The sequence below is a fragment of the Poecilia mexicana genome, unplaced genomic scaffold (genome assembly GCF_051168715.1).
Source record: "Poecilia mexicana isolate PSO_F unplaced genomic scaffold, ASM5116871v1 scaffold_8, whole genome shotgun sequence".
NCBI lineage: Eukaryota > Metazoa > Chordata > Actinopteri > Cyprinodontiformes > Poeciliidae > Poecilia > Poecilia mexicana.
Window position 1 is genome coordinate 26,829,314 of NW_028263377.1, and position 281,369 is coordinate 27,110,682.

At 40.4% G+C, this 281,369-nt stretch overlaps 20 protein-coding genes, 3 long non-coding RNA genes and 1 other non-coding gene across 28 annotated transcripts in view; 11 read left to right on the top strand and 13 right to left on the bottom strand.

Annotated features, from left to right (window-relative positions):
- LOC106915498 (uncharacterized) overlaps window positions 1-12,498 on the bottom strand; it is a 22,957-nt gene extending 10,459 nt beyond the window's left edge. Inside the window, exons 1-26 of one of the 2 annotated variants that reach the window (XM_088007794.1) lie at window positions 12,207-12,498; window positions 11,339-11,509; window positions 9,536-9,692; window positions 8,985-9,012; window positions 8,300-8,399; window positions 7,762-7,788; window positions 7,476-7,502; window positions 7,290-7,382; window positions 6,677-6,740; window positions 6,488-6,586; window positions 6,227-6,370; window positions 5,493-5,588; window positions 5,300-5,418; window positions 4,540-4,692; window positions 4,280-4,453; window positions 3,939-4,112; window positions 3,274-3,388; window positions 2,995-3,188; window positions 2,796-2,917; window positions 2,288-2,357; window positions 1,955-2,115; window positions 1,771-1,879; window positions 1,564-1,695; window positions 669-875; window positions 123-260; window positions 1-46 (exon numbers count right to left, since the gene is read on the bottom strand). The exon at window positions 1-46 is cut by the window's left edge and continues 78 nt beyond it. In XM_088007794.1, coding sequence (XP_087863920.1) covers window positions 1-46; window positions 123-260; window positions 669-875; window positions 1,564-1,695; window positions 1,771-1,879; window positions 1,955-2,115; window positions 2,288-2,357; window positions 2,796-2,917; window positions 2,995-3,188; window positions 3,274-3,388; window positions 3,939-4,112; window positions 4,280-4,453; window positions 4,540-4,692; window positions 5,300-5,418; window positions 5,493-5,588; window positions 6,227-6,370; window positions 6,488-6,586; window positions 6,677-6,740; window positions 7,290-7,382; window positions 7,476-7,502; window positions 7,762-7,788; window positions 8,300-8,399; window positions 8,985-9,012; window positions 9,536-9,692; window positions 11,339-11,509; window positions 12,207-12,371 — 3,085 coding nt within the window. In that variant the 5' untranslated portion in view covers window positions 12,372-12,498. Of the gene's footprint in view, window positions 47-122; window positions 261-668; window positions 876-1,563; window positions 1,696-1,770; window positions 1,880-1,954; window positions 2,116-2,287; window positions 2,358-2,795; window positions 2,918-2,994; window positions 3,189-3,273; window positions 3,389-3,938; window positions 4,113-4,279; window positions 4,454-4,539; window positions 4,693-5,299; window positions 5,419-5,492; window positions 5,589-6,226; window positions 6,371-6,487; window positions 6,587-6,676; window positions 6,741-7,289; window positions 7,383-7,475; window positions 7,503-7,761; window positions 7,789-8,260; window positions 8,400-8,984; window positions 9,013-9,535; window positions 9,693-11,338; window positions 11,510-12,206 lie in introns of both variants that reach the window. The other variant, XM_088007795.1, reaches the window with a different exon arrangement.
- A 4,223-nt stretch (window positions 12,499-16,721) lies between these two features.
- On the top strand, window positions 16,722-17,159 carry hoatz (HOATZ cilia and flagella associated protein). The gene has a single exon (XM_014982765.2). The coding sequence runs from the start codon at window positions 16,722-16,724 to the stop codon at window positions 17,157-17,159; it is 438 nt and encodes a 145-aa protein (XP_014838251.1).
- Window positions 17,160-19,669: 2,510 nt separating this feature from the next.
- Window positions 19,670-19,742, bottom strand: trnav-uac (transfer RNA valine (anticodon UAC)). Its single transcript has one exon. It is a non-coding gene; the product is annotated as a tRNA-Val (tRNA).
- Window positions 19,743-29,704: 9,962 nt separating this feature from the next.
- Window positions 29,705-45,035, bottom strand: gsg1l (gsg1-like). Its single transcript, XM_014976006.2, has 5 exons — window positions 44,562-45,035; window positions 38,492-38,539; window positions 35,773-35,925; window positions 34,036-34,147; window positions 29,705-30,171 (listed from the first exon to the last, which is right to left on the bottom strand). Exons 1-5 carry the CDS (start codon window positions 44,848-44,850, stop codon window positions 29,841-29,843), a joined length of 933 nt encoding a protein of 310 aa, XP_014831492.1. The 5' UTR covers window positions 44,851-45,035; the 3' UTR covers window positions 29,705-29,840.
- On the top strand, window positions 31,519-33,829 carry LOC106909597 (tripartite motif-containing protein 16-like). The gene has a single exon (XM_014976005.2). It carries the CDS (start codon window positions 31,527-31,529, stop codon window positions 33,234-33,236), a length of 1,710 nt encoding a protein of 569 aa, XP_014831491.2. The 5' UTR covers window positions 31,519-31,526; the 3' UTR covers window positions 33,237-33,829.
- A 35,109-nt stretch (window positions 45,036-80,144) lies between the features above and the next one.
- On the bottom strand, window positions 80,145-84,574 carry LOC148158163 (uncharacterized). Its single transcript, XR_015763946.1, has 3 exons — window positions 83,139-84,574; window positions 82,817-82,907; window positions 80,145-82,487 (listed from the first exon to the last, which is right to left on the bottom strand). It is a non-coding gene; the product is annotated as an uncharacterized LOC148158163 (long non-coding RNA).
- A 109-nt stretch (window positions 84,575-84,683) lies between these two features.
- Window positions 84,684-91,620, bottom strand: LOC148158164 (uncharacterized). The gene is made up of 4 exons (XM_088007796.1): window positions 91,514-91,620; window positions 89,506-89,637; window positions 88,811-88,940; window positions 84,684-86,672 (listed from the first exon to the last, which is right to left on the bottom strand). The coding sequence occupies exons 2-4, from the start codon at window positions 89,621-89,623 to the stop codon at window positions 86,396-86,398; spliced, it is 525 nt and encodes a 174-aa protein (XP_087863922.1). The 5' UTR covers window positions 89,624-89,637; window positions 91,514-91,620; the 3' UTR covers window positions 84,684-86,395.
- A 2,149-nt stretch (window positions 91,621-93,769) lies between these two features.
- Window positions 93,770-107,166, top strand: ift70 (intraflagellar transport 70). Its single transcript, XM_015014123.2, has 19 exons — window positions 93,770-93,931; window positions 94,243-94,308; window positions 95,234-95,443; window positions 96,347-96,403; window positions 96,552-96,687; window positions 97,446-97,550; window positions 97,623-97,751; window positions 98,011-98,060; window positions 99,076-99,228; window positions 100,548-100,613; window positions 100,688-100,741; window positions 100,849-100,914; window positions 101,699-101,775; window positions 102,350-102,557; window positions 103,722-103,793; window positions 104,124-104,227; window positions 104,370-104,448; window positions 105,446-105,575; window positions 106,862-107,166. Exons 1-19 carry the CDS (start codon window positions 93,884-93,886, stop codon window positions 106,996-106,998), a joined length of 1,947 nt encoding a protein of 648 aa, XP_014869609.1. The 5' UTR covers window positions 93,770-93,883; the 3' UTR covers window positions 106,999-107,166.
- cunh16orf89 (chromosome unknown C16orf89 homolog) lies at window positions 107,167-113,746 on the bottom strand. Its single transcript, XM_015014124.2, has 8 exons — window positions 113,543-113,746; window positions 112,490-112,642; window positions 110,393-110,543; window positions 110,170-110,287; window positions 109,839-110,001; window positions 109,515-109,619; window positions 108,751-108,840; window positions 107,167-107,732 (listed from the first exon to the last, which is right to left on the bottom strand). The coding sequence occupies exons 1-8, from the start codon at window positions 113,721-113,723 to the stop codon at window positions 107,629-107,631; spliced, it is 1,065 nt and encodes a 354-aa protein (XP_014869610.2). The 5' UTR covers window positions 113,724-113,746; the 3' UTR covers window positions 107,167-107,628.
- Window positions 113,747-114,797: 1,051 nt separating this feature from the next.
- On the top strand, window positions 114,798-121,881 carry alg1 (ALG1 chitobiosyldiphosphodolichol beta-mannosyltransferase). The gene is made up of 13 exons (XM_015014127.2): window positions 114,798-115,113; window positions 116,225-116,302; window positions 116,372-116,475; window positions 116,581-116,729; window positions 117,461-117,550; window positions 118,526-118,639; window positions 118,923-119,038; window positions 119,111-119,149; window positions 119,229-119,288; window positions 119,412-119,522; window positions 119,810-119,924; window positions 120,469-120,544; window positions 121,635-121,881. Exons 1-13 carry the CDS (start codon window positions 114,822-114,824, stop codon window positions 121,767-121,769), a joined length of 1,479 nt encoding a protein of 492 aa, XP_014869613.1. The 5' UTR covers window positions 114,798-114,821; the 3' UTR covers window positions 121,770-121,881.
- Window positions 121,659-125,841, bottom strand: eef2kmt (eukaryotic elongation factor 2 lysine methyltransferase). The gene is made up of 9 exons (XM_015014130.2): window positions 125,457-125,841; window positions 124,995-125,057; window positions 124,833-124,913; window positions 124,634-124,735; window positions 124,097-124,230; window positions 123,159-123,403; window positions 122,796-122,936; window positions 121,877-121,973; window positions 121,659-121,795 (listed from the first exon to the last, which is right to left on the bottom strand). The coding sequence occupies exons 1-9, from the start codon at window positions 125,592-125,594 to the stop codon at window positions 121,780-121,782; spliced, it is 1,017 nt and encodes a 338-aa protein (XP_014869616.2). The 5' UTR covers window positions 125,595-125,841; the 3' UTR covers window positions 121,659-121,779.
- Window positions 125,842-127,042: 1,201 nt separating this feature from the next.
- On the top strand, window positions 127,043-140,423 carry pigq (phosphatidylinositol glycan anchor biosynthesis, class Q). Its single transcript, XM_015014131.2, has 14 exons — window positions 127,043-127,142; window positions 128,199-128,364; window positions 129,091-129,277; window positions 130,030-130,223; window positions 130,554-130,750; window positions 131,518-131,646; window positions 131,732-131,852; window positions 132,607-132,733; window positions 132,811-132,964; window positions 137,109-137,220; window positions 137,814-137,894; window positions 138,236-138,350; window positions 138,419-138,480; window positions 138,569-140,423. Exons 2-14 carry the CDS (start codon window positions 128,212-128,214, stop codon window positions 138,719-138,721), a joined length of 1,785 nt encoding a protein of 594 aa, XP_014869617.2. The 5' UTR covers window positions 127,043-127,142; window positions 128,199-128,211; the 3' UTR covers window positions 138,722-140,423.
- Window positions 140,424-142,909: 2,486 nt separating this feature from the next.
- rab40c (RAB40c, member RAS oncogene family) lies at window positions 142,910-156,830 on the top strand. Its single transcript, XM_015014126.2, has 6 exons — window positions 142,910-143,955; window positions 150,517-150,577; window positions 151,333-151,393; window positions 151,473-151,550; window positions 153,590-153,812; window positions 154,136-156,830. The coding sequence occupies exons 1-6, from the start codon at window positions 143,814-143,816 to the stop codon at window positions 154,408-154,410; spliced, it is 840 nt and encodes a 279-aa protein (XP_014869612.1). The 5' UTR covers window positions 142,910-143,813; the 3' UTR covers window positions 154,411-156,830.
- Window positions 156,831-157,628: 798 nt separating this feature from the next.
- On the top strand, window positions 157,629-161,683 carry LOC106934320 (uncharacterized). Its single transcript, XM_015014132.2, has 2 exons — window positions 157,629-157,975; window positions 159,171-161,683. Exons 1-2 carry the CDS (start codon window positions 157,780-157,782, stop codon window positions 161,090-161,092), a joined length of 2,118 nt encoding a protein of 705 aa, XP_014869618.2. The 5' UTR covers window positions 157,629-157,779; the 3' UTR covers window positions 161,093-161,683.
- Window positions 161,684-162,974: 1,291 nt separating this feature from the next.
- Window positions 162,975-167,887, bottom strand: LOC106934309 (uncharacterized). Its single transcript, XM_088007904.1, has 5 exons — window positions 167,740-167,887; window positions 166,317-166,812; window positions 165,539-165,668; window positions 165,137-165,389; window positions 162,975-163,438 (listed from the first exon to the last, which is right to left on the bottom strand). The coding sequence occupies exons 2-5, from the start codon at window positions 166,794-166,796 to the stop codon at window positions 163,156-163,158; spliced, it is 1,146 nt and encodes a 381-aa protein (XP_087864030.1). The 5' UTR covers window positions 166,797-166,812; window positions 167,740-167,887; the 3' UTR covers window positions 162,975-163,155.
- Window positions 167,888-170,047: 2,160 nt separating this feature from the next.
- Window positions 170,048-202,655, top strand: LOC106934314 (xylosyltransferase 1-like). The gene is made up of 11 exons (XM_015014125.2): window positions 170,048-170,760; window positions 183,212-183,707; window positions 185,365-185,528; window positions 185,805-186,007; window positions 189,641-189,721; window positions 190,267-190,483; window positions 190,940-191,116; window positions 192,654-192,922; window positions 195,402-195,597; window positions 197,129-197,465; window positions 199,254-202,655. Exons 1-11 carry the CDS (start codon window positions 170,467-170,469, stop codon window positions 199,574-199,576), a joined length of 2,757 nt encoding a protein of 918 aa, XP_014869611.2. The 5' UTR covers window positions 170,048-170,466; the 3' UTR covers window positions 199,577-202,655.
- Window positions 202,656-202,701: 46 nt separating this feature from the next.
- LOC106934310 (uncharacterized) lies at window positions 202,702-208,722 on the bottom strand. The gene is made up of 3 exons (XR_015763949.1): window positions 207,905-208,722; window positions 204,427-204,498; window positions 202,702-203,941 (listed from the first exon to the last, which is right to left on the bottom strand). It is a non-coding gene; the product is annotated as an uncharacterized LOC106934310 (long non-coding RNA).
- Window positions 208,723-210,832: 2,110 nt separating this feature from the next.
- On the top strand, window positions 210,833-227,130 carry LOC106923670 (transmembrane protease serine 9-like). Its single transcript, XM_088007797.1, has 18 exons — window positions 210,833-210,968; window positions 212,797-212,817; window positions 212,938-213,106; window positions 216,236-216,504; window positions 216,589-216,734; window positions 216,817-217,126; window positions 217,309-217,471; window positions 217,798-218,066; window positions 218,255-218,409; window positions 218,499-218,757; window positions 219,203-219,362; window positions 219,927-220,195; window positions 220,384-220,538; window positions 220,628-220,898; window positions 224,834-225,005; window positions 225,145-225,398; window positions 225,483-225,577; window positions 226,233-227,130. Exons 1-18 carry the CDS (start codon window positions 210,914-210,916, stop codon window positions 226,554-226,556), a joined length of 3,516 nt encoding a protein of 1,171 aa, XP_087863923.1. The 5' UTR covers window positions 210,833-210,913; the 3' UTR covers window positions 226,557-227,130.
- A 258-nt stretch (window positions 227,131-227,388) lies between these two features.
- On the bottom strand, window positions 227,389-228,269 carry LOC148158165 (uncharacterized). Its single transcript, XR_015763948.1, has 2 exons — window positions 228,146-228,269; window positions 227,389-227,964 (listed from the first exon to the last, which is right to left on the bottom strand). It is a non-coding gene; the product is annotated as an uncharacterized LOC148158165 (long non-coding RNA).
- A 2,611-nt stretch (window positions 228,270-230,880) lies between these two features.
- Window positions 230,881-237,948, bottom strand: arl6ip1 (ARL6 interacting reticulophagy regulator 1). The gene is made up of 6 exons (XM_014996885.2): window positions 237,786-237,948; window positions 235,871-236,004; window positions 235,098-235,217; window positions 233,709-233,826; window positions 232,887-232,971; window positions 230,881-231,680 (listed from the first exon to the last, which is right to left on the bottom strand). The coding sequence occupies exons 1-6, from the start codon at window positions 237,819-237,821 to the stop codon at window positions 231,562-231,564; spliced, it is 612 nt and encodes a 203-aa protein (XP_014852371.2). The 5' UTR covers window positions 237,822-237,948; the 3' UTR covers window positions 230,881-231,561.
- A 1,173-nt stretch (window positions 237,949-239,121) lies between these two features.
- srrm2 (serine/arginine repetitive matrix 2) lies at window positions 239,122-250,467 on the top strand. 3 transcript variants are annotated; one of them, XM_014996882.2, is made up of 14 exons: window positions 239,122-239,334; window positions 241,227-241,478; window positions 241,654-241,749; window positions 242,131-242,316; window positions 242,723-242,806; window positions 242,890-242,958; window positions 243,045-243,071; window positions 243,154-243,267; window positions 244,112-244,250; window positions 245,181-247,597; window positions 248,714-249,316; window positions 249,395-249,469; window positions 249,870-249,977; window positions 250,097-250,467. In XM_014996882.2, the coding sequence occupies exons 2-14, from the start codon at window positions 241,231-241,233 to the stop codon at window positions 250,149-250,151; spliced, it is 4,221 nt and encodes a 1,406-aa protein (XP_014852368.2). In that variant the 5' UTR covers window positions 239,122-239,334; window positions 241,227-241,230; the 3' UTR covers window positions 250,152-250,467. The 3 variants fall into 3 exon arrangements, with proteins under 3 accessions (XP_014852368.2, XP_014852370.2, XP_014852369.2); XM_014996884.2 differs by having other exon boundaries at window positions 244,115-244,250; XM_014996883.2 differs by having other exon boundaries at window positions 242,893-242,958.
- Window positions 250,468-253,018: 2,551 nt separating this feature from the next.
- LOC106923665 (ras-related protein Rab-35) lies at window positions 253,019-261,977 on the top strand. Its single transcript, XM_014996881.2, has 7 exons — window positions 253,019-253,176; window positions 256,001-256,503; window positions 257,980-258,030; window positions 258,832-258,955; window positions 259,031-259,155; window positions 259,775-259,899; window positions 260,975-261,977. The coding sequence occupies exons 2-7, from the start codon at window positions 256,449-256,451 to the stop codon at window positions 261,122-261,124; spliced, it is 630 nt and encodes a 209-aa protein (XP_014852367.1). The 5' UTR covers window positions 253,019-253,176; window positions 256,001-256,448; the 3' UTR covers window positions 261,125-261,977.
- Window positions 261,978-263,363: 1,386 nt separating this feature from the next.
- Window positions 263,364-274,371, bottom strand: anapc2 (anaphase promoting complex subunit 2). Of its 2 annotated transcripts, none has more exons than XM_088007798.1 (14): window positions 274,002-274,371; window positions 272,844-273,027; window positions 271,865-272,183; window positions 271,654-271,786; window positions 271,043-271,250; window positions 270,465-270,584; window positions 270,255-270,372; window positions 269,237-269,415; window positions 269,022-269,163; window positions 266,707-266,782; window positions 266,431-266,634; window positions 265,168-265,300; window positions 264,502-264,743; window positions 263,364-263,921 (listed from the first exon to the last, which is right to left on the bottom strand). In XM_088007798.1, exons 1-14 carry the CDS (start codon window positions 274,098-274,100, stop codon window positions 263,712-263,714), a joined length of 2,367 nt encoding a protein of 788 aa, XP_087863924.1. In that variant the 5' UTR covers window positions 274,101-274,371; the 3' UTR covers window positions 263,364-263,711. The 2 variants fall into 2 exon arrangements, with proteins under 2 accessions (XP_087863924.1, XP_014852364.1); XM_014996878.2 differs by having other exon boundaries at window positions 272,844-273,090; window positions 274,002-274,370.
- Window positions 274,372-276,413: 2,042 nt separating this feature from the next.
- Window positions 276,414-281,369, bottom strand: part of foxk2b (forkhead box K2b) — a 12,333-nt gene continuing 7,377 nt past the window's right edge. The window contains exons 2-9 of the mRNA XM_014996879.2: window positions 280,933-281,127; window positions 279,638-279,791; window positions 278,958-279,104; window positions 278,690-278,883; window positions 277,692-277,894; window positions 277,381-277,614; window positions 276,791-276,991; window positions 276,414-276,721 (exon numbers count right to left, since the gene is read on the bottom strand). Coding sequence (XP_014852365.1) covers window positions 276,528-276,721; window positions 276,791-276,991; window positions 277,381-277,614; window positions 277,692-277,894; window positions 278,690-278,883; window positions 278,958-279,104; window positions 279,638-279,791; window positions 280,933-281,127 — 1,522 coding nt within the window. The 3' untranslated portion in view covers window positions 276,414-276,527. The remainder of the gene's footprint in view (window positions 276,722-276,790; window positions 276,992-277,380; window positions 277,615-277,691; window positions 277,895-278,689; window positions 278,884-278,957; window positions 279,105-279,637; window positions 279,792-280,932; window positions 281,128-281,369) is intronic.

Below are 281,369 nucleotides of genomic sequence, written 5' to 3' on the forward strand. Positions count from 1 at the left end.
GGTTGGAGCTCATGTCAGCCAAGCGCTCCTCCAGTAGCTTTCGCTCCTGAAAACAACGACAGGAAGTCAGAAGGAAAACGACCTGAAACTGCAGATTTTTAAAAAATGTGTCCTTCTGTTACCTTCTGCAGCTTGTTGTTCTGATCCTCCATCAGCATGATGTCCTCCTCCATCTTCTTCACCTTCCCCTCCACCGCCGTTTTCTCCAGCTGGAGCTTCTGCTGAGCGTCTTCCTGCTCTGCGATGTGCGCCTCCATCAGCTGACGGCACAAAACTACACCCGTTAGTCTAAGAACACCAGATCGATCATGAAGGCCAGTTTTAACCTCAAAAGACCATCAGCGTCTTTTTTAAAGTAGACAAAAACTGATTTGAATGAAACGAACAGAAATAAATTGATTTGAATTGATCTGAACTGAGACAAAGTGCTTAGGAGGATTCAGTTTAATAGAACTGAACCAATTTAAACCAAACTAAGTTAAACTGAGATAAACTGAACAGAAAGAACTGAACTGAGCTGAACTGAGTTGAATCTATTTCACAGGATTCTTGCATTAAAACATTTGTTTCCTTTGTTAATATTGTTCAATAACTGTCAGGAGTCGCCATAGCAACCATCTTGAAACCTGTTTTCATTATTTTACTGAGCTGAATAAAGTTAGGAGAACCTGCAGCTGCTGCTCCATGTCCTTCTTCTCCTGCTGCAGGGCGACGCTGCGCTCCTCCTCCTCCTCCAGCCGCGCCTCCATCTCGTGCAGCACCTCCTCCAGCTCCTGCTTCTTGGCCTCCAGACGCACGCGCATCTCCTCCGCCTCGGCGTACAGCTCCGTCTCGGCCTGCAGCTTCAGCTCCAGCTGCACTCGCTCCTCAGCCAGCTGCAACCACAAGCCTCCAACTTTAACCACGTCACTGCTTCCAGGGCTGCAACTAACCATTATTTTAGTAATCGATTATTTTGACGATTAACTGATTAACCCTTGTGTTTACAAATGGGGTCCAATCGACCCCACACCCGTATCACTTGTATCATTTGCCTTAGTCCTCACACGCACAAGGGTTAATCAGAGAAAAATTACCATGTTCTCCAGAGTTTCATTTAATCAAAAATAACTTACAAGTAACTTTTCTGCAAGACATAAAACTTTTTTAAGTCAATGATTCAAAGGATGTGAAGCTAAAAACATATTGTCTGCTAATCTGTTAATTGTTTTTTATTAATAACTGGATGCAAAAGGTGTTTAATAGGAGGGTTTTCTGTCAAATTTGAACCAGGTGAAGCTAAAATTAGCTCTGGAGTTCTGGGTAGACAGATTTACAGACAACAAAGCTTTTTCATCTTAATTGCAAAATGTTTATATTTTTGTACAGTTTTGGTTTAATTACTGCTCTGAGTGTGTTGTTTATTCAGGAAATGGTCATTTCTAGAGTCTGTATACTCCAATTAATGATTAATTGATTACTATATTACACGATGATTATGTTAATAACCAATTAATCACAATTAATTGTTTCATTCCTAATTGCTTCTCCAGATAAAATGTGTAAATGCTGCGTCTGACTCACCTGAGTGTGTTTCTGGGAGATTTCCTTCAGCTCAGCTTCGGTCTTAGCCGCCACCTCGCGCACCGCCTTTAGCTCCTCCTCCTTTTGGCCCATTTCCTCTTCCTGTCTGGTCACCTGCAGCAGCGGCTTCACCTGGGTCACACATTGATCTGGTTAAGGTTAAAGGTCAGGATGCATGTAGGATCAAGCCTAGCGTCCAGGTCGGACCTTGGTGAACAGCCGCCACCACTGCCAGTTCTTCAGTTTGAGGTAGCAAGCGCAGTTCCTCTGGATGACCTTCATGGCCGTCAGCTGCTGCTGACGTTTACTAAACGCTCTGAAAACAACAAACCATCACCCACTGGTTCATAGACGACTTCAGGCCCAGATTCCCTGAAATGGCTCCTCTTACTTTCGCCCCAGAAAGCCTCGTGCTTGTGCCTGGAAGGCGATGATGACGACGGTCAGCTTGAGGTCTCGCTCTTCCTCCAGCTGAGCCAGAACTCCCGTCCTGAAGAACATTTTACTCTGACCGATGCGGTACAGGTTCGGGTCCAGATCCAGGTGCTTCACCTGAGGAACGGAGGGCGATATGGATTAAAAATAAAACATCAGATTTTAATTTAACTTCAATCTTCAAAAATCAAAAACCTGATTAATCCATAAAACTGATTTATGCTCAGGAGCAGCTAAGATCTTGTTCTTTAAACTCGTTTCCATCACAGATTTCAAAATAAAAGCTCACCATCAGGCAGCAGGCCTGCTTTCCATCCATGAAGCCCTTAGGGATGGCGCTGGCAGCCAGAATCTCGTACCTGCACACAGGTGAGGACATTTAGTACCACAAACCGCCTGGCCAGGAACAACAGTTACCACCTGAATTTAGCTGTGCAAGTAGGACTGAGGTTATTAAACCTCGGCTGACAACATGAGGAGCTTCTCCTTTCTTAAATGAGGAAAGGCAAAACCTGTAGCTATGGTTGTTTAATAAGGATCAGATCATCGGCATCAAGCAGAGAAAACATTTTAATTGTTTCAGCTGTTTTGTTTATTTTGCATTTTTAAAATGTTTTCCAGTTCCAGCATTAAATTTTTTTTAATCTTTTTAATGGATATACTTGCATTAATAAGCCATAATTGTATTGGTTGAAAATGTTCTTAAAATAACAATATTATCATTTATTGCAATAATTTCTGGAACAATGTATCGGATCACATTCCCTCTAAATGTTGTACCAGAAATGCTCCCTCACCTCTGTCTGAACTCCTGGAAAACGATGCGGTTTGGAAATCCCTGCCTGCAGATCCGAATGCCCTCCAGCACGCCGTTACACCTGAGCTGCTCCAGAACCAGGTGGGCGTCCATCTTCCCGGCCTGCAGAGCCGCAGCAGCAGCCAGTGAGATCACAGAAAGGCCGTTTGCAGCCAGCGGCAGAGGAAAGCGGCGCTCACCCTCTTCTCGTGGTTGGGGATGATGCAGCGGACGAAGTTGGGCTGCGTGTTGTGCAGCGTGGTCATCAGCTTCCCCAGAGACTCCTTGTACAGCTGACCCACCGTGCGAAACATCCCCTTCTTGGACTTGGTGGAGCTGGGAACAGAACTCTCCGACATCTTGGTGATGGTGTCCAGGCCCACCACTCGGTCCACTGCAGGGCGACGATGCAGAACGGTGTTACCGCGGCAACGGAGAGCGTCCAGAGGTGTGTGAATGTGTGCGATCGGAGGACTGACCGTCTTTCCAGAGGTCCTGGATGAAGCCGCTGGAGGAGTTGTTGAGCAGAGCCGTCACGTTGTCATTCAGGGGATCCATGTTCTTAGTCAGCCAGTTGGCTGCATTATAATCCACCTGCAGGGAGAAAGAGAACAGAAAACCTCCCAGAAAGTCGTTCTCAAAAGAGGTTCTGAGCTCCTATTTATTAATAGTTTTGGTCTGTAGGTAAAATTCCTTGTGATCTTTTAAAGTTGTCTTTATGAATAGTTGAACAAACTTTATGAGAGTTTTCCTTAAACTTCTGCTGCTTTCTCACCAATGTCAGCATGACAGAGCTAGGAAAAGGCTAGGAAGAGAAATGTTTTCATTTTGAAAATAAAGTTGTAATTATTCAAAAATAAAGAGATAATATTACCAGAATTAAATCACAGTAATGAGAATAAAAACATTTCTGAAATCAGAAAAATCTGGAAATTCCCAAATTTTTTAGTGTTAAAATGGTCAGAAACTTTGAGTTTATGTGATGCTAACTCCCACCTGCAGGTGGCAGTATTTCCACTCAGATTTTTGACCAGATTTTTTAAACGGTGACAGAAGAATCTGAAGGTCATCCGTCATTTTGACACTTTAAATTATAGAGTAACTAAATCAAAAGAACATTTCCATCTGAGGCTGTTTCACTTACCTTTCCAGCGTAGTGAAGCACCGAGAACATCAGCTTATCCTTGTGTTGTTTGGGTTTGGAGAACTTCACGTGACCCGTGTGGGTGTTCAGCAGTTTGTCCACGAACGACTGATCGGTGGCTTTCGGGAACCAGCACTCCTCATCCAGCAGCGCCAGGATGCCCGGGGGATTGTTCTGGAAAACCACAAAGAAGGTGGAAACCTGCAGAATACCACGGATCTGCAGGTATTCTGCAGGTTCTGCAGACCCCAGGGGACATTTGACCACACGGATGATTTTGACTGCAGAGGTCATTTTAACACAGGGGTCATTCTGACCGCCATGCTTGCAGGAGCGCTCACCGGCCTCTCGATGAGCTCGATGCAGGGCTGCAGGTCCAGGCCGAAGTCGATGAAGTTCCACTCGATGCCCTCTCTCTTGTACTCCTCCTGCTCCAGGATGAACATGGTGTGGTTGAAGAGCTGCTGCAGACGCTCGTTGGTGTAGTTGATGCAGAGTTGCTCGAATGAGTTGTCCTACAGAGGAAAGACTGCAGGTCAGAAAACAGACGGGAACTCAGTGAACCCAACTGACCAAAGGAAGTTCTTCAGGGAGGATTCACCTCAAAGATCTCAAAGCCAGCGATGTCCAGGATTCCCAGGAAGGAGGACGACTGTCTCTTGCTCTTGTCCAGCGTCTTGTTGACTCTGGCGAGGATCCAGCGGAACAAGCGGTCGTACATGGCCTTGGCCAGTGCCTCCACTGCAAAATCAGCCTGAACATGGTGCATAATTTTAAGAACTATTGTTCTCCCTTGAACAGTTTAGTGTAGATCCATGTTCTATACATGTTGATTACGTTTTTTTCAGAAAATCAATCTTAGAAAATGAGATTTTAATCAAGTCAGTTCTGCCTATTTTGAGCTGTCTTTCAGTGTCTTGTCACTTTAAATCCAAATAAGATGCTGCTGGCCACGCCCCCCCAACTCAACGTTTACACTCACATGTGAAAAAGGATGTGAACAGATGCGCAATTATACAACTGCACATCTTTGAAAAGCAGAAGTGGAGCCTCCTGCACAAGCAACAAGAATGCAGCAAGTGGTTTCTGGATGGTAAGTCAACAACAAAACACTTGCCTTTTCCAGCAGCCATTGTACAACACATACAGCGGTAAAACCAGCTGACCAAACATGCTGGAGCTCACCTTGGGTTGCTAGGTAACGCCACAGTGTGACTTAACAATCAGAAGGTTTTTGAAACAGCTCATTTTCCAGGCACAAAAAAACATGAACACATTGCCCAAACTCTACAGTTTTCAGAAGCAGTTGAGACCCGAATACAAGTATAAAAACTTGGTTCCTTTAAGCGATGGGTGAGTACCTGCTGCTTGGTCTGGGCCTTCTGCACCACCTCCCGCCCCACCTTGATTCTGGGCGTCAGGATGGCGCGGGTGAAGTCGGTCACGTTGATGCCCTGCAGGTGGCACACCTTCTGAGCCGCTGAAACGGGAGAAGGGGTCAGAGAAGCTGCGGCGCTTCCTCACGGAGCCGTGACGCAGTGTTACCATGGTTACCGGTGTTGTCGGGCATGGTGGCCTGCTCGCTGTTCCTCTCCTTCTCAAACTTGATGTTTCCCAGCTGGAGGACGGTGGAGACCACCTTCAGCATCCCTGCAAAACAAGATGGCCGACAATTTACAGCTTACAACAACATCCATCCATCCATCCATCCATCCATCCATCCATCCATCCATCCATCCATCCATCCATCCATCACTTCGTCCGTCCATCCATCCATCCATCCATCCATCACTTCGTCCATCCATCCATCCATCCATCCATCCATCCCTCCGTCCATCCATCCATCCATCACTTCGTCCATCCATCCATCCATCCATCCATCCATCCCTCCGTCCCTTCCTCACTCCCTTCATCCATCCATCCATCCATCCATCCATCCATCCCTCCGTCCATCCATCCATCCATCACTTCGTCCATCCATCCATCCATCCATCCATCCATCCCTCCGTCCCTTCCTCACTCCCTTCATCCATCCATCCATCCATCCATCCATCCATCCATCCATCCATCCATCCATCCATCCATCATCCATCGCTCCCTCCGTCTGTCCATCCATCCATCCATCCATCCATCACTTCGTCCATCCATCCATCCATCCATCCATCCATCCCTCCGTCCATCCATCCATCCATCACTTCGTCCATCCATCCATCCATCCATCCATCCATCCCTCCGTCCCTTCCTCACTCCCTTCATCCATCCATCCATCCATCCCCGTCTGTTAGTACCTAATCTCTCCTCCTCTGTGAAGCCCATGATCTCCATCGCTTCCAGAGTCTCGTCAAAAAGCTCGTCATCCTGCTGACCAGGAACCTCCACGTGACCAGCTACCAGGAAACGGTAGCTGCTGAAGCCCTCCAGCAGCAGCTCCTCTGCAACAACACAAACTCACACAGTTATCATCCAGACAAACACTGCAGCACTGACCTTAAGAGCAGCAGAAAGTTTCCTTCAAGTCCCAAAGGTTGCTATTTTCTCTAAACTCTCACCCCTCATCTTGTCTTTCGCTCCGGCCACCATGTAGTAGAAGATGTGGAAGGCTCTCTCTGTGTTGGCCTGACGAATGCAGCGCGACTTCTCCAGCAGGTCTGTTCAGATCGGCTGGAGTTGAGGAGGAAACCTTTACAGCGGCTGATGTAGGAAAAGGAAGGCGGAAAAACTTTGCTGGATAAGGATACAGGTGTCAATGTTTGCCCCAACCAGGAAGCCGGTCACGTCAAAGTTTAGTTTGATGAACTTCCCCTGTGGAAGGACAGCAGCCATGTGACACTTCACTCTGGTTCCTTGAATTTCTCTTACGTTGAAGCAAAAACAGAACCCACCTCTGGGAGTGCCAGGGTTCATTTATCAGGACAAGTGGAATTTAGTTTTCGTTTTTCACCTTCTTCAGATCTGACAATATTGGTGCCAAATGTTTGTGCTGCTTTGTGTTTCTATCATTTTAAAGCTCTTTCTACAGCTGGTGGACCACCAGGGGGCGCCAGTGGTGATGTTTACCTCAGAGTTTGACACATAGTGACTGAAAACAGAAACCAGTCTATAGAAATGTTTATGGTGCAGAAGAGGATTTTTGTTTCTGTCAAAGCAACTCATGTCTGTTTTTCTTTTATTATGCTCCTAAATTACAAATAGATCTAAAATGTTATTGATGCACAAAACACTAATAGTAAAGAACAATTAGGTTTTTTATTTCCATGTGGTTTTTAAAGCAGGTGGTCTGTGAGTGTTTGTTAAATGGGTAAACTAGAACGAATAAGAACTAAGATTGAATGAATGTTGAGCAAAACGTACGAATCTGGAGGAGTTGTCGTTCTTGATGGTCTTGGCGTTTCCAAAAGCCTCCAGGATGGGATTAGCCTGCAGCAGCTGCTTCTCTAGCTCCCCCTGCAGGCCAGAAACAGGTAGGACATTACTTAATGAACAACTGCTGTTCCTTAAACGAACAGCAGAAATGAATGAAACAGGATTTTTACTCACATAGGCCAGAGATCCTGACTGCTGCTGCTGGAAGAATCAGAAAAACAAGCCTTTAAAAATGAACGTCTATTTTTTAAGCTTATGAAGCAGCCGAGCAGAAAAGGCCGGGGATCAAGCAGCAATCAGTTTTTACTCAGAAAACCCCTGAGTGTAACTTTCAGTTATCATTATGGAAGATTTATGAGGTAATATGGACTCTAACTCGTTTGTTTTTGTCATTATTTCTCATTCAGAAGGAAACCAAAAGCCCCAGCAGGAGGAAGAAAACAGCATCAGTCTGTCTCACCTTGGCCACAGCTGCAGCAACTGATTCCTGTCACATACAGTAAAATATAAGCTTTATTACAGATTCATGCTTTCACAGCTAACAAAGGAGAAACTCTGAAGGTGGATTTCAGTCAGAAAACGTTGGGACATGAAACTCAACGTGGCAGAGTGAGAATTTAACAAAGAGCGATTAATAGATGACAGTTAACCTGGCATGCCTGGTTTTGGACCTGGATGCTACACATACTGGGAAAAACATGCCAGCTCCAAGCCAGGATCTATGGAGCTAAATTAGGGCCATAAAATTTTAAACTAAAAATATAATTTGAGAACTGAAGAAAAGCCTCCCGTTTTATTAAAACCACTTTAAAACAAACCAAAAATATGAAATTTAGAAATAATTTTAAAACTGGAGAAAAAATAAAACTGAAAATATAAAACTGAAAAAAAAAACACACAAAAATATTTTTTTGTTTTAAAAGACATTTTAAAACCAAGAAAAGTTGTAATTAAAATACATTTTCTGTCTGAGCGTTTCGTCTGTAATTTCTACTCACAGGGTTGACGTCTTTCTTGCCTTTATGAGACGAGGCGACGACAGCCAGGTACTGAATCACCTTCTTGGTGTTCTCCGTCTTCCCGGCTCCAGATTCGCCACTAATTGGAAAAATATTTCACTTTTTAAAAACGGCACAACTCCGATTATTTGTTCATCCTCATTTCGTTCTTTTCCAAGTTTGCACATGTTTGCTTTCTCTTTTCTTAACTGGGTCTGAACACATTTTGTTGGATGATAAATTCTGGCTGACGTTACTGCGATAAACGATAAACCATTATCAAGTAATATAATGATAACGACAAAAGAAAATATTGTCTAAGATCAATAAACTTTAAATTCTAATCAACATTTAACACTCGACCTGGAAGGCATTTTAAATATCCGAAATAAATAAACAAAACAACAGAAAAAATTAATAAAATGAATTATGAAATCTCCAGGAACAAAATTGTCCTTCAAAAAGGTCTTAGTTGAAGCAAAACACCAGACTGAAGGCTTTTATCATCCAGTTTTTGGTAGAAAGAGAGAAATGATTTATTGGTTACTAGCATTAAATCAATTATTAGCCCTATATATAATTCCATGACTCACAGGATTAAAAAACATTTAAATTAATGGGTGAACTCTTCCTTATATCATGCATTTCCTCTGAAAGTGACGGTTTGTGGCGTGTTTTGACTCACGTGCAAAGAATCGACTGATCCTCACGATCTGTGGAGAGACAAAGGAGGAATTAGTGAAGCTTAGCTAAAATCCTGAACTCTGAGACGGACCTCTTTTAGTTCTGATCTAAATTTAGCAGGTGGTTCTGTCGCTGCGATCTGGGCCGACTGCTCCATGTATGGCCGTTCTGGGGCTGAATGGAAAGTTGGGAGGTAGTTTGAGGTCGGCACGCACCGGGGCTTCAGTCTCCTGGCTCCTCTGGAAGCTCAGCTCGTCTGCTAGAAGATGTGGAATAACTCCAGTGTTCTTAACACTGAAGATCAGGATTTTAAATATTCACAGGTGTACGGAAGCCCCTACAGACAAAATTATCAAAAATCTTACCAAGCATTTCTGTGCAGTTTCTAGTGCTAATATCTTGGTACGTTTGAAATAAGAATGGGTCAAAATTCCAGCAAACGTCGGTAAGAATATTGTATATAAATATAAATACATTCAGGAAAATATTATGGAGCAGAAACTTTCCAATAATTGGGACAAAGGGGGATTTTTTTGTGGAGTCAGGGCTTACCCTGCAGCATGTTCCTGTAGGCGTTGTCCGTGATGGAGTAGATGTGCGGCGGCACCTCGTGGCGTTTCTTGCCCTTGTACATCTCGATGATCTTTTCTGAGTATATTGGCAGCATCTTGTAGGGATTCACCACCACACAGAACAGACCCGAGTACGTCTGGGGAGGAAACAAGCCACAGTTACTTTACAACAAGGATGAAGTCACTTTTTTACCTGCATTATGTTAAAATATTCTCCTGTTTGTCTAAATATGACCCTGAAAGTAGTTTAATCTAGTGGATGGATAAATACAGGATTATCACTCCTGTTCCTGTTCACCTTGCTATGTCTGACTGTATTTTTTACAGGATTTTTATAAAACTGAAAAGGAAAACAAAGCATTCGCTGCTGAATCTGCCAGAACATCCTCAGTCCAGAAAGAAAGCAGAGCAGCTAATCCTTGAGACTTAAATCTGGATTAAAACTGAACTTCACTGCTTTTTATGGCTATAACGTTTCTAGTGACTTTAACATTTATAGTTTTAATAAAGTTTTTGGTTCAGTTCTGGAAGTAAAAGATTAACCCAAAAACTGTGAATGTTAGCATGCTAACAGCTTTAGCATGAAAGAGGAAAATGCTGACCAGTGATTTTCCTAAAGCATTAACTGTGTTTTATTTGCTCTTCTTTGATTTAATTTCACTGTGTATATGCTTTCTACAATATAATAACTTCATCATATTGTAGAAAGCATAACGAGATTGTACAAGTCAGTTTTAGCGTGCTGAATAAGTTAGGTAGTAATAAAGTGAGCACTGATGTTACTTTAACATGCCATAACCTTTTCATTTATTCATTTGATAGGGAAGGACAAGTATAAACAATGAACATATTTTTATAGCCGTGACTAATTTGCGATGCTTGTCCCCAGAAGGGCTTTTAAGTAAACAATCGCTAACATCACCAAACAATTGCTAACACCACCAAACAATCGCTAACACCACCAAACAATCGCTAACACCACCAAACAATCGCTAACACCACCAAACAATCGCTAACACCACCAAACAATCGCTAACATCACCAAACAATCGCTAACATCACCAAACAATCGCTAACACCACCAAACAATCGCTAACATCACCAAACAATCGCTAACACCACCAAACAATCGCTAACACCACCAAACAATCGCTAACACCACCAAACAATCGCTAACATCACCAAACAATCGCTAACACCACCAAACAATCGCTAACACCACCAAACAATCGCTAACATCACCAAACAATCGCTAACATCACCTTTAGCATGCTAACAAAGTTGTAACAATGTCATTTTCAAGATGGAAATATTAACTAAAATACCAGCTGGAGAAAATTGAGATTCTAACCAAACCTAAAAATCCAATATGGCTGCCATTAATTTAATTCTGTTATTTATGCAGCATCTATTCACAACAAATGTCGACTCGAGGCACTAAGAGCGCGTTCAGCTGAGTCTGTTATTAAAATTAGGTTAAAAACTTTTCAGTCTAATGAAACCCAGCAGACTGCATCGAGTCGTTGACTGGAAGCTTTTGCTGCTGGATGCAGCAACAGGAAACAATCACTTGCGTTGATGTTGATTTTACAGCAATCACTTATGCCAAGCATGCATGTGGTGACAGTAGAGAGGAAAAACTCCCCTCATCATGCTATTAGTACAGATTTGAAAAAGCAAATGTGTAGATAAGTATTTTACAGTATCACCTGATACAGTGGGTAGGAACTATAAGTTGAATATGAAACACCAAAACAAGCGATAAGATGGCGGCGTTTCTCACGTAGATCAGGCTGGAGAAGTATCTCTCTCGCAGGTTGTGCAGGACGGACGCTTCGTTGAGGAACGTGAGCGCGGCCATGTCCTCCACCTTGCTGAACTTGGGGGGGTTCATCTTCTGGATGTCATCTTTGTTCACCGTCACCTTCTGTCCGTTGGAGAGCTCCACCAGAACCTGAAGGACACGGAGAAGAAAGTTCAGACCCAGAGACGAGACAAAACACACACAGTGAAACTTTGTCCTGGTTTCATCAGCAGGCGGCAGAGTTTAATCAAACAGTAGAATATTTTTTAAGTTTTATTAAGGAATTATTTTTTTTTAAATAATCCCCTATATTATAATGAGAAGCCACTTCCAAGCTAGTTTTGTCTTACTTAAAGTGAACTAAGACATTTTAACTGAAACGTGGTTTTGCAGTGCTGCATCTGCATCAAGATTTATCTGGTAAATTTTATACGTTAATCTAAACAATTGAGAAAGAATCAAGGACAGAAGATAATCTATCAATAATTCAGATGGGCTTAGAAAAGGAGGACTGATTTTATTATTTTACTCTATAATTAACCAACTGAATGTTTAGTAAATGTTGATCTAAAACATGGTTGGTTTTATTTAATGAAACACCTTAGTTATAAACCAAAAGAGGCTTTTCCACAGAATATCTCCCAAAACGTTTAAATTTATAATTGAGATAAATTCTGGTCAGACTATTAGAATAGCAAGGCAGCTTTATTGGTTTGTGTTTTCTGCATAATCATGATTCTTCAAAACCTGGTCAGAGTGAGCATGTAGACAAACTAAAAAGACAGGGGAGCAGGAGTGACCCCTGAGGAACGCCCAGGAGGTGAATAACCGTGTAAATAATCTGCACCTGCTCTCCCTTCTCCTCCTTGATGCTTGCGGGTTCGAAACCCTCCCTCTCTGATGGGATCCACACCATCTTCTTGGCCGCCCAGTCAGCCTGGGCCACGCCGCTGTTACGGAAGTCGTTTTCCAGGAAGAGGAACTTGCTGTCGTCCGTAGGGAGGTCGGCCATGTTGGCAGGGTCGGTGGGGGCGGCGGTGTTTACTGGAGACTCAGAGGTGGAGGAGCTGATGTTGGGGTTGGCGTCGGGTTCTAGAGCAGTGGTTGGGGTTGATGTTTCCTCTAACTGCTTGACCTTTGACCTGCTGATGTCACAGGAGTAAAACATCAACACAGTTAGTAAATTTAAGAACTTAAAGACAGTAAATAATATTTTGATTAGACCCTTCTCTGGTTGGTTTATGGTGCAGCTGGGTTTTTATCAAAGTTTGGGAACCTAGCTCTACTTTTGATACTTTTGTATCTTTTATCAAAAATATGTTTTTATTTTGACATATTTGTTAAAACTGTCACCATGCCATGACTCCATGTTATGAGACAGATGATCTGTGAAAAGATCCATCTCCTTCACCTCCTCCCTGAGCTGCTACTGCTGCCAGAAGAAATACATCGCTCCAGACCAAAAACAACCAATCAGAGCCAGGAAGAGGGTCTTAGTGCTGTCAATCAATCTCATATACTCGCTACTAAATGTGTAACGAGGACTCGCCTCCATGATGGCAAGAAAATAATTTGCCTGCCATCATCGGTGGCTATGCTAATTAGCTTTAGCATTCACAACTGCAGTATAACAGAGAGAAAGGGAGGGGGGTTGTTGACAGCGCTAAGACCCGCCTCCTGGCTCTGATTGGTTGATTCTAGTTGGCACTGGGAGAAGGCAGAGGAGCTACATTTTTCACAGTTTCATACCAAACTGTCGTGGTTTTTACATATTTGTCAACAAATATGTAAAAAATATATTTTTATAAAAGTTACATACTGCAGTTTTAAGCCCACATTTCTTTATTAATACATATATATTTTTATTGATCAGATACAATCTACACTCTAAAATGTGTTTTCATTAGCTGTAAGCAGAAAATCATTATAAGCTGCAAAAACACAATGTCGTACCAAGTATTTTTTCCAGTTTCTAGTGCAAATATTTTAGTAAACTTGAAAAAAGACAAAATTAACTTAAAAGTAACAAGATATAAGAGATTGTTTTAACTTTTATTAAAAATTGCTAGTTCCTCTGGTAGATTATTTCACTTATAACATGGGAAAAATGTTTTGTTATTAGTGCAATAATCTGCCAGTGGAAGTAGTAATTTTTTAAAATCAGTATTAAGATATTATTTACTTAAAACAAGCTTCTATATCTTGCTAAAAAATATTTGTAAGTTAGTTTGCCTTATTTCAAGTGTATTATTCTAGTTGCACTAGAAAATAGACAAATATTTCTCGGTAAAATTTTGTGTTTTTGCAGTGTAAAGCTTGAAAAATCAGAATTAATCCATATAATGTGTTTAATGAGCTTATAAAGTTAAATAACTTTTCAATAATATTCTAATTTACTGAATAAGAAGATACTGTGGATTAATCTGAGAACAAAAAATTCAACAATATTCTGATGAGTAAAATTATCAACCAGCTTTGTAGACTTTTATACCATAATAAATCTTTATAGGCCAGTCAGAATAACACATTTTATTAATAATATTGTTGTTTTACAACAAGTTTCACCTAATATAATGGTAATGGCATAATAATGCAGGAATTCTTTCTCAAAGATCAATAAACTTTAAATTCTAATAAACATTTAACACTGGAACTGGAAGACATTTTAAATATCCAAAATAAATAAACAAAACAACAAAAACAACAAATAAAATTAATTATAAAGTCTCTGTAAACAAAATTGCCTTCAAAAACAAGCAGACTGTTTTTGGTAGAAATATAAAAACAATAAGTCATGGAAATTTAAATTATTGAGCTAATTTATCATGCGATTAACTGACTTTTTGCTTATTGCGACAGGCCCAGTGCTTAACTAAGTAAATATCGTCTTATTAAATAGCATCTTATTTTATAAAAATAAGATGCAAACATCAAAAGTTCTGAAGCTTCTCTTGTAGCTTCAGATAAAACCTGATTAAACACAGAAAATCTCTAAGCATCAGCTCATCATTTCTGACTCCAACCTGCTGCAGATCCGCCTGGTTTCAGTGCCTCCCCACTTATTGCTGCTGCTGATAACAACCTGGGAACTTTTCCCTGCTTTGCATCGAGCTACTTACTCACTTATCCTGAGCTGCAGGTCACAGTGCTTCTCTGACCTCCCATTGAACAGCAGGTAATAAAACATGAAAAGCAGCACACAGATAGTCAAACAGCAGAGCTGCCATGCTGGAATGCCCATGTTTGGCTAACCTGCTGCTCCTGGTAGCCTAGTAGCCCCAACTGGGATGCAGAGAAGAAACTTATCTGGCATTTCACCTTATAAGGTGCAGCGGCTCCTGAGTCCAGCCAAGCTTGGCGTTTACACCAAAATGGTGACATGTCAGGATGCACTGATGTGTGGCAGCAGCTGCACAGCGAGCAACAATAAATGCAGCATCTTTAATGTGGATTTTATCTGCCATAAAGACTCTAAACAAGAAAAACTGACTCCTTTTTTATTCATTTTAAACTAAATGTAATTTAATAATAAACTTTCCGCTGCCGTTAATGCATTTTAATACTTGTCTTTGTCTTGCACAATCATAACTTTACCATTGCAATAAGTGAATCAGATCAGAGAGTTAGTTTCATGCTGTTTTTACTTACGGCTCTGTGCTTCAGTCCTCAGTGCAGGATGCTGCTGCCTGAACTCCAGGGAAATGAGAAGATCATGTCAGGTGAAAGAAGTGATGCTGTTAATGATGATGATGATGATGATGTCGCTCTTCCTCCTCCTCTCAGCAACACCTGGGTGGAGCGGCGCGCCGCCTTCTTTCCACAGCTGCTGGATCGCCATTGAGCAAAAGCTGCTCCTATCTGCCCACATTCAGCTTTTCCTGCTCCTGCCTCTGGACCAGAGATGAATTATCACTAACGCATCAACAGTAGCACCTGTGGAGCAACATAGCAACTATTTTAAGGCAAATAAACACTTTCAGAGTTTTATTCCCAAACTTTCAAGAATAAAACAGTTTCCAGCCTTGATTCTTTTTCCTCTGTAACTTTCCTAATTCTTTCTAAAATATTAAATATCACTTTCTGCATCAAATACTGACAGAGGGCAGGTAATTATCATTAACTAAAACTAACAAAATAACAAAGACAGAAACTGAGAAAACATTTTAGTAAACTGAAATAAATAAAAAACTGTGACTAACTGGAACTATATTGTGCATTTATAAAGCTAGCTAAGACATAATGAAATCATAGCTATAATATTCTTGTTATGAATCCATTTTATAGCCTTTCCAATTGATGTGAAATTTACTTTTTCCCCCCACAAGTAGTTTACTTCATCTGTCTGCAAATCAAGATGATCCACTGTCACTAGTCTGCAAAATGGTGACAGGAAATGTTGGGAGAAGATGCCGCAGTCAGCTGGTTGTTCAACAATAACTGAATACATTTTTGGAAAATTGTATCTTCTGTTGAGTTTTCATCACCCAAACAATGTAAATATAATCACTACACCTGCACCTAAAAATTAACCAAAGTATGAAAAAAACTAAAACTACAGCTATAACTAATAAAAAAACAAATAAAATCTAGCAAATATAGTTTAAAAAAACTAATTAAAACTAACTTAATTGCACAAACAAAAAGTCACAATGAAATAAAACTAAACTATAATGAAAAACCCAAATTGTAATCCTAGACTGGACCGATGCATCCCTGTTCAGGTAAAATAAGTTTAAAATCTGTAAAATGAAAACTTCTGGAACAACACTTATATTCTTATTACTTATGCTTCAAAAGTAGTCTGACATGAAGCCTCTAATCTAAAGTGATAATCTGATCTTTAAAGTTGAAATTATTTGGATTTATTTTCATAGGTGAGGTGGTTTTCAATAGTTTTTATAAGATAATACACCTGCTGCTTCAATTTTTATTTTTAAAATTTTTGTCAACCAGAACCTAATTTCCTTAGGATACAAAGTGATAAATATGGAATTTACCATCCAAATTTTAACTTTCAACTCTTAATTATAGGATACAAACTAAGAATTTATATAAAAAATATATAATTGTGAATTTTACACTGATGTAAGTTTCAAGATTAAAACTGGAATTCGGAGGAAAAAAATCTGAATTCTAAGATTGAAGTCCATTTTTAGTGTCTCTAATCATCTACAATAATATAGAGATATTTGTAATATTAATACAAATGATCCAATCATATCAAATTTATTGCATTATTCTTCATCGACTTTTATTTTGACAACCACCACTCTCCGTGTGTCGCGGCTCGTTTCCATGGTGACTAATGTAAACAACTGAGAAGTTTTGGACGTGTTTCGGAAACAAATCTTGGTGAAGTAAAATGGCACAAAAAAGTACGCAAGACGGACAGGTCGATGACCTTTTCATCGTATTTGAAGGCTCTTCCTCGGAGGATGGGTCTCACGCCCGGCAGCTCTGGAAATCCATAGCCCTTCTTCCGCCGCTGGAATCCCGGTTAGCATCGGCAGACATCCGCCAACGGCTGCCGGTGGCGCGTCCGCAGCGCCGCGGGACCTCCCATGTTGACGACCCGGTCCCACTCACCGTGTGCAGTGAACGGCAGAGAGAGGACGAGCGGCGGCGGTACCAGGCCATGGCCGACCAGAAGAAGGAGGTGATGGCGCTGCTGGGGAGGCAGAGGCAGCAGAGGATCCAGAGGGAGCGCCTGTCCGCGGCCGTTAAGCCGAAGAATAAGGTGGTGGAACCACCAGACCCAGAAACTGAGCTGGACAAGGAGCTGGTCAGACAGCTTCCGTAAACTAATTTATATATTTAAAAAATGGTGACTAAATAAATGAGCCACCCAACTGTAATGGGCTGGTTGGAGATGACATTTTAGTTTTAAATTTTTTGGTGGTGAAGAGTTTTGGAGACGGCGGGTTAGCGCTCCCTCTCGTGGTCACCGTTAAAAACCGTTACCAACATGCTAACAAAATGCTAGCATAGCTGTAACATTCCTAAAGATACAAGGTGGTATAATTATATGCCTCTAAATATATTTTATCAACAAAACTGATTTGTTTGAAATAATTTAATTTCATAAAGGAGAAAAAGGTCCAAACCAACCACTGTGAGAAAGGACTTACCCAATTAGCAATGACTGTCTGTTCATAAATTACTTAAGATTAGGGAATGATTTTAATTTCTTATAGCCTACTTCATGCTGTCAGACAGGTTCTGTTTCAGTGATGTGTTTCTATAGGTGAGCCCATAATCCGGCCTGGGTGTGGCAACACCAAAACAAAACTGATCTGAAACAATTAACAGTAACAAAATAGCAAAAACTAGAGAAATCTGCAAGGGGCAAATGTTTTTTTTATGGAGGTAGAGTTTTGCCACACAGCATAGCTAGCTGCAAATGAAAGTTAGAAAAGCAAGAATATGTCAACATTAAGTATGAACATTTACAAGATGTACAGAATCTCCATCTAAACTAGTAGTGACCCAGAAAGGACAAAGATAAACAGAAAATAGTATCTAAATCTCTGCTTATTGTTATCTTATTCACAAGCTAGCACTAGCACTGTAGCACAGCTATCTTCTATAAGAAGTCAGAAAAGTTAACACATTTTATCTTTTAGATTGGATTTTATGATGGAGAGCAAAATTCATGATTCTGTCAATTATATCCAGTTGACCAGCGCCTGACGAAACAAAACACCCCGAAGCCATCATACTGCACCACCGTGTTTGACTGTCAGTGTGACAGTTTGTTGCTTTTATACATAGGATCTGGTAAGTTTGGACACCTTTATCTCCTGAATGAAATCATCATTTTGTGTTAAAGGAAGGTTGGACAAAGAATATATCTGTTTGCTTCCTGCATCATAACTTCAGGTGAAATAAAACTGCAGTAAATATTCAAATTTTGCTTGCTTAGCAAGACAGTCTTAGCCATAATAGGATAAGATGAGGTCAGCAGAAAGATAACGTCAAATAATTTGCTTGAAGTGTTTCAAGCAGACACGAAACCCTGCTGTCTGTAAACGCTCTCAGTTTTTACCTGAATCACTAAATTCAGGTGTTCCAGTCACTTCGTGTATAAAATCCAACCCAAAATGCTTCTGCAATGTTTGCAAGTGAACTTCAGCATGTTACCTGTTCTGTAAGTACAGTCCCAAAGTTTCCTCTTTACTAAACACTCCAGTGAGTTTGGTTTGGAAGAAATGCAGAGTCCTTATCTTAACCCAATAAAACACCTTTACAACATAGACTGTGAGATATGTATTCTCATCCAACATCTGACCTCACAGATGCGCTTTTAGGAGAATGATCAAAAATTCCCATGAAGGCACTTCTACACCTTTTGGAAAACGGTGAAACAGTTGTGGTTGAAAAGATTAGAAATGATGATGCTAACCCCCATCTCAAGTTCTTATATGAGTGAAGGCATCCGAGTGAAAATAATACTTATTGATCTTAATTATAAAATGTGACCTGGTTATTCTGAATTAGGTTTCAGATGTAAGAAAGTCTTTAAACATTTTACAGCTGAGTAAATTCAGCATGAAGAAGTTGAGGAACTTTCTTCTGTTTTTGTTCTGGAAACTGGTGGAAAAATTCACACTGAATTAGTAAAAGTGAAACTGTTTTCTGAAAAGGTTATTGAGGCATTGATGTTTTTATTAACTATCTATTTTTACGTTCTACTTGTAAAAGAAAAATTAAAATATCCAACTGGAAATTAAATATGGATTCAAAGAAAAAGGGAAACCAAATTTTATTTTGTTTTCATTTTGTAGATGTGATAAACTGGAGACCTAATCAGAGTGTAACATCCTCTCCACCCCATTGACCAGGGGTGTCAAACTCGACTTCACCGAGGGCCACTTCAGCATAGTGGCCCCCCTCAACGGGCCACATTGACGGTACAGATCAGGAGGGCATCCCTGCTAAAACACCCCAGACAAAAGGTTGACTTCCCTCATTGAGTTCTGTAGAGGCCGGACGCTTTGGAGCGTCTGGTTAGGAAGCGCATTACAAACCTTTGGTTTACAATCAAAAAATTGTATTGAAGACGTCATTAGCAGAGACAAATGGTTCTACAGAGTCTTGGCTAAATGGCTATAAAATAAAATCAATACTTACAAATAGAAAATGGTTCAAAAATATAATCAACACTTCAAAATACAACATCTCTGGAAAATAAAATATTATGTATGTTGTTTTGAAAAACATTAGAATATAAGCACTTTTATCAAATCTTCAATGTAATCACGTAAGTTCTTCTTAAATCCATGGAAACTGATGAATAGAACATACTAAATCTGTTTCTGTCTGGTTTCGAACCAGAGACCTTTTGCGTGTAAAGCAAACGTGATAACCACTACACTACAGAAACTCATGCTGTTGCAGTGTTCCTGATAGATGATCCACAGTTTGTTAGAGACTAACTTCAACGATGGGCATGGAACAATGTCAAATACTTACAGATCCTCTCAGAGAGCACAGTAACTTGAACAAACTGTCAGACTTATACTTGTGCCTAATTTCACATTACAGCCTGGAATCAAAAAAGATGCCATTAGCAGAGACAAATGGTTCTACAGAGTCTTGGCTAAATGGCTATAAAATAAAATCAATACTTACAAATAAAAAATAGTTCAAAAATAAAATTAACACATTAAAATAAAAAATATCTCTGAAATACAATCAACACATGAAACGTTAAAATGGTTCAAAAATAATATCAACACTTCAAAATACAAAATCTCTGGAAAATAAAATATTATGTATGCTGTTTTGAAAAACATTAGAATATAAGCACTTTTATCAAATCTTCAATGTGGTAAGATCATGTAAGTTCCATGGAAACTCAAAAGTTTGTAAGGTAGGTGAGTTAGCTCAGCAGGTTAGAGCACCGTGCTGGTAATGCAGAGGTCATTGGTTCAAACCCCGTATGGGGCAATTCATGTCTAAGGTCTTTCAGACAATCAACACTTCAAAATAAATAAGGGCTCAAAAATAAAATCAACACATCAAAAATAAATAAGGGTTCAAAAATAAAATCAACACTTTAAAATAAAAAAATGGTTCAAAAATTAAATCAACACTTTAAAATAAAAAAGGTTCAAAAATCAAACCAACACTTTACAATTAAAAAAGTGTAAAATGTATTTTTGAACCTTTTTTAATTTTGAGATGTTGATTTTTGAACTACTGTTCTAAAATGAAATCAACAGTTCAAAATGTATAATGGTAACTGTTTCTGTCTGTTCAGTCCATAAACTAAGCCTGGGATCAAAAAATTTATTGAAGATGCCATACAGAGTCTTGGCTAAATGGCTAAAAAATAAAATACAAATAAAAAATGGCTATTAAGCGCATTACAAACCTTTGGTTGAAATGGCCGTTAAATTCAAGCCTCCATTCCAGACCAGAGAAAACTAAAGAGAATGCAACGTTGTGTTAATCCTTTTGAGGAGCCGGTAGTTTGTCTTGAAGAAATAAATGACGATGCAAAAGTTAATTAGACTGTAACATGCGCAGTCTGCTGCTCAACCACTGCGGACGAAGCCCCGCCGCTGCGAAGAATTAGAAACCGCTGGGAGTAACCCATCCAGTTCAGTTGATCTGTTTGGATCAGACAGATCCAACTGACTGACGAATTAGCGCAGATTTCTCTGCAGATGGGAACCGGGAGGAAGTGCGTTCAGACCCCAGCGGGTGAAATGATGCTAATTTAAGTAAATTCGCTTAATTTAATTTACTAAAAGTTATTGGGGCCTCAGTCAGTGGTTTTTGTCACTACGAGAAAAATTTACATTTATCTGCTTAATCTGTGATGGGATCTGGATTCACGGTGAATATTAACTAAGCCGCATAAAATGCGACTAAATAGGCGATGATCAATCGGAATGCGTTATGGGAATTCATGCTCAAAACCTATTTTAAGTCAATCATTGGCCTATAAAATGCTGTTGGGGCCACGTGTGGCCCGCGGGCCTTTTGCATTATGCCATTGAACTGCCAATTGGTAATTGAAGTAAAGTAGCTTTGATTGGCTTCAAGAGATGCATAACCTACAAAAACTGTTTCTGTCTGGCTTCAAACCAGAGACCTTTTGTGTGTAAAGCAAACGTGATAACCACTACACTACAGGAACTGAACTTCTCTGCTGTGTTTCAGTTTGAGGTTCCAAAGTTGATGATGTGAGATGCAACGCATGAAAATGTCAACTGAGGTTTGCACTCAGATGCCTGGATTCAGAGTACAGACAATGACACCACAGAACCCTTGTTGACCTTTAGTAAACAACTACGATAAATAGAACATACTAAAACTGTTTCTGTCTGGTTTCGAACCAGAGACCTTTTGTATGTGAAGCAAATGTGATAACCACTACACTACAGAAACTCATGCTCTTTGCAGTGTTCCTGGTAGATAAGCCACATTTTGTTAGTGACTAATGTCAATGATGGGCATGAAACAATGTCAAATACTTACAGATCCTCTCAGAGAGCACAGTATACTTGTGCCTAATTTCACATTACAGCCTGGAATCAAAAAAGATGCCATTAGCAGAGACAAATGGTTCTACAGAGTCTTGGCTAAATGGCTATAAAATAAAATCAATACTTACAAATAAAAAATGGTTCAAAAATAAAATTAACACATTAAAATAAAAAATATCTCTGAAATACAATCAACACATGAAACGTTAAAATGGTTCAAAAATAATATCAACACTTCAAAATACAAAATCTCTGGAAAATAAAATATTATGTATGCTGTTTTGAAAAACATTAGAATATAAGCACTTTTATCAAATCTTCAATGTGGTAAGATCATGTAAGTTCCATGGAAACTCAAACATTTGTAAGGTAGGTGAGTTAGCTCAGCAGGTTAGAGCACCGTGCTGGTAATGCAGAGGTCATCGGTTCAAACCCCGTATGGGGCAATTCATGTCTAAGGTCTTTCAGACAATCAACACTTCAAAATAAATAAGGGCTCAAAAATAAAATCAACACATCAAAATAAATAAGGGTTCAAAAATAAAATCATCACTTTAAAATAAAAAAATGGTTCAAAAATTAAATCAACACTTTAAAATAAAAAATGGTTCAAAAATCAAACCAACACTTTACAATTAAAAAAGTGTAAAATGTATTTTTGAACCATTTTTAATTTTGAGATGTTGATTGTTGAACTAATTTTAAAAAATAAAATCAACAGTTCAAAATGTATAATGGTAACTGTTTCTGTCTGTTCAGTCCATAAACTAAGCCTGGGATCAAAAAATGTATTGAAGATGCCGACAAATGGATCTACAGAGTCTTGGCTAAATGGCTAAAAAATAAAATCAATACTTACAAATAAAAAATGGCTATTAAGCGCATTACAAACCTTTGGTTGAAATGGCCGTTAAATTCAAGTCTCCATTCCAGACCAGAGAAAACTAAAGAGAATGCAACGTTGTGTTAATCCATTTGAGGAGCCGGCAGTTTATCTTGAGGAAATAAATGACGATGCAAAAGTTAATTAGACTAACATGCGCAGTCCGCTGCTCAACCACTGCGGACTGCGAAGACTGAGGAACCGCTGGGAGTAACTCATCCAGTGGATTTAACAAATGGAGCCTTCTGGGTGGAAGTTACCCAGGAGAGCGGCGCTCTGGAGGAGCTGCAGACGTAACATCTGTCCGTTTGGGAGAAGCGAAACCACGCAAAAATAAATAAAATAAATAAAAATCCTGGTAAAAGCGCACACCGGACCTCACAGGGTAAAACACTCACAGAGTTCAGTTGATCTGTTTGGATCAGGCAGATCCAACTGACTGACGAATTAGCGCAGATTTTTCTGCAGATGGGAACCAGGAGGAAGTGCGTTCAGACCCCAGCGGGTGAAATGATGCTAATTTAAGTAAATTCGCTTAATTTAATTTACTAAAAGTTATTGGGGCCTCAGTCAGTGGTTTTTGTCACTACGAGAAAAATTTACATTTATCTGCTTAATCTGTGATGGGATCTGGATTCACGGTGAATATGAATGAACTAAACCGCATAAAATGCGACTAAATAGCCGATGTTAATATGATTGTAATTTCACAGATAAAAATAATACATGACCGATTTTTTTTAATGTTGTCGGTCAAGATAACATCTAGCGCCACCTGCCGCCCTGACACCAACTCACACACATCTTCATTCACAGTCTTACTTGTAAATCGATTTTTCTTTTCTTGGACGTTTTGATGTTAGCTTGTCCATGTCTCAGTTTTATTCGCTGGGAAAATCAATAAGCAGTTTGAGGTGACTCTGCTGCTCTCTAGTGGCGAGAAGCCGTAATGTAGGCTGGTAACAATCGGAATGCATTGTGGGAGATGTAGTTTGTCAATTCATGCTCAAAACATAGTTTAAGTCTTGAGTTTGACACATGTGCCATGGATGAAAGGATGGATGGATGGATGGATGGATGCTTAATTGTTGGTTTTCCAGGTTGTAGTGTGATAAATTGACCGCCAGGTGTCAGTAAATCCTCTGTCTGTTCCTCTGTCGCCGCCGCTGAAACGTTTATTGGCTGTAAGTGAACTTCTTCCGGGAGATCAGCATCTGTCATTTAAAGTTTGTTTTCTGTTTGCTCCTGAACTCAGCGCATCCTTCAGCCGCGCTGCAGCCTGGTCCTTCCCCCTCCAGCAGTCTCTTCCCTCTGGGGGTTGGAGAGGATCAGTGTAATATCTGTCCACCAGCTGTTGCAGCTTCCTCCGCTCGCTGCGCCTTGTCAACGGAGCGCCGAGGGAGCTTTACCGCCAGCAGGTGACTGATGTCCGCCTGAAATGTCAGGCCTCACCGGCAGCCACATCCAGACTCACCTCAAGACCAGCTCCGCCATGCTGGAGGCGGGCTGCTCCAAATGAAACAATCCCGCAGGTGGTAAACATCAGGGAAGCAACTCGGTCATACAAGAGGATTAGAGCCATGAAAATTATGAGTTTTATGTGACTTTTTTCTTTCTGACTTTAACTTCAGAATTCTGATCTTTATTACAAAATTCTGACTTTTTTCTCCTCAGCATTTTGATTTTAAACTCAGAATTTTGCCTATATTTCTCACTATTACAACTTTTAACTGACGTAGGATAGGCAAGCATAAGCCTTGGCTTCAGTCTGCTAATTTTTGGTAAATTATGGCTTGCAAAATAATATTTTGTTCTGTTTTGTCTTTTGTAATGCTGTTAATTTACCAAAATACATAATCTAAATCTAAACTCAGAATTCTGACATAAAGCTCAGTGCAGAAATCTAAGTTTTTTTCTCAGAATTTTGACTTTCCATATTTTCTTTTTACTCACATGACCATAAAATATTTCCACTTCTCCATGTGAGCAGGTACAAAGGTCTGAGGCTTGACTTGATTTGCTGTATCTGCTTCACAAACTTGTTTTGTTTTCCAACCTGTTATTTGCCGTCAGAGTTGTATGGTTGACATAAACAGGAAAACATGGAGCAGTTGATTACATTTTTTATTACATTTACTTTAAATGTTTTAAAAGAATCAAACTCCTAAAACTTCCCAGTTTGGTTTTTAAATCCAAGGAAAATAAAGCCTTTTAAGATCATGACTGAGTTGGCATTTTATCTGTACTGATTTCATCAACTCTGAAGCAAAACTAATCACATCTTTCTTAGTAGGATTGATTGTTGCTTTTTTATTTTAATATTTTGTCGGTGCAGAAGCTACAGCTTGACAAACGATCAGCTTTCATAATTGAAAGCAACACAAACAGGTTAAATTTCTGCATCTCCAAGAAAATAAATGAATAAATCATAAGATTAATCTCTGCTAGGTTACTGGATGTAACCTTTCACATAAACTCTGCAGAAACCCGAGTCTCGGACATGAAGACATCTTTTCCTCCAAGGTTATTTCAGCAGGACATGAATTTGTTTTTAACGCTTGTTTCTTTTTCTCATCCTCTTAGAAAACCCTGATCTTCTACCAACCCGAGTTTGTCTCTGAAGCTTCAAAAATATCTCTTCTGCTCCTCTAGAGGGGGAACTCTTTTCCATCTTTAGATGTTGACTTTATTTAATGTATCTCCATTCATAATGTTTGTGCCCTTTTCCCCCTTTCATCAGTTTAATAATACAACAGTCAGACCATCAAAGAGTCGCATTCTGATGCAACCTGAAGCAACGGTCCAGTTAAAGCCAGAATCTCTCGTCTCTGCGGCGTCCAGAGCCAGCGCCGGGTTTCATCACTGCTTTTTGTTAACCTTGTTTATCTTTAAAGAAGTCGTTCTTCTGAAGATCCACACTGGGAGGGAGAAACCAGCGCGTTACACTGTAAAAAAGTAACAGTAAAATTTGGTTTGTTTAGCCCGTCAGAGAAAAAATAACTTTTCAGACATATTTTCATTTCTAAATATCAGAGTAAATATTTAATTCACAAGCTAAATGTTTAGTTTACAAACTACATATTTAGCTTTCAAATTAAATATTTAGTGAGTAAACGAGATATTTAGTTTGAAAAATGAGTAGCTAGTTTAGAAGTAAATATTAAGTCAGAAAATAAATATTTAATTTGAATCCAGAATTTAGTTTGAAAAGTAAATATTTAGTTGGGAAATATTTAGCTTGTGAATTAAATATTTAATTTGAAAGCTAGATATTTATTTTTCAAGCTAATTATTTATTTTGCTAACTAAATATTTTGTTCCAAACTAATTATTTAATCACCAAACTAAATGTTTGGCGTCCTAGCTAAATATTTGAGTTGAAAGCTAAATAAGTAGCTTAAACTAAATATTTAGCTTGTGGATTAAAATATCTAGTGTGGAACGCTGACATTTAAATGTTTGAATAAAATGGTGAAAATATAACTTTGAAAAATTAATGTCCACATTTTTTTTCTATGACTTGCTAAAAAACCCAAAATATAGCTGTTAATTTTTTACTGTGTAACTTTACAAACAGCAGTCTATTTTTATCTGGCTTTTCTGACATGTTTTATTTGCTCAGGTTATATTTATGGACGGCCTGCTGCATAATTCTGGGACAAACATGCATGAAAAAGCAAAAAGCGAACGAACGACAGACCAGAAGGACACAAATCACAGCCAGTCCAGAGCTTTCTGAAGGCTGGAGTTCCAGTGTGAGCTGATATATGGGGAGGCAGATCCCTGGTGTTTTATGCTTGGTAAGGAGCAACCTTGTAAAAAATCCCACCTTTAATGATCAGCATGCTCCCTGACTGCTGGGATAATAACTGCAGCTGAATTCAGTGTCTTTCTGTGGCTAAAACACAAAATGTTTCTGTATAGCGTAAAGTTATCGGCTGATTAACTATTATATGATTATAATTAGTGTGTTTTTGTTTGCTTAAGCAGCAGTAAACCCGTATACAAGAAATACTGCAGGAAGAACCAGGTTGAACCAACATTTGTGATGCCGTTTATGTTCTGTTGTGAATAAAATGTTTTGTGTGATTTGAAAGTCTTTTAATTTTAATTTTTTATAGATTTATGACCCTTTTCAGTCTCTGTTTTCTGAACAGGTCATTGTTGAAACTGAGAATTGGTTCAACTAACTGGTTAAATAAAATAAAATAATAAAATAATATGGATAAATAAATCAATTACTGCGTTTCTCATCTGTTCTTTAGATCGAGACATGATGTGAATGAGAATACTTCATGTTGTCAAACAGGTTAAATTTAAGTAACTTATTGATTCTGCAGATCAGTGTTACGTTTCTACATCGATGAAATCCTCAAATTAAATCTGATTTTTATTAGGGCCTGGACCTTAATGTGCCGATTTATATTGGTAAATAATATGGATTTAAAAGTAAGACAATTATTTATTTATTTTTTTGTTAGTTTTAATACAAACTTTTGGAGCCGGAACCTTTGTGGTGTGTTTCCGGTATACCCGTAAATCTGACGCACAAGCGGCATCCGCTTAGAACGGATGGAAGAAGTCGCCTCTTTTGGCCCGATTTAGATTAATTTCTGCTGATTTTATTGGACGCTGGAAAATACTATTATTGTGTTAAAGTTGTACTTTAAGCTATTTAGCATAAAATAGCAACTCAGTGCTAAACATGTAGCAGATAACTCTAATGTTCACAGTCCACATTTCTAAAGAAGCTCCATTTCCAATCAGTGCTTCCTGAAATTCTGGAAAGATGAACTTTGCTCCAATCTGATGGTTAAATTACCTAAATAACAGTTTAAAAATGATAAATATCTTTGTTGTTGGGCTCATATGTCTATTTATTTAACAATTTAGCAACAAAAAGGGGTTTTGAATCAAAAATTCTGCTTATTTTGTCAGTTTAACTCAATTAAAAATATTTAATTCTGTACTAATTTTTGTATTTAAGTTGAAATAATTGTGAGAAAAAAGTAGCTGTTAAAATGAATAGAAACAAACTGAGATGCCCAAACAGAGCGGAGTTCAGTCTGGTTCCCTTCAGGAGGCAAAAACAAGCCACCGACTGTTACTATCTGGAAATAAAGTGTTTGATTAAACTCGCCTCGTGATGGAAATGCAGAGACTTTCACTCCTGTTCCTCCTTCAGACCGCCTGTTGATTGTGTTTCTAACCTGCAGCATGTTTATGCTGCTAACAACTGCGCCGTCGTCAAAGGAGAAGGTCACACAGTCAGTCAGTTTGTTTGAAATCTGCAGTTCCACCTTGAGATGAAGCATTGCCATCATCAGGCCTCATTAGGCTCAGGAGGCGCAGACAGGACTCTAATGCTTTCTCCAAGGACTGTGAAAGAGCCGTCCTTCATTTGGCAACAAACAACAGGTTTGTGTCATCGCTGCACAAGAGCATCGTGTTTTACCAGAATACGTGCGTGGTCATTACGCCCAAAACGTGACGCGCTTTCCATAAGAATGGTTCAAATGCACAACAGCATCAGGCCTACTGTAGGTAGGAAAAAAGGAGTAAATTTCTGCTAAAAAATGTGACATGAATCAATTTGAAACGTAAAAAAAACTAGAAAGAAAACAGAAATTTTCTTTAAAAAAACAGAAATTTTCTTTAAAAAAACAGAAATTTTAAAAGCTTAAAATTTACTAGAAAAAACTGAATTTTTTAGATTAACCTCAGAATTTTTTGAGAAAAAATAAGAAAATTCCTGAGTTTGATAAGTTGAATATTTGCTAGAAAAAAAAACATAAATCTGAAAATAAGTTGTTTTTTTTTTAAATTTCAAAAAAAAATTTTTTTCCAAACTTCCAGTTTCAAAAATATTTTTTTATTCCATTTGTTTTCAGTTTCAAAACTGAAAAATTTTTTTCAATTAATTTTTTTTTCCTTTTTCTAATTTTTTTTCTCTTTAAAAAATATTTGAGCTAACTTTATGGACCCAATTTGCTGTATTAAAACTTACACAAATTTCAACTCGTCTTCAGACTCTTGAACTTTGATTTCTGAATGAAATTCAAGATTAATTTCCATCTGAGACGAGGACTTCAGACCTCAGAGCAGCCCTCGCTAAGCTCAGTGCTACGTTAATAGTCTGTTGCTTTAATACATATGTAACCACTAGACTAAAACCTAAAACAGTCGACGTCATACAAAAATCCCCAAACTCTTGAAAGGGTTTTTCTTCACAGTCCTTTCAGTCTGCAGTTAGAAACTTTACGGGAACTGAGTTGGACAAAGAGAGAGAAAACACAAAGCGTTAAAACGAACATTAAGATCCGGCACAAACCGGCAGTTTGCAGCCAGGCAGCACAGAGCTTTGCAACTTGTGTTTGGATTAACATTGACCCCAAACCCACCCGGTTACCACGGCGATTCTCAGCCAATTTAATCCCTGCTGTTTACAATCCACCAAAGCATTACACAACTCAAACAGTTTCCTCCGGTGGCATCCTTCTGTTTTCTCTATGGGATTACTTAATTTAAATCTAAATTCATCAGATAATCTCATCAGATTATTTTCTTGAAGTTGCTGCTTTTTATTACGGCAACCAGAGACTCAGCATTAAAATACATTCCAACTTCTTAATAAGGTTAATAAATCAAAGCTAATATATGTTATATTGTAAAGGTTTAACTGCATTGCCCAGAAAAGGTGGGAATCACCATGGCAACCATCTTTTCCTGAGATGTAGCCGTTTTAGTGACATTTAAAACTTTTCTGAGTTTTCTCTGCTGCTGCTGTTCTGCTTTTTGGCATTTCTTTATATCCATTAACTTCCTGCTACAGCAGATTCTGATCATCCAAATTTAAACCAACTCAGATGCTAACGTCTTAAAAATACTGAAAATCGTTGGACACCGGACAGACAACGCTGACTCTTCACACAGACGTGTGACGGACTTCAATCAGTCGCTCACATGTTAGACTGACATCATTTATTTTGACAAAAACAAACAGCATCTGTCACGTTTAATCCGTACGTTTCCATTTTATCTCTGGTCCAGTTCTGCTGTTGAGCGGAGTCTGCTGAGGAAAACGGTCCGGAGCCTCCAGGCCTCAGCACTGCTCCTCCCCCAGAGAGTCTGTGTTCTCCCCCAGGTCTATGGAGGCCGACGTTCCCCTCATATTCCCATGACCCGGCGCCGGGCCGGGCCCGATGAGACCGGCTCTGGGGTGGCCGGGGTAGACCTCCACGGAGCCGGAGACGGACTGCAGGGAGCGGTCCCGGAAGTAGTGGAAGGCCTCCTGGTCCAGGTAGCTCTGCTCCTCGCGCAGGCCCTGCTCGAACAGCTTGCGTTTGTGTCGGAACTCGATGACGGTCTTGGTGTAGGAGTTGAGGGTGGTGACGGAGGCGGCCATGCAGCAGGTGAAGGAGCCCCACGCCATGCTGGTTGGAGACGCAAAGAGAAAATCAGTCAGTTAGCTAACAAACAAACTGCGATTACCTTCCAACGTTCAATTTCCCAAGCAACCCTGCTGTCTGATCCTGCCTGACCTGTAGACTCGAGGATTTACTTAAGCAGAACCTGCCTGACGTCATGAAGTAGGCGAAAAGATCTCAAAAAGCAACACGTTGATCCCTGATCTAAGAAATTCAAGGAAGTCATTTACATCCGTCTGGAAATGGTTGCTGAGACATTTTTTTTTCTGAGACTCCAGTAGTCCCAGTAGACATTACATCTGGTGGGACGTAATACCAGAACACGGTGGTGGTAGTGTGATGGTCTGGGGCTGGAAAGACTGAATGTGATAAAATCTGAAAAATGGATACGAATCTTTTTATTATATTAATAATTAATGTAATACTTTTAAAGTGGTGCTGATGCAGCAGATGAACAACATCGGCTTCAGGACTTTTCGACCTGAAGGTTTCTGAGCAGAATGAGGGACTCTAATGAAAGGACTGATGCTTCCTGGCACTAAATATCAGCTTAATAAAACCTGACTGCATGTCGTCAGAAACGCACGGCATGCGAGGTCAAAGGTTTATGGGAGGAGAGTATCAAGCAGATGAGGTTGTTCTCCCCGTCCTTGTTTGACGGGTGATTTGTTTGAGCTGCTGCTTGGTTTTACCAAAGAGCAGAGAGCTGTGAAGGTCTGACTGGATGATTATCTGAGACAGCGGCCCTGTCACTCACCTGGGGGCTGAACGCCACCGCCTGCTAACCTGCACGCCTTCAGGTTTGGATGTTTTATCAGCCTTACAGACCACTCAGGTCTTCTGGATCCCCAGAATTCACTTTTTATGCCTCTCTAATCTGGAACAAACTTCTACAAAACAGCCGAAACACTGAGTTCCTTTAAATCACGGCTAAAAACCCCAAAAAGCTGCTTTTGATTAGTAGTAAGTAAGACATTGATCAACATAATCAATGTGTATTTGCTTGATGGCATTTGATAAACTGCCATGTTTATTGCTCGTTTCATAATTTATGATGTTTTTATGATGTAAAGAACTTTGAACTGCCTAGTTGCTGAAACCTGATACACAGATAAACTTGGCCTGACTTTATTTATGCCGTTCATTTGGTTAGTCATCTTCCAGGCTTTTCTTAACCCTGATATTCCTCCTTCTTCTTCCTGCTCAAACACACCTTGAAGCTGGGAGGAACCAACACCTGCTGAAGGTGAAAGCTGATTGGCTGCAGCCTCTCTGTATTGACACCTGATTTACAGATCAGAGCTCAACCCTGTTTCTGTCTCAGGAAGTGAAAATCACAGTCGCTGTGACTGAGAGCAGAAATGGAGCAGAATCAGCTGGACAGAGAAACTTTCTCCTGTTCGATCTGTTTGGATCTGCTGAAGGATCCGGTGACGATTCCCTGTGGACACAGCTACTGCATGAGCTGTATTACAGACCACTGGGATGCAGAGGATCAGAAGGGAATCCACAGCTGCCCTCAGTGCAGGGAGACGTTCACACCCAGGCCTGCACTAAAGAGGAGCACCATGCTAGCAGCTTTAGTGGAGCAGATGAAGAAGACTGGACTCCAAACTGCTCCTGCTGATCACCGCTATGCTGGACCTGAAGATGTGGCCTGTGAAATCTGCACTGGGAGGAAACTGAAAGCCTTCAAGTCCTGCCTGGTCTGTTTGGTTTCCTACTGTGAGAATCATCTCCAGCCTCACCTTGATGTCCCTGGACTGAAGAATCACAAGCTGGTGGAGCCGTCCAGGAACCTGCAGGAGAACATCTGCTCTCAGCATGATGAGGTGATGAAGATGTTCTGCCGCACCGATCAGAAGTGTATCTGTGCTTTTTGTTTACTGGATGAACATAAAGGTCATGACACAGTGTCAGCTGCAGCAGGAAGGACTGAGAGGCAGAGAGAGCTGGAGGAGAGACGAGGAAACATCCAGCAGAGAATCCAGGACAGAGAGGAAGATGTGAAGCTGCTTCAGCAGGAGGTGGAGGCCATCAATGTCTCTGCTGATAAAACAGTGGAGGACAGTGAGGAGATCTTCACTGAGCTGATCCGTCTCCTCCAGAAAGGAAGCTTTTATGTGAAGCAGCAGATCAGATCCCAGCAGGAAACTGAAGTGAGTCGAGTCAAAGATGTTCAGGAGAAGCTGGAGCAGGAGATCAGTGAGCTGAAGAGGAAAGACGCTGAGCTGGAGCAGCTCTCACACACAGAGGATCACAACCAGTTTCTCCTCAACTACCCCTCACTGCCACCCAGGGAGCCTAAAGGCTCATCCAGCTTAGAGGTCCTTCCACCGCACTTTGAGGACATTACAGCCACACACTCATCCAGCATCAACATCCGTCCTCTGAGACACTTTGAGGACGTGACAGCAGCTGTGTCAGAGCTCAGAGAGAAACTACAGGACGTCCTGAGAGACTCATGGAGAACCATCTCACTGATGGTCAGAAAGGTGGATGTTTTACTGTCAGAACCAGAACCAGAACCCAGAGCTGGATTCTTAAAATATTCTTGTGAAATCACACTGGATCCAAACACAGCATACAGATACCTGGTGCTATCAGAGGGGAACAGGAAGGTGACACTTATAAAGCAACCTCAGTCTTCTTCCAGTCACCCAGACAGATTCACTAAATATTCTCAGGTTCTGAGCAGAGAGAGTCTGACTGGACGTTGTTACTGGGAGGTGGAGTGGAGAGGCATGATTTCTGTGGCCATCGCATACAAGAACATCAGCACAGCAGGGCAGGGGAAGAAATGTGGATTTGGAGGTAATGACATATCGTGGGCTTTAGATTGTTCCAGTTCTAAATTTGGTCACAACAACATCTGGACTGACGTCTCAGGTCCAGTTTCCTCCAGAGTCGGAGTGTACCTGGACCACAGAGCAGGTCTTCTGTCCTTCTACAGCATTTCTGAAACCATGACTCTGATCCACAGAGTCCAGACCACATTCACTGAGCCGCTGCATGCTGGAGTTACAGTTGGTTGGTTTGGAGCCTCGGCAGAGTTCTGCAAACCCAACTAGCCTTCCTCTGTTGTCTCTGACTGTTGGTCAGGGTTGTTACTCTGATGTCTCTGCTGTTCTGTACTTTGTTTTTCTGGGTTAAATGTTGTTCTCATCACTGCTGATGTGTTGATGGAAATAAAATGGAAATTTGAATAGCAGTGCTAATGTTAAATCATAATTGTAAAGAATGATAAGCAAATATTAATGCATGTCACACTGAATTATAAAATAAATCATTTCTAATCTTTTGTTTTATTAATTAGTTTCTTTTTAATTTTATCATTTTTTTCTAATTTTTTCATATTTTGTATTTAACACATTTTTTTAATTCACTGTCACTTTTTGTTGCTTAATTTGTTCTCACTTTTTCATAATAATAGAAAATACAGTAAAAATAAATACTGAACATAAAAAAATTGAAAAAAATGACAATGACATAAAAAGGAAGATAAGAAGTTCTTGTTTTGGGGATGCAATATTTGGCACATTATGTTCATCAAGGAATTTATTATTTCTATATTTTGTGCCACGTTTGGCAAGGCCGGCTCTTCACATTTTTTTGTTCTATGGTAACAAAGATGTACAATAAAGGAGCTACCAGTCTTTGAAAAACGCCCACATGAATAACTGCATAAATATCACAAATGATCAAAATATTACCTAAATTCCATTCCCAAAATAGTTAGTAAATTAATTCAAAATTAATACAAAAATCTACATTAAGAATTGTTTTTTATGTGTAAGCCTTTTTTTGTAATTCATAACATTAATTTTTTCTCCATTTGCTGAGCATTAGTTTTAAGTGGAAGCGACTGACCAGAAGGACCAGCCGTAGTCCCAGCTGTGGGGCCTCCAGTCTTCAGGGCCCAGACTGACTGTGATCTGGAACACCTGAGTGTACATCATGTGGGCCACCATCCCCAGAAGGCCTGCAGAGGAAAACGTCATGTAAGAGTTCACATCTGGATTCACATCCAGCGGAAATATCTGACATTTATGAAACATGTAGCTTCTAAGGAGACCAAAATAAAGAAGCTCAATTCTTTTAAATTATATTCTAATATTTTATGCTTTTTGGATGAACTCTGCACTGTTTTAAAGCCAGAAAATACACAGTGTTTTTGCAGTGAGGGGTGAAGAATATTTATTTCTTAAAATATATGAAATAAGAGAATTTGTAACTGAAAAAAAATTATATCCAATGAAATTATAGCAGCAAAGCATCTGAAAAGTTTCCCCAAAAACATATTTATTGAGTTTGATTTAATTAAAGAATTTTGTTTACGATCCCTTCTTCATGTATTTTTTTTATATTAAAACATTTTATGGCATTAAATTTGCATATGGTGACAGTGAAAAGGTTCTAAGTTACATTTAATTTCTGACTCTGGATCATTAGTGGGATCACAGCAGCAGTAAATCTCTGCAGCCTCAGTAATAAATCAGAACGTTTCCAATTCTCAGAATTACGCTGAATAAATTGATTTAATGCTCTGATCAGCCTCAGTGTTTGGGTCCGGTTCTGATCAGCCTCAGGGTTTGGGTCCGGTTCTGATCAGCCTCAGGGTTTGGGTCCGGTTCTGATCAGCCTCAGTGTTTGGGCCCGGTTCTGATCAGCCTCAATATTTGGGTCGGCCCGGTTCTGATCCGCCTCGTTCCTCCATAGTTTTCTGCTGATCATCATTTTCCTGGATTCCTCCTTCAGGTTTTATGTCCCTCAGTTTCATGATCATCTGATGAGTCTAGAAAACAGCGAAACACTTTTCCGTCCTTCCGTCTTTCCGTCTTTCCGGTTTCTGTCCTCAGAGGACCAGCCATCAGAGGCGGCTTCTTGTGTAAGAGGTTTAACTTGAGTTTAAAAAGTCCTGGCAGGAAAACAGTGAAGCCTGGAACTGAACCCAAACCTCTGCCTCACTCCTCCAGCCATGAAGAAGAAACGCTGGAAATCCTAGAAATGCTTGAATTTTATGTTTTAATGAAAAGTTTTTTGCATCTGGACTACATGATGAAATGTTAAGAAACTTCCTCAGACACTAACGCTCCAATCACACTACTGGTTTAAAACCAGTTTATGTGGAAAACGAAGGTTTTGACTTTCTTATAGAAAATAATAAACAATTGAAAGCAGTAAAATAGCTGCATGAAAAAGGAGAATAGATGTGATGTGACTCAGATGCTTTAACTTTTCATTATTTTTTACCTGCTGAATGATAAAATAAATGTTCAACATTTTAATGTATTTCAGAGAGTAATCTGTTTTCTGTTGAAAGTAGATTTCTAAATAAATAAGTCGTAAAATAAAAAGGTTATTGCATATTTGCCTTATATTTTTACAGCTACAATCAAACTTGTTCATGTTTTCTCTATTCTGAGGAACAAAAACCGGATACCAGCCTTTCTGCTGTGGAGTCACACTTGGTGAAACATTTATTTACTGCTTCCGTCTCGACTTAAATCAGATACTAGAAGTGAATTTTAAAAGCATTTTCAGGATTTAGTGATAAGCTGAAGCAGGGGAGTGAAATCCCTCTGAGCGGATTTATCCTTTTCTTACCGGACAGTACGGTGAAGACGGCGGCGAAGGCATTGAGTTTGAGTCCGTCGATGACGTTGCTGGAGTGGAAAAGCTCCAGACACATGAGGCTGAAGCCGACCACCAGCAGCAGGATGTACAGCACCTCCGAAACCACCGACAGCCACAGCACACCTGGAAGACAGCAGCTGCTCACAGCTGATGTGGGAACGCTGCTGGAGACGTTTCCTGCTTTCAGCTTTACTAGTTTTAATGACATAAGTTATGAGGATTTTAATTTAAGTATTTTTGGACTTTGAGCTTGAAGAACCCAGAGGAAACCCCTCCAGTATTTAACACAATCAGCTTCTCCCACATGTCCACAACATTAATCAGCAAAACATTCAAACTTGTAATGTACCCTGCTACATTATTCGAAGGATTTCCCAATCAGGACTATTCAGAGGAAGTCAGTTTGTTGCATTTTGTATCCATTTCATCCGCTGCCTCCGTTTTTCCCTTCAGCAGAAACTTTTCACTCCTGACAGAGAACATGCAGGGTGTGACTCCTCTGGAGGCGGACGCAGTGTCGGGTTTCCCTCCTCTGTCGTATCAGCAGACAGTCAATAAAACATGTTGGAGGGACTCGGCTGATAACAGGAAGGCAGCAGCTCATCAGACCGAGTCGCAACACGAGCGGATATAATTACTGACTTTAATTACGGCGTGTGCACGTGCATGTTTGTGTCAGCGGCGCGTGACGTCTGTGGGTCCCGAGTGTGAAGCTTGTTTCTTTTTCAGGGCTCCTCTATAGATTTCCAAAACAAGAATGGACATTTAATTAAATTTAGACCCTCAGGGCGGCTCACAACGCAGGATCCCATTAATTAATTCACAGCTGAATTTTGATAAAACACTGAATAACTCACACAAACTGAGTTACTTTGGGGAAGCATTATGTTTAATGCAGACTCACTACGTTGTATATGATTATTTAATTTAAAAGGTATTCAAATTTAAAGATGTGTTAAATGTTTTCAGGATGTTTTCCCACCTGAATTAGTTGCATTTTCAACCGCTGTGTTTTTCTTTCACACTGCACTGAGTCAAACCAACCAAACCCTTCGAGGAACCTGTTCCCCTCCTCGCCTGTGGGGGCGCTGCACCAAGAACCACTGAAATCAATCACAAAAAGGATTTTAGTGATTGATTTCACTTTTGTCTGTAGTTAAAGAACAAGAGCGCATGGCTAACGCAAGGCTAAAATCTTCAGCCGCTAAAATCTGACGCCTCCATTTTTGTTTCCATTTCATGAAGAAGGAAGTTGCCCAGAGGTTTTTATGTCGTTTCTGTGAGGATGTAAAATTTTCTTAATTTTCTAATCAATTTAGTTCCTGTGTCTTGTCTTCCCTTTGACTGACCCCAGCTGTGTCCTGTTTCCCTGATTACTCCCACATGTGTCTGTTTCTTCGTCGGGTCCTTGTCATAGTCATTGCTTGTCGTTGTCACTCCAGTGCTAACAGTGTTGAACTCCTTGTCTCCTCGTTCACCTGTGCTGCCTGGTTTTCTGTGAGTTTGTCGATTAAATCATCATTTTTTCACACCACTAACTGGGTCCTCTGCATTCATCCTCACCTCAACTACGGCAAAACGTGACAGTTTCCTCCAGTGGTTCTTGTTGCAGCGCCTCCACAGGCCAGGAGGGGAACAGATTGCTCAAAGGGTTTGGTTGGTTTGACTCGGCGCAGAGAGAAAGGGAACCACAGCAGCTGGAGATGGAGCAGATGATGAAGTTTGGTCCCCAATCGAAACGAGTCTACCAGACTAGCAGGTGGGAAAACACCCTTAGTGTGTCGGGGGAATCGAACTCTGGTCCGTTTAAAGCGGACCAAACGTGTCAGGTGTGAATCCACCCCCAGGTTCGTAGTTAAATCAGAGTTTAGTTTTGGAAGCTCAATCGAACTCTTGTCCGCCTACAAACTCACCAAGCAGCATTTTGGCTTCAAAAGATGAAAGAAGAAGAAGAAGGTTGTCCGGCTAATCCCATCATCGCTGCTGCTCTGGTTTTAACAGATGAAACATCTGAGAACTTTTATTATTAACAAGCAGCTCAGTGTGAAGCTAAAGGCACCAAAAATATTCTGTTTCTTCTGAATGCTCAGATATTCCTTTCATCAGCTCCAGGATATAAACACCAGCAGGAATCTAGAGTCAGACAGAAAACCGATCAGGTGGGATTCAGAAGGGAACATCCTGATCATCTCACAGCTTCAGGCTCCAATAACTTCGATAAATCAACCAAAGATAATCGGCTTGATCATTGATCAGTTAGCACATCTCAGTTTCAGTTTCCTCTACCTGCTCATGGCTTGGTGAACGTGGGAGCCCCCTGGTGGTGAGGGTCCTAATCAGCTGTTTAATATGCAGGTGCCTTGGGCCGGCCCTGCTTTGCTCTATTTTAAGCAAATGCATCGTCAACATCTCCTTCAAAGGTTCTGCATCTGTTATAAACTTACTTTTGGGAGTTTTTAATCATTTCCTCTTTCAGAAGATGAAGATGCATCTTTAATAAATAAGTTTAAAAATCCCATTTCGGTCTCTGCAGGTTGACTCGTTTAGCTCCTCCTGATAAACACAGAGAGCCCAGAAAAGAGATGTTTTTGTTTTTCCCCCTTCTTTTCCTCGGATTTCCCTGGGCTCTGGGAACAGGTGGGCCGCAGCAGGGAGCGGCGGCGCAGCCTTAATGACCGTCATTACTCACCTCTCTCCGACGCCGGGGCCAGATCAATGAAGCTCCTGCACTTCTCACCTGAGAGGAGGCAGAGGGAGCGACGGAGGAGAGAAAAGGTGAAGAAAAAGGTGAAATGAGGCAAACAGAGCAGCAGACGAGCCAGAACAGAGGGAGGAAACGACAGGAGTTAGCAAATAGAGCTGCTACCAGTTATTAGAACATGTCAGGTTTATTAACACAGGCGGTCTAATTAGCGTCTTATTAAGCTGCAGAGTCTTTTCTATCAGAGAACAACTTTATACTCGCACCTTTAATGATGAACCAAGAAGGAATGTAGTGAAAATGGTGATTTTATTCAAAACCTTGATCATAAATACTTTAAAATTAGCTTCTGGCTTATGGCAGCCATACAGAAATACAGGTATAGATTTTCTGTCGCTGACGTATCAATTACGGCTGAAATGATTAATCGGATTAACCGATTATTGGAATAAGCGTCAGTTACTTTAGTAATAGATTAACTGGAATATACAGACTTAAAAAAAACATTTGCTGAAAAAACAACAACCCATAATCCAAGTAATAATTAATTCAAAACTGCAAAATGATCAATTATCAATATTTTGCATCTAAAATTAAAAACTTAACTTAAGGAATACTGTCATTAATTACTGTCAAAATGTTTGTATTTTTGCATTTTTAATCTTGTAAAAAGGCTTTAATCTCAGTAACTCAATAGAATAATTGATTAATAAAATTTTATTGTATTTAATCAATATAAAAAAATTGTACATTAATATATGTGTGATGGCTCCATGCTGGTCCCAAGAAAAGTTTAATATTTTCAAATATTTGAGCATTATTTATATTAAAACACTGCAATTCGTATGATGTTTATATAAGGTACAATGTAAAACACATTTATTACAAAAACAACCTAAATTTTTGGACCCCAGAACTTGGCGCCCTGGGCCACTGCCCCTTTATGCCCCGTCAGAGTTTATCCACAGTGTCAGGAATAACCAGCCTCCATTTTATTCACATGATGTCATCAAACTGGAAGTTGTCCATATTTGGAAAACAATCAAAGCTGAGTCTATAATAATTAGATGTAAGCGATAGAAGACAGCTTCATTGCTTCCTCGTTTGCTTTCATAAGCCAAATTTTCATAAAAGCTAAACTTCCTTCTGAAATCACTTCTGTTGTAAATATTGTCATTATTTACATTTGTTGAAGTAATTAATTTTTCTGCTCTGTTCAGAGCTGCAGACTTAATAACATTTCTCTCAGGTTGTTTGGAGTTTTCTCTGCTTCGTGATTCTTTCTTGCTGGCACGCTCCGCCGGCTGCAGGGAGTTCATCAGCGCTCTGGGCGACCCGGCGGGTCACAGATCAGTGGCTGCAACACGAGCCATAACTCAGCCTCTGCAGTGTCACAGACAAGAGGCAGGCCCATCCATAACCGGCCTGATTACCGACGCACTCACAACACCGCCCAGCCCAGATGAAGACACTCGGGAAAACTCAGACTGCCTCCACAGGAATAACTCAGCCAACAATAACGCTCGTTTACAACCTTAGTAACTTTAAACTGTATATTTGTATTCTATGGAGCTCAATTAGGGCCATCTGGTTTGCTTTTTAGAGTCTGAAAAAAGAATTTAAACAAAAAGTTTTAAAACTGAAAAAAGATTTGAAACTGAAATATAATTTTAAACTGAAAAAAATGTTTGAAAAAAAAGTTTGGAAACTGAAACATAATTGCAAAACTGAAAAAAATATTCAAAGCTACGTTTAAGATTCAAGGTTTTATTTTTCACTTTCAAAATTATTTTTGAAAATAATTTGCTTAAATCTATTTTTTTCTTTCAGTTTCAGAATTTTTGTGTGTTTTGAGCAAAGCTTATGGCCACAATTTAGCTCCATAAAAATACCAACTTACAGAAAATGACAAGTTATTATTAACCGCCTGAAACATTTTATTTTAGGGATAAATTCAATTTAAATGTCAGAGTAAATTATAATAGTGGAAAACATTTCAGATGAAGGTAATAAAGCAGAGAATGTTGCTTTGCATCTTAAAGCTACAGATCAGTTTCCTCTTAGTTTTGCAGCGATTTGCACTGGAAACCAGACAAAAATACTTGGTAAGATTTTGTCTTTGCAGAGTAAAGGTGAATTTTTCAGTGTGGAAATCTTAAATACTGTAAAAACTAACAGGGTTGAAGTCCAAACCAGGTGTCCTGCATAGAGCTGCTACTGTAATCCAAATGTAGTGGAAACCACTTCAGAAACGTATCTAAGATCTCTCCAGTAATTTCTTCTGGGGTTAAAAGAGCTCAAGTGGTGAAAAAAGATAAAATCTGATGAACGTAACGTCTGCACTGCGCTAAAGGTGAGCAGCTCAGGGTCTGATTAAGACATGAATTTAAAATGTAATTAAAAAGTGAGCAGCTCTTCTGTGACCCGACAGGACCGACAGCACAATCAGTATTCCTGCGTACTCCTTCTCACAGCGCCGCTCTGAAATGTTAATTACTCAAAAAAAGAGAGGAATATTTCCACTTATCACATTTCCAGTTCATCAGGAAGTAATGAAACTGATTCATTTCAGGCTTCAGGTGCTTCCGAACATCCTTTCTCTCAGATTCTCTTCAAAGTCCCATCATTCGTGTTTGGATGTGGCTTTGGTGGCGCCGCCTGCAGCTGCCAGCCTGTTTAATCAGCGGCTCGATGTCGTCTGGAGGTTAATTACAGCTCTGATGAGAACCAATGGTTGGGAGAAACAACAGGTAATGTACCTGAGTGTCAGTCTGAATTATTTAGTTAAAACAGGGAGCAGGATGCCTCAGTATGCAGATATAATCAGGCTAATTATACAGCAGGCTGCCAGAACTACTGGGAGTTTAACTGTTTATCACAAACTTTGGCAATTATACATACATTACGACGGACGGACGGTAAAAGAGACGCTGCCGGCTCGAGGTTAAAGGTCGGTTATTACATTTGATTTCAGTTGGATGTTGGCTCTGCCGACCCGTTGGACCAGAACCAGCTGAACTCCCCGTGTAATGACTACCTTCACTTAACCTTTAACCCCCGACGCTCATAAATAAAAACTGGAGAATCTTAAATGAGGGTTTCGTCTCATTTCTGATCTCCAGTTAAAACATGAATAAAATCAGCTAATAAAAAAAAGACTTTCCACAGAAACAACTTGACCCGACTGCTGCTCTCACAAATCATAATCTACAAAATGTGACTTTTTTAACCAAAATATACAAAAACCTTAATATGAAAATAAAAACTAAATAAAAACAATTAAATAAAAATATCTGACATGACATTATTTCAGGCCAGTATTTGGCTGGGAGTCTGTGTGGATCTGCAGATTTCCTCTCCAGCTCTGGGGATCAGATGCCAACAGATCTGGGCTTTGTCTAGGCCACTCCAGAACCTCTACCTCGTTGTCTCTAAACTGTCGCTGTAGCTTTAACTGGATGCCTTCTGTCTGAAAAGTAAATGTTTTCTCCAAAGCCGAAGTTCCCTTTTAAACTTTCCATCACCACAGCATGATGCTGCCACCACCATGCCTCACCGGTGATCTTCTGGTCGTCGTGTCGAAGGAGCAGAAGCCTCCATTTTGGTCTCTTTAATCGTCCCATTTTGTTGGACCTCTTTGTCTTGTTATGATCTTGCGATGATGTTGTCAGATCTTGTTGCTGAATAACTTTGAAACTGATCCAAAGACGCGGCGGCCATTTTTACTGCCATAAACAAACAGTAATGTGTGACATCATGAGGGTCACCTGAGGGTCATCTGATTGCAGTTGCATTTAACTGGTAATATGAGCAAAAAAACCCCAATGATTTCAGCAAAAATAATAAAAATTGGGCATCAAGATCTGCTGTGAGAACGTTGACTGAACTCAGAAAAAATGGAGAAGAAAACAAGAACTGGGTTTGTTGTCCATGAAGAACAAAAGGGGAAAGGAGGAAAAATACTTATAATTAAAAGAGAAAGAAAGAAAGAAGAAAAGGATCAAAAAGAAAAAGTGAAGTAAAGTTGGCGCAGGGTTTTTATCGTCAAACTTTGTGTTCATTTCATGGTTTTGTTCAACAAATATGGAAGCATTTCACTGCCAAAGCTCAGAAATCATTCAGGAGCGGAGTCTCGTTAAAACATGAAGCCAAACTTGGTAAAATGAGACGAGTTTTATATCACGGTATAAACAGGAAAGTTTCTCCTTACAACAACATATAAATCTGATCTCATGAAAACGAAGTTTGTTGTTAATATTTAAGTGTCACATTAAAACGAGACGAGTTTTACATCTCATTATAAAGAAAGTTTCTCTTTATGACAACATCTAAGTTCATGAAAACAAGGTTTCTTGTTAAAATTAGTTTCTCAGAGCAACAAGTTTTGAATGCAAAGATTCAAGTCAAAACTTAATATGAGAAACTTTAACATGAGGAGAAACTCGTTAACACCAGACGAGTTTTTATCTCAATTTAACGAGAAAGTTTCTCATTATAACATCTAAAACAAATATTATGAAGACAAAAGGTTTCCCGTTAAAATGAGAGTTTCTTGTTAAAACAAAAGTTTATTTCTCGTTATAATGAGAAACTTTCCGGCAGTAATGAGGAAGGTTTGATGCAAAACGTGTCAATATGAGAAAGTTTCTTGTTATAACAAGTTTAGCATCTTGTTGCAAGAGGAAACTTTCTCATTTAATGAGTTCTGCACAAAGTTTCACATTAAAACATGATTTACATCTTGCTTTAACAAGAAACGTCTTATGAGTTTGCATAGCAGGAAAGTTTCCCATTATAACAAGATGCAAAACAAATTAAATTTCCTGTAGTCATGCCTTTCTATGAGCTTTACTGACATTATATGTAGGTTTTATATTGTAATCTCTACAAGAGCATTAACAGTTATAGTTCAACTACAGCTTTTATTTTTGCAGTTTCTCTCACTCCAGCAGAAAGGTTGGAGTATCTGATTATTTTATAATAATATTCCTGTTTTGGATCCGATTAGAAGGAGATTATTCCAGGTTCTGAGGTTTTCCAGCTGCAGCTCCTCCAGAGTCACCATGGATCTCTTGCTGTCCAGGTTGTCCGGTTAGCTGGACGTCCATGTCCCGATGCGTCTGCAGGTCCATCCTGTCTCCATGTCCACATGATGGATTTATCACAGACTTTGGATGTTACTGTAGAACCAAACCAACTTCCTCCCTGGCCTGCTGCTGGGTTTCTTGGTCTTTGTGATTCTATTTGTTCTCTTCTGTCCAGGCAGGTGGTTCCACTGGACCTTAATTAGGATTTTCTCATTAAAATGCATCATTTTCCTTCAAAATGTGGGAAACAGATCCCCGTTGAATAGATAATATTGTAGATTATACTGTTAAAAGTGTATTAATTTTTAATTTTTAAATTAATTTTAATGTATTCACCAATTAGTGTACAAAACAACAAACATTACAGACTAACAAACAGAGACATTGATCTGCAAAATAAATAACCAATTAGATAAGAGAATGAACAACAACAACAAATGAATAAATAAATAAAATAAACAAACATCCACAGACCTTAACAAAATGATGTCACAGCAAAACATTGAATTGTTCAGCATGTCAGTTACGATTATTTTCCTTTTCTCTAATATTTCTTATGATTAATCACACAGCAGTGGAAAGAGAGGGAGGAAAAAATATGCCGCAACAAAGCAAAAAAAAAAAAAAAGTAAATAAATTGAAGATAACTAAAGAAGACGTTTTGTGATCTTAGTAACTTAAACAAAATCAAAACTTTTCCATTCAAGTCGATATTTTACCCAAACCTGCTCCTCTCTTCATCAAAACCAGACAAACCTGAGAGACTTTCCCAGTCCGCCTGTTTTATTAATAATAACGGAATTCATGCAGGAAATCCAGTTTAAAATGAAAAATACCAACTTCGTTGTTTATCATCCGCCAAAAACCATAGAAGAAGAAAATACGCGCTGTTTTTGTGCGCGTAAAGACACCAAAACTTTCCGTAAAAACTGGTCATGAGAGGCTGGAGTCTCGGGGTTCCCCGTACCCACCTGCTCCGTGGATGTTCTCCTCGCAGGAGTACCAGATGCCGGTGTGGAAGCGGCGGAACAGGAAGCGGTCGTCCCCGGTCTCCCAGCTGTAGTGCACCTTGTTCTGGTCCGTCTCGTTCACGCCGTAGTCGATGCAGTTGTGGCGCCGCTGCTTGCTGCAGTTGGGCTTGGGGACGCGCTGGGTGCCCTCGCACCAGTAGGTGGTGATGAAGGCGGTGGTGGAGAACAGCAGAGCCGCCAGGTTCAAACACACCGACAGCAGCGCGCGACATTTCCGCGTCGTCTTCATGGTTTCCCGCCAGAACCATGCGGGACGGTCAGAGAGGCGGCATGGCGCGGCGGCTTTACGCGCGGCTCCTTCCTGCGGGTCGGTCCTCAGCAAAATGACAGCCGTCCTCTGTCCATCTGCTCCGCTGCTGAGTCAGAGGAGGAGAAGCGAGGCTGCCAGCGGAACACCCCTCTTTCTGTCCCTCTGACGGCGGCTTGTGCGTCATCACCTGGACCGAACCGAGCTCACACCGCCAGCATCTCACCGATTAACATCTGTTTCACAAAATACACTAAGGATGCAAAACAGAGGAACAGCAAACTCAGAGGTGGGAAGAGAACCCAAAAATTATACTCAAGTCAGAGCAGAACTAAGTAAAAGTAAAAAGTGTCGGTCCGAGACATTATTCAAAGATAAGAGTCAAAAAGTATTTGGTAAAAAGTCATCAGAGTAGATGATCAAATGATCAAATTATACTTAAAAATTACATCATCAAACAGACTAAATGTAAAGTTAAGTGGAAATTTTGGTATTTTAAAGACCAAAATGACAGTAATTCATATAAGTAACAGAAAAGAATTAGGCAAAAGAAAATTTTCCATATCAGTTTCTTTTAATATAAAACTTATGAAACTTTGAAAAAACTACAGGTGTGTGTCTCTGTGTGTATTTTTTAGTGCACTTTTAACACTAAAATTGTTATTTTCTTTAGGTGAAAGGCATGAAAACAGTTTGTCACTGTTAGGAAGCTGTTTATCTCTTGAAACAGATTTCCAGAACGTTAGTGGAGCTAAACACATCAGCATGGAGCCAGGCGTACCTTCTATAGGAAAGGAAAACAAAGAGACGATGACACCAACAGCTCCATCCAAGAAAACAGTGAGCCAGAGAAAAACCTTCTGCAGAGAAAACCTTTAAAAATAGAAACATTTAAAACACACGTCACCAACAGCAGCAAAGGCTCCACTCAGAAAGCCAGAGGGACTTTCTACATGAATGAAGCACAAAGAGAACAGTTACCTGTTCCAATACACGAGAAAATATATTTATATCATAAAATATAATATTTAAAAATAAAAAATGGGAGCACACAGTAACGCATTTCCATTAATCATAGAATACTGCAAATTGAAATTACAAAAATAAATGTTCTTAAAGGAAATAAGCTAATTGAGAAAAGCTGGGAAGAGGTGGTTTTACATCGTGACTCACATGATCACCAGCCGGATGTTGCTACTGGCAGAAATAACGAAGAAGACGACAGGAAGTGACAAGAGGATGATGTTTGTTTTTTTCACTCCAGAGCTCTCACTGCATCGCAGTTTATAAAAGGTTTAATTCGTAACTCATCAGTAAAATGGCCGACTACAATTTCCCCAAAGCGCCACATACTAACCACTCTTTGGTAGGCGGGGCTTGTCACTCTAAAGCCTGAATAAGACCCCAACGTCTCCTCTGATTGGCTGATAAATGATAAGCGCCATAGCTAAGTTATGAATATATTTCAATCTGGAAAGACTCAGACGGAGAACAAGGAACAATTAAAAGATTTAATGACAGCAATGAATAACAGTTCTTTGGCGCTCGGGCCCCGGCAGCTGATTTGAGCTGAGATTTGATGTGAACTCGATGAACATCCCGATAACTGATTAGGGATGCTCTCCCCCGGGGCCCGACACTGGTGGTGGTGGTCAGGAAGGGTTTCATCCTGGAGAACCGAAGGATGAGGGTGGAGATGGGGAGGTGGTGGGTTGAACGCAGCTGGGAAGCGTCTGACGGTTTAGGTGTGGATCCTTTTATGCAGAGCCTGATTGCTGATTGAACGTGCAGGGTGAGGTCCAGGCTGAGGACGGGGATGAGCATGACGTCAATGGGTGAACGGAGGGGGCGGAGTCTTCCAGCTTGAACTTCTGCTAAAGCTCCATTTCATGTAAGCTTTTACATCCGTCACTGCCATGATTTTTATTGGCTCATCGCGTTCCCAGCTTATTCATGTGTGATTTTAATTTAATTTCTTATTTAATAGAAATACCATAATTGCGAAATTGTCTTTTTTTTTTGCATTAGCAGAATATAGACCTTTGGCAGCTAATTAGCAATAGCGCCAAAGGAAATGCAGGTAAACACGTCGGCACTGAGGCAGAAAACAAGCAACACAGAGAAAGTAACACCAAATCGGTACCAGGAGAGTCTACTGTAAGGAAAAATTAGAGTTACTGGCAGAAATGTCTTTGTCACCAGACCCGTTCAGGAAATAGACCCAGCCAGAACTCGGCTATGGCGGTGATAAAAGTTTCTGCCGCAGAGACTTAAAGCTTTAGATTTTACTTTTTAAGATTTCATCCACTTTAACATTCTCTATCAACCTCATGCTACAGGGAGTTTTCCCCAAATATCAAGGCTCGCCTTCAAATCAATAAATCAAATTAAAAAAGAGATGAAAGAGACGAGCAGCTTGTCTCGTTTCATCCCGTATTCTGAGCTCTGCAGGTATAACAGCTGCTCTTTCTTTATGCAACTCTGGAACATTTTGCAGAAACGGTGGATGTGTAGAAAGGGACTTCTCGCTGATGAGCCGGCAGGGATCTGGCATGAAAACCCCGGATGACAAGGCCGAGCCGCCCAACTCACCGATCCATCAGCGTCATTTTACAGCTCCCACCTCCAGATCGATGCGCCGCTGTCACTGTGTGCTGTACATGTGATGTATGGCGGTGCCTTCAATCAGACTGACAAAGCTTCACAGGAGTCAATAAAGTGAACAGAAAACTGTTGATGAATGCAAGGTTACGCTGTGAGATGTATCTGCCTTCAGAGGCGGAGAGCCTGAAGTATTAATGCTCCGTTTCTGTTGTTTTCTTATTGTAACAGCACCAAGAAATCAAGCAGATAAGAGCGGCTCCAGGCTGTGGTTTGACTTTGGGAAGAAAAAGAACCCAATAAATACTTAACTGTCCAAATAAAAAGATCCTCCAACTCCATCCTGAGAGCTGAAATATAAAAATAAGACAAGATGTGAGCAGGGAAACAGGATGAACAAAATGCTTTAATAGAAACCTGCCTGCCAAATAAAACTGTAAGGAGGGTGAATTAAAAATTCTCATAACAAATTATTTAATTTCCAACAGTTAAAATGGTAGCTAACAAGTTTGATAAGCTAGCTTCTCCACCAATCAGCTGTAGCTGAGGCGCATCAGCGACATTCACACAGCAGGTTTGATCAGTTTTTGCAGAAATAGAATAATTTCTGTTTGTGGTCAATCATGGTACTAATTAAATGTGACTGCAATCATCTTCTTTGGGGACAGTTTCCGATCTCAAAGCGAACCACAGGCTCAGAAGAAGAACGTAGATGACGTCGTACAGCAGCGTTCTGCTTACGGCAGAAATAATGGCTGCTGAAAACAGCCAGATGTCCAACAGTGGAACTGTTGATTTGCATAACTACACTAACATCTCTGCTACTGCTGAAGCTTCAGTGGATTTTTAACACTAAAACTGAAAGCCGTCAAAGTATTTGGTTACTGTTAGGAAGCTGCTTAACTTATTAACAGATTTCCAGAAAGTTAACAGACACGTCAGCATGGAGCCAGGCGTACTTTCTATAAGAAAAACAGAAGAATCGTCTGGTTTCTTCTGGTGCAGAATGATGATGGCAGAGACCTGAAGGTCGTATAAAATGCAACATGACCGTTCAGACTGCAGATGCTTTTAGTCCCATATGAAAGTGGAACAGAAAGAGTTGATTTGGGATTTATTACACGTTTGAAAAGAGTCTCAAACATGTTGCCAAGCAACAAATATTAGTTTGGACTGAAATAGAGAACAAGAATCTGAACGGTAACTTTAATTAGAAAACACATCAAAATATTTGTCTCCAGGTTTTTTGTGCTGCAGAGTTTCCTTAATCCACCAGAATAAAGCTGCAACTCATAAAGAGCTGCAGTCTCCCTCTGCTGCCCCCACAAACACATCCACACATATTTGGGAGTGTTGTTGGGCAGACGCCATGTTGGAGATTTCCCACCGGATGGATCAGGCCATCTGCGTTTTTTCTCCTTCGCCCCGTCTTTGTTTGCAGCCTGAATTAAATAGCTGCACCAGCAGGTAGATCACGACGTCCGAGTTAACACGGCTCACTGCAGCAGCAGGTAACGCAATACGACCCCAGGCTGAACATCATCAACACACCCCTGCAAAGCGCTCACACACAGCTCCGAACCCATCTCAGCGTGTGAAGTGAAGATAATAAACAACAAGAACTCCAGGCTGGAGCATTTTACAAGTTTGGGGAGTTTTTTGGGAACACACTGTTGAAGAGTGTGAAGGAAAACTCTTCTAAGATGCTATTTATTTACACAGGAATTAAATAAAACTTATTTTTCTGACATTAATGTATTCATCACATTTCACTCACATTTCAATAATGAAATTTAGATATTTTTGTGCTTTGCTCTTATTTTAATCAGTCAAATCATCTTCTTCCATAGGAAATTTATAAAAATGCACTAATATACAAACAAGATGACTGTCAGCTATTTTTAACCCTTTTTCTTTCATTTTAACTAACTAAATATCCAATAGAATAGTAAAAGGGTAGTATTGTTTATTTTCCAGACGCGTTGTGCCGTTCTAAGTCATAATGAAGTAACTATGTTACCTTCAGTGATCATAGAAATGTTGTATCTATCAGATATTACTTAAAATAAATTTGATTTTGGGATTTAATGCCTTGAAATTGGGCCTCTGTCTCTTTAAAAACTCCTGTCCTTCCTGAAACTCGGTCTCCAGGAAGTCATCACAACATGGCTCCTCTATTAACGTTTTACCAGCGTTGCTCTGAGAAGCGGCTCCGTTAATGAGCTCAGCAATTAGGTGTTTGCTAACTGCTGGTGGCTAGGCTGAACATTTTGACTTATCCACTTGTAGCTTTGGCATCCTTGAAGATGAGGCAAAAAAACCATGGGATTTGAAAACTGGTTAGCCTGCTGTCTGTGACCTTCTGCAGCAAAAACTGTAACAATAATAAAAAAAAACTGAACAGATTGAAAAATATGAACCAAACAGAACATAAAGATATCTGCACAGCACCAGGAGACTTTTCTGCTCCCACTGAGACTCCAATTACACAAGAAAAGGGCTAAAAAATGGACTTCCATGATACGTTGTCTGTAGTTTCCAAGACAAATGAATCCCTTCTTTTAAGAATAATCACATTGCGCCAATGCTAAGGAAGTCTTTTTGAAACTTCTTTGGAAAATGTTCACATTATGTCCTCATGAACGAGTCATGTTGTGGTTCATTCCTGCGTTTAGGAGCCTTTTTATTCCTGGATGGAATAAAAACTAGCAAAATAATATTTAAAAAGTGAATCTAGAGAAAAACTCTGGCTGTTAGGAAGGAAAATATATCAAAATGAGGCTTGACTGATGACTTTTACAAAACATTTTGTGTAATTATTTGCACTTTCTCTCATTTCTTTGCATGACAGCAGCGTTTCCCATGTTTGATGACTCCAACCCATCGGATGAAGTCAACAGCAAAGTCGAATCCCTCCAGCTGTTCCTGATCCTATTAACTTAAACAGTCATTAAAATGAAGAAATGCAGCCTGAAAACGCTCACACGCGCTCACTGCGTCCCCAGAGGACATTACGTAACAAAATAAACCCTAACCTTATTCTAAACAAACCTAATCCTCATTCATTTCATTAGCAATGCTAATACCCGACTGGCTTCAGAACAAGTCTGAAGAGTGACGACAGCGTCTGTTTCTGACAATCACTGCCTCTACAAGTGAAAACATTTGTAACTTTACGTAACTGTAACTTTACAGCGTCTTAGTTTTTAAGATTCTTTGTAAATAAAAAGCTCTTCTCTTTATTTCTGCCTCAAAGCAACATGAGACTCTAAAATCATCAATTTATTTTATCAGACAGGAAAATTTGCTGCAGGAGGCATCAAAATCTGAGAACAGGGGTGTTCAAAGTGCGGCGCGGGGGCCACTTGGGGCCTTTGGATTGATTTTGTGCGGTCCCAACTGCAGTTTCATGAATGATGTAAATGTGAGAGAGACTTTTTATCTCGGGATGAAATTGTTACCAACATAATTTTACTGCAATGGAAAATGTTCATTACAACAGAAAGTATTCATGTTTTTATTACCAAACTTTTATAATTAATAGAACCAGAGACTTTTACTGAACCAAATCAGATTTAATTAATTTATTAAGCTTGCATAAATATATCAAGAATATTGAAAGAAAGTGACCAAATCCTGATTTATAACTGTGAATTAATTTGTTTGATAGAAAATGAAACTGAAAACTAGATTCCTTTCTTTTGAAAGAGTAGATGTAAAAAAAATAATAATCTTTTTTCACTTTTGGACCTATGATGAATAAAATCCATTTCATACAAAACAAAATCTGATTGCTTTATTTGCTTAATTTTAAGTTATTTGTGTTTTTTTATTTTCTTGGCTCAGATGTGTTAATGTGATGATTAAATTATGTTTCTGGAGTAAATTTCCTCCATAACCTCGAAAATTTACGAGAAAAAAAACTCAGAAAATTTCTAGTAAAACTCTGACATTTCTGAGTTTCAAAAGTCGGAAATGTTGATAGTAGTCTCAGAAATTTTTGGTGCTTTAAATTTTCCTTGTTTTTCTTTTTTAAACTTCAGGGATTCATCTAAAGCAGGGGTGTCAAACTCAATTTCACCGAGGGCCACTTCAGCATATTGGCCACCCTCAAAGGGCCACATTGACGGTACAAATCAGGAGTGGCCAGGTGCAGTCCTTCAGACTGCAACTTTTAGATGCATCCCTGCTAAAACACACCCCAGGCAAAAGGTTGACTTCCCTCATTAGCAGCAACTCAGTTCTGTAGAGCCTTATAATGAGTAAATGATCCAGGTGTGTTAGAGAAGGAACGCATCTAAAGTTGCAGATGGTAGCTCTGGAAAACTAGACTTGGGCACCCCTAGCATAAAATGTATGAAAATACAATGTTAAAAATAAATTGAACACCTCATATTGTTAAATAACTCTTTGGAGCTTCTGGTTAGGAAGCGCATTCGAAACCTTTGTTTGAAATGGCGCGTTAAATTCAAGTCTCCATTACAGATCAGAGAAAACTAAAGAGAATGCAACGTTGTGTTAATCCATATGATGAGCTGGCGGTTTATCTTGAGGAAATAAATGACGATGCAAAAGTTAATTAGATTGTAACATGCGCAGTCTGCTGCTGAACCACTGCGGAGGCAGTTACGTTATGCCACTGCGAAGAATTAAAAACCGCTGGGAGAAACTCATCCAGCGGATTTAACAAATGGAGCCTTCTGGGTTCACGTTATCCAGGAGAGCGGCGCTCTGGAGGAGCTGCAGACGTGACATCTGTCCGTTTCGGAGAAGCGAAAAAAAAAAAATCCTTAAAGCGCACACCGGACCGCGCAGGGTAAAACACTCAGAGTTCAGTTGATCTGTTTGGATCAGACAGATCCAACTGACTGATGAATTAACGCAGATTTTTCTGCAGATTTGAACCAGGAGGAAGTTGTTCAGACCCCAGCGGGTGAAGTGATGCTAATTTAAGTCGCTTAATTTAATTTATTAAAAGTTATTGGGGCCTCAGTCAGTGGTTTTTTTTGTCACTACGGAGAAAAATGTAGATGCATTTATCTGCTTAATTTGTGATGGGATCAGGATTCACGGTGAATATTCACTAAACCGCATAAAATGCGGCTAAATAGCCGATGTTAATATGATTATAATTTCACGGATAAAAATAGTACAGGGCCAATTTTTTATTTTTTTTATGTTGTCGGTCAAGATAATGGATAACAAAAAAAGTCTAGCGCGACCTGCCGCCCTGACACCAATTCACACACATCTTCATTCACAGTCTTACTTGTAGATCGATTTTTCTTTTCTTGGACGTTTTGATGTTAGCTTGTCGATGTCTCAGTTTTATTCGCTGGGAAAATCAATAAGCAGCTTGAGGTGACTCTGCTGCTCTCTAGTGGCGAGAAGCCGTAATGTTGGCTGGTAACAATCGGAATGCATTATGGGAGATGTAGTTTGTCGTCAATTCGTGCTCAAAACCTATTTTAAGTCAATCATGGACCTATAAAACGCTGGGGGGCCACATAAAATGACATGGCGGGCCACATGTGGCCCGCGGGCCTTGAGTTTGACACATGTGATCTAAAGAGTTTTTTGCTGATTTTTTTTCTATATACACTGATCCTATAGACCCTTTTCACATGACGTCACACAACCTCCGTTTTGGCTCGAAGCTGTGTATCCTTAGTTCTGGTGTACATAGTAAGTAACGATAAAGTTGTCTATTTCATATATATATATATATGTAAAATGGACACATATATATCTATGTATATCTATATAGAGACATATATATAGAAAGAGAGATTTAGATATTTATATATATATATATGTATATATCTGACAGCATATGTTGATCAGACAGAACACCGGAGCATGGAGTTTACACAGTCTCTAAAACATTTGCCTAAAATAAGATTTGAAGATAGATCACGATTTGCAAACCAATTTTCTCTGACAATAAAATCTAAATTAGACAAAGGCTAGAAATTCTTCACCGAACAAAACCTGTTTGACTATGAAGGTAGGTATTTTTGTTTTGCGTAACCGTTAGCTTAGCATTAGTGAATTTTGTTAGCTAGCTAACTACGTGACATAACTGTTCCTTAACCAGAACTTTTTACTGTTTTTGAACTATAACGTTTTAGGCTCTAATCTTGATCAGATTCTTAAATTATAGACTGGAGTTGCCACTCATCCCATAAAATAGGGGTTTGTTTGTTATAAGCAGAGATGTCCGGTGCCGCCGCTGCTTTGTAATTGTTAGCAGAATCACTTTTCGGGCACAGCGTTCAACGTGACACCATGAGACTCACTCGGTTTGGCTTTCGTGTTGTTCCCCCTTTGTTTGAAGGACACACCCTTTATTGTACACGAGTGTCTTCAATTAGACAAGTCACGTGATGTGACACAATAATTCAATAATGATAAAAACAACAACAAATGAGAGCACAAAACATTCATAATGTCAACACCCCCACTTGCTCACATTTGGGTAACTTCCTCTGACTCTTAATATTTCAACCAAAATACATTCATGATACACCAAACATAAACATTCCATACTTCCCTAACTTAATCTCTGTTGCTGGTTTAGTTAGTACATCTGCAACCATTTCATTGGTTGGACAGTACTCTAGAAAAACTTTTCCTTCATTTACGACTGATCTGACAAAATGATATTTAATATCAATATGTTTACATCTTTGTCTATATACAGGATTTTTGGCTAAGGATATGGTACCCTGATTGTCTTCATAAATCTTAGCTAAATAATCCAGACCATCCATGTTGAACAACAGTTGTTTCAAGTATAAGCATTCCTGTACAGTAGCAGCTAATGCCATGTACTCTGCTTCACATGTAGATAGAGCTACTGTAGGCTGTCTTTTGGTCTTCCATGAGACTAACGGACCATCTTTATTTAGACTCATACAGTAACCTGTTGTACTTCTTCGATCTGATACATCACCTGCCCAATCAGCATCACTGTATGCATATATAAGGTTATCACAGGCACCCTTTTTAAAACATAGTTCCTTATCTTGTGTACCTTTTAGATACCTGAAAACATGCTTTACAGTATTCCACTGCTCTGCGGTTGGGTTTGCAAAGTACTGTGCCAGTTTACTTACTACATAGCTTAAATCTGGTCTTGTACATGTTGACAAATAGATTAAGCTTCCTACTGCCTCCCTGTATTTTCTGACATCACTCATTACTTCAGCATTATCAGCGTAGTTGAGTTTCTGCTCACAAGGAATAGTTCGTGGCTTACAGTTCTGCATGTCAAACTTTTCCAATATTTTCCTCACATACTTCGACTGTGACATTTTAATACTGTCAGCATCTTTCTCAAAGTCAATGCCAAGAAAATGTGTCAACTTTCCTAAGTCCTTCATCCTAAATCTGGATGCAAGTTTCTCTTTTACATCTCTAAGGATATTCATATCACTGGCAGCAATAATCAAATCATCGACCCATATAATGATGAACACAGTTTCAGTATCGGTGATCTTTGTGTAAACACAATGATCAGCAGGGTTTTGAACAAACTTGATTTCACATAGGTAGTCATGCAACATTTTGTTCCAGTTTCTGCCCGACTGTTTAAGTCCATAAAGAGATTTTTGCAGTTTATACACCAGTCTTTCATTTTCTTGAGATTCCTTCTTGTAGCCCTCTGGTTGTTCAATATAAAGTTCACATTCGATTGGAGCATGTAAATATGCTGTCTTTACATCCATCTGGTGAACAAACATGTTCTCCTGTGCCACCTTTTGCATCAACACTCTGATGCTCGTCATGCTAGCAGTTGGTGAAAAGGTTTCATCATAGTTCATACCTTTCTTTTGACTGAATCCTTTAGCAACATATCTAGCCTTATATTTGTCTGATCCATCACTATTCTTTTTGATTGTATACACCCATTTACCCCCCACTACACCTTTACCCTCAGGTAAATTGGTCAGGGAAAAAGTAACATTGTCCCTTAATGACTGCATTTCCTCATCCATTGCTGTAACCCACTCTTTTGCATTCACAGATGTTACAGCTTCTTTGTAGGTTTGAGGTACTCCACTTATCAGTCTGTAACAATAATCAATGTTGGCTATCTGCTCTTCATCATCAATGCTACATACATAGTCATCCAAATAACCTGGTTTCCTTTTTTCTCTGACAGGGTATCGCCTCTCAGGTTCTTCATGTTTTGTTGTGTGACTGGTACTCGCCATTGGTTCCTCTGTGCTCAGTTTATGGTCAGAAACATTTACTGGATCAGCTTCTGAAGTTTTGGTTGCTCTCGGACTAATTCTAATCATATCATCATCGTCCAAAGTTACATCCGTCTCATTTTTCTCTCTGGATACAAATTCCACAAGCCTGTGTTTCTGGATTTTCCTGCTGTTTGGATAGTAGACCATATAGGCTGGACTGTTCTTGTCATACCCTATAAAAATGCCTTTTTCACACCTTGAATCCAGCTTCCCTTTCTCTTGTTTGTAAGTGTAACAAACGCATCCAAACTTGTGCATCCTAGAAATGTTAGGCTGTCTGCCTGTCAACATGAAGTAAGGCGTTTGCTGTGTGCGATTATTATAACATCTGTTTCGCACTACAGCAGCTGTCTGAACTGCATATGGCCATAACATTCTTGGTAACTCACCATCGATTAACATACATCTAGCCATGTCAAATAAAGTTCTCCAGTTTCGTTCTGCCGTACCATTTTGATGTGGAGAATATGGTGCTGAGGTCTCGTGTCTGATACCATTTCTGCTCAGTAATGCCTGATACTCTTTTCCTGTGAATTCAGTACCATTGTCTGACCTCATACATTTAATCTTTCCATGTGGAGCCATGTCGGCAATAAACTTTTCAGTAGCTTGTACTGTGTCACTCTTGTTTTTCAAAAAGTATACAAAGACTGCACTGGAATAATCATCTGTGAAGGATAATGCATATCTGTGACCAACTTTGGATATTGGGTCTATAGGTCCTGCTAAATCTGTGTGGACCATTGCTAGTGGTCCTTTAGCTCTTGCATCTGGCTCCCTGTTCCTAGTTTGAACAAATTTTCCTTTTGTGCAGACTTCGCAATATGGCATTGGTTCACCTCTCCCTTTAATTTCCATGCCATGAACAACATTTTCTAGCTTCAGTACATCTCTGTAATTGCAATGTCCAAGAATCTCATGCCAACTTTGTAAGTCATAACATTTTTTACACTGATCACCACATTCACTGTCCATCATTTGTAAGTAATACAATTTGTTACATACGTGAATGGGGAACTTGGTATCGTCTCTGAGAAGAACGTTCTTTCCTTCTTTGAAGATCACCGTTGCTCCGCTGGATGTTGCAGCTTTCACTGAGAAGATGTCTTGCGGATATGAAGGGATGTATAATGCGTTCCTCAGCACCGTTTTAAGACGTCGACCTCTCCTGTCAATCAAAAACACTTCCGCGTCTCCTCGTTGCTTAGCAACCCCAAAACACCTGGATCCATCAGCCAATTCCACGCAGTGCGTCTCGGCCTGGAAACTTTCATCAAGCTTCCGAAACTTCTTGATGTCGGTGATTATGTGCGACGTCGCACCAGCGTCCACCATCAGACCTCTCCTCTTGATGTCGTCCACTCGCATGTCAGCGTCGCTCACCCGGAAAGCAAACTCTTTGTCGCCGCCCGTCTCTTCGGCTACTTTCCGTGCGTTGTCCCGTTGTTTTCTCCGTCTGCAGGTTGCGTTGCTGTGATTGTTATTCTTACAGTAACTGCACCACTGCTTCCGCTGGCAGGTTCTGCTTATGTGGCCTTTCGTCCCACATTTAAAGCACACGATCTCAGAACTTCCTGCTCCAAGATCATTTGCACTTCTTGGTGCCCACTTCGTACCAGAATGTGTTTTAGCTTTCATCACATTGTCCTCAGATACTGTGGCACGCATATTTTCAATGTCCTCAAAACTTCTGAGTTTAGTCTTAAACTCTGCAAAAGTCAACGTAGCACCATCTTCGCTTTGAGTGATATAAATAGCAAATGGCCTAAATGTCTCTGGAAGTCCTTTCAGGACCATGGCGATCAGAAGTCCGTCGCTCAGCTCCTCACCTGCACTTCTTAAAGCGGTGATCGCTGTCTCAGCTCTGATGATGTACTCGGTAACCGACTCACAGGGTGATTTCTGCAGTGACGTCAGCTCAGTATACAGGTTAATCACTCTGGGCTTTCCTTTACCGGCGTAATGGGCCCGCAGGATTCCAAGCGCCGCACGTCCATCGTCTGCCGCGTCATGCATGATAAGTGATAGACTCTTGTCATCCAAAAACTGAATGAGCTCTGCATAAGCCTCAGCGTTTTTCTTCGCGTCTTCCTCTTCATCGTCATCATCGGAGGGGCTTGTCAAAATTGTCTGTTTCAGCCCTTGCAATCGAAGATGTCCTAAAAACTTTGTTTCCCATAGTTCGTAATTTTTCTCGTCTCCATCAAAGAGAAGTCTTGACCAGCGGCTGTGTGCCATGTCTTTTTCTCTTCTGTTCATTTCCCTTGTTTACTTACACAACAGATGTTCACCGTCTGTTGGGACATTCACTCGTTTCTTCATTGATCCTGGGCCCATAACCTGTTAGCAGAATCACTTTTCGGGCACAGCGTTCAACGTGACACCATGAGACTCACTCGGTTTGGCTTTCGTGTTGTTCCCCCTTTGTTTGAAGGACACACCCTTTATTGTACACGAGTGTCTTCAATTAGACAAGTCACGTGATGTGACACAATAATTCAATAATGATAAAAACAACAACAAATGAGAGCACAAAACATTCATAATGTCAACAGTAATGCCTTCCTCTAATCGGACCACTTTTTCCGGTAACGAATAATCTAACGAGCTCGTATTTCAAATCCAGTAATCAGATTAAAGTTATTTTTATGTCCTTTATTTTCCATTAATACAGAAAATGAACCTCTAAACGTTACATCACTGACAGGCGGCGGTGTATATGTTTCCTAACTGTGGCTAAAGCTGCTGCTAGCTGGTTTACTCATGATCGGAGGCTGGTTGGAGAATGGTAAATTGACAATGACTAATAACGGTTATCTAACACGTAAACACTGTTTTATAAAATACAGAAAGTGAACCTCTAAACGTTACAGCGCTGACAGAGAGTATATTTTTTCCTAAATGTGGCTAAAGCTGCTGCTAGGTGGTTTACTCTCCGATCGGAGGCTGTTTATTTTATACACAGTTAGAGAATGGTGATTTTACAATTATTAATAACAGCTATCTAACACTTAAATGCTGTTATTATTAAACTTGCCTTTTATTATATCCTTAAGATTATGAGAATGCGGGAATTTTTCAGCTTGGTTCCCAAGGCAAAAATCACACCGGAAGTAAAGATACCCAGGTTTGAGTTATGGCGGGCATTGTCTGACGTCACTGTGAAAAGGGTCTATTAAGTCATCATAAAAGACAAAAGAGAAAACTTACAACTGCAGAAATCTGATGCCGCTCCATTTCAGTGTCTTTTTCTGAGGTTTTCGTGTCGTTTCCATCAGTGGTTCTTGGTGCAGCGCCCCCACAGGCCAGGAGGGGAACAGGTTTTGCAAAGGGTTTGGCAGGTTTGACTCAGTGAACCACAGCAGAAGGAAATGCAACAAATGTTGCCGTTTTGGTCCCAAATTGAATCATATCGGTTATGAAAACTGCTTGAAGCTCATTAGTTGTTACTTTGCTGGCTAATGAAAATTTGATCGGTGTTTTTAGAAACTTATCTAGAAAAGATCAGTTTCCAAACATTCTGGAAATAACTAAAGGAAATAATCTGTAGCCAGCCTCACATTCCCACATAAATGCTGCCAGTGTTATCTTGAAAAGGGGGAAGCTATTTGTGCTCCAGCAACAGAACAGATTTAACAACCTCTTGGATCATAACAGCAGACAGCTCTTTAATAATTCATTAGTCATTAACTTCACTCTCAGAACAGTTGCAGATTCTGCTTAGCTTTGGGTTTAACTGAGTTTATCACATTGTTGGGCTCAAACACTCAGTATAGAGAGCTGCAGCTTCTCTGATTCACCTGGGAAGGTCAGATTGATGCCTAAATTTATTGCCTACTGTGGCATATTTATACTGCATCTAAATCTAAAAACACATTTTGTTCGACCATTGCTGACTTTTTTGTAATACTGAATAAAATCCAGCTAGCTGCTCCTTGTTTCTTAACATTTTCCAGCAGCATAGTGTTTGCATTAGTTTATTTCCGTAAATGTTGTCCATATTTTCTGGCGGTAACCGTCAGTAACCTGCAGGTTATTCAGCCCGCTGCTGAAATGTTTCCCCTCCTGCTAATCAAACATTCGGTCTGTATCTGCGTCCAGCAGCCGCTCATATCAGCACCCAAACCTAAATCACTTCCACTCAGAAGGTCACCTCCACGTTTTTCACCCATTTTATAGGCTCCGTTTTTTTTTTACAAAATACAGAATAACTCATTATTCTGCAAATAAAGTTTTTAAGATGTGAAATGAAGCTGGAATAAATATATAAACTCATTCATTCATTCATTCTTTCATCCATCTCTTGTTTCCTTCCTTCCTTTAAATGAACATAAATGACTAATAATTCTTGTAACTTGTGTCTGGAAGTTGATCAGTGATCGTATGTATTGACTCCATACGTCTCCCTCTCTCCCTCTCTCTCTCTTCCTCCCCCTCTCCCTCTCTCTCTTTCTCTCTCCCTCTCTGTCCCCCCCTCTCTCTCTTCCTCTCTCTCTCTCTTCCTCTCTCCCTCTCTGTCCCTCTCTCCCTCTCTCCCTCCCTCTCTCTCTCTCTCTCTGTCGTCATGGCGGCTCTTCTGCTCTCTGACTGTAAATCACCTCCGTCATGATTTAATTTCACACCTGCTCAGACGAGCTGCTTCTCAGGTGAAATGGGACTCCGGTGTCAGAACCTGACACTCCGTCTCGTCTCTGCCCGCTTGGACCTGATTCATGCGTTCAGCCTGAAGGTCATCTGAAGGTCTGACCCCTTCTCTCAGCTGAAACTGGAACAGAGTTGGTGGGCCGCGTGTGAAACGTAAACCAGCTGCAGGATCTCCTGATGTTTCAGGCTTTCATCAGGTGTTAAAGCTGCAGGATGTTGTTTACAGGTGAGAAGTGGAACAAAACGCATCTTTCTAAACAGTATTGTTTTATAGAATACATCTGAAATATTTGAATGTAGCATGGGAAGTTAAAATACCTCAACGCAACGCTACTTGACGCTAAAGCAAAGCAGCCAATCCAAAAGCGTCATTTATTTTCCTTGGCGCTGATTGGCTGAACCCCAAAGAGTAAAAATATGGAAAATTGTAGATGTTAGCTTCTGCAGTATCAATAAAAGTGTATTAATGTTTGGTGTTCAGAGAGGATCTAAAGCATGAATGGATTTTATTTGTAGGTAGACGTTAACTCCCGCTAATACCAAAGGTCCAATGTGTAAACTATAGAAATAAGTGAAAATGTTATGCAGTTTTAGCATCGCCAAATTCCTCTTATCATCTTTAATTGGCAGGTTAATCAGCCTTTAAGTTGATTCAAAATAAATCTCTTTCTTATATGTAGTAGAAAATTCTTCAAGGAAGACCTGGAGATTTATTTATTTATTTATTTATAAATTTAATTGCTTTTTTTTATTAAAAAATAAATGTATTTATTTATTTTCAACAGGAAGTTTCATCCTGAAAACTTTTATGTAGAAACATAAAACATGTTTGAAATTCACAACTGGTCCATCAAAATTTCTCTTTTGACTAAAACCCAAATTTTTTCAATCCACTAGATTGTAATCTATTGTCACAGTGAGGCACAAATCAATTAGGCATGTTTCTGGTTTATCCCATCAATTTGCCTCGCTAAACTTTCATGGATCAGCGCGCCTGATGAAGGGAGGGAGGGTGAAGTTTGGACAGAAAGGCTGAAGTTGTAAATCTGCATCCTCGCCACTGTGCGGGCGGAGAGTCGGCCTTTACGGCGGAGGACGGCTGACTGATGGCCGCCGCCTGGCAGAGCGGGAGGGAAGGAAGGGGACGGATGTATGCTCCGTCTTTTCTCACTTTCAGCTGACCGAACCGAAATCCTCAATCTAAAGCCAACTCTTTTACTTCCTGAACAGAAACTAAACGCGACTTCTGTTGTTTCTGAACAGGCGTCGAAGGAAACCTGCAAATGATTTAAACCAGATGCAGATCTTCTACTTGTGTTATAGGGTGGCCACCAGTCCCTAAAATACAGAATCTCCCCGTATTTGGCTGTTAAATGTTGCGATTTGTTCCATATTTCTATACATGTTTGACAGTTTGGTTAACCTGACCTCATATGAAGCTATAAGAATGAAGGAAAACATGCCAACCAATGTCATTTTAACCAAAATATGAAAAAAGTACTAAAATTTTAACTAAAGCAAAACAATATTAAACTAATGATTACTAATAAAAACTACCAATTACTCTATAACACTCACTGAATTAGACAAAGAGCCACCACCAAATAAAACTCAAGATATATACCTTACATAAACACATAGAAAATGCTTTTGGCTCTAATGGAACCCCATATTTTGCTCTTCTTGAGGTCATTTTTGTCTGATTAAAACCGATCTTACTGATTTGCAACATTTAGGCCCTGTGTTTTGTGGATTTCCACGGCTGTCTGTCAGTTAAACTGAGTCTTCTTAGTGGAGGAGTCGTCGGCTCTTTAATCCTTTGAGCCTGAATTGAAATTCAGCGGGGCCCCTCCGCCTCGGGGCCGGATCTGATTCAGAACCCGGAGCCTCCGCAGTGACTCCTGGTCATCCCTCTCTTCTGAGCGCCCATCTCTCATGTGCCAGGATTAGTCTGGCGTCGACTTGGACCTTGTTATTTAAAACCTCGTCCTCACTTTCTAACAACATCCAGCTACCTGATCCACGGAAGAAGGAAAAGTCCAATTTCTGAGTTATTTTACTTTGTAATGAAGGTGTCAGGAGGGATGTGAAAGGGAGGAAACCTACCATAAATTTGCACCTGTAGGAAGCGTCTGCATGTCCGTGCCGGTCCGGCTGCTTTGTGACTTTATGTTTTATTCAGCTTCTTTTCTTTCTGCTTCCAGCTTTCTGACTATGAATCTTTGGCAGCTAAAGGAAGACAGAAAGTTTTTCCATCCTGATGTTTAAAAACGCTTTTTGTCATACTCAAAGAAATAAGTCATTGACTTATAATCTTTTTCTTTTCAACAGGTCTCACATAATTTTGTTAAGTGAAAGCAAAACATATATATTAATCTGCCTTTATGAATTTATGTTTAACATAAATTAATAAATGAACTGGCTACTTCAAGTCACTTCAGACAAGAGTTAAATCAACTAACTATAACTTGTTAGTTTAACAAAGCAAACTCTCTTTCATTGAACTTATTTTACATTTTTTCACTCAGCGTAAACAAATTACATTACTTGATTTCCACCAACTGATAAGTTTTTTAATACAACAATGTTTTTTCTAGTTAACTAAATTCAAGTTTGTCAACAGGTTTCACACAAGTGAATTGAGTAGGTTTAATGTAATTTATCTTCTTTATCTATCAGATCTTAAATATAATATTCTTTTGACCAAGTTAACAAGAACATCAACTGACAAAAACTTTCAAATGTCTCAACATTAGTAAGTTACTGAACTTATGAATCAACTAAAAAAGTCTAATAAAAATTCATCCTGATTAAATAAATCTGATTTTGTTGTCTCACTAAAATGTAATTAACTACAAAGCACCCCCAAATTAAATCTGGTATCTTATTAAATATTATGATCCTGGGTGTTTTGGTTTTGCTTTTTTATTATTATTTGCTGTGTTTTAAGTTTTCAGTTCATTTCTCTGAGATAATTATCTTTAGAAAGCAGTTGGCTGGTATTATATTATTCACCTTTCGTTCTCCTTCACACCTGGTCCAAATCCCCCTGATTAGCTCAGCTGCATCCAATGAAGCGACCCGCACGCGCAGAAGACGAACCATGACGTCACACAGCAACGCTGTGTTTACGGAAGTAACAATGGACGCGCGGTTTACGAATCTATTTTTAGTTATTCAGAGCTGACAGCCTTGTCAGAAGATTATAACAAAATGAAGTAAACAAACAAACAAAAATTATTATTATTATTAAGTTAAAGAAGGGAACAGTAACGGCCTTTAGCGTAGTGTTGACTGCAGCTTCCGGCGAGAAATCTGTGGATGTGGAGTCGCACCAGGAAAGGTAAGATTATGTTGTGGTTTCCATTTAAATGTGTGCAAATCTTTGTCTATTTTCTGCAAAACTCGAACAAACACAATTTCGTTTTTACGTCGTGTTTTCATTAAATAAGAAATTAAATATGAATGAAATATGCGTGAATAAGCTTGTTCACGCAGTAAGTCATTAAAAACCATGGATGAAACAGTTATGAGATTACATGCAGCCATTTCAACTCAGCCATCAGAGGAGACGACAGGACTTGGAGCAAAAGCCACTTATGCTTTGGGGAGGCTACTTTTGGGAAAATTGGTGCAGAATTATGACGCATGTCTTGCGTCGATTACGTAAAAGTTGGATAAAATGTTACAGCACCTTTCAGATATTTTGCAATCAATTGTACACAGAATTCCATATTTAATGTGGCACAAATCAGATTTATTTTCTGGTGAAAAGATCGGATTTGGGATGTTCAGACCTCCGGTCAGATATGGGTCACATTCAGGCCAAAAAAGTGAAAAATCCAGTTTAAACCAGTCAGAAAAAATATTTTCTGAATTAAAGCATAACTTAATTTAAATTAGCTTCTGTTCAATAATCTTGAAGTTAAACCAATAAAAATCTAGATCCAAATAAAATCCATTAAACATTGCAGCAGTCCAGCTAAATAACATTTTACATAGAATTTAAATCTGCTCTGATAATGTCCTGCTAATCCATTTAAAGTTTTGTTGAATCATCTAGTCAAACACAAGGAGAATCAAATGGCGTTTAATTAGACTAAAACCAAAGCAAACATGATTTTTATGAACTTGTAATTGAAACGAAGCGTTTCTTTGGCTGGTCCTGATTTCTGGTAAACCTTTACTTCCTTATCTGAAAATCTGAGTCTGGCAGACAGCTGATTGGTCAGTTTCAATTATAACTTCCTGTCCTTATCGGCCCTCAGAGAGCAGGACAGATTCATTAGTAAATCTTTTTGTGTCTGTTTGTGCTCAGAGAGACGCGTCTCAGAGCCAGGTTTGCAGCGGAGAGATTAAACGACGCCTCGGAGGTTGGAGGAGAAGAATGTGTGTTTGCATGAAGGATCGATGGCTAATCCCAAACTTAATCTGGTGTCTGTGCTTTACATCGTATCTGTCCTCACTCTCTGCTGCCAGCTGAGGGGAACAAGATCGTTTGTGTCTGACAAAAAGCCGCAGTGATTCAGGGGCTGATGCTCCTGCTGGAGCCGAGGAAGACCAAGAGGAAGGCTTATCTCAGACTGGAAAACATCTACAGAAACAAAAACAGACGCAGCTGCTGGGAGGGATAATGATTTAAAAAGTTTCACTCAAACTGTTGGAAAGGCTGGATGCTCTTCAGCTTAACTGCACTGACAGAGAAAGGCAGCTGTTGATGTTGAATTATGATTTTCTTTTGTTGAAATCAGATTTTTTTAATCCTTCAGGATCAGAATTAGACCAGGAAATTATTTGAACTAGATGCAGATCTTCAACTTCTATTTTGTAGAAACTAAAACATCAGAACACACAGCTAGAGCTACCGGTGGGACAAGATTAAGATTTTTAATTGGAGGGTCTGTAATTAATTGAAAACTACATCGACAAAATGGGCAACATTCTGAATTCAAAAACCCTCAAAGCTGCAGTACGTAACTTTTATGAAGAAAATGTTTTTTATATATTTGCTAAAACTGTCAACAAACTCAGTTTGTTATAAGTCATATAATCTCCTCCACTTTCTCCCTGAGTTACATTTCTGCACCACTCCATAACAACCAATCACATCCAGGAGGCGGTTCTTAACGCTGTTTATCATCCTCATGTACTCACTCCTTTGTGGCTATGCTAAGAAGCCTGAGCATTCACAACATGCTATGCTAGCTGCAGCATCGCAGAGAGCAAAGGGGGAGACTGATTGACAGCGCTAAGACCCGCCTCCTAAAATGATATTTTAGGTTTCACTGATATGTTTACTCCTTTTAGCGAGACTCGAACACAACAGTAGTCTTTTTCCAATCAGATCAAATTTTGAAGCAGATATTAATCCCCCTGCGACAGACTGGCGACCTGTCCAGGGTGTACCCCGCCTCTCGCCCGGAACGTGAGCTGGAGATAGGCACCAGCACCCCTCCCGACCCCACTGAGGGACAAGGGTGAAGGAAAATGGATGGATGGATGGATGGATGGATATTAATCCCCAGTGAAACTGTCATTGCTGCTGTTAGCGGATGCTGCTTGTGCGTCAAATTTACAGGTGCACAAGAAACGCGCAACAAAGGTTCCACCTCCGGATTTTTGTAAGTAAAATACAAAATTAATTGTGTTAACATTTTTAGTGTGCATTACTATCCATTTCATTAAATTAACTCGTTAAAGTTCCACTCAGGGTTTTGTTGGAGGACTTGAAATCTTCACTTCAGACTCTAACATGCAGTTGTGTCACTCAAACTTCTCCCGACAGAATTATCTCAGAAAATCATTCAGTCTGTCCCTCCTGAGATCAAATCCTGAGCCAACGCTCCACTGCTCAGATTCATCCTCCCTCTCCTCCATCAGCGAGGAGGAATAACTCACCGGCAGCCCGCAGTAATATCAGCCTCCCTATTGATTACCGGGGTCGGCCTGGGAGAGATCGACTCCTGCAGAGATTGGAGGGACGCTCAGAGAGCTGCAGGAGAAAATGAACCGGAGAAATTATCCAGAAAGTCACATGCGACTTTGTTCCTGGAGCGCTCTTTTATTATTAAACGGAAAAATACAGATTGAATCAAGTTTATGGCAGCGAGAGGGACGGCGGCTGAAAAGCAGATAACAAAATGCACATCCTGACTCCTTCCTCCGACTGGAGCACAACAGTGGGGATGTTTTTGGGTTTTATGGGTTTTCTCCACATCTTTCTTCTGTTTAACATGAAGGGGAAATGTTAAACTTCATGCTGGTTTTGGGAACCATCAACCCTTATGTTGCACAGAGTCTTAATTTCAGTATTTTAAATAACAGATGAAGAAAAATATTTTTTGAACTCATCTCAGCTGCTATTTCTGAACCTTTTCTGCAGAATGTTTATATTTAAAATTCTGTGTGATTTTAAATATTTTTAACTTTTTAATTTTATTTTGTTTCTAAATATAATGAAAATCGAAACAAGCTCCAAGACGGCTTCGCATGCAGCACATTAATATTCTGTCATATTAGTTACTTTCTCTTAGAGAAACAAAAACAAAAAATGTTTTCTGGTTTTGTCCAACCATAGAAAACAAATTTACCTGATAGTTTGTCATAAGAAGCGACAGCTGTTTCTGTCTCCGTCCTTCAGGCGGGGAGCGTCCGTTCTCCAGCTTCACCTTGGTTACATACGACCTCGCAACACATCACCGCAAAATTAATTAAATTAGAAAATAGATGTTCATTGGAACAGTGACCTCCACGTTGTATTTGCACTCATAAACTTACACACAGGACAAAACACACACTGTCGTTGTTTCTCACCACCTAAATCAACTGATGATGAATTTGAACCTTTAGAAACTGAAACATTTTGTTTCTCTGATCCAACATTCAGGTTTTTGATGAATGAAGTTGGTTTTCCAAAGTTTTTCAGTTTTATCTGTGGTCGATAAATAATGACAGTGTGGATTCGTTTTGTTTTTGTCACTTCAGATTAGATTGGAATAATTTCTGAAGTTCATAACCAAATTTTTCTTGTTAAAACTCAGAAATTATATATTTTTCCAGAACTTATGAAGAGGAAATTTGGCCCAAGAATTTAACTTGATGGATGGTTGGATGTGACATCTGATCTCAGAATAATTTCCCATCATGCCATTTTGCACAGAAACAGTGAATTTCTCGCTTGCTAATGTTTTTTTCTGACTCTCTTCCTGTAATGAAGGTCGTGTAGGTTAATGACGGCCACATTAGCCTCAGTAGACCCCGGTTATTTTCTGACTTTTGCCTGAAATAACTCGATAAAAAACAGCTCAACCAGGCTGAACTGGACAAAAGGAAAACTTAATGGAGGAATATTGATGTTTTCTCTTTGTTTTTTTCTGCCTCAGTGTAAAAACTCCTCAGTGAATTTAACCAACATCAAAATGAAAAGCAAATTATTTCACTCTGCCGCTTCCAAACAGTCAGACAGTCTGAGCAGTGAGCTTCAGCGATGGACCGGACTGTGAAGTGATTTATTTTAGGACAGTCACATCTGAGGTAAATAAAATCGATACAGAATCAAAATCAGCTTTTACTGAAGCACAACGACATTCGTTTCAGTGCAGCTCAGCCAAAGTAAAGACGAACAGACGTCTACCTCCGTCCTGGTAGACGGAGCCTGTCCACATGTAAAATACTTGGTTCAGTTTAATTCAAAAAGAAAAAACTTGTGAATTCAGAGTGCAGAGATACTTTAAAGGCATTTTTTTTTGCTATTAATAGTTTTCAGATTTGTGATGTGGCGTTCAGGAACAATCCGATTCTTTTGAACAGTTCTTTAGCCTGAATGACAGGAAGCGAGTCTCAGTCTGCAGTAGCTATTATTATTCTATTAAAGTAAAAATATATTTATTTAATCCCTGAGTAAGGATTAAATAAATATATTTAATCCTTACCATTATTTAGTATAATGGATGGACCATCTGTCCATCCATTATACTAAACAAACATCTGTTTTAAAATAAATGCACCCCTGTCTGTGTTCTTCTCCTCTAATCCCTATTACCTATTCACCTTTTTCAACAACACTTTTTCCTTCCACTCAACTTTCCAATGTTTTTATTGGTCTCTAATAAGATTAACATTTTCTAAGGTGATAAATTTTAGATTTTAATCAGCTTTACATCACAATCATCAAAACTAAGAGAAATAAATCAATCTGTGTCATAATATACAAGCTTTTAATTTAAATGAGTGAAATAAATGAACTATTTAAAGATATTAAACTACATCCAGATGCATCCATTTGGCTGTAAATCAGTGTGTTTATTAGCTCTGTGCTGTTTCAGTGGAGTCATGGCTGCAGTCCTGAGCTCCTCCTGTCTTCTCTGGCTGCTGAAGGTGATATTCTGGTGAAATTCAGCGGCTTTTCTCTGCTGCGTGTCGCCGGTAATGAAACACCTCCCACTGCCTGCGGAGGATGAGCGCTCACACTTCCACTCCAACCTCGTGGGGCCGGTAATAAATAGGAGCCGATTCCTGGCTGAGAGGAGTCCCGGCCGCGCAGCGAAGCATCTGGTGGAGCTGAGAAACAGGTGGCGGAGCGCGACCCGGACCACCTGCCCGCTTTAACTTCCCTTTTATGGAGGAAACAGGCGACTTTCTGTTTGGGAATGTTCTCATCAGAGCCGTCACCCTGTGGAGGTTTTTATTAAAACACCTGTCCGGCTCTATCTGAGCATGCACAAGCATCACCTTTCATCAAAGTGTTTCATTTTAATAGTACACATAATTAATCCTTTAAGTCAATCAACCAGGTTTATTTGTATCAGCAACAATAAAAACCCCAAAAAGTCTGAAAAACTCCAAATTTTACCAAGTATTTTTAGTCCAGTTCAGACATCTTGGCAAACTTGAAATAAGACAAACTATCTTAAAAGTAACTTTTCAGCAAAATATAGAGGCTTGTTTTAATTAAATTATTCTTTGAAAGACAATGAAAAAGCTGCAGATTTAACTCATAATCAGACACTTTTCTCAGATTATAGATGATCTGTCAGTATAACGAGCACTTATTCTGTCAACAAGGAATTATTAAAACAACATTGATTGTTTTTTTCCTATATTTTACCATTTGTGTTTATTTCTTGTGTTCAGTTGTAATTCTCATTGTTTGGGTTTTGGATTTGTTTTATTAGATTACTAGTTTTGTTTGAAGTTCAGATTTTTTCCTGCACCAACTGTTAAATATTTCCTAATGTTCCTGATTTTCTTTGACTAGACCCTTTGGTGCCATTTTCTCCTGCATCTCGGTGTATTTAAACTCCCGGCTCTTCGTTTCTCTTTTTCTGCTCTGCCAGATCTCTGGCTGCCCGTTGGCTCCTCTAGTTTCTTCTGATTTGGATTGCAAGCTAATTATTTTTCCTTCATTAAAAAAAACACATTTTCCTCCAGCTTTCTGCTTTTGGTCTTTATTTAAAACATCACGACACATTTAGTGATTTCCTGACTGCAGGGGCTTTTAAACTCAGCTTTCTGAAAATGTAGGTTTACCAGTTAATTTGAGAAATAAATGAAGGTTAAATTCATTTCTATCTTTTGCTTAGATCCAAATTTACGATGGCGTATTAGGGCCATGACTGTACATAAAAACAAGGAGCAAATTTCTGCCAAGCAACTCAGAAATTTTGAGATTAATCTCCCCAGACTGGAATGCAGCTTAATTCTCTTGCCAATCTGAATAAATTTGTCTTCAGCTGCATTTTAATTTATATTTGGTTTTATGTCACATCTGTGTTCTTACTTTGTGAAGCACTTTGTGTTTTTCAAACTGCAAAAGGTGCAATATAAACACATTTTACCTTTTCAAGGAAAAAATCAGGAAATTTCTGAGCTTAAAAAAAGACAAAAATACACAGAAATTGAAATTATTTTCAGAAAATTTTCTAGGGAAAACAAAATTTCAGAGCTTAAAAAGTCGAAAGTTTGCTATTAAAAGAAACGGAAATGTTGAGATTAATCTAAGAAATGTTATAGAAACAATGAAATTTCAGAGGAAATTTCTGACTATTGAAACTCAAAAATTTCCAAGTGTTTTGTAGAAAATTTCTGAGATAATTTCTGAATATTCTGGCAGAAATGTCCTCCATTTTGGCCCTAAGTCGTACAAATTGTCTCTGTTTGAGGATCTTAAATATTTAAATTTGACAAAAACAAAACCAAATCATATAAAACAAAGTTTTAACATCTATTAAAAGAGTGCAGTCCTTTATTTTGCTTTGTTGTGTAACTTTGTTCCATGTCTGCCCCCCTCATGGCCTTCAGGTCCAAATCACACAGAACCCGACGGTTCTGCTGCCAACCTCCGCCGTCTGCTTCGGCTTCGTGACTGGCGTACGAACTAACAACCTGTGTGTGGAAACGCATAGGTCCAGTAAAAGTGTGTGTGCAGCCTACAGTACGGTTAGCATGGATTACAGGTGTGTGTGTGTGTGGGTGTGTGTGTGTGTGTGTGTGTCTGTTTGTGCGTTTACATCTGTTGCGTTTGGCACCAGATGACAGAAGCGGCTCCTGTCGGTCACACCAGCAGGAAAGCGTCCAAAGATTCACAAAGAAACGCAGATTTTACTAAAGACATGCAAACGCTGGGAAGAAGCAGCAATAACTGGATATTTTTATCCTGTTCATGACATATTTTACAGTTTAATAGAAATTATCTAACAGGACTAAAAATATTCTAACAGGCAGTGGCGCCCTTAAGAGGGGGAACAGCGGGGGCCATGGCCCCCCAGAAAATCACATCCAGTTCATACAAAAGCATAAAGAGTCATGTTCTTCATTCAAAGTGAAGTAAAACCAAATAAATAAATGCATATAATACATTGACTTATCAGTTATGCTGGAATATAACTGATAAGTCAATTTGTTTCAGGGACTTTATCTCTAAGAAGCACATTATATAGATTCACTGCACATAGAGATGTTTGAAAGATTTTATTTTTAACTGATGATTTTCCATTTATGAAAACATGACATTTATAGTTATTACATCAAAACATAAAAAACACATTTTTGAAACAGAAATGCAATTGCCATATACTTTTAATCTGACAATGATTAATCAATTTTTAATTTTTCCATACAAGTAAAAAATACACAATACTGCCAAAGAACAAGGTGAAACTAGAACAGAAATGGAATATAATTAATCAAATATATTTATAGAAGGTGGTGTAACCCAAGCTGTGCTGTGAAGCATTTTCCAACCTAATATACAGTTTTCATTTATACAAACTGCTGTTTGCAGCCATGACACAGACAGCTTTTCTATTTTTTCCTCCACTGTCGTGTGATGCAAAGGGTGTTTTTGTTCTTTATATCATGGATAAACTTCATGTAGCTCTGATTTTATTACAGAAGCAGGAGCGACGTTATTTATTTTCCTGAAAGTGTCGCAGCAGAGGAATGTGCGCCGCATCGACGGTCCACCTTAAATCATAGAAAGTGAAGCCCTGGCAGGCCAATTACTGCCTGTCCTTGTGAGTTTACTCGTCTACACAAAGTGAATCACGTTGCCACGTCGGCGCCAGCACCCTGAATAATTTCACTCCCTCTCTTCAGTTTTGTTAAAAATCTAAATGTTCATCAGGAATTTCTTTAAATGTTGTTAAGCTTCCAGTCTATCACCTTTAAAACCACACATTTAGTTTATCGCAAGAATTTATTTAAATCATGATTTTATTCTTGTGTTTTGTTCCAGAGGGATTTCTTCTCTGACAGTTTGAGCTTCACCAGTGGTGAACACTGCTAGCTAAAAAATTAGCTGTACGCTAATCATAAACAGTAGTTCTGCTGGCGCTAAAGTGCTACACCAGAATTGCATGAATATGAACGTCTATCTACTGGAAGAGTTGATGACCAAAACTTCATCACAGATGCTGAATTTTACTCAACTGAAATTTTACAAAACAGCCAAAAAAAATTACAACTTTAGAAATTTAGGGGAAGCTAAGTGCGCTAAATGTATTCAAAGTTAGAAAAAATGCTAAAGAGCTGAACAAAAAATTAGCTCCACTATCAGCAGTCCAGCTAACAGTGGAGCTAATGAAGTGCTTTGCGAGCTGATAAAGTGCCTGTCAGCGAGCCATAGATAAAACGTGTTTAAGTTCTGTCATTGGGTTTCCTAAAAGGTCCACAGTTAATTACGAACCAGGAAACACTTTCACCTTTATGTGCCTCCAGGTGTTTGGAGTCAGAGTAAATGTAGCTGCCAGTCCGGCTAGCTGCAGCCTCCTGCACATTGTTGTCCCTTTTGTGTCCGATATGTCATCGTTTTGAGCAGCAGCCCTGGACCCGCTGCCACCGGGGCGACGGTAAATGTCAGCATCGCTGTCCAGGGCTGAGCGCCCTGAAGGAAAACAGAGGACATGCTGATGAACAGAACCTCCAGAGGTTCTGCTAATGGATCTAAAATACTGAAAGCACAACCCATCTACTGGAGGACACTCAGGAGAAACAGGTGCTTCATTGTAAAGATGACCTGTTATGCTTCCTTGAACAGGTAAGGATGAACTGAACCCTCCTGCGAGCAAGTGGTTTCTGGATGGTAAATCAAAATCAAAACACTTGTCTTTTCCAGCAGCCATTATGCAACAGTAAAATAAGCTGACAGAACATGCTGGAGCTCAGCTTTGGTTGCTAGGTGACGGGGCAGAACTCTGCTGGGGTTGCTAGGTAACAACAAAGTGCCTGTTGAAGTTTTGGACTCGACACATTTTCCAGACACCAAAAATCATAAACTTATTGTCAACAAAGCGGCTGGGTGTTTGTTTGTTGTTTTTTTTTAAGTGCTTGGTCTGTTTTTAGAATCAGTTGAGACCCAAATGGAAACACAAAAATGTGCCAAGTGTAAATTTATCACAATAGGGTCCCTTTAATGGTGGTCAAAGTGAGGCCCCAGGGCCATTTGTGGCCCCTGGAATGATTTTTGAGAATCCCCCGACCAAAATTCATGAATAAATGTAATGACTTCCTACAAAACTAGGACTTTAAGTTAAAATTTACTTACAAGAACATTTGATGCAACACAAGGCGATCCTATTTTCCGAGCTTTCTGGTTTCCTTCTGTTGTCATGGCAACTAGGACCATCCTGGTGCAACCAAATCTACTTTTATTTGCTGTAAAAACTTGGCTGAATGCAGGAAATCTTCTCAAACGAAGTCTGACCGAGATATTGTTTTTATTGCTGAGAATAGATTGTTGTTGTTTTTTCCAGTTTTCTTCAATAATAAGTAAACTATATTTCTATTATTTAATAAGGAAACAATTTGAAGTTTCTTATTTATGATCCCGTGTCTATAAAATAAGTATGTCTTTATCTGTTTGGGTAATAAATAGTTTACAGATGTTATCAGTTCATCTGCAGACACATTAGATATAAGTCTGAGTAGGAGACTGTATGCTAAGGAAATGAATGCTTATTCTGTTTACCAGGTGATCTGAAATGTTTAGTATAACAACCGTAGATAAAATGGTGAACAGATCTGACTCACTATTTGGCAGGAAGCTGGTACATTTTCACTTTTTCACCCTTAATTAACACATAATAAACAGTTATTATTGATTTATACAGTGTTTAGAGATGAGTTAATAACATGTCTTTGAACATGTTGTACCATTTGTTTAATGAAAAAAGTTAATGCTTAGTTTACTGTTGAGTAGGGAATAAAAACACAACATTTTGCTGATTTTAGTTTTTAAAAAAAATATTTTTTTTGTACTTGTGAGCTAATCAGTGAGTCTGACTAGTAGGGATTTCTGTGGCTTCTTTCCAGAGTGGGACTGATTTAACTGAGACACTCTCCGTAACATTCATCACAGCGCTTTATGAGCTTGTTTTTGTTTCGCTCCTCTGACTGCGAGCAAACTTGTTTAAAAGTTTAACAGAGAAATCTGCCTCCAGCAGCAACACCATCTGCCGTCTGCACCTGGCGTCCAAGTCGTCCGCCGAGTCTGCAATCAAATTAACAACACACTCCAAGACTGCAGCTGTTTTCAAACAACATCCCTCTGTTTCTGTCTGCCGACCCCAGCAGACGCACAATCTGAGCTGGCCAAGGCGCAGCAAGCATCTGGGACTCGGATCGGACCGATTATTCTGCCCGACTCATCTTCTGTGAAAGAGACGGGAAGAAAGAGAAACACCTAGAGAGATCAGTTTCTAGAAAAAACATTGAAATGTTTGTGCTTGAAAAGTTGTAGATGTGCAAGAAAATCTCAGAATTTTGTGATAAATTTCACTTGTAAATTTCTGAGTTCAAAGTCAAATATTTGCAAAGAAAAAATATTTTGAGATTAATCTCAGACATTTCCTGAAGTAAATGTGGAAATTTTCTGAGCTCATGAAGTCGAAAGTCTTTGACTTTTGACTTCATGAGCTCAGAAAATTTCCAAAAGTCTTTGACTTTTGACTTCATGAGCTCAGAAAATTTCCAAAAGTCTTTGACTTTTGGAAATTTTCTGAGTTTGAAAACTTTTGTTTCTTTGTTTGTTTGTTTTTTTGTTTGTTTGTTTGTTTTTTTTACTTTGAGCTCAGATTTTTCCAAGTTTTCAAGAAAATATGTGAAATTAATTGAAAAATTTCTGAGATTTTTTTCTTGCACATCTACGACTTTTTGAGCTCAGAAATTTCAATGTTTTTTCTGGAGGGTTTTTGCTGCTAGTCTAAAAATTTATTGTCTTTTTTGATGAAAAGTTCTTTTATGTCCAAAGTGGCCCAGGAGCCACTTGTGGCCTTTGGATTGATTTTGTGCCAACTACAGTTCAAATATGATACAAATTAGATCTACAGACGCAGATGGAAAGTTTTAATTTGTAAGCAGAGTAAAATAATTCAACATTATTTTCCTATAAAGTCTTTGTCTTTTTTTAACCGAACTTTAACAAAAGGTGAAACATTTTCATCGACTTTGCTGCATCTGAATCAGTTTTTATTCTTTCTTGACTTGGTTAAATGTAACTAGCACTTTTATGGGATGTTTACATTTGTAGAAAAATTACAGGGATGAAAAAAGTCCAGTTCCAAATTAATATTATTGACATTTTTAATCTAATTCAGTCGATATACACAACAATTATTCTATGAAAAGAACTAAAAAAAAACTGCTAAAATTGCTTTTGTTATCAAATCTTTAAAAACACTGAAGAAAGAGAACAGGTGATCCAACTTAAAAAAAAAAGTTAATTTCTTACAAATAATTAAATTACATTTATCCAGATATTTAGTAAAGTTGTCATGTTAAACATAAACAAATCAAATTTAGTTAAATTACATGAAAGTAATTAAAAAGCTGCATTTGGTTCAGTCTCTGTTTTTTTCCCCTTAGTTGTGAGTAAAACCTGAAGTAATCCTGTAAACATTTTATTTTTTTACATGATGTCATATAATTATCACTCATAAATCTGGTTTATGCTCCGGGTTTTAATCAGGACTGGGAACGTTACATTTTCTCCAAACGCTGAGTCGGTGGTAAAACCGCATCTGACATGTGAGCAGAAATCCAGAGTTAAATGTAATTAAACTGCGACGCCTCATGTCTGTTGAACATGCAGTATTTCTGTCTGCTGCATGGAGCCATTAGCATGCAGCACAGCGCCGCTCCAGTCTGATTGCTGGTTGGTTTGCTCCGACTCTAGCTGCAGCCTGGATTGTATAAGGTTGCTCAGACATTTATGTTCTCCTGCGCAGATATTTACTGTGCAAATTCTTGCTAGCAAAGCTTAAAGTTCTGCTTCTGACATGTATTTTATTTTATTTTTTTTGTTTATGCTTTAAAGGCGACTCTGGTTCATTTTATGCACCAATGCTTATCATGGGAAAACATGTTTGGATCATAAACTGTTTTTAAATAGTGAATGAATATATTTTAACGCTGGTATCAAAGTTATGGCCCAAATAACTTTAAATTAAAAACATTAAAACTGTTTTTTTCCCTCCGCTCTGCAGACCCACTGAGACATCCAGCATGAAGCTCAGAATATTATCTCAGCATAAATACAATAACTTAACATAATTTACAACTCTAGAATAATTTTTGTGTTCCAACTTTGAATTGAATTCACCTTGGATAGAGAACTGGAAATGAGTCGTCATTGGGTAATAGATGGCCAAATCTATAGATAATCAATTATCTTCCATCTGATTCGTCAGACATGAATCCTGTAGGAAACTGAAGACAAAATGTTTCCACAGCGAAGATAAAATCAACTCCTGGTTTCCAGTTTCACTGCTGAACCTGGCTGTCATCATGTTCTGTTGTTTTCCTAATAAAAACCCAGATTCATGTCGGGCACCACAGGTTCTGCTAAATATTCATCCATCAGACTATAAAGTAATTAAATGTTGAGCAGAAACCTGCCAGACTGCTTCACGGATGTTTTTTATTAATAATTCATAAAATGGTGGGACAGATTTATCCCAGAGGAAAGTTCCTGAACAAAACAGATTTTAGTTAATAAGTGATTAATGTGAGACCTGAGCTGCTTGGTTAAAGAGTGAAACACTGCAATAACTGCAGACTTTATTAAACCTGGAAAACACACCAGGATTTCCATTCATTCAATAAGCATGGCCGTATCTAGAGGGGGGCCGGAGGAGGGGAGGCCCCTCTCCTTTAAGGCTTGACTCTTTATGGATCGTTTCTTTTAAGTTGAATCATTTTCAATAAACAGGAATTGAATTCAGTTGTAAAACTAAATTATATTTCACCAACACAAAATTAAACATTTATTTTAATTTCAAAAGAAATCTTGAAAACAACTGTTTTGTTCCTCACTAAAGTTACATTTTTCTATTTGATTTAGATGATTATGAGTTCTTTAAATTATTAATAAGCTTCATCAAATAAACAAAAACAGGTTTGCTATCACTAAAACGTAAATATTTGCCTGTTTAACTTTCTGGTACTTTAGAAAATCTTTATGAAACTTAGTTTTCAAATCTTTCTGGAAATTTGCCAGGAACTTTCCAGAACTTCCCAGGTGTTTCCTGGAATGTTAGTGGAACTTACCAGGTACTTTCATCAATCTTTTCTGAAACTTTTGAGGTACTTTCCTGAACCATAAGAGGTACTTTAAACTGCATTATGGAATTTACCCACAGCCTTCCTGAAAACCTTCTAGTACTGGTACTTTCTGAAATGCTTACTGAGCTTACCAGGTAGTTTCCTAATTGTTTTGGGAATTTACCAGGAAATTTTTAGAACATACCAGGTGCTTTCATGAAACGACCCAGGTACCTCTGAGAAATTACCAGATACTTTCTTAAAACTTTCATGAAATTTGCTAGGTACTTTTCAGAACTTACCAGGAGGTTTTCTGAAACTTCCAAAAATCTTAGCAGGTACATCAGGCTCATGACATTTATGGAAAACTTGCCTGGCTCTGATACTTTCTAAACAGTTCATGGGACTTAACGGGGAGTTTCCAAATGTTTTTGTGAATTTACCTAGCACTTCCCAGAATTTCCCAAATTTTGAATCCCAGGTGTTTCCTAGAACTTTAGTGGATTTTACCGAGTGCATTCTCAAACTTTCAAATAACTTGAGATACTTTCCAGAACTTACCCAGGTACTTTCCTGATATTTTTTATGTAACTTATCAAGTACTTAGCGTGCTATCATGGATTTTAACCACAACTTCCCTGGGAATCTTCTGGTACTTTCTAAACTGTTCATGAAACATACCAGGCAGTTTTCAAACATTTCTGGGAATTTACCAAGAACTTTCCAGAATTTTCCAGGCGTTTCCTGGAGCCTACGTGGAAATGACCTTGTATTTAATTTCCTTTTGTAAATGAATATTTAAGAAAGTTTCAGAGTGAATCTGAATTTGCTGACTGCTTGCAGGGAAATAATTGGTAAAACCTTTTCAACCCAAATATAAAACCTGAAGGAGGAACTCGGTTGTTACCGTTTTCTGCAGATTTCTCATTTAAGCTGCTGCAGCATCGTGAACTGGCTGGATTCTGTCACTTTGTCTCTCACAGAAGGATTACAGGACAATTTTCTGACAAAGAAGAAATCCTCAAGAGATGCAATAAAAAAGCCAGAGACAAGATTTCGCCTAATTTAATGGAGAAATGCTCTCTGAGGAAAAACAGTGTCGGATTAAATCCTGCTGTGAGAAAAGCTGACAAGTCAAGCTCAGATTTAATATTCCTGCTTCCTCCCACCGTTAAAGAGCCGTTTTACCTCTGAGGTCATTTAAACTGCATCGACTTCCAGTCTGCTCTGTGGAAAAAAAAAAACACCACAGGGGAACGAGGCAATCTTTCCTCAGCAGACAGAAAGCTCTGAATTTACCAACAAATCTTCCAAAAGTATTCACACCTCTAACTGATCACAACGAGACTCAAAGCAACGTAACTGAGAAATGACAGAAAAACAACGGGCAGAAATCATAATGGATTAGATTCAGTGTTTTAAAATCAGGAGTCGAAGATTCCCAATTAGATTTAGGTCTGGACTTTGGCTGGGACATTCTGGGATTGTGCAGCATCAAACCTGATCCCAGAAGAGACCAGAACTGGAAACATGGACTAGGCCACGTGTGTTAGTCATAAATATGAAATTAATATGTTTATTTGGCAAGTAAATATTGAGCTTCAAAGTAAGCATTTACTCAGCTAACTAAATATGTGGCTTACTAACTTTTGGTTAGCAAGCTAAATATTTAGTGTCAAACTAAATATTTGGCCTGAAGCTAAATATTTCGTCAGTGCGCCAAATATTTTGTTTTCAACTATACATTGTTAGTAACCGATTTAGCATCAAACTAAATATTAAGATCAGAGCTAAATTTAGCTGGTATGCAAATTTATTAGCCAATAAGCGGAAGTGGACTACCAAAGTAAAAGCTGTGTTTTCCGAACCTCAAGTCGCTTCTATTCGCTTCTTTATTTTCTTTTCTTTTACATTTGATCTTTAACAATGGATTAAATGCTTTAGCAACAATGCAGTTACTAATTGAACTAGCTATTTTTCTTAGTTTTAAATAAAAGCGTATAGGTTGCTAATTAAATTTTATTGTTGGAACTTGGGCTGCACAGTGCTGCAGTTGGTAGAGCTGTTGCCTTGCAGCGAGAAGGTTCTGGGTTCGATTACCAGCCCCGGTCTTGTGTTCTCCCTCTGCATGGTGGGTTTTCTCCGGGTACTCCGGTTTCCTCCCGCAGTCCAAAAACATGACTATCAGGTTAATTGGCCTCTCCAAATTGCCCCTAGGTGTGTGTGTGCATGGTTGTGTGTCTCTGTGTTGCCCTGCGACAGACTGGCGACCTGTCCACCCCTCTCGCCCGGAACGCCAGCTGGAGAGGCACCAGCAACCCTCCCGACCCCACCAAGGGACAAGGGTGCAAAGAAAATGGATGGATGTTTGAAAATGACATTTAAGAATGAACGGAGTGAAGAATGGTGAAATAGGACTTTAAAAATAAACCTCCATTGGAATAGTTTTACTAAATGACCCAAATTATTGCTGCTAATTTTTGTATTTTGTATTTTGCAAAGTTTGAGCTGAAATATTTAATATTTAACGATGAAGCTGCTCGTCTTCCTCTCTGTGGATTTGGGTCACGGCTCTGAGACCCGGTCCCGTTTTTGTAAAATATGACAAGCAGAAGCCAGACAGAATGTGTTTTATTTTGTCGCTGCTGACTCCGTCCTTCCTGCAGCAGATGAACGTCTCACATGAACCGGTTCGCGACTCGTCGTTCGTCTCACACTGAAAGAAAAAAGCTGTTCAGTTTACTTAATTTTATTGTGTACATCCGTCCCACACAATGCAAATAAGTAGAACAGACATATTTTCCCTCTTTCCCTCAAATACTTAAAGCTTGTTAAATCAACATATTTTATTTACATTAGATTACTTGAAAATATTAAGTTGAAACTACAAACATTTTATCTCTTACCATAATGTAAATATATTATGTATTATCAATAACTTTTTTTATGTCTTAGCAACACTATTATAATGAATAACACCAGCTTATTTTTCATTGCCAGTATTACTCAATGAAATTGTGTTGGGCGAACACAATTCTATCATGTTAATGGAACACATGTTACAGCTTTAAATCCTACTTAATTTTTTCAAGTTATCTATATACCTTTCTAATGTAAAAAATTAAATAAAAAAGAAAGATCTTTGACAAGAAAGACAAAGAGTGCAAGTGCTGCTGAAAAATTGAACTTTATTTAAATGAATATTTCTAAATCACACCATTTTGTATTTAACATTTTTTACATTTAAGACACAGAACATTTTTAAATTGAGTCTTACCTGAAATACAATTTTTATGAACAAACATGTTATTTAAGATATGAAATGATATCAAGTTTTGATATATTAATATTTAAGATATAAAATGGATAAGAAAATATAATAGTTAAGCTTTATAAAACATATTAAACATGGTATAGAATAGTATTTCAGATTTTAACAATGTTTTTGAACATGTAACATGACATTAAAGCTGCAGTATGCAAGTAAGCAAATTGTTGTTTTTTTTTACATGTTTGTCAACATTATAACAATGTCATGTCAGTGGAAGACAGCGCTGGATTTCTTCCACAGATTGTCTTGCTTTCCCTTGTAAAAGACGAGTGAAACTTTATACAACTGTTTTTAAAGAACTTAATTTTTATAAGTTACACACTGCAGGTTTAAAAGTTAATCTGGAACATATTTGTACAAGAGATATACAACATTATGTAGAAAAGTAAGTCGGATTTCAATAACACTATTTGACAGGGTGCCCATATGGCTGACATGAGATAATATGTAAAATAATTTTTTAAATAAGTTACATTTGGCAGCATACATGCTCAAAAAAGTTGAACATGTATGACGCTGATAATTTTCTAAATCATTTTATCTTTTATAGATATGTTAAAGGTCAACCTTTAAGCTGCTGTATGTTCCACTGAGAAAAAAGTTTTTTTTTGTTTAAACTATCACTATATTATTACATTACAAACAATAAAACATCAGACAGAAAATTGGTGAAAAAAACTGAGCCTCGTCTTATACAGACACAACGTACTGATAGTCCTAACTAATATGTAAAAAGAAAGTTATAAAAGTTACGTACTGCAGCATTAATTTCATATTAATACATGTTCAAACACAGTTTGTAGAAATCTGGCTAACACTTTATTTGACGGGGGTGCACAAGACTGACATGACACTGTCATGAACATAAAAGAGTCTTTATAAATGTCTATGAATGTTGTTATGAAGTGTCATTTGGTAAACAATGACACTTTTAATGCAAAGTTGCTCCAAAAGTTGCATTAAAAGTGCCAAATTTGCATTAAAGTGTCATTATTTACCAAATGACACTTCATAGCAGTCATAGACATTAGTAAAGACTCCTTCCTGTTCATGACAGATGCTGTGCCAGGTTTATGATAGGTTTCTATCAACTTTATGGAACATGTACATGCTGCCAAATGTAACTTTTGTGACAATTCTTTTGTACATATTTGTTAAAATTATGTCAAGTCTGTATAACACAGCTTATTTTTATATCATCAGTCTCATGTTTTACTGTTTACTATGCAATATCATAGTGACAGTTTAAACAAATATGTGAAAAACCTATTGCTTATAAATATCACATACTGCAACTTAATAGTTGACCTTGAACATATTTCTGCAGTTAGTTATTAAAAAATAATAAATTTGTGTCCTGCAATGAGGAATACAACAACAGAAAACACGAAAAGTGAACATTAGTTCACTTTTCGTGAACTAATGGACTAAAATGTCCATTTACTCACTCATAGAGGCAGTTTTTAAGGAATAATGTCTTGTTGGACAGTTAACCTCCATCCAGTTCCATTGTTATCTTCTGTAACACCTCAAAAGTGTAGCGAAGGCCAGCAGGGTAGGCGAGGTTCAGCCCATATATCAGTCCAACAAGTATTACAACAGCTGTTGGCACACTATTCAAATTGGACACCACCCTGATGCCTTCATGGACGATCCTGATGTCTTCATGTGATGAAGTCTTTCAGATGAAAAACGCCGGTGGTGGTGGTTCCAATAGCCTCTTCAATGGTAGCTTCATCCACACCCTATGTGAAGTGATGACAAGTTAATCTCTCTTTCTCTAGACCTAGATGCATCTATATATATAGATAGATAGACATTTCTCTATAAGAGCTATCTCTAAAAAATTGGACAGATCAATTTAAATTTCGATGAATATAGATATATCTCAAGTATATCTAAACGTAGAGATAGATATAGATGAATGTATCTATCCATGTAGAAAGAGATATACATATCTAGAGAAATCTAAATCTAGATAGAAATAATTATGTATGTACAGATCTAAATCTTTCTTTATATTTAGAGATATTTATCTATCTCTAGTTGCGTAAATACACATATACATACATACCACATACTCCTGGATGAGCTTGGCTGGATCTTCTCCCATATACATGCAGACTTCCTTAATGACACTCCCATGCAGCATCAACATCTTCACACTGAAGGAAATTAATGGAATTAGAATCTTTTTTCAAGCCTTATGCTTGAAGTTTAACAATTTACTTTACACAACTATTTTTAAAGTGAAGACATACAGTAGAGGTTGAAGTGAAAACAAGCAGGTGTAAAAGTTCAAGGTGAGAACATTTAACACAAGGAAAATGTAATTTTCTGCATTAAAAAAGTTTATCCAAAAAGATTGATAGTTGTGTTGTGGCTACATCACTTACCTCCTCCATTTGTGCAACAACTTGTCCTAGCATTTGTCCAAGCTGTCCTCCTCTTCTTTTGAACATCTTCATCAGGTTGTCAAAATGGAGATCCAGCTGAGACAAGAACTTTGACTGAAGTGGTATGGTGGTAATTCTCTTAAACTCAAGAGTTTATCTGAAAAAAAGAGCACAAAGTAATGAGCTTCAAATGTTCAACACTTGTAAGAGCCCAACAATCACTGCTGCAGAAGTGAACAGTCAGGTAAATGTGCCTAGACATCTTAGATTAACATTACATTAAAAAAAAACACAAAAAAAACTTGTATAACATTGTTTAAACAAACATACGTCACCATCAACACTTCTTAGTAGATATTTACAGAGGGCACTTTACACAAAACTTGAGCATCTGGAAGACATTTGGATTCAAATAAGATTCTGAATTTATACTCCATACTGTGCTCCAGCCCAGCGCGCTGGAGCATTGAGCCCTGCCCTCCACATAGCGCCGCTGCCGCGGTAGAACCATTACATCAGCAAAACGAAACATGGAGATGGAGAGAAGTATTAACGTAGCGCAGTGCACCACGGATAAGGAAAAATAAGGCAGAAAACAGTCGAAGTACTCAAAATCCCTCTTATTCGTATTTTTGTCGCTCAGTAAGCGACGCTAAATGCAGACCCGTTACCATAACGACAGACAATGGTTCTGTTAGTGTGCTTGGGAGAAAGTAACGAGGCAGTTTTGATAGCTCGATAAGCTAGTGAAAAGCCACTAGCTTGCAAAGTGTTCGTGTTGCTTTTTTCCTCATTGCTACTGAGTCAGTTACTTACAAATTTGATCAGTAACAACTGTTTTTTGTGAACTACTTTGATAAACGATGATGTACTGATCTGTACTAGAGCTAAGCCCCGGTGCTAATAACGGTAGCTAGCAAAGTGAAAACCAAAGAACATGCAGACGGTTTACAAATGACTTCTCATACAGAATGATATTTTTTGTGGAAACATTCCCAACTACAAAAAATAATATTTAGATCACTTACCTAATCGGTCCACCTCCAAAGACTTGTCTTGTGGTCTTGTGGCTGAATAGTCAGAAGAAACTGCGCGGCAATCGCGATATCTTTAAAATTATCTTGTTTGACTTCTTATTGGTTAAGATTCAAAAGCCCGCTCTTATTATTGTCCAATCATATTTAATCCTTGTCTTTGTTATATTGCATCATTTCCGGTAATGATGAAACATGATTACAATGGTTTTAGTAATCTAATTTAATCACGTTAAATCAACATATGAAAAATGTGTAGTTTCATTATTGTTGGTTATTAAGTAAATTGTTCTTTATTCAATTGTGTAAATACAAGAAAGATGACTGAATTGTGTAGTATTAACTTATTTTGTTTGTGCAAATTCAAAAACCCCTCAATTCTCATTTTTTCAGTGCAGGATCAAAGTTTCTCCTCTGGGTTTTTCTCTGCATCACGTTCAAACACTCGGACGTGATTAGCAGCGCTGCGGTTCTCCGCATTCCTGATCAAAGAAGCGGCTGAACTCACGGATGAATGCAACAAACAAGTTTATTTGGTTACAAACAGAGACGAGGCGCAGACCTCCAGAACATTTCAGGAGGCTGGAAATCTGACAGAGCTTCATGTAAATACTCCTGTTACAGATTCAGAGATGAACTTTCTTTCTCTGTGCAGTTTATTATGCAGAGCATCACTTTTTATGATTCTTCCCTCATCTTGCTGCTTTTGATTCAGTCTCAGGTTATACCAAGCAAAGAAAGCTTTTACTTTGTATATATTATACACAACTGCAGCCCAGCATGTGATAATTTCACCTTATAAAGTATTTTTTTAATTCAGGTTGTTTTGAACAAGTACTTGTGTTTTTGTGTCCTCTGGCTGCATTAATTAGTAAACTGTAAAAAGGGAAACATGTGCATGTTGTTTAGTAAGAATACAGGGATAAAAGCCATGTTGACAGCTTTTAAAGCTCGTGGCCAATTAGGTTTCTCATCTGTTCTGGTTTAATTTCTGCTTTTGTTAATAATAAATGAGACAGAACAGGCTTCTGGAAAAACAAGATAAAATTGTGCTTTGTAATCACTCCCAAGGCATCGCATGCTGTCTGAAAGCCTGGAGAAGTTTCAACTTTCAGGGCCCAAACAAAGGCGCTAGCTAACAGAGCTAACAAACCAAACAGCTGAGATACGTAAAATGTTTTGGTTTCTGAAACAGATTCATACGTTTATTTGACTAATAATCTCAAAGAAAAGCTAAACTATATTTTATTCTTTCCTAAGTAGCTTTTGTAGTAAAATGACATAAATTGATGCCGTTAAGACGAGATCTCTAAGGTAAAATTTCAATTTAAATCCAGCAGGAAGGTTTTACACTGCAAAACCTCAAAATCTTATCAAGTGAGTTTGGTCGAGTTTCTTGAGATTGGATAAAATTAACTTACAAGTAACTTTTCAGCAAGATGCAGAAGTTTGTTTTGATTAAATGATTCATTAATGCTGATGAAAAATGCCGGTTCCACTGTTAGATAAATTCACTTATAACAAGTTATTTTTCCTATCCTATAGTAAAATAATCTGCCAGTGAAACTTGACTTTTCCCCTAAATTTTAAGAAATAATTGACTCAAAACAAGCTCCTATATCTGCTGAAAAGTTACTTGGGAGTTAATTTTGTCTTGTTTCAGGTGTTCTAAGATATTTGCATGAGAAACTAAATAAAAATACTTGGTAATATTTTGTGTTTTTGCAGTGTAGCCATTAAATGATGCTTCACTTCCTGTTTTGACAGTTGATGGTCAAACCGTCCAGAAACTTCCACAATAACAAACAATTAAAGGCTTTCTTCCTTAAAAATGCGTGAAAAGTGAGTGAGATGATTTTTTTTAAAAACACAGTCAGCATTCTAACAAAATGACACTTTGGAAAAATTGGGTGTATAACAGCAGAGTTCAGTAGTAACTATATATATTTACTCAAATTGAAAAATTTACTTTTGGGAGTATTTTCACTACGTTGTACTTTTTACTGTTTCTTGAGTAGAAACATGTGAAGTGGTGTTACTTGCGTACAGTTTTTGGGTTCTCTGTCCAGGTCTGCCTGGCGGCCATTTTGATAGATTTTCTCCAGTTTTCAAAGTGTGAAGATGACAAAGTTTTTCTGCAGGAGCTGCTCAGAGTTTGATGCCTTGGGAGTGAGGATGGGTGGTTGACCTGCTGAAGCTGGAAGGAAGGAGAAGTCAGAGCGTTTAAGTTGAGGTGGAGGTTGATGTGGTGGTTTTCTTCCTTATCACCCTCCGTCCACCCTGCCGCTGGACTGGACCCGGAGCCGGAACCGGAACCACACCCGGAGCTGGAGCCGGACCTGGAGCCGGACCCGCTCCGGGGTTACCGGCTCGACTGGCCTTCACTTCGTCGATGAAGCTTTCTATGGCGGTGAACTTCTCCGTCAGGTCGCCGAGGCGCTCCTTCAGGGCGTTGAACTCCTTGTACAGGTCGTCTAAGGCTTCGGACAGCGGGTTGATCCTGAGGCAGGAAAGACACTTTTACTCCAGTCAGGTTTATTTATGCAGCGCACATCAGCAGCGAGGCAGTCCAAAGTGATTTACCTCAGAAAAACATAGAAAACTAGCAATAAACATTATATTTTCTCAAATGCCAGCATCAAAACCGTCAAGCAGCTGCACAAAAAGGATTTTAGAAAACGAGGTTTTGGAGTGATTTTACTTGAACAGAATCATTTAATAGCCGCATTTCCACTGACTCAGAGGAGCTGAAAACAGAGGTACACCACACTTTTCAGATTTTTATGAGTAAAAACTGTTGGTAATCTTGAACGTTTCTTCCCACTTCAAAATGTTTTTTTTTATATATATAAAATCATAATAAAACACGTTTGAGGTTTTTAGGTGTATTAAAGGACTTCTTGCTTTAAAATTATAAAATCAAACTCAATTACAATTACAGTGAGCACGTAGTTTGTGCTCATTGTAATTTTTTGTTTTTGTAGATTTTTCCCTTTGTCACGATTTATTATGGAGTTTTGTGTAATTTAGGGAATATTCACCGTTATTTAAACTCGTTGCTGAAGATGTTTATTTCGTTTTGTGCAGCATGCTTTAGGAACAGACGGCTCACAGATTACTGGTTCGTTCTGCGGATGTGTGCGGTTTGATCATTTATTTTCCCAATGTCTTGGACCGCACATGTTAGGCTGCCTAGTCACGGTAAATCGCAGTTACGTGCGAGTGTTTATGGACTCTGTGAATGTTTTCCTGTGTCTCTCTCTCATGCTGTAGCAACAATCAAACCACCAAATGAAATGTTCTTACAAGTACATTTTGGTTTAGACCAGCTTTCAAAATTGTTGGTGTGGAGGAAGAAAATAAAGAAACTCTCATAACGTTGAAATGAGTTCTCCGGTGTTTAAAAGTTTTATTTTTGGACCAAACTGACGTCTCCGAAGCAGCAGGACTCCCCGTGGAAAACTCCTGCTTGCTTCTGTTTTGACGTTTAAGTCACAGTTTGGTTTGCTGCTCTTTATGACGACATCGGCTGCAGGAAAAAATTTAAAACTTCACTTTCAACCACAAGAGAAACCAAATTCCTGTGGCGTCTCTCAGCGACTTTGCTGGTTTATTTGAGTGTGCGCTTTCAAAATACAGACAAAAAGAAAAACTCAACATAAGGCCAACATTTTCTCACTTAAATTTGAAATATGTTTCTCCAGTTTAAACCTAAGAGTTTAATTTAAGGACCACTGGACTCCGTCTCTGTTCAGCTCATCATTTGGGTTTTTGTCCTGATAAAAACAAAGGAGAACTACAAACGACAACAATGATTACAAACTGAACAAAAATAATGAAAGAGAAAGAAGACGTTAATGTCATGATTTGTTCCTCGTCTAATAATTACCTTAATTGTGTTTCTTCCAGTAATCTCCCTCCCAAGCATAAATACTCCTCATTTGAGTCAGACATTGTCAGATCTTCTGGTTTTCTCTGTTATTTTTTACTTTATTGAACTTTTTATTCATCCTTGTTGGTTTTATTTAAGTTTTTATGTCCAAAGTCTACATATAAGGGCAGAAATCTGGGTAAATCCTCGATATCAGGCCAATATTTTCATAGATAAGATCAAAATATGTTTCCCAGTTTAATCCTAAGTGCTTCAGTAGAAAGATGTTTTACTTCTTCAGTTGTGAACAAGGGTGGAAGTATTTCTGTGGCGCAGTTAGTAGCACTGTTGCCTTGCAGCAAGAAGGTTCTGGGTTCGATTCCCAGCCCTGGTCTTTCTGCATGTTCTCCCTGTGCATTGTGGGTTTTCTCCATACTCCAGCTTCCTCCCACAGTCCAAAAACATGACTGTCAGGTTAATTGGTCTCTCTAAATTCTCCATAGGTGTGCATGGTTGTGTGTCTCTGTGTTGCCCTGCAACAGACTGGTGACCTGTCCAGGTGACCCCGCCTTTCGTCTGGAGCGTTTGCTGGAGAGGCACCTCCTGACCCACTAAGGGACAAGAGTGTTAGAAAATGGATGGATGGCAGTCGGACCACAGGGAGGAAACAGAGCAGCTCAAATAAATATGTAAAAACCATTTTTATTTATTTTTATTGTCAAGGTTGCATAGTGCAGGTTTAGCGCTACCTGTGCCCGGCCTCCTACCTGCTGTAGTCGGGCAGCAGAGACTGATGGTCGTTCTGCAGGAGACCCTTCATCTGGGTCAGGATGTCGAACCGCCAGTCATCCAGAACCTGGGTCAGGTTGGCCACGCCGCGCATGCTGACCCGCTCCGCTGAGACAGGACATACAAACAAATGTAAACTTACACTAAGAAAATTATTTAAAACTGTACCAGCTCTTTTTTTAATCAAATTAATTTTGTTTTGAAAATAATTTGTAAAAGTGTTTTTTTCTGTTTAAAATGTGTTATTTTGTATTTATGCAATTTATTTGTATTGTTTCAAATTTAGTCTTTAAAATACCAGAATTTGCACCTAACCTTATATTTTAATTTTTAATTATTTTTTATATTTTAAAAATATTATTCAGATGTTATGAGTTTTCTTTTTATCAAATACTTTTTACTTATATATCAAAGATAATGTAAAATAAATGTACACAGCAAAAACACAAAATTTTACAAAGTATTTTTGTCTTGTTTCCAGAGCAGATACAAAAAAATATATTATTAAGCTCCTATTTCCTGCTAAAAGTTACTTTTAAATTACTTTTGTCTTATTTCAAGTGTAATGAGATATTTTCAGTAAACTAGACAAAAATACTTGGTAAGATTTTGTGTTTATTGGAACATCAAGGTTTGTTTTGGTGGAATCAGACAGGAATCTGAAGCCGCTCACCTCCGTCTCTGTAGTTCCATTCATTGTTGGTTTTGGTCGTTGGGCGTCGCCTCTGGGCCGCCACCAGAACCGTCATGGCGGCCAGAACCAGCAGCAGCGCGCTCAGTTTGAAGGTCATTATGAGGTCAACGCCTGGAGAGAGAGACGAGATTCCATCCTGTTTCTGACGGCGTCACCACCGGCTGGTAAAACTCACCTGAAGCGACTCTGAGCTTAACATCCACACTTTTTAAACAGCGCTGAGGTCAAAGGTTAATTCAGAAGCATTAGCCTGCTGTTTCCAGTCTAAAACCAGTTTGTACTGGGTTGATTGTTGTCCCACAGCATGATGCTGTCACTGCCATGGCTAACAACTGGTGCTGTGCTTTTAGCTTTTACAGAATTGCAGGTGGATGTTTGTGACAGATGACTATAAAACATTTCTCCAGAAGACATTTGGTTTATTTAAAGGTGTTAAGCTTTGACACATTTCACTTCTGGATGAACCTGATTGTTCTGGTTCCAGGAAGAAACATTTTAATGGAGGCAGAGCAGCAGTTTAATCTGACTAAATCCAAACCTTTGATGTTTCTACATGCTTCATCATCATCATCATCATCATCATCATCATCATCATCATCATCATCATCAGCTGCATGCATCAGTTTGTTTTCTGCTTTGTTTTCTTGAATAAATTTTAAAAGCTGAGTTTTGTACCAAACTGCTTCAACCAGGTGTCTGCAGGGATTTTCTCTGCTTGAAAGAGTCTGTGTGGCTACAAATCCAAAGAAAAGAAATTTAATTCCTTGTTCTATACACTTCAGAGGCTTTCAGAGGTTAGAAAGAGGCAAAAGCCCCAGGGCTGGAAAACTCTCAGCCTCTGGAGTCGGAGAGCTGATGCACAAACCTGAACTGATTGGAAATTTCAGAAAGGAGCTGCAGAGGCATGTTGGGGGGAAAACTGTACCTTCATGTCAGGATTTATTCAAGATGTGCCAACAATAATACACAGAAGCAGCAGCAGACTAAATAAAGCTCATGTGTTGGAGAAGAGAAGCTACAAATGACTGAAGTTACACACATTTCTGAGCATTATAACATGAAAATATTCCTTGGATCTCTAAAGGTAGAATGAGTATAAGACAGATATATATAGGAAATATCCCAAAAAAATGTTAAAAAAAAATCTTCTAAAAGGAAATTCCTTGTTTTTTGTCTGAAAGTGTATTGTTCCCCATGTTGTAGCAGGACAAACACGGTGGGTCAGGTTGCCATGCAGTGTCAGCAACAGATTTGTCTTTAGAAACGGGAAAATAAATTTTTCTACTGTTGTGCAGCTGAATTTATTAATGTAATATCACTACAGGTTTAAATATGTCTCAGATCAGCCAGGCATTGTCAGATCTTCTGCTGTGTGTAAAGATCCAGTCTTTTGTTCCTCTGTGCTGCTAATGTTATAAAATCCCTGTTCACTATGATCACACCACCAGGCCAAAGGTCAAGAAGAAAAATGACCAAAAAACACAGTATGAATGCTTCTTCTATTGACAGATTATTTCACTTAGAACATTTTCCCCATGTTACTAATGAAACTTGTGCTAAGTCAGTTTTGTCTTATTTCAAGTGTACTAAGATATTTGAATTTGAAACTAGAGCAAAAATACTTGGTAAGTTTTTGTGTTTTCTTCGCATGTGGTCTGTCACTTTAAATCCCAATAAAATACATCAAAAGTTTTTGGTTGGAACAAGAACAAGTGTGGAACAAATTCAGTTCATTAACAAATCCTCAGATATTCAGATTATCTGTAAATAAGCAGCATAAGGAACAAAGAAGAATTATGCAAATTATTTGAGGTTAAATTTCTTGCAAAATCTTCGTCTCAACCAAACAATTCTTTAATATACAATAAAGAATAACTACCCTGGTTCACTTTAAGGTCAAAATAAAGCAATAAATGGTAGATCAGTTCCCCTTTAATGGTTTTTCTGAGTCAAACGTCTGTAAAATATTAAAATTATTGATCAGTACCTTTTGTTCTGCAGCTCCTCTACACTGAGGCTTCCCGTTCGCTCTAACTGAACTCAGTGATCAGCAAGCAGAAAGAGCTGGAAAAAGACAGGCAGAAAAAATACACACATCCCTGCAGCTTGCAGACATGCATGCATATGCAATACACACACACACACACACACACACACACACACACACACACACACACACACCCCCCCCCACACACACACACACACACACACACACACACACACACACACACACACACACACACACACAGAGAGAGAGAGAGAAATGTAAACTCTCACTTTCAAGCACATTCACACGGCATGTACCCGTTCCCCCATCATTATGGAGGCCCGGTGGTCAGCAGTGTGGTTTGGGTCGGAGGCAAACCTCCAGCACCTTGGTTTGTTTTTTATTTGTGTCTGTGTGTGTGTGTGCGCGCGTGCGTGCATGCGTGTGTGTGTGTTCTTTACTTTCAACCTCTGGATGAAGTCAAGTACATGATTAACTTATGAGATCATTTTTATGAAGCTCACCAGTCTGTTCTTGTGCTGTTGTTTGAGAAAAATATGATGAAGACAGAAAGATTGAAACAGGCAGAATCTCTTTGATTAAGCAGAGAGAAATGGAAATAAAAGGCCTCACCAGAGGCAGCTGGGTTAGGAAAACATTTTGCTTCATTTTGAACATGAATCAGCTGCTGCTGAAGCTGGAGGACCAGGCATTTCCTCCAACACTGCAAAACACAAAATCTTACCAAGTATTTTTTTTACCTAGTTTCTATTTCAAATATCTTAGTACACTTTAAATAAGACAGAACTAACTTTTAAGTAACTTTTCAGCAAGATATAGGAGCTTGTTTTAAGTCAGTTATTTTTTAATATTGATGAAAAAGTATTAGTTCCATTGGCAGATAATTTCATTTATAACTAGACATTTTCCCTATGTTATAAGTGCAACAATCTGCCGATGAATCCAGTAGTTTTTCATTAATATTAAGGAATTATTTATTCAAACAAGCTACTATATCTTACTGAAAAGTTATTTGTAAGCTAGTTTTGTCTTATTTCAAATGTAGTAAAATATTTGTACTGGTAGCTAGACCAATCTTGGTAAGATTTTGTGTTTTTGCAGTGAACACAAGCTGAGAAACTCAGAAAATTACAAAAACTGGCAACAACAGTCTGACGGCAGAAAACTGAGCAGGATATAAACAGAAATATTAAAGAAAGAAGGTATTGTATCTTTGTTATTCTTTGATAGAATGTTATATTTTATTATTTTAGTAAGAGAAAAAATTTATCTATTCTCTTTGGTATCTTAGACATCCAATAGTGACAGTTGCTGTTATAGAATAGAATAGAATAGAATAGAATAGAATAGAATAGAATAGAATAGAAGTACTTTATTCATCCCAACACGGAAATTACTGTGCAGTTGCAGCATACACATACACACAGATCGAATTACAATATGTTATAAGCGATTTATTTTCTTGTTTTGTAGTTTGTATCTGAATAAATCTTTCCCACACACACTTCCCATGTATATCTCTAACTCTGAATAAATCCCTTCAGTTTTTGAATTGATAAAATGTGAAAACATATTTTGCTAATACCTTGTTTGCTTAGAGTAATTAGCAATTAGCAACTTAATTTACATTAATATTCACTTCATCTCTGATTTGTATTTGCTTAAATAAAAAATAAATGTGCTCAAATTAATTGTCTTATTCACATTCCACGTTATGTAACTGACACTTAATAGAAATGAAAATTGTATGAATAAAAACAGGTTTATTGACAGTTGAGTTTGTCTGTAACTTGTTAAATATACAAGTGAAAAAAATGTGTAAATAATTATTTAAAACTTAAACTTCTGTATTAAAATATATTTTATTATTTCAGTAAATAATTATTTCACCTTTCCATTGCTACAACCCAACCCGAAAAAACTCTTACCCCGTCGCTATGGCCGTTGAAAAAGAACGTAGCATCTGATTGGTTAACCTGCACAACAACTTAACTGTAAACCAATCACTTCCTCTGTAGCAGTGTTGGTGCCGCCTAGTAAAATTTATGGATAAAATTTAGAAATTAAATAAATTCACAATATGCTGCAGCACTGGACTAAGAATGAGTAAAGTAACACGCAGTTTAATATATTTTAAAAACCAAACAAAACAAATCATTTTACTTTATTCGTTGCCGAAGACGCCTGCCAACTTTCCTCCTTCCGGTCTACGTCGTTGCTAGGTAACAGCTCCTATGCATTCCTTCTCGTCTCCGTTATAGGAGCTAGCATAAATGCTATCATAAACAGCTACAGTTTACGGAGAAAATCGATCAGTTTGTGTTTCTAAAAAGCTGCTTTCTGGGAGCCATGACAGCGATTAAAGATGGGGAGTACACGGCGACCATCTACACACTGGTGAGAAGCTCGATGTTTGGAGAGAAGTTAGTTTCTCAGGTCAACTGCTACATGAGCAGTGATAAAGCCAGGCCAAACTCCGTTTAGATTTGTACTAAATTTAATGTACGTCCATAACTGAAAAGGGAAACACATCTTAGTTACGCTTTTTTCGATCTTAACTATCATGTCTGTAATTCGGCATACAAATTTTAAATAAATATGTTCCACTGTATGTTCAAATACAACAAGATGTTTTGCTTTCATTAATTTAATAGTTTGTTAAAGTGTGTTGATAGATATTACATCTCTGCTTATTTTATCTGTTTTAGATTAAAGACGGACAATATGTAGAGGCAATTCACATTCTAAACGGCCAACTTCAGAAACACACCAAGGTAAGTGGCTGAGTAATCCAAAGAAGCTGCCAACATAATATCCAGGGATGCAAAAGCAAACTGAGCCACTATGCTGTCAATTTAAAGTCTATAACAAACAGAACTCTGACAACGTCAGATGCATGGGACTGTTGATTTATTCAGTTTGTTTATGTTATCATGTGATTGTCCCTATCAAATAAACCTAATAAAATTTTATAAATTGCATTTAAAATTAAAAACTCTTGTCTGTAAATCTGTTATATCCAGGACACCTTAAGTGGCAATTTTAGCTTCACATGGTTCAAATTCTGTAAAATAAATAAATAAATAAATAAATAAATAAAATCTACTATTAAGGACCTTTTGCTATCTAATTATTAATTAGTTAATCCAAAAATAACCAATAGATCATCCCTACATATCATTTGATCAAGCTTTTTCTAACATTCCACACTACAAAATAAGTAATAAAACTATGAATTATGTGGGCTGATGTCGGGTTATTATCTGTATTGGCCAATGCTCAAAACTGCAATATTGGTATCGTATCAGAAGTGAAAAAGTTTCACCCCTTGAGAGGTTGTTGGATCCGAAGGTGATGGCTAAATAAAGTAAAAGACGCCTCAAAATTAGTTTTAGTTTTCACTCAACAGCAGACCTGAAGGCCGATCAGACTGGAGTTTGGCAGGTTGTGCATTTAACGCATCTCTGGATCAGAACCGGGTCACACTCTAGGAATATTATTTAGAGGATAAAACACTTTGTTCCTAACATTTTTACTGTGATGTAAGAAATTCTGATTTGGATCAAATATAACCCAGCTGTTTGTTCCTGTCAGCCAGTCAGTGCCAATAACTAAAACTTAATCCAGGGTTTGAGGATTATTTAACCTACATTCTGTTGTTTTTATGTTGGAGTAACTCCGTGTGTTTGTGTGTCTCAGTCCAGAGCGGCGCTGTCCCTGCTGGGGTTCTGCTACTACCACATCCAGGACTTCAGCAGCGCCGCGGAGTGCTACGAGCAGCTCACCCAGCTGCACCCGGAGGTGGAGGAGTACAAGCTGTACTATGCCCAGTCGCTGTACAAAGCCGGGGCTTACTCTGAGGCCACCAAGGCCTCGTTTGTCCTGGACAACCCCAGCAGCCACACCAAGGTGCCGCATGTTTGATCCGATCCTCATGTTTAATCGAGGCAAAGCTCTGAGCTGCCGGCGCAGACTTTAGACCGAAACAGAATATGTTTAAGAACGGTAATAAAGGGAGAGATAAGAAGAGCATCCAGACTATTGTGTTCAAGTTTTCCTGCCAAAATATAGAAAGTGTCTTTATGTCTGTCTTTTTCAAAGAAGTTCCATGAATGATCAGAGGTTATAAAATAACAGATTAAAAACAATCAATATCTTTGTTATCAAGCTTATATGTCTATTTATTCAGTAATTTAACAACAAAATTGTACAAATACAAAATTTTCTTCAGTAATTTTGGTCTAATTTCTTAGTCAATTTGAAATAAAGCAAAACTATCTCACGAGTAACATTACAGCCAGAAACAGGAGCTTGTGTTTAGTCAACAATTCCTTAATATTGATGAAAAAGTACAGTGAAAAAGATGTATTTTTGTAATATTTATTCTGTTTCATGAGTAAAGTATGGAAAATTAAGACTGCCAAATTACAATAAATACATAAGTTATGAAATATTGATTTAAATGTGTCAATTTTTTAAAGCAGGAAATAAACACAGAAATAATTAAATATGTTGCAGTTTCATAAAAAATAGACATAAATATTTAATGATTTAATAAATTATTTCATGTTCCTGTGCTGAAGCACATCAGGAATTAATTTAAAGTGTCTAAACTTCACCCATCAAACTCAGTAGGCTGAATTATAAATCTGGAATAAGTTGCTGATTTGGTGTTTGAAGCAGCCAATCAGACGCCAAGCTCCCCATAAAAACAGCTCTAATAAATTGAAATATTTTTTAATTTGTACTTTATTTCATCTGTTTTTTCATTATATTTGTTTCCGTTGTTGATTCCTGCTGTTTCTCTCCCAGATGGTGAAGCTCCAGGCATGTATCAAATTTTGTGAGGAGGATTATTCTGCTGCCAAGGTGAAGCTCGTTCCCATTGCATTGTATTTTATGATTGTGTACAGCACTTTGGTCCTGTCGGTGTACAAAGTGCTTTATAAATAAAGTTGGTTTGGTACCAGCAGCCATATTGTTGAGTGACTCTCTCTCCGTCTCTTTGTGCTGACAGCTGCTGCTGGAGCAGCTGCCACAGGACGACCCAGACTACGTCTACAACATGGGCTGCTTGCTCTACCAGGAAGGCAAGTACGAGGAGGCCTGCAAGAAGTTCATGACAGCCATGCAGATGTTGGGATACGTCCCAGGTGATCAGCCAAACACACGCAGGAGGCAGGAAACCTGTTTATCTCTGTGGTTTTATTGTCACTCTTGTCATTCACAGGATCTGATTGGTCTCCAAAACACTTTGTTAGGTGAATACAGCAGGCGAATGCGACCCAAATCCGACTTTTTCAGCCACAAAAAAAATCCAATCTGTTCTTCCTAAAAATGTGGAACTAAATCAAATCTGATCGTTTTCAAAGCGTCTTCATTCGGAACGATCATGTTCTTTACCCTGATGCGTCATATTTCTGCATCAGAGGAATCCAGATGGTAAATCTGCACATAAACAATGGATGAAAATGACAGATATGAACTAATGAAAGCAGTCAGTGAACGCACCACATCCCCACCACTCTGAGCTCTGACTCCACATCCAATCAGATGGTGTTGCTCCACTGAAGGCTGATGCCATTAGCTGGGCTTTGTTTTTATAACTTTATTTGTTATGATTTTGTGACGTTACAGTCGGCTTCTGATGCTGAATTAACTTTAGATTGATCCATAGAGGGTGGCGGCCATTTTTACTGCTGTAAACAGAGCCCTGCTGAGTGATGTCAGCGTTCTTCTGCATATCTGGGTCACTTTGGGGCGTTAAACCGTTCACCCAGAAATCTGAGTGTATTCACATTTAATTAGTAGTTTGAACGACCACACAAAAAATGGACCTCTGTCCAAAGAAGTCCGTTCATAATGACCATAAATGTCCTGTTTTTCTTTGTTCATGTGTTTTTTGTGCCAGCGTTGTCCTACAACATCGCCCTGACCTACTACAGCATGAAGAACTATCCGCAGGCCGTCAAATACATCACAGAGGTCATAGACCGAGGAATGAGTGAACATCCAGGTGGAATTACTTTCTGCTTTTCTCTGTGAACCTCTTCAGCTCGTTGACTCGTTTGTGTTTTGTTTGTGGCAGAGCTGGACGTCGGGGTGAAAACGGAAGGCTTCGACGTTCACAGCGTGGGAAACACTCTGGTCCTGCATCAGTCGGCTCTGATCGAAGCCTTCAACCTCAAAGCAGCCATTGAATATCAGATGAAGAACGGTGAGAAGAACCTCTGGTTCATAAAGACCAGGAAGAACTGAACAGTTTTAAAGAGCTTTTAACGCAACGCAGAGAAAGACCTGAATGACCTGAGCAATTTTTAAACATTAAATGATTGATAATTTGATCAGTTACAAAATACTTGAGTCGACTTTTTACCAAATACTTTTTTACTCTGTCTTGATTAATTTCTTGAATGACTACTTGTCACTCTTACTTGAGTAAAGTTTTTGGGTTCTTTGCCTGTTGGTTCCTGCAGGGCAAGCAGCTCAGGAGGCGCTGACTGACATGCCGCCGAGATCAGAGGAGGTAACCTTCATCGCCCTTCATCGCCGTCTCCTCCTCAGGTCACCGGGTTCAGGTTTAATCTGAAGCTGCTTGGACTTGTTCCTCAGCAGCTCGGCATCAGAACATGGCAGGAATGATCATTTTATCTTCATACCGGGCTGTTATTGAGATAAATGTACTCTCCTTCACGTCACCAGATGCTAATGCTGAGAAATGACTAGCCAATGCCGCCCCCTGGTGGTAGCGTTGGATAGTGACAGGAAAAATGTCGATTCAAATTCAACTCAAAAATAATTTATTGATCCCAAAGGGAAATTAAATAAATTACATAATAATAATCACAGCAAAATGAGAGATATCTAATCTAAACTGTTACTCAGAATTTATTCTGCTAATCAACACATGATGAAATATATTAAAACAATAGATGTCAATGGTAAATTCTGCAAAGAACATTCAGAAACCATCATTTTATTCTGGAATTGTCTGAGATAACTTTATAATTTGTAATGTTGATAGCAAATCTTCACTAAGATATAAACATTTTATTTTAGTTTTCATGGAAAGAATACAAATTAAAAATGAAGGTAATTAATGAAATTATTATATTTAGAACATTTTATGTCCACAAATGTACATTTTCATCATTTTCAGCCTTTTTTTTTTACAGTTTTGGTTAATAAAATTTAACTGTATTTATCCAAGATTTCCAATAATGCAAATAAAAAAAGCTGCAAACACAAATGATTGTCATTAAAAGTTTTTAATTTATCATAATGCATCCATTGGAATATTTTATTTCACATTCTGTGTTCTTTGTTTTCTATTTGTAAACAAATATGTTTTCTCAATAGAAAACATTTCATAAAACAAAATATGATTTTGGTGTCTACATCTGGTGTAGAAGTAGTGCGCGTCTTCCCCTGTTTGTTGTCTGATTTCTGTGAATTAAAGTAACTAAATCTTTAAGCATAAAGAAAATGAAAGTGATTTGTGACACAAATCACTTTGTGACACAGCTCCTGTTGTTCTGCAGGAGCTGGACCCAGTGACGCTGCACAACCAGGCCCTGGTGAACATGGAGCAGAAGCCTTCAGAAGGATTTGAGAAGATGGCGTTTCTGCTGCAGCAGCCGTCCTTCCCCCGGGTCACGTTCGGAAACCTGCTGCTGCTCTACTGCAAACACGAGGTACAGAAACAACCAGGAACAAAACGTCGACCTTCCTACCGTCAGCTCTGTCAGCCTGAAAGAGGCACATGAATTTATTTCAGCTGCATTGAAAAAGTGAAACATGCTCGACCAATAATTCACTTAATTATCATTAAATTATTGGTCAGCATGTAGTTTTTACTCACTGACTCTGAGAGGAACTATGACTAAAGTAAATATGGAAGACAAATATTTGATATATTTTAAATATATCTGAGTGAATCTGTTCATATCTGAGTGAATCTGTTCATAGCTGAGTGAATCTGTTCATATCTGAGTGAATCTGTTCATAGCTGAGTGAATCTGTTCATATCTGAGTGAATCTGTTCATAGCTGAGTGAATCTGTTCATAGCTGAATGAATCTATTCATATCTGAGTGAATCTGTTCATATCTGAGTGAATCTGTTCATATCTGAGTGAATCTGTTCATAGCTGAGTGAATCTGTTCATAGCTGAATGAATCTATTCATATCTGAGTGAATCTGTTCATATCTGAGTGAATCTGTTCATATCTGAGTGAATCTGTTCATAGCTGAGTGAATCTGTTCATATCTAAGTGAATCTGTTCATATCTGAGTGAATCTGTTCATATCTGAGTGAATCTGTTCATATCTGAGTGAATCTATTCATATCTGAGTGAATCTGTTCATATCTGAGTGAATCTGTTCATATCTGAGTGAATCTGTTCATAGCTGAGTGAATCTGTTCATATCTAAGTGAATCTGTTCATATCTGAGTGAATCTGTTCATAGCTGAGTGAATCTGTTCATATCTAAGTGAATCTGTTCATATCTGAGTGAATCTGTTCATATCTAAGTGAATCTGTTCATAGCTGAGTGAATCTGTTCATGTCTGAGTGAATCTGTTCATATCTAAGTGAATCTGTTCATAGCTGAGTGAATCTGTTCATGTTGAGTGAATCTGTTCATATCTAAGTGAATCTGTTCATAGCTGAGTGAATCTGTTCATAGCTGAGTGAATCTGTTCATATCTGAGTGAATCTGTTCATATCTGAGTGAATCTGTTCATAGCTGAGTGAATCTGTTCATATCTGAGTGAATCTGTTCATATCTGAGTGAATCTGTTCATATCTGAGTGAATCTGTTCATATCTGAGTGAATCTGTTCATAGCTGAGTGAATCTGTTCATAGCTGAGTGAATCTGTTCATTGCTGAGTGAATCTGTTCACGTCCTGTGAGCGTCGGGTTTTCTCTGATTCTTTGTGTTCATGTTGTGAATTGCCAGCATGGAGGCGCTGTGGTTTCATTAATCAGCCTCTGCTGGATTTCCTTCGCAGTACTTCGACCTGGCGGCCGACGTCCTGGCAGAAAACGCTCACCTCACCTACAAGTTCCTCTCTCCGGTGAGTTTCCCCGTGTTTCTGCAGGAGCCGCGTGTTTTCCACCGATCGCTGACCGACTCTCTTTACACTCCCAGTACATGTACGAGTTCCTGGACGCGTTACTGACCTGCCAGACGGCACCAGAGGAGGTACGGCAAGACCATTTACTGCATTATTTCAGAGAATAAAAACCCTGAAACATCTTAACGTTACGGTTTGGTGTTCAGCTTCGTCTTTTCTTCTGATTCTCTTTCAGGCCTTTAGAAAGTTTGAAGAAATGAACAGCAAACTAACAGAGCAACTTCGCAAGCTGGCAAAGCAGGTTGACTTTTCCTCCAGGTCTTTACTAAATCCTACAACAGAATGTAAAAGCCAAGATAAGAAAACAATCATGAAATTATGAGAATAACCTCATAATAATGCAAGAAAAAAGTTGTTATAATAAAAGATTAAAGTCATAATACCAGCATAAAGTTGTCTGATGAAAATTAAGTTAAAATGATACCAGAATAAAGTCATAATATTACAATGAAACAGTCGTAATAATTCAAGATTAAAGTCATAACATAACATAAAGTTGCTAAAATTTGAGAAAAAAGTCGCAATGATACCAGAGTAGTTGTTATTTTATAAGAATAAAGTTGTATGATTACAGACTATAAGAAAGACTGAGGTAGCAGAGGAGAAGTCAGAAATACCGCCCCCTGCAGGTGGCATTTAGCATCACTGAAACCTGATTGTTTTGATCATTTTTGTGGAAGATTTTCAAAAAACCCCTCACAATTTTGCATTAGCATGGAAAAATGTGGGTTTCTGTTAATTTTGCGTTAATTTCCACAATTGAGGATTTAAAAAACTGACTAATTTTGAAGCAGCTTTGATTGTAGATGCAGCTGTAGATCTTTGATGGGTTTTCTGCACGTCTCCAGACTGAGACTCTTCTTTATTCTTTCTTACTGTCTGAAAGCCAGTCTGATTGGATGGAGAACTTCTGTGATCCAGTATTATCAATCAGACATTAAAAAGAGATTTCTTTAAGAAAGGGTAAAGAAGCAACGAAATAAAAAAAAAAAGTTTAATTCCGTCTGAATTTGGTCCTTGCTCAGGTTCAGGACACCAGGCACAACAGAGACGACGAGGTCCAGAGCAAAACGCTGCAGGACTACGACCTGCTGCAGGAGAAGTGAGCACACACACACACGCACGCACGCACGCACGCACGCACACACACACACACACACCACAATATACTACCAGATACACTGCAAAAACACAAAATATTACAAAGTAATTTTGGTCCAGTTTTAGTGCAAATATATCAAAACTGAAATTCAAGTAACTTTTCTGGAAGATATAGGAGCTTGTTTTAAGTGAGTAATTCCTTGATATTTCCATTAGCAGATTATTTCACTTAGTACGAAACATTTGTCCATGTTATAAGTGAAATAATCTGCCAATAGAACAACTAACTTTTTCATCAACATTAAAGAACTTTTAAATTAAATCAAGCTTGGATATCTTGCTGAAAAATTACTTATAAGTTAGTTTAGTCTTATTTCAAGTGTACTGAGATATTTGCACTAGAAACTGGACCAAAATTACCTGTAATATTTAGTTTTTGCAGTGTAATAACTATAATCACACATTTCTAAGTCTAACATCAACACAGCAGCTCATGTTTAACTGATGAAAATCAGTGAATCTGTTTGTTTTCTGCTGTTTTCAGTGAATGTGAATTATTTTGGTTGTACTCTCAGGTACGTCGTGGTTCTGATGGCGCAGGCGAAGATCTACTGGAACCGCGAGAACTTCCAGATGGTGGAGAAGATTTTCCGAAAGTCGGTGGAGTTCTGCAACGACGACGACACCTGGAAGCTGAACGTGGCTCACGTCCTCTTCATGCAGAACAAGTACAAGGAGGCCATCAGCTTCTACGAGCCCATCGTCAAGACGCTCTACGACTCCGTGAGTTACCATGGCAACGGCTGGTAGGAGGGGGGGCCGGTAGCGCTGGGGGGCGATGACGGCCTGCCTTCCTGTCCAGGTGGAGCACTGCAGCATTCAGGAGTGTCCCTGCATCCAAACCACTCCTCTGCAGTGTTTCCTCCTCTCAGCGTGACGTCTTTGCTTGCTGTGGGTTCTTCTGCTTCTGGGGTCCAGTTTCAGATGCGCTGCACCAGGAGACAACTAATTAGACACAAATTCAGATTTTTCATCTGATTTTAAGCCGTTTACCTTCCAGTCGTGTTCAGGCATGCAGGTCCAGAGGGTTTGGAAAGTTACACAATCAGAAATTGACAGCAATAATTTGGGTTGTTTATCCTCCAATAACAGGAAAAAATTAGACTTTTCAAAAGTCACCATGTTTAAATAACACGGTGAAATTTATAAATGTCCCATTTTAAACTAACTAGTTAGTTAGAAAACAAAATATTTAGCTTGGAGCCAGATAATTATTTCATCCACCAAAAGTTTAGTGGGTGAAATAAGTTCTTACTAAATATTTACTAAAGTAAATGACCATTTAATTTAGTTAATATTTAGCTCCAAACTAAATACTTGGTTAGCTAGCTAATTATTTGTCTAGTTAAATATTTAGCTAGCTAGATCAATTTTTTGATAGCTAACTAAATATTTAGCTCCAAAGTAAATATTTAGTTAGTTAACTGAGTCCTTTAACAGTTTTCCTGCATTTTGTTGGTTCCAAACAAGCTGCCGCTGATGAATTTTGTGTGTGTGTGTGTGTGTGTGTGTGTGTGTGTGTGTGTGTGTGTGTGTGTGTGTGTGTGTGTGTGTGTGTGCGCGTTTGTTTGTAATACCTTGTGGGGACGATTTTCCTGACATATACTACGTTGTGGGGACCAATCGCTCCTCGTGGGGACCGGAGCCTGGTCCCCACGAGGGGAAACCCTGTTTTTGGGTCAGGGGTCAGATTTAGGGCTAAGGTATGAATTGAGTTTTGGTTGGATAGGGTTAGGGTTAGGTATGTGATGGTTAGGGTTAGGAAAAGGGTAAAGGTCAGGTTTAGGCTGTAGAAATGAAATGGAAGTCAATGGAAAGTCCCCACAAAGATAGCAAAACAAACATGTGTGTGTGTGTGTGTGTGCGTGTGCGTGTGCACTGCTGTAGATCCTGGACGTGAGCGCCGTGGTTCTGGCCAACCTGTGTGTCTCCTACATCATGACCAGCCAGAACGAAGAGGTGACAGTCTTCTCCTTCATATTTATATTTTTTTCAGGTTAAAGGTCACCAGGATTAAAGATGGACAGGAAGGAGAGATATTCTCTGTGAAGAGGACAGCGCTCTGCCAGCAGCAGGCTATGCTCTGTCTGCTTGTTTCTGCAGATAAAAATAAGTTTATACAAAGAGCCAATCACAGTGAATTGCTGACAGCTGAACGTCAATAATAATTAATGATCATTAATCAATGGTGCAGTAAAATGACCAGCGTGGCGAGAAGCCATGACACTAAAGTTTTTCTTGCTAATGCATTGATCGGCTCAGTTTTTCCATTTTATCGTTGTTTTCCAGGCTGAAGAGCTGATGAGGAAGATTGAGAAAGAGGAGGAGCAGATTTCCTACAATAATCCAGACAAAAAGGTTTTCCACCTCTGCATCGTCAACTTGGTCATCGGGTCAGTGTGGCGGGACTTTATGACATAGCAGGAATAATGTTATGAGTTATTAGGGATAATTTAAAAGATTAGTGAACACCCAGCGTAAGACTGCTGGTCATTCCTGCTGAATTTTAAACTCGTTTTCCGAACCATTTTTCAGGACGTTGTACTGCGCCAAAGGGAACTACGACTTCGGCATCTCTCGAGTCATAAAGAGCCTGGAGCCGTACAACAAGAAGGTTCATTTTATTCTGTCGTTTCCTGATGAACTCAGCCAACAGGGGGCGGTAGCGCCAAGATTACCAACATTAAACCTACATCAAAGAAGAACATCCAGAGCACGGCTAAGGCAGTGCTGGGCTCTCCCAACATTTACACAGTTGGCTAGTTTCTCCTCGTCATCAACGTTTGCAGCTCAGTTTTGAAGTTCAAAGGAAACAAAATCAGGACAAATAAAATTAATGTGGTGAAACTCAAAAATGTGCTTCACTGGTGCTTCCACAGAAAAGTGGGACTCATCATGTGCAAAGTGGACAGAAACGCAAACTTTATGCGCTGTTTCCAACGGTAACAGAAATTTTCTTCCAACCAGGCTACATAAACATGCGACAGAAACCTCAAATCAAAAATTACTATTTGCTTAAAATTTGCTTTTTCTTCACTTTTTTCAGGTATTTTTCTTTGTTGATGACAATCATGTTTTCTGAAGGGAATATTGAAATTAGATGCAAATAATTCACTGAACAATTAAAGTAGCAAATAAATGGGCAGAATTTTTGCCTTAAATATTTATTATTATATTTTTCTTCAGCTTTGGTTATGAATATTCAGATTCAGAAGCCAAGAAATTATTAAAAATCTGTCAACTTCTAAAATATTTTCAAATGTAACTGTGTGTTTAGAGGTTGATCCGATTCCTCGCTGCCTCTAAATACAATACAAACTTCTGGAGGTTTGGTTGTTTTCCAGCTTAAGTGAGCGGCTCTGCAGGACTCAGCGGTTCTGGTTGGGATCTTTGATCCGGTCCAGACTCTGTTTGCAGCTGAGTCCGCTAAGCTGCAGCTGAAAACACAACGATCAACTCAGGAATGTGAAGTCAAGCTGGAAAACTGGCTTCACTTCAGACAGAGGCTTGTTTTTAAAGAGTTTAATTACAAAATGTTTGTAACAATGAGTTAATTTCTGGTTGTGTGTGTGTGTGTGTGTGTGTGCGTGTGCGTGTGTGTGTGTGTTTAGCTCGGGACGGACACATGGTTCTACGCCAAGCGTTGTTTCCTCTCGCTGCTGGAGAACATGTCCAAACACATGGTCATGCTGCGGGACGCCGTGGTTAAGGAGTGCATTCAGTTCCTGGAGCACTGCGAGGGTGAGCCGCGGTTACACAACAACAGATACACACCTAGAACTACACACTGAGAGATACACACTGAGAGATACACACTGAGAGATACACACTGTGATGTTCTCAGACTGAGTTTTTTAGGATCAGAGTTTACTTTTTTGTTTGGTTTGCATTCATGCCTCCCTAAATGAACCAGATTTCTGGACAAACGGACTGGAGTTGGTTTAAAGCAAACTAAACAGGACTGGTGTGAATGAAAGGTCAAAGGTCATGTTAAAAATGGCCTCCATGGGAGAGTTTCAAGACCAGAACCACAGCTGACCAAAGGAACATGAAACTCGTCTGAACTTTACCAAAAACATCTTGATAATCCCCAAGACAGATGAGACAAAAGTGAACTTTTTTTTTTTTTTTAAACGTTTCAGAAACAGATTATAATATCTCCAGTAGCGCACGGTGTTGGCACTGTGATGGTCTGCAGCTACCTTGCTTCCATAGAACCATTTTGGTTCATAAACAATAAGAAAAAGTTGGTTTGGATTGATTCTTTCATAAATTAGATCATCATTTTAGAATCTCAGGAAGCAGGAAGTACCGATTCGTAACTGTTTCCTCCCTGTTTCCTCCACATTTCCTCCCTGTTTCCTCCCTGTTTCCTCCCCGTTTCCTTCCCGTTTCCTCCCTGTTTCTTCCCCGTTTCCTCCCCATTTCTTCCCCGTTTCCTCCACATTTACTCCCCGTTTCCTCCCCGTTTCCTCTCCTTTTCCTCCCTGTTTCCTCCCTGTTTCCTCCCCGTTTCCTCCCTGTTTCCTCCCCGTTTCCTCCCTGTTTCCTCCCCGTTTCCTCCCTGTTTCCTCCACGTTTCCTCCCCGTTTCTTCCCCGTTTCCTCCACATTTACTCCCCGTTTCCTCCCCGTTTCCTCCCTGTTTCCTCCCCGTTTCTTCCCCGTTTCCTCCACATTTACTCCCCGTTTCCTCCCCGTTTCCTCCCTGTTTCCTCCACGTTTCCTCCCCGTTTCCTCCCCGTTTCTTCCCCGTTTCCTCCACATTTACTCCCCGTTTCCTCCCTGTTTCCTCTCCGTTTCCTCCCTGTTTCCTCTCCGTTTCCTCCCTGTTTCCTCTCTGTTTCCTCCCCGTTTCCTCCCCATTTCCTCCCCGTTTCCTCCGTTTCCTCTCCGTTTCCTCCCTGTTTCCTCCCTGTTTCCTTCCCGTTTCCTCTCCGTTTCCTCACCATTTCCTCCCTGTTTCCTCCTTGTTTCCTCCCTGTTTCCTCCCCGTTTCCTCACCGTTTTCTCCCTGTTTCCCTGCAGTTTACGGAAAGGGGGTGCCGGCCATCATCGAGCAGCCACTGGAGGAGAGCCACGTCCACATCGGGAAAAACACGGTGACGTACGAGGCGCGGCAGCTCAAGGCGCTGTTCTACGAGGTCACCGGCTGGAACAAATGAAACTCCAGCTCTCCTCGCTGCAAACAGCGACAACCTCTACTCTGTCAGCTTCAGTTTCCTGAACTACTTTCTAGCTTTATACTCAGACAAATAAATGTAAAACTATAATTTATCAAGGATGAACAGATATTTATGATAATAAAATAAATAAAATAAGCTTTTCAAATACAGATGCCTGGAGGTTTTTAATTGATATTAGTTTCACGTTGGAGAAAATTCCTGCAGATCTTTTCTGCTTAGCGCCATAAAACACAACATTTAACAACATTTTCTGTCTGTAAAAACAGAAAATGTTTTCTGGAGTCAGAAAACTTCTGTTTAGCAATAATTCAAAGCAACATGAATAAAATGGGTCAAACTTGGCATCAGGGACGAGTTCATGCAGAAATTTAGTAACAATCAGGATTATTTGTCATAAGAACTTAAATCTGTCACAGATGCGAATAGTTTTCATACTTACAGTAAAGAAGTGTGTGTGCGTGTGTGTGGGGGTGTGTGTGTGTGTGTGTGTGTGCTTTTACATTAGCTGAACTTAATCCAGTTTTACAAAGTGGATAAAAACACAAACTTACAGCATTTTTTAAAACATCAACAAATGTGTTGACACAGCAGGTGTTGTGGACAGTCTGTTCAGGACAGCGGCCTCTTCGTTATGTCCTGCTCTGTCAGGTGAAAGTTCAGGTATCCTCCCAGAGCGCCCACCGCCACCGCTGTCATGTGACTGGAGCAGCCGTCTGGAAACATGAACCAGATCACAACACCAGGATAATTCATCAACACATCCGGCTTTTATTTATCGGAGCTCAGTTAGTGAAGGGACACTAATGACCTATGTACTTTTTGAATCACATTTTAACTAATTTAATCGACAAAACAGGCAATATTTTCAATTCAAAAACTTTTTCTGCTGCTAAATTATTGAATAAATAGACATATGAGGTCAAACATGAAAATATTTGTTGTTTTTAATCTTCTTTGGTCAGAGGTTCCCAAACTTTTCCATGCTAAACCCCAAACAGCATTAGCTTCTGGGCAGGGACTCTCTTTGCAAACCTACTACTAAATATGTAAGTAAACATCTACAACTTCTTTAATGTTTTTCTTACTTTTATTCTCTACTCAATAATTAATACTTTCATAATCGTTTAGCACAAATGCTGCCTCATATCTTCTGATTTTAGTTGATTATGCTATGCTAGCTTCACGAGCAAAGCAGCCTGAGGAAATTGACTGGCAGCCAATCAGAATGCAAATAACATTTTAATAAATTATTTTAACTTGTGTTTTATATTGGTGATTGATTAAAAAATAGATTTCCAGAGTTTCAGGAAGCCCTGATCATTCATGGAGCTTCTGTAGAAATGTGAACTGTGGACACTGGCATTAGCGTCAGCTGCTACATGGTTAGCATGTAGCAGCTGAGATGTTATTTTCTCTTCGCTGATATGCTAACTCCTAGCACAACCTGAACACAACTTTTCCAGCGACCAATCAGATCGTTTGGAAGCACAAATTAACCCCCAGTGAACCAAAAGAAGCGGCTCGTCGTCCATCGCCTAAACAACATGTTAGCATGAAGAAAAAAAATGTTTTCTCTTATTTCCATGACAACAATCTCTTAAATAAATGATTGAAGTTAAAACATAAGTTGTAAAATAACTGGAGTGAAGAATATTTGGGTGTAAATGCTGATAATCTGCTATTTGATTCTGCTCTGCACTTGATTTTTATCAGAGAATCAAACAAACTGACCTGGAAGTATCTTCTCCCTCCGTTTTACTCTCCGGTGAGGCTGCAGCTGCTCCAGCAGCTCATCTCCAATAATCTGCGAGATGAAGCTTTCTGGGGAAACAAACATGGAAACCACTCTCAGAGACTTCTTAACATGCTGACAGATGATGATGGGTAGAATTAAACCATTAAACTAAGTGCAAATAGTAATGAAAGCAGCTTTTTTATACAGAAAGGCGGTTCTGAACCGAATCTGAGAATCTATTATAAAAGCAAAACAAGATATCACATTTGTTTTAAGTGATATTTTTAAACTTGGTTACAAAGTAACTGTTATTGTAATCAAATGCTATGCAGATTATACTTAATGAGTTTCTGTTTAAGCTGCACAAACGAAACCAGACAATGCAGATGATATATATATTTATCTCCTTAAATAGATATGAGAACAAGATTTATTTTATTTGACATTTACACTGGAACTGGAAGACATTTTAAATATCCCAAATAAATAAACAAAACAACAGAAACAACAAAAAATATAATGAATTATGAAGTCTCTGCAAACAAAACTGTCCTTCAAAAAAAGGCTTGTTGAGACCAAAGCACCAAACTGAAGACTTTTACGATCCAGGTTTTGGTAGAAAGAGAGAAACGATAAATCATCAAATGGAAATGATTGAGCTGGTTTTAGTTTATCATGTTTATCATGTTTAATTGATTTGTTGTTATTGTGAAAATGTAACCAGCTGTTCTTATGCCAGGACGTAGCAGCAGATACTCACTGTCCCTCCCAAAACAGCCGACTTCGTCGTCTTGCAGCCTGAGGATGTGCTGCAGCCAGTCGGTTTTGTGGAAGTCGGAAAAACCAGCTAATCCACAAATCAGGACTGTCAACGAGAACAGAAGAGGAGCGAAGCTTTAATTTGTTATTTCTTTAAAGTATTTTGTGCAACAAACTTCAAATTAGATGACTAAGCACTATAATATTAAACAAATGCACCAGACTGTGGATGTGTGGAGGCAGCGTAGGGTTGATGAAGTAGCCAGTTTAAAAGAGGAAATAGAAAATATAATCATAATTGGACAAAATGTTTCTTGATACTCACTGTTTTCAATGAAGATGTCGACCGTTTGTTCGGTTAAACCGTTAGCGACGATGTCCTGGTTAGCCTTCATCATGTTGGAGCAGAAAATGTCTTGGTAGTTTTGTTCAGTCATGTTTTGTCGGGACGCTCGGGTGTCACCTTTCAACAAGTTGTTGCAACCTTTCTGTGATGAAAATACAAACCAGTTACAACAATGAAGACGGTTTGAGATGGAAGTGGAGTCCCTCAGGGCTCCGGTGTTGGTCTTCTGGTATTCACTGTGTACACACTTCTATTAGAGACCAATCAGACTTAAATGTATAGTTTTGTGAAAGACTGTAGATGGTTTTACCATTCGGCCAATCATAAAGTAGAGGAGCTGGTGGGACAGGGAGTAATGTGGGCAGCCGAACCGGGTCATGGTGTCCCGGCAGGGCTTGGTGACGATGCAGGGCGTCCCGTTCATCTTCCTGCTCAACCACAAACACACAAACAGACTGACTCCAAACTACATATTAACATGTATCTCCCAGATTACAAAACCTTCAAACGCATCTAAAGCATTTTGGTCGTACCAGGTCCCCAGCAGCAGCGTCAGGCACTTATCGCTCAGCTGCTCGTCGTAACACTCAGAGGTCAAAGTTGAGGGATAAACCAGGCTGGGATCCGTGGAGCGCCACTCCTGAGGAATCATCCAAAACGTCCAAGTCAGCAGCGGCTCAAACTCTGCAGACAAACGATGTGAGCTTCTGTGAGCGACAGCCAACTCTTTTCAGAATAATGTCTTAGATTGGTTTTACTTGGTGGCAAAACGTTTTTATTAGCTTGTTTTCAAATATCAACCTGGTTAAAGAGTATGTATTATTTTTCTACTGCTTCTGAAAAACAGATCAAACACTTAAAAAACACTCAGCCAGTTTTTGGGAATAAATTAATAATTTTTGGTGTCTGGAAAATGAGCCGTTTCAAAAACCTTCAGAATGAAACGTCATAAATCAGCAGGTGCTGCCTATTACCTAGCAACCCCAGCAAAAGCTCAGGCTGTTACCTAGCAACCCCAGCAAAAGCTCAGGCTGTTACCTAGCAACCCTAGCAAAAGCTCAGCCTGTTACCTAGCAACCCTAGCAAAAGCTCAGCCTGTTACCTAGCAACCCCAGCAGAATTCCACCCATCACCCAGCAACCCAAGCGTTTGAGATAGTAGGACAGAGAAGTGTTTTTACACATGTAGTGGGGAAATTTTAAGGTTTCTATGATAATTAGCTGAATCTATGCACAGCAGTATTATGATTCTTGTGTGACCCATGAGCTCATGAAGAAGACTTCTGAAGGAGTTCAGTTTCTCTGGCCTTAGCATTACCATGCAGTCATTGCATGGGCGTAGGTTTGGGTAGGGACGGTAGGGACATGTCCCGACCAATATTCACGGGATATGAAAAAGTCCCGACCAATTTTTGCCATATTGGCTCAAAGAACGTGGATCTACGATCTTTGATTAGCAGCAACAGGCGGTGCGCGGAACGGAAGCTTCTTAGTTTGACATTTATTATGAGCCTCCGAGACCGAGTCGGAACGGTGCTGTCCGGGGGGGTGGGGGGAGGGGGAGTCAGTTGCTGTGGGGGGTGGGGGAGAGGGGGAGTCAGTTGATTCGTCGGACGTTCTTTGATTAGCTGCAAAAGGCGGCGGCTAGCTGGGCACACGCGTCTCCTTCTGAGTCTCCGAGACCATGTCGCCACCAAAAAAGAAAAGGACAGACATTAGAAGTTATTTCGCTACGTCGGCTGTAAGTACAGTGAGTGGACCCATAAGTTAGATATCTATCACGCAACGCATTTGTTGTAAAGTCCGGTGTTTAGTAAGGTCAGCACTGAATGTGAGGTAGAATAGGTCTGTTAATTATGTAATATTTTTTCTTTTTTATTTTATTATTGATTTCTTCTTATCTGCAATTGTGTTTGCTGTATCCAGAGGATATTTCTTTTGATCTTACTTGTAACGTTTGCTGAATTTTGTAAAGGAAAAAGTAAAGTGTTCTTGAACTGATCTGCTGAGTATGACTGTATCTGGTTGTATACACAAGATGTATGATATGGTTATGGTTGGGGGGAGGGGGTTATTAAGCCAATGTGGTTTCCACCCCCTTCTCAAAAATGTTCGGTGCTCTTGGGCATTTCACTGTGCTGCCCGGGGGGTGGGGAGGGGGGTGTCAAGGTCCCCACCAAAACTTAGACCGAACCTACGCCCTTGAGTCATTGGGTTGTTTCTTTATCTCTCATGGCTCAAAGTGAAAGAAGACATGTGCTGCTGTCTGTTCTGTAACCAAGTAGATCATGAAACTATGTGAATGAATGAAATTCTCCCAATAAACCTGTAAGCTGTGTTCGGCTCCAGGCTCTAAGCAGAGACTTCAAATTAATACTGATTAAGAATATATTCTTTCTCTGGTTCTTGAAACAGTTTTCCCTCACTCTTTGTTAAAGGAAAATTTCCACAACACACATTTAACTTATTGGATGAAATGTTCTCTAATAGAAATGGGCTTGTGTCGCATCATATTCACACCCCAGGGAAACAGGAAGTGATTGATTACTGATTAAACATTCTTACTCTGATTAACTGAAAAGAGAAAGAATTATAAGAAAGTTAAATTTATTTTATGATTGTCTTCCTGACCTCTGTAATATTTGGGGTCGTTGAGCCTCAGAGCGGCGACAGCCTTGTCCAGGCTTTGATCGAGGCGGCTGAGCAGAGCGACGGCGGTGGTCCTCTGAGCCCAGCTGACCGGGTCTGTGTGCGGCCAGGTCCGGACCGCTTCCTTCAGCTCGGCTGGAACAAACAGAATAAATCCACAGGAATTAATCCCAGCTTTCACAGGGAGATGTTGTTAGACGGAAAACTCTGGGATGGTCAGAGAGCTTTTATGACCATTTAATAATATAATATTAATTTGATTTACTCAGGTGATCTTGGTATGATATTGAAAAACCTCAAATATTTCAGTCTGACAAATAAAAAAATAAATAAGATTGAAAAACAGAAGAAATCTGCAAGGGACCAATTATTACTTAGATATGAAAAATATGTCACATTACAGAGTCATTCCACTAGGTGGAGATATTTATTTTTATTTATTAATTAATTAATTTCGTAATTTGATCCATGAGGTGCTTTTGGCCTGTCCAGCTCACCCTATATAGTTACTTTGTAAATAAATGTATTTTCTTATGGCTTAAAACCTTCAAGGTGAAAGTAATATGGCTACAACTGGGGATATTAAATTAATTACTTACTGAATTATTCAAATAATTATTCAAATAATAGAATAACATGTTGTAATTGTTTTTTCATTTGTTGTGTTTACTGCTTTACAAGAAAAATCCGAAAAAGATAATTGAAATATTTAATTAGAATTCTGATTTTAGGTGGTTCTTGTGCAGATTTAAGGATTTTGTATCTGCAGGGATTAAAATAAACCTAAAGATTTTAAACAAATGCTGACAAAATCAAATCTTGTGAAAATACACAAAAGACAAAAACAATGATCGTTTTTGTAATTTTTTTGTTAAAAGATGAGGGGAATTTCTGCTTCATGAAATAAGAGTTTAATAGTCTAAAGGTTAAAACATGCATAACTGTATTTTTATGCATATTTTCTCCCTGAAGCTGCAGGTTTATCAAGTAAACAGCAGCTGCGCCTGTTTTCCAGCTGCGCTCCTGCAGACCTACCCTGCAGCATGACGAAGCCCACCGCCCCGTCCAGGTTGATGTGCTCATGCTGCCGCTCCAGGAAGGACACCCCGCGGGAGAGGCTGCCCAGCAAGTCATCGATCACCTCGGCCCGACTGGCGCACAGCACTGCGCCGAACAGAACCAGCGCCGCGGGCGGTCGGAGCGCCGCAGTCCGCATGTTCCTCTGCAGCCTGCAGGCTCCGGGACAGACGGTGAGACAATAACCAGGAGGACAGATGGTCTGGTGTCCTATAACAGGGGGTGGGTCAGCGGTGACGTCAGCCGGGCCTTCACATATGGTCAAAATATTAATATTCAACTTCCCCAACTTATAATTAAAGATAAACTTTATTTTTTTCTGCTGCTGCTTTACACTTAAAAGACACACAAAAGAGACAGATTTAATACCAAAAAGACAATGAAGATATTACCAGAAATGTCAACATTGAATTTAGGAAATAATTAAACTATTAATTTACATGTGGATGCGGTGTCCCAGTTTCCTCCGGGATTAGGGGGAGGGGGCTGAGGCGGACAATAACCACCGGAAACACGTGACCTCTTCTGCCTGAAGGTTTTGTAGGCGTTGTAGTTTTTTGATTGATTCATCAATTTGATTTGAGATGAGCAACTCATCTGATATCAAAAATTATCCGAGTATATACAAACTTTCAAATAGAAATATTGTATTTATTTATAACTTATGTGACAAAAAACAGTTCAATCTTGTCTTACATTAAAGCACTGAAGTTAATCAGAGTCTAATAAAGTCCATTCAACTATGCTCAGGTCAGTTGGCCTTGAACAAAGCATTTTACTTTGTTTTGATAATCATATGCAACGTGAATGACTTATGAGCTGATGAACATAATTTCAGATAAATATGTTTGTGACCTTTTTTTTATAAATACCAGAAGTTAAATAATTAGGTCATCTTTAACGCACCAAAATCAGCTTCTGATATAAGTAAACAACAAAAGTAGTAAGTTACAGCCACCACTACTCTGTCAAAAATAAAGGTTACATATTTAGTCATTCAGAAAAACTAACCTTTAGTTGCCAATGATATTAAAAAATGAAGTTCAATGTTTTACTAATATAACGGTATAAAAAATACTAAAAAAGATAACAATGTTTTTAAAACATCCTGTTATCCAGGAAACAAATAAAGCAATATACTTGTTTTAAGGCTTTTATTTTGGTATTTCTGATTGGCGCGGTCTCTTTAAATCTCAAGCCCCGCCCCCTTCACACACTTCCTGACTCTCAAACAAACATGGTGCCGTGCGGTTCCACCGTGGCGCTACTTTCCGTGTTTTCTGTCGTTTTTGCGGTCTTTGGTTCGTATTTTGTGGCGGACTCCGGCGTAACCGGTCCGGGTGTCTGCCTGGCTGTGGGAGCCGGGATCCTGTCGATGTGTTGGCGGAGGCTGCGGCAGCGGGACGCCGGTTCGGACCGGCGGGTCTGCGTCCTGGTGCTGGGGGACATCGGACGCAGTCCTCGGATGCAGTATCACGCTCTGTCCCTCAGCAAACACGGGTACCAGGTCACTTTTGTCGGGTTTTTAGGTGAGAATACAAACTGTCACCTGTTGGAATTACAAACATCTTATCTGCTGAATGAGACAGATAAAGATAGAGAAAGTTTACAGTGAGTTAATATTTGGAAAACTTAAATGACCGAGATGTTTTGAAAAGTGTAAAATCTGCAAAGATGCCATAAACTGTCGGAAAACAATTCATAGTATATACATCCGTTTTTGTTACATTAAATAACTAACTGTATTTATTCAACTTGCTTATAAATAAAAAATCTGGAAAGTTTGGTGATTCTTCTAAACAAACAAAATCCAGTAATTCCTTCAGATATCAACTAACTAGTAAATAGAGTTCACGATATTAAATAATACGATGGCCTTTGAGGTTTATTGTTGGTATTAATATATATATATATATATATATATATATATATATATATATATATATATATATATATATGGTTGTGTTTTGTTTTGGATATTTAAAATATCTTCCTGTACAAAACTATTATTGGTTTTTGAGTGGGTGAATTTGCAGCATTATTCATTTATTACTTGAAAATGGTCTCAAAAAATATTGTCATTCATCACAATAATTTCTGCAACAATTTATGCTACTATATGTTATTTTACTACTATATATCATGTTCTTTCCACTATGAAATTATAGGATGTACCGATATGACAGTTTGGGCTAACATTGATATCATTATCTATAGTATTGCTGCTGCAACCGAAACGATATTTATACACATATATCTCATTTGGACGCCGCTAACAATGCTAATATCAACACATTTTTTTCAGTATCAGTGTTTATAACGATACATTGGATCCATTTCTGATAATCGAAACAGCGAGGGGTTTGAGTATTCGTCATCTTTCAGCTCAGCTTTTGCTTATTGGTAAATCTCAGTTCTTGTATGAAATTTGAAACAGAATCTTTTGTCAATTTGCAGAATATTTCCCTTACAGCAGCTGTTGAACTTTTACCACAGTTTGTTTTGTAGTATTTGTGAAGCAGAAGTAACCTTTAATCCCTTTAATGGTGAATTTTCTCTTTGCTCATAATGCAAAACATCTGAGAAGAAGTTAATAAAACTATTAAAACCAGTTTAAGAATAAAACTGGATGTTTTTCAGACTCAAAGCCCCATCAGGACGTGCTGAAGGAGGAGAAGATCCGGATAGTCGGCATCTCAGAGGTTAAAGGTCTTCGAGGTAAACAGAGCTGTGTTTGTTTTCCTGCAGCAAAAGTTCAGAAATAAAAACTGGCTGCTGCTTTTCCAGCTGGACCAAAACTCCTGACGTACGTGACGAAGACGGTGGTCCAGTCGGTGCAGCTGCTTCACGTTCTGCTGTCCCTGGAGCTGCAGGCTCACATCCTGATGCAGGTCAGCTCGTCCTCATCACCATCAGAGGAGGAGGAAGAAAAGGAGGAGGAGGATTGGCTCTAAATGTGCTGTAGATTTACAAACATAACGTTTTATTTTTCCCAGAATCCTCCTGGCCTGCCTGGGATTGCGGTGGCGTGGCTCGTGTGCGTTCTGCGCGGCAGCACCTTCATCATCGACTGGCACAACTATGGCTACACCATCATGGCTCTGAGCCTCGGAGCGTCGCATCCTCTGGTCCGACTCGCCAAGCGGTCAGCGCCTCAGCTTCAGCTGAAACTCTGCTTATCTGCAAACAGGGCTGGACAATCAATCAATAACAATCAATCGTCATAGACATGGGATCAATATCAGTGAATTATGCATCTGACGGAATATTCAGTATATAGAATATTCACTGAACTCCATCCAGAATCGCACAGCATTCTGGGAGATGTAGGCAGAGGAAAGACAAAGTCACGCCCCCTGGTGGCAGATTATTTCACTTAAAATAATTTTCCATGTTATAAATGAAATATTCTGCTACTTTTTATTAATATTAAGGAATTGTTTACTTAAATTAATCTCGTATATCTTTCTGAAGAGTTATTTGTAAGTTAGTTTTATCTTATTTTAAATGTATTTAGATATATGCATTAAAAACTGGACAAAAACACCTGTTGTATTTTTGCAGTGAGACTTAAACCATGCGTATTTCCACCTAATACGCATGGTGCATAATAAACTGACAGCATGCAGAGTGATAATGCATGGAGCATGAAGTGTTTTTACCTACCAGAGGTTACATCCAGGCTCTCGGGTAGAGAATGCAGTCTGGATTTTATTGCAGCCCCAGTGCAGAAAAGAAGAACAAAACAAAATAAAGACTGAAAACAACTCAGAATCGGTTATATCTGCAGCCTGAAATGCTGAAACGTAGATGAGAAAACATTGGAATAGTGTTAGTCCAGTCTCTTCTGTTTAAAGTTTTGTTTGTATTCTTCAGGTATGAACACCTGTTCGGCCCTCTGGCCTCCCACAGCCTGTGTGTGACGAACGCCATGAAGGACGACTTGCAGACAAACTGGGGCGTCGAGTAAGACTGTTTGATTCAGATCCTGGTGTCACATCTTCATCTTCCTCTGATCCGTTTCATATCTGCACCTTTAAAACTGAAATGCTATTCATTTATTTCAAACAGGTTTTAAAAACTAAGAAAACAAATGATCAGTAGGAGAACAGGAAAACGTGAGCTTACATAACCAAGAAAAAATAATTAGCTTACAAACACTTTACTGTTAAAAACTGAAATGTTACAGAAAGAAGCCATTTAATCTCTCGTCTAAATAAACATTTTAATGATTTACCAGATGTTTAACTGAAATACAGAGTTAAATATGAAATGTTGTAGTTTATAAGTTGTTCCTATTAAATAACCGGGGGCTGGCCGATCAATCAGCTGTATTGATTAATCAAATTTTTTTGAATTTCTAATTTTCTGAAAGTCTGTTCTGTTTTTTTTCCACCAAGGCAGCCATCTTGTTTGACAAACATTTGTAGCGTCTATTTATTTGGACTTTGAATTCAGGTAACTCTATGACGAAACGTAAGGGTCAGGCTGCGTTTCTAAATTTTAAAACAATTATTTTACAAGAATAAAATCATAATGCTACAAGAAAACGGTCAGTAACTCCAGAAGATGAAAAGTATAATAGTAAAGTCTTCTTACAAAAATAAATGTGTGATATTTGGAGGATAAAGTAATAATTGTATAAGAACTCAATACGAATTAAACAATCTTTTACTCATTAAAACAACTTTTTTTTCCTCAGTCTTACGAGATTTTTCTGGTGAAATTGAGTTTTTATTCTGCTAATATTATGACTATATTCTTGTGCATAAACAGAAATTCCTGCAGATTTTCACTAATATTCTGTCATTTATTTTTTTAGGAAAAAAAAGTGAGAAAACGAATAATTAAAATCGGCTGTTATGATAAATCTGAGTTTTAGTTTTTAAGCCGTTTGGCCGCGTGTGTTAAAACAGACAGATGAAGTGTTGTGGTTTCCAGGGCAACCACTCTGTACGACCGGCCGGCCTCCATCTTCAGAGAGACTCCTCTGGATCTGCAGCACCAACTCTTCCTCAAGATGGCCGACACTCAGCCGCAGTTCAGAGCCTCAGGGTGAGCGCTGGAGATCATCATCATCATCATCATCATTATCATCACTATTTTTATTATGGGGTGGAGAAAATGACAGGAGAAGAGTTCATTCATCAGTTCATTCATTATTCATCCATCCATTTGTCTCAACATTCAGTTTTGTTCCTGGAAACTGAGCATCAAACAGTTAATCATCCATCCATTCGTTCATCCGTTCATTCGTTCCTGCTCTGCCTCAGGTGTTTGTCTGTTTATCCCATTAAATATTTAGTGTTTTAAAAATCTGATCCTGATCCGTTTTCAGGTCCGACTCTGAGGAGACGGAGGCGACTGCGTTCACCGTCCGTAACCCGGGCGACGGCGGCGTGACCCTGAGGTCGGACCGGCCGGCTCTGCTGATCAGCAGCACCAGCTGGACGGGTGAATGACCTCCCAATGACCTTCCATGTTTAGCCTGAAGCCTTCCTGAATGGTGACGTTTTCTCTCTGCAGAGGACGAAGATTTCTCCATCCTGCTGGATTCTCTGCAAGGTACAGGTTTGGTTTCTGAAACGAGCCGACCCGAAACGGGTTTATTCTGATGTACCTGAACCAGGTCGGTTTGTTTCAGAGTACGAAGGCTTCATCAGAGGAGGAGCGCCGCTGCCGTCGCTAGTCTGCGTCATCACAGGTGAAACCGTTTTGGATCCAGATGCAAGAAAAATGCAGAAACTTCAAACTAATTCAGCTACATTTCATTAAATGTAAGTTAGTTTGAAACTCTGGTGACGGATCTGACGGTGCATTTGTGCAGGAAAAGGTCCTCAGAAGGAACACTACAAGAAGCTGATCGCCTCGCTGCATTTGGAGCGCGTGAAGATCTGCACGCCGTGGCTGGAGGCCGAGGATTACCCGCTGCTGCTGGGTAGGAAAAACTCTGGAGTCAAAAACTGGTCCATCACATAAATAAATGTCCCATTCAATATTTTTATTTACCAAGTTTTATTTATTTGAGGATCTGTTCCATAGAGAAAGCCCCGCCTCTCGTTTGACTATCCTAAGATAACGACCCAAGTCATTTTTCACCAAAAGTGATTTTTCTTTGCCCAAGACATCTTTTTTTTATTATCAAAAATTACTTTTGGTAAAAAGTGCCGTCCCTCATCATGTACTTTCGTCCCTCGTCGTCGTTCTTGTCTTTTCATCCTCCAGGTTCAGCAGATCTGGGCGTCTGCCTCCACAAGTCGTCCAGCGGTCTGGACCTGCCCATGAAGGTGGTGGACATGTTCGGCTGCTGTCTTCCTGTCTGCGCCATCCACTTCCACTGGTGAGAAGCTTTTAATCGGACCGGACAGAACCCACAGCTTCTTTTTCCTTTCTAAGTCCTTCTTTCCTGTCCCACTTTCCTTCGAGTTTTTCCTCCTTTCTAACTTTGAATCCATTTTTCACTTTGTTCCCTCCTTCCTTCCTTGTCCTCATTCCTACCATCTCTCCTTACATGTGTCCTTAATTTCTACCCTTCTTGTTTTCTTCCTTTCTCATCTTTTCTCCCCTAATTGTCTTTTTCCCTCTTTTCTGTTCTACCATGTCTTTCTTTTCTAAGTCCAGCCTGACGTTTCTTCCTTGTCCTTCCATCTTTCATAGATATCCTTTTTTATCCTTTCGGTCCCATTTTTCCTTTTCTTATGTCTTCCCTAATTCCTTGTATTCTTTTTTCATTTTTCCTCCTCTGCTTTTTCTCTTGTCCTTTTCTTTCTCATTAATTTGCTTTTCCTTCCTTCCAAACCTCATTTCCTATTTTCTTCCTTCCTTCATGTTTGCACACACAGATACTAGTTTAGATTTTTGAAAAGCGTCCATGTTTCCTGCAGCCTGCAGGAGCTGGTGGAGCACGAAGTGAACGGTTTGATCTTCAGGGACTCTGCAGAACTCGCCCAGCAGCTCAAGGTGAGACGATCCGCTGAAGCTCGACCTGCAGGACCAAACGCAGCTGCGTTCACAACTTTACTGATGCAAACCCAAAACATGCAGCTCTATCAATGTTTCTGCAACATTAATGAAGCAGACGATTGATTGGAATCCAGTTTCAGCATCCAGAGAAGATTTTCAGTCATTAGTCGTCCGTTTGAGCGAAGTCGGCTCCTTCTTTACGTCTAAAAGAATTGGTGTCAAAGGTTTGGGCAGTAAACATCGTTTGTGCCGCTATCATTTAAAAATATGAACTTTTCAAAGGTCAGAGGTCATCAATATCTTCAAAGCAAAAGCAGCACAAGCAAAATGTTATGCTGCACAAGTGTAGCTGATTACAGAGGTGGGTAGTAACTAGTTACATTTACTCAATTACATTTGAGTACTTTTGGGGAAAAATGTACTTTTAGTAGTACTTTAACACGCTGTACTTTTTACTCTCGAGTCCAATTTCTGGATTTTCTTCCCACTGAATGAAAAAACAAACATGTTTTAACCAAAAACTCACCAGACTCAGACACACACCTGCAGCTTTTACTTAAGTTTTTCATTGAAGGAAACTGAATAAGAAAAAAATATTTTTGCCTAATTTTGTTAATTTTTGCTAATTATATGAATTCTTCTGATTTTTGTCCTTAAAATACAGAAATTTTTTATTTTGGTCCATCTATTGATGTAATTTTTAAATTATAATTTGATCAGGACCTGAGTAGACGTTTTTACCAAATACTTTTACTCTGAAGTGATTTCTTGGATGGTTACTTTTTACTTTTACTTGAGTAAAATATGTTGAAGTAATATTTAGTCTCATTTTAGTAAATGTTTGGTTTCTCTGCCCACCTCTGGTTTATTGACACCAAATTTATCTGATTTTGTAAATTTGGGTTTGGGTTTACCTCTGACCTGTGGAAACTTTTTTTATTAATATATTTAAAGTGATAGCAGCACAAAACCTTTTTGCAGCACAAACGTTTGACTGTGTTAGATTTGAAGACGTTTTGGGGGAAACTCCACTCGGGTCCCAGGAAGTGACTCAGTCTGTTTTCTTCTTCTCCTTGCTGGTTTCCAGTCTCTCCTCTCAGAGTTTCCCAGTTCAGACGGCAGACTGGGAGCTTTCCGGAGGAACCTCCGCGCCAGCAGGGGGCAGCGCTGGGACGATAACTGGGACCAGAATGTTCTGCCTCTGCTGGCGGCTCCCAGATGAAGAGGAGCTTTCAGCCTTCCTGGACTCTGACAGAAACAGGAAAAACTGCTTTAATCCTGATTTATGTGATTTGTAAATAAAACGTTGATCCTGCAGCGTCAGCTCACCTGAACACTTTGATGAGTTCTATTGGAGCCAGCCGGTCGTAGGGAAACACGGCGCTGACGGGTCCGGTCAGAACCTGGTGGCCCAGACCTGCAGCCTCTGCAGGGAGGAACCGCAGGATGTAACTAGTTACATTTAGAGTAACTTTTTAGAAAATAAAACTTTTAGGAGTAATTTTACTGCACCTTATTTTTTAAAGTTCTTATATTGTCATTGGAAGTACTTTAGTTTTAACAAACTGTATAGACTTTATAGACTAGAAGTGCTAGTTTTATAAGTTTTATGTTGATAAATATGGAAACAGAAAAGTGCTGATTCTGATTTAATTCATTATTTTGTAATTATTTGTATTAATACCAGAATTTATGCCTAATTTTTAGTAAAAATTAGGCATAAAAATTAGGGCCTTGCTAAAAATGTTTTTAAAATGACGTTACAAGAATAAAGTTGTAATAATGAGAAGTCATGTTACCAGAATAAGAGTCATTATGAGAATAAAGTCCAAATAATACAAGAATTAAGTCGGATTATGATAACAAAGTCTGTAATCTCGTCTGACTCTATTCTCGTGATGACTTTATGCTCATATTATTATGCTTTATTTTTATATCATTACTCGAATTACGACTTTTCTCATATTTTTTATTCTGGTTCTGATACTTTGTTGTAATCTGAAGACATTGTAAAATATTGAATCTGATTTTTCGATCAAGTCCTCTGTAGTTTAGTTGCCTTTTTACCGAATACTTTACTTATTGAGTAACTTCTTGGACGTCTACTTTTTACTTTAACTTGAGTAGAAATATGTTAAGTAGCGCTACTCTTCTTACTCGAGTACAGTTTTTGGGTCCTCTACCCAGTTCTGTGGAACCGGACCGGGACTGGAACTCGGTTCCGGCTCTGAAGCGTCTTGATCCTCACCGAGCCGCAGCTTGAAGCCGCCGTACGTCTCCGGGTTTCTGATGGTGGAGCAGATCAGGATCTCCGCTGCCGCTGAACATTTCAGGATCTTCAGCAGCAGATCCGCCAGACTTCCTGCGACTTCCGGATCGTACACCACGTCTGCAGGAGATGGGAGGAGAGTCACCGAGGGGCGTGGCCACACAAAGGACCACACCTGATTGGACCACATTTGTTTCCTTTCTTTTTGATATCATTAGCTTACTTATCTGGGACCGGACTTTCACTTAAGTTTTTTTTTTTTTAGCTTACTGTTGTAACCAAGAGCAACAGAAGACTTGTTAAGCACTTAAATATAATAACAGCCCTCGAGCCGGACCGAACCTGCAGCGATCACCGTGTCGGGTCGGATCCGGCGGATCTGCTCCTCCGGCGCCGTGGTCCAGTCCAGCTGGTCCACCGTGACAGATGGACTCTTCCCGCAGCCGAGGCCGTTCAGACGGACGTTTTCTCTGAGTTTCTCCAGAACCGCGGCGTGACAGTCGCTGAAGACGAACCGGACCGGACTGCAGGAGCGGCACACGGTGATTCCGGTCAATCCGACGCCGCTTCCCAGCTCCAGAACCGACCTGTAGAGAGAGCCTGTTAGAACCCAGAGTTCTAAAGGGAACCGTTTCTAAAGTTACACAGTAAAAACAATAACAGTATATTTTGGTTTGTTTAGCCAGTCAGAGAAAAAACTGGGAGTTAATTTTCAGCATGTTGTTCACTCAGTTATAAAAGTCACAGTCCCACAGTAAGAAACACAAAAGCTAAATATTTAGCTTGGAAAATAAGTACTTAATTTGGAACTATATGTATAAACAGTTTGCAAATTAAATATTAAGTTTGCAAAGTTTAGTTCAGCTTCTCAACTAAATATTTAGTTTGACAAGTACATGTTTAGTTAAGAAAATAAAGATTTACTTTGGAACTAAACATTTAAAATAACTATTTGATTTGGAATTAGTTATATGCTTAATTTCAATCTAAATATAAAGTTTGCAAACTTAATATTTTCTAAGCTAATTATTGAGCTTATGAAGTAAATATTTAGCTTAAGCTAAAAAATCTTTAGTGCAATGGTTAGTTTAGAACTAAAAATGTAAACTGTCTATTTAATTTAGTTATATATTTAAATATTTCATTTTGTAGCTTAGTATTTAGTTTGAAACACTGACATTTATAAATGCATAAGCATCAAGTATTCATTATTGCTGTTAATTTTTTGCTGTGCAGCTTTACACGGCTCTGCTGCAGCTCAGGTTCAGGTGAGGTCACACCTGCCGGTGAACACCTGTGGGTTCTCCAGAGCCCACTCTGCCAGGTAGAGAGCAGCTTCCCAGGTCACCAGGCCCGTCGTTCCCTCAGAGATCACAGCCACGTTTTCCAGAAGGCTGATGGCGTCTCCGCTGGGCTGCGGCACAAAAACCACGTCCAAACTCTGAACACGACTAAATACATTTAGTTATAGTTTAAATGACTAAATTTAAATTCATTTAAATTATATGTATTTGTAAGTATCAGCATATAAGCATGATTAACTGCAAGCTCAGGTATTAATTAAATTAAAAAGTCCAAATGTTATAATTTAATTACACAACTTGTACACTTCCTCAAATGATTATGAATTATTACATAAATTATTAAACAAATATTCAATTAATTTAATTCAAATTCAATTTAAATTATGACTAAAAAAAATTATTTGTATATTTATTAAATTGTGCTGCTTATTGCAGTGGATGGACTGAAGCTGTTAGTTTGTTTCTGCTCAATAAATCCTGGTTCTCCGCTCCAGTGACGGAGGCGATCAGTACCAGGAAGTAGCTCTTGTGGCAGTGCGGCGTCTCCTCCACCCCCACCACCTCCGCCAGGGCGTCGTACAGCTCATCCAGAGGGTCGCAGCCTGCAGCCTCCTGCTGCACAGACACACAAAAGCCTATTAGTAGGAATCACTGGAAATCAGAAATTACTGGGAAAGAAAATAATTTCTGTTGTGAACTTAATGAAACTGACCCGTTTGATGAGCTCAGAGAGGAAAATCCTCCTGAATCGGACCGATGGTGGAAACTTTCCACACAGAGGATGAAGACATGTCTGTAAAAAACAAAAACACTGGATTATTTTAGATTTAATTCAGATTAAGCAGAAAGTAAAGTTCTGTGAGGATCATCCCACCTGCTTCAGCAGCTCTGAGATGAACTCTGATGACTTGTTGCTCTGCAGCTCGTTGTCTAGAAACTGTTAAAATCAAAGACAGAAAGATTCATCCTTTAAAAAACAAAACGGGTGCATGACTTTGGTTTGCAAAGATGCATAACTTTTGGAGCCATTGCCTAAAACTAAATCAGAAATGATCCAAAACACAGAAGCTAGAATGCAACAGGAGAGACACAAACTGTTGTAATGGCCTAGTCAAACTCCAGACCTCTATCTGATTGAAATGCTATGGAGGGATATAAAGAAAGTTGTGCAATATAAATCCACTGCTGAGTGTTTTCGCAGCCGGAGCTTTCAGAAACTGAAACATTTTATGTGTGATTATTGCCCAGAAGCTGATATCAGTGGGTGTTTTAAATTAAAGCCTCGCAGCAGAATCAGGCAGATTTTCAACGGAGTTTAGCGGCGCCTCAAACTCACCGTCCAGGGAAACGAAGCCAAGCGGTTCATGGAGAAAAACGAGGCCCGAAAATCCCGTAAAATATCCTCAGGTTTCCTCTCTTTCTGCTCTGAAAGCGCCATCTTCCACGTGTGTTTGTTTACTTCCTGCTTACCCATAGTTCAATGCGAGGTTTACTACTGCTCCTGGGTAATGTAGTTTGAATATAAATATAATAGTTTTAATATTTTTTACATCAAAATGATTTACTAATTATGTTTATAATAGGTAAAAGTTGTTATTAAAATGTTTTAGTTGTTTTTAAAATTAAATGTTGACATTTAAATCAAACACATTTAAAATAAAATAGTGAAATTACAATCCTGCATGAAACGGAGCTTTTAGATCTTCTTTATCAGCTGAAAGTTTCCTTCCCGCTCTTTTTTTTGCGGTGTCACTGCGGGAGCAGATAAAACTCTTTACAGTTTGGATGTTAACAGCAGCAGCCTGACATGGTGAGTAAAAAACAGATCAAACTTTCTATTTATTCTTTCATAAGCTTAAAAAAAAGTTTACATTTAATATAAAATGAAATATTAGATAATAATTCTGTAATGTCAAATGCAACTGCTTTAAAATGTATTACACAAACAGACAAGGCTGTTGACACTATGTGCGTCAACATATAGTAACAAATCAGCTGGAATTTATTCATTGCAATAATAAAACTATTATTTTGTATAACATTGCAGTTTACAGTCTGTCCATAGTTTTAAAGTTGTTACAAAGACACACAATATATTATTTTTCAAAGGAAATTATAGAACTAGCCTGATGTAAACCAAATAATACAATTACTAATCATTAAAAAAATCAGTAAAATTATTAAAATAATTTATTATGTAGTTAATAGTACCTACAATATATCAATTATATTAAGCAAATAGTAAAATAATCAGATGTAAATGAAGGAATAAAAAATACATGTCAAGAAATGGACCACAATTTTGTTAAAAAAAATATTAAATAGGTTAACCAATAAAATTAAATGACAGCAAAAGTAACTTTAATTAAAAAATACTAAAATGGTAAAAAAAATTAATATTAAAAGAACAAAATAAGTAGCAATATTGAAAAGTAAAAAAAATAATAAAATAAATGCAATCAATAAATAATTAAAAACTGAGTCTAGTCGATATCTATGTCTTTGATAAAAAATGATTAATAAAATTCAACCAAGAACTCAGGAATAAAATACATAATGACAAAAGAATAAATATTGCCCTGTAAGTATTTCACTCAGTTCTAACAAATATACATAATACCAACTTTAAGTATTAGTTTCGTAGGTTTTGTATTGAAAAAAATGACTTGGAGAAGACACGCTATAATTTTGCCTGAATTTATCATGCTGTAATTATGTAATTTATTTATAGAAAAGTTTTATTCATTATACTTTAAAATATCAGATTTTGCAGACAGATTATGATTTTGTCTGTTGCCGTAAGTCATTTTAAACATATATTAAAATGTATTTTTCAGTCAACAAAATTCTCTCCATGTATTTTTATGGTTTTTCACCAAACTTTGTAGAACGGAACAGAACAAACACGCCTGTTTCTGTTCGGACACTTTAAGTGACGGACTATAAACAAATAAAATGGCGACGTTGTTGAAGTAGAAGAACCGGAGTCGGAAGGAGACACCGTTTAATTGTGTTAAGGAAGGTAAAATTAAAGTCTATCACACTCGCATCTCGTTTTCAATCATGCTCCCCATCAGCTCAACAGTTTGTTTGTTTAATGGAGCTTCTGCGTTTTAATTTAGCGTATATTTAAGCGTTTTAAGTCGATGAGCTGTCAGTAGGAGTTTGACAGGAAGAGCCTAATATGCCAACATTACTTATTCATTTTAATCACTTCTGCTAATAAATATTTCTCGGATGACAGCTTCGTATTTTGTTATCAGCTAGCTCTACAGTTGACCTACTTCCTCCTCTTGGATTGTGAAATCGAGATCACTGCCGCAGAAATCAATGAGGTTCCAGCCCAGGGCTCCCCGTGTTGCCATGACAACCACAATGGGGCGAGTGAAGGGCGAAAGGAGGCCAGCGTTCTCACCAAACTCCACTCAAATACTGTCCGATTTGGAGGCTTTCCTCGGATTGCGCTTATCTGTCAATAGACACAGTTTACCTTAAATGAATGAATATTTCAGGCTTTGATTCGGCGATTCGTCATTACATTCATCTGAACCTCCTTTCCATTTGGTTTCAATTCATCAACAATGTCTCCTAAAAGGATTTAGATGTCTGCAGTTGTTTTGACGTTTTTATGGCTGCCTAGCACATACTACATTTCCTACTGTTTGTTTTTGCTATTAATTTTGCTACTAATGAAGATTACTAATTGATTTGGATTAGATTTAACCTTTTAAACCCAGTGGAAGAAGGATGAATTGTCCTGTTTTCAGTTTAGTTTTTTTTTTTTTTTTTTTTTTACAAAAATAAAGACAAAAACCTGTTCATCTCATTAAATCGAAATGTAATCAATTTATTACAGTTATTTACTTCAAGAAGTGAAACATACATCTTTATTGCAAACAGACTTATAAATATTAGGTATTTATTTCTAAAACTATTCACTTAAAAATCATTAATAATATATGAAATGTATCCTCCACCTATTTCTCCTCCTCCTCCTTCATTCCAGTGTAAAGTTTGATCCAACATTTTTAACTTGTTAACATTGAACTAATTGAATATTTCTTCTGTTTATCATCAGAGCTGTGGACGTCATGGTGCTGAAGATCTTCTTCCCACAGTGCTGCAACCGGGCGGAGAGCGGGCTGCTGGTGGGCCGCTGGATCTCCGGCCATGACTCGGCCGTGGTGCTGGCAGTCATCCACTACCCGTTCATCCCGGCGCAGGTCAAGCAGTACATCCAGCAGGTCGGTGCGACACTAAATACTGTCCTGTGGTGAATGAAAAAAATAGACGTTACAGACATAAATTCATTACACTTTCATGTGCTGATTTTCCAAACCTCTTTGTGCTGTCTGGGTGTGTTTACGATCAGTTGAGACTTTAATGTTGGAAATATGATTGATAACGAACTAAATCTGCATGCAGTATGTAACTTTTATAAAAAAATATATGTTTTTAACATATTAGCTAAAACTGTGACAGTTTGCTATGAGACAGATAATCTGTGAAAAGATCGAATCTCCTCCACCTTCTCCCTCAGCTACACTGCAAAAACACAAAATGTATTTTTGGTTTAGTTTCTAGTGCAAATTGAAACAAGTCAAAATAACTTAAAAGTAACGTTTCTGGAAGATATAGAGGCTTGTTTGTTCATTAATAATTAATAATAATAAAAAGTACTTATTCCATTGGCAGATAAAGTGAAAAAGGGAGAAATGTCCTGTTATAAGTGATATAATCTGAGTGATTGACAGCGCTAAGACCCGCCTCCTTGTTCTGAGTGGTTGTTTCTAATCACTGGAAGAAAGCGGATCGGTTTCATATTAAACTGTCTCAGCATGGTGACAGTTTAAACAAATACGTAAAAAATATATATTTTTAATTTACATTCTGCAGCTTTAGGACTTGTTTGGGTGAATCAGGGTCCGGTTAAATTATTTGGACTTCTTCCCTCTATGCTGTCGTCCCAGATGCAGGCTCAGAGTGGCGTTGATCTGTCGGTTCTCGGCTCCTGGAGTCTCCCTAAAGACGGGCAGGAGGGCATGGAGAGCTTCCTCAGGGACCTGAGCACCATCTTCCCCCAGGAGCGCTGGCTCCAGATCAGAAGGCAGTTCGGAAAGACTGGCTTCAGCTGCGAGGTGCTCAGCCGGGACCAGAGTGAGCGCCCCCTGCTGGAGTTCAGGACAAGAGCAGCAGTCAGAGACAGTTTACAAACAGCCTTCATTTACTAAAATTAATGTTGTTTCCTTCCTCAAAGATTCCTGAAAACTGGATTTTTGAGTCTGGAAAAATCTGGATAATCTTTGGATCCATCCATTTTCCCTTAGTGGGGTCGGGAGGGGTGCTGGTGTCTATCTCCAGCTAACATTCCGGGCGAGAGGCGGGGTCACCCTGGACAGGTCGCCAGCCTGTCGCAGGGCAACACAGAGACACACAACCATGCACTGACACCTAGGGAGAATTTGGAGGGACCAATTAACCTGACAGTCATGTTTTTGGATTGGAGGAAGCCGGAGTACCTGGAGAAAACTCACAGGGAGAACATGCAAACTCTGTGCAGAAAGACCAGGGGGCCGGGAATTGAACCCAGAACCTTCTTGCTGCAAGGCAACAGCTCTACCAGCTGTGCCACTGTGCAGTCCTTATCTCTAGATAATCTGGAAATCTATATTTCAAACATTTTAACAACAAAGATAAAAAATGTAATAATAATAATAAAACAGAATAAAACCTTCATAATGAGTTGGAGAAGCAGCAGAAATAATGCTCATCAATCAGAACTGTTAGCTTGATTTTTATTTGATCATTTAATAAATATTTTATTTTATTATTTCAGTCAAACTAAAATCATCTCATATTCATAAATTTCTTTCTTGGCGATAAAAACTGGAAAATTTTCTCTCCTCCAGTTTGCAGGAAGGATTCAGGAGAAAAAGCAGAGAAGAAGAAGAGCGAAGAGGACGACGGCGACGCAGAGCATGAGGATGAGGAGAAGGTGATCTTCGTCCACTACGAGCAGAGGAAGGTGATGCTGTCGCAGCTTCATCCTGTGGAGGCCCAGGAGTCTGGGAACGGATCAGAACCTCACTCTGAGCTCAGACAGGTACCAGAGGACCAGAGACGATCCGGGTTCTGAAGGGTTCTGTTCTTTCTGAAAAGTGTGGCGTGTTTTTGTGGCCTTTAGCCTCTTCCAGCTGTGATCATCTGGAGCAGAGGTCTGCAGCCACTGTGTATAAAGTGGATCTAGGTCTGGACTTTGACTAGGCCATTCTAACACATGACTCAGTTCTGATCTCAATCATCCCATAATATTTCTGGCTGCTTGTTTAGAGTCATTATCCAGCTTGTTTGGTTGATGGTTTATTTGGACGCCCAGTAGCCGTTGCTATAACAACGGCTGTTCTTCGTTTCTCTTCCTCCTCTTCCTCCTCAGGTGTTTGGGACGGTGGCGCGCAGCCAGCCGCTCTTCGTCCTGGACCGGTACGATGACGGGCCGCTGCGGTCGACCCACTGGCAGTCTGAGGGCCGGGAGGCCAGCATCGTGGTGGAGCTGCTGAAGCAGGCCTCGGTTCCGCTGGGCCTCCTGCTGGGCCGGATGCTCTCCGTCTGGACCTGGATCTGCAGCGCCCGGTGAGGAGAACTGGGCCGGAGCGCAAACTTTAAATATCAGGGAGAACCGCTGAGAAATACACTCTGAACTGGGAAGAGCTGTGTCTTTCTTCAAAGTTTTATTAGTTACAGTTAAAATAAATAAACACAACAGTAAATAAAAATGATTATTAGTTTTGAAGAAAACCTGCAAATCGTCTCAGACGGGAAAAACAGACTAAACTGATTTCTGGCTTCACTGTACAAAAAGGTTCTGAAAAATAAAAATGGGTCAAATTTTCCTCCTGGTTTCTCCCTGATGGCCTTTAAATGAGAAGCTGGGAAAGAAGTCAGAGACCCCTCCCCCACCTGTTCTTGCACACTGCCAGTCAGCTGGCTGAAACCTGGCTGCCACACTTTTCCACAGAATGTGTGTCTTTGTTGCTACAGATGCTTAATAATATAATAAAATATGAATAATTTTATTCATGTAGTTGTTTTTTTTTCTCCAGTTGTTAGTAAAAGATAAAATTTGTGAATAATCTCATTGAATATTAGAAACATATTTTCTCTTGTTATGATTTGCAGATTAAATTAGATTTTTTATAAAACCATAAGTTTTTACTTGCATGTTGTTAATCAGGTTTTATTCTCGTCCAAATCGAGTCGTTTTATGGAGAAAATCCCCTGAAAACGTTTTAATGTCTGAACCGATTTCAGCCTGAATGAGTCATAGTTCCAGCCTGAACCCAGTCCGGTTCCGGTTCTGGTCCTGCTGCCTCCCTCTGACCTCCTGCCGTTTCTCCCAGGATCCTCAGCGTCTTCCCGCTGCGCTTCCTGTCCTCCAAGCTGTCCACCTGCGTCCAGCTGAGCTACAGAACCGAGCGGCTGCAGACGCTGGGCGCCCCACAGGCCGACGCCCACATGGACTTCATGAGGTGGGAGGAGGTTCTGTCCCAGAGGGACGCCGGGCCGGGTCAGACCGGGTCCGTCCCTCTCACCTGTCCCCCTGTCTGTCTGCAGGAAGGCCAACGTCCTGGTGTCCGTCCTGCTGGACGTCTCGCTGGGCGTCCTGCTCATGTCGTGGCTCTACAGAGACCAACACATCGCCATGCTGGCCAGCAACCTGGTGCCAGCCGCCGACGTGAGTCACAGCAGATATGGGATTATATAGAGATTATATAGAGATTATATAGAGATTACATAGAGATATACTGTAGATATAGAATGGTGGGTCTGGGTTGGATGTCTGAACATCCAACCAACCAAAGAGTCAGTGAGTTTAGACCAGGAGTTCCCAAACTTTTCCAAACAGCGTTGACCTCTGACCTCCTTAGCAATCCCACAGACAATGCTACAAAGCACGTAAATAAACATCAAATTTTAGAATGTTTTTTATTCATGATTCAGTAATTATTTATTCAGTAATTATTTATTGCCTCCTACTGTCTGATTTTAGACGCCCATCAGTTCTGTGGCAGAAAAATGTATTAGCAGATAACATGTAATTATTTTATTACCAGATAATGCAACTTTTCAACACGATCCACTGTTTTGATTGTAAGAAAATGTGTAATGTTTCATATTAATCACATTAAATTTCATCGCATTGACTCTGTTCTTACAGCTTTTTGCAGCAGTGTTGGTTCCTTTGGGCTTTTTCTTGCTTGAGCAGCAAAATAACTTCATGAATTTGCCTGGTAGCCAATCAGAAATAACATTTAAATACATTTTTAAAAATAATTGAAAAACAAAAATTATGATGAGACATTTAAGATTTTTTTTTTATGGTATTCAGTTGTTTTTTTTTTTTTTGCATTCAAGTCATTAACTGTAAATGCTCCTTCCTGTGACTCATAGCCGGTAATTTCCCAGCATGCCCTGCTCTGTCTCCACAGAGCGTGGCGCAGCAGCTGGAGGAGCTGCTGCAGTGGCTGATGGGAGCTCCGGCCGGCCTGAAGATGAACCGGGCCCTGGACCAGGTTCTGGGCCGGTTCTTCCTCTACCACATCCACCTGTGGATCAGTGAGTCTCTGACCAGAACCGACCAGAACCAGCAGCGTTCACCAACATGAGGCTCATCTCTGCATGTCGCCCTGCAGGCTACATCCACCTGATGGCGCCGTTCATCCAGGGAATCCTCTGGTACGGAGGCCTGTCCGCCTGCCTCGGCCTGACCTTTGCCCTCTCACTGCTGTCTGACATGGTGGCGCTGTTCACCTTTCACATCTACTGCTTCTACGTCTACGGAGCCAGGTAACGATGGACGGACGGACGGACGGACGGACGTTCGTTCGTTCAGATTAAACAAATGAAAGGCCAGCGATGTGTTGGAATTAAAGCTTTTCTACAATGGATTATCAGGGCTATGCTAAGTAAATATTTGTTTTTAAATTAATAGAATAAAGTTATAGTAATTTGACAATAAAGTTGTAATATTAGGAGAATAAAGTAGTGATTTTATAAGAACTCCTGCAGGAAAAACCAGTCAGACCACTGGGTTAAAATGAGGAATGTTGAGCATCCAGTTACAAATAAGGAAATATTTAATCTTTTATCACATCAGCATCAAGTTATTATCACTTTGAAATGATCATCCAAACAACTGAGTCGCAGAAAGAATCACTGAATTGCCGAACTGATGATGTCTGATATTCATAACTATCAAAGCTTTTTACTCATTGAAACGACTTTTTTTCTCATAATTTTAACCCTTTTCTTCTGGTAATATTGCATCTTTACTTTCATAATAAAACTAAACAAATTCTCAGCCTAATACTCTGTTGTGCATTTTAGTGTCGTCCCAACATCTGATTTTTAAAGATTTTAATCCAGTTTCTATTTGTAATGAAAATTGTAATATATTTAAAAGCCTGCAGGGGGCAGTGTTTGTCAGACATTTTAATTACAGATGTCTGTAAAGAGACTAATGCTGTTTACTTTGAGTAAAACTCAAATATTTTCATCAGATTTTGGTTCAGAAGATTCTAAACTTGTCTAAATAAAATAACTGAGTTATTTTAGAGATGTTTGACTTTATCCTCAGAGGAGAACTGTAGTTGTTGATGTTTCTGTAATTACAGGTTCTGATCTGCACAGCTGCATGTTTTCTTCACATTTTTGGGTTGGATTTCATTTTTTTTTATCGAGACACGGCCCAGCTGTGGCCAACTATGGGGACTATGTGCCTCCTGTGTAAAATCCCTACAAGCACCAGGAGCAAATAGAGAAGTGGTGATGCAAGTGAAAACTCACACTTGCCGTTGAAACCAGATATTTCCATACTCTGAATAAAAAGACACAGTGTCTTTCACCGTCTGAAGTTAAATCAAACTAAACTTTTCTGGTTGTAGCTTATTTAGAATTATCCAAAGTATTTCTCTTTACTAAATAACAGAAAACTTGGCAAGAAAATTTTTAAATTCAAGAAAAACTTTTCTTGAATTTAAAAGCTTACGTACATTTAGTCAGTATCTGTATTTTAAACCTTTTGGGGTTTTTAAGCATCTATGCTAAAAAGAGCCAAGAATCTTAAATCCACAATATAAACCTTGCAGAAATGAAGAATATTCATATAGAGAGCTTTAAAGCGAAATGATCTCTATTTTAAACCTTCTGTTGGTAAATTGAGGATCCAGTCACCAGTCTGCTGTGTTTCCAGATTACTGGCTCTAAAACTAAAGATTGTATTGAAAATCGGAAAGTGACCCAGAATGCAGTTCTTTTGGTAGAGACTGATGTTTGTCTGGTGTCCAGAATGAAAAGCAGCTCAGGCTGAAAACGTTGGACGTCTCCATCTGACTGATGGTGGATGTTTGCTCTGACTGGAGGAGTTATTCGGTTCCTCTGCTGCTGTCAGGATGCAGCAGGAAGTGCAGAGACGGATTGAGGTTTCATGCTTCAGTCTGACGGAGCTAAGTGGAAACTTGAAGCTTTGATTTACGGCAAATCGACGGTCCAGCTCTCTAATGGTTATCAGTTATTGATCAGGATCCAAAGAGCAGTCTGGATAATTAGTTGGACCGAAGAAAGCTTCCTAAGATATGAGACCAGAATGGACGGACGGTTGGATGTCGGTTGGTTGGTTGGATGTTGGTTGGTTGGTTGGTTGGTTGGTTGGTTGGTTGGTTGGTTGGTTGGTTGGTTGGTTGGTTGGTTGGATGTTGGTAGGTTGGTTGGTTGGTTGGTTGGTTGGTTGGTTGGTTGGTTGGTTGGTTGGTTGGTTGGTTGGATGTTGGTTGGTTGGTTGGATGTTGGTTGGATGTTGGTTGATTGGTTGGATGTTGGTTGGTTGGTTGGTTGGTTGGTTGGTTGGTTGGTTGGATGTTGGTTGATTGGTTGGTTGGTTGGTTGGTTGGTTGGATGTTGGTTGATTGGTTGGTTGGTTGGTTGGTTGGTTGGTTGGTTGGTTGGTTGGTTGGATGTTGGTTGGTTGGTTGGTTGGTTGGGTGGTTGGTTGGATGTTGGTTGGTTGGTTGGTTGGTTGGTTGGTTGGTTGGTTGGTTGGATGTTGGTTGGTTGGTTGGATGTTGGTTGGTTGGTTGGTTGGATGGATGTTGGTTGGATGTTGGTTGGTTGGTTGGATGGATGTTGGTTGGATGTTGGTTGGTTGGTTGGTTGGATGTCGGTTGGTTGGTTGGTTGGTTGGTTGGATGTCGGTTGGTTCGTTGGTTGGTTGGTTGGTTGGTTGGTTGGTTGGTTGGTTCGTTGGTTGGTTGGTTGGTTGGTTGGTTGGTTGGTTGGATGTTGGTTGATTGGTTGGATGTTGGGTGGTTGGTTGGTTGGTTGGTTGGTTGGTTGGTTGGTTGGTTGGTTGGTTGGTTGGTTGGTTGGTTGGTTGGTTGGTTGGTTGGATGTTGGTTGGTTGGTTGGTTGGTTGGATGTTGGTTGGTTGGTTGATTGGTTGGATGTTGGTTGGTTGGTTGGTTGGTTGGATGTCGGTTGGTTGGTTGGTTGGATGGATGTTGGTTGGATGTTGGTTGGTTGGTTGGATGGATTTTGGTTGGATGTTGGTTGGTTGGTTGGATGTCGGTTGGTTGGTTGGTTGGTTGGTTGGTTGGTTGGTTGGTTGGTTGGATGTCAGTTGGTTGGTTGGTTGGTTGGTTGGTTGGTTGGTTGGTTGGATGTCGGTTGGTTGGTTGGTTGGATGGATGTTGGTTGGATGTTGGTTGGTTGGTTGGATGTTGGTTGGTTGGTTGGTTGGTTGGTTGGTTGGTTGGTTGGTTGGTTGGTTGGTTGGATGTCGGTTGGTTGGTTGGTTGGTTGGTTGGTTGTCGGTTGGTTGGTTGGTTGGTTGGTTGATTGGTTGGATGTTGTTTCTCTGATTCTGATGCGTTTTGATCAAATCGTTTCCCAAAAACAAAAATAAAGTCCTAAACATGTCGCAGATTTTCTGAAACACAGGAAGTGATGGAAGTTAATCACTTCCTGTTTGTTGATGTTTACTTCCTGGTTTCCCTCTCAGCTGCTCGCCCGTCTGCAGCTCCAGTTCGGTTCTGGAGAATCGGCGCCTGATCCTGATGAAAGCAGAGGAAGGAACCTCTGAATTAAACATCTGCTCTAAAGATAGCGCTCCTCGCCTGCGTCACGCTGAAATGTTTCCCCCTTCCTGCTGCATGCTTATGCTGCTCCATCTCCCACAGCGCTTGTAGTTTCACTTTGAGAAGCTTTGTCAGAGTTTCTCAGCATCCCTGCAGTGATCTCAGCAGGAGGAGGACGGAGCCGCCTGCCTCTGACTTCAGGCAACTTCATGGAAAATTAGTTCATAATGATTATTTTATGATGGTTGGGAGCAGATTATCTGTCTCCAGGAACTCCGATGAACCAAATTTGGAAATTTACATTAAAAGCTTCAAAGAAGAGACTTTATCTCCTCAGGCTTTTTGTGCTGAGCTGTTCTTTATGCATCATTTGAAGGTTCATCCACAGAAAATTAGCCTTTGTTCTGCTTCTTGCAGATAAGGTTTAGAAATGTTTGTTATTCTTTGATTCTGAGCCAGAAATAAGGAGGACAGAGATTTCTTTTAGTGATAAAATAAGGAAAGTCCAACTCGTTCTGTCGTATTGGACCTTCCTGAACTACTTCCTGTCTCTGATCCTGGTTGAGTTTCTGTTGGTCAGGATGGATCAAGACTTCTCTGCTCTGAATAAAGGGGGGATTACATATAACCTCAAAAAACAGCTGTAAACCGAATAATGAGAACCATTGTTGAAGGCAGAAAGAGTAGAAGCTACTTAAAGACACAGAGGCTCAATTTCAAGGTGTCAAGATTGTTTTATGTTATATTTTATATATATAAATGCCCAAAACTGATGATCTTCATGAGTGGATGGAAACGTTAGACGGTCATTTTCTGGGTGCCAGTTTGGAGTGACTGACGGCTCTGTGCGTCTCCGTCAGGCTCTACTGCCTGAAGATCTACGGCCTGTCGTCTCTCTGGAGGCTCTTCAGGGGGAAGAAGTGGAACGTCCTGCGGCAGAGAGTCGACTCGTGCTCTTATGACCTGGACCAGGTGAGTCTCCCCTCAACTTTCCTGATGTACTGCATCTACCTGAATTATCTCCATCGCAAAATTCATCACATAATGTAAGAAAACCCGCTCAGAAGGGTGACTGAAAGAGATTTTTATCACAAATTTAAAGAAGGTAAGATTCTTTAAAGGCATCCTGGATAAATACGATAAAAACAAAACGCTAGCCTAGCCCCAGCTGGAGAAATGGCTCATGGATTTTAGCTAAAGACAAAAGAGAAATACTCTAAACACTAAAATATGACACCACTCCTTTTTTGTTTAAATTTGAAGAAGGAAGTTCCGCTCAGCACCTTATTTTGAGGTTTTCAAGTCGTTTCCTTCAGCAGTTCTTGATGCAGCGCCCCCACAGGTGAAGAGGGGAACAGATTACTCAAATGATTTGGTTTTTGCAATTTTGTTGTGAAAACAGCTGAAACTATCAGTCCAGTCGTGATGGAAAGCAGTTAAGGGAAGTCAACGGTCAGATTTATAAAGTATTCTTTATTAATGGTGGTGTTAATCAGCAGTTTGCCTGAATTTCTGCGGTTTTTCAGTCATTTTCTGTCCTGAGATCTGTTGTGTTTTTGCTGCAGCTCTTCATCGGAACGCTGCTGTTCACCATCCTGCTGTTCCTGCTTCCTACCACCGCGCTGTACTACCTGGTCTTCACTCTGGTAAGAGAAGCTGAGCCCGGGATTCGGAAACGTTTTCACCTCAGTGACTCTTTTAATAACTTAACCAACACTTTTTAATGAATCATGTTTCATGTAATCATAGATAAATTGAAGCCCAGCTCTGTTTCTCCTTTCCTGGAGATCTTTTTTGGGTCTGCTGCTGTTTTGTTTATCCCCAGTGGTCCAATCAGGAGAACAGCTTTGTGAACTTCTCCCATACCTTCCTGTTTATCTTTACACTGACTGTATTTGCAGGTTTCTCTGAGAACAAGCAGAAACGTTTGTTAAAGCTGTGGTGTTGGTTTGTTTTTCACACCTCTGTGTGCCTGTGTGTGGAGCAGCTGCGCCTGGTGGTGGTGCTGTTCCAGGGCGTCCTGCATCTCAGCGTCGACTTCATCAACTCCTTCCCTCTGTTCGCCATGGCGCTGCGGATCTGTCGGCCCTACAGACTGGCTGGTAAATCTCATTACTTCTGCAAAGCAGAAACCTTGGCGTGTGTAAATTTATTTTTATTCCATTTTCAGAGGGTGTGAAGTTCAGGGTGCTGTGTGAGGAGCCGGGCACCGCCCTCCACCTGCTGATGGAGGTGAGATTTCCCAGTTTGACGCTCCGTTTTGGACGTTAGCTGGTGCTGGAGGTGGAGGTTGTTCCCTGACGCTGCCGTTCCTCTGCAGATCAACCCTCTGAAGTGCAGCAGCGTCGTCCAGACCTACCGCACGCCGACCTACAGCTGCTACCCCAGAGACTCCTGGGCGGCGCTCGTCAAGAAGCTGTTCATCGGGGAGCTGATTTATCCCTGGAGACACAAAACCACCAAGTCTGACTGACGGCAGAAACTGTGAAGTATTCTGAGCAACTTGAATGATTGATTATGAACACTCATTCCATCTTTTTTAGTACATATTTTTTATTTTTGTCAACACTTATGAAAGAAGTGAAACACTCCTAACGTAGTTTCAATGCTGCTGCTTCACTGAACAATAACAATTTCATGTAATTTCACCCTAATGGGAGTAAAAATTTATAAAATTGTGACAAATTAAAGGATTTTGTTCTAACAAAATGTTACAGATTTAGATTGTTAAAAGATTGAAGATGATTTCTGATTGAAAATGAATCAAGATTTTCTCATTTTTAGTTATTTGACAGGGTTAGGCACCATATATTTAGATATTTTTTTATGTTTCTTTATTTAAAAGTTTGATTTTCACTGGAAAAGTCAACTTTGAAAGAGAACCAACATTTCTGTTTAGTTGTTCGTCTCAGCCAATCAGAGACAGAATGCCGGGTCATGTGATACAACGCGCCATGCAGGATTCCTACTCAGCTTTTTCCAGGGCTGGAAATGTGATGAAAATCTGAAATTGTTGTTGTTAGAAAATTATTTCTGTTACCTTAATTATTGACAATTTTGTGTGGCTCTTGTTTACTAAAATATCGATCAAGTCCAGCCTTTAATTTGAGTACATTTGCGCTAAAAAGATCAAGTCATTCATTAAAAACATTTTCAGTTGTACTGAAAATAAGCCCAGTCATCAGAGGCACTTCACTAACAATGATACTAAGATAAATCTTTCAAAAAATGTAAAAGGAAAACAGCAGAACTTTTATTTATTTTTTAAAATTTTGTTTTATTGTTTATTTTATAGAGACAAAGAGAAAACAACAGCAATCTAATGCTTGCATCACAGTGTATTTATCCAAATCTAATCGCAACACTCGTCGTGTAACAGCGCCCCCGGTGGTCGGATGTATAAATGTGTTACAGGTTTGGTGAAGTTGGCTAAATGTCCACCATACTTTTTCCTTTTTTGTTCTTTAGTTTTGTTTGTTTTTTAACCTGTTTTATGACATGTGAAAATGTATTCTTGAAAATAAATCAAAACTGACCCAAACATCAGCTCAGAGGTGTTCAGATGGAAGATGTGGAGGAATCATGTAGTGGGAAAAGCAGCACCGAAGTCTGTTTTGTTTTGTTCTGCTGTTGGAAAACAAACTGTGGTTCTGCTTTGCTCCAAAGATTGATGGTTTTGTCTTTATTTTAAAAAATCATCTTGGATTTAACTTGTTTTGTGCCTGCAGCAAAACCAGTTGGTGCCAAACTGGTAGATGTTTCCCTAAAACGACTCATAGTTTCAGAAATTACGTGAAAAGATTTCCCTCTGTTCACCGCTCCAAAGTGTAGCCAGTAGGTGGCGCTGTGAGCAGCTTTTCACTGTGTATGTTCACTGGATGTTTTTTTTAAATACACTTTTCCAGCTGATCCACCAGAGTTCATCTGGTGGATCAGAAAACATTTGAAACAGATGCAGAGAAAATTCTGTGGAAGGATGTTTGCTGTTTGTTCTTTGAATATTTGTTTTTTTTTTCCGTATTCATCAACGAGTAGCACCAGAAGTTTCTCAGCCCTTCAGGTGGAAGTTTGAGTTTCAGATGCTTTCCCTGATAATGTTGATGTTGGTCCTCTTTGATGTTGTGTATAATTGATCAGTAGCTTCATCATAATCAATAAACTTATTTTGAATAAAATGTTTATTTTTCTCCTTCCTTTTTTCCATTACTAATTATATTTTATTCTGGTAAACTACAGATACAAAACAAGATGGATCATCAGGAATCAAAAGGCATAATTTAATGTTTCTGTCGTTTTCAGTGATTCAGATTTTAATTTGAATGATGTGGCTCACCACCCAGGGTGGCATTTCTTTACAGGGTGACGTAGAGATAAAAGTCTTCACCTCCTTGGATGTTTTACAAATCATTCATGATTAACTAAGCTTAGCTTTTTTTGACAAAAAAACCCCTCAAATATCCAAGTAAAAACTTATTTCTATAAATTACAATAATTGGATCTGTAAGATAAAATAAGTGACTGTATAAATATTCACCCCATTCCAGTCAGTATTTAGTATTTGCATCTCTGACTGCCATCCCAGCAGGGAGTTTGTGTGGATCTGGACGCTGCAGTTTTCTTCCTGCTAAACTGTTCCATCTTTGGACATCATCTGTAAACAGGTCTGGGCTTTGATTAGGCCACTCAAGAACCTCCATCTTGTTGTCTGTGAATCTTTAGCTGAATGCTTTGGGTTGTCATTTTCTCTGTTTTCTTATTTCCTCAAGATATTTTTGATTCTAGCACCAATTGACTGGACCGCTGTTGAATCAGGTCAGTCACTTTTTATGCAGTCACTTATTTTGTGTCTGATTTTTTTTTAATAGATGCAAAACAAATCACCTCGTCCAGGGTGGCATTTATGCATAAATGTTTTTAAATGAATCTCAATAGCTTTTAGGTTTTCTATAAACAAGAACTTCCAGAAATGTTAAAGCACCTTAAAAATGTCTGTAATCCTCATGGCAACGCAGGTAAATAAATAAAAATCCAACTATATTTCCTGTCATCCTTCTGCTCAGCAAACACATTTGTTTTGATTCATTATTTGCTGACTTAGAAAAATCACATGGGTTTGCTGAGAAAATATTAAAGCTGTTTACTGCTCTAACTGCAGCTTAATTCCTAGATTTCCATCTAGCAGTCTTGTTAAAGCTGCTGCTGTCAGCGCAGGTTTGCATGCTTCATTCATTATGTGTGTAGGTGTTCTGGCTGAGCTGAGTGTAGGGAGATGAGTCATGGTGATATAAATACTGATTTCACACAGATGGCAGCCAATGCTAACGTTAATGCTCCATGTTGACCATTTTGACACAAAAAATTAAGTTTTGGTAGTGGAAATATGTTTATTCTGTTTGCAGTAGCTGATTTATCAGGCTGTATGGTGTAAAAGAGAAAACTTGTCTATCGCCAGCCTGACCATTTGTGTCCAGGATGTGTGGGGTCTGCAGAGGCGTTAGCTAACCCATCATAGTGATTTACAGTGGCTCTCAAAAGTCTACACACCTCATTTCAAATCCCAGGTTTTTGTGAAGTTAAACATGAAACCATGATTAATAATTTTTGAATTATTTTCCACAAATAATATAACATGCATCATATTCAATTCAAGGGGAAAAATATTTATTTGAACTTTTGGAGATCAAATATGTCATCAGTTATGTAAAACTAAATTAATCCAGTCAGTTTATTTCCCCAGAACATTTCTTTAAATATCCCAAATAAAGTTTTCTGTGCATTTTTTCCACAGCATTGTCTAAATAATAAATATAATATTCAAGGGTGATTCGGCAAAAGCTCTTCCAATCATTTCTTACTTATTTCTTATTTCTTTATCAGAATATACTCGATCTCTAGTACAAAAAAAATTGGCTGATCCAAATGGTGGACGTTTCCTCATGTTCAAAGGGAACCATTCCTCTCTACTATCACCCTGTGCTTGATGGCAAATAGAAAAGGCAAGCTTCAGTTCAATTTTCTGGTTTTCATATTTAGAAAATATTTGACTAACTGGGTTTTTATTGGATTCGAATATGATCCTGACTGTTGTGTATAAAATTAATTGATTGGTTGTAACTGGATTTGTATGGAACTGATTGAGAACTAGTTGTTCTTAGGTAATATAGTCTCTGATTATGCAGTTTATCGCATCAGGCAACAACATAAAAAGAACTGGAATGGAATTATGACCTCCTTTAATCTCAATTTATCCTATTTTATGTGCTGGTGCTGATAAACATGATTAAATTGAGGTGATTATTTAAACTGAAACAGTTAATAAAAGATGTCTAAGAAGTTAGAGTAAATTGTGTAAATAGGTTCTGACTGTCCCTTTACAACCCATAGTAGGCTTTAATTTAATCATGTTAATCGACATGATGAAATGTCTCTGTCTTTGTTCTAACAGCACTCTGGGAAGAATGGAACATCTTTTTGTGTCCACATACCCCCTCCACCATCTGCGCATTGTTGACAACAATCTGTGATAGACATATTTCTTGTCCAATAGACGCGCCTGTTTACTACCCCCGCGAAACCCAGCGTCCAATCACATGAGAGATAGGCGGGGAAGAGGGCGTGGCTAGTGCTGCGTAGGGAGAGCGGCGGAGCAGCGAGTGGCAGTGTTGTTGTGGCGCTTCGTGGAGGAGGAACATCTGTGATTATGACAGACAACCATGAAGAGGAATGGAAACATCGCGGGCTGAGATTTCCGAGTGCACCCACACGGATTTGGACTGGACGCAACAACCTTTCGGCTGCGTGATTTCCAGCCATTTCTCGGGTCATTCCCCTGGATTTGAAGTTACGGACTGTTTTGTTCCCGGAGTAAATGAAGAGAAGGGGGGCCTGAAATTATACAGACGTTGGGGGGAAGTTGGGCTAGCTGGGGGGAAAAAACGTTACTGGTCGTTGAAATAGCGCTACTTTATATATTTTAGCTTTACTCTAAAGTCTAATTTCAACTCATTTAGGGTTATATCTCGAAGCTGTCTTTTATGTAAATTTTATTTTGATTGAAAGCAGCTGTGGGAGAGCTAGGCTAGCCCGCTAGCTCCCATGCAGAGCTAGCTTCTCGTTGCTACGAAAGCGTCTCCTGAATGAAAAAGAGAAACGACGCATTTCTAGTTTGAGAGCGTTTTAAAACAAATTCACAACAAAGCAATGAGAAGTTTAATATAAATACTGACATGTTTTTGCTGCTGTTTTAGAGTTTCCAACCGGATTCAGATGGAGTTATCAGTTTCTTCAATCGATATTTAAAGGCAGGCTCAGCTTCAGTTTGATTACATAATGTCTTATTTACATGGGATTTTTTTCTCCCAATGTGCACTATCTTTAATCAAGCTTCACAGTATCTAACATATTTATGACACCCACTTTATTTAGAAATTTTAGCTGGAAATAGTGAAAAACAAAGCCTCTGCAACTGGACCCACATCCAGGTAGTTCATGGCAAAACAGACTTTGTTTTGGATCAAGCCAGAGGGAAATAACATATTTTGAGCCTCCTGAGGTCAGAGGTGAAGATGGGCAGCCAGGGCAGCCCAGTGAAGAGCTACGACTACCTGCTGAAGTTCCTTCTGGTGGGAGACAGCGACGTGGGCAAAGGGGAGATCCTGGACAGCCTGCAGGACGGATCTGCAGAGTCTCCGTATGCTTACAGCAGCGGTGAGTCACTGCTGGCAGAAAAACCTGCTTTTCTGATGGCTCACGCTTTGGCAAGAAAAGTCCTGAACATTCGCACTGTGTGTGGATGTCACAGTGGGGCAGAGTAAACAATGCTTCTCATTCACATCCCCAATGTAGCACATGATGCTCTGTGTCTAAACCTGAAAACTAATTGTCATAACTGGGTGTAATTTCCACCTTATCTGATTGAAGGAAAGGTGGAAGGTGGAAACTATACTCAGTGTTTAGAGCAAAATGATTTAATGAATTATCACCAAAAGTTGCTTGGACTGCAGTTTTTAAATATAGCTTAATAAAATACTGAATAATTTTTTTCTAGTCTGAGGATCAACACAAACTGGGGTCTTTGTTTACATTGAACCCCAGAAAGGAAAATGTCCAAACTGTTTGATTAGGTCTGCTGTAACAAGCAATAAATCAATTAATCGCAAGATAAATTAAAACAAACTCATTTCCATTGATTGTTTTTCTCTTTTTACCAAAAACTGGATGACAAAAGTATTCAGTCTGGTGAGTTGGCCTCAACTAGCCTGTTTTTTTGAAGGACAGACAGACTTCATTTTCTATTTTTATTTTGCCTGTCATTCATACTATTGATTAAAATGCAATCAGATTTCTGTCGGAATAACTTGTCTTCAAAGTGACTTATTTGGCAGCAAAGATGGCTGCCTCTGCGTTTTGTTCATGTCAGTAAAGATGGCCGCCACAGCGCTCTTTATTACAGTAAAGATGCCTGCCGCCTCTATAGATGGATTTCAAGTTATTCAGAGCCGACAGCGTCGTCACCAGATCAGAACCAGACGAAGGAAGCTGATGCAAAGAAAAGCTCAGTTAATAGAAACTGAAAGGTTTGACTGTGGAAGCGAACCAGTTTAAATGATCTGTCCCAGTTCGACCTGCATTCAAGGTGCAACATCCAGCTGGAAGGTGATTGGTGGCTAAAGAAGCCGAGTGGTACAAACTGGAAAATATGATTAAAAATAAACTGGGATATTTGGAAATTTGCTATTTGAGAAGTAGGTCATTAAAAAAATGAAACGTGTTGGAAATGGCTGGATGAATCAGCCACTGACGGATGATTTCCATCGGGAAACCTGGACTGTGTGAAACACTTTGGCAGCTCGGAGGGAAGGAACGCATTAAAGAATGCAGTGAACAGCTGGAGCACAGCTGGACAAACCCTCAGACTAATTAATCCTAATTCCTCCTCATTACGTGGCTGATGTCAGAGTCAGGTGCTGAAACAGAAACGGTTGATCTGCTGCAGATGAGTCGGATTCTCTCCTCCTCTCTGCAAAAACAGCAACAGTTCATGAAAAATACATCAGCCTGCAGGGTGGCCGCTTTTTCTGCAGCGCCCCCAGGAACTCCAGTAACCTACAATCTGTTTATTTTCCTAATCGCATCATTATAAATAATGATTTAGCTTTGATTGGTAAATGCTGAACAGTGATTGAGCTGGAATGTTGTTTCTGTGACTAATGGAGGAAAAATCCAGAGTTTCCAGTTGTTTTTAGATGAAATCGCTCCGTCTGACTGTTTGCGTTTGATATTGACTTCTGGACGTTTCTGGATAATTTCCTCGTTTCTCCACATAAATAAAAGTCGGATCGGCGTCTGAACCCGGTAGGAGGCAGCGGGGCAGATCAAACGGCTTCATTAAATATGGAGGCTGAGCAGATCGCAGCTGAACGCGCTCAGAGACGGCGGTGCTATTGATTTCCATCAGCAGACGGGCTGTGTGTGTGAGTGTGTGTGTTTCCTTCTGTGCACCCTGAATATTTCAGGAGAACAGATTCTGATTGGTTGAGGCCGCCCGCAGGCTTTGATTGGTCCTGATTTTTGGGGTGCCAGTTGAAGCATAACTCCCTACACTGCAAAAACACAAAATATTACTAAGTATTTCTATCTAGTTTCTGGTTCAAATGTCTTAATACACTTGAAATAAATCAAAACTAACTTGGAAGTGATTTTTTAGCAAGAATCAAGAGCTTGTTTCAAGCCAATAATTCCTTCATTTAGATAAAAACAGATAATTTCTCATATAAGTGAAATAATCTACCAGTGGAACTAGTTGTTTTTATCAACCTTTTATATTAGCTAACACTGCCTCAACCCATTCCAGGAATAAAACGACAAAATCTAAAGATTTTCTCAGAAAATGACCAGTATGCTGTCATGTCCCACTAAGTTTTTCAGAATTTAGTTGAATATTAGAAAGTTATGATCTCTCCCAGTGAGCAAAGTATAAATCCTGTTTAAAAATTTAGAGTAATTTCAGTTTTAAGCGATGCATTTCAGTTTATCTGCTCCATAGATAATTTGACTAAGCTTCTATTTTTTCCTGACGCGTAATCAAATCAGTTTGGCTTTCTGCTCCATCGTTCAGTAGTTTAATGGAGAAGTTTATTGGTGGCATTTATCGCTGGATCCAGATAAAACAGGAGCTTTAGTGGGTTTAACTGAGAGCTGGAGCTAAATAAAAAGCAGGATGTTCTTTAATCCTCTTTAAAGATGCAGCCAGACTCTTATTGCAACACATTTCTTTTCTTCACTTTCTTTTTGCTTCTTACTCATGAGAATTTGCTCTAGTCCTCATTCTCATGTTTTTCCTATATAAGAAAACTGACTTATGCTTCCCAGAATGTGAGGAACCTCAAAGTATTCACCTGCATCACTCATTTAATTTATTACTCCTCACAGCAGAGCCAGAAAACCACAGAGTTAATTTGTGCACAGACTCAAGTTCCTGTTCTGCAGAAATGGCAAAACAATTATGCAGAAATGAGTATTTTCATTATGGAAACTCTTTTAAAACATTATTTGGTTTGTAGAATCAAAATATAATCTGCTTTAATATTTACTTAAATATGTCTACTTTTTCAAACCAGTTTAGTGAAATCTAAAGTTTTTATGCTGTAATTTGGAAGAAAGTTAAAGGTAGAAAGGAAAAAAACACTTGATTTCATGTTGGGGATCTCTGCTATCAGTATTTAACAAAATAATAGAAACAAACGTAGGGACAGAAAAGTGGGCAGTTGTCTGTAGCTTAGAGACTTTACAAACCGGCACCCTACTGCGGGATTTAAAAGTGCTCTGAGCTCTAATCTGAACCAGTGGTATTCTTAAAGAGTTTGTAATTTCTGCTCTGGTTCTGAGTAGCAATGCTAACTCAAAGTCTTTACCGTTTCATCTGCAGCTTCTCACAGCAACATGTTGTTTAGCCTTAAAGAGTCATAGCTAATGCTACACCTGCTGGTGGTTGGTCTGATATTTTTCCCATCATTTGTTTCAGACGCATGGAAGCAATAGTTGCAGCTAAAGCTAAATGTCATGGGAAAATGTGAAGGAGAAGTGTTTAGTGCAAACAGCTACTGATTTAATCCAATATGCTGACATCAGCAGATGTTTTGTGCTGATATTTGACGCATCAAAAGTGAGAAAAAATGCTATAAAAGTATTTTCTTGGCTGAGCCTGATCTCTGGCTGTCGACTCCCTGCTTGGTCTGTGACTTGTCACTAAAATACACACAGTAACTGCATTGAATCATATTTTACATTGAATCATATTTTCATTGAAGAAACTCCGGATAAAAATGGGAAAAATAAGAATCCTGACAATACGGGCAGTTTTATGGGTTTTCAAACCTTATTAATTAGAATTTATCATGACAATGATAAATCAAAATCTTACTGTGATGAGAAATTTATCACAGTTTCCATCCAACTGACATGCAAATTTTAGGTGAACTTTGAAATGTTGGGGAACAAAATGAGAATCGGATGTTTCCACCTGCTGGTTTGAAGTGAATTGAGCTTCGTTTTGTCAGATGTTGACGCTTCGCGTGGCTGTAATAAAATAATATGTTTGTGGTCCATCATTTGACAGATGCAATCAAAAATAAAAATATTTTGACCACCATTTTTTAAAATTAAAGTGATGACATTCAATTGCATTTCATTTGGTGTAATTAATATTCAGCAAGATGAACAGAGAATTCGTCAAACAGATGAATAAATGTGAATTTTACTGAAATTATGAGCATGAATTGTTCACCTGTTTGCACTAATTAAATATGATGATCTGGATCCATGTTCTACTGGACACTGGGATTACAAGCAGCACTTTAGCCAAAGGTTTGAAATTCGGGAACATTCCTCAAAGCCATCAAAAGTCTGAACTCTGAACAAAGCCTCCTGTCCTCATGTGTCAGAAGACACTCAGATGGGACTATTAGTGTTAATATTATTAACTGATTTAGTTTCCTCTGCAGTGTGTGAAAAGCTGGAAACGGCTGTGTGTGAATCGAAATCTGTCAAAATGGCCTTCAGATTTTCTCTTCACCATTTAAAATAAATGGTCAAAGATAGAAAATGTTCTGTTAATGTCATGAACTCTAAAATCTAATAAATGCACCTCAAAGTTAAATCTGCTCCAGTCTGAGCGCCGTCTGAGTTTTATTTTATTTTCCTTTTGAATGGAAGCGGCTTCAATCGAAGACGCCACAGGAGAATATCGATTATCTGGGATTTCTAAGTGAGGTCCGGCATTAAGAGGAAAGGCGGCTCTTGGACCGCCGCCCTGCACTCACTCCAATTCAATTAGGCTGCAAGCGCAGCACTTATGGTCAGCTGCAGCTTTAAGTTGCCTGGAAATTGTGAGATGTTGCTAATGCTGTTAGCCAGCAGCGGTGACCCGTCAGAACCTGAAGCAGTCGTTTTGAAAACCCGACTGATGAGGAGCTCCTCGCTGTAAAGCCTCATGAATTAGCAGGTTGATGTGAGGATTCAACAGTTTTTACCTTAAATAACAATTGAAGCAGTAATATTAAAACTTTAATGATCCGTAAAGAAGAACTTTGTTTTTCATGGCTGCAGACATTTTCTCTGGCCTTCATAATAAATCATGTTCCCTTCTAACTTCCTCTTCCTGCTGCTTCATTTAGACACAGATAACTCAGTCCGCTCACTTTGCGAGGGAAATTAAACTACGCACTCATAAGAATAAATCCTCTGTTCTATTTACTAAGCATAAATTTGGCTGCATTTTAATTATTTATCTGAACTTCTTAGAAACTTAGAGCTGCACTGATCAAAGGTTTTGTTGTAAAAACTGATCTGAGCGGATGGGACTGCTTTAATAAATATATAGTAAAATAAATATTTTCTTTAAAAAGAGCATTTCTCTGCATCACTGGAAATTAAAACCCAACGCAGGACTTAAAATTCACTGTTTAACAAGACAAATAGCATTTCACTACCTTCTTTTGTTTGTTTACATATTGTAAATATAATGTAATATTTACAGTTACAGTAATATTTACAATCAAGTTGATTACAGAGTCTGTAATTTATTGTGTTTCAATATAAAACTACATCGTCAAAATAAGCAGCATTTTTAATTTAAAAATCATTTTTCCTGATTTTTACTAATAGACATATGAGCTCAACAACAGAAATTTTAGTTTTTAATTTATTCAGGTTATTCAACCATCTGATTTTCTCCTTTGGAAATGTGGACGCTGATATTAGCATTAGCTGCTACGTGTTTAGCATTCAGATGCTATTTTAGGCTTGAATAGCTTCACTGATAGGCTAGCTTACTTTAGCACAGCTTGAACACAACAACAGCCTTTTCCACTGAGATGGTTTTGAAACCGACTTTAACCCCCATCAGGCCGAGAGAAGCAGCTTCCATCGCTGCTGTTAGCGCGTGTAGCTAGTGCATCAGATTTACAGGCGTACCAGAAACATGCAAATAGAAAGGTTCCACTAGAACGGTTATTTAAAAAACACAAAGAACAATAAATGCAATTGCATTAAAATTTTTAACAGGTGAAACTTTATTCTACTAATTAAAGTCCCAGTTTGAGTCTTTAAACGTTTTCCCAGGTGGGGAGCGGGCCGCTCTGCTCTGCACCTGTTTGTCCTCAGGTGTTCATGTGCTTCTTAAAAACCGCAGCAGCAGGTCAGACAGGTTTGGCAGAGATCAGTTTCCTGCTCCGTTATACTGAGTCAGCAGTAGTGAAAGTCAACATGAGTCACCTGAACAACATAGGTGTTGTTTTGGAAAGTGAATTATTTTTAACATCCAGCTTCCTGTGAAAAATGCTGCGTCAGCGCTTTCTGATTAAACGTTAGCTGTCGCTTCGCTAGAAGAGAGTGAAGTTTTCAGCAGCAGCTGGTTCTGGGGCTTGTTGACATGTTTTAGGTTGACGGTTCAGGTTTTCCCCCTGAAAACGCTCTAAACCCGGTGGTGGGCTGCTGGACGGCCGCCATTTTTCAAGTTTAAAATGTTTAACATTGGCAGGAAATTTGAAAATATGATAATGTGTTATTGGAAGATTAATACCTGAAAAACAACTATAAAGTCTTAAAAAAGGCAAACATTAAAAACGAACAATAATAAATAAACAATGATAATCCACTGGGGGAAACCCTGCAGCGCCGTGGCGTTTAAATGCTTCCTGCTGGTGCTGAGTCACTGTTTTCCTGACGGACGTCTCCGTGTTGCTAACAGCTGCTCCCGTCTCTCTGCAGGGATCGACTATAAAACCACAACGATCCTCCTGGACGGCCGGAGGGTGAAGCTGGAGCTGTGGTGAGCGAACACCAACCGCTGCTGTTTGAAAACCTTACAGGAAAACGTTGGTCAACAAAAACTGATGCTGGCGCCAAAAGGATTCAGTTTCCATCATGTTTCTGGAGGAAATATTTTCCAGAGAGCCGTTTGGTCATTCAACAAGAAACTGAGATTAAATTTTTGTAATTTGTTTTTCACCAATGAGCTCTTTGGGTTTCCTGAGTTCAGGTGTCAACGTGTGAGGGCGGCCATCTTGTTTTACAGTTTCTATTTTGAATTCAGGTCAACACAAAAATAAGAAATTTTAATGAGGCATGTTGATCATCTTGTGACCTTACACTTTGTACATATTACAAATAATGCTTAAAAGAAAAATGTCCTCTTTTAGTGTCAGCATCAAATTATCATCATTAGCAGAACTTTGAAGCGATTGGGAAAATAACTGCGTGTGAACTGCTCACGTCGGGTATTAATGATTCTACCTGTCACAACAAACAAATCAATTAATTGCATGATAAATTAAAACAAACTCTATAATTTCTATATGCATGATTTATTGTTTCTCTCTTTCTACCAAAAACTGGATGATAAAAGTCTTCAGTCTGGTGCTTTGGTTTGTTTTTGTTGTTTATTTATTTTGTATATTTAAAACGTCTTCCAGTTCCAGTGTTAGATATTTATTAGAATTTAAAGTTTATTGGATGAGTTCCTGTGTTATCGTGCTGATGTGTTTCCGCCTCGGCGTCGTGCTAACGCCCTGCGCTGCTCCACAGGGACACGTCGGGTCAGGGTCGGTTCTGCACCATCTTCCGCTCGTATTCCCGCGGCGCTCAGGTGAGAGCTAGCGCCTGCTAAGCTAACGTTTAGGGATCGTTTGACTCGTTCTGATTCTGGTGACTCCGTCTCTCCTCAGGGGATCCTGCTGGTGTATGACATCACCAACCGCTGGTCCTTCGACGGCATCGACCGCTGGATCAGGGAGATCGACGAGGTGAGAGACACCACCAACAATCACCAAACAATCAAGGTTTTTTCTGCTCATTCATGAAAATCCTCCAGCTGTGATTCCTGCTACAGAACAGGGCAATTTTTGTATTAGATTACTCACTTATTCTTTTTGCTTGATTGTTATGATCATTTATGCCCTAGTTAATAGCAAACACAGATCTCAGGTCGTGTTAGATATTTCTCTCTCTTTCTGTTGTAAAATGTTTTATGCTGCATTAAACAAAATATTTGATGCATAGGAACCTGAAGGATGAGATTAGGATCAGGAAAAACTTGTGATATTTCCTGCTGCTTCGCTGCGAAGCTAAACGACGCAAACAGGGAATTCCAGCGTCTTGCTTTGTGTCCTTCCTGCTGACATGGAAACAAAGAGGATGTCTGCTGCATCGGTGTGTGTGTGTGTGTGTGTGTGTGTGTGTGTGTGTGTGTGTGTGTGTGTGTGTGTGTGTGTGTGTGTGTGGTGGTATTTTTGGTCTGTGGAATGTGGGCTCCAGCTCTGCTTTTCCTGCTCCACCTCGGCTCTCCTGGCTCTTCTGACACCTTTAATGGACGAAACAAAGCTGAAATATTTTAAAGTTTGTTCAAAATACCTGATGGTTTAATTCTCTGCATGAAGTCTGAATTTAATCTTTTAAAAAGGTTCTGAGCCGTAGATCTGCTTTGCTTTTTATGGCCCTTTACACAGTTTGATGTCATCTAACTGCCTTTTTCCAGTAAATATTGACTAAATCCTGGCATTTCTGAGCCAGTTGTGGATTTAATGTACAAAACATAAAGTGCCTCTTCTAGCAGGATCTTAATAAATCATAAAATAATTAGTTTTTGTGTTTTAATTGTGAATAAATGTTAAATATGATGAGACCGACCTTCAGTTTGGTTATGCAACCTGTCTGAATTATTCCTGAGTTTTCCTGATGTTCTGTGGATGTTGACGCTCTGGGCCTGAAGGCGGCCCGCCCTGCAGCTTTTACATGACTTTTCTGCTGCAGCTGATTTCAGATTAATGAGATTCTGCTGAGTTGAAATCATCTGGATCAGATGTTAAAGGAAAACATCTAAAACGTCTGAAGAAGTGAAACTTTCCTGTCGGCTGAGACAAAACTCCTGTTTTATTTTCCATAAATTAATTTTCTCCCAGTCATGTAGGGAATGAAGCAAAGCTTTCACGATCTGGATCATTCAGTCAGAGGTGATTATAGACATCAGGAGTAAGGCTCATCACCCAGAGCCACTCCACCAGGGGGCGTCGTTCTCTCTCTGTTCGCCAAACCCTGCGTTTATGCAAAATTCACTTTTTGGTGCTCCAGCACATTTGGTCAGCTGGTTTTAGTGCTGTACAATGGCTGCTGGAAAAGGAGAGTGTTTTGTTGTTGACTTACCATCCAGAAAGCACTTGCTGCATTCATGTTGATTGTGCAGGAGGCTCCACTTCTGCTTTTCAGAAATGTATGGTTTTATAATTGTGCATTTATTTGCAAACATTTTCATGTGTGTGAGTAAACGTTGAGTTGGGGGCGTGGCTTAGCAGCCGCTTATTTGAATTTAAAGTGACAGAGCCCTAAAATAGCTGAAATGCAAAAAATCGAGCCGAATAAAATCTCATTATCAAGGAATGATTTTGTGCAAAAAATGTTTTGTAGGTATAGAGCATAGCTCTATCCTAACCTGTTCAACACAGCATCTTTTGTCACCATTGAAGGGATGTTTCACTTTTTCAAAAGGTTTTTAGACTTATTCTCCATTTAATTCTGATTCTTTGTTTTCTATATATATATATATATATATATATATATATATATATATATATATATATATATATAAACATAGAAACACTTTCCATCATTTATTTTGACTCCTTAGATTGAGAGAACCTATTGATTCTCTGCTGGTTCCAGATTCCTTTTGGCAGAAAGATGTTAGATGATTGAAACCTTCAAAGGAAATCCAGAGTCTTGTGTTTCAGTCAGGCACAGACCTGCAGCTTGTTGAGTTAATACCAAACTGGCTGCGTTTTGTTCCCAGCATGCACCGGGCGTGCCGCGGATCCTGGTCGGGAACCGGCTGCACCTGGCCTTCAAGCGGCAGGTTCCCACGGAGCAGGCCCGGGCCTACGCCGAGAAGAACGGCATGACCTTCTTCGAGGTCAGCCCGCTCTGCAACTTCAACGTGATCGAGTCCTTCACGGAGCTGTCGCGCATCGTCCTGATGCGGCACGGCATGGAGAAGTTCTGGAGGCCCAACAGAGGTGAGTGGGCCGAGGGGGGGCGTTGTTTACCGGCTCAGGGTCCAGCCATGCAGCTAAACCCTTAATCAGTTCAGAGTTTTTAAAATCTGATTTCTTTTTTTTTCTGCGTGGTCGTTCATGCTGCTAATGACTTCTGTGTGAACAGTTTACGACTCCACAGCCTCGCTCCGAGTACAGCAGTAAAAATGGCTGCATTATTATTTTATTGTTAAAGTGACAGGTTCATTTATTCTGCTGCTGTGAACGAAGCTGCAGTTTGGCTGCTTTTTTCAACGATCCGGTCCTGTGGTTCTGACCCGTTCTGACCCGTCTCCCTCCCTCAGTGTTCAGCCTGCAGGACCTGTGCTGCAGAGCCATCGTGTCCTGCACGCCCGTCCACCTCATCGACAAGCTGCCGCTGCCCGTCGCCATCAAGTCCCACCTCAAGTCGTTCTCCATGGCCAACGGCATGAACGCCGTCATGATGCACGGACGCTCGTACTCGCTGGCCAACCCGGCCGGCGGCTCCAAGGCCAACAGCCTGAAGCGCTCCAAACCCGTCCGCCCGCCGCAGAGCCCGCCGCAGAACTGCACCCGCAGCAACTGCAAGATCTCCTAGGAGACGGGCGGAGCGACGTTTCACCGCGGGGCGGAGAGCCGGACTGCAGAGGCGTCACTACATGTACAGAACCTCACCGCTCTCCTCCCGATAAGCTAACCAACGTTTCACACTACAGAACCACAGCTGACTCCGGTCCAGGCTCGCTTTGGTGCCTTGATCCATGTTTTATCACTAACACAGTCCAGTTCCACTTCCACTGGCTCCCAGATTCGGGTTTTATGTTATGGTTTTTATTTTGCGGTTAATCGAAGCGTTTTGAGTTCTGATTGGACGGGAATTTAACTGGGTCGGACGGTTCTGTTTACTTCAGGTTCATCTCCCCTCTTGTCTCCCTCGTTTAGACCTGATCAGATTCAGTATTGTTGTTAGAAATACCTCAGATGAGCTCTGGGTCGATGTTTGGGAACATCGGAGAAGCTGGACGGGTTCAGACAGAACCGGGCCTTAATGAGGGAAAACTCTGACCCGTTTTTAAAGTTTTTAGGTTTGTTTTTGCCTTCATCTGCTTCACTTTGAATCTGAATGGTGAAATTTCAGATTTTATCAGTTTCTTTTTTAGTTTCAGTGATGAAGAAAAAACATTTATTTAAGTCAAATGAAGCCAAAACAGTCAGTTTCACTATTTTCCCGTCCAGAATGAAAATTTAAAAATATTTTCACTTCCAGACTTTAAGTTTAGATCCTGATGTCTCCTTCCTTCCTTCCTTCCTTCCTTCCTTCCTTCCTTCCTTCCTTCCTTCCTTCCTTCCTTCCTTCCTTCCTTCCTTCCTTCCTTCCTTCCTTCCTTCCTTCCGTCCTTACTTACTTATGTCCTCTCTGCGCTGCATTCAGGTGCTGCAGGACGTTTCACTCTGTTCACTGCAAAAACACAAAATCTTACAAATAATTTTGCTCTAGTTCTATATTGTCAGTTTTGTCTCATTTCAAGTGTATTAACTTACAGGTAATTTTTCTGAAACATATATGAGAGTTTAAGTCAATAATTTCTTAATGATTTTACTATTTCCACTCAGATTATTTCATTTATAAAAATGTTCATGTCATAAATGAAATAATCTGCCTGTGGAACTAGTTCTCTGTTAACCACATTAAATAATCATTGACTTAAATAATCTCTCCTATATCTTGAGGAAAATGACCCGTTAGTTAGTTTCCTTATTTTAAGTCTACTCAGACATTTGCAGTAGAAACTGGAGGAAAACTTGGTAGGATTTTGTTTTTGCAGTGCGCTCATGCTTAAATGAGTTGGAACATGTGAGTTTTTCCGAGCCGCTGCTTTTCATCTGATCGGATCTCCCAGGGGATCCATCGCTGTCTTCTTCTTCTTCTTCTTCTTCTTCTTCTTCCTTTTCCTCTTCCTCCCTGTGATCCGCATCGCTGCCTCCGCCTGCCGTCCCATGATGCCTTGCTGTTTAATAATAGATGCTCTGCAGGGCTTCATCTCGTCTCTCCTCTTTTCCTGCTGCCACTTTATTTCTCTTTATTCCACGTTTTCCTGCTGGTTCTGATCAATAAGTCCTGCTTCTTCTGACCCAGTTCTGCTTGTTCCAGAGATGCAGACACTAATCGTCCCGGTCTGGTTCTGGTTCTGGCTCGTTGTTTGTTTTGATTCTGTAAAAATGGATCCAGGAATTGTCCTGTTTTACAGAAAAGCTGCTGTCCCAGTTTCTCTGAGTGTTTTCCAGCACAGATCTCACTACGACCCGTTCTGTGACCCGCCGACCCGTTCTGCTGCTGTTCGCTCACCTGAGTGACGTTTCCCTCTTCAAATTGGTGTCAAACATTTGTGCTGCAAAAAATTAAGTTTGTTCTGCTTTTGCTTTGAATATATTAAAGTTTAAAGGTCAACCTTTAAATCTAACAAACTGGTGTCAAACGTTTGTGCTGCGTTGTTGCACCATTTAAAGATATTAATAAATGTTTCCAGAGGTCATGAAAGGTCAAATATTTGTTCTGCAAACGTTTTGTTTGTGCTGCTATCATTTTAAAGATAGTGATGATTTTTGTTTGCTGCACAAACGTAACGGAGTTGATTGACACCAAATTGGATTTTGGGGGCTGGTTGCCCTTTTGACCTTCAAAATTTCATTCATATCTTCAAAACAAAAGCAGCATAAACAACTTTTTTGCAGCACAAACAAAGCACCAAATTTGTTTGAAGAAGGTGGGGTGGGGTGCTGGTTGACCTTTCTTGACTTCTAGAAACTTTTAAAAATATCTTTAAAACAATAACAGCACAAACAAATATTTTTGCTGCACAAACACTCCTGTTCATTCATGACTCGCTGAAGCTGCTGAGCTGAAACACGAGGACGTCTGTGACGATGATGATGATGATGATGTTTTTAAATTATTGATTGTACAGTTCAAGACAACGTGTATGAAAAGACTTTTTCACAATAAAACTGTTGAATGTCTGAGTTTGTTTAATTTTCAACATTTCTGTTTATTCTGCGCTGTAATGAGTTTATGGGAGAATGCTGCCACCTGCTGGACGCGCCAGGAATGAAAAAGATTTCTGCTGAACTTTCCCTTAAAACTACCTGTTCTGCTGTTTAAATAACACAATTAAACAGATTGGTATGTTTCACGTTTTCTTTTTTTTACAGTAATAGTCATAGTTGTGGAAAGTTGAGTGGGGGGAAAACGGCTGTGATGCAAAATCAACTCGTACTTATTCCGTTTCCTACATCCTTTCCTTGCTTGCTCTCTTCTTTTTGTGTAACCGTGGCAACAAGGTGTTCTTAATACTATGATTAGCATCTCTGAAGCTCAAATAATACCTGAACTTTCATTTAAGGTTTGGCTCATTCATAAAACAGGACAGGTCTGAACAATCAGGTCTAAAGAGATGATCGTTAAGGCTGACAGGACAAGGGTCAGAAAAGCCTCTGCACATCCCACACATCCTGGACACAAACCCAGCTCTTGCTTTGGTTGCACAAGGTCCAGATGATCCCTGGGAGCCTCATAACACTGCAGAACTCCTACAGGGGTCTGTAGTTTATAGCAATGATTTTAGAAACTAAGGTGTTGCTCTTTTAGATTAATTTATATGGAGATCGAATCTATGGGCCACTTAAAATACTAAAAAATTAAACGTTTCACTGTATTTTTTATTCTATTTTTATTATCAATTCATTTGTTTGTGCTGCCCCAAGATTAAAATTGATAAATTTTGTCTCTTCAACCTTTGATAAAGTTCCTGCAGTTCCCTCTCCGGTCCGCCAGGTGGCAGCACCGGCCTTAAGGATTCGGAAGAACAAGACCCTAGTCTGCAGTTTAATGTCGGGTTTCGGTTTTAACACCAAGAAAATTCTTCCCCAGCTGCAATTTTTCCCATATTAAAGTGTCTCCGCCCGCATCATGTCCAGCATCCAGCTGCTCCGGGTGCTGGTGAACGAGCGGCTCTCCGCGGCCGCAGATGAGATCTTTGAGGCGGTGAAGAAAACCATTTCAGACTATGAGGAGGAGCTGCTGCTCTCCAAGCAGGAGCTCCACCGGCAGCGGAGGATGCTCCAGGTGGTGGCCGAGCCTCCAGGCAGTCCAGGTGGACACTCAGGTGCGTGAGCTCTCGGCGGGGATTTAAACACGGGCCTCCGGATGGAGCTGCGGCTCCGTCTAATTCCCGGATCTCAACCAGCTAGAGGCCCGTTATCGATTTTTATTTGACTAAATTTAGACAATAGAATCAGATTTTTGTCCAGTTTCCCTTCTTTTTAATTTCTACTAAAATGATGTTAATATTTTCCCCAAATTTGACGCCAAAGCTCATTAACAGACTTTACTCGTTTTATTACTCGTTTTTTCTTTACTTTTATGTAACCACTGTCCCAAACTCCATTTACAAACCGTTATAAATCTTTTTTTTTTTTTTTTTGATAATTGCTTAGAACAGAAGTCTAAAGTTTTTAAAAAGTATAATTTACTTTAACATTCTACGTCTGTTTTTAATCACGGTGCATTTTTTTTTATAAAGAAATGAACAACTTTCTGCAGTTGTTCAGGAAATTAAAACGATAACTAATTAAAACTCCCCGATAATTTGCAGGTGTTTTAACAGTTGAGCAAAGTCACTTTTTAAAATAAAACTTATGAAAAAAGGAGAACTTGCTGTAAAGTCTGCAGATTTGTTCGTTACTTTTGTCTTGGATTTCACCTGAAAGCAACTGTAAATACGTCATGTTAATAACATGATGTTATTAACTGTGCCGTTAATAACATGAGTTAATAACATGATGTTAACTTCAGACAGCTTGTAGACTTATGGCAAAACATGAATATTGATTATTTTTGTGGTTAAAAGGATGCGTTTTCTAATGATGTGAAGCAGCTAGGCCTGTCTCAATAAGCAATAAATCAATTAATCGCATGATAAATTAAAACGAGCTCAGTCATTTCTATTTGCATGATTTATCATTTTAGTCTTCTATTTCTTCCAAAAACTGGATTATAAAAGTCTTCAGTCTGGTGTTTGGTGTCAACCAACCCTTTTTGAAAACAGACTCCATTAGTCATTTTATTTGTTTTATTCATTTTGAAATGTCTTCCAGTTCCAGTGTTAAATGTTCATTTGAACTCAAAGTTCATTAGTCATACCATTACCATTATATTACTTGAAAACGGTCTCAAAACAACAATATTATCTTTTATCGCAATAACTTTTGGGAAAATGTATCGTCCAGCAAAATTTATTATTGTGACAGTCTGAGAAACAACTTTTATTGTTAAATTTGGTTTTATGTATTTTCCTGCAGAGGAACCCCAGTTGACGCTGTGCGTCTGGGACGAGGACTTCACCTCTGACCATCAGCAGAAAGAAGAGCCCAACGAGCTGGAATGGAGCTTGGACACAAACCGTGATCCCTCCAGCCCCGGTGGGCGGAGCCAGGAGCTGGAGGACAGCAGCATCATCAAGGTCAACTTCATGCCTCCCTTTGTCAGAAACGTCAGCAGTTCAACAGAGTTCAGCGAGGCGATGGTTAAAGAGGAAGAGGAGGAGCCTCTCCCGAGCACGTCGACGCAGCCGGACGGCGCCGACAGCGCCTCAACGAGCTGCTCTGATGCTGACAGTGAGGAAGAATGGAGGGCCAACTCCCAATCTAAAGGCAAACGTAGCATTAAGAAGAAGAAGAAAAAGAAAAGGGTAGCAATGCTGAAGATTAAGCTTCCTCGTCTCCCAGTGGCTCCTAAACTCAACCCGACCAAAAAGAACAAGACTCAGATCTGCTGCAAAGTCTGTGGCCGAGCCTTCCTGCTCGCTGTGTCACTGGTCAACCACATGGAGGCGCATTCCAAGGATCTCTGCGGTGTGTGTGGCGAGCGATTCGACAGTGAGGAGTGCTTCGATGCCCACCTGAAGACGCACGTGAAGGCGGAGAGCTGCAAAGTCTGTGGGAAGTGCTTCTCTAGCTCCAGCGGCTTGGAGGTCCACATGAGAATCCACACGGGAGAGAAACCGTTTGTCTGCAGCGAGTGCGGGAAGCGCTTCACCACGCGGGCCAACATGCTGCGCCACAGCCGGATCCACACTGGGGAGAAACCATACACCTGCACAGTGTGCGGCCGCAGCTTCAATGACTACACAACCCTGAAGCGCCACCTGTTCGTCCACTCCGTGAAGAACAGCAGCCTCGGTGAGTCTTCGCCGGAAAACGGCAGCAGGAGGAGTCCACCAGCAAGGAAACCACGGATGGCGTGTAAGGTCTGCGGCTTGACGTTCCACTCTGTGCTCTCCCTGCTGAATCACAGCAAGCGGCACGAGACGGAGCTCTGCTGCGTGTGCGGGAATCATTTCGACTCCCCAGAGAGCTTGGCGGATCACCTGGACTCCCACAAGAACGGGAAGGTGTGCGAGGTGTGCGGGAAGTGTTTCGACTCGCAGGGCCACCTGGAGATCCACATGAGGATCCACACCGGGGAGAAGCCGTTCCCCTGCGCTGAGTGTGGGAAATCCTTCACCACCCGGCCTCACCTGGTGCGCCACAGCCGGATCCACACCGGTGAGAAACCCTACACTTGCAACTTCTGCAGCAAAAGCTTCAACGACTACACCACCCACAAGCGCCACCTGCTGATCCACATCAAAGACTGCAACCCAGGAAGCCCGACTGCGACACAGAGCGAAGAGACTGACTCAGCCAACCCACCACCAAAACGCCCACAGATGGCGTGTAAGGTCTGCGGAGCAACCTTCCGCTCCATCGTCTCTCTGGTGAATCACGCTAAGACCCACACCTCAGAGCTCTGCGGCGTCTGTGGGAACCAGTTCGACTCCAAGGAGAACCTGAAGCTCCATCTTAAGACCCATCTCAGCAAGCGGGTGTGTGACGTCTGTGGGAAGTGCTACGACTCACAAGGCCACCTGAAGGTGCACTTGAGGGTCCACACGGGGGAGAAGCCGTTCAGCTGCAGCTATTGTGGGAAGTCTTTCAACTTCCGGCAGAACATGCTGCGGCACGCCCGGGGCCACTCAGGGGAGAAACCACATGTCTGCACGGTGTGCGGCCGCGGCTTCAGCGACCGCAGCTTCCTGACGCAGCACCGCAACACGCACACCGGGGAGAAACGCCACCGCTGCCAGGTGTGCGGGAAGACCTTCAACCGGAAGACGTACGTCCGGCTCCACATGATGAAGATCCACACTTCGGAGAAGTCCCGGAAAAAGCTGGAAGATTGAGCCAGAACTGCTAATCCAGTGGAGAAGTTTAGTAATTTTTAGGAAATTGGTGTTTGTGCATTTCTGAACGTAGATTAATAACTGTGACAACATAAGAACAAATGTACTGAAATCTCCTCTTACTTTTATTCGTGAATGATTTTGTTTCTTTTTAAATCAGGCAAAGACTCAGTGTCACCCTCTAGTGGTTTAAAATTAGACAACATGGGGGGAAAATCCAAAGATGTAAAAGACTTCCATAAAACGGACCTGATTCTGATCCTAGAGACCCGAGTGAGCTTCCTTGTTAGGGTAGCCCGGTTCTGATCCATCATGTCTAGAGCTGCTGCTTCTCTGCATCAATAAAATTCAGTTTAAATCGTTTCAGGAAGCCTTTTCCAGTCGGATCAAACCGGACCATACACTCCTCCTGGATTGGAATCCCGTGAGGTGAGAAATTTTAGATGAAGATATTAAGACTAAAAAATGTTATTTTTCTTTCTTGGCCTTAATTTGTGTCATTATATTTTTTGTTTCCTCTTAAAATGCATCCAATTTTAAAATAATCTTTTTGTATTCCAGACTCCTGAAATAAAAAGAATTTGAATAAAATATGATGTAATTTGGTGATTTGTAAAGGAAACGGATTAACCAACTAAAGCATGTGGAGACCAGAACCAGGACTTGGTTCTGAAGTCTGAGCGGTGCTGAAAACACTTTCTGACAAGGTTCTTGTTCCATTGATGCCGTGAGTTTTAGTTCTCCCAAGGTCCAAAAACAGCTTTTTGTTCAGCTGCACATCTGTACTTTGACTAGGCCATTACAACAGATCAATTCTGTTCTTTTTCAGCCATTCTGTTGTAGATTAGGTGTTGTGTTTTGGATCAACTTTCCTTTGGTTATTGAATCTAATGATTTTGACCTGGAGGTCAAATCAGCCCAGTGATGTCTCCCTCCAGGCCTCTCCAGGTTTTAGACGTGTCCCTCAGCTGATTCAAATGACTGAAGAGCTGAGGCTAAAGACCAATTAAGTAATTCAAGTGTGCGGAATGGGAAACATGTCTAAGCAGCCTAAAGCACCAGAGAGTTTTTGCTGTCAGTAGCATGTTGACCATCAGTTGCACACGCTAGCTAGTATGCTAACAGCTCTGTGTATGCTAAATCAGCTTAAATTAGTTCAGTGCATTAAGGTTAGCTTTTATATCAAAACTAGCTAAAATGCTCCAGTAACTTTACATTTAGAGTAAAAGGAGCAATGTATAAGTGAAAATTAGCTAAAATGCTAAGGTTAGCTTAAATGGTACCACTAGTTATCACTATTATATTGACTAACATTCAGTCAGCAAACATTAGTGTATAAGTAAAAATTAGCTGCAGCACTAAGGTAAAATGTAATCAATATAGCATGTTGGCTAACACTAAAGCTTCCCTAGTGTATTATCCACCTTATTCCAAATTCCCATGAGGCTTTGCGTGAACTATGAGTGCGACATAAAAAAAGCCTGGCAGGTTAGTCAACTGTCTGCAGTGTGTTTCTGCTACCACAAGGTGGCAGTAATGTACCAGCTGGAACAGCCACTTGTGTAACATCGACATGCTTTTCTATTCAGCGTTTTCCTTCAGATTGGCGGACGCTAACTGGGTCAGAACCACTTAGGTTGAGTAAACACAGGTGGAAACTCAGTGTAGGTCCTTTCTGGGCCCAAAAGAGGTTTAAAGGAAATCACTTCGAACTGAGCTGGGTCCAGTTTTTGTTCTCACTCAACATGATTTGATTAAATAACACATGGAGCTCAATTCCGACCCGTCTGGAGACAAACAGCTTTAAATTTGATACATTTTCTTTTCAGTCTCAATCCCACAACAAACGGGAAATTATGAAGAACGATCTGAGAGGACTGAATCATAATTATATCATTTTTATCATGCAGTTTCACACGATTTTTGCATTAATTAGTCACTGTTTTATCACAATTCTAAAACTTTTCTTATTTTTTTAGGTCAGAATGATACAGAATGGTTTTCATTATCCAAATATATGAAATATATTTTACTGTGCAAACTGAATCAATTACTGCTTGTTTTTACATGTAGCCATATGAATAACCTGGATATCCAACCTGGACTGGGACCATAAAGGGGTAAATGACCCCCAGGATGACGATTCGACGGGGATCCCAGACGCAGTCCTCCTCCAGGCCGCTCTCTGTCATCCCGCAGTTGGGCGGCACCCAGGCGGTGTCGTATCCATGGTCATGCCAGGTCTTCTGCAGGGGGTGGTTCTGCTTAGTGATAGCTTTCACCTTCCCCACATTGACTTTAACCTTGATGACCACCTTGTCCCAGTCAGGATGACCAATACAACCCCTGGCAAAAAGTATGGAATCACCAGTGTTGGATGAGCACTCATTCAGACATTTCATGCTGTAAAACAAACTCGGATCAAAAACATGACACAATATTAAGGTCATTCCAAAGTGCAACTTGTTGGCTTTCAGGAACACTCAAAGAAATGAAGAGAAAACATTGTGGAAGTCAGTGAATGATACTTTTATTGACCAAACACAGGGAAATAAATATGGAATCACTCAATTCTGAGGAAAAAAGTATGGAATCATGAAAAACACATAAACAAAAGACCATTCAAAATACATCACTAGTATTTAGTTGCACCATCTTTGGCTTTTATAACAGCTTTTAGTCTCTGAGGCATGGACTTGATGAGGGACAAACAGTATTTGGTGCCTACTCTCTTTGATAGCAGTTGCCAGATCAGCTTTGCAGGTTGGAGCCTTCTTGTGGAACATTGTTTTCAATCTCCACCACAGGTTTTCTATTGGGTTGAGATCTGGACTATTTGCAGGCCATGACATCGACTGAATGTGTCTTTCTTCAAGGAATGCCTTCACTGTTTTTGCCCTATGGCACGATGCATTGTCATCTTGGAAAATCATTTCATCATCTCCAAACATCTGTTCAATTGAAGGGATGAGAAAACTGTCCAAAATGTCAATGTAAACTTGTGCATTGATAGAAGAATTAACCACAGTCATCTCCCCAGTGCCTTTGCCTGACATGCAGCCCCATATCATCAAGGACTGTGGAAATTTGGTTGTTTTCTTCAGGCAGGCCTCTTCATAAATCTCACTGGAACGGCACCAAACAAAAGTTCCAGCATCATCACCTTGTCCAATGCAGATTCTTGACTCATCACTGAAGACAACTTTCATCCAGTCATCCACAGTCCATGATTGCCTCTCCTTAGCCCATCGGAATCTTGTTCTTTTATGGTTAGGTGTCAATGCTGGTTTTCATTTAGCTTTCCTGTATTGAAATCCCACCTCCTTTAGGCGATTTCTTACGGTTCGGTCACATACATTGACTCCAGCTTCCTCCCATTTATGCTTCATCTGTTTAGTTGTACTTTTTTGGTTTTCAAGACAAATGACCTTTAGTTGTTTGTCTTGACGCTTTAATGTCTTTCTTGGTCTACCAGTACGCTTGGCTTTAACAACCATTCCATGCTGTTTGTGTTTGGACCATATCTTGGATACAGCTGACTGTGAACAGCCCACATCTTTAGCAACCATGCGTGAAGGGTTACCTTCTTCAAGAAGTTTCACAATCCTCTCTTTTGTTTCAAGGGACATTTCTCTTGTTGGAGTCATGGTTCTCGCCACTCCACTTCGTCCAGCAGCCCTCCAAGGTGTCATGACTGCAGGTGTTTTGAACTGCACACTAACGGGCACATCTAATCTGGGGCAGGTGTCCATTTAGGGAAAGGAAATAGACTGGGTGTGTCCTTTTTTCTACCTCCAATTTGAGTGATTCCATACTTTTTTCCTCAGAATTGAGTGATTCCATATTTATTTCCCTGTGTTTGGTCAATAAAAGTATCATTCACTGACTTCCACAATGTTTTCTCTTCATTTCTTTGAGTGTTCCTGAAAGCCAACAAGTTGCACTTTGGAATGACCTTAATATTGTATCATGTTTTTGATCCGAGTTTGTTTTACAGCATGAAATGTCTGAATGACTGCTCATCCAACACTGGTGATTCCATACTTTTTGCCAGGGGTTGTAGGATAGCGACTGGCTTTCCGCACGTCTCTGCTCAGGTAGACCCCACGTCCAAGCATCCCATCTTCAGACTGATGGAAACCGCTGGCCAGGATGCTCTGAGCGCTCGCCTGGGTGGTGCCATGGTACATGGTGTAGATCCAGCCATCTGCTGCTTGTTCGTTGTTCAAATAAAATTCTCCAAAAGAATTAAGATGGGTGTCATACCAATGTGGCATGAACATGTTGGTATAGATTCCTGAAGAGAGGAGGGGAACAGTCAAGACTAAATTCATATAAATCCATCCAACTGTTTTTATCTTTCAGGAAGTTTAATCATGAACATCAGTGATCTGTTTAAATTCAGCATTTTTCAGAGAAATATTAGAGGTTTTCAGCCCTGCTTACCTGTGTTTGCGTCCGTCTCAGAATGAAACCTGAATCTCCTCCAGCCTCTTATAAAAACCTTCAGGAGGAAACTCCAAATATGGACTTTCACTTGGTATGAGTTTTCACTTTTGTTTCTCCTGTTTTCCACCTTTCAGGTGTGGTCGACCAACGTGGAGCTTTTCTCCCTTCTGCCAGCCAATAACTTTGTAAATAAGAAAGCACATTCTGGAGTTTCCAGAATATTTATACCTGTTGGTTGAGTTTGATTGTTTCTGATGTACAATCAGTTGAAAATAAAACAGGCAGGAAATCAACAATCTGATGTCAGTTATATTTAACGTAGTTTCACTTTCTGAATGAAAAAGTCAAGCTGTAAAGACCTGCCAGGATGTACAGGTACATCTGCAGTACTGAGCTGAATTTTACTTTTACTTGAATAAAAATATTAGTGCTACTCTAAAATATAATTACTGGTTAGTCCTTTATCCATAACTGCTAAGAAAACTGCTTCCCTTTTTAAACTTTAGGACCCAGGCCTGCTGGGTCCTAATGCCCTCCTGTTACACCTACATTTATAGACATATAAAATGTATTTTACGTTATTTTAGCTGTCATTATCAACAGCTGAACTTTTTTCAGCCATGTCAGAGAGTGATAAATTTGAATCTATGATCAGTCACAAGTTTGAAACTTTTATTTTTAGGGTCAAAATGACTGCGTACAAAATTATTTCTTCATACAAACATATAAAAATATATTTGATTGTATAAAATGCATCAATCATTGCTGGGTTTTACATGTAGCCACCTGAAACATTTGAGACTACAGTGGGTTTTATCAAGTCAAAGATGGTGATTCGATGCGGATCCCAGACGCAGTTTTCCTCCAGGCCGCTTGGCACCATCCCGCAGTTGGGCGGCACCCAGGCGGTGTCGTATCCATGGTCATGCCAGGTCTTCTGCATTGGGTGCTTCTGATGATCGATGCGTTTCACCTTCCCCACATTGACTTTAACCTTGATGACCACCTTGTCCCACTCAGGATGATCAATAGGATAGCGACTGGCTTTCTCCAGGTCTCTGCTCAGGTAGACCCCACGACCAAGCATCCCGTCTTTAGACTGACGGAAACCTCTGGCCAGGATGCTCTGAGCGCTCGCCTGGGTGGTGCCATGGTACATGACGTAGGTTTTGCCGTCAGCCGGTTGCGGGGTGAGCAACCGGATCGCTCCAGGAGGAGGATCAAAGTCAACTTCAGCCCACTGTACTCTGCTCATGATGGTGTCAGAATCCCTGCAGAAAAGGACATGAAAAGAAAGTTTAAACAGTTTCAATCAATAAATGCTACAACTCCGCCACCTGCTGGAACAAATGGGTACCTGCAGGCTGCTGATTATCTTCACAATTATCCGTCTAACATGCAGAGGGGAGGAGAGAAGTAACAAGTTACTATTTAGTTACTTCAGTAACTTTAAAATATGGTAATTCTACACAGTAAGTTTTATATTTTGTAATATTTCTGTGAATAACTTCACTGAAGGAATAAGAAACATGTTTTAACCAAAATACCGACACTTAAAGTTTGTTAAAGTGAGACCTCCTGTTTCTACAAAAGCTTTGTTATCCTAAAAGTTTTTAATCTGGAAATCATGTTGCATTTAAAGCAGAAGTGAATAAACAGCATATGCTTAATAACTGGGAGTAATTTTTACCCTGTTCTAAAACATTACCTACTCTAAACTGGTAAAATATTAAGAAATATTTTTATTTTCAAAACAATGTTTTCAGTTTAAATTTATGTTGTTTGTATCTATTTGTATAAATGTTTTTTATTTTTGTTTTTGCCCATAACTTTATACATTTGTCTGCCTGTTGGAATAATTTTAAATATAAAATGAAAGTGAAAACAAATCTAGCCTCATATTTGCAGGAAGTATTTTAGGAACTTAATCAATTACAGTAAACACTTTGCTTTAAAAACAGCTTTTTAATTAAATTTTGCTGAAATGATAAAATAAATCCCAGATTTCTGCTGCTTTTGTTTCTCTTTAACTCAGAAAAAAGTTTTGTCGTTATGTCCTTTAAGCGTCAAACAGTTTTTATCTTTTTCCTTTTTACCTTTTTCTTTCAGGAAGTTTGGTTTTGAACGTTTGCTGATCATATTTCCTGTTTGAATTAAACATTTCTGAGAAATATTAAAGTTTGTGGCCTGTGACTTACCTCTGTTTGTGTCCGTCTCAGTCTGCAGGCTGAATCTCGACCCGCTTCTTATAAAACCCTTCAGGAGGAAACTCCAAATATGGACCTGCTCTGTTTCACTTTTGTTTCTCCTGTCGGGTGTTTTTTAGGTGTGGTCGGCCAGATGTCACTTTCATTTCTGCCAGTTAAAAATATCCGACATAACAGGGCCTTTCAGGACTTTCCTGGTTTTTTAAAACAGTCGAGTGAGTTTGGATGTTTCTGATGTGCAGGAACAAAAGAGTTTATTCCCAGTAAACACACCTAAACGGCCGGCCAGATTTCAGGTTTAAGTTTCATTTCTGGTGAATAATCCCAACGACTTGCTCAGAAATTAGGATCATGAGACAGAAGAAGACCTGAAAACGTGGCTTTATGCACCGACGCGCCTGAAAAACGTGAATATTATGAAGAAGTTCACTAAGTTTATGTCACTTATTTCAGAAAGTAAAACTTATACATATAAAGTCAAAAAGCAAAACTCCAGGTAAAACAACATACCTGTTAGAATGTTACTGTAACATTATAACAGGCTGTAAAGCTAAAAACGCCGGTTTCACATGACGCTGCCTCTTCAACCCAAAGGTACAAAAAGCTGGATGATGTTCCTGCAGCAAACTCCCCTGACCTTTAACCCCACAGAAACTCCCCTGACCTTTAACCTCTCAGAAACTCCCCTGACCTTTAACCCCACAGAAACTCCCCTGACCTTTAACCCCACAGAAACTCCCCTGACCTTTAACCCCACAGAAACTCCCCCACGTTCTCAATAATTGAGTTTTATGATACAAAATGCTGAGTCTGTCAATAATTTTATATTTAATTTCGGCCAGTTTGTATTTGTGTGCTTATTAAACCATAGAAGAAGAACAGCTGCAACAAATGAACAAATGTGTTTTCTACCTTTTCATCATGACTTTTAAAACTCCCAGAAAACCTTTAGTTGTCGTTGTTTATTAGAACCATTTAAAGTGGGTCGGACGGGCCTTGACCCCGCGACCTCTTCATTAGAGTCAACATGTCGACTGTCACCAAACTGAAAACTGTGACGGAAACCTCTGAGTTTCTGTTTGGGAACAGAAAAGTGCTAAAGCAGCTTTACTTTCCTGTGAAGTTTGAACATCTGCTGAGGAAGAGGAAGAATGGAGCAGAAACAGGAAACTGAGATTCTGCACAGCTTGATTTAACAAGCAGCTGCTTCTGACTGAAGCTTTAGTTCATAAAAAACTTCTGGAACAAAAACACCAAATAATCTGCAGGTTAACTTGTTCACAGGCTCAAATACTCATTTATCACGTTCAGCTGATAAATGCTGAACCTTATATTTTTACTCATCTGTACAAATATAAGATATATAAGTTCACAGCTGTTCTGCTGATGTGTTTATTAGTTATAGTTTTTGTTTTTTATTTTGGTTAGTTTATAAGAGCAGAATTAAAAAAGGTTGAAGTATTGTGATTATGTTTACATTGATTGGGTGATCAATACTCAACAGAAAATACTATTTTAAAATTATTCAGTAATTGTAATTTGCTGACGTAAACATCAGTTTGAAACACTAAAAATAGATTCATAATCACAAAAACAAAAGATGTTATATCTATAATTTCAACATGTTTTAGTTTTCTAAATGCTCATCATCATTCCAGTTGGTTCTTGTTGTCACTTTTGGGGAAATAAAATATCAAACTTGTTTACTGTAAGTTTAGTGTTTATTAATGGATGTTATGTTCTAATAGTTAAGTCATGGTTGGGGTTTTGGTGAGATGAGGGAAGATGCAGGCAGGCCAGGATGAAGTGAAGATGATGATGAATTTAATGATAAATGTCCACAGGACAGAACAACGGGGAGCACAAAGAACAGGACGGCACAGGGAAACTGGCTGGTTACACGACGAGGATCCGACAAGAGACAACAGGTGGGACTAAATACACTGGGAGGGTCATCAAAGAAACGAGACACAGCTGGGAACAATCAACAGGAAGACAGAGACTCACAGGGGAACAGGCTAATAAACAGAAAAACCATGTAGCATTCTGCATCTTTAGTTTATTTCTGCTGTAGGATTGAAATCAACATAACACTCATAGAAAATATTTTTATTTCGAGACCAAAAGTAGTCCATACCATTTAGAAAACAAAATACAATTTTAAAAATTATAATTACAAATGATGCTAATGATAACATAGAGTAGCTTAGGAACAATAAAGCAAATTGATATTTTGTTTTGGGGGCCCAAATAAAAATCAGCTCAGGGCCCCATAAAGGCTTGGAGCGGCCCTGGAAGGAGCTACTCTTACCTGAGTCCAGCTTTTGGGTATTTCACCCGCCTCTGATAATAACCTTGTTTTGGAAATCATAACGTGATGATTCCAGCTGCTGGGTTCTGATTGGATGCTGGATTAATGCGCAGTGTGACAGGAGGGGGGTAAATGGGGGGTAAAAGGGGTAATCAGGAACATTTCTGCCCCCAGGACGTCATTCAGTTCAAGAATCAGCGCTGCTGACCCCTGGATGACCACAGGAGGGCCTCCTCTCTGCCTCCAGTCCTCTCTCCTCATCCCGATCATGTGCCAAATCCTCCCTCCTCCTCCTCCTCCTCCTCCTCCTGTCTGCCCGCCTGCAGCCCCTCTCAGGCCGCGGAGGGGAGCATTCACACCCCGCTGTCTGCGTTTAGCGGACGGGGCTCTCGGTGAACCGGAGGGAGATGGTCGGCACCCCGTGCGCCCGGCGGCTGGCGCGCCGCTCCCGCTCCGCGCTGCTGCTCGCCGCCGCGTCGCTGCTGCTCATCCAGACCCTGGTGGTGTGGAACTTCAGCAGCCTGGACTCCGCCGGCGGGGACGCGGGCGCCAGGAGCCGGGAGAAGCGGGACGAGCGGAGCGGGTTGCTCAACAAAGCCGCCACGGAGCGCCGGTGGAGGGGCCCGGAGCGGAGGGACGAGCCGCCGCGGGAAGCCGCCGCGCTGCACGGGAAGGCGGCCGCTCGACTCAAGCTGCAGCCGGTGGGTTTCACTCATGATTTCCACGCGTGTTTAATGCTGCTGTTGTTCTCTCTGAGGCCAGACTGCATGTTATTCCTGGAGGCAGGAGCCCAGCCGCCTCTCTGGTTCTGTTAAATATTCAGAGTCTTTGTTTTAAACATCTGGTTGTTTTTTAAGCCGGAACATTTCCAGAGGTTTTGCTCTCTTTGTGCTGCAGCGCGGATTCAGATCGTGTTTTCCAGGTGTTTCTGTTGTCAGAACATGAATCCACTGTAAGGGTGGATTTTTTATTGCAGGGATCCACTTTCCCGTCCTTTCATTACCCAGTGAGGCTGTGATCTTCCCACTTCGAGCCCGGATTGTTAAAACGCTGCAGGTTTTACAGGAGTCAGGCTGGGGAGGAAACAGCAGCTCAGTTTGGACGGATGATTTAGTGGAAAACTGAAGGATTTGGAGGAAATCTTCCTCTCTCCACAGCATCATGCTGCCACCACCATGCTTGACAGCTTCAGCTTAATCTTTGTCACAACAGCAGGTTGAACTTTTTACAGTTTTTATTCTGAGTTTCCTTGGATTTTAAAGGATTAACCTGAACGTGACTGAATGGTTTTATAACCTGTGTTGTGTGTGAACGATTTGTTTTAAAATACTCACATTTGAAATATGATCTTTTTTTATGTGTTTTGTGCCCATTTATAATAATGTTTAAAACTTTCAGAAAGCCTTTTGCTGTTGTTTGATGTTTTTGATTGATTATCATTAGAATCACTGACTATCTGATTGGTTCTGTTATGTTTATCAGATGATTTGATGCTTTTGGAAACGTGGCTTCAGACACTGAGACATCAAACTAAATAAGCAAAGAATAAACAAATAACAGAAACATATTCAGATAATTCATTTATTTAAAAATCTATGCTCATTTTCTATACATTGAAAATAAGTTCTAAGTTAATTCAGTTTTTCCTGAACTGCTGCTCTTAATTTGATGATTTATTTTTTGCTTCTTGACTCTTTTGAATGTTCGGCGTTTAAATCTGGTAAAAATAAAAAACAGACGGAGTTTTTAGGGTTGGAATGTTATTTATATGGGTTGGATAAACACTGGATAAGAAAATTGATTTTTAAAAATGAAATATTTATTTGTTTGTTTGTCCATTGGTGAACTTTTGCATTTAATTCTAACTTTGTCATCTAAAATTAGTTTGAACAGAAACTTTTCTGTTTTCAGAGCTTCTACTAGTTGATTTTCTCCAACAGTAAATTAATATTCTGTACATTACAGTGAAACCCGAAGTGATGGGATTATTCGTGAGGCGTTCAGGGTGCGTTGGTGTGTTTATGCTCAGGAAGGAGCATCTGGTCTCTAACAAACGGCTGAAGAGGAGCTGGAATCCCCCGGCAGAAACGGGCCGCGGGTCCAGACTCGAACCAGCAGCACTTCCTCTGATCCTGCTCTAGTTTTATCAGAGGAGACATGATGTGAGAGAAATTTAGATCTAAATGAGCTGAAATGCTTTATGGAGCATTTCTGAACCTCATCTCTGTTTAAAAAACGTTCAGGTAGCAGCTGGTGCAACTCACATACAGCTTTTATTTCAAAATAGTTTTATTCCCAAATGTTAAAATAATTTTTTCCTGCATATTATTTATGCAAATCATTGCTAACAGAGTCACTTTGTATTTGTCATGTTAAACTGAATATTAACCAGAATTTGGTTAAATCTGAATCATTCAGACTGTGTGAACGTTGTTCATATTTTTATAAACTTTATGCTCACAAACAACACCTCATCCGGTTTCCTTTCTGTCGCTAAGTGGCCCCACATACATTTGACATATTCCTGTTGAAAAATATTTCATTTTAAGAAAAGTCTGTTAACCGTCTGCAGACGTAAAGAGCAACAATGTGATCATCCATATATGGTCACGCCTTCCTGCTCCAGAGACTCTTTGTGATAGAAAATTGTTTTATAAAACCAAAAACCACAAAATGAGGCGTTGTAGTTTATTTATGTTTTATACTGTGGAGGTTTTCAGGTTTGTGTTTAGAATATGACTTATTGTTATAAACTATTTCTGCTGTCGGTCTGTAAATCACTGAGCCTGGATGCTTTTCTGATCAGCTGTGGTGAAAACGCTTCAGGTTTTTAGACACTTTTCTTGCTCCATATGCAGCAAAGCGAGGCAGCGTTTAGTTTCTCTGCTCCTCTGGAATAAACTCCTAGAAAACCTGAAACAGGCAGAAAATGTTTCTTTAGATCGAGTTTAGTTTGCATGAACTTTTTATTACAGAATCTGATGAATAAACATTGATTTGTTTTGAGATTAACTGTCAGTCATCAGTTTTATGACACATCCAGTTTCACATCTGGACTTTGACTAGGCCATTACCACAGTTTGATTCTTCTCAGTGGCTAAAACAGGAAGCTGAGTTTGCAGGCCGGTTGGTTTCGTCCTAAAGTTGCTTTGAAGTGAAACCGGTTTGTTGGTAAAGTCAGAACCTGACGCAGATTCTGTTCTGACGGCCGGGTCCGATCAGATTAAAGGATTACTTCCGATCCGGTTTGACTGATGGGATTTCTGCTTCCTAGTGAAGCTGAGATTGTTAATCCTAAAATACTTGTTTACTCATTGAAAGTCATTTGTATATATTTTTGAAGTCACTTTAGTGATTAATAACTTTCAAACACTGATTGGGTTTAGAAACCCGGCGAAGTGATTCTGAAAGTCCAGATGAAATAAAGTTACATGAAACAGTTTTGAGATTTAATGTTTTCATTAATATCCGATGTTTTGAGTTTTGTTGGTTTAAATTTGTTTTCCAAGATTCTTGGTTTTGTTGTTTAACGGCTTCCTGTTGGACGCAGGTTGTGCTTGTAGAATCTGTGATTTGACTAGACCAAAACAATATATTGATATTGCATTGGAGCGATATTTGTTGTATCATATTTGAACTTTCATGCAAGCAGTTTCTGCATCGCAGCGACGTTTTCGTCCGTTTGGATGAACTCGATGATGTCAGGATGTTAGTGGAGCGAAAAATCATCCAAACTTCAAAACAAAGGATGAAATAATCAAATACAATAAAATCACCAAAAATTATAATTATGTTACTAAGATGCAATATTTCATTGAAACAAATAAAGCAGTTGGTATTATAGGGAATCATTTTCATAAAAGAAAATGATTCATTTTGCAAATTGTTCTCAGCAATAAGAATACATTTGAGTCACTCTTTCTTTAAAAAACTTTCCCAAGTTTAATAAATTAAATAAAAAGCAGTTTAAATTCAGCAAAGTCTGATTTTGAGTAACGTTTCCTTTAGTCTTAGAAGATTTTAATTTGCCTGTAATAATTTTGGTCATAATTGAAAATAAAATAATCAGATTTTCGAAAAGAAAAACACTTTCAGTGTTTTTATTCTACAGGAGAAAACCAGAGATTTAAGGAAAGTTCATAGAATATCAGGTGAAATAGAGGTAAAACAATGAGTGTTTATTTATGGAAATCTGTTTTTCTATTTTTGGTGAATCAGCTTCAAACACTGACATTAAAGCTAAAAAGCTGCTTAATGTTTTTTCACATTCTTTGAGGTTATTCCTGAACAGCCTGACATCCCTGCTGTAATCCCTGCAGGTCTCACCGTCACATCACGACCGCTTCAAAATAAAACGCTCCATCTGCCCTCAGCATCAAACTGCAGCTTTAATGTTTAATGTTAGAAACTCCACTGAAAAACAAACAGTTGATCCAACTTCCATAAATTACATCAACTGGCCACAAATTAAGTTTATCCAAGAAAACTCATTAAACTGAAATGTTAAACAACCGAATATAAAGTAAGTTTGACCAACTTAATTTGATACATGTGACAAATTAACACTTTTTAAAATTAAAATCCTGAGATAATGAGTTAAAGTCTTCACGTTTTTCAGACTTAATGTTTTATTTTTAAAGATGTTCGTCATTTCCAAGCCTTCATGTGTTTCTGAACTCAGACATGAATCTAAATGAACATCATTACTGAGCCGTCAGTTTCTGATTTCTTCAGATTCCAGCTCCAAAATCTAACAACCAGAGAAATATTCTCTGTAAATGTTGGTAAAAATGTGGATTCCTGTAGAAAAGGAGAGCAGCTCTGTGAGTTTGACATAAAGCCCCTGAGGGCCTGAAGTCTCATTGGAACCAGTTTGGTTCTGGTTCTCCAGCTGCAGGTCGGAGTCTGAACCGCTCTGTTTTCAGTACCTTCAGGGTGCCGGAGTGCAAACACGTCGTCCCCGGAGCTTTTCTAATGAATCGCTGCCTTACAGAGCGGCAGTGTACGTCCGATGAAAGAGCTCATTATGACGGTTCAAACTTCATAACTGCAGCTGGAGGCGACGCCTCGCTGCCGTCTGAGGTTTCATCAGAGACGGGAAAAAAAATCACACATATCTTCTGTTTCACCTGCAGTCCATCAGGTTTTCTGGCCTCAACCAGATTAAAGGACTGAACAGAAAAGAGATTCGTAAAAACTCTGAATCCCAGAATGCTTTGCGTTAACTCAGTTCCCAGGAACAACGGATCACTGTGATATCTCCAGATTAAGTAATTGTTTTGTTTTTGCTTTTTTTCATTTTAATTTTTTCTAGAGTTTCTGAGATTAATGTAAAAAGTTTTTAGTTCTTTGTTTTTTTCTGTCTAGAATGTTCCTGTCTGTAATAAACCATCAAAAACAAAACAAAATCAGAGCTGAGCATCAACCTGCTCGGCTTATCGGTTCACTTTGAACATTTTTATCTTTTTTGTTCAAAGATTAACATAAATATGTCCTAAACTCAGAAATGTTTCTGTGTCACATCATATTTACACCCAGAGAAACAATGAAATGCATCAGTAGAAGTTCCTAGACTCCTCTTCATTAGTATAAATAAAAATATTTCAGGTGTTTGATAAATAACATTTATTTCCTGATCCACTTCTTGACTCTTTCCCCCTGAAGCCTCCGTCTCTCGTCTTGTTGCCCTTTCTGCCTCCAGGACTCGTTTCTCCTCCGTTTTGTGATTTTTTCCCCTTTGTGTCGACCAGCAGGGGGTCTGAAGTCGTTCAGTGGGAGCCTGCTGGGAGGCGAGGCCGGCGTCTCCCAGCAGGACGACACCCAGTCTGGTTGGAAGAAAGACGGATGTGTTTGTAGGTAAACGCTGGTATTTTGGCTGCAGACCGTCTCCAAGGACTGCACGGCATGCTGGGAAAAACACAGCGCTTGTCTTTCTGTGAAGGAAGGAGAAATACCTTTTCTATCAGGAGCTCTTAGTTTGCAATTAAAAACATCTTTTTGTTTGCAATTATGACTATGGATTGAAATGTGTAAAACATTTTAATGTAATAACAGTTTTTGTTGGGGTTTTTTTTGCCTTTTTTCTGAGCGGAACCTTTGTATTCACATGTTTCCGGTAGCCTCACAAATCTGATGCACAAGCGACGTCTGATGGGGTTTAATTCATTTCTGCCTTAGAAAACGAGCTGATTGGACGCTGGAAAAGACGACTGTCATGTTCAAGTTATGAACCCTAACCCTAAGCCAAGCTTTTCAAGCCTAAAATAGCATCTCAATGCTAATCATGTAGCTGCTAGTGCTAATGTTAGCATCCACAGTTCACATTTCTAAAGAAACTCCATGAATTATGAGAACTTCCTGAAACTCTTTGCTCCAATCAGATGATTGAAGAACTTGAACAGATTAAAAACTTTAAATATTACATTTTGGAAACTTCCGGTTATGGCGTCTCGCTGAAGGGTGTATGTGCGTATGGCTCGCTGCTAAATCCTCTAAATTAATCCGTAAGTCAGACCAATATTGGCAATTTCGCCTATTTTGCTAACGGGAAAACGCTTACTGGGGATCATGCCACCGAAAAATGCCAAACCGGTCCAACAACCGACTAAAACGGCTCCACAAGTGAATGTGGCTAACGTAGCTCATGCGGCTATTGTAGCTCATGCTAGCACGGCAGCGCCTGTTAACTTGGATGAGGCTCAAGAAGCGCCGACTAACCGTGATATTCTCGGAGCAATCAGCTTGCTGAAGGAGGATATGAACAAACATTCTGCTGATATGCTGAAAGCAATTAAGGATATCAAAGGGGATATACAATCGCTCACTGAAAGAACCGGGGAAACAGAAGCGCGAATTTCACAAGCAGAGGACGATGTCACTTCCCTTCAAGGTAGAGTTAAATCACTGGAGAAAACAGTGGAGGTGCTTTCTGACAGAGTTGCGGAGCAAGAGGACAAGAGCAGGCGCTCCAACCTGAGACTGGTCGGGCTGCCTGAAAAATCCGAGGGATCGGATCTGTGTGGCTTCTTGGAGAAGTGGCTCCGAGAGACATTAGGTGAGGACTTCACCTCGTCCCGCTGCGTGGAGAGAGCCCATAGGATTGGGCCCCTTACCTCCAATCCTGCGGCTCCAAGGGTTGTTTTAATGAAGTTTCTGAGCTATCGGGACCGGGAAGCAACTCTGAAAGCCGTCAGGAAAATGAAAGAGGTACACTATAAGAACCACCGCGTCACCTTCTTTCCTGACCTTTCGGCCGAGACTCGCAAGCTGCAAAGGCGCTTTGATGGAGTGAAAATCCGGCTTCGTGCCCTTAAAGTTCGGTATGGCATTCTGTATCCAGCCCACTTGATCATCACACACAATGACAAACGCCGTATCTTCAAATCCGTGGAAGAAGCCGAAAAGTATATTGATGGAATAAGCTCGCAGGCTGAGGACAACTCCAAGACTTAGTATGTACTCGCTGTTCTTTTTCTGGCATGGTTCCTAAAAGTAACTCAGTATTCTCAGAACGTTTTGCTTCTGTGTGTGGAAAAATGATCACTGTTAATATTTCTTTATAACATCTTTGTAATGTTAGCAAATCTCGCCTTAATTATTGATATTTTGGTCAAAGCAATTTTTTGTTTATGCCAGCCAACCCATACATGACCATCGTTATGCGTGTAGACTTTTACGTTACCCACTTGGTGGCTGCAACGTTTCATATAACCCAAGTTCAATATTCAGAAGGGGTTAACGCCACATTTCGTTTGGGGAAATATGTGGAGATTTGGGTTATAGGGCTCACTCTGGATACTGTATTTTTGTGGACTTTACACTACTTGAATGAAAGAATAGGAAGGGGCCAATGTATTTTATTTGTTTACATCTCCAATTACACAATTTATGTCTGTTTGTCCTATTAACATATCTAGTTGGAATGTTAGAGGTCTGAACAAAATGGTCAAGCTTAAACAAGTGATGGACAGGATCAAACAGATGAAAACTACAATATGCTTCTTGCAAGAGACACATTTGATTGAAAAAGATGTGAATAAAATTAGAGCTAGGTGGCCTGGTCAGGTATTCTCCTCTAGTTTTACAACCCATGCCCGGGGAGTCATAATACTGATTCACAAATCAATTCCATTTGAACTAAAAAATAAATACTTTGACCCATCAGGGAGATTTATCATTCTTAGTGGGACTATAATCTCTACAATGGTCAATTTTGTATGTCTATATGCTCCCAATGGTGATGATCCTGCCTTTTACCAAAATTTGTTTTTAACCATGTCAGCTTATAACGGTCCATTTATAATTGGTGGAGATTTCAATTGTGTTTTAAATCCTGCGATAGACCGCTCAAATAGTTCTGTCATGTCCCACCAACAAGCCAGGAAAACCATCAAGAAATATATGAAAGATCTAAATTTAATTGAGGTTTGGAGACAACTTTTTCCAAATAAAACGGAGTACTCTTGCTTTTCAAGCACCTTTAAAACTTACTCGCGAATAGACTTTTTTCTGATCTCTTCTAGTCTATTATCTACAGTTCAAAAATGTTGGTATGAAGCTATTCTACTCTCTGATCACGCTCCAGTTATCCTATCAATAAATTTACCAAACTATTGTCGGTCTTCAATCCAATTTCGATTTCAAGCTAAATGGTTTAAGTCTGAAGGGTTCGAGGAATTTCTTAAAGGGAAAATAACTGAGTATTTCAATTTTAATACAAACCAAACCAGTGCATCAATAAAATGGGAAGCATTTAAAGCCTATATAAGGGGGGAAATATTGAGCTATACTAGGTATAAATCAAGACTCCATTTGAATAAACTAAAAAACATTGAAAATCAAATCAAAGAATTGCAGGAACAGATGTATTACTGCAATGACACTGACAAACATAGGAGACTTCTTTTATTAAAATCAGAATATAACGAGCTCACTACCAGCAAAATAGCAACTAATCTATTATGGTTAAAACAATCATATTACGATCAGGGTGAGAAGGCAGGAAAACTCTTGGCCTGGAGGCTTAAAAAGTTACAGACTAATCGGGCCATAAATTTAATCAAATTAAATAATGGTGAGAATCTGGTGGATCCAATAAGTATAAATGATGCTTTTGCAAAATATTATCAAAATTTATATACATCACAATATCCAGACAACACAAACAAACAGAAGCATTTTCTGGACCAACTTCAGTTTCCAACCCTGTCAGAAGAGAGTAGAAAAAATTTGGATGAAAGGCTGAGTGTTGAAGAACTTAAAATGGCTTTAAGCCACATGAACTCTGGTAAAGCTCCTGGCCCCGATGGCCTACCAATTGAACTTTATAAGAAATTTCCAGATAAACTACTGCCCCCTCTACTCGAAGCGTTCAATGAATCTTATGAAAAAGGCACCCTACCTCCATCATTACGTTTGGCAACTATTTCTCTTTTATTGAAGCCAGGCAAACCCCCAACAGAAATGGGCTCATATAGACCCATTTCTTTAATGTCCTGTGACACAAAAATTCTATGCAAAGCTTTGGCTCGAAGGATTGAAACGTATATCCCTAATTTAATCTCAAATGACCAAAACGGATTTGTTATTGGGCGCCAAGCCTTTCACAATACCCGCCGATTACTTAACATATTATATGCAAAACAGTTTGCTATGGATCATGCCTTTCTGTCATTAGATGCTGAAAAAGCTTTCGATAGGATTGAATGGAGTTACCTCTTTGATACCCTTAAGAGATTCGGCCTAGGAGGAAAATATTTAAAATGGATTCAATTATTATACACTGAGCCAGTGGCTAAAGTTGCGACAAACGGTCAACTGTCAAGATGTATAAACCTCTGTAGATCGACACGACAGGGATGCCCACTGTCCCCCCTTCTTTTCTTGTTTGCCATTGAACCGCTTGCCATGGCAATACGTAAATCCCCTGAGATCACCGGCATTCAAATTGGGGATGTAGAGCACCGATTGTCTCTTTTTGCAGATGACATTGTTTTGTTTTTAGCTAATCTGGAAAAGTCTATTCAAGCTGTTGATAAAATCCTGAAGGAATTTGGAGAATTCTCAGGATATAAAGTCAACCAAAAGAAAAGCTCCTTATTAATGCTGAACAGAAATAACCCTCCAATACAAACGCAATTCACATGTACCGATGAGGGCTTTACTTACCTAGGAATTAAGATTGACCGAGACATAGAGAAAATGGTTTCTATAAATTATGATCCTTTAGTGCAGAAAATATTAGTTTCCCTAGAAAGATGGAGCGAGATGCCAATCTCAATGATAGGTCGTATTAACATCATTAAAATGTCCATTCTCCCAAAGTTCTTATACCTTTTCCAGTCCATTCCTTTACACATTCCAGCTTCCTTCTTTTCTTCTTTGGATAAAGCCTTTAACAAATTTATATGGAACAATAAACGCTCCAGATTGCGACTCTCTCTTCTTTATCTACCGTACGATCGAGGTGGGCTTAGAGTGCCGAACATTAAATTGTATTATTGTGCTGCGCAGCTTTGTGCTGCTTCCTGTTATTTTTCAACCGGTGACATTCCCTGTTGGGTACAAATAGAAAACAACTCGGTAACATTACCTTTGACATCCTATTTTTACTCAGCTGAACTTAAATATCTATTAAAAAACACCAAAAATCCTTTTCTCAAAAACACAATATCAGTTTGGCACTACTCCCATACAGTTTTAGATGAGGTGTCCAAGATCTCATGTCTATCGCCTATTTGGGGAAACAATAGATTCAAGCCGGGAAGAGCAGACAGGGGGTTTAGAATATGGATGAATAAAGGCTTAAATAAAATAGGGGACCTTTATAGTGAAGGAGTTTTGATGTCCTTTGAACAACTGGTAAATAAGTACAGCCTGCCCCAAAAGCATTTTTTTAAGTATTTACAGATTAGAAGTTTTATTTTTGCCTCTCTGAAATCTACGACTGAACCTCCACTCTCTACCATAGAGAATATAGCTGTTCACCATAATCAGAGTAGAGGCCTACTTTCCAAATTTTATAATATTTTACTTTTAGCTTCAAAAGAAAATAGTCTCTCATATTTACAAGCCTGGAAAACTGATCTGCAAACGGAAATCCCTGAGGATGAATGGAATAACTCATGTCTATTGGCACAAACGCAAACTATTAACACAAGGTTTAGACTATTGCAATACAAATGGTTATTTAGAACGTATATCACTCCTGTAAAACTTCATCATTTTAATTCAAATATTCCTGATATCTGTGTTAAATGTAATATAGATAAGGGTACTCTTTTCCATTGTATGTGGCAATGTGTAGAGCTTCAAACTTTCTGGAAGGAGGTTATTATGTTCATCTCTCGTTTGATCGAACAGGATTTTCCAATGGACAGTAAACTTTGCTTACTGCATATTTTCCCAGATGGATTTAAAGGTCCCACAAAGAGACAGAAGCTTGTGACTTTTTGCCTCTTGCAGGCTAAACATTTGATTGCTCTGAAGTGGAGGAACACAGAAAGACCAAAGATAAATGAATGGATCAAACTATTGAGCAACAACCTGGCAATGGAAAAGCTGACATATTTCACAAAAGGAAAGCTTGAAGACTTTAAAGATATTTGGTTTCCTTTCTTACATCTTGTCAAATACTGTGATATGTAAAGCTAATTTTTCTTTTCTTTTTTTTTTGTGTAGATAGAGTGAGCCCTGGGGTTCAGTGTTCTTTTTGGGTGGGGGGAGGGAATGCGCTGTATGTAATATTTTATTTTATTTTATTTTTTTTGGTTGGTTCTGTTTGTTTTTGTATGTCTGTATAACAGAAAATTCTAATAAAACTATCTTGAGAAAAAAAAAAAAATATTACATTTTGAGCTTCTTCATGCATGTCTTCAATAATTTAGCAGCAAAAAAAGGTTTGTTAATTAAATTATCACTATTTAGTCATTTTCTGGTTTTCAGTGGTATTTTACGGTGATCAATCACATCGTTTTTGAAGTAAATGATGGCCAGCTGGCCATCATTTAGCTGGTAATGTGCATCACGTTAATGGGTGTACCAGAAACACATAAACACAAAAGTTCCACTTTTGTGTGTCCAAAAAAAGACCAACCCCCCATTTCTTTTTTCAATTTTGAAGTTATATTTCTTTTCAGCTATTCAGATTTCAAAGTAGCAGCTGATTGGATATACGTTTGTATGAACTGAGCATGATTATTTGAGGTGGCCAGGCTTTTGCCAGAGGGCCATGGCCCCTTTGTGGCCCCCTTTTTGGGTCGCCACTGGTAGGAAGTCTGTAGTGTTTGGTCATCCTGAGTAATTAAAACATGACCAGCATGTTAGCTGCTGTATTTTCAGGTTGTGAAAGCTCAGGAGGAGAAGAATAAATCCTGGGAGTTTAATTTGTCCTGAGGTTTTTATCTCTTCCTGTTTTAATCACAGCGCTGCCAGGAGAGCCGGGAATATTCACCGCTTCTCTGCACTCATGCATTCCTCTAAGCTGATATTAGAGATGAGATAATGAGAGGTTGTCTGTGGAGCAGGTGGTCGGAGCTGATACCGCTGCTTTCTCCCACACACACTCAAACGCATCGTTTATCTCTGGGAAAGACAGAAATGGGGCGATTTGTGGGATTAGAAACCCATCGAGGTCACGATGCTGAGCTGCTGGAACACAAACACTTTGAATGCTCTGCGACTCTTCCCACATTTTCATTCATATTCATGGAACCAGAAACGATTTAAAGCCAAAGTTAAACTATACAGCTGATGTTTCAATGAGACTGAACAAGAAAAACATCTTAACATTTTGCTTCTCTAATCTAATATGTCAGATATTTTCTATTTTTGAAACTCAGAAAATTTCCAAAATTTTAAATGTTTTTACTTTTGAAAGTTTTTTTTTCTCAAAATTTTCTGAAATTTTTAGTGTTTCAAACTCTGAAATTTCAACGTTTTGTCTAGAAAATTGCTGAGTTTAAAATCAAAATTTCTGAGATTTTTGCAAGCAGATTTTCTACTTTTCAAACTCAGAAACTTTCTTGTCTTTGATAGAAAATTTCTGAGTGTTTTTGTTCTAAATGTAGTAATTTGTTCTGTATCTCTGTGATGTGTCGCTGTGGATTAGCGGTTTGTTTTTGTCTTCCTGATGTTTTGTCCTTCCGCCTGCAGGATGTCCTCCGTCCCCACCGTCCAAAGCTCCGCCCCGACAGCAACAACAACGAGAACTCGGTCCAAAAAGACTTTGACATCGACAGCAACAGCAACCTGGGAGCGCGGTCGCAGCGTCAGCGTCTCTCCGCTGCAAACGGCAAGCGAAAGCTGGAAAAGAACCAAGGCATGCTGGGAAATGAAGTCCTAAAGCATGCTCCGGTCCTCCCTAAAGCTCCCAACCAGACCCACATCCTGACCGTCCCGGCGCCGGCTCAGGGCTCCAATCAGGACGCCCCCTTCTTCCAGACGAAGCGGCCCGGGTCGCCCGCGCTGCCGCCGGGTCCGGAGCCCAACAGGGACCGGCCGCAGTGCGAGATCAGCGGGAAGGAGGCCATTTCCGCTCTGTCCAGAGCCAAGAGCCGCGAGTGCCGGCAGCGCATCGTTGAGGTCTACTGCAGGCACAAAGAGCGGGCGCTGATGCCGGAGAAAGTCCCGCGCTACTGTCCGATCCAAGGTCAGAACCACGGCTGCGGCGCACGACCAGGCCCGGTCCAGAGCTTCCAAAGGCAAAACTTTACTGGAAAAAATCTCAAATCTTTTAGAATAAAAAAATATTTTTTTTTGAGTCTCAAAAGTCAGAAATTTACTGGAAAATACTCCGAATTTTTTTTTAAGAAAAATTGTCAAAGTGTTCTGTTTTAAGACTCAAACATTTTTGATGTTTCAGTATCAGAAAATTCCAAGTTTGTTCTAGAAATTTTCTGAGATTACTCCCAAAATTTCGTACTTTTTTCTAGCAGATTTTTGATTTTTCAACTCAGAAATTTCCTTGTTTTGTTCTAGAAAATTTCTGACATATTTTGGCAGAAATTTCCACCTTTCTCCGTCTACAATGAACCTAATAAAGCTGCAACAAATTGAAGGCCAGATTCAGAGTTTGCAAAGTTAAACATTTTCTTTAAAAAAACTCAGAAATTTTCTAGAAAAAACTCAAAAAAGTCAAAATTTGAAATCTTTTGTTTTTGCTCTTGGTGGCCCCCTGGTGGTGTGGGGGCCTTAAACAGACGCCTAACACGCATCTGCCTTGGGCCGGCACTGCATCTGTTTTAGTAATCAATTAATCTGATGATTCTTCTGACAAATTGTCACATTTTTCAATCAATGACTTTAGCATTTTATGTAATATTAGAAATACAAGATGCATATGAACAGAAACTTAAATTCATTTTTAATTAAGAAAATAAAAATGTTATTTCCCGGCGAAGTTAAAACTGCAACTTTAGAAGTTTTGGGGAAACATTTACAGACAAATGTGTTTTTATCTACTTTGTACAGTTTTGGCTCCATATCTGCTCTGAGTTTGTTGTTCTTTTAGGAAATTGCTTTCTTAGACTATACACTAAAAACAGCACATAGATTATTAAATTATCTGACGATTAATCAGATTAATCCGACTGATGGCTGCAGCTGCAGCGGGTCTCTGGGTTTTAAACACGCAGATCCAGCTGCGCCTCGTTCTTCTCTAAATTTACCGTTTGAGGAACATTTTTAGCAGAAGCAGCAGAGAGCCATCTCTGTGGTTGGCAGCTCTATTTTCAGGATCTGTAGTACGAAGAGACGCAGAGAGGATGCTGGGTAATTACACCCTAATTAAACAACCCGTTTGTAGTCTTACTCTGCGCAGGCTGACTAATGGCTCGGTGTAAGGACCGCCCCACGCTTCATTTATATGATTACAGCTTCCTTTGATGACACAGTAGTCATTAGGTCCCAGGACTGGCGCTGGTTCTGATTCCTTAGACGGTTTTAGGCTTTCGGGCCACGTCGAGGGCGTTCGGCTCATGGAGCCAGCGTGGCCTGCAGCCAGGAGGTCGCTCGATTGTTCTGCAAACCGACCCGGCCCGTTTCAGCCGTTAAAACATGGAAACCCGCCTCAGAGCATTTGTTCTGCTTTCCAGAACTCCAGGAAAGTATTTACACCCGGTCTCCACAGGTTTTATTTGGTTTTACCCCAAAGTAAAACAGTTTACAACGTTATTTATCTGTAATTTTGTCATATTTAAAATGCACAAAGATATTAGAAACTACTTAGATCTTGTGTTTTTTCAGTGTAATTATAGTGTATAGCTGTGATGCAGACTGACCTTTGACCCCGTCTCCTCCCTGTCCAGGTAAGGCTAACGTAAACGTCCAGTGGGACGGCGGCGCCACCGGCTGGCCGCCGGTCCGCGTCGCCTTCGTCCTGGTCGTCCACGGCCGCGCCGTGCGCCAGTTCCACCGGCTCTTCAAGGCCATCTACCACACATCGCACTTCTACTACATCCACGTGGACCAGGTGAGTCCGGCAGAACCGGGGGAGTCCGGCAGAACCGGGGGAGTCTGCTGAAAAAGATCCATAAATCAAAAATATAAAGATGGTCTAAAGCAGAGAACGCTCCAAGTGTTTTCATACTTTTTTAAGTCATTTTTTGAATGAATATCTCCAAGCTTTTTATTATGAAGCACCTCTAAGTTCATTTTATGAAATCTGTATAAATGATGAATAAAGTATAAAACTAACGGGAACCTTGGTGCAGTTTAACTCCGTCTTGGTGGTTTCTGATCATCTCAGAGGTCCGATTACCTCCACCAAGAGGTTCTGTCTCTGGCGGACCGGTTCCCCAACGTCAGAGTGACGCCCTGGAGGATGGCGACCATTTGGGGCGGAGCCAGTCTCCTGACGATGTACCTGCGCAGCATGGACGACCTCCTCAAAATGGCCGACTGGTCCTGGGACTTCTTCATCAACCTGAGCGCCGCCGACTACCCCATCAGGTGAAAGGCCCGTTCAGAACATGTCCTGCTTTGATTCTCGACTCAACATTTATCGGTTCTTCTTCTGTGGTTTTGAGCGGATCTAGTTTCTGTCCTCCAGGTTTTCTGAACCCCTTCAAACATTTTATTTTTATTTGGATTTTATCAGTATAGAAAAACACTGGAAATGAAAAGAACCACTTCAGAAATCCTAGAAATCTACAATAAATAAATAAATAAAAAGAACAATTACAGGATTAGAAAGATTTCCATTTTCGCCACTATAATTGCACTGTAAAAACACAAAATCTCAGTTTTCTGGTGCAAATATCTTAGAACCATGGGCGTAGGTTTGGGTAGGGACGGTAGGGACATGTCCCGACCAATATTCACGGGATATGAAAAAGTCCCGACCAATTTTTGCCATATTGGCTCAAAGAACGTGGATCTACGATCTTTGATTAGCAGCAACAGGCGGTGCGCGGAACGGAAGCTTCTTAGTTTGACATTTATTATGAGCCTCCGAGACCGAGTCGGAACGGTGCTGTCGGGGGGGTGGGGGGAGGGGGAGTCAGTTGATTCGTCGGACGTTCTTTGATTAGCTGCAAAAGGCGGCGGCTAGCTGGGCACACGCGTCTCCTTCTGAGTCTCCGAGACCATGTCGCCACCAAAAAAAGAAAAGGACAGACATTAGAAGTTATTTCGCTACGTCGGCTGTAAGTACAGTGAGTGGACCCATAAGTTAGATATCTATCACGCAACGCATTTGTTGTAAAGTCCGGTGTTTAGTAAGGTCAGCACTGAATGTGAGGTAGAATAGGTCTGTTAATTATGTAATATTTTTTCTTTTTTATTTTATTATTGATTTCTTCTTATCTGCAATTGTGTTTGCTGTATCCAGAGGATATTTCTTTTGATCTTACTTGTAAAGTTTGCTGAATTTTGTAAAGGAAAAAGTAAAGTGTTCTTGAACTGATCTGCTGAGTATGACTGTATCTGGTTGTATACACAAGATGTATGATATGGTTATGGTTGGGGGGAGGGGGTTATTAAGCCAATGTGGTTTCCCCCCCCCTTCTCAAAAATGTTCGGTGCTCTTGGGCATTTCACTGTGCTGCCGGGGGGTGTCAAGGTCCCTACCAAGGTCCCCACCAAAACTTAGACCGAACCTACGCCCTTGCTTAGAACACTTAAAGTAAGACAAAACTAACTTACAAAAAACTTTTCTGCAAGTCACAGAAGCCTGTTTTACTTCAATAGAAACTTAATATTGATAACTACAAGCTTCAGTGGCAGATTTTTACACTTCAAAAGTTGGAAAAACGTTTTGATCTAAGTGAAAAAAATCTGCCCGTATATTATTTTTTTATCAATATTTAAGAATTATTCTATGTCTTGCAAAAAAGTTATTTGTAAGTTAGTTTTGTCTTATTTTAAGTGCATCAAGACGTCTGTGTTAGAAAATAGACCAAAAATACCTGGTAAGATTTTGTGTTTTTGCAGTGCAGAACTGCTCAGTAAATTAGAATTTTATTGAAATTCAATTCACAAAGTGAAGATTATTTGATAGATTATTCCACACAGACTGATGTTTTTAAGTTTGTGTTAATTATGATTATTTTCTGCCTACAGCTAATAAAAACCTGTATTTAAGATTATAATATTAAATCACACGGATAAAAAATACTTTAAATACAGCAATAAAAAGTGGGTGTAATGAATAGTTACTGTCATAGAACATGTATTGTAATGAATCACAAATATTTTTGCATCTGGATATTTTATTGACCTTTTGCATAAAAAGATGAAAGTATAAATAAATGAGACTAAACAGGATTATTAGTTTGTTGCTCGGTGGAAGCAGCTGCTATTTCTGAGTTTAACTCTTTTATTTTGAAGGCGGCTCTTTTCCTGAAGTCGGAAACGTTTCCTGCGCCTCGTTTCTGTTTGGGTTTTTTGTTTGTCCTCATAAGGACGGAAACACAGGATGGTCGTCAGCAGTCTGAACCGCCTCCAGCTAAAATCCATAACGCAGCCGCAGCTTCGGCGCCACCATCAGTCGATGGCTGAGGTCACAGGCGAAGGTCAGGAAAACGGACCAAATGTTTCACTTTGTTAGTCTGCTGCAGCAGCTCATGATTATTTTAATAATCGATTATTCTGGTGACTAATCAGATTTTTAAAAATTAGCACGTTCTGCAGATTTATTTAACTACTTAAGCCTTTTTTGTACAAATTTGGAAATACAACAAAAGATGCAAATAAACAATTTAATTCTTATTAAATAAGAAAATAAATATTTTCTTGCATAAGATGCAACAACAGAATTCCTTTAGTGAAAATTTGATCATCTGCAGCTAAAAAACACCAGCAGTTTAGGGCTGATCGATTGATAATCTTTTGGATTAATTGATTAATAATTGGGTAGAAAACGGTTTTAGATTTAGATTTTTTCACTGAATTTGAAGCAGGTGGAGCTAAAACTGCAACTTGAGGAGTTCTGGGTAAGACGAGGCAAAGCAACTTTATTAATATAGCAACTTTCAGCCAAAGGAAACTTAAAGTGTTTATACACAGAAACTAAAAACTACATTCATTAAAAAAACACAGGAAACACGTTAACATTAAACAGGTTTAAAAATAAAGAAAAATGGGTTAAAAGTATCAAACATATTTACATTTATAAATCCAAAATGTATTTAAATGTTGGTACAATTTTGGCTTACTGCTCTGTTGTTCTTTTTCCTCTAATTTTTATTTTCCCGACCTTAAATCAGAGAAATAATCAGGGAATTCCCGTTCCGTGGAGAACCAACACAGCAGAGCCACATCCCTGCAGTGGGATGTAATCAGGACGATCCTGCAGGTGGCGCCGTCGCCTCCGGCCTCTGACGTATCTGTCAAAGTTTTCCGTTTCCTCTTTGCGTTTCGCTCTGCAGCCGATTAAATAAATCAGTTCAGCTGCGACCAAACAAGGAAACTCACACTTCCCTGGAAGATTGTTTTGGTTTCAGAGCAGGAAGTGCTTCGTCCATAGGAAGCTGCAGCCGACTTCCTGTTCCATAAGCACACACAGAGCAGCGGCTGGTCCCAGGACGAAGCCGCTGATGCTCAAACAAAGCAACAATTAGATTTACTGCCTTTGCAAATCAATAAATCAACAAAATTTGGCTTTTTTGAACAAAACATTATTTTAAAACCCTTTAATTTCAAATTTAAAACTTATTTTTGCAAAAATAATGATGATTAAATAAAAATATGTAACATAAAACAAGTGATTATGTAAATATTGACCTAATTCAACAGAGGTCCAGACGGATGGTGCTGACTGGTGCCTGGACAGCTGGAAAATCAAATAAGTTGTGAAAATTCTTATTTTTATATTTCAGATTAAATGTTGGCGCATGAATTACTTTATCAAGCCATTTATTTATTTAAATGTTTATTGCTAAATTATGTCAGACTCTGTCCTCCATATAAACGACATGAGGAAAAGGCTCGGTTCGCAGTAACTCTGTTCCGGTTCTGGTTCTGGTTCTGGTGGAGCAGAGACCTGGAAATCCTCCCCCTGTTTCTTCATAAAAACCTGCAGCTGTGAAATCTCTGATGCTTTTTAATTTTTTTACTAATTTGTAAATTTGTTGTTCTCCTCAGGACCAACGACCAGCTGGTGGCGTTTCTCTCCAAACATCGCAACATGAACTTCATCAAGTCTCACGGCAGAGACAACGCTCGGTAAGAACGCAGCAGCCGTCTGCAGTTGTTTTACCTTCATTAAACCAGGGGTGTCCAAAGTGCGGTTCAGGGGCCATTTGTGGCCCCTAGAGTGATTTTATGTGGCCCTAAATACATGTTCAAAACACAAGTCCGGCCTGCAAATGGAGATTATTTACATTTAATTTGAGGAAACAACCTTTAATGTTTTTACGATCATTTTTAGGTACAAAACTATTTTTGTCTTTTAAAGTCGTTTTTTTGGGGGGGGGGTTTTTGCAGAATTTGCAAACTGGTTGCTTTACTATTAATAATCAAACATGCAAAACCTTTTTTCAGCTTTGGATTTACAATAATTGACATCCATTTGCAGTAAAAAAAAACTGTATTGTTTAAAATAAAATGTTAGGTCTAGTTTATTGTTGAGCAGGTAGAAATGTTTTAAAAGTATTTCATTTCTAAGATGTTGGCATGTGAAACAAAAGGTTTAGAGACCACTGAGTTAAACATGAATCCAGAGTCTGATTAATGTTTGGGAGTTAAAACCGGGCGCTGCTTTGTCCCAGTTTCATCCGTAAGCAGGGCCTGGACCGGGTTTTCTACGAGTGCGACACCCACATGTGGCGCCTGGGAGACCGTAAGATCCCGGAGGGCGTGTCGGTGGACGGAGGCTCTGATTGGTTCCTGCTCAGCCGGCCGTTTGTGGATTACGTCGTGAACTCGCAGGACGATCTGGTCAGAAACATGAAGCGGTTCTACAGCTACACGCTGCTGCCGGCCGAGGTAGACACACAGACACAACACGCTGCTTTTTGTCATTCAGTTTTTATTAAAAAGAAAATGTTTTAAATTTTAAAAATCAGGATTTGTAGATTATTTTAAAAAATAAAGAATGTAGAGAAAAAAATACAGTTTTTATATTGGTAATCCTAAAAATGTGTTTAGTTTACTATCCAAATACAATTGTAAAAATAAGTTTAATTAAAACTAAGTATTAATAATTTATTATATGTTTTACAAAGTGCAAATTAACATTTAAAATTTTGAAGAAAATAAAATATTATCTAAATTCCAAACAGATTTTTGTCTGGTTTGTTTTGCTTCTCCCTCTTTACCAGAGGAACAGTTTTCTTCTCCTGATGTTAATCTGCTGACTGTGCTGACTGGCGCCCTCATCTGGTGAAGGAAGGAACTAACTCTTCTTTTTGTTTGTAAAACCGTTTTTTCTTCTGTCTTCAGTCGTTTTTCCACACCGTCCTGGAGAACAGCATCCACTGTGAGACGATGGTGGACAACAACCTGAGGCTCACCAACTGGAACCGCAAACTGGGATGCAAGTGCCAGTACAAGCACATAGTGGACTGGTGCGGCTGCTCTCCCAACGACTTCAAGCCCTCTGACCTGCCGCGCCTCCAGGTGAGTCCGCCTCACCTGGAGGCGCCCGTCAAGCCAAGTTCAGTCGCTTCAAACACAGAATAAATGTTTATTTATTTTAACTAAATAGCCAGTTAGCATGTAAATAGCCATGGAGACTGCTTACTAATTATTCTGGCACATAATTTCTACATCAGGTTCTCTGGTCTTTCCCATTTTGACAGAAATAGGACATTCTTGTCATTTCTCTAAAAATAAATGTAAAATAAATCTGTAAAGCTAACTTTTTCATCTTTATTTAAATAGAAAGTTTTAAAATTCCTTATTAATCAACTAAAAAGGTCCAATTAAATGTGTAAATAAGTAAAAACTATTATTTTACTGCTGCAACGTAAGTTTAAAATGCTCAATAACAAATTAATTACAAATAGAATATATAAGGTTATAAATGTGCCAATTTGGCACATTTTTAAATTAAAGAATGTTTAAATTAATACATTTCAATTATTTTTAAAGTAATTTTAAAAAACATTTAAATTCAAGTTAAAAAAATGAAAATTAATTTTTAGTTTAAATAGAAGAAAACATGAATAAATTTAAACAATGCAGTCTGTGTTCCAGTGATTCTGACGGGGCTTCTGACTGAAGACTGTTTCTGTATGCTAACAGTTCAAAACTGGACATTAGAGATGATGTTCCACAGGAACGTCCTGGACGACATCATCCGTTAGCTAGATGTGCTAATCCACATCCTTTGCCTTTGCCACTCCTCTTTAAATCTCTGGGCAGAAAGATGTTGGAGTAGTGAGGAGGGGATAAGATCCTTCCTGTGACAGAGGGAACAGATGGATTGTATAGTTCAGATATTACGGAGCTTTTAAGATGCTAATCAGCTGCTGGTTGTAAAAACAACACCTTGTTTTTATTTATTTAGTTTTATTTGACTTTTATTTCAGCAGAAAAGTTCCATTCAGATTAAAATCCTCATTTCCAAGGGAATCCAGGCCAAGAGGCAGCAAAGTTTATACAACAGTTACAAGCAGTTACACAATTAAAATATCATAAAAGTCGTTTGTTGCCATGGTTACATATCAAAACAACTGTTTGAGGGTAAAAAAGTAAGAGGAAAAAATCCTTCCAGCTCCACAGAGGAAATAATTGTCCAAATATTCAATGATTCAACAAAAAAAGAAAAAATCTATAAAAAGACCAAATCAGGAAGAAGTTCTGCTCCGACCCGGTGAGGCAGAGTGGTTCTCTCTGGGATGAAACCGATCCTGCAGAGGAGCCCAGAATAGACGCGTATTCACAAATTAGCAGCGCCGCTTTGAGGCGGTTCCGGAGCGTTTGCGTTGGCAGATCTGAGGTCAGCATCTGCGGACGGGTTCTATAAGGAGTTCTGGTTCTGGAGGCTGCTGCAGGTATTTTTGGATCCAGGCAGCCGCTGAGGTTTTTATTCTAATGTCGGGGTTGGAAGTCATGCTCTCGACCACACATGTGCACACGCTGACATAAAATAAGGATAAAAAATAGATGAAGTGCTAATGTGGATGATGAATTATTGGCTATTGATCCGCAGCAGGCCTCCAGGCCGACGTTCTTCGCCCGGAAGTTCGAGGCCAGCGTCAGCCAGGAGATCATCAGCCAGCTGGACGCCTTCCTGTTCGGCGCGTATCCGTCCGACACGCCGGGCCTGCAGGCCTACTGGGAGAACGTCTTCCACCAGCAGACGGACGGCGTCTCCGGCTTGTCCGACCCCGCGCTCAGCCACCACCACGCCTTCGCCCGCATGGGCCTGGCGCGCGCCGCCGGATCGCTGCAGGGACACCCCGGCGACCACAGCTGCAGGTACGCCGCGTCCGCAAAAACACAAACATACAAATATTCATTTATCCAGGCAGCATCATGTTAAATCCACTATTTTAGCTTTCCATCATTTTATCTTTTTATTCCTGCATCAGAAACAAACCTGGAGTTTTTCCTTGATTCTTTCATGCATGTTTAATGAATCCTTTCATCTCCATGGCAACCATTAAATGTGCAAAGCACCTAGATGGACGTAGCTACACCTTCGAGGCAAAGCTCCTCCCCCATTCAGCTCCTTCAGACTAGCCAGCAACAATTAGCAAACATCTTCTGAGCTCATTATAGGAGCCACTTCTCTGTGGTGAAAACGATGTTAAAGGGTTAATAAAGGATCCATGTTGGGATGACTTCCTGGAGGCGGAGCTTCAGAAAGAGGAGTTTTTAAAGAGACAGAGACCCATTCTGCACTTTTCTTCATTTCAACCACTTAAACCTTTTTATGCATCAGAAATACATTAAAAGATGCAAATAAGTAAAAAATTCAATTACGTTTTTAAATAAGAAAAAAAAACATTTTATTGCTTAAAAAGCAATTTCTTGAATTTGATCCAGGTGAAGCTAAAACTATGTAACTCGAGGAGTTCTGGTTTAAAAAATATTGATAATTACAGCTCTGAATATGTTGGGTTTTTCAGTAAATGCCCTTTTATGAGTCTGTTTGCTCCAGTTAAGAATTAATCAGTGACTAAATTAGTTGATTATTTTAATAAGTGATTAATCATTATTAATTGTTTCATACTTTGTATATGTAGCAAATTGGTGCTGAATTGACTTTACTTTCGACCCCATGTCATCCTTCCACTTAATTTTCTAGTAATATTTTGGATTCAGCCAGCGTGTTTAGCGATGAACTGACAACAAATCTGGTGTAAGATTTCTTTTAGAGGATTTCTTCAGTCGCTGTGAGACATAATCATCTAAATTTAAATAAATAATTCCTTTAAATGCCATAAATCATTTTGTGTTTCCTTTCTTCACACTTTCTACCATGAAGTTGCTGACGGAAAGGAAAAGCTTGTGGAAAATCCCATATTTTTGTGAGTCGGCATAAAGATTCACAGATTCTGTGTAGAATCAGTGGTTTCAGAGAAGCTGCTGTTCCAGTTTCCAGGGAAACGGAGAGACGCATCTTTCCACTAAACTCACCGCAGGCCGAGTTTATTCGCTCCAAATTAAATATAGAGATAAGGCGCGCTTGTTCTGCAGCATAAGCAGTCCTCAGTCTCTGCCCACTCAAGGTTTCTGTGTGCGCTGCAGGCGGAGACCCACCGCTACAAGGAGGCTGTTGTTGCTGGTTTGGGTGGGGATTGGTGGTTAGGCAGGGTGGAGGCAGCGCTGCAGGAGCAGCAGCGGCTGGCTGGAAACGCCGCGTCGTTTCCCTCAGCAGCAGCAGCAGCAGCAGCAGCAGCAATTCATCTGGAAACACCTTCAGTTGCTGCCTTTCCCTCCTCCACTCCAGAATTAAAACCATGTTTTTGAATGATTTTAGCTAGATCAGGGGTTCTGAAACAGCATTAGCTTCTGGTCGGGATCCCCCATCACAGGGTGTCCAAAGTGTCAAACTCAAGGCCCGCGGGCCAATCCAGCCACCATAGCTATTTATGTGGCCGTCTACACAAAGTGAACTTTGAGATAATAGCCGTTTTCTTAAATTTTATTTTATCAGTCAAATCAAATCAGTTTTCGTTTGAAAGCTAACAGTTAACAGTTTGCTGTGGGTTCACCAAAACCAGCCCTTACAGGACGTTCATGACTTTGATGCGGGCCGAAATGAAATCAGTTTGGCCTGGGTTGTCCAAAGTGTGGCCCGGGGGCCATCTGTGGCCCTCCGTGTAGTTTTCTGTGGCCTCTGGTCAGAGTTCAGGAATGGATAAAATGAGATTTTCAACAACAAATTTATGTCTTACATAGAAACTTTTAGGTGTTTTTGTTTTATGAACCAAGTTTTTTTTTTTTTTTTGTTTTGCTTTGATTTTAATGTCACAGTAAGCAGAACCACAAACCTTTGGTGACTTTTTACTGAAAAACAGACTTAATCACACCTCACTGTATTTAAAATGGGTTAAGTACAGTGAGGGGTTTTCAAACACAGATCTCATTTCTGTTGTAGGGAAAAAACTGAAATGGATATTTTGACCAACAAGTAAGGAAGCTGTATAACTTTGAAAGTTTTTCTGGTCATTTTAATTAAAATACTTGTTAATGTATTACTGGTCAGGTAAAAAGAAAATAATTCACACAAAAATTATTTTATATTTAAAAATAAATAAATTGTGGCCCCTGAGAAACTGATATGTTCATGTTTGTTTTGAAGATGCTTCAGAGGTTTCATCCTTGCTGTCATGTTTTTAGTTACGGCAGGAGATGCTGCAGGGCCTTATTATTGCTCTTTATGATCAGCTATCATCTAATGTCCCCGTAATTAAACACAAAGAAACATTTATCCACTTTTGTCTCTTAGGTACGCCGCCATGAGCCACCCGACGTCGGTGCACGCCTACTTCCTGTCGGACCAGTTCCAGGGCTACCTGGTGCGCCACGTGGCCACAAACCGAGCCTCCACCCAGATGGAGACGCTGGAGACCTGGGTGGCTCCCAGGGACCACTTCACCCTGGCCAGCCAGCCCCACAGCAGCAACCGGCTGCAGCACATCCAGGTCAGGAGCCGCGTTCGCAGTCTGAGCTCCACCTCAGCTTCACAGTGATTCATCCAGCTGCTGGGAGGAAATCCTCTTAGTGCGGAGTTGGCCCCGTCGTTAGGTGTGGTTAACCCCATCGCTAGGTGTGGTTGGCCCCGTCGCTAGGTGTGGTTGGCCCCGTCGCTAGGTGTGGTTAACCCCGTTGCTAGGTGTGGTTGGCCCAGTTGCTAGGTGTAGTTGGCCCCGTCGCTAGGTGTGGTTAACCCCGTTGCTAGGTGTTAACCACACCTAGCAATCGGGCCAACCACACCTAGCAACACCAGTTGGTTAACCCCGTTGCTAGGTGTGGTTGGCCCCGTCGCTAGGTGTGGTTGGCCCCGTTGCTAGGTGTGGTCGCTAGGTGTGGTTGGCCCAGTTGCTAGGTGTGGTTGGCCCAGTTGCTAGGTGTGGTTGGCCCCGTTGCTAGGTGTGGTTGGCCCAGTTGCTAGGTGTGGTTGGCCCCGTTGCTAAGTGTGGTTGGCCCCGTTGCTAGGTGTGGTTGGCCCAGTTGCTAGGTGTGGTTGGCCCCGTTGCTAGGTGTGGTTGGCCCAGTTGCTAGGTGTGGTTGGCCCAGTTGCTAGGTGTGGTTGGCCCAGTTGCTATGTGTGGTTGGCCCAGTTGCTAGGTGTGGTTGGCCCCGTTGCTAGGTGTGGTTGGCCCCGTCGCTAGGTGTGGTTGGCCCCGTCGCTAGGTGTGGTTGGCCCAGTCGCTAGGTGTGGTTGGCCCCGTAGCTAGGTGTGGTTGGCCCCGTTGCTAGGTGTGGTTGGCCCAGTTGCTAGGTGTGGTTGGCCCAGTTGCTAGGTGTGGTTGGCCCCGTTGCTAGGTGTGGTTGGCCCAGTTGCTAGGTGTGGTTGGCCCCGTTGCTAGGTGTGGTTGGCCCCGTTGCTAGGTGTGGTTGGCCCAGTTGCTAGGTGTGGTTGGCCCCGTTGCTAAGTGTGGTTGGCCCAGTTGCTAGGTGTGGTTGGCCCCGTTGCTAAGTGTGGTTGGCCCCGTTGCTAGGTGTGGTTGGCCCAGTTGCTAGGTGTGGTTGGCCCGGTTGCTAGGTGTGGTTGGCTCCGTTGCTAGGTGTGGTTGGCCCGGTTGCTAGGTGTGGTTGGCTCCGTTGCTAGGTGTGGTTGGCCCCGTTGCTAGGTGTGGTTGGCTCCGTTGCTAGGTGTGGTTGGCCCGGTTGCTAGGTGTGGTTGGCTCCGTTGCTAGGTGTGGTTGGCCCGGTTGCTAGGTGTGGTTGGCCCAGTTGCTAAGTGTGGTTGGCCCGGTTGCTAGGTGTGGTTGGCTCCGTTGCTAGGTGTGGTTGGCCCGGTTGCTAGGTGTGGTTGGCTCCGTTGCTAGGTGTGGTTGGCCCCGTTGCTAGGTGTGGTTGGCCCCGTTGCTAGGTGTGGTTGGCCCAGTTGCTAGGTGTGGTTGGCCCCGTTGCTAGGTGTGGTTGGCCCCGTTGCTAGGTGTGGTTGGCCCCGTTGCTAGGTGTGGTTGGCCCAGTTGCTATTTCCAAACCCGGGTCGTGTTGTTGCAGGTCGGGTCGGACTGGGACCCGAAGGAGCGGCTCTTCAGGAACTGGGGCGGCCTGCTGGGGCCCGAAGACGAGCCGGTAGCGGTTCAGCGCTGGAGCCGCAGCCAGAGCAACCTGACCGCCACCGTGGTCTGGATCGACCCCACCAACGTCATCGCCGCCACCTACGACATCCTGGTGGACGCATCGGCCGAGGTGACCCACTACCGGCCGCCGCTGACGGCGCCGCTGCGGCCCGGCGTCTGGACGCTCAGAGTGCTTCACCACTGGAACCTGCTGGGCCAGACCAGCTTCGTTGTCGCTCCGCTTGAGTTCCACCGGCAGCAGCCCATCCAGAAAGGTGAGCGGCGACACACTGACACACCTTTGTGCTGCAAAAACGTTTGTTTGTGCCGCTGTCATTGTAAAGATATGAACAAATGTCTCCAGAGGTCATCAAAGGTCAATTCACAAAATAAATGGAAATATGGAGTCATCCAACTGTGCTACATTAAGATAAAAAAGTTTCCACAGGTCACCAGAGGTCACATTCACAAAATCAAACAAAATGTATATAAATAATTTTTTATGTTTGTGCAGATAAATATTTTCAGCACAGCTGATTGGGACAAGATTTGTTTGATTTTGTGAAAGGTTGACCTTTGATGTCTGAAAACATTTATTCATATCTTTAAGGTGATAGAGGCACAAATGAAAATGTTTGACACCACCCTGCCAGCATACCTAGGTGGGCCCCATATGGGGAAAAGGAGGGCAGACAACATGGGTCCCAAATGGGTTTGTCCGCAGTTTCCATGGTGGCCCCACATGGGTTTGCCCATATAGGCCCCATGTAGGGGCACCGCCCACATGGGGCCTATATGGGCAAACCCATGTGGGGCCCATATCGTCTGCCCTCCTTTTCCCCATATGGGGCCCACCTAGGTATGCTGGCTGGGCAATTTCATTTAATTGGAGGAATGTGGTTGGTCCAACTTCACACAGAAAGTCACATGACCTGTAAATGAAAATGTCTGAACGGTTCGGACGAGCCGCTGCCGCTCAGACAAACTTCAAGCCGCAGCCTCAGCTGTCGGCAGCAGATGTATTTATATCGTCCATCCTGGCGCTCCGTGGCGACGCGGGGTCACCTCTGCCTGATTTACCCCCCTCGTTGTTTGACCCCAGCTGGCGGTCCAGAGATAACTGCAGGACTTTTTAAAGACCAGACAGACGTTAGTCAGGCAGAAAGAAGCTGCTGAACTGAAGACCGATTTTAACTCTCAGCCTGAACAGAGTCCATCTACAGCTGAACTCAAGAAAAAATCAGAAAGTAGGATTACTGATTCCACAAAACTCAAACCAAACAGCTCTACATAACTCATAAAATAAAAAGTCCTCCTCGTTTTGTTACGTGACAACCAGAGTGCAGCTGATGCAAAGCTACCCGTTTCCAGAACCAAAAATCTGAAAAGTGTGGTGTGTATTTGTCATCAACTCCGTTTACTCTGATTGCTCTAAATAAAAATTCAGAGCAACAAATGTTTCTGAAGTGACCTGATTAGTAACTGAGACGACATCCGTTCAGTGCAGATTAATGTCAGACTAAATGCAGCTGTTCTGTTTTTAAAGAGCAAGATTTAAAAAGCTTGTTCCATGATGCCCTCTGGTCTCCAGCATCATGGAGTCCAGAGAGCCCCGCAGGTCAGGAAGCTGAAGGACGGAGCCGTGGAAAACCGGCTAAGAAATGTGGGAAGCTACATTGCCCCTAATCATACAGCTAATACATACAGCTTAAACTTGTTTTCTGAATCAATCAATCAATCAAGTTTATTTGTGTGGCACATTTCAGCAAAAAGGCAGTTCAAAGTGCTTAACATCATAAAAACACACAAAGTCACAAAAACATCGTACAGTCTCTAAGTGAGAACAAACATTACATTTAACAAGTGCCAAAAACATGAATACGCATCGAATGTGTAGATCAGTATTCCACTGATTATTAATCAAAGTCAGCTCTAAACAGGAGGGTTCCAGCCTTGATTTGAAGGAAGTCATTGTTTCAGCAGTTTTTCAGTTTTCTGGAAGTTTGTTCCAGATTTGTGGTGCCTAGAAGCTGAATGTCCTGCTTGTCCCCCTGTCCACCCAGAGGACACGCTGCGGCTCCACGCCGGCCCGCCCAGGAACTCCTACATGGAGCAGAGCTTCCACGGCCTGAACCCGGTGCTGCGGCTGCCGGTGAGCCTCCGCGCCGTGGAGGAGGCCGAGGCCAACTCCGGCCTGACGGGGGCGCCGCTGCGCCGCTGGCTGGACGGGCTCCTGGAGGGCCACTGGGCCGCTGCGGACGTCTGCTCGCTGGGCCCCAGCGCCTGCCCCGTCATGCAGCGCTGCTTCCGCACCACGTGGAGCTCCGCCAGCCCCGACCCCAAATCCGAACTGAGCGCGCCCAGAGCGGACGGCCGGATCAGGTAGCAGCGGGACGGATGGAGGAAACCTTTATTTATTTGAAGGTGGCAGGAATGGAGGAGGACCCGAACCCGGTCTGGTCACAGTTCGGTTTGGGACAACACGGCCCAATGAATGTCAGAACCAGAACTTCATACCTCTTGTTGTTGAGTTCACAAAAATGATTATTTATTAGTTGTTTAGTCTAATTATGACATTATTTAATGTTTGAACTGAGACCAAATTCAACTCCAGCCTTTCCACAGGATTCCTGGGAATTTATTTCTAGTATTTCCCAGGATGTAAGTATGGAAAAAACTGGGTTTTTAAGTGAAGAGCTCCACCTGGTGGCGCCAACATGTAAGTGACCACACTGAAAACTTTTCTCAAAATAAACTACAGAATATAGCTGCAGACCAGATGCTGTAAATAACTTCATCATTTCTTTTAAAATGTTCTGTGAGCCTTAAGAAAAGAAAAACTTTACTGAAGTTCATGATGTGACGGTTTTGCAGCTTTCAGATAATTAGTCTGACCACAGTGCCAACAGTTACTGTAATTTTATAACATTTATATTTTAATCTCTCTTTCCCCCTGAAAAATCTTGTTTTTTTTTCCAGAGCAATTTTTAATGATTAATTTTTTTCTTATTTGGATCCTAGATGCAGAGTTGCTGCTTGTCATTTATGTAAAACCAACAAAAACAAATTGTTCTGATGTTTCTGTTGTTTTTTAGCCAGTTTTAAATCCAAAGTGTGACTTCAAGTGAAGTTTTTATTTGAGTTAATTGCAGCATCTGTAGTTAATTGTTCAATATTTTAGAGTTCAAAGGTGAAATATGTACTGTGTACTTTAGGGAATTGGGATCTGGGAATACCAACGTTTCCATATTTTACCTTTTCCATACTTATCCTGATCTGGAAAACACTGAGCTCCATGTTTCACCCAGTAGAAATCCTGATCTGGGCGTAATAAACCGTTTTCTCACAGCAGGAGGCCACCCAGCCCTCCTGTTGGAGCATTTCCACATCATTTATTAACATGAAGAACTGCTGCTTTATCACACAACAAGCAAAGAATGCTGCCATCATCGCCACCTGCTGGCCAGATGCTATTACTTCATTATATGTCGGAATTACAGGGATATTTCACGTGCAGATGAATCATCTTAGATATTAAAACTGATATTTTTTCACAGATTAAAATCCACGCCTCTGATCTTTCCTGATGGATATTCTTCTAACTCCTTTAAAGTTTTTTCCCCAGCTGCTCTGTTCTGTCAACGTCAGGTTTTCTTTGTGCCATTTTAAAATCCTTCAGACTTGAAGTGAGCCAACCAAGAAGAAATTCATCTTCTTTATTTAAAACAAATCTCTCTGTCTGAGTCAAACATCTAAGAACTGCTGAACTAATTTATTCAAAAGTTTATATAAATAATTTTTCCTCCTTAGGAGGAAAATGTGTGCCTTTGTTTCTGAAGGCTGAAGAACGATTAAATGATGTCGACCTCAGACTTCAGGACGTCATGATGTCTTTATTTATGGTCTGCTGTCCCAATGATGGGAGGCTGAACTCCACCGGAGCGCTATCCTGCTGATCCTGGGATTTAAATCTTGTCTATTTGATAACTAAGAAAAACTCATTTTAGATGTTTAAGTTCAGGAAGGATTGAAAAGTGAAACCCGTCAACATGACAAACTGAACCAGAAGGTTTAAACTGGACAGAACTGATGAACAGTTCCCACTGATTTAAATAGGAATACTGAAGGCTTTTCATTGTTTACAAAGGGCGCCCTCATGTGGACAAACCATATAAATGCAGTCAGCTTAAAACCAAGTTTAATGATGGAATGAGTAAAAGTTTTGATGACAGTATGATAGACGTTTAAAAATCTGATCTTTATATGTTTTGAATTTGAAAACTGTTAAAAGTTGAAATTTTGTGACAGATAAAGATGGAGAGATTTATTCACAAATTATCTCTGTTATAATTTAATAATAAAATCCCAAAATTTAATTTTCAGAAAATAAGAATATGGCATTAAATCCTAACAGGATTTAAAACTCTGTCATATTTCTGTATCATATCTGCTCTCTACTTGGTCTGGGCAGAAGAGAAAAGAAGTGCTGATGTGAATCTTTTTCTAACACACTTTTTCCTTCCACTTAACCAGCCATTTATTTTTAGAAGTCATGTCTTGTGGCTTCTCTTTGTGGAGATTTCAGTTTGGTGAACATCGGTCACATTTTCTCCATGACTGTGAAAAAGACTGCTTAAAATTTTCTGAAAAACAGAATTTGGGGTTTTTATTTATTAACTGTGATAATCATAAAAATTGAATGAAAAATACTAGAAATACATCACTCTGAGATGTAAATCTGAGTTTCACCTTTGGAACTGAATTACTGGAGCAAATGAACCAATAAACTAAATCACAGCCTCCAGAAAAAACATGTTTGTTGTTTTTGTTGGTTTTAAGTGAAATGAAAGAAACTCTGAGGAGGCCGAATTATTTTTCTGATTAGAAGTTCAAAGTTTTCACTTTGATTTAATCCAAAATTGGAGCTGAAGTGAAAACTTTAAGATCTGCAGCCTGAACGAATTCAGAAGGAAAATAAAACGATCAGATAAACCCTGAAAACAGAAACCCAGATTTTCTGATTGTTTCAACAGAAAAAAGAATAAAATAAATAAATATAATTAGTTTAAATAAAAGCAGATCATTGGAAATGTGGGTTTGAGATCTTTGTTTCCCTTTTCATTTTCAAAATGTATTTATGTTTTATTTATGCATTATTTTAAGGTCATTTAAATGGAACTGGGGCCAAACTGGAGGCCGACTGGTTTTCAGATGCAGCAGCTCAGAGCGAAGCGTGTTTCTGTATTTGAATGAATCTGGATGGATGTTCATTTTATTACAGAAAAACAAGTGAAACGATGTACAGACTTAAGTTAAAGTGTAAATGTCCAGATTTAATCGGATTTCCCAGAGGATTGTTGTTCTTTCATTTTTCCATGTTTTTTGTCTTTTCTCGCTGGGAGTCGTGCTGTGCCTTAGCTGTGCTCCTGTTTTAGAAAACTGAATAAAAAACACAACAAATCATACTGATGTGTTTCTCTGTACATCACATCTGAACGCTTTAGCATGAACAACTAATGACTTATGATACAGTTATTTATTTTGTAGACCAATTCATCTTGTTGTTAATCTGTAATCTTTGTTTTATAGACACTAATTTGTAAAATAATAATTAAATATCTTATGTGAAAGTAAAAGCTGCTGATGCTGGCGCTCCTCAGATTATTCCAGTAGTTATTATATATTATTATATTCATTCATGGCACTCAAAAGTAGAAAATGTTTATTTATATTTATTATGACCCAAAATTCAATTAGCTTATTAGATAACACCAAAAAAGATTTTTCATCATGATCAGCATGATGACCGAGTCCTACATCAAGGAATATTAATGGAAGGTTGAGTGGAAGGAAAAAGTATGGCAGACAGGCTCACATCACATCAAATCCTTTAATGAATTTCAACATAAAATAATAATAAAGTGCCTGTGCTTAATGCAAATTTGAGAAAAAGACTATTTAAAAGTGGTCATAGAATTCTCTTTATATATTAAATTAGGAAACAATAAAACATTTATTTTAACTTATATGTGTAGTCACATATGAAGCCAGAATCAGGCTGTTAACTGACAGCTGTATTGAAAGTTAAGTGGAAGGAAAAAGTTTGCAAGGAGCCAGAGCTTCAGTATGTATCTATGGCATTGGTAACAATGGTCACATTTGTTAATTATCAAATTGTCTAAGAAACCAAATTGAAGTTTTTATTAGCTTTAAGCCACAGTCACTCAAATGATTAGAGTTAAATACATGAAATATAACAGTTTTGGTTCTGTTGGTTGGCCAGAGTCCTTTGTGGGATAAATCACTGGGTTCTTGCTGCTGAGATACTCACCTGCTGCCATAAACAACTCCGACATCTTTTTCTGTTGCTCAGTTATTTTAAGGAAGACTAACTTCAGCTGCATCCTGTAAATAATGTTACTTGTAATGTATCTGCCCTCTTAGTTTGGAGTTAAATTTTCAGTTCAGATCTGGATATGAGGGTTTCTTATCGTGAGACAAAATATTTAGTTTTACATTTTGATCTGACTTTGTGGTTTTTATATTTACATAACAGACTGAAGCCTTGTGCACACAGAGATGAGTGTGATATATTTATGTAAACAATAAGAAAAAAAATGTGGCTCACAGGTCAGGATGCAGCAGAAACTGATGTAATAGGAACGACGGGCCAATGGGTGGCGCTGTAACACAAAACCACCGAACATTGATCCCGACACCGACAGACCAACTCCACACGTCAGAAAATCCCCTTAAAAGAAAATATGCAAATGAAGACATTGAAGACTTTCCTGTTCTCTTCAGTAAATGTGCAGCTAAGTTTTTAATTATTTGTAAGGATTGTTTTGAGGAAGACGAGAAGGAAGAGCACTGCAGTATATTCTGCACATTATTAAAGCAAATTCTAGTTGTGTTCATGAGATTGAAGAATCAGTTTTCTAACTTATTACAGTTTAAAATGGCACAATCAAAACGTTTAAATTGCATACCAATATTTATATATATTTATATTTTTATCTGAAGGGTTTATTTCCAGAGTTCTCTTCCTGATTAGCAGTAGAGTATTAAAAGTGTTTAGCCCTCTATACAGTAATAGATCCTGAATCATTTATTTTACAAATAGTTCTCAAGTTCTTATTATTTACCAGTCCAACATCTTTGCTCCTAGCAAAACAAATACAGTTAGCTGTTGTGTCTTTAACTTTTCAGTTTTTTTAACAAAAATACAACACTTACATGGAGAGCATATTCTTTGCTGTGAAAAAGGAAAGCAAGCCAGACTCCTGCATGCAGGCTGGATACGACGATCTGAAATGACACGCAAAGTCATGGTGATAAGTATTTTGGAGCTGAAAGACAAAGAGGTACGAAGCTGTTCATCCATTATTTGGACAGAGGGAACAAGTTTCAGCAGAATCAACCTGATAGAAAATGTTCCCCTCTGTGACTTTACTGTATGAAAAGCTGACACTTCCTAAATCTGAGAGGTCACTGGTCATTTTAAGGGTCTCCCTGATGGACTCCGTCTCCCCAAAATGCATCTCAGAGCTTTGGGTCAACCCTGTGCAAGACTGCAGCAGAAATGTTTAAAAGAAAACTAAAATCTAGATTATAATTTTAAGGAAGTGTAAATTAACATGAGACATGGGTGGAGTGGAAGGATGAAACCTGATATTTGAACAAACTGCGAGTCTGGAGAACCAAAGGTGTAAATATGGATCCCAACCACAGTTAAGCGCCAGATCATTCAGTCCTGCTGTATTTAAGTTTAAAATATTCTTCTGATTGGAAGTTATCACATTTCAGAACCGGCCCAGGAAGGTGTCTGATCTTCAGTCTGAGAGAATCCATGACATAATGATGATGAGAAGGGCTTCTAGTCTGAATGAACTTCACCAAAGATAAATGGGAAAATACCAGTGAAACAAGCAATCAGATCTGAAAGCCCTGCTGGATGTTTAACAGTAAAACCTTTTCAATTGATTATTGAGAATAATAATATTTATAACATAAATAAAATAATACTTTTAATATCACAAACTGATTTTTAAAACTCCTTCACTTTGTTAAATCCTTCCTGCAGTGTGACTTTACTGAACAAAGTGCTGATTCATCACTGCTGCTTGACTAGAAGAGAGCAACGCTAAGTTATGTCTATGCTTATGATTCAATCTAGTTTCCTACAGAGATCCAGTTATTAAAAGAATGTTTACATACGTCAGTGCTGCAGATAGCTGATGCTACCTGTCTCTGAAACACACACAAGAACATTAATTGTTAAAAAAGGGCAGCTCACTAAGATCAGGAAAGAGTTTATCTGGACCAAATACAAAGTCAGATGAAGCCACTCAAAGGGATCTGGAAAAAGAAAACTTTTTTAACTAAAACATCAAGATGTCTGTGAACTCATGAACAGAAACAGGTTTCCAATTTTGTCTGCTTCATGTTTGTGAGAGACTTTGTGTTTGAGTTGATACTGAATGAGTCATAAACTGGACAGAAAGCAAAGTAACATCTAACATCCCAGCCAGCATGCCTAGGTGGGCCCCATGTGGGGCCACATAGTCTGCCCTCCTTTTCCCCACATGGGGCCCACCTAGGCATGCTGGCAGGGATCTGACTTCAGCGCTGCTGTCAGGACCTTTAAAGAAACAATTACTTTATCAACAATCAAGCCTTTTAACTTGGCAATAAAAGTTATCAAATTACTAAGTTGAGTAATTTGACACTGGCTCTGAAACTTCCTTCTTCTGCTCACTGCCCGACACTAATTAACTTTTTGTCAGAAATTCCCCAACTGGAAGATCCAGTTTTTCTCTTTTAACTGCCATCACATTCCTCGCAGCAGATTTCTTACTGGAAGACCTCAATGTTTTCAAAGATGACAAACACCACAAGCATTCAAGGAAGCTTCAGACAAGTGACCTGAAAGCCCTGCTGGATCCTTGCTGTACGCAGACATAGATGCTCATTTGGTGACTCTGTGGGTTATGAATCAGGCATCTTTCTTTCATTTAACTGATCAATGGCCGATCAATTAAAACTGATGCTGCCAACATGTTGCAACCAATCCTGGGCTTCACGGCGGTCGCTGTATGTTGTGTCTCGTCTTAGCTAAACGTTTAACCAAACTACTAATCAGTACACTCAGTGGTCATTTCATGACCACATTATGAAATTAAGTTAGAAAAAATGCTTACATAGAAATTAGAGGTGTGCCGATCGATCGGCCACCGATCATAATCGGCCGATTTCCGTGAAAAAGTGTATGATCGGTGATTGCCGATCACGGTCTCTTGTTGCCGATACCGATCACCTGCTTCTCATTTCGCAGCCTGCCTGTGCAGCTGGTCTCCTCTTTCCTTCACTCTGCGCAAACGCGTAGCAACAAATCCAAAGCGATTTGCAACTATAAGGCACTGAGTGAATGGGGAAGTTTGCGTGTGGCGGCGGAAAATTAAAGCACGTCAAAATGCATCAACACAACGAAGCTAATACGAGATAAAAACAATGCTATACTTGACGGAGTTTGGCTACATCGAGGCTCACTGCAGTAAAAAAGACATACGGAGGATCAGATAGCAGGTAAAGCAGCGCACAGCTACAAACACTCACCCGGATTAGCATGACGGTCAGAAAGCTAAACAAATAAACCGCAAAATTATTTAAGTCTTCGAGCTACGATGTCAGACGCTGGTTCTGCTCTCCTGTTGAACCGCTGCTACGCTACAGGTAGTAATATCTGACAGACGGAGCTTCGCTTCTGCTCCACCTGGTAGTGACTCTCACACCGAACCTGCTTAAAGCTGCAGCATCTAACCTAAAAAAAATACATTTTACATACGTATTAAAACTTTCGCTGTCCTAACATGAGACAGATAATCTCTAAAAAATAATCGATCTCCCCTGCATACTGTTGAGGAAAATGAATATTTTTAATGTTTAATTCAGTTAATCTTACGGTATGTGAAAAAGTAGTGATGGGTAAATGAGGCGTCATGAGGCGTTTCGACCCATAGCAACACTGTATTGATACTGTGTCGCTCAATACTGACACCTGCTGGACATTAAAAATTCCTACAGGCAACGTAGTGATTTGATGACCTAGTCTATACAATAAGATTTAAGTCTTTGTATTTTATTGAATATTATATGTTGTATTATGTCATATCTTCAGTTACATTTAAAATATATTTGATATACAGTCAATAAAGAATGTGAATATGTACCATAAAGTGAAAATTTAAGTGAATGTGTTTGGAATATGGACTGTTTTTTCCCACACATTTTTATTAAAAAAAAAAGTGTTTACAACATTTTTGAAATTTAGCCTGTTACGCTTTTTTGACAAAACTTCTCCTGCTGTAGAAAAAAATTAAGTAAACATTACATAACATTACATTTACAGAATATTTTTCTTAGGGGTTGCGTTCCGAAAATAACCCGTGATAGGCGAAATCCGTGAAGTAGTTATAGAGGAATTTAAAGGTGCTCTACTCATGAAATGAGTTCCTTTCTGACTTGTAGGTCAGATTGACCCAGTACATTTGACACAGTACATTTCTTTTCAGTCAAAACATATCTTAATGTGAATCAACCAACAACATGCCTTTTAACTATTAGTAGAATTATATTCCTCTACATAGTTACCTTCATTTTTACAGTTATTACACAGCATAAATAAATACTTCACATTGAAACCAAAGAACAAAACCTGTTTTCAGGTCAGCGGATGTGCGTGTGCATCAATCGGGCCTTAATGTGATCCGCAGTCACGTCATTAAAGCGTCTCCTCCAACCTGCCCCGCGAGATTCACAGCTGTATCTACAGCAGAGCGATGGATCTCATCAAACGAGCCTCCGGTCGGGTTTTGCGCTGCCTCTGGCCACAGTTTTTTTTTTTTTTTTTTTTTTTCAGGAGACATCGAAAGTTTCAGTTTCCATCTCCTGAGTGGCCAATCTGTATTAAACACCGTAACGTTATTGGCACTCAGGTAGCGCGGAGACTGTTTTTAACAATCATATGGTCAATCAGGACGAAGAACACTGTGGGAAAAAAAACTGCACAAAAAAATCTGCGAAGCAGCGATACCGTGAAAAGTGAACCGCATTATAGCGAAGGATCACTGTATATGAAATTATTTATAAAACGCAACTGAGTAATTTGTAGAATGGCTGTATATCAGAGTTTATTCTAGGTGTATCTGGGACTTCATTCTCATGCCTCATGATGCCTCAGCATTGAGGAGGAGGATTTATTTAAATAAGAGCTTAGTTAAACAAATGCGACACTTAACCTGCAGAACATAATATGAAAGTAAACTAAGTCAGTTTCAGCTGAATTTGGGTTCAGATAGATCAAGTAGAAACTGACAAGAACCGGATGAAACGACAAAAATGAAAACAAATTTATTTTCCAGTATAAGATCAAAATGGTCCCACTCTGCGGAACCTTTCCTTTGAAGCTGCTCCGTAGTTGATGCTGTAAAAGATCAAGAATTTGTTTGGCAAATCTTTTGACAGATTGACAGATTCGCTTCCTTATAAACACAGTTTGGCATCCAGCGTCATTTTGAAACAGTTCCTGTATTGGTCACGTGACTAGCTGAAACCAATACGCGCACCGACACGAGTGTTGGTCTATGGGGCTTGATACATGCGCCGACGCATCGGTGTTGCTAGAACAGGTTTGTGTTAATGATTTAAACTGAAACTATTCAACTTACGGGAAGGAAAACAGCGATCAAAAGGGATCTCACTGAGGCCTCACTGTGTTATCAGAGGACAGGAAGCCATAATCCATAATCCATAATCCAAGTTATACTGCAGGAAGGCAGCATCACTTGGATGAGCGGGAGAGAGAAGTTTGTTCTGTTCACGGAAGATCAGAAAGTCTTCAAAACTAACATCTGGGACGGTGTAAAACTGAATACAACAAAGAATGTTAAAACCACTGACATTTAATTTGTAAGACATTTTTCTTATTCATAGCATGCTCTGACTGAAAATAGTTTAATTGTTTTAGAATTACTAATTTAGTCAGTGATGAATGTATTTTGAAATTGTATTATCTGTTACTATATTGGAATCAAATGGAAATGGTGTGAATGAAAATGAATTTTACCCCATTCTGTTCTGTTGATTTTATGTATTACTTTGGTTTGTGCCAAGGCTCAATCTTTTGAGGTGCTGAATGCAGAAGAACAAAATTAGGTTTGTGGAGATAACCTTTGCTTCAGCTTTCTGAGTAGGGAGAAAGCAGGAGAGATTCCAGATTTCACACCTGTCTGTGAAATACCTTTCTCTGTTTTTCTTTGCCCAGATGGCCTTAAAACAGCAGGAGTTCAGGAGAAGCTCTGCTCTCACTGTGTTTAAACAACGGGGACAAAATGGTCTTTCATCTTGGAAGCAAACTGCAGGGAGTTTCTAACTTTTTAAAAGGGTCCGAGACAGCTCCTGGTTGGATGAGCAAAGATGCGCCTTATTTGAATATATTAAAGACGAGAATACGCCTTTGCTATAAAAATTTGTACGCAGGAGTAACAGATCAGATTGCTGCCTTGTTTTGCTTTTGCATCAGCGCTCTAAAGACGCGTCTTTGCCTTCTTTTTCTCTGTCCTCTTTGTCTCAGGTAAATGAATGTATGTCTCTGTTGTTCTGCAGTTTCTGTTGTAATTTTATGCGTTGTCTTCTATTGGATTAAACTCTGTAATTCTGTGGCGTCTGCACTCATTGTTGTTTTCTGTGTGGCAACACGCGGCCCGCCGGGAGAACCTGGGATCCGTGAGAAGAAGATCGAGCCAGAGAGTTTCTTAAGATAACCTAAAATCTTCTTCAACAATAATCACTCTGCTCAGTCAGAAACAGCCAATCAGAGCTAGCAGTAACCAGCTAGCCGCCATGCTATCAGGAAGTTTTCATTCAGTAACTCTGGATTGTTTATTGTAATGGAACCTGTTTTTGCCTTTGAATGTTAAGTTTTATACTGGAATTTTTTGGCAATGTTGAGGTTTTATTTTGACTCTTTGCATTATTTAGCCTCTTCAGAGCCTTCATATGTTATGAGTCTGTTAAAGATAGTATATCAATAGCAGTACAATTTGCACAAAGCCTGTTTTGTTTAGTTTTGTTTTTTTTTTTGTTTTTGTTTATTAAAAACAAGTTTTTGTGTAAATTAAGGTGAATTCATGGTTCCTTTTTCCACATAATGTAACATTGTTATTTTCATGTGAAGCACTTTGAAATGCCTTGTTGCTAAACTGTGCTTAAATAAATGTGACTTACTGAATTATGATTAAATATGAAAGTAAACCAACACAATGGAATCTAACATAACCGGATTAGATGGTTTATGTTGATTTAATTCTTCAGTTTTTAGAAGACAGACACACCCATATGTTGGCAAAGTTCCTGCATAACTTTGTCAAGAAGGACCGATCCTTCTTGATTTTTATACTGGAACTTGGCACAATATAGAACCTGCAATAAATAGAAAACTGATCTGTTTTTCACTATAGCATTAACATTCATCTGTACGTTTTATTGAGATATTTTTTTCCACAGATACTCATAAAAACACCCGCATGCGACGCCGGTCCACTTCCTGCATATGCTGAATACCAGGTGAGTTGTTGCCAAGCAGCTGACTCATTGGGGGTGTCATTAAAAAGTTGTATGTTGGTTATATAAACAAGAGCAGCTCAGCTGCAGACAAGCGGCAGTGATGGCCTTCAACAAGCTGATCTGTGTGGCGGCTCTGCTGACGCTGCTGGTCAAAGGTAAGAATGCAAAGACTAGAAAAACTGAACAGAAATGTCCTTTATTATCAGATGTGACAGCAGCAAAGTTGTAGACAAATTAAGGCATGGTGATTCAAACAAGGTAATAACATCACAAAAATTAATAAGTTGAAAGACTGTATAGTGAGGGCAAATTTGCAGCATTAGGAAAAAATATATAAGGTTAGAAATAGCAAACCGATTTTCAAACTAACTGAAGCGATCTACAACCATCTGAAGTCTGAAAGATGTTTTAATGTCTAAATTATTTGGAGATGTTTTACTCTAACACATAAATAGTTATTTTTCTGTGGATATCTGCAGCACCTGATACAGCAGGCTCTATAAAAATGCTTTCAAAGAACCTGCACCGTTAAGCTTTTTTGTTTTTTGGATGAATAAGAGAGGAGAGGTTTTTATTCAGTTCACAAGGTCAATGTAAGACCGTAAACTAAGACATCCTAACAACGCTCGAGGCATATTATTTTCACACTCACTAGAGTTCCTCCTGGACAACAGGTGTCATTACTGAGTATATTATTTACTGAGTAAAAATGCTGCTATATGATAAGTAAACTGACCAAGGAGTTTCACCTCGTCTGCTTTTTTAAAGTCTTTTCTTTTAAAACATATAAATCTTTTCACTTTTATTTATGTGAATCAGGTACAGAAATAAACTGGTAGAACAGGAAACTGCTGAGGTTTCAGAACAACTCATAAGATGTGTGTCAAGTTACAAATCCGGTTGAACACGACCAGCTTAGAAAAACAAAATGATTTGTTCGTTGGGCATTACAGAAGACATAACGCTGGTTCAGGACAGAGTGATTAAAGCGACTTGCAGTGATTGCTACTGTTGAGAAAAACTCAGTGATGTTTTACCTTTAGAATTGTGTAATCTCAAAAACATTAACTTTGTTTCCAAACATTAACTTGGCCAATTGATGATTGACAGAACAAAACATTACAGTGGACAATAGGAGGCTTTCAGGTCCATTTGATCAACTGTTACAAATGATCAGTCTGAGAGTTATTTCACTTTCTTCAGAAATTGTTTTGGGAAAATGTCAGACTTTTACCCACCAGGAGAACAGAAAGAGTCTGGAAACATGAACAATAACAAAGCTAAATTCTGATTTGCAAACTGTAATCTGGCTTTTTAAGTTGCTTTAGAGCACTGGCTTCTTCCTGGCTGAGTGACCTTTACTGCATTCAGAACTGATAGCCAGCATCTCCACCTGACCCGTAGGTTCTCCTACAAGACGGGACAAACAGAACCTGTTTCCTTCCTGAACCGACTGGGAATGCCAGTATGATGAAGAATATGTAATACTCTTAAAGAGAATATTTCAACTGAACATCCTGATTAAATTACTTACAGGTAAAACCTATTAACTAGTTACGTGTGGAGGCAACTGGTTTCATAGGATTTTATTTAGGGGCATCATAGTTAATGAGGCTGAATTTAAATGCATTACACAGCTGTCTAATATTAACTGTAAACACAGCTTTGTGTTGGGCCATCATGTAAAATCTCAATGAAATATGTTGAAGTTCACTGTTGTATCGTCACAAAACATTTATACATATTATCCATCCACCGCTAGGGATGAGCCCAGGACAAGCAACACAACCCAGGAAGCTGAAATCTGCTGCTTTTGTTTCAAAATCTTCTAAAAATTCATTAATTATTATGAAGTAGCTGCATTTGTGTCCCTTAATCAGGAGCTATGGCTACTGTTTAGTAAAGAACTGAAACAGGAAAACACATCAGAGAAATGTATTTTAAAGATTTATGAAAATATGTTTTTTTCTCCCCATTTTTCAGACTGTGACTCACAGCTCTCCGGTAGGTCAAATCTCTAAAACTTCACACATGAAATCAGTTTTCCTGTAGTTGCTGTTGGGACAGACTTGCTGTGATTGGATGATGACAGAGCAGAGTGAATGTTGAATCTCTATTTTTCAGTTTGTGGTCAACCTTCCCCTTCACTCAACACCAGGATTGTTGGAGGACAGGCAGCTCCTGCAGGCAGCTGGCCCTGGCAGGTCAGTCTGCACCTCTCCTCCAGCCACTTCTGTGGAGGATCTCTGATCAACAGCCAGTGGGTGCTGACTGCGGCTCACTGTGTCCGAGGGTAAGAAACAAAACCAGCAAAAACACCTCAGTCAGATAACCGATCACTTCATAAACCGATTCAGATCCATTCATTACACTTGTAAATATGTGAAGTTTAGATCTCGTCTTCATTTTCCTGTCAGCTCCAGCAAAGCACAAAATGTTTAAACATCTAAACTACCATGGCCTGTGAACATGGTTATGATAACGTATGAAGTAATTTAAGAAAACTGAGTTTAATGTAGTGTTACTGTACTGTCTTTCCCACTTCACACTACGAAGAAGAGGACCGGCAGCAAGGTTCAACAGTTTTCTTCCATTAAGACTCTGGAGACAGTTCTCTTTGTCCACAGGTTTAATAACGTAGAAACAGGGGTGAAAGTAGGGGGGTACGGCAGGGTACCGCACCCCCAAAAGATTTAGCAGGGTACCGCTGTACCTGCAAGAGAGGGGAGCGGCTGTCTGCTGTAAAGAATCAACGGGTTCACTGTGCAGCTGTGACTGACTCGTTTCTCAAGAACAATCTAAAACACGACTTAATCAGTTAATAAATAATTTTTTTCCCATTCCATTTTGTTTCTGATCTGTTCGTGCTTTGCTAGACCAGCGGTGCAAAACGTCGATCGCGGAAGGTTTTGAGTCGATCTCGGCATTAGGTGACAAACTGAACGCCGCCAGGAGGCTGAGACCAGCAGGTCCTCCTCTGATTGGCTTAAAACGTTCAGAACTTTATTAAAGAACAACAACAAAAAAATCAACAAAACGTGTTCAAATAAATGACCCAACAACAATAATAATCTCAGTAATTATTGTTTCAACAAGGTGTTGCGCAATTCTGTGCGTTTCGGTTCCATTACCAAAATAATGAGCAGAGCAGGAGTTAAAGCTGAACTAATCAACCACTGCTGAGTTCAGGGAGGTTTATTAATGATCGCAAAATAAATATCAAGCCTGAAAACCTGATATCGTAACGGACTGAATGTTTTGTTTTTAACTTAATCTCTGGTATAGCCCAGGAGGTTGCCATGGCAACAGGTGTGCTTAAATAACAGAGTAAAAAGGTGCGACTGGTTTAGAGTTGATCACCTGTTCAGGTTGTTTTACCTTTGCTGTGGCGAATCACAGCTGCTGTAGTTTCTGAACGTTCAATAGACAAACTTGGACTAATTACCTCGTTTTTTGTGAGTATACGTCATTCACAACAAACATCAAACACGGTAAATATGTTTCATTAAGTATTTAACAAACAAATGGCTTCTACCGAGATAATTATGTGGAATTAAATTAATTGTCTAATTAAAAAACACTGTTTTATTGCTCTCTGGCATCTCGCTTTGAGCTCAGAGTCTGAGAGGCTTTTCATCTATCAAACTATTTTTTTGCCTCTTAGTTAGTAGAAATATTGATGTTGATGAGATTTTCTCCAAAATTAAAACCTTTTTCAACCTTTATAGCTCCACTGCTGAAAATGAGGCTCCAACATTCACAAATGACAGTGAAATAAAATCCAGTCCAACATCTGGTTTGAGGTGATTCCTCTGGAACCTGTTGGAGGAAAAACATCCCAACTTCAGAAGATGAGCTTTAACCTCACAGAGCTCTGTGGTTCCTCCTGTCAGGGTGAGACTCAGGGTGAGGAGGAGCCATGTTAGGAAGATGAAGCTGCAGGATCTGCAGAACAAACAGGTCATGATGCTGGGCTGCTGATTATCCCTCTGTCTGGACACAGGATCAATAGAACCAGTTTAAAAGATAAAATGAATGGTTATATGCCAGACATGGAAAACTGGGATGACTCCATGATGTTCAGAGTTTAGGTCTCATGGTGTCTCAAGGTGTCAGTGGGCTGAGGGAAAACAGCTTTATTCTGTAGCAATTCAAGAGCTACCAGCTTTTATCGCTTCGCAAAAAAATTAATCAGCACAGAAATTTTTGTCATGGTACCTCCAAGAATTTAAAACTACTTTCACCCCTGGGTAGAAAGTGTGAAACTGAAATAAAATACAACAAAAATACAATTACAACATGTACTTTTTTTGATACAGAAAAATATAGTGAAAGAACGAAACATAAGTAGATAATAAACAGTATACATGATAATAATAAACAGTATAGACGATACCAGGAAATACGAAGGACGGAGGCAGATGCAGGTGGATTACAGTCAGTCATCAGCACCATGTAAACATCCATCCATTTCCTTCTTCCTTTACTGTCACCGGTCTGGCTATTCACAAAATGACCTGTTGGGGGTGCTAAAGGTACACTTGCAACAACACTAACGGCACAGTTACCATCTACACTGTAAACATTTGAAGGTGGTTTAACTTGAAAGAAAGACTTCTTGTTAATTTAACAAGAAAACTGTTTTGGTTTTAACTCAGAAATTGAGGTTCATGAAGTAGATTTAACAACAAGAGACAAGATGTCTAAGCATTGTTTTGTTTTTTAAGTTCATTAATCATGAATTGTGAAATTTAACTGCTGTAATATAAACCAACTAATTATTTCACAAGAAAAAACTTCCCACACCTCGTTAAAGAGCCACATTTCTCTATTATATTTACTCACAATACCAAGTTGCAGTAACTAATTTTACTTTAGAATAATTCTTGTTTCAAATTGCATGAATAAAACTTCTGATCTAATAATGACTTTTATTAAACAGCACAATAAAATTCTGCCCAGAAACATTTAGTCTGAACAGAATATTATCCTCAAGCTTTGAAATAAACATTTACCTTAATAACACATGAAAGTCAGATCGATGTAACTCTTCAATCTGACTCGCGGTGCAACACACGATATGAAAACATGCCGCTAAGCACCCTGGGAAATCGTTCCCACTCCTGTCCTTTTCTTCTTTCAGTTTTTTTAAGTGCTAACCTAAAAACTAATTTATTCAGCTCTTGGAGGTTTGACCAAATTAATAAAATGTTAACACAACTTACTACAATAAATTTATCTTTCACACATTTAGGTTCAAAATCTAAAACTCGCTAAATTTATGTGACTTAAGAGTAGAAGATAATCGACACAACTAAATGTTTTACAATGCACACATATAACGTTCGCCAAATTCAAGTAAATCCTGAATTTTGATGATATAAAGTTAAATGTTAATTAATTAAATGTTTTCATTTAACAGGGTTAATGGTAGGACAGTGACGATGTATCTGGGTCGTCAGAGTCAGCAGGGATCCAACCCAAACGAAGTCTCTCGGACGGCAGCACAGATCATTTCTCATCCCAACTATGATGTTCAATCTTCCAACAATGACATTGCCCTGCTGAGGCTCTCTGCACCAGTCACTTTCACCAGTTATATATCACCAGTCTGCCTAGCCGCCGCAGGCAGCATCTTCTCCAGCGGGGTTAACTCCTGGATCACTGGCTGGGGCAACATTGGGAGTGGAGGTGGGGAGTAAACCAACAATACACATGGAAAGGAAGAGATAAACCAGGTTTTAACACTTACAGATGTATTCATTATGTCCTCAGTTTCTCTTCCGTCTCCTCAAAACCTGATGGAGGTGGAGGTGCCAGTTGTGGGGAACACGCAGTGCAAGTCTAGCTATGGGGACAGCGCCATTACTGACAACATGATATGTGCCGGGTTACTAGAGGGAGGGAAGGACTCCTGTCAGGTGATCATCTGTTCACATCAGGTTGTTATTGTCTGCAGACAGTAGTTCTCTTCTCATCTGGGAAAATGTTCTGATCTTCCAGGGGGATTCAGGCGGCCCGATGGTGAGCAAGCAGGGGGACCGCTGGATTCAATCAGGAATTGTAAGTTTTGGAGAAGGATGTGCTCAGCCAAACTTCCCAGGAGTCTACACCAGAGTGTCCCAGTATGAGAGCTGGATCAACAGCCTTATCAACACCAACCAGCCGGGCTTCATCACCTTCACGTCCAATGGGATGGACGGTCATCTCAGCGTTTCCAGTACAACCTCCAACCCTACAATTCATCCATCAACCACAACAACAACGACTCTGACAACTCCCACCTTCACCCCATTAATAAACATATCTGAAGGTACTGCAAACAAAGAAGACTATTTGATAGTAACACATAATCAGTGTTGCATTGCTGAATATTTTGAATCAATTTCTACATTTGGACCTCAGATCTCGCTCTCTGGATTATCCTGTTTTGTATTTATCTGACAAAGCTCAGAAAAGATTTACCATTCAGGATTTAATCTAATCTTTTCTCAGTTTGTGGTCAACCTTCACTCAACACCAGGATTGTTGGAGGACAGGCAGCTCCTGCAGGCAGCTGGCCCTGGCAGGTCAGTCTGCACCTCTCCTCCAGCCACTTCTGTGGAGGATCTCTGATCAACAACCAGTGGGTGCTGACTGCGGCTCACTGTGTCGAATGGTAAGAAACAAGACTAGAAGAAACAGCTCAGTCAGATAACCGATCAGTTCATAAACCAATTCAGATCCATTCACATTACACTTTTAAATAGGTGTGAGGTCTAGATCTGGTATTAATTTAGCTGTTGGCTCCAGCAAAGCACAAAAAGTGTAATCATGAAAACTACCATGACAAGTTAACATGGACATGATCGTGTATGAAATAATTTTACGAAACTGAGCTTTAATGTTCAGTGAGCATTGCCAACAAAGATTTGTGTTTCAAATAAATCCTGAATGTTAATGTTAAAATGTGGTTTTCAATGTTCTGATTTTCTCATTCAACAGGCTTGGTGGTAATCCATCTGGTGTGACGGTGTATCTGGGCCGTCAGTTTCAGAACGGATCCAACCCAAACGAAGTTATTCGGAAAGTATCCCAGATCATTTCTCACCCTAACTACAGTTCTGTCAACAACGACATTGCCCTGCTGAGGCTCTCTGAACCAGTGAACTTCACCAGTTACATCTCCCCCGTCTGCCTGGCGGATTCAAACAGCTCCTTCTACAGCGGGGATCCATCCTGGGTTACTGGCTGGGGCAACACTGGATTGTTTGGTGAGCTGGAAATATCTGACTCCATTTATGATCAGAGAACATACTAAAACAGGCCTGACGACAGTTTCGTAGAAATAAAAAATATCACAAATAAGTGGTGATGTCTGTCACAAAATCCTGATGGCAGTTTACTGAATGTTATTCTCGTCATTTCTTATCCTTTTTCTTTGAATTTGTGTCTCCTTTAGAGTCACTTCCTTCCCCAGGAAACCTTTTGGAAGTTGAGACAGATATTGTGGGAAATGGTCAATGCAGTTGTGATTACAGTGAAATATTAGGAGACCAGATTACTGACAACATGATATGTGCTGGGTTTCGTGAAGGAGGGAAGGGACCATGTTTTGTAAGTCTTAACTGTTTTTATCAGATTTCACTTCCTGCACTGATTTCTTCTCCTCACCTGCTTCAAACTAAATGTTTCTGGTCCTACAGGGAGATTCTGGAGGTCCACTAGTGACCAAGCAGGGTGATCGATGGATTCAGGCTGGAATTGTGAGTTTTGGTGTTGGTTGTGCCAAACCATATTTCCCAGCAGTCTATGCAAGAGTGTCCCAGTACAATGACTGGATCAACAGTCACATCACCAGAAACCAGCTGGGCTTCATCAACTTTAAATCCAACGGGACTGAAAGTGACCGCAATGTTTCCTGCACACCCTCCTTCACCCAAACAACAATAAACATATCTGAAGGTACTACTCGCATAATCTTTGTTAAGCAATTTGATGGTAACACAAAAGCAGTTCTCATACATTAAAGAAAACCAGTTCTACCTCTTGACCTCAGATCATACCGGTCAAGTTTTGGTGTTCAGAATACAGTATCTGCCGCTGTCCGGCGATGAGGGGCGGGGGGGTACACGAACACAGAGTAATTACGTAAGAGCGGGGGGAGGGAACTGTATAAAAATACCGTAAGACCTGGGAGAGCAACTAACGGCGGCACAATCTGGGATATTTATGGGAAAATAGTAATATGGGACAACGGCAGGACAGGAGGTAAAAAACTGTAGTTTCCCGGCCACAACAGGAGACTTGACAGGTATGCCTCAGATATATCCCAGAATCAGCCTGCTGAGTGTCTATCAGATAGATTTGCTCAGAGCAGAATTATAATCCCATCTCCTGTTTTTCTCAGTTTGTGGTCAACCTTCACTCAACACCAGGATTGTTGGAGGACAGGCAGCTCCTGCAGGCAGCTGGCCCTGGCAGGTCAGTCTGCACATCTATGGCCACTTCTGTGGAGGATCTCTGATCAACGACCAGTGGGTGCTGACTGCGGCTCACTGTGTCCAAGGGTAAGAAACAAGACCAGCAAAAATACCTCAGCTGAAAGCCAGATATAACTGATCAGTTGGAAAAGAAGTGGTGAAGCAGGAGCTTCAGATGTTTTTTATTTTTACTCAAAATAAAATTAAGATACACAAAAATACCTCTATTCAATGATTATAAACACACTATCAGCAATAAGGATTTCATAAAAACTGTAATTAAAATAAAGTACCCTATATTCTAAAAGTCATTACTTAATAAAGCAGAAGTTAAAGTTAAAAGGAAATGAAAGCCTTCAAGTTTGACAAATTGTTGCTCCATAACATGAACTCTCACGGTGGAGAAAACTAATATTCTGAGAACATAAAAGTTGAGTTCAGAGACTGCTCTGTGGCTGGAAGATGTTGATTCATAAGAGATCATCATGGAGAGATTGACTGTTTTCACACTGCTGCCTGCTGTCTTTAACACAGAGGAGCTGAAGCTAACAATACCTGTGTATAGCAGATTATATGAGGTAAAATGTATTCTCTTATCTCATTGGTGGTTCAACTAAATGTATAATTATCTTTATCTTTTGTTTACAACAGGCTTGATGCGATCCCATCTCTTGTGACGGTGTATCTGGGTCGTCAGAGTCAGGAGGGATCCAACCCAAACGAAGTTATTCGGAAAGTATCCCAGATCATTTCTCACCCTAACTACAGTTCTGTCAACAACGACATTGCCCTGCTGAGGCTCTCTGAACCAGTGAACTTCACCAGTTACATCTCCCCCGTCTGCCTGGCGGATTCAAACAGCTCCTTCTACAGCGGGGATCCATCCTGGGTTACTGGCTGGGGCAACACTGGATTGTTTGGTGAGCTGGAAATATCTGACTCCATTTATGATCAGAGAACATACTAAAACAGGCCTGACGACAGTTTCGTAGAAATAAAAAATATCACAAATAAGTGGTGATGTCTGTCACAAAATCCTGATGGCAGTTTACTGAATGTTATTCTCGTCATTTCTTATCCTTTTTCTTTGAATTTGTGTCTCCTTTAGAGTCACTTCCTTCCCCAGGAAACCTTTTGGAAGTTGAGACAGATATTGTGGGAAATGGTCAATGCAGTTGTGATTACAGTGAAATATTAGGAGACCAGATTACTGACAACATGATATGTGCTGGGTTTCGTGAAGGAGGGAAGGGACCATGTTTTGTAAGTCTTAACTGTTTTTATCAGATTTCACTTCCTGCACTGATTTCTTCTCCTCACCTGCTTCAAACTAAATGTTTCTGGTCCTACAGGGAGATTCTGGAGGTCCACTAGTGACCAAGCAGGGTGATCGATGGATTCAGGCTGGAATTGTGAGTTTTGGTGTTGGTTGTGCTGAGCCAAATTTCCCAGCAGTCTATGCAAGAGTGTCCCAGTACAATGACTGGATCAACAGTCACATCACTAGAAACCAGCCGGGCTTCATCAGATTCACGTCCAACGGGACGGACAGTGACTTAAACGTTTCCTGTACAACCTTCAACCCTACTATTCATCCACAAATCACAACAACTGAACCTCAGCGTGAGTATCTTGATTTCATTGATTTTGTGATAAAACAAAAAACCTATAAAAGGATTTCAAGACGTATCAGTTATTTGCTAATCACACCAACAAAAATGATTAACAAAAGTCTCCTTTCTGTAGCCTATCAGAGGTAACAGTAAACCTGACTCTTGTTATGTTTTAATGTATTTGTAATCAGCCACTTGTTTTCTGTCACAGAGAGATCAATATTATCCTCTAATGATAGAGAGGGACAGCTTCAATCTGAGACATTGTTGCCTGGTCTATTTAAAGATGCTGATTCTTTGTACGTAGATGCTGTCAAGTTTTTAACAACCTCCTTGACATTTGGGATCGTAATCTGAAAGATCTCAATCACCTGTGGGAATAAAATAAAACTGAAAAATAGAATTATATTTACTGTCCCACAGTGGGGAAATTCAGGTGTAGCAGCAGCAAAGTGATGGGATATTGTGGCATGAAGGTTCACATCAGGCGCGGAGCTATAGGCCCGGATGGGTGCCGGGGAGGGAGGAATGGTTTCAAGTCGCTTAAGTCGCTTTAATGTCTGATTATAGACCAGTGGTTCTTAACCTTTTTTGAGGTACCGAACCCACCAGTTTCATATGCGCATTCACTGAACCCTTCTGTAGTGATAAATAAAATATGATTCCCCCCCAAATTCAAGACATAGGGGTGACCCAACTAGAGTCTAGTTGGGTCACCCCATGATCACTAAGTCTTCTTGAAAGGTAAAGTCTCTGAAAACAGTTCTTCAAAATATAGTCAGTGTTTTCAGCAAAGTTGACCTGACTGTCCAGGAACGACCCAAGGTATTAAAATCTGCCACAGTTTCAACAGGTTGGCCATCGAGAGAAACTGGAACCACTTTAAGGTCTCGTTTAGATCAATTAATTAGCTCTACAATCTTATAAGAATGAAAAATTAATAATAAATAATAAAGACTTTGCGGTATTCTGATTTAGTAATGTAATTATATTAGTTGTGTTACCACCCCCACGCCACTAGAGGCAGTACCAACCCCAAAAAGATACGACTAAGGAGCAGATTTAGAAGTACACCGAAAGCAACAGAATTTGGTAAAAACCGTGAGTTTCCTGAAGTAATTAAAGACATAAGTTCAAATCCATGCTGAGAGTGGAGCTCCTCCAATCAGGGCTCCTCCGCAGCTCTGATTGGCTCAGCAATGTAACGTGATCCTCTGCAGCAAGTGATGGCAAAGCAGGGCGTCATCACGACTTTACACAGGTGTCTTTACCTCCGCGGCAGAGGCTCCGCCGAACCCCTGAGACCGACTCATAAGAACCACTGTTATAGACGGAGGCTACACAGTGGCGCAGTTGGTTCTGGGTTCGATTCCCAGCCCCGGTCTTTCTGCATGGAGTTTGCATGTTCTCCCTGTGCATGTGTGGGTTTTCTCGGGTTTCCTCGACAATCCAAAAACATGACTGTCAGGTTAATTGGTCTAAATTGTCCCTAGGTGTGAGGGTGACCCCGCCTCTCGCCCGGAACGTTAGCTGAAGATAGGCACCAGCACCCCTCCCGACCCCATAAGGGACAAGGGTGTAAAGAAAAGGGATGGATGGATGTTATAGACGGAGAAAGTGCGCCCTCGCCTGTTCAGAAAGATGTATGTAATGTTAAAGTTTCTGTCCCTCAATGGAATATTCAGTAGTCAGTGACTTTTTGACTCACAGTTTAGCCAATGTGCTTCTAGGTAAAAATGAAACGAGAAACGCCCTCCTCTCCCCGCTAAATAGTTTCCAGCAGCGCAGGTGATACACCTGAGGGCAGTGGCGCAACTGCACATTAGTCAGGTGGATGCGAAAACATAAATCCCCCCCCCCCCCCCAGGCGACGCTACGTGAAGTGTAAAACTCGCTACATTTACCTCGTTGTGTGCGAGAGGTGAAGGAGCGTGAGGCGCGCTGAACTGTATGGGAAAACATGATCGGCGCGTCGCCCCCTCCAGACGGGGTTTTGGCGCCCCCTCTGGTGCTGCGCCCCTATGCGTTGCATGTGCTGCATACCCACTTTTTGCGCCTCTGCCTGAGGGGCCCGGTCATTGGCCCCGCCCCCCGGCCCGACGCTGACTTGTTCCGCTAGTGGTTCACATAAAGACAAAATAGAAAGAAAAACTTTATTTATCAGATTGTATGTCGTTTTGCTGTTATTCGGCACAGACTCCAGTTTTCCATGTGGTCCATGATGCCAACAGTGACGTCAGACCACTTTTTTCAGTAACGAGTAATGCCACAGTTACTTGATTTGCTATTTCAAATCAAGTAATCAGATTAAAGTTACTTGTCCAAATCACTGTACTTTACTATTTTTTTTATTTTTGTAATTCATTTCCTCTGTGTGTCTTGGGGAGTGATCCCCGTTTCTATGCGACAGTCAGCAGCTGATGGCTCGCCAGGACAGAAATGTAAACAATGGAGGGAGATGCGCATTTTGTTGCTGGAGAAAAAGGAACTGTTTTGAGTTTCTGTCGCCAAGTGCAACTGTTATAAGCAGCTTTGGGCTTGTTTTTTTCTAAAGTTGTTAGCAAACTTAATAAGTTGTAGGTTATTTTTGGGCTTGTTTTTGAACACTTATTTGGGCTTAGAAATAAACAGATAAGCCCCATAATTTGTCTGACATCCAGGTAGTTTTAGTCAAGCCTTCCAATTCCATCTATTCCCTGATGATCCGTCCCGCTGTGTCTTTGTTAATGTCAAGTTAATTGCTGTGAATGACGTCGAACTTCGCTTTGCGCTCCAGAAAACTGCAAACATCGAGACTAATATGAACAGCGTTTATAAACGCCATTATGATCTTTAATATTAATGTAGTTGTCATAAATCTGAGGTGTGGAGCCGCAGGAGGAGCTCTGTGCGCTGCGCTCTGACAGTGAACAGAACCTGGAGGCTGAGTCAGGGAGGGGAACTCTAAAATTATCCTTCTTAGAGTTTTCCAGACAATACTGGAACACACACAATCACACACAAATTACTACTACTGTTGTAACCATTAAACAATCTCCCCTTCAGTTCAACCTTATAAGTGGAGACACATTGTTGATGTTAACCTTTATAAAATAACTTGCAATGAAGTTTTGGCAAAGCTCAATGTAATATTCACAGGTGGCAGAGCGTTGTTGTTAGAGCTGCTGAAAGTAACTAAAAAAGTTACTTTTAATGTAACTTAGTTTCCAAATCAAGTAATCAGTAATCTAAGTTACTTTTTCAAGGAGTAATCAGTAAGCCGATTAAAGTTACTTTTTCAGAGTAACTATGCCATCACTGGATGCCAACATATTTGAATTGTTTTTTTATTATTTGTTGTTTTTAATTCTCTATAATTGTGAGTTTAAATAGCTTTTCACTGACGATGTCTTCCCGTAACATAATTACCCAGTGATATTTTTACATTTACTGTCAATTTAACATCTTTTAAATTGACTGAACATCAAATGCTCATGAAATATTAATGAATAATCTGATGTGCAAAGTGTGATGTTGTTGACTGTGTTCTATGACTTTGTATTTTTGTGTTCTTATGATGTAAAGCACTTTGAAATGCATTGTTCGTGAAAGGTGCTATACAAATAAAATTTGATTGATTGATTGATTGATTGATTGATTGATTGATTGATTGATTGATCTTTTAATACAAAAACATGGTGTACCGCTGGTGAACCGCCTCGGCGCCTCGACCACCGAGCTTAGCAAGTTTTTGGGAAGGAAACTCTGCATTGCCCATTAAGTGCAGCAGAAAGACCCCAGATAGCTCAGAGTGTTATTTTCAGGAATGTTCCTCACTGTTTAAGGAAACATTTGGAAACTTCAGGTGAAGTTCTGAAAGTCTGAATGACATCTGTGCCAATTAAGCGTCACAAATGGGTTTGTGAGAGATGTTTCATTCTGTCTACCTGTGTCTTCCTCCTCCAGGTGTGGTCTGTGGACAGGCCCCACTGGCTTCCAGGATTTCGGGTGGAGTTTCTGTGGCGTCGGCCGGTGCCTGGCCGTGGATGGCCAGCTTACTGAAGAACGGCCAGCACGTGTGTGGAGGGACGCTGGTGTCTGAGAAGGACGTGCTGACCAACGCCAACTGCTTCTCAGGGTACGCTGAAGCTGAGCATGACGGGAGAAGAAACATGCCAACATTATACATTATTACCATTAATAGAGACAACTTAATTTTTAAACTGGTAAAATAATTTTCTGCTCAGCTCTAATTCAGTCCATCCTCTCTCCCTCAGCCCCCCTAATGCCTCTGAGTGGACGGTCGTGTTGGGTCGGCTAAATCAGAACGGCGTGAACCAGTTTGAGAAATCGTTTGATGTGGTAAATATCAGCATGAGCAACCTGACGGGAACCAACATCGCAGTGCTGACGCTGTCGTCGTCCCCCACCCTGAACGAATACATTTGGCCGATCTGCCTGGACAACGGAAGAACATTCCCAGAGGGAGCCGTATGCTGGGCCGCCGGCTGGAGCCCTGGAGCAGGAGGAGGTGATGCTGGACTAATCATGAGAACCAATGCAGATCAAACCACTTTACCAGAAATTACAGCTTCTTTATTTTCTCCAACTTTAGAGGAACCTTTGCAGCAGTTCCAGACAAAAGTGCTAAATTGTGGGGATGCATCAGCAGCAGACAGCATGTGCACAGAAGACTTTACTCTGGGACAGGTACACCGGGGTTTATGATGAATTCCGAATTTGTGTTTTCCAGCATTACAAAACCTTATTTAAGCTGCTAAAATGCTGAAGCCAGTATGATTTCAATAGAAAAACAGATCAATCTCATTCTATTTACAGGTGCATCTCGATGAATTAGAATATTATCAAAAACATATCAAATTATCAAGAAAGACATTCTAAGCAAGCATTTTCTCAGAATATCAGTATTTATTCTGTATGCTGTATGCAGAAATTATATTTTTATTTATTGAATAAGGAAAAGAGGTACCCTGATAAAGAATAACCGTAACCCCACATTCTAAGCAGTGAATGTAAATAAAAATTGATTTAGCAACAAAATAAATTAAACATGTTAAGCATGTTTTTGCTATATGTGATACAGGATCTACTGTAACCTCTGACAAACTCCCATAAGCTGAAATAAGCAGCTTTAGTCTGAAAACATTTCCCTTGTGTTTAGTTTTAACATGGAGAGCTGACAATGATGTTTTGGTACGATCTTAAAAACTGAAAACTGGACTCTAAGCATTAGCTGCTGGAGGTGTGAATGTGGGGAAACTAGAGGGACTTTGGTGGTTGGTAAGATGGTTTAAAAGGTTGACTCAGAATATTTAGCGGATGATACGTCTTCTCTCTGTTTCAGGGCGACTCTGGTGGTCCGCTCATGTGTAAGCAGGACGGCTCCTGGTTCCAGGCAGTGGTGCTTTCATATAATAATACCTCCAACAGAAGGAAACGGGCCAGCATGAAGGTCTTTGACAAACTGAGCCGTTTTCAGGCTTTCCTGACCAAGACACTGGGACCGTTCTTATCTCCAGCAACCGTCATCACCGCCGTCACCACCAACATCACAAATACCACAACCCCCAACCCCATGACAACCAGTGGGGTGATAATGCCTCACTTCCCCTCCGTCCTCTTAGGCCATCTTCTCCTCTTAACTTTATGCCTCCAACTCTTCACATAAGCAGCATTTATACTGTCTGATTTACAAGATATGACACAGATCAAGCAGTTGATGGTGTTTTAATTTTAGCCCAAAATGCTCCCTGGTACTTTACAGCTTGTTTCTGGTTTTGGTTATTCAATGCAGATCTAAAGGATCAGAAGCGTTTGGCAGCGACTTTCAGGCTGAAAACATTTTTCTTTTCATCCACAGAAGAAACTAAAAACATAAAGCAAAAATAGTTCAAAGGCTAAACCTGACATGGTTGTAAAATCAACCTTGAAAAATCCAAACAAATGTATCAGATCTATAAAGATTAACCAACAGAAATGTACTCAAAAAAGGCTCAATTTAATCATATCCAGTTTTCCTGAAGTTTTATCTTTACCAGATTACTGTTATATATTGTAAACACCACTTGTTTCTGTTTCTTTATTAAAACAAATAATTTTATGATATTATGCACACTGCTATGATGCTAATAAAAAAAATAGATTTTGATTTATAACAAATACAGTCTCAAGAAACATTATAAAACCAAACAATAAATTTTTATCTTCATTTTAGAAAATAAAAAATAAGGTGTGGAGAACGATTCAAGCAGAACGCCTTTTTGTTATATTAAAAATATACTTTCAATATATTTTTTATATACTACTAATATATTAGTAATGCATTTAAATTACACTTAATTTTTATTTTTGATTTACTGCTATTGCTAATAAAGTACAATTTTAATTACTCATAAGTCTTTATTTATACTTTGTACATTACATGCGTAACTACACTACAGTACTTACATTGCTTTAGGCTACAATTACATAGAAAGATTAATTACACAAGATGCCCAAGGTAATTCAAATATTTTGTTTTATTACCAACATTTTTAAATTGTCCAATTTTACTCACAACTTTATGAACTTTACATAAATTATCAGTTTACACATCTAAAGTGAACACATGAACATGAAAATTTAAGTGTGACAATAAAAAATGACAGTGAGGATCAACGACAGAACATTCCCGTTCACTGCACTTTACAGAAACCTACAAAAAAGAACAATAGAGCAATTACAATTTTAAGACGTTTTGTACTCGCTGTGTATGTGACATCATGAGAACTGATGATGATTGGGACCGGATGCCTGGGGGGGAAAAACATTTCTGGGTTTCTTCTTTGCCTGTTTATGTTAGAAGTAGAAAAAAAAACAGTCAGTAATGTCATAGAATCAGTTGATGTTGGCATTAACTATGAAGCTGTTTTAAGTGTGGACTTAAGGAGACAAATTACCTTAAAATCTTTCCATCCATGATCTGAACAGGCTGATCCCTGCAGGGTGGTGAGGAGGGCTGGTGGTGCCCATCTCCAGCAGCCATCAGATGAGAGGCAGGGTTCACCATGGACAGGTCACCAGTCCATCACAGGGCCCTGAAAGCCAACAATAAATAAAATGTATGAAAGAGAAATGTTAGATTGACAAGGGGAAAAATTCTGCCCAGTTATCTTTAAATCAAATCATGTTTATTAAGTACTTGGTGTTGGTAACACACCAGTTTTTGCTGTTGAAAATGTAGCTAGCTCCTCATTGAAAAAACAAAAACAAACTTACATCATGAAGACGATGTGGAGGTTCATCCTCAGAGCTGGTTGGTGATCTGGTGGAGCCAGAGCCTCTTCTGAGACAGAAAGTCTTTAGTTTCCCAACACCTGAATCTCTGCTTCCTTTCATTTGCTTGCAAACATATGTTGAAGATAAAAACATTAATGAACGAGTTATAACAACCTCACAATATCAAAGTCTCTCTGTCTTATGGAGCTTAATTAAAATCAGGTTAAGTTTATGAATAAAAGTATGTCGCAACAAACAGCCTCCATGCAGTTATAACGTGAAGCTGAATGATTGCTATAGTAATAATCATACAAGTCACAATAACATTGATAAAATAATTATTTATGAAACCAACGTAAGTTATAAATCTTTACTTCACTGTTTATAATTAAATGAAGATAATTAATAAGCAAACTTACCACTAGCTAGCAACACGTTAGCAGCCTTCGTCCCTCGGGGCTCCTTTTGTGACCCACATTTCATTTCCATCGGTTGTTGTCCCGTTGAGTTTCCGTCTAACTCGGACTAAAACGTCACCAGCTTGAATTTACCAAAATTAGTAATTATTGTCAAGGCCCTCTCTACTTTTAAGGCAATATTATGCGAGTAAAAATGGCGAATTTAAACAGCGTCTATTATCTTCTCTGCGTTCAAGTTTTATCTAGTCTTTATGGCGTTTTTTTTTTTTAATGAAAGTGTGCAATACCGCCACCATCTGGTCTAGAGTGTGAACTGGAGCTAATGCCGTTGATTATAAGGTTTTACATCACACAACTGAAAACGGATTGGGTACTTTCTTAAAAATTACATCATGATTATCATTTTTTTTATTGTATGCAATTTTAATAAATAGTAAAATATTATTAAGGCACTTAAAAATTCACACTTTTTAGGTACTTAAAAAGTATGCCTACTTATTACATTAAACACACTTTAAAGGTGCCTAAAAGACAAACTTCTGCATATGTATTAGTTTTATTTTGTAATCAGGTTGCTGCGTGATGCAGACTTCTGCCCAGGTCCCTCTTGAAAATGAAATCTGGATCTCAACAGGGTCCACCTGGTTAAATAAAGAAAATTTAAAAAGGCATACTTTATTAGAATAAAATTTACAATGAGATGTAATTTAAAACATACTGAAATTAATAATCTAAAGTAGTGTTAAGTGAATTTTAAAAAAAATTCTATTTTGAGCATATATTTTTAAATATACACAAAATATATTTTAAATACACTTGAGAAAGTGTATATTTACACTTGGGCAAATATATATTTTGTTCACTTAAAGTATACTTTTATTTAATATATTAAAAGTGTATTTTGGTACAATTATATTTAAGTGTGTTTAAAGTTCTAATTTTGAAATTGGTACAAGTATACTTTTAGTATACTTCAGATATACTTATAGGTAGTATACTTAATACGTAGTATACTTAAAGTGTACTTTCACAAATTTAAGTATGTTTGAAATATACTAATAAAGTATACTTTATTTCACATGGGCCCTCTCTGGGTTCTTCACAGAAAAAATCCAGGAAGTAAATCCTGGATTTACTTGTTTTAAAAACAAAAAAAACATATTTTGAAACGAAAAAAACAAAGAACGAACCATACACCAATTAAGTTTTGTTAGTTTTTTCTGAACTTTGTTTTTCGTAAAATTAAACTAATTTCTTCTAATTTATTTTCTCATGTAAATATCATTGAATTGTAGATGTGACCTTAGTCAGACTTCATGCAATTTCCTTCTTTTCCCTACTTTTTCTAGAGTCTCCAGTGGTTTGAGTTCACTTTAAAATGGAAAATTTTCTGTAACTGAAACTGGAAGGAAGGTTGTGGGTAAGAGTAGAAAATGTAGAAAATAGTACGAACACAATGAAAAGGAGGACAAGGATGAACACAAGGAAGATGGTGGGAGTAAAAGAAGAAAGAAGTGAAACAAATAGGGAAGGAATTAGGAAAAAATAAAACAGGTTTACATTTATGGTTCATATTTTATCCATTGCAAGCATATGAACAGTATAAAGTATAACCATTGTTAAACATAAAAATGTTTTACCCACATATTTCCATTTTGCTCCTGCATTCAACACAGGAGCAAAATGGGAATCTTTCAGGTCAGTAGATAAGTGATTCACTGAGATCTTATATGCAAATGTTTTTTCCTGTTTTCTGTTGCCAAGCAACCACATGCACTTTATGCAAAAATATTATATTTAAGCAGACTCATATTTCATGCAGTTTCACCAAATTAAAAAACATCCATAAAACTAAGTATTCCCCCCATGACCTTTGTTCAGCAGTAACATGTCTCTTTAGGTTTTGTTTGGCAGATCTTCACTTTGAGAATGTAAAGAAATTAAAAGCAGCCCTGCAGGGAAACGACTCCTGCTGTCAGACATGTGGTAGAAATCTGCAACAGGAACCAGCAGAAAAGTTTCTGAAATCAGAAAAAGATGGAACAGACCGACTGGTCTAAATTTATACAGAATATAATCATGAATTTTGGCAGCTTTGAACAAAGGTTTAGATTTGCAGAAAAGTTGCAAAAATTGCATTAAATGTTGAGCGTAGGTAACTCTCCAGCTCCTCCAGAGAAACAGCCATCGCTGCTTTTCAGATTAATGCCAAGTGGATGAGTTCACGACGATAAGGAAAAATGAAAGGATTCCTCAGACGTTGCTGCTTTGAGCTACCATTCAAAACATTTCAGGATGAGCCTCAGAAGTCACCAGTCATTTAAAATCAAACTTTATTGATTGCTGGGATCTCACAAAGACAATGAAATGAGAACAGAAAAGAGATCAAACACATAAATAAGAAAAGAAATGTCTAACAAGACAGGACAGTCTTCAACAGAGACCCCCCTTAACGTCACATCTCTGTGGTTTTAAAAGCATCATCCGATCCGTTTTCATCCAGCAGATACAGCAGAACCTCCATCTCCAGGCAGCTCCTCTCCTGATTAGCTCAGCTTTAAATCCAGTTAGTTTTCAGCACTGTGTTCAAATATAAAGCAACAAAGCACAAACATAAAAACGTTCATATTCTGCCATTTTACCCCAACTAAGCCCCCCTGAAAGAATTACTGTGAATAAACAGGTTAAAATATGCAGCAATGAGTGAACTGCTCAGTAGTCTCCGTCTAATCCGAGGGAATGGCTTAAAGCATTGCTGACTGTGAAACAAAGCACAGCTGATCTATGAAAAAAGGATTTTTCACACGTGATTAACGTCATGGTGCCTGTGGAAGGGTGATGACGGTTGAATGTCACACGGTGGGAAGTGTGAAGAAATTAAACTTATCCGATGTGTGGAAACAAAGTGCTTTTTGCTCAGACACAAACTTCTGGTTTTTGCTTTTTCTTTTCTACAAACTTTCTTCTCTTCTCTTCTCTCCATTTTGCACACTTCCTCTACTGGTTCTTCTTCTCCTTTTGCTTGAGCAGCTTGTTGATCTCCCTCTTGGCCATGGCGGTGTACTTGGAGATGACGCCATGCTGGTTCAGACCCGGCAGCAGCAGCAGAAAGCTCACTGCAGACACAGTACAAAACATCAACACATTTCCTTAAGTATTTACATCCCCACTAACAGGAGCTGGTGTATGGAGGAGCTAGTGGCTCCATTAGCTGCTATAGCTAGTGGCTCCATTACTTTTCATTGACTCATGTCAACAAAACCCAAACTGTTCCAATGAGTAGGAATCTCTCACAAAAACTAGCCAAAAGAGCAGAGATGACGTTCAACCACATAGGGAACATTAATGCCAAAAATGTACAAATTTCACCCACAGAGAACAGGAAATACGACCCCAAGCAGAACCATCTGATACACTTTCATGTTTTCTGGCTTGATGTTCACTTTATGTTATTAATAGGTAATAACCTATTAATAAGCGGTAGATTACCTGATTTAATCATCTGCCCTGCTGATGATCGGTCAGAGCGTAGGTCGCCTTATTTTAGTGCCAAATGAACGGAAAGACATCAAACTGAACAGCAGGAACATGTTAATGTCCAAGTCAAGCTGGCATAACTGACCTACTACCTCATCATTTTCTTTAAATTAAAACCTGGGATCTTTTTATCTAGCTGTCGTAATGTTGACCATAGTAAAACATTTTGTCCCTGTTAAGATTCTTTGCATCTTTGTCATTTTCCTGACTCGATTAATAAAAGTGGAGCATGTGTGTCACATGATAGAGATTTATTTCATTCAATTAGTTTAAAAACAACAAGCAAAATGTTTGAATGAAAGAAAAAAATCTTATTGTCTACACCTTCTCTCAAAAGTCAATTTACAAACACCATCAGCATCAGGTGTGATGTCTGTCAGTGAGAAAGATCTGATGATTTCTGGGGATTTTCCTCATTTCTTAAAACTGAGTTAAAAAACGTAAACCAGGTTTTAGCAGTCAGTCGTGTAATGGCAGCTGCTGCAGCAACAGGAGAAAACTATAATCATTCAGCTTATTATTCTTAGAAGTGTCAGACGGCAGTCGTGTCTGAACTCAAACCCAGCATGCCTGAGCGCATGCAGCTGATGACGCGTCACAGTTACTGGAAGGTACGTTGATCATTTATCAAAAGGCTTTCTAATCCTGAGCAGCAGCCGGGCAGGTAAAACAGACTCAGGATGTTTACAGAGTTACACAGAGACTTCAGCAGGGCAGATGAACCTGGTTCAGCAGAAATCAGCAGCTTGATGCAGAGGCCAGTGGCCACATGGGGGCAGTCTTACCGATCAGGTAGGTGAGGAACAGGTTGTGGACCTGCTGTCCGATCCAGGCCACCGCCAGCAGGCCGCTGATCACCGAGGCAAAGTACTGCAGAGAGAAAACAGTATCATACAGACACTGAGAGGCACCAATACCAGACCAATAAAACAGTTATAGATCAGGGATCAATGAGCCTCAGGGCAGATCTATTCAGTCCAATTATACAACATCAGGCTTTATTATTTATATTATACTTAAAATTCCTACTTTATGAACCATTTGTAAGAAGGTTTGTAGCAGTTTATTCTTGCATGTTTGACCAAAATAGTCAACCTGTTACTTGTCAGTTTAAGTTATACTGGCTGTTTAACTCCCAATTTAACAAATTAAAGTTGTGTGATTTTACTTGTTTGGCCAAGCTAGTGAAGCTAGCAGTGTTTGGTGTGTTGTGCTGCTGCAGAGTTAAATAATAAATGTGTAATTCAGGACATTTCTGCCTGTTTAAAGTCAGTTCAGCTGTTTTTCTGTCAACACCAGACCTCAGATATCAGCATCAGAAGTGAAAAAAACAGATCGGTGCATCTTGGGCTGAAACCACTTCATCAAACCCTCCTCCGTCTAATCAGGTTCTGCATGAGCAGCTCAAACTGCCAGGTTCACGATTAGCCATCACCTGGAGGCTGAAGTGAATCAACCCAGTTCCTGCAGCGTGTAACCCAGTTTGAGCAAAGTGGAGCAGCTGAGTCGAGTCAGCTGATATTTTTATCTGAAACCCAGAAAAGGCTCGTCGATGTGCTGCAGCAGAGCACACAGCTGTCAGGGCGACAAACGGAGTAAAAACGAACCACTTTGGGTTTCTCCTCTTTCAGGGCGCAGAGACGCTTCCACCAGCCGACGACGCGGCGCTCGCTCCTCACCAGGTTGTTGCAGATCTCATGGAAACGCTGCTGCTGCTCCGTGGTCCTGCACACAAACCGGAGCTCAAATTACACAGCAGCAACTTCAAAAATACATTCAAGTACGAAAACTTTCAGTGCGATTCCAGAAAAACTGCTCCTAAATCTTTATTATCCTCATATTAAAAAGCCAAACTTGTTCCATATTCAGGTGTGAACTGTTGACTTCTTCAGTTTCCTTCTCGGGTGAGAAAATCTCAGCGCTCTTTATTTCTGCTGAGCCAGCATTTCTATTTCAGTCCCGGTTGGAGATGAGCCCAGAGGAACCAGAACCGGGCCGGCGGCTCGTCTTCCCCCCGACCCGCCGCTGCAGCTCCGCGTTTCACTCCATCATCAGAAGTTTATCAAAGCAACTCAAACTTGTGTAACTTCACAAAAGTTACAGATTTTGTGAAGCTAATTTAGAAATATTTGCACCTCTGACAGTAAATGTGACTTTTTGTATCGATCATTGATTATAACGACATCAAGTCAGCAGCAGGAAGAGATACTGCCACCTGCAGGTGGGAGTTGGCATCACTTACACCCAATGTTTTTCACAATTTTTGCTGAAAATTTGCAATCAACTCAGTTTCACATCAGACTGCAGGGATCTGTCTATTTTGTGTGACTTTAACTTTGTTGCAAAATCATGAAAACAACAGAGAGCTACGGCGGGCCTCGAGTTTGACACGTGGTGTAGTGGAAGGAAAACATGATAAAAAGATGAGCATGTGTGAAATTTATTTATTGCCACATTGATGCAGTAATTCATGCAAAAGGAGCCCAGACCAATGAAAGCACTAAACCGTACGCATCAGTACCATTCAGTCGCCCCACGTTTAATTAGCTTTTATTCTAATTTTCTAATAAACTGGATCTTGGGTTTTTATTAACAGTCAGATTACAGTCTTTGACTTCCAGTGTTCATTTCTGTTGCTATAGCAACAAGTTTGATTAAGAGGATCATCAGGCTCAGGACGACAGCTGGAAGATGAAGGTCCAGCAGAATGAAACTCTATCCTGAGTCGGTCGTCTTGTTTTCAGCCGTTAATACACACCGCCACCCAGCTGGAGTCTAGTCAAAGCCCAGGGAGACTGTGGGCTGCTTTAAGGTCACAGCAGTAAACGCAGCAGAACTGAAACTAAAATCAACAATTCTGAACTTCAGCTTTCTTACTGGTGCTTTTATGAGGACTTTGACCCAGTTTTTTACAGGCTAGAACATTTAAATCCGAAAGTGAGGAAACTTCTAGAGAACAAAATGTCCTCTGGTTGGGAAGCAGCGTGAGCTCTTACCACTTATTGGAGCCGAACACTTTGAGAGCGACGGTGGGAACAAAGTAATCAGCCAGGCAGAGCAGCATGACGGCGCAGGACAGTCCAGTCAGCACCGACGGGTCCAGGTAGTAAATCAGCCTGCAGAGCAAACAGGAAGTCATCATCAGGCGGCCCAGCCTGAAGGGCGCTAATGGAGTCGACGCTTCAGCTTCCTGTTATTGATCTGCTGCTGATGATCAAACTCAGAGAATAAAACAGGAACTTCTTGTTAAATAAACTGATAAATGAAGGAAACTGAAGATCAAGCCCAGCCTGGAATAAATGACACTCCCTTAAACAAGAACTTTACATTTTCTTCAGTTCAGCTGAGAAACCAGAAGCAGGAACTAAAAAGAGCAAAGTCAGAATCAGTCAGCAGCTCAAAGGAAGCAAACGCAAAAACATTTTACAACCAAAACATTCTCTCTCTGTAGCAGACAGGATGACAGATATTTTTAGATGCCTGCTCTGCTTACACACAAAGGTGGACCTCTAACTGTGCAGTTAGTTAAAAAATGATGGAAACGGAAACAAAAACCTAAACTAAACCAAATCGGAGCTGTTTAAACTCAGAACACAGTGAGACAAGCAGACGCCATGCAGGCAGGATGTACAAACATTTATACGGGTTTAAACATCTCCAAGTGTAAAACGGAGAAATTTAGACCATTTAGTCATGTAACATTCGCATTCAGATAGTTTAAGACTTGTTAACGTCGTCTGGGTAACGCTGCGATGTGAAGCGGACTCACAGGAAAACCACGGTGGTCGCACCAACCAGAGCTCCAGGGAACCAGGGCTGCTCCCAGCGCAGAACCCGATCTCCGGCTAGGATCACCTCCCTCCAGCCCTGGAGCTGCTCCTCCAGCTGGGCCGTTTCCTGAGCCTGCGTGTGCACACGCAAGCACACACACACACACACACACACACACACACACACACACACACACACACACTGAACTTTAGTAACATGCAATTCAGGTTCAACTCAAATTAAAACATTTATTCCATTAATCTAAACTTAATACCGCAGGATTTTATTGCGGAGATGTGGGCCAGAACCAGTCAACCACTTAATCCTGCTGCTTGTGAACCTTTTTCCTTCCACTCAACTTTCTGGCTCTTTGTGTTCCTGATCAAACAGGAAAATTTTCCCTCTTTTATTGGTTTGATGTAAGTTACATTTTCTTTTCCATGAAACAAAACAACTAAATGTAGGAAATGCATCTCTGCATTAAATGACAGGAACGTCCCATCGCTGCATGTTTTAGGCGTTTCCTTGAGTCAGCACACCTGATTTCACCTGATCAACCGGCTGCTGCTGCATTTCCTTCGTCTGAATCAGGTGTGTTACAGCAGAGAACGCTCTTCATCACGCAGGGCGGCATTCCTGGGACCAAGGTTGGGAAACCCCGCTCTACAAAATTATTTCCACCTTTTGAATTGCTAAATAACATCAGTCTTTAAATGGTTTTATTCAGCCAAACCTTCAACCTTCCTCCAGTTGCTAACAGACTCCTGACCTATTTAAATGATCCTCTGTAAGCTGCATTCAGGGAAAAAAATAAATAAATCATCTAACAAATTTCAATCCAATTTTCGACAGAAAGCCATGCTCAGAGTTACAATGATAAGCTCAGTTTAGCTTACAAACACAGTTTTATTCAGCTCAATAATACCTGACTCCATCAGTTTTAAGCAGCTCTGCTCATCCACCTCATTTCTTTTGACACTTTAAACCTCAGTCTGGCCACAGAGCATATGATCCTTCTCTATTGGGAGTAATTAAAGAGATTGAACTTCCTCCTTCTCTCTCTGCATCCATGAAGCCTCCTTTTCAACTCCTCCTGGATTGGGGTCATAGGTCAGGGATTACATAGACCACTCAGGAAAATGTGCAGGTTCATCTGCTACTTATTGGAACCAAGGTCTTATTGCAGTCTCCAGATCTTTGTTCAGTTCTACCCTGGTCTTGCACCCATTAAGGATACGCTAAAGGAATCCTTCTTGAAACAAAGCAATTAGATGGAAAATAATTTTCTTAAATTAAGCTATAGGAATATTATAAAAACAGCCTACTAAAAATCCAGGCATAATATTTAAAAACAGTTAAACATGGCTTTTTAATTAATTTATTAAATTAAATAAAAATGGTGTACGACTAAACTGATTAGTACTAAATGGGGGTTAGAGCTGTTTTTAAGTTGGTGCTCCTGGATGTGAGGGCCTTCACAAAGATAAGCAGCTATATATGAAAAAAAAAATCTTTCACAAGACGTAGCAGAAATCAAACCGGGGAAATGATGTCTGAACAAACTAAACCAATCTGATTTGAACCGATCAAACCGAGACAAAGGTCGTCAAACTGAATCTGTAACGTTTCCGAGAGGATGAACGCGCTGAAGATAAACCCTCCGAGCTTCCTCACGCTAGCTGCGGCCAAAACCCGCGGAAGCGATGTGGTGGGTAGCTTAAAGATAATGATTAGAGTCTAATGTTTATTTAAGTGTCTCTAAAAAAACTGTGTCATAATTCAAACCAGTTGCACAAACTCACCACCAGCCTCCGCAGCGGGAGAACAGAGATTAGCAGTAGCTTCGGCTAACTATGCTAACGCTCCCAGATCAATCAGAGCCGATCTTAAAAAAAAAGGCCCATCATACTTACTAAAAGATTTGCGCTTTTGTTGTCGCTTTCAGCCATTTTCACTGAAGGGTTCGGTTCGGTTCTGTGAGCTTAACTTAATCAGGTTCTTTTCCAGAGAAACGACCCGCAGGACGACAGATTACAACACCCTCCACCTGCTACTGCAGCGTCTCTAACGGTCGACGACTGACGCAGGGAATTTTTATTTGACTGCGTCACACCCTCCTCTTGGTGCATTCTGGGATATGAAGTTTTACTGGTCTAAATCCAGGAAACAAGATCAACCGTGGTTCTTTCGCATGTAAAACTTTTTTTGAACTACAACCACATTTTTTATATATACATATATAAATTGCTTTTCTGACAATTAGATGGAAAATAAAATATATTTACCTAATAATTATGATACACTGCTTAGTTTTTGTGAGATAAAATTGTAATTGTGCCGCTTATGGGGGCAGCAGTTTGGCGAAGCGTTGTTATGTTAGTTCTGAAGAATTTTGTTCATAGTTTTTGATTGATGTGTTGCATGTTTGGACAATTATTCTCTCTGGCTCTGGATGCTGTGCAACTGAAAGAATATTTGCAGTTACTTTCTCACTCTTAGACAGTTGTTATGACATATTATCATGTAGTTTACAACTTTGTGCAGCTGATTAGGATCCCATAAGCTCAAATAGTAATGAACTATGACCCCAAATCCCAGAGTTGAAAAGAAGGCTTTCTGGATGTAGAGTAGGACCAAAGAGCAGAGAGAAGGAGGAAGTTGAAACCATCTCTTCCTTCCATCCATCTTTCTAACCGTATGGTGAGAGAGAGATTTAAAGAGGACCGGTTGCCAACAAATTATGGTGAAATCCAAAATATGCTACAGTGGAATATCACCCCTGCTGCCCAGATATCGAGCTGTTAGCATGTCATGACAGTTATGAAACTGTCATGCAGCAACAGTATTCAGTCAGAGGCGAGACTGACTGCTATTGAAAATCCTTACTATCTAGTGCTCACAGCATCACCATCCACAACAACTCTTTGATGATACTTAGATAAGAGTCATGATAAAATGTATTTTCCCTGGTATAAATTAATTATTTTTTCAAATTAGTAATAATAATGTAATAATATTAATTAAGATTAAACAAGTTCTTTGTTATACATAGTATATAGGTGATATTGACTCTTAAGATCGTATATATAATCTCATATTTCAACAAGACCTCTGGCACAGCCTATTCATCAGGGTTATTGATCAAGTTGAATATTGAGAAAATTTGTTGCATCAATCATTATTTTTTAAATTACAAACAAGAGAAGAGCTCTCCTTTCCTCCAGTACCTGAACGCCGCAGTTTAAACGTGCGAACATACGTGTGACGTAGACGGATTTCATCCTGTAGTTGCAAAGCGAACCTGTTAGCTGAAGCTAGCAGCATTTCTTTTATTTTGCCACACTTTTACTCAAACGGTTGTCGTTAAGATTAGTGTTGCTGAGTGGTTCTACGGGAAGTTATCAAATACCAGACTCTTTAACGAGCCATCTTGCTAAGGTTTCTCCTGGAGAAAGACTGCTGGTACGTAATGATTACGTTAGCTAGCTTAGCTGGTAATAAGAAGGCCTCTTTCTTAACAGAGCTAAATATATCCTAAACGTAATAGTTAATTAACTGTCTAGACAATCATTCGTTAAGGATAATATATATGATGAGTTAAATGTCGATTTTATTTGGATTCTCATGATTTTTATTAACGTTCATGAAAACTAGCTTCGACGGGCCTAATTTGACGCACGTGCCAAAGCGCGACAAATATAACCGTTTTTTCTGACCAAAAATATAAATTTATGGTGACAGTGTTCGTTTTAAAAAAGGCCAGAAAGACTGAAATATCCTCAGCATTTTACTATCTGGAGGCCCAGATCGAACAAAGAAGCTGTCAACAAAATGTCTCCCGGAATTATTGTGTTCTGGATTGGTGGAGGTGTTCCTTTATGAGGAGCAGAAACCTTTCAACTGCAGTTTATGAAGGACAATTATACTGTTGAATGTCTGGGCACTGTGTATCATAGTGGTCTGCGTTAAGGACAACATTGTTAATCATTCGTAAAATATCAGATTTCTTTTAACAATTTTGTTTGCTGGGAAAACAAAATGTGGCCCTTGGAAAAATTTGGTGGAACTTTTTTGGTGGAACTGATGGGGATCAATAAATGTGATGTGAGGTGATTATTTTAATACAAATATAGTGTAGGATTAGGAAAAACCTTAAACACAAGCTGTGATGATAATAGGTTTGTTAGCAACATTTTCAGAAATCAAAGTAAATTATCTTATCTGACAGAACAAAAAAATAAGTGTAATTTTTAAAAATTATACTTGGATTATGTACAGTCTGACTCAGAATTAAATTTTAAGACACTTTTATTGTATCAATGAGTTTGTTTCTGATTAAAAATGAAACGTACATCTCCAAAAAGATATTAAGACTATATAAAAGGGATGCTATTTCTGTAGGAAAAGCTGTTTTTAATTTACATTTTAAAAATTGTGGGGGGTTTTAATAATGAATGAAAAAGCATTTATTTTTATTACAACAATCAAAGGCCTTTTAGTAATTTCTTAAATGGATTTTGTATTTTTCCCCTTGTATTTTTGATGACGCATCGTTTACAGCAAATCATAAATCTCTGATTCTGGAAAACTTCACCCTAATCCTTACTTCCTGGATCAGAAACTAATCAGGACTCTGGCCGGACCGCAATAAGACACTAATATTGTTTCTAGACATTTAAGATGTTGGTAAGATTAAAATATCACCTTAAATCTGCCAGGGAGATGAATCTTTTTTTTTTTAAATTATGTGAAGATTAAAACATAAACTACTGAATTAAACCAGTGACAGACACAAAAATTACTTATTTTAAAAAACATCAGTGGCTCCTTCATCAGACACATTCCTTGGTGAATGTGCTGCCTTTTTGTTTGGTTGGATTAAATGTCGTTTTACTTGTAGCGTAAAACTGATTGGCTTATTTCGTTTAGCCAATCAGTGTCAGTTTTGGTAGAGAATTTGGTATTTTTATAACTAAAAACGGCAACAAAAACTACTCATCATTCAAATTAAATAATAGTCACAATTATCACAAATTTTTCTGGCATTTCAGAACTTATCTTTTAGTTTTGATTGGACCCAGACTTTGACCTTGCTAATTAATCATCTCACATGTCACACAAGTTGAATTCTTGTATTTGGGTACTTAAAGAGACTAACATCATATTTTTAATCCCTGTTTGGACCAGTTTGTTCTGATGACAGATTAAAACCAAACAAGCTGATTTATACCCTTTATTACAGTCATGTATTGTTATTTCACTAGAGAAGAGTGTGAGTAGATTTAAAAATAAATAACTTTCTGTCTGAATGCTTACGGCATTATCGGTTCAATCATAACGTTTGATCCATCCAGAGCCATGTACAATGGTATTGGCCTGACGACTCCTCGGGGCAGCGGCACCAATGGCTACGTGCAGCGCAACCTGTCAAGCCTGCGGGTCAAAAGGCCCCGAGACGAGCGCGGAGGCGAGCGCGACGAGAAGGACCGCGAGCGGCTGGAGAGTCAGCTGAACCGGCAGCCCAACGCCGACATCCTGGAGCACCAGCGCAAGAGGCAGCTGGAGGTCAAATGCGCTGAGCTGCAGGACATGATGGAGGAGCAAGGGTGAAGAAAAAAGCTTTTACTGACGATTTTTAGCAATATTTCCTGCTTTTCTATTTATTGCTCTAATTTGATCTTTAAAAAAGCAAGTCTTTTTAGATTTGTGATTTGAAATGTAAAAAATTGAATTCTTGTTCTGTATACTGACGATCTGACTGCTGTTTCTTCTCTTGCTCAGATATTCGGCCGAGGAGATCGAGGAGAAGGTGAACAGTTTCCGCATGATGCTGCAGGAGAAGGAGGAGCCGCCTCCCGCTGCCGCTCAGAAACCAACGTGAGCACAAAACTAAAGCATGCGTCATGCACAGGCTGTGTTCATGTTGGAAGCCATCTCTGTAGGAACCTGAAGGAAAATAACAAGAAAAACCTCCAAGTCCAGCTAGAGTCTCCCTAAAACAATGTTTTCTGCTCAGATGAAATGGTTTAACTTTTAGACTGTAATTCTAAAATATGTTTGGCTTAATAACAATAATATATTTTTCCAAAAGAATAATGGACTCATAGTCTTTCATTAGATGGAACCAGAATGTTTTCTAATATATTAAGGAGAAACTGTGACATTTTGGCAATAACAACAATATCAAATGAGAGTTTTTTGCTGCACAGATACAGATTCTGATTTGTTCTTTTACTGACTGATTTCTTGTCCTTCCAGTGTGACAGAAACACACGCCCTGGCTGCAGCCAACCAGCAGAAGAACGACCGTCTTCGTGCCGCTTTCGGCATCTCCAGCGACTACGTGGACGGGTCGTCCTTCCACGCTGACCGCAAGGAAAAGGAGAAAGAGAAGCGGGAGCAGGAACGTCTGGAGCGGGAGAAACTGCAGCAGCAGAAATACATGTGAGCAGGAGCACTCACAATGTTGCAGCATTTCTGTTACTAATGTCCACAAACTCTAATATTCCGCTAATGTCAGAAAAACTCAATTAAAATCACATGTGAATTAGTTTGTTCATGTGATAAGTCAGTAAAAAACATGTCATACCATCATCCTCCAACTACTTGTTGATCATGAGGCAAAAAATCTTTCCATTGCAGTTTTGCAAGATAAACTAATTTTGATACGGCCAAACAAAAACACCTCATCCAGCGCAAAACGTTTGATCAAAAAACAAGAGTTTTTTTTCTAAATTTCCATGTTTCTATTGAGGAAACTTATTGTCGAAATGTCGATGGAAACGCAGCCAGTGTGAATTTATTTCACTGCTGAAGGAGTCGCCGTTTATAATGTCTCTCTGTTTGGCAGCTTGGTGGAAGATTCAGATGACTCAGATTCTCCTCCTAAGAAGCGCAGCCGGAAGAAGAAAAAGAAAAACAAGAACAGAGAAAGGTGAGGAAGTGATGCTGATTTGTTAAGAAGGAAGGACAGAATTATGAGGATCCATCTGAGATTTTACTGGTTTGACTTTGAAGCAGCTCAGAGAGTTCGTCCTCATCTCCGCACAAAGAGAAGAAGAAATCCAAAAAGAAGAAAAAGAAACGGTACAACTCCATTGTCCTCCTTTAAACAAAACGTCTCTCCTGCTGTCCTTATATTCATGTTGATGCTTCATGTGATTCTGTTTCAGGGAGGCATCAGAGGACGAAGACGACAGGTAGCTGCTGTTCAACTCTTTTTAAACGTCTTCTGAGCTCATCTGTGGACTGATTTCTAATGTTTCCATCCTTTGTGTTTAGTTCCTCAGATGAGAAGCAGAAAGTGTCGAAAAAGAAAAGAAGGAGTGGAAGTTCCAGTCCTCCGAAATCGAAGTCGGGTCGGCGCAGAAGCGTCTCCTCGAGTTCAGATCACAGGTCTGAACCGAACGCCCTTCATCGCTGCTATCTTCATATTCAGCTCAGAAAAACTTTATTTAGCCGTCTGTGGTCGTAGTCCAGCAGTTATTTGGGTTTCTGAGATGGTAATCAGCAGTTATGAAAATAATAGCTTGTTGCCATGGTTACGAATCAGAGGTATGAAGAAAAAGATATTTCCAGCTGCTCAACATCCAGAACCACGATTATGATCACAACTCTTATCAGATCTCTGAGCCGTTTAAAACAAAATCCTTTGGTTGACACACATCTTTAATTCTGCTTGGAGATTTAAATATTAAACACTTATTTTGATTTAATAAACGTTACAACAAGATTTAATTTATCTTGTAGGTGGATAAAGCATTTTTGATTTTGAATTGATGTATAAGACATTCGGACAGCCTGGACAACAACAGATGCTATCGCAATTAATTAGAAATTTATTGAAAAGTTGATTTATTTCACTAAATCTGTTCAAGGTGTATTATTATTAGTGATACATTTCTACTGTTAATTTTATACTGGCTGTTAAGTTACTCTAAAATTACAATATTTAATAAGACAAACTGATTTACCTCAAAGCTATGGCAAGCATTTATCAGAAATAAGGGCTTAAATATATCAGTGTTTAATAAATCTATAAATCCATCGATAAATTTGTTTTTTGGATAATTAAATTTGCTGGAATAAATTAAGATTTTGTAAACATTTCAATAATTTTTAAAGATTGTGAGGGAGCCTGACTCCATTTAAATAAAAATAATTTACTTTTATCCAGTACTATAAACTTCCAGAATCACAGGCAGAAGCTGATGTTTTATTTTGTTCCTGTTGTTCACAGCAGCAGATCTCCACCTCCTTCCAGATCGCATCCAAAGGACCAAACCGCAAAAACCACAGAAGGCAGAAAGGGGCGGTCGCCAGACAGGAGGCGCCGTGGCTCTGAGGAGCGCAGCCCACAGCGTCGAGCGGGCGACGGGGTGAGAGTTCACCGATTCATTAACAACTCTCCATTATGCTACCCGAACCTTCATCCCCCAGAAATACCTCCGTCTCCACTCAGCGTTTCTGTTTTACTAGCTTACTAGTACTTACTAGCTTCCTGACTAAAGGAAATGAGGTTTAGAGTAACATTCAGAGTAGAAATGTTTAGTACGTTTTCCCCTGAAAACTCCATCCTCAAGATTCAGAGTAGTATGAAAGGGTCTTTTTCTGCCTGGGTAATCAGCTTTTATCTTTTACATTCAGCACGGACAGATTTAGGGTGTTTTCACACCTGATTGTCCAGTAGACTCGGTTTGACTCAGGACCAAAATTACAACATTTGCTGTATTTTCAGCTGGTGCAGTTCTCTTTCACACTGCACTGAGTCAAACGAACCAAACTCTTTGAGCAACCTGTTCCCCTCCTCACCTGTAGGGGAACAGCGCTGCAACAAGAACTATTGAAGGAAACGACACCAAAACCTCTAAAAAAAAAAACCACACTGAACCCAACTTCACAAAATGGAAGCAAAAATAGAGGCATCAGATTTTAGCGGTTGGAGGATTTCTCTTTTGTCTCTGGCTAAAGACCAGGAGTCACTTTTCCCGCTAGCACTAGGCTAGTGCGTTTGTTTTGGTTACCCAGAATGCCCTGCTCTGTGGTCCACTTCCTGCTTTTGGAGCAGTCTCCAGTCCGCTTGGCGTTCACATTCAAACCGAACCAGAGTTCACTTCAACCGAAAACAGACCGAGGTTTGGACGACCAGAGTTAGCTTAGCATTCACTCCTCACAGCCGAACCAGACTTCCTAAGCCAACTAGAGTTTGATTACAGAGTGAACGCATCCTTATTGAAAACTGTACCGGTGTGATTTAGAGTGAGAATGTCTAAAGGACGATTTCAAACATGTTTTCCCTTGTCATGCAGAGGAAGCCCAATCCTGAGAGGGAGAAAGAGCAACGCCGGGAGACGGAGAAGACCAAAAGGAGACATGACTCCTCGTCCCCCTCTCCGTCTCCAGAGAAAGACAGAAATGTTGATCGGGGGAGAGCAAGAAAATCCAGAAGCAAACAAAGGGAGCGAGAAAAAGGGCAGACCAGGAGCATGGACATGGACTCAAGACAGCACTCCAGGAATCAGGAGACGGAGAAGAGGAGGCGCTCCAGGAGCGTAGAGATGGAGAAGAGGAGGCGCTCCAGGAGCGTGGAGATGGAGAAGAGGAGGCGCTCCAGGAGCGTGGAGATGGAGAAGAGGAGGCGCTCCAGGAGCGTAGAGGTGGACAAAAGAGATCAATCTAGAAACAATGAGAAGGGGAGGCGGTCAAAGAGTCGAGAAATCAGAAACACAGAGAAGGAGAAAGTACCTCAGAGGATCAGACGGGAGCCCTCCTCTTCGTCTTCCTGTTCTCCTTCTCCTCCGCCTCCTCAGCAGGAAACAAGGGGCGAAAGAAGCAGGGTCCCTGAGCGGGAAAAAGACGGGAACAAACACAGAACGACGAGACATGACTCTTCGTCTCCGTCTCCTCCTCCTGAAAAGGAACGGGCCCGAAGAGGAAGGAGTGGAGATAAAGAACGTACAAGTGAGAAGGACATTCAGTCAAAGACACGGGGACGAAATGAAAGGGACGTCAAGAAAGGTGAAGCTCAGCGGCAGGATAGAGAGAGACAACCGTCTCCTCGCCAACAGAGAGGAGACAGGATGACAGGCGCCCGGGATTTCCCATCGCCAACTTTGTCCCCATCCTGCAACAATGGAAGCCAGATTGAGAGGAGACAAGAAACGCACAAAGAACGATCGACAGACAGGCATTTGAATAAGCAAAAGGAAGAAAGTGTTGAGAAACGTAGGAAAGACGGCGGGCCGACTGCCGACGGTAGAGGGGACGGGTCCAGACCTCCGGAGAAGCAGAGGAGCCCAGTGAGAGAGAAAAGACGGGAGGAGAAGCTGAAACAAACAGAAAGCAGCAGCAGCAGTAGCAGCAGCAGTGATAGTGACAGTGACAGCTCCTCATCCTCCTCTTCGTCCTCCTCCTCCTCCTCCTCTTCATCTTCCTCTGAGGACGAGGATAACGCAGATAAAACTGCATCACCAGAACAAGATGGAAGCATTCATAGGAAAAGTGCGCCGTCGGCCATTGGAGCTGCTGTTGAAAGGTTTCTGGCCAATGGGAGGAAAGAAAACGCCGCTGGTTCTGAAGGCGACGGACCCAGGCGTCCCCACCGAGAACCTGGACCGGACAAACCCGAGCGTGAAAGACCACCGCTCAGAGATCCCGCCCAGGATCGCCCGTCTCAAGCTAAAGGACAAGAGCGGTACAGCCCCACGCAGGTGGAAAGCCAGAGTCCGTCTCCCTCCCCACCCAGAAGACCCGAAAACAGCCGAGGCAGGAAGTTCTCTCCGCCTGAGGCCAGAGCTGGGGACAGGGCGAAGGACAAGGACGCCTCCAAGAGGACCACAAGGGCCAGCCCCAACACCAGGAGCCCACGCTCTCCAGCCCAGAGGACCGCTACCATCCCACCAGCCACCCGCACTCCTCCAAGGCAGTATCAGGAACCCCCGTCCCGGTCCAGAAGAACGTCACCGCCTCCGTTCCCATCAGACCGTGACAGGGACAAGGGACGAGAATGGGACAGAATAGTCAGAAGGAGCCGGTCCAGAAGTCCTAGGCCCAGAAGTCCTCCGAGAAGACGCAGCGGATCTAGGCCCAGAAGTCCTCTGAGAAGACGCAGCGGATCTAGGCCCAGAAGTCCTCTGAGAAGACGCAGCGGATCTAGGCCCAGAAGTCCTCTGAGAAGACGCAGCGGATCTAGACCCAGAAGTCCTCCGAGAAGACGCAGCGGATCTAGACCCAGAAGTCCTCTGAGAAGACGCAGCGGATCTAGGCCCAGAAGTCCTCTGAGAAGACGCAGCGGATCTAGGCCCAGAAGTCCTCTGAGAAGACGCAGCGGATCTAGACCCAGAAGTCCTCTGAGAAGACGCAGCGGATCTAGGCCCAGAAGTCCTCTGAGAAGACGCAGCGGATCTAGGCCCAGAAGTCCTCTGAGAAGACGCAGCGGATCTAGGCCCAGAAGTCCTCTGAGAAGACGCTACGGCTCTAGGCCCAGAAGTCCTCCGAGAAGACGCAGTGGTTCTAGACCCAGAAGTCCGAGGCGGCGTAGTGGGTCCAGGCTGAGAAATCTGAGACGCCATAGCGGTTCTACCAGAAGCCCAAGACGACGCAGTGGGTCCAGGCCTATATCTAGGCCTAGAAGTCCAAGGAGACGCACTAGATCTAGGTCCAGAAGTCCAAGGAAACGCAGCAGATCCACGTCAAGAATCCTCAGACGGCCAAGTCCCCCCAGCAGGTAATGCGAGTAAAGTTATGAACATGCCGTCAACAATACAAGCTTAAAAGGAAACGTTCATACACATTTATCTGTTCCAAGCATCTGATCAGTGACTGGGTGGGTTGTAGAGCTGTGCATCATCTGCGTAGTTATGGTAACTATTCTTATTTCCTGTTTTAACCTGAACCGGTGGGAGCATATAGATTTAAATAGGAGGGGTCCCAGGACTGAACCCTGAGACACCCCACGTGTCTTACCTGCTGTCTTCACTTTGATGAAGCAGATTATAACCCTTTTTTATAGGCTATTAAGCCACTGTAATGTTTCCATTAACAGACATCTAAGGCTGTTTATGTTTACCAAAAGGTAGAGAGTGGTTCACCTCCAAATTTAAGGAAAACAACACTTCTCATCTGTGATATTCCTGAATAAACACTCAAAGGAAAATAATGTAATGACCTTCAGAAGGGAACAGTTTTTCTACATGAACTCAGATGTTCATGTGTTTTCTGTTCCACCATCAGAGTTTCAGGGTATTTAGCTGGAATGCTAACAGTGACACCTGCTGGCGTACGCTTGTCATGACAGCGACCTTCACCTGGCTCAGTTACTAAACCCAATGTGAAAAATAAAACCAGTTGGTGTAAAACACAGATATTTAATGTAAAACATCAACAATTAATTTCCCTTTGGGATCAAAAAAATATTTTTGAATTGAATTGTTACAACATAAACATTTTCAAAGTCAGCAGAATCGCTAAATCACTAAAAGAAAATTAGCTCTGCTATTAGCTGATTAGCAGAAGTGAACCCAGAACTGTTCCAAAGTCTAACGTTTGTTAATTTATGGATTATTTAAATTCTTCTAAATTAATGGATTAAATTCCCTCCTTAGAGATTTTATCCACATATTGACATTCAGAGAACTTAATTTGAGCGTAGCACTGATGAAGGTAATGAAGATATTTCATATTTTGTGGCCGTTTCCTTCCTGTGTAGGAAGAGAGTCACTGATGTTGTTTTGACTGACATGGAGGAAATCAGCCTGTTTGTCCGTCACACAGCTTAGAAAAGAACAGATTAGTTTTTTATCAACGCCCTGAAATGTTGAAACGTTGCCGTTTCTGCCTCCAGGTTCCGCCGCTCTCCGTCTCCTCAGCAGCGGCGGCGGGCCAGTCGCTCGCCCTCCACAGACAGGCAGAGGGAGCGAGAGAGGGGCCGGCAGCCAGAGAGACCCCCTCCTAAGGTCGCCTCCCCGCCCCAAAGGTCGTCCTCTTCCTCCTCCTCGTCCAGCTCCTCCTCTTCCTCGTCTCCTTCTCTGCCGCCGGACAGGAAGGAGGTGAAGCCTCTGGCGGAGAGAGAGAGGCCGCTCCCGGACGACGGGAAGCCTGCGGGTCGATCTTTGTCGGCTCAAGCTCCTCCCAGGGACTCCGCCCGAGCCGCGGCAGCACCGGGCCGAAGAAGCTCGCCGTCCGACCCGCGCCGGCCTCATGACGCCATCAGGAGGTCGTCGGCCGTCAGCCAATCAGAAGGCAGGCAGCCACCGGCTGGTCCCGAAGGGAAGCAGTCACCGACAGCCACCAGGAAGGACGCTGCTGTGAACGGGAAGGAGAAGGCCAGCAGGAGCAGCAGCTCCAGCTCCTCTTCATCCTCCTCGTCTTCATCATCGTCCTCCTCTTCATCATCCTCGTCTTCGTCTTCAGACAGCTCTGACTCGGAGGCGGAGCAGGGCAAAGGGTGAGCAGGAGCAGCTGAGGAACCGACGGGTGTTTTGGATCCATTGGTTTCCTCATCAAACTGTTTCCTTCTCAACAGGAAGCCGGAGAAAGGACGAAGCTCCCAGTCCTCTTCTTCCTCATCCAGCGATGAAGGGGAAGCCAAGAAAAACAGGTAACGCTCGTCTGGAGGAGAAGAAATGATGTGATTTAACTAGACCAAATTCTGGAATAAAATCAGTTTATGTTTATTCAGTTATGATGGACTAAAGTTTGAGACAGAGACTGCATCCTCTCCTTCCTTTGTCTGTTTCCTTCCTTCTTTCTTTACCTCCTTCCTCTTCCCTTTTTCCCTTCCTTCCTCCCTCCCTCCCTCCCTCCCTCCCTCCCTCCCTCCCTCCCTCCCTCCCTCCCTCCCTCCTTCCTTCCTTCCCAGCCCTTCTGTCCTTTGTTTTCCTGTTCTTGCTTTCAGGCAGACATGTTTCCTTCCTTCTTTCCTTCCTTCCTTCTCTGCCTCCTCTGTCCTGTGTATGTACTGTGTGAGTTTAATGCAGCTGCTGTTGTTTCCCCCTCAGCCCTGCGCGGCCTCACCGCGTCCCAGCCGACTCTCTCAGAGATTCCCGTTCTCTCAGTTATTCTCCTCCCAGACACATCCGAGCTGCTCGCTCCTCTCCTGCTCCCAGGTCAGCAGAAACTTCCAGATTTCCAATCCTAGTTCAGTTCCGAATAAATAAATCTGTATTCTGTCGTGTTGTTCGGCCTCGGTGAGACTTTCCTGAAGGTGTTTCTGTTTTTCCTGCAGGAGCGCAGGCCGGCGGTCGCCCAGATCCTCGTCCAGCAGCAGGAGGAGAAAATGAGCGATCATCAGAAACACATCCTTCCTCCTTCTCCTCTTCCTCGTCCTGCCAGCCTGGACTCCAGCACTGGGTTTGGAGAACTGCTCCTGCAGTGATCTGTTTTTGTTTTAGTGGAGCGTCGCAGGCTGCAGCCGCCTCAACCTAACTGTACCTGTGCTGAGTGTCGTCCTTCCTGTAGATATGAGCTGTCTGTATTTTGGTTATTATTATGTAACAGGTAAACGATTCCATGCAATGTGAGCAGAAACTGAAACTAGGGTAATGTCTTTTGTTGAAAATGATTCATCGTATTAATAAAAAGTAATTGTACATTTTATTTGGGTGGAAATTTTCTTGGTTTTTATGCATTTTTACTAGTTTAATAATTGAACTCTTGGATCAGTGCAGATTATCAGCTTTTATCTCAAATTCCAGCTCAGTATTATAAGGAGAACTTAAAAAAATCAGTTTAACTTATTTATATAACTTGGCCTGTCGTGATAAACTTTGATGGATGATAAATTGTCCCAGAAGTTGTTGCCATAAACAAAGTTGTTTTGAGACCATTTCAACTAATAGTAATGCAAGAAAACATTCTCAAAAACCAATAAAATTTAAATTCTAACATTTTTACATCAAACTGGAAGACATCTTAAATATCCAAAATAAATAAAACAGGAACAGCAAATAAAATTAATTATGAAATTTCTGTAAACCTTCAGAAAAAGGGTCTGGTTGAGACCGAAACAACAGACTGAAGACTTTTGTCATCCAGTTTTTGGTAGAAAGAGAAAAATGATAAACCAGGCAAATGGAAATTATGCTGGAGCGAAAATAAGACCTGTAATTGGATTTAACACATTGTGATTATTGGGTGTGACTAAGTCTGTTTTGATGTTAAAAGTTGCTGTGGATTTTTGCCCTACTTACTATGACATTAAAATGAAATTAAAAAGACAAAACACACAGCTTATAAAAGAAAAATGTTTGTTTTGTACCTAAACTTTTCTAAGATGTAAATTTGTTATTGAAAATGTACAAAGAAAATCCACTAAAAGTCTCCATCTGCCTCAGTAATGGAGTAAACCATAACTAAAATAAAGAGCCACACAAAGCTGCTCCAAGGACCGCATATGGCCCCTGAGCCACACTTTGGACACCCTGGATTAGAGCAAGTCTGAGACATTTACAACCCAAACTTTATCCTTCTGCCCATCAGAATAAAACTAAAGTTACCTGATCTGTTGAAAGAACTATTTTGCATATTTAACATACAGTCTATGTGTCATTTTAAAACCGTCTGCATTTTCTCTGGCCTAAAAAATACGATTTCCTGAATTTCATCTGATATTTTAGATCAAAATTCAATAACGAGGATTAAAACTTGAGCAGGTAGCAGAAATTCTGAGGTTTTGGAAAACTCTCTGTTTCTCAACGCAGACCGTGACAGGATGCAACTCCCTGATGTTGCAACCAGGAAGCTGATCTCCACATCAGCGTCTGTCATCTCAAATCAGCTGAAGCTCAAATCTGTTCTGCTCCAAAAAATTTCTGCTGGTTTCATTTTAATCTCGCTGTGAGATTTGAACCTTTAACCAAACAACAACTAAACAAACACACAGGTGATATCATGTTACCAAAGGTTTTACTGAACCAAATCCATATCTATAATTTATATAAATGCTTTTGTAGAAAAACATATAGCTCAATGTTTTAACTAAATAGATTCAGAGTGTTTTATACCCAAATGTAAGACACACCAGCAACTATCAATACAGAAAAGGTTTTAAAAATATATAAAAATTAGCTTCACTTATTTTGTTTTCAGTGTAGATTAAGTTCACATTTACATTTTGTGATAATTTTCTATGTGGAATAGTTAAAAAGGCTTTGTTTTGGCATTTTGGAATCATATTAATGCGGATAATCCAGTGTACGAGTTGACTTGAATGCAGCATAGAGATGAAATGCTGCACACGCAGTGCAGAAGCGCAACTGGTGGGAGGCTACGGCAAGCCGTTGGTGTCAAATCTATTTAGTCTGTGAACACCACGTTTTCCACCAATCAAGTAATTTGTTGATATATAAAAAGAGGAGTGAAAAAAGTGTTAGAATGCTTTCTGATGGGGTTTATAGTATTCTGACTGATCGAACTGCAATGTTTTCTAGTTTTTTTTCCCCTAGATGGATTTCTAGAGCCAATATTTGACCCTAACAGAAATCCAGGTCTCCTCTGTAGGAAGGATTCAAAATCACCCAGGAGCAACATATGCATAGTTTTCAACAACTATTACTGTGTTAAGTGTGTTTTTTCCAAGCTTTTTCTTTTTATGTCTATTTAGCAGAATTGTTAGCTGCTCTGAAGCACATAGGCAAACTTCATTGTCATTCAACTGCACATTTGCGAAGCACATATTGAGAAAACTTTTGGTGTAAGGCGCCAATAATAAAATAATAAACAAAAAATATAAAAAAGACCAGTAAAAAATAAGTATTGATATTAATGTATGAAATAAAAAGATTAGCGGGAATTTGGCAGTCTTGAGCACTTTACAATATTTTGTTTATTTTCTCTGGCTTTTACAGTGTCCCAATTCAGACATGGTAATTTTTATAACAAATTATTGTCTAGAATGGAAAAGTGCAGATATTTGTCACTAACAGCTTGCCACAGGTCATGACACCGAATTGTACTTTAGCTACGTTAAAGAAAAGTTTATTTACTATTCGGCAGGTAAGATTAGTTTATCTTGCATTAAAAACAAAGATTAGAAATATTTTTTGGTAGAAATTTCTGTTTTCACCGTATTTAGTGATTTTTCCGGGGAAACACGTTGGAGCTCTGGATTTTCCTACCCTCCTGAACGCAGCATCAGCTCATCACCAGCCGCCGTCAGTCAGTCAGGTGTGGCCGCCGCGGTGGGGAGGCATTCCGACCGGAGACAGCGCTGTTCCAGCAGGCTCCGCCGAGGCTAAATCTAGCGACTGCCGCGGGGCCTGGAAACATGAGCCGCCGTCCGAGCACCGAGTCCGCCAGATGACCGAAGTAAGTGCTCCATTTTCCCGCAGCTGCTCCGGAGTTTGTCCGGGCCGTTGGAAGTTTCCTGACATTCCAGATTTAGGGCCCACTCCGTCATTCCAGGGTGGGAAAACAAACCTGGAGGGCTCCACGACTGTCCACACTCTGCAACAAACTCATTTAAATGGATATTTGTTTTTCCTGTTGGGCTGTCCTGCTGTTAAAATGTGTTTTATGTGTCTGTTTTGGGGGTTTAAGACCGACCAGGGCGACCACCCACCGGTTCGGTTCGTAGCTGAAACTTTTGACCGTTGGTGCAAAACATCAGTTTCACATCCAGAAAAGTCCGCAGTGACATGTTGTTAAATGGAGAACTAGTTTTACTACAAGTTATTCCGATTAATGTCAGGGAAAGAAAACGATACTGAGATCTTAAAATGATCATTTTTGCGTTTTTATGTTCAGCTATAAACTTTTTTTTTCTTTTAATGGACTGAAACCATTTTAAGGCTCATGCAATGAATGAGAATGTTTTGATATGCAAATAATTAATGTTTAAATGTGAAATACGTTGATTAAATTATGAAGCTATGTTAAAAGTAAGTATTAATATTTTTATAATTTCATCGCTCCTGGGCTACACTTCCTTGGAAAACAAAATTGTCCAGAACCAAACAACTTCTTGAAAGTAAATAAAAAAAGACTCATAATCAACATTTCCATTGTTTTTTTTCCTAAGTGTTAAAGCAAAAGGAGCCTGTTGAGTCATGCCCTGAAAACCGGAAACGCACCTCCATAAAAGGGCAGTGACACAGCGCCTCACAGCACCCTGTCAAAAGCTGTCATAGTAGTTTTTTTTAAACAACAAAACAAACTGTTTTACAGGATAACCGGGAATGGATGTGTGCCCATAGAGACAGAAAAACGATGCACTGAGCATAAATGGCTTGAAAAGGGAGTCAACAGCCAGACCACGTAAAGAAAAAAGCAAACAAATTCTCTCCTTTAGGTGTAGCCATGATAATTAGCTCCATCCTTCAGTTTATACCATTTTTCTCTGTGTCTAAGCTAAATGAAGGAGAGTGTTTTAACATCTCCTCAAGCTAGTACTAGCATGAGGAGCTAGCATTAGCTTGAGGAGCTAGCATTAGCTTGAGGTAGCTTTTTAACACCATATAGTTAAACTTTGAATGGTGAGACAGAAGTTATTGTCTGAATAACTTTTTTAAACAACTTGAAGAGTAAGATGTGCACCAATTATGTGGAGGAAAGTGAGATTTTCACAGTTTGTGACTCCAGGACAAATATGTTGGGGGGGAGGGGGGGCAGGTGAGAGCTTATGCTGGTCCACATCATATTCAAGATGCTTCAAGAGGAGCAAAAGTTGCATCTGTCTGAATGCTACCAGAAGGTTTTTTTCATTTGTTTTTCTGTTCTAACATTTAAGTCAGTTCTGCAATTATTTTATTTTATTATAGCTGCTTATCTATATTGTTTGCTTCCATTTGTCTGGCTGCTTGCTGTTGATACAAATTCATTTTACTACTGAGGAACAAATAAAGGATCATTCTACACCAAAACAAAGTTTCAAAACAAACACGGGTCTACTCCATGTAGATCTATAAAGCAGCAGCTCTGTAAAGTTTTTCTTTCTGGTAATTTTGCATCATATTTTCTGTAGTGATCAAATACAGCTTGCAATTATTTGGTTGTTTGTTTCACTATTTAATAGCTGACTGAGCAGCTGATGAACATTTTTCTGTTGATTGGTGCCGCAGTAAAATGGAGCATTGTGGGATTTTGGGAAGCGCATCTCGACGGCGCTCAGACTGTCAGAGCGCCATCTGTGGCTGTTTGTGTATGTTTTCTCATATTTGACCAGCTAGCGTTAGCTTAACTCGACCAGGACAATAAAGCCTCATTGTTTCAGTTAACATAGTTTCTCTGACCCTTTTGAGTTGCTCTCCATGATCAGTGATGTAGCATTAGCAATGTTAGCATGTGGAATCCTTCAGTATTCCCTTTATTCCTTTGCTTCAGGGGAAAGTACCAAACAACGCTGCTGTTAGCTGTTAGCAGCAATCCTGGCAGACAAACGGATCCGTTTGTCGATTTTGATGCAAATGAGTAACTTTTAATTTTTTTTCAAGCATAAATAATTATTTTGCCAACCTAATTCTCAATGAATAAGATATTATCTTGGATAATAGTCGTAACTCACGGAATGTAATAAAAACGTTTTAATCGTGAAACCGTCCTGCATAACGGCCGATTGAAAAGCTGAGCTGACAGTTCTCCAGCAGGCGGTCGCTGAAAACAGGAAGTTGCTACAGAAGCTGCTGCATTTATGTATCTGTGACGTGTGGAAGGAGCCCTGAAGGCCCGGTTGGCGCCCTGCTGGGTTCCTCCAGCACCGGATCCAGTTGAGTCAGAGAGCAGGAAGTGATTAGTGACTCAGGAGCGGCTCAGTCCAGAGCCGCACCCATTTATCGGCGCCGATTTCCTTCGTTTTGGGACATTGGTGATCCGCCGATACTTGCATGTGAAGCAGATCTTATCTTCCTCAACAAAAGTCTGAAAATCAGCCACAGTCGTCCTGCTCTGCACTGAGAGGTTCGACTGTTAGCCCCGCCCACCGGGGGGTGAGCCCCGCCCACCGGGGGTGACATTAGTGACCCTCCTGTTGCTAACTCAGCAACTTTTATTTCAGACAAAAAAAATTATCGGCCAAAATCGGAATGGGCAGGTCCGACTTTTTAAAGGTCGGTAATCGGCCAGAAAGCTGCACCTGCAGCTCAGTCAGTAAAAATGAAGCAATCGTCACATTCATCTATCATTTCTCCTGTTTTAGGTTCCCTCATCCTAAAACCCTGAAGAAGAAGAAGTGAGATCTGTGACTCCACCTGACCGCCGGGGAAAGCGAAGTGAAACAAAGGAACAGAAACAGGAACGCCTCGCTCCGGCTGATTTGGGACCAGAACCGGCACAATGCCTCGGTGATGGAGTAGCTGCGGGTGCAGAGCTGCGGGTCCAGAGCCGTGGGTGCGGCGCTGCTCCGGCGGGACGGGGATCGGCTGCAGGAGGGCGGCTGTAACATGCGGCCTGCATGCTGAACGCTGCGGCGCTGCAGAAACGCCGCGCGCTGCGTCTGGACGACTACAGCAGCAGATTCACCTGGAAATGTTCCCTGACTGGAGCTGCTGAAGTAAACACAAACTGCATGTGCTCCTGGGGGGGTCAGAGGTCACCTCCTCATATGAAACTGGTTTTACTGTGAAAGTGGATACACGGCCAATCAGATGGCAGGAAAAGACTACAATCATCTCTTTAAGCTGCTCATCATTGGAGACTCCAGTTAGTATGTTTTACTAAAACTCCTTCAGTTCTGCTTCCTTTACCTCAGGATCGGCTCAATGTTTTCATTTCCACATAAAGGAGAGTTTATTATCCTGAACTGCAGGATCCACAGATTATGTTTATTACTTTATCATTTTATGGCCTAACCTTCATCACAGTGAGGAAGAGGAGGAGCATTTCTGCTGGACTAGCAAAATTTTATTCACTTCGTGTTTCATGAGCATTTTAATCATGTTGGTGCATAAAAACAAGACAAACACATAATTATCATGTTTATAGTGGTTGTGTGAAGTAAGTAGGAGCAGGCAGTATCTTACCTGCAGGACAGAGCCGTCTAATTTATGGCAGTGTTAGAGCCAGCCTAAAAAACTATTTATTACAAGAATACAAATTTACAACAATGAAGCTGAAATAATAAGAGAATAAAGTCAAAATTATACATTAGTCTTTTTATTTTAAATCGCAATAATATGAGAATAAATATGTCTGACAACCATCTGCATAAAACCCGTTTATTATATAATATGAGAAAAAAAAAATCTTAATTTGAGAAAGTTGTACAACAATTAAGTTATAATACTAGAAAACTGACAGTTTGACAAACTATTATTTCCAGCATAAAGTTGTAATAGCAGAATGAAGTCGTCTTTTTTTTTTTTAGAATTACACAAAAAAGTAAAATATGAAAATAATAAATTATCAGCAGCAGAACTTTGAAATGATTCGACGAGCTGCTCATAACTACTGAAGCTTTTCTCATTAAAACAACTTTTTTCTAGTAATTTTACAACTTTATTCTGGTAATATTGGGTCTTTATTATCGCATTTAAAAAATCTCAGTCCAACATTAATTCCTACCTTCAGTTTTTGTGTAAATCTTAAACATTTCCACCCGGAAAGTCATTTTTGTTAATAAGCCTTTAAACCACAGTAACATATTAAGATGAAAGAAATGTTAAATAAGTTTCATGTGAAGTTACTAATAAATAAAATGATCTGGCAGCAGAAACCAGGCAGATCCTGGAGAATCCTGGAGAATCCTGGACTTCAGTCGTTTCCTGAACCGTTTGTCTGTTCCCCCGTCAGCATTTCCTGATTAACTGCTGATGTTTAACAAAACCTGCCATCGGTAAATTAGAATATCAGTTATTTATTTTAGTAATTTAGTCAGAAGTAAAAAGTTGATTGATTCCATGAAATAACAGCCAGTTTGGTTTTACTTAAAGCAGGCAGGACACATGACAGTAAGGCTGGTTGAGCCAACAGGTCACTGGAAAGTTGAGTGGAAGGTAAAAGTCTGGTTTACTAAAATAAATGAGCATTTTGATGCCGAGTGTGAGTTTTACTCCAGTAGCTTCTGGCTCAGTTGGTCTCTCCCTGCTGGTTTTACTGGGAGGAAGCCGCGTCGCCTGCTGGTTCCTCAGACCAGTTTGACCGCCTCTCTAATCTCGTCTCTCATCTGTTCCTCCTCAGATGTGGGGAAGAGCAGCCTGCTGCTGCGCTTCGCAGACAACTCCTTCTCCGGTGAGTTTCTCTGGCTGCAGGTCGGCCGTTTTGTCAGGTTCAGGCATCTCAGCGCTGCGCAGGCGTCCCGACATGTCTGCAGGGCGAAGTTATGAAGAAAAACTGGAAATCAGACGCAGAGCCGCTGCTCTGCTCCTGGTTCTGTTTCCCAACCTGCAGGCTTCCTGCATGTTGCCCCGCCAGTCTGAAGAAACCGCGTTTATAAACAGGTTTTATTTTAACATGCTCTGTGGAAGTCAGAAACCGATTTAGTGAAAACACAAAAAATTTGATCCGTATCAAACCATCAGCATAAAAACTTTACAGCAAATATAAGAATAAAGGAACAAAGTGAAAATTTATTTTCAGCCATTTTTGTTCTTTTGTTGTGGCCTCAACATGTGCAGCAAATATCCATACAAACTCTGAAATTAGAAGCTAAGGCGGCTTTAGTAATTAAATTGTATTTTTTTGTTAAATATTTATTTTTTCTTAATTGAATTATTTGGGGACAGTTTCGAACCCAGGAGTCTCTGAAACAGGAAACATCGACTCTGATCTGTTGAGTCATTTCAAAATGAGAAAAATGTTTATAAAATCTTTTTATCAACATATTTTGGCTCCAACATTTTATGATTAGATTATGATCATAAAAAATTATTTCAGGTGCAGAAAACGAACTGAATAGAAATAAATTATAGTGATTCGATGGATTCAGAGTAGAAGTCAATGATACACAGAATAATGAAGCAACAGATTCAAATATTTAGTTAAACAACCAGTAAAAATGCAGGGTTGTGATGCTTTTCTAACTTCCTGCAGGCAGCTACATCACCACCATCGGAGTGGACTTTAAGATCCGGACGGTGGACATGGAGGGCGAGCGCGTCAAGCTGCAGATCTGGGACACGGCGGGCCAGGAGCGATTCAGAACCATCACCTCCACGTAACGCTGCCTCTCTGCTGGGTTTCTGTTCTCCGTGCCGCATCGTAGCGCTGATCCTGCGCCTTGTGTCGACAGATACTACAGGAACACGCACGGCGTCATCATCGTCTACGACGTGACCAACCCGGAGTCCTTCGTCAACGTCAAGCGCTGGCTCAACGAGATCTCCGAGAACTGCGACAATGTCTGCAAGATCCTGGGTGGGCTCCGCGAGTATTCACACCCTGAAACGTTTTCACTTCTTCTGCACATTAGAGAACTTAGAGGCGATGGATTTAAAACAAAGTAGCACTTTTTCTACTTGCACTACTGCGTAAAATAAAAAGACTAACAAACCCCTGAACATCTGGTGAAGCATGTTGGGTATCAGGAGGATTTTGAAAGGGCTCAATTTCCAGACACCAAAAATCGTCTGGATGTTTTTTTATAGCACTCAGTTTCTAAGATCTGCAGCTGTTACATCAAACAGTGTTTCTACAAAGTATGCCACACTTTTCAGATTTGTAAAAAAAAAAAGTTCTTCCATTTCATAGTGATTCTCTTTCTGTTGGTTTATGTTGGTTTATAGCATAAAATAAGTTTAAGGTTTATGTTGTAATGTGACAAAACGGAGATGCTGATCAAATGTTGCAGCTATAATTAATCTGTTGCACCATGCAGACGCTCTGTCTGCTCTGAGGAAGGAAAAGGTGACATACATCAACCTGATGCGCCCTCACGTTGTTCAAACCGCCTGAACTTCCTTCTCAATGTGGAGTCGTTAAAAACAGAAAATCAGAACCAGCTTTTATTTATTTTCATTTCTTCATTTCTGCTCAGTGGGGAACAAGAATGACGATCCGGCCAAGAAGAAGGTGGACACCCAGGACGCCGTGCAGTTCGGGGAGTCACTGGGCGTCCCTGTTTTCGAGACAAGTGCCAAAGAAAATAAAAACGTAGAAGAGGTGAAAGATTTTATTATTATTTTGACATTTTTTCCTAAAGATTCCAACTAATCTTCTTGTTGGAGATAAAATTATATTTTCTGTCAAACTTTTAAATGTGTATTTTTAGCTAAAAAAAGCAACAAAAGTCCAAATAAAACCTGAACAGATGCTTAGAAATCCTGAAAACTTTTGAAAACCTTTACATTAATGGGATTGTTGATTTTTTTTATGGAAATGTTGATGTAAAAGAAAATGATTTTATCTCGATATTCTCAGTTCCTGCATTAAAAAAAAATTATAGAAAACATTTAACTTGATTTTTACCAAATAACCTGATGGAAGGTTAAAATGGTTCTCAGACTGATTTGACTTCAGAATCGAGGACATTAGCTAGCAAGCTACTGTTAGCATCTGTTAGCATAGTTGTTGCTAAAAGCTAATGTTGACAGAGGCTGCTAACATTAGCTTTTTCTATGATGAGAAAAAATGTCTAATTATTCATCAGAATTTTCTGGTTTTTATTTTTCATGTTGAACAAATTACTTTCTAAGGTTGTTTATTTCACATTCTGTCATTTTCAAAATGAAGCTGCAATAAAGTAGAAGGTGCAATTAAAAACATTTGTCAATTTTAAAGTCAAGTTCATTTCTGGAAAACAATCTAAATTCATAAAAAAAACATTAAGGATTGCCTGCATCCTAAATATATAATTGCTATGAATATAAACACTAACTTATTAATCTAATGAAGTTTTATTATTTTGCAGAAAAATAACTACTAAATGTTACTTATACTTCCTGTCTTTGGTTTGTCAAAAATGAATTATGACTTTTTGTAAAACAGAATAAAAGACAAAATAAAATTTCAGCAGAAAACTAAAGTGTTTTAAAAACCATAAACATGAATAATTTAGTCATTTAGGTCACATCTCACGTTTCCCAGTTAAAATGTTTTAATGTTTTATTTGTTAGAAACAGTCCAGATGTTTTCTATCCAGCAGCTTCATGACTGAGCAGCAGAACATCCAGGTTTAACCGGGACGTTTTCTGAAGCACATCCAGGTCTGCTGTTCATGTTCGGTTTTCCTTTCCAGATGTTCATGGCGTTTACTCGCATGGTGCTCCACGCCAAGAAGGAAAGCCGGGACCGCGCCGAGAGGGAGCGCTTCCGGGAGAAAGACACGGTCAACATCAGCACCCAGAAAGACCGCGGCCACCGCAAGCGAGCCAAGAAGTGCTGCTGAGGCTCTGCAGCGGCGCGGCATTGCTGCTGCTGCGGCGTTAGCAGCCGGCGGCTCACGGTTCAACCTGAGGGAAAAGTCTGCAGCACTGACCAGGAGCTGAGGGAGCAGGCCGCTGTTCATGCTCTCTGCATGGCTCTTCCACGTTTAGGAAAACTAAATATTCCTTCACTATTCCTTCACATGCACTCGGATGTTTCAGGCAAATCTGATCCATTCATACATATTTTACAACTTAAGACAATAAGATGAAAGTTTGTGGTTTTATGGATAAAACTGGACATGATACAAATAATCAGCTTTCACGTTTCCCACCTGAAGCTGTAAAAACATCCTACTTTTAATTTTCCCCCTTAAAACTGTAATTTAATCGTTAAAAACATGAATATTAAAATGGTTGTGATTAATAATTCCTCCTGAAGTGAACTGTAATATGTTCTGGAGAAGCTTCCGGAGTTTCTGCTCCGTTTTCCAGACGTTGGGTCTGATTGCAGCTGGAGGGGTAAAAACACCGGCCTGTTCCTTTAACTTCACTCCTGTTACGTTTTTCTGTTTTAATCCTTCAAAGGGAACGTTTTGTTACTAAAGTGATGAATTCGGTAATCTGCCTTGTTTCAGTCTGAATGACTTAATAACCTCCCGAGAGCTTTTAATGTCTGCTGCCATGAAAATGTTGAAATAAAGCAATAAGTCCAGATGTTCTGTTGACAGTGACTGAGCTGAGACGCTGGTCCAGAAAATCCTCTTCATGTCTGTAAAATGTAAACCTGTCCTGCCTGAAGTGTAGAAATGCATCCGTCTGCTGCTGTTTGATGCTTTGAGCAGAAAATAAACGTCTAAAGTTTCTGGTGTTTCAGACGGACTGAAGCTTCTGTTCAGAGGAAACGGCAGGAAAACATGTTTAACATAAAATCAGCTTCTCCACTCGCATTCAAGGTTCCTGCTGTTACATTATGACTGAATGCTGGTAAATTAAAATATCCCAAATTTTTTCCTGAAAAATAAGTGCATGGATTTCAATACCTGCATTACACATATTTATGAATTATTACATTTTATGTTGGTTAAATACAGCGTAGTCTAAACTACACACATGTGGCCTGTTTACACATAAGAAAAATCATGACATGCGTAACCTGTTATAACAAAGAATGGCTACAAGTGTTCAGAAATATTTTAGAAACAGATCCTGCAGATGTCATTGTCTCAATGTGCCAAGTGACCTTTGACCTCTTTTAGTTATTTCATCAGAGGCAAAATCAGGTGAAAATGTTAGTATGAACAAATCTGCATCTGAGAGGAAGTTCCCCCGGCCCACCAGACCAAGACAAGACCTTTGCCTCGTCTTCAACTGGTTTCAGGCGTGGCGTCATCGAGTCGCCTCATTTTGGGGAAGGGTCGGCTTTAGGGGGGTGAAATGGGACAGGGTTTCAGCTGTGGGATGTAAAAGACATTTTGAGCTTCCTTCAGGTCTAGAAGATGTAAAATATCTGATAGTTTAAAGCTGTGCATATAGAATAAACAGCAGATCAGTGGATATACTGCTGTCACTTACATTCACTCTGCTTATGATCAAAATATGGACGAATGGATAGTTTTCTTTATACATCAGTAGAAAACACTTGAAAGAACATATGTACAAAATATTTTATTGATGTTTATTTAAATATTTTAATGAGGTTAGTGACTGATGTTTACCTGCAGCGTCACAGGCAGGAAGTAAAGAGGTCATGTGACCTTTCACACTAATACAGGAAACTGATATTGGTTAGAGAAGACACTCTATTTGATTTAAAAACTTAAATTAGTTGCTAAAAATCAAAATTATTTTAGAGGTTCCCGAAGTTAGAAAAATGTCTGGCAACAACTGTTGCCGGTGGGATTAAACGGGTTAAAACTAAATAACAGAACAAGATGCATGGAAGCTTCAACTCAACATATCAGTATGAAAATTAATTCAATTACAAGTTACAACCTAAATTTCAGATCTCGTATATTTTAAAGTCATAAGTCCAATTATTTTAAATAAGATTTATTGATCAATTAGTGCAAATTAAATTGCAGATATCTAGAAAGTAAATAAAACCGATTTAGTAAAATCTGGAGCTATAATTTTATCTCCAAGTGAGTTAGAGATCTTAAATTAAGAATGTCGTCAGTAACAAAGTCAAAGATCTTCATAACATTTTGAAATTTCAATGAAAACTTAGAAATGCACATGAAAAACATGACATCATCATCATCATCTTCTCAAACATTTTAATTTCCTGAAGCAAAACACTGAAAACTTTTCATTCAGTGGTTTTTATCTGTAGCAGTCAGGCGTTTCTCCTCGGTGCTGTATCTTCCCGTTTCCCCCGAACGCCCCGTCCTCCTCGGTCCTGTATCTTCCCGTTTCCCCCGAACGCCCCGTCCTCCTCCGTCCTGTATCTTCCCGTTTCCCCCGAACGCCCCGTCCTCCTCGGTCCTGTATCTTCCCGTTTCCCCCGAACGCCCCGTCCTCCTCCGTCCTGTATCTTCCCGTTTCCCCCGAACGCCCCGTCCTCCTCAGTTCTGTATCTTCCCGTTTCCCCTGAACACCCCGTGCTCCTCAGCTGGTCTTGGGCAGTCTGTAGATGCCGGTGGAAACAATCAGCTGATGCTCCCTGACTTTCCTCTGCAGGAAGGCCTCCAGCTCGTTGACGTCCATCTCCGTGACGACGGGTCCCGTGGCAACGAACATGCGCAGCATGGTGTGGATGCGCTCCAGCGTCATGCTGTCCAGGTTGGTGAGCATGGCCTGGATGTAGGCCCAGAACAGCTGTGGGAACAAACAGGGTCAAAGGTCGTTTAGTTCCACAGAACTGATGCTGCTTATTATGACTTTATTCTCTTAACGACTTTATTTTATTCTCATAACAACATAACTAATCTTATTACTTTATTCCCCACATGGCTCCTCTATTATAACGTTTCTACCAGCGTTGCTCTGAGCAGCAGCTCAGTTCCACCAGCTGTTTGCTAATTGCTGCTGGCTAGTCTGAAGGAGCTGAGTGGGGAGGAGCTGCACCTTGAAGGTGGGGCAACGTCCACCCAGGGGTTTTGCAGCCGAGTGGTTGCCATGGAGGTTAAAGATGATGATGCACCTTTAAGTGCAGCATTATGTTTTTGTGTCACTTTGTTCAGTTCTGTTATTTGGCCTAAATGCGTCTCAGTGCTGCCCTCTTTAGGTTGAACTGTGCACTGCAGGTGGATTTTCCTGGTGTTCAGCTCGGTTGACGTCTACATTCTTGGTAATGACAGCAGTTTAAATATTATTTATCTATCTATCTCTGCACCAGCTCTTTTTTTGACTTAAAACTCCCGGGGCCTTTGGGAGGAAGCAGGAAGTGACTGCAGACCTGCAGCTTCTCCTCCCTCTGCTCAGACTGGGTGGTGGTGTTGGAGTCGCGCTCCTCGTCGCTGTCGATCAGCATCACGCCGCGGTCCAGCCTGTCGCGTGTGGCGCCCGTCTCCATGACGGCGTAGCGGCCGGCCGCCTCCTCCCGCAGGACGCCCTGCTGCTGCCACAGCGCCAGCTTCCTGTGCAGCAGCTCCTTGGGGGCGCCCAGCTTCACGCTCAGCTCCTCCAGGGTCCACGAGCCTGTCAGGTTAAAGCACAGGCAGGAGGAAGACGAGGAGAAAGAGGAAACACGTAGGAATCACCTGATTGGTTTGGATCAGCATCAGAATTTAAAATGCAGGAAAAAAAACTTTTGTTTTCACAACTAACAAAAGTATTCACACCCCTTCCGCATTTTAAGGCTTCAACTAAGAAAAATCATGCATAAAATATGAAATGTGTGGCCTGCACCTGTATTCAGCCCCTCTTAGCACTGCATTCTGCTGAAACCTGACATGTTCTCCATCCAATCTGAGCTGCCATCAGTTTTCATGTCTTGTCACAGATTATCTGATTTAGGCCTGAACTTTGACAAGGCCTTTACAACAGTGGTCCCCAACCCCTGGTCCACGGACCGGTACCGGTCCGTGGACCAATTGGAAATATTTAAACCCAGAGCTCGTACTTTTCTCCTGGAAGTGCAGGATGATGGCGGCATGAATCGGCGACACGGTGAGGTTAGTGAGGGTCCGGTCCTCCAGCTCCAGGTCCAGAGTGACGGAGCCCAGGTGAGGCTTCCAGCTCAGCGTCCGCATGGCCTGAAACAACCGCAACGCCAGGAGGCTAACCGTCAGGATGCTAACGCCAGGAGGCTAACCGCCAGGAAGCTAACCGCCAGCAGGCTAACCGCCAGGAAGCTAGACATCAGGAGGTTAACCGTCAGGATGCTAATGCCAGGAGGCTAGACATCAGGAGGCTAACGGTCAAGATGCTAATGCCAGGAGGCTAGACATCAGGAGGCTAACGGTCAGGATGCTAATGCCAGGAGGCTAGACATCAGGAGGTTAACCGTCAGGATGCTAATGCCAGGAGGCTAACGGTCAGGATGCTAATGCCAGGAGGCTAGACATCAGGAGGTTAACCGTCAGGATGCTAATGCCAGGAGGCTAACGGTCAGGATGCTAATGCCAGGAGGCTAACCGCCAGGAGGCTAACCGTCAGGTTAAAACGGTCAGGAAGCTAATGCCAGGAAGCTAACCGCCAGCAGGCTAACCGCCAGGAAGCTAGACATCAGGAGGTTAACCGTCAGGAAGCTAACAGTCAGGATGCTAATGCCAGGAGGCTAGTCATCAGGAGGCTAACGGTCAGGATGCTAATCCCAGGAGGCTAGACATCAGGAGGCTAACGGTCAGGATGCTAATGCCAGGAGGCTAACCGTCAGGTTAAAACGGTCAGGAAGCTAATGGTCAGGAAGCTAACCGCCAGGAGGCTAACCGTCAGGTTAAAACGGTCAGGAAGCTAATGGTCAGGAAGCTAATGGTCAGGAAGCTAACCGTCAGGTTAAAACGGTCAGGAAGCTCATGGTCAGGAAGCTAATGGTCAGGAAATTAACCGTCAGGTTAAAACGGTCAGGAAGCTAATGGTCAGGAAGCTAACCGTCATGTTAAAATGGTCAGGAAGCTAATGGTCAGGAAGCTAACCGTCAGGTTAAAACGGTCAGGAAGCTAATGGTCAGGAAGCTAACCGTCAGGTTAAAACGGTCAGGAAGCTGATAGTCAGGAAGCTAACGGTCATGTTAAAATGGTCAGGAAGCTAATGATCAGGAAGCTAACCGTCAGGTTAAAACGGTCAGGAAGCTAATGGTCAGGAAGCTAACCGTCAGGTTAAAACAGTCAGGAAGCTAATGGTCAGGAAGCTAACCGTCAGGTGAAACCATCGGACGTTTCACCTTGAGCTTCTCGTAGCGCCGTGTGTACGCCTCCATGGCGTGGCACACGGCGGCCGGCAGCTCCAGCTTCTCCTCCTTCAGCGTGGGCCAGAACTCCGACGACAGGACAATGGCGGACAACGCCAACGGCGGCTGCTCTTCCTCGCTCAGCTTTGACTCTTCCTCGCGGATGTGGCTGTTGATCCTGCGAGAGTCGGCCATGTCCTGCACAGAGACAGACACGTTAAACCACGGCGAGGCGTTCAAGGAGCGTCGGTGACTAAACGAGGGGCCGACCTTCAGCATGACTTCGCAGTAATGCATGTGAGACTCTCCGAAACGCAGCTTCAGCAGCTCCACGTTACGAATCTCCCTGAAGAGGAACGGAAGGTCAAAGGTCAGAGAGGAAGCGCAGCCCTGGACCAAGCACCAAATGTTACTGTCGGAAACATTCAGCATCGAAATCCAGGCTGTTTCCCATATTTCCCATTAGCCATTTACATTTAAAAATGGCTGCCATTTTGAAGCCTTTAAACCTGTTATTGACTGAAAATGTTACCAATTTTCATGACTTGGATGAACTTTATGTAGGCCTGTCACAATAACAAATTTTGCTGAGCGATTGTCTAAAAAATTATTGCGATAAACGATAATATTGTTTCAAGACCTTTTGACACTGATTTAATGGAAATGACTAATAATGCCTGCGATTTCCTGCCATAGATGCACTTTATTGTCAAAAGAACACATAACACTGGAACTGATAAACTAAACAACCAAAAACAACAATAAAATGGATTCTCAGTCTCCATTAACAAAAAGCGTACTTGAATAAAAACTAAACAACATAAAGCCAAAGTGGAAATAAATACTGCATTCGACCAAAAGAGTGCAGATTATGAAGTCTGTATACTGTACTGCCCTTCAGTAATCACTAGATTTAAATAGAGAAGACGGGCACATCCGACTACCTAATGCAGTAGTTCATACCACACGATTTTTTGCCCCTATTTTCCCCTTACGACAATCTTAGAACGTTGGCCGATCTAAGATTGTCGCTGGTGATTTCGTAACCAATCTTCCTGCAGTGTATTGTGGGTTACGGTAGATCGTTGTGGCCGCTCTGATCTAAATCAGGGGTTTTCCCCGACTGGGAGCTTAACGCTGAATGTGACAGGTAGCCAATCAGAAAGCTCGGATTCTCCTCCTGGGAATCCCAAACAGCTGACACTGGCAACCCAAAGTCCAGCAACATTGGAGATGATATGTGGAAACAACATTAATGTTTATTCAACATTTTGTGAAAAGAATATAGAAATGACAAGAGGAGGAGTTGGAGCCAAATTGCTACCGCAGCTGATGAACCCGGTAAGTTTTCAGCTGCTCTTCGTTAACGTGACATAAATAGGTTATAATGATTTTCATTCAGTCAGGACTTTACGCTGACTCTAGCCACATGCATCACAGGTAGATTATAGTAAAGCATTGATTAATGCCTGGTATTAAAATTGGTTAACTGGACTTGTAGCCATTATTTTGTGCCCATGTGGCTGGAAACCACACAGTGAACCCGATCGAACCGTTCGTTATACCCAGGATTTCGTTCAGGTTTTGGAAATGGGCCGACAGTCGGCCAACAACTCGTGTAGTGTGAGCTGGACATTACACTAAGGAAGAGCACCGGATCTGAGCCTTTTTCATTCAGTGTCATCAAGAGAAAGAAAAAAGGGAGGAAGAGACGATAAAGCCGATAATTAAAATGAGGTCGATGGGTTTAATTTATCGTGCGATTAATTGATTTATCGTTTATCGCGACAGGCCTACCTTTATGTACAATTTTTCACTTTGGTCATCATATTTAAAACTTTAAAGTAATAATATGTAGCAAAATCAGAAACTTAGGATTTTGCTGTCTGCGAGTCGTCAACTGGAAGGAGATGACGTCGTCTCAATGGTTAGCAATAGCTTCTGCTAATTTTCTTGTGTTTAGCTCTTGGCGTTAGCTTCCAATTATTCTTAATGTGTTCAGCAGTGTAGGGTGAGTTTACTTTTTTAAACTGTGTAGCATTTTACTGTTAGCTTCTGCTAATTTATTTGTGTTTAGAAGGTAATTTTATTTTTATAGCACATTTTCAGAAACAAGGCATTTCAAAGTGCTTTGCTTTAGAAGCTTCCTCTATATTTTATGTAGCAGTTAGCATTAGCTTCCACAATTGTTTTTTATGTTTAGCATTAGCAGCTAAGATTCTTGTTAGTGAATTAGTGAGCCTAGCCTTTTGTTTAGCTCCTCACTAATAATATTACCAATTTTAAAGCAAACATCGACTGTCCTTTCCACCAGAAAAAGGAAATACAAGATGAAGAAAATATATGTTTCTATATGTATGTGGTTCCAAATATGTAGGCTATTTTAGTGCAAAAATTAATTTTCCACTTCGGCCATTAAAAAAAGACCTAAATAATTTCAGTAAATATGATTTCTGCCATCCTGAAGCGTTTTTTTCCTCCAAATTGGCAAACCTCTGGCAGCATCTGTGCCAGTTTGTTCTTGTATCCTGATGTGGTTAAAATCTGCTGCTCTGTTGGTTCCGTTTCGGTTCTGCCGGGCCCACCTGGCCGTGTTGTAGTTGAGCTGGTGCAGCAGTCGGTCGGCCAGAACGGTCCTGTACTCGTCGATGAAGATTTCCTTGCTGCCGTAGATGCTGACCAGCAGGCTGATGATGTCGGACGAGCGCCGCTTGGAGCCCAGTTTATCTAGAAACGTGGAGGCAGAACTCAGTGAAACCAGCCCGGTTCCCCTGCCGTTGGCGGCGAGGCGTTCACTGACCGGGAACGGCGTCGGTGGGATCCGGAGCCCAGTCCTCGGGGTCGTTGCCCTCGTCGTCGCTGTCCTGCATCTCCAGGGTCACGGGGTCGCCTCTGGAGAGCTCGGAGGCCAGATCAGAGCAGGCCTCGGCGTCGCCCGTCAGCCCGGCCACGATCTGCCGCACCGTGTCCTCACGAGTTCTGAGCCAACAAAATATTTAACCTGAGGACTGATGAGTGTGACTGCCATGAATACAAACTGCAGAAAAACTACTGGGGCAAAACTAATTATTTTAGATGTCTAATAAATACAGACTCCTAACAAAAAGACTTAAAAAAATTCCCATTTTTTTAAAGAAATGAACCATCACATGTTTGCGTTTTGGGTTGACATATTGGTAACCGATACTTTTTTTACTCCTTTTTTAAATTAAAAGTAATAAATCTTTTTAAATTTTACAAAAACACAGAAATAAAACCAGAACAAAGCTGGAAATTTAAAGTAACGTTTCTGTTTTGGTCCAGACGCTTCATCTCTGGATCCGCTCACTTAATTCCATGAAAACGTCTGAAACATTTTAATATTCTCAATGAGTTTAATGGCTCATTTTCTCTGAATAAATATTTTCAAATTTGCAAAATTACTTTATAAAGCATATTTAAAAAAATGAAAATGTTCCCAAATAAAGGAGATAAATCCTGTTTTTACTGATGATCAGAGCTGGATTCATGCTGTGTTCCAGTTGCACCTTAAACTGGAAAATAAAATAAACTGGAATTCCCTCTGAAGTCGGATTTCCCACTGGGAAACTGGGAGCGACTAACGGCCCCAGTTATGACTTAAGGTGTTCCAAGATGGCCGCTCCTCGCATCAACAGCAGTAAGACGTGGCGATTTAATTTCTGTTTGTTTAAAGTAAAGATTAAAATGATGTTTGTAAGTGTTGTAAGCCATGTTTATGTTGAGCCAGAACGCTGCTGCCTGTGGCTCATTCTCCGGCTGATCCGAGCCGACTGGACCGGATCGGCGGCCGGACTCACCGCAGGTACTTGCGGATCGGCTGGCACGCCACCTGCAGGATCACCATGGACGGGTCCAGTTCCCGCAGAGCTTTGATGGCCGAGATGTAAACGGTGAGGATGTCGGACGTGTGAACACCTGTGGGAGGAATGGGCGTCGTCATGGAAACGGGTGCTGCAGGTTTTATGAAGCCGACTGCTGAGGTGAGCATCCTGCAGTTGAACTCTGACCTGGGTGCAGCAGACGGCTCTCGAAGGCCGATTTGAGCGAAGTGAGGAGCTGCTGGCGCTGGTTGGTTCGCTCCAGACAAAACTTCAGATCCTCAATGGCAGGTTTGGATTCTGGGAAATCTGGGAACAAAAGGAAAAATGTGCTTAGGAATAAGAACAGAATGAAAATCAAAAGCTACTTTTAGGCCGTTTCCCCTCCTGATGGTCCAGTAGAATCAGTTCTCCGGTCCGCTTGGTGTTCACATTCAAACTGAACCACAGTTCACTTCAACCGAACCCAGACGAGGTCTGGAGGACCAGAGGTCAGAGGTCAATTAGCATTCACACCGGAACTGGACTGTCTAGACGAACGGACTGGAGTCTCATTAAAGCGGCTGAACACGGCTGGTGGGGATGAACGGATTAGTTACGATTAATTAATTACTATTAATAATAATAATTAATTAACTGTTAATTAATTATTAATAATAATTACTAATAATTATAAATTAATGATTAATTACGGATTATTCTTGAATCGAGGGACTGAAAGCAGAGGATCACCCAGACTCATGAACAGGAAGTGGCTTCGTTCTCACCTCTGATGATGCTGAACAGTTCCTCGATCCTCATGTTGACGTAGATCCTGCAGAAGAACTGGTGCATGTGGCACCGCCACTGCTTCAGAACCGGGCTGCCGCAGGCGCTGGGAGTACTGGGAACGCTGGGATCCATGGGGACCGCCGCGGCTCCGCCCCCCTCGGTGGCGAACACCTTCCCCAGCCAACCCAGAACCAGCTCCAGCCACTGATCCACACAGAGCAACAAACCGGCTTTTGATTCAACACAAACATCAACGTAACCTTTCTAATGAAATTATCACCATGACGTAAACAGTGATGTAGAAAATGCTGAGTAATTATGTTCAGGTTAGTTTTTGTTGTCATGACAGCAGCAGCAGCATCATCGCGTCTCGCTGCGTTTCCATTTACCACAGAATGATGAACTTTGATTTTAAACTTATTTTCTATTTAATGGAAACGCCACTATTATGAAATTCTGTTTTCTCAAAATTAGCAGAAAATTTAAACACAGCTATAGTTTAAACATGTTGCGTTTAAAGGCGGCTCAGAGAAACCCGTTAGTTCTGACGCCCCGGGTCTGAAAACACCGCGGCGTTGGTGGCCATTTTGTGAAGGAAGCGGCTGACCTCCTGGAAGTCCTGCAGGAAGGAGCGCTCGTACTCGCCGCGGCAGTGCTGCTCCATGCGCTGCTCGATGAGGCGGTGCAGGATGGCCGTGACGGCCTCGGCGCTGACCCACTCCAGCAGCTGCAGCCGGGACCTGCAGCCACACAGAACCGCCGCGTCACACACCCGCCGCCGCCGGGCCCCTTACCCAGAACCCCCGGCGGCGGCTCACAGGACGAGGCTGAGCTGCTGCAGCCGCTGCAGGGCCTCCAGACACCAGCAGTGCGGTGCTGGGGCCCCGCAGCCCGAACATGCCCCTCCATCGGGGCCCTCGGGGGCCTCGGCGCCGTCCTCCCCGCCTTCCCGGCTCATGTAGACGGAGAAGGTCCGGCTGTAAAACTCCAGCACCCGCTGCTGCAGGACGGCAGGCGGCGAGAAGAGCAGCAGGGCCCGGATGGTGGTGAAGGCCCGGTCCTGGAGGGCCCCGGGGCCCGGCCCCGACATGCCGCAGTGGCCCTCCGCCTGCCACGCCCCCAGCTGCTCCAACCCACCTGAACGAGACCAGAGGCCACGCTTAGAGTCGCAGGCTGAAACGACTAATCGTGATTAATCAATTCATCACAACTAATTTAGTAATCAATTAATCATTAGCTGGAGAAAACAGACTCAAAAAGGCGACACAGTCAGCAGCTAAACCAAAACTGAACAAATTTATTCTCAGTCATATAAACAGAACTTGGATCACTTTCTTTGAAAACACTCGCTATATTTAGCCACATTTAATACAAAATAAAAGCTGATTTTGGTGCAGGAAAGTCGGCGGTTCAGTAAAAGTTTGTTTAAAAATTCTACTTATTATAACAGATTGTTAGTAAAAAGATTAATTGTAAGAGAAAAATGATGTGATAGTTAAAAACAAAGAATAAAACAAAATAAACTGCAGTTTGGGGCAAAAAAAAATAAATAAAAATCAGTTGGTGAGCCTCAAGAGGCCTCCGGGGGCCACAAGCGGCCCTTAGGCCTCAGGATGCCCCTGGGGGTCACAAGCGGCCCCTGGGCCTCAGGAGGCCCATGGGGGCCACAAGCGGCCCTTAGGCCTCAGGAGGCCCCTGGGGGTCACAAGCGGCCCCTGGGGGCCACAGTTTGGTCACCGCTGGCTTACAGCAGCCAACAGACTTCCAGATCCAGGAGGTTTGTGTTGCTCTACTAACTCAGGAACGGTTCCAGTTGGTCCAGCAGCGTCTGGAAAGCGGAGAGAAGAACCCTGGCCCGGTCCCGTTCCTCCAGTTGGTCCTGCGGCTGCTCCAGTCCGGACCAGAACTCCGGAACCACCGAGGACGACAGGCGGACCTGCAGGGACTCCAGCAGCCAGACGCCCAGCAGCCGACCCAAACCCTGAGAGCAGAGCAGCGCCAGGTTCAGACGGTCCTGCTCTGACAGAGAGCTGCCTGGAGAAACCTGCAGGTGGCGCCAGAGACAAAATTCCTCAGAACCCATCAGATCGCTTCCCCTTCTAATTATTTCAAACACCTGAAATATTTGATTCCCAATTTCACAGGGAACATAATTTCACACACCAGTTTCTGCTCATTCTATGTTTACATGAACAGACATGAGAATATCTCCTAAACTCCAAGGTTGCAAGTATCTCTGGTGCTTGTGTATGTTTTAAACCACACTTTTTCCTTCTGCTGAACTTTCCATTAATACACTGGAATAACGCACTCTGAACAGCCGTCTTCGTTAGCAAGGAATGACCTTTTGTTTCTTATCCTACTTCAGGATATCAGAGCATAAAAGTTTCCCGTTTTGAACTGAATTAGTGAAATAAAATGGTCTTGTATTTGTTACGGCCCAAAGTCTTTCCTCCGGGTGTCTAATCTCTGTTTCAGAGTTTCTCATTGGTGCTGATTGGAAGTGGAGGCAGCTGGCCAGTGACTCCAGAATGACCCACCTTTACACGCACCATTCTCTCTCCAGCCCATCTTCTGACTCCTTGCCGCTGTCTTTCTTTCTGGCTCTCCTCTCTAGCCAGTTATGATTTTTGTTAAATAAATCTAATTTTAAGTTATCCCATGCGTTGCTTCCCTTTAATTTGCTATGGTTCCAGAGTCAGACCATAACGTATTACTTTGAAATTATCTGTTATCAGCCTATAAAATATGTAAGCAAACAAACAAACTACCAAATATCAGCCGAATTCGGCCGAACACTTTATTTGACCAGATAAACAATCAGCTTGGTGACTAACTGTTAATAACATTTTGATATAGGGGGAAATCATAAATAATCAGATATTTGAATAGAGTTCTGAAAATCCTCTTCAATCTCTGTTTAACTGCACCAAACCGGGGTTCGGTTCCACTCACCAAAGCTGCTGTGACCGATTCCCAGGCTTTGGCGACCCCCTGATCTGATCCGGGCGCAGACGGTTCCCCAGAGTTTAATTCCACCACCATTTCCTCCATTTTCTGACTCCTTCTTCACCAAAACCCCGAACCAACTGGCGTTAGCTTAACATTTTAGCTTCGGCTCGGCGTCTGACTTAACAACAGCGCAAGTAGAAATACGCATCTCCTCTCAGCAGAGTTTAAATAAATGTTTTTAACAATAATCTCTAATAGCTGTCAGAAGTTCTGCAATTAATTTATTAGGAAGCTAAACAACTCCTTAATTCACATGGCGGGTTTGCAGACGATTTCTTCTTCTAATAATTCTCACACGGACCCTCTGAGTGCTGCCCCCTACTGGAATGACAAGGGATCACATAAACTTTCAGAAACTTTTACTTTTAAATAAAATGCAATATTTCAATGAAGTAAAATAAAAAAAATATATTGCAGGTCTGACAAGGGTTTCTAAAATATGCCTTAGAATATATTTACAATTTTGTTTTTACTTTTCAGGTCACCTCCATCTTCTTCCACCCTTGTCTTTAATGGGGTCGTCAGGCGTGCTGGTGCCTCTCTGACACCATGCATGCATACATCCATACCTAAGGAGAATCTAGAGACCAATTAACCTGACAGTCATGTTTTTGGACTGTGGGAGGAAGCCGGAGTTCGCGGAGAGAACCAGGCATGCATAGGGAGAACATGCAGACTCCATGCAGAAAGAATCTAATCGAATCCAGGACCTTCTTGCTGCAAGACAACAGTGTTACCAACTGCACCACTGTGCAGCCCTTTCAGGTCACATATTTTATTAACATTTTCACAATAGTAAATCAGTAATTCACACACACCATAGAAAACAAGTTGAATTTTTGCTCCTTTAATCATGAAAAATGAGAGTAAATTTGTTTATCTGATCTGTGTTTTATGTCTGATTTGGATTATTTGCTCTGCTCCAAAAAAAAACCATCACCCTAATCTTTAACTCCCACCTCAACTTCCAACAACGCAGGACTGGCTGAAAATGTATTTTAAATCTAAATCTAAGAGTGTGAATAATTTTGGATAATTAAGTTATTACATTACATATGTACACTTATTTAGAAGCTTTTTTAAAATTTAAGATTAAAGAGTAGCTTAATTTTGTTTCTGTTCACTTTCAGTATTACAGTTGTCATTAAACTGGAATTTATCTAGATAGAGAGCTTTGTCATCTAATGCAAAGGCAAGACAGTGAAATTCTGTTGGCGACAAAATTTGACAGTACAAAACTGCTCAATTCAAATAAAGATTCTGTAATCACAAAGTTAAATTTTGCACCTGTTAATATTTAACCTTTTACCAGATTAAGTCGAACAATGTTGAAAACTAGCCTACACTGCCCTCTTCAGGATGACTGGAGAACTACCCCAAAAATTCATTTCAACATGAAAAAGTTCAAAACCAAACAAAAAGATTTTAAGGACTTTAAATTAATTTATTAAAAAAAAAAGCATTTCTCCACTGAAGCAGAACAAACATCAATTTCTTTTCTTACTATTGTTTGGAACGTGTACAATCAGAAACAGACTCGCCAGGTCGCCTGAACAGAGCAAAATACGTAATCAAGCAAATGGATGTGTGAGGGGTGGGGGGGTCTGCCAACACCACAACATCAACACAGCCTGGAGGGACCATGAGGGGGGGTGACGGAAACAGAAGAAGAAGAAGAGGAGGAAGAGAAATAAAAACATTTAAATCAAGTGCAGCTCTGGCCTCTCTGACTTCTCTGTCGTCGGTTCATGCAGGGTCGGCGTCCGGAGCTGCACACACAGCAGGCCGAGCAACGAAGCCGGGTCGTAAGCAACAGGTAGGGGAGGGGGCACAGAGGAGGGTTTACCAAAAACTGTTACAGCGTTTTCACCAAACAGAAAAAGTTCACGTAAAAAGTCCTCTAACTTAGTTTCTGAAATGTGTCCGCTTCCTTTAGTTTATTACGTCTCTAGTTAAGTGTAAATACATTAAAAAACTGCTATGCTCCACATGTTGAACCACAGAATACTGAATTCCTACGTACAGCTGCGATTAACAGGGTCAGTAATGAGCGGCTAGCTGCCAGGAATTAAAGATTGGCTCCAAGTTGATCCCTTTAGGACTTTGTCTGGATTCGGACGATAAAAACGGAGAAACGAGCCGCCTGGTTGGTCACGTCGGGGTGGAGGGGTCCTGCTGGCTGCCGGAGGCTCCGATCTGCTCTGAGGTAGATGCGACAGAAAGGCGGCGTCCAGCCCGAGCCGGAGGTCAAAGGTCGGCTCGTTGTTGCTAAGGCTTCGGTCACGGCTCACACGGAAACCTTCGAGTTTCTTTGTTCCAGTTTTTAAAGCGGCGGGGGGGAAGGGGGGTTCTCCGTTTGGCACCTCGGTCGTGAGGAGAAGCGAAACAAACGACGGGGCGAGAGAGAGAGAGACGGTGGGCGTGGCGGGGCGTGGCGGGGCGGGGCTCTGCGGCGCGGCGTCCAGACGGCTAGTTTGGTTGCTCTCCGGCTGCTGGCGAGTCCGTCTCCACGGCGACGGCGGGCGTTTCCTCCTCGAGTTTTCCTCGCTTGGCGTCCGGCTGCTCCCCCGCCAGCTGGTCGCCGTTCTGCCGCTTGGTGGGGAGCGAGGCGGAGGCAGAGGCGTGGGTGGCCAGCAGGTGGAGGGGGCTGGCGGCGGCCGGGGCTGCAGAGGACAGCAGAGTTAGCGGCTAGCAGCTAGCAGCTAGCGGCTAGCGCCTACCCGGCGTCTCACCTGAGCTGGAGGGCGCCTGCAGGGCGGTGGTCAGGCTGTGGGTGCCGTTCTGGGTGATGGCCTTGATGGGCAGCTGGTGCTGACCCACCGGCGCCTGCTGCACGATGGTGACCGTCTGCAGCGGCGCCACCGACTGGGAGCTCTGGATGATGCGACTGGAGGCGCCCAGAGAAGTGATGCTGGGAACCGCCTCCACTTTCACTGGACAGAGAACAATCAGATACTATCTATTAATCACCAATCAATATCCTGACTCAATAATCAATTAGTCACATGGTCAGTTAAAATAAGCTTCATCCATTCTGATGGTTCATATATTTTGTTCACAGAGGTGTATTTGCATTACTGTGTCATTTTTATGCTATTAGTTAAAAACGGTCCCAAAGTGATTATAATTTATCGCAATTATTTCAGGGACAATTAATCGCCCAGCAAAACCTGTTACCAAGGCAACAGGCCTAAATACACAGTGTTTAAACCCTGGAAGAATTCAGCCAATCAGAATCGTTTCCCCACTAACCATTAATAAGCTCCGCCCCCAAAAAGGAGCAGAGCTCCTTCCTGAAAGGTTTTCCTCCTCCGGGCCTCACCTTTGACCTCCGTGTGCTCCCCGTTCTCCTGCGGTTCGCTCTTGATGATGGCGGCCGGCTGGGCGATGACGGTGGAGCCGGCCGGGATCTGCTGCAGGACGTGGACGGTCTGGACGGCGGGCTGGGAGCTGCTGGTGCTCACTGGGGACGCCATGGTGTAAGTCACTGGCTTGATGGTCTGAGGTAACTGGCGCTGGACCGCTATGAGGACCGGCTGGCTGCTGACCGGGGAGCCTGGACCAGAGGGGGGACGGGTTAGCAACAGAGCTGCAGTGTGGAAGGGAAGAAGAAGAAGAATGACGTCGCGGCACCTGGTGTGTTTTGTGCAAAGCGTGCTTCCTGGATGACCGCCAGTTTGGGCTGGATGGCTGTGGTGGGCACTGGGGGGGGAGCGGAGGGCGTGTCCGGCTCCAGGGGCACCGGGGAGCCCTCCCGGGACAGACTGTCCGGGGTCTGCACCCCGCTGGAGTGAGCGGAGAGCACCCCGGAGTGATTGGGGGACGCTGGAGCGCTCCTGCAGGCCAGACAGAGAAATGAACACAATATTTACTACTATCCTGTTTGGTTAGAACTGGAATAAAGTAAAAATGAGACGTAAACACAAAAGTTAAACGTTTCCTGAGAGGAGAGGAGAAAATATCATGCTGCAATGCAATATTCGCCCCCTGCTGGTCATTAGCCAGATGGCAGCAAATGTGCAGCAGCAGCTGATTAAAGGCCTGAGATGAAACTTTTATTTGTTGCTTCTATCTGGACTGAAATGAGAAACTTGTTTAAAAGTATTTAAAGTACTTAGGATTTAATCACTGAAACACATCAGAGCTGAACTGGAGGTTCGATATTCTGGTTTTTAATAGGAGTTAAATGGATTGTTTACTCAAATGTTATTTTTTATGTATTAGTAACACTCCAAACCGGATCAAGTAGTTTCTGCAGAACTTGACAGTTTTTTGTCTGATGATTTGATTAATCAGCAGAAAAATCAATAGAATAATCGATTGCTAATAACTGTTAGCTGCAGTTTAGCATTTTAGTTTCTAAAGCTTCACTCTGACCTGAGCAGCTTCATGTTTCCTTTGACTCTCAGTCTGATGGAAACTGCTGCAGGACGACTTGTCACCATTTTTCATAACTCAGATGTCGTCTCCCACCTGAGCTGTTGACCTCTGCAGCTCCTCCAGAGCCACCAGGACCCCTGATATTTAGTAAACTTTTGAAGTTGCTCTACTTCTATCTGAACCACTTTGAGCTGCTCTGATCCTGTAAGATAAGCTCAGGCTTGTGTGAGTCGTCGATCTTTGGGGCCCACCTGGAGGAGAGGGGTCCATGTGGGGTCCGGAAGCATGGGACCCCGCGGGGCCGTCGTTTCCTGAAGGCCTGCTCGATGAGCTTGGCCTCCGACGACGGGTCTATCCTCCAGAACGAACCTTTGCCTGGCTCTTCCTGCGACCGCGCCACTTTGATGAAGTATCGGTTCAGCGACAGGTTGTGACGGATCGAGTTCTGCAGCGAGACGAGCGGTGACAGGAGGAAGAGGAGGAGGAGGAGGCAGCGCAGCGGGCTGCGGCCGGACTCACCTGCCAGCCCTTGTCGGCGGTCCGGTAGTACGGGTAGTTCTTGGTGATGTGATTGTAGATTCCGTTTAGTGTGAGCTGCTTGTCCTGCGCCAGCGTTATGGCCTGGACGATCAGCTGTGCATAGGAGTACGGCGGCTTGGAGTCGTCCTGCAGAGAGCAGCACAGGAAACGGCGCATTTACTGCAACCTCAGCTGACCCAATGCTTCACAACCAATCAGAACACAAGAAATGCAACCAAGTTTGATTAAGAACAACAAAAACTGGCAGTAAAATACCAAAAACAGTGCGAATAAAAACGCAGGTTTTGCACGTTTTTTTGTCTAGTTTTCACTTTTATTGCTCGATGGACCAAATTTATCTGAGTATCAGAGCAGGATATGTTTGCTATATTTAGCAAAGATTAGTAAATTATAAAAAGCTGATCTGGTTCAGCAAAGTCGGCTGTTCAGTAAAAGTCTCGCGGTTCTGCCACTTATGAAAGCTTGGTTCTAAAAAAATCAAATACTTTGTGTTATAATGAACATTTTGCACTGTAAGGAAATAATGTCTGTAATAAAATGTGTATCATTCTTGGATTGCAGTCGGGGACCGCACAAAATCAGTCCCTGGGCCCGAAATGGCCCACGGGCCGCACTTTGGACACCCGGTATGAACAGTGTGATTAGCGTTTCCTGCTGACCTTGGGGCTGTCCTCTCCGGAGGCCTCTTTGTCGTTCTCAGGCTGCGAGTTGTCGTTGATGAGCTGCAGCTCCACGGAGCTGACCATGCGGCCCCCCATCCTGTAGCCCGAGGAGCCCGCCCCCCGGGGGCTGGAGGGGCAGGAGTTAGCAGCGCTGCAGGAACACAAACACCATGAGTTTCACGTTTTCCAACCAAATCAGGACAAACCGACTGGATCCAGAGCTTAAGATGCAACGTTTGCTTCAAACGAGCTCATCTGGCCGCAGCGTCGCGCTTTGCACCGACAGCGACGCAAATCAGCCTCCCTGGCATCACGGCAATGAGTTCAGGAGCAACGGGATGGAAACATGATTCCATCAACCACAGCGCCACGAAGTTTTAAAGCAGCAAAAAACTAAAATATTTCTGAAAATATTGGATTTTACCTTTCATTCTGATTAAATAACTGATTGATGCTGGGTTTTTCTTTCTGGCCAAACATGACAGAACTTTTATTATTTGCTTCTTAATTAGCAAAAATAACTGTAATTAACTGTAAAACTGTTTATTCTAAACTCTCCTGTTCAGAGCTGCTTTTGAATCATCATGAATGAAACGTCGACCAACATATCGGACGTGATGATATCGATGATGCCACTCCTCAGAATCTTATTGGCTTCTAAACTTTTGGCTGAATGGATTTTTTTATTGCTTTGTATTTTTGTGTTTTATGATGTAAAGCAGGGCTGCACAGTGGTGCAGTTGGTAGAGCTGTTGCCTTGCAGCAAGAAGGTTCTGGGTTCGATTCCCAGCCCTGGTCTTTCTGCATGTTGCATGTTCTCCCTGTGCATTCCTAGGTGTGAGTGTGTGTGCATGGTTGTGTGTCTCTGTGTTGCCCTGCGACAGACTGGCGACCTGTCCAGGTGACCCCGCCTCTCGCCTGGAACATTGGCAGGAGAGGCACCAGCACCTCCTGACCCACCAAGGGACAAGGTGTTAGAAAATGATGGGCACACAAAAAAACTTGACTGATTGATAAACTTGTTTTCATGTCTAAAATTTTTTAAATACCAATATTTATTCTTTATCCAATTAGAAATTGTTCTGTATTTTTGGAAATAATTTAGGCACATTTTACTCAAAAAAAATACAAACTTGTTTTTGGCAGTACCAGAGCTCCGTACAGTGTCTTTTTGATGGATCCATGGATATCGAATGTTTATGTTTACCTGAGTGGAGCAGTAATGATTAAAATCTGCCGTTTTAACAACCTGCTGGTTTCCTCACACCTTTAACGGATGTTTTTGCAGGTACCTGATGGTGCCGGTGGGTGACGGCAGTGGGCTCATCAGGTGAGCGATGTTGTCTGGAATGTTGATGGTAAGTGGGGAGATCTGAGGCTGTACTGGTTTCACTGGGGACTCTGGCGCCTCTCGCTTGGCCTTCTTCCCGCTGGACAGCGCCGTGAAGTTGATCTTGATGTTGGTGCTGGGAAACCTGAACGTGCACCTGCAGAAAAATCAGAAAACGACGCAGAAAACAGAGAAAGTCAGTCTGAAGGCGCCTCATCGACACATCAGTGGAGAAAAAGAAAAATATGACGTGTTTTAAATGGCTGATTAAAAAAAAAAAAAAACTGGATTCATTTTGAGAACTTAAAGAAAATTTACCTCTACACTGCAGGGAGCAAAATGATCCTGATAAAAACAAAATACATCTAGACTTTTTCACGCTGTTAAAGCAACAACAGT

Bases quoted from the DNA above. Each gene is read 5' to 3' on its own strand.
- LOC106909597 (XM_014976005.2), top strand. From the start codon at position 31,527: ATGGAGCAGAATCAGCTGGACAGAGAAACTTTCTCCTGTTCGATCTGT.
- LOC106934314 (XM_015014125.2), top strand. From the start codon at position 170,467: ATGGTCGGCACCCCGTGCGCCCGGCGGCTGGCGCGCCGCTCCCGCTCC. The intron at 186,008-189,640 runs GTGAAAGGCCCG...TGTTCTCCTCAG, and splicing joins GCCGCCGACTACCCCATCAG to GACCAACGACCAGCTGGTGG. The intron at 189,722-190,266 runs GTAAGAACGCAG...GCTTTGTCCCAG, and splicing joins CACGGCAGAGACAACGCTCG to TTTCATCCGTAAGCAGGGCC.
- cunh16orf89 (XM_015014124.2), bottom strand. From the start codon at position 113,723: ATGCGGACTGCGGCGCTCCGACCGCCCGCGGCGCTGGTTCTGTTCGGC. The intron at 110,002-110,169 runs GTAAAACCATCT...TTTTCATCACAG, and splicing joins ACTTTATGATTGGCCGAATG to AAAGGTTGCAACAACTTGTT. The intron at 109,620-109,838 runs GTGAGTATCAAG...TCTCGTTGACAG, and splicing joins CGACATCTTCATTGAAAACA to TCCTGATTTGTGGATTAGCT.
- hoatz (XM_014982765.2), top strand. From the start codon at position 16,722: ATGGCACAAAAAAGTACGCAAGACGGACAGGTCGATGACCTTTTCATC.
- pigq (XM_015014131.2), top strand. From the start codon at position 128,212: ATGGTGCTGAAGATCTTCTTCCCACAGTGCTGCAACCGGGCGGAGAGC. The intron at 128,365-129,090 runs GTCGGTGCGACA...CTGTCGTCCCAG, and splicing joins TCAAGCAGTACATCCAGCAG to ATGCAGGCTCAGAGTGGCGT. The intron at 138,351-138,418 runs GTAAATCTCATT...TTCCATTTTCAG, and splicing joins TCGGCCCTACAGACTGGCTG to AGGGTGTGAAGTTCAGGGTG.
- eef2kmt (XM_015014130.2), bottom strand. From the start codon at position 125,594: ATGGGTAAGCAGGAAGTAAACAAACACACGTGGAAGATGGCGCTTTCA. The intron at 124,231-124,633 runs GTACTGATCGCC...TTTGTGCCGCAG, and splicing joins GCCACAAGAGCTACTTCCTG to CCCAGCGGAGACGCCATCAG. The intron at 123,404-124,096 runs GTGTGACCTCAC...CTCTCTCTACAG, and splicing joins CCACAGGTGTTCACCGGCAG to GTCGGTTCTGGAGCTGGGAA.
- rab40c (XM_015014126.2), top strand. From the start codon at position 143,814: ATGGGCAGCCAGGGCAGCCCAGTGAAGAGCTACGACTACCTGCTGAAG. The intron at 150,578-151,332 runs GTGAGCGAACAC...GCTGCTCCACAG, and splicing joins AGGGTGAAGCTGGAGCTGTG to GGACACGTCGGGTCAGGGTC. The intron at 153,813-154,135 runs GTGAGTGGGCCG...TCCCTCCCTCAG, and splicing joins GTTCTGGAGGCCCAACAGAG to TGTTCAGCCTGCAGGACCTG.
- LOC148158164 (XM_088007796.1), bottom strand. From the start codon at position 89,623: ATGACCTTCAAACTGAGCGCGCTGCTGCTGGTTCTGGCCGCCATGACG. The intron at 88,941-89,505 runs GTGAGCGGCTTC...GTCCTGTCTCAG, and splicing joins ATGGAACTACAGAGACGGAG to CGGAGCGGGTCAGCATGCGC. The intron at 86,673-88,810 runs GTAGGAGGCCGG...TTCCTGCCTCAG, and splicing joins CTGCTGCCCGACTACAGCAG to GATCAACCCGCTGTCCGAAG.
- LOC106934309 (XM_088007904.1), bottom strand. From the start codon at position 166,796: ATGAGCAGAGTACAGTGGGCTGAAGTTGACTTTGATCCTCCTCCTGGA. The intron at 165,390-165,538 runs GTAAGCAGGGCT...TCCTCTCTTCAG, and splicing joins TGAGACGGACGCAAACACAG to GAATCTATACCAACATGTTC. The intron at 163,439-165,136 runs GTATGGAATCAC...ACTTTTTGCCAG, and splicing joins CCTACAACCCCTGGCAAAAA to GGGTTGTATTGGTCATCCTG.
- srrm2 (XM_014996882.2), top strand. From the start codon at position 241,231: ATGTACAATGGTATTGGCCTGACGACTCCTCGGGGCAGCGGCACCAAT. The intron at 242,317-242,722 runs GTGAGCAGGAGC...TCTGTTTGGCAG, and splicing joins CTGCAGCAGCAGAAATACAT to CTTGGTGGAAGATTCAGATG. The intron at 249,978-250,096 runs GTCAGCAGAAAC...TTTTTCCTGCAG, and splicing joins CGCTCCTCTCCTGCTCCCAG to GAGCGCAGGCCGGCGGTCGC.
- alg1 (XM_015014127.2), top strand. From the start codon at position 114,822: ATGGTGCCGTGCGGTTCCACCGTGGCGCTACTTTCCGTGTTTTCTGTC. The intron at 115,114-116,224 runs GTGAGAATACAA...GATGTTTTTCAG, and splicing joins CACTTTTGTCGGGTTTTTAG to ACTCAAAGCCCCATCAGGAC. The intron at 116,303-116,371 runs GTAAACAGAGCT...CTGCTTTTCCAG, and splicing joins AGAGGTTAAAGGTCTTCGAG to CTGGACCAAAACTCCTGACG.
- LOC106923670 (XM_088007797.1), top strand. From the start codon at position 210,914: ATGGCCTTCAACAAGCTGATCTGTGTGGCGGCTCTGCTGACGCTGCTG. The intron at 210,969-212,796 runs GTAAGAATGCAA...CCCATTTTTCAG, and splicing joins GCTGACGCTGCTGGTCAAAG to ACTGTGACTCACAGCTCTCC. The intron at 217,127-217,308 runs GTACTGCAAACA...ATCTTTTCTCAG, and splicing joins ATTAATAAACATATCTGAAG to TTTGTGGTCAACCTTCACTC.
- gsg1l (XM_014976006.2), bottom strand. From the start codon at position 44,850: ATGAAGACGACGCGGAAATGTCGCGCGCTGCTGTCGGTGTGTTTGAAC. The intron at 35,926-38,491 runs GTGAGTAATGAC...GCTGTCTTCCAG, and splicing joins GGCCCCGGCGTCGGAGAGAG to GTGTGCTGTGGCTGTCGGTG. The intron at 30,172-34,035 runs GTCAGTCGCTTC...GTCTCCAACCAG, and splicing joins GACTACGGCTGGTCCTTCTG to CATGGCGTGGGGCTCCTTCA.
- ift70 (XM_015014123.2), top strand. From the start codon at position 93,884: ATGACAGCGATTAAAGATGGGGAGTACACGGCGACCATCTACACACTG. The intron at 93,932-94,242 runs GTGAGAAGCTCG...TATCTGTTTTAG, and splicing joins CGGCGACCATCTACACACTG to ATTAAAGACGGACAATATGT. The intron at 102,558-103,721 runs GTGAGTTACCAT...GCACTGCTGTAG, and splicing joins TCAAGACGCTCTACGACTCC to ATCCTGGACGTGAGCGCCGT.
- LOC106923665 (XM_014996881.2), top strand. From the start codon at position 256,449: ATGGCAGGAAAAGACTACAATCATCTCTTTAAGCTGCTCATCATTGGA. The intron at 256,504-257,979 runs GTTAGTATGTTT...GTTCCTCCTCAG, and splicing joins GCTCATCATTGGAGACTCCA to ATGTGGGGAAGAGCAGCCTG. The intron at 258,956-259,030 runs GTAACGCTGCCT...TTGTGTCGACAG, and splicing joins TTCAGAACCATCACCTCCAC to ATACTACAGGAACACGCACG.
- arl6ip1 (XM_014996885.2), bottom strand. From the start codon at position 237,821: ATGGCTGAAAGCGACAACAAAAGCGCAAATCTTTTA. The intron at 235,218-235,870 runs GTGAGTCCGCTT...TTTGCTCTGCAG, and splicing joins GCGACCACCGTGGTTTTCCT to GCTGATTTACTACCTGGACC. The intron at 232,972-233,708 runs GTTCGTTTTTAC...TTCTCTCTGCAG, and splicing joins AAGAGGAGAAACCCAAAGTG to TACTTTGCCTCGGTGATCAG.
- LOC106934320 (XM_015014132.2), top strand. From the start codon at position 157,780: ATGTCCAGCATCCAGCTGCTCCGGGTGCTGGTGAACGAGCGGCTCTCC. The intron at 157,976-159,170 runs GTGCGTGAGCTC...ATTTTCCTGCAG, and splicing joins CAGTCCAGGTGGACACTCAG to AGGAACCCCAGTTGACGCTG.
- anapc2 (XM_014996878.2), bottom strand. From the start codon at position 274,100: ATGGAGGAAATGGTGGTGGAATTAAACTCTGGGGAACCGTCTGCGCCC. The intron at 270,585-271,042 runs GTGAGAACGAAG...TTTTGTTCCCAG, and splicing joins ACTGTTCAGCATCATCAGAG to ATTTCCCAGAATCCAAACCT. The intron at 269,416-270,254 runs GTGAGTCCGGCC...TTGTTGGCTCAG, and splicing joins CCGATCCGCAAGTACCTGCG to AACTCGTGAGGACACGGTGC.